The sequence below is a fragment of the Hyperolius riggenbachi genome, chromosome 6, assembly GCF_040937935.1.
Source record: "Hyperolius riggenbachi isolate aHypRig1 chromosome 6, aHypRig1.pri, whole genome shotgun sequence".
Taxonomy (NCBI): domain Eukaryota; kingdom Metazoa; phylum Chordata; class Amphibia; order Anura; family Hyperoliidae; genus Hyperolius; species Hyperolius riggenbachi.
In genome coordinates this window covers 286,960,856-287,249,213 of record NC_090651.1, presented here as the reverse complement: position 1 = coordinate 287,249,213, position 288,358 = coordinate 286,960,856, and the positions used below count along the sequence as shown (strand labels likewise).

Here is a 288,358-nt window from a genome sequence, read left to right as displayed (position 1 = left end):
TACATCTTTTAAAGTTTTAAACTTCCTCTTCCACAACCTATGGCAGTGATGGCTAACCTTGGTACTCCAACTGTCAGAAAACTACAAATCCCATCATACCTCTGCCTCCCCGAGTTATGCTTAAAGCTGTCAGAGCATTGCAATGCCTGATGGGACTTGTAGTTCCACCACAACTGGAGTGTCAAAGTTAGCCATCACTGACCTATGGCCTCCTCCTCCCCAATAGCCATAGCCATTCCTCTCCTAAATCCATGGTTGTTGCGCACTGTATGTAATACCTTATGGCATCACACGCTAAAAAAAACAAGTAAGATTACACTATCAGCCCGTCGGGCTCCTAAAAAAGGAGCGCCGGACCACAAGATGGTGAGAATGACAAACATATAACAAAAAGATAAATTATATCACATGAATAAGACAAACAATCACAGATATATAAATACTTTACACATAAAAGGGCCCACAAAGTGAGCTGTAAAAAAATAGTTGGGTGGCATCTGCAAATAGAGAGTACCAATCCTTATGGCATCACACACTGAAATTAAATCAGCCCATCAGCCCGTTGCGTCCTAATCAAAGGGCGCCGGACCACAAGTCAGTGAATATGACAAACATGAAACACACCCCAAAAAATTAAAAACATTTAAGTTAACTTGCATAAAGACAAACAATGACAGACACACAAATGCATTACATATCACAGGCCAACAATGTGAGCTGTAAAACCTCGTTGGAATCTGCGAATAGAGAGTACTGATCCTTATGGAAACACACACTGAAATTAAACCATCAGCCTGTTGCACTCCTAAATAGGAGCGCCGGACCACAAGGCAGTAAGTATGACCAAAAGAAAACAAATAAAATACATCTTTTAAAGTTTTAAACTTCCTCTTCCACAACCTATGGCAGTGATGGCTAACCTTGGTACTCCAACTGTCAGAAAACTACAAATCCCATCATACCTCTGCCTCCCCGAGTTATGCTTAAAGCTGTCAGAGCATTGCAATGCCTGATGGGACTTGTAGTTCCACCACAACTGGAGTGTCAAAGTTAGCCATCACTGACCTATGGCCTCCTCCTCCCCAATAGCCATAGCCATTCCTCTCCTAAATCCATGGTTGCTGCGCACTGTATGTAATACCTTATGGCATCACACGCTAAAAAAAACAAGTAAGATTACACTATCAGCCCGTCGGGCTCCTAAAAAGGAGCGCCGGACCACAAGATGGTGAGAATGATAGACATATAACAAAAAGATAAATTATATCACATGAATAAGACAAACAATCACAGATATATAAATACTTTACACATAAAAGGGCCCACAAAGTGAGCTGTAAAAAAATAGTTGGGTGGCATCTGCGAATAGAGAGTACCAATCCTTATGGCATCACACACTGAAAATAAATCAGCCCATCAACCCGTTGCGTCCTAATCAAAGGGCGCCGGACCACAAGTCAGTGAATATGACAAACATGAAACACCCCCAAAAAAATTAAAAACATTTAAGTTAACTTGCACAAAAACAAACAATGACAGACACACAAATGCATTACATATCACAGGCCAACAATGTGAGCTGTAAAACCTAATTGGAATCTGCGAATAGAGAGTACTGATCCTTATGGAAACACACACTGAAATTAAACCATCAGCCCGTTGCACTCCTAAATAGGAGCGCCGGACCACAACGCAGTCGGTATGACCAAAAGAAAACAAATAAAAAGACATCTTTTAAAGTTTTAAACTTCCTCTTCCACAACATATTGCAGTGATGGCTAACCTTGGTACTCCAACTGTCAGAAAACTACAAATCCCATCATACCTCTGCCTCCCCGAGTTATGCTTAAAGCTGTCAGAGCATTGCAATGCCTGATGGGACTTGTAGTTCCACCACAACTGGAGTGTCAAAGTTAGCCATCACTGACCTATAGCCTCCTCCTCCCCAATAGCCATAGCCATTCCTCTCCTAAATCCATGGTTGTTGCGCACTGTATGTAATACCTTATGGAATCACTCGCTAAAAAAAAAAAAGTAAGATTACACTATCAGCCCGTCGGGCTCCTAAAAAACGAGCACCGGACCACAAGATGGTGAGAATGACAAACATATAACAAAAAGATAAATTGTATTACATGAATAAGACAAACAATCACAGATATATAAATACTTTACACATAAAAAGGCCCACAAAGTGAGCTGTAAAAAATAGTTGGGTGGCATCTGCGAATAGAGAGTACCAATACTTATGGCATCACACACTGAAATTAAATCAGCCCATTAGCCCGTTGCGTCCTAATCAAAGGGCGCCGGACCACAAGTCAGTGAATATGACAAACATGAAACAACCCAAAAAAAATTAAAAACATTTAAGTTAACTTGCACAAAATCAAATAATGACAGACACACAAATGCATTACATATCACAGGCAAACAATGTGAGCTGTAAAACCTAGTTGGAATCTGCGAATAGAGAGTACTGATCCTTATGGAAACACACACTGAAATTAAACCATCACCCCTTGCACTCCTAAATAGGAGCGCCGGACCACAAGGCAGTAAGTATGACCAAAAGAAAACAAATAAAAATATATCTTTAAAAGTTTTAAACTTCCTCTTCCACAACCTATGGCAGTGATGGCTAACCTTGGTACTCCAACTGTCAGAAAACTACAAATCCTATCATACCTCTGCCTCCCCGAGTTATGCTTAAAGCTGTCAGAGCATTGCAATGCCTGATGGGACTTGTAATTCCACCACAACTGGAGTGTCAAGGTTAGCCATCACTGACCTATGGCCTCCTCCTCCCCAATAGCCATAGCCATTCCTCTCCTAAATCCATGGTTGTTGCGCACTGTATGTAATACCTTATGGCATCACACGCTAAAAAAAACAAGTAAGATTACACTATCAGCCCGTCGGGCTCCTAAAAAAGGAGCGCCGGACCACAAGATGGTGAGAATGACAAACATATAACAAAAAGATAAATTATATCACATGAATAAGACAAACAAATCACAGATATATAAATACTTTACACATAAAAAGGCCCTCAAAGTGAGCTGTAAAAAAACAGTTGGGTGGCATCTGCGAATAGAGAGTACCAATCCTTATGGTATCACACACTGAAATTAAATCAGCCCATCAGCCCGTTGCGTCCTAATCAAAGGGCGCCGGACCACAAGTCAGTGAATATGAAAAACATGAAACACCCCTAAAAAAATGTAAAACATTTAAGTTAACTTGCATAAAGACAAACAATGTCAGACACACAAATGCATTACATATCACAGGCCAACAATGTGAGCTGTAAAACCTAGTTGGAATATGCGAATAGAGAGTACTGATACTTATAGAAACACACACTGAAATTAAACCATCAGCCTGTAGCACTCCTAAATAGGAGCGCCGGACCAAAAGGCAGTGAGTATGACTAAAAGAAAACAAATAAAAAGACATCTTTTAAAGTTTTAAACTTCCTCTTCCAAAACCTATTGCAGTGATGGCTAACCTTGGTACTCCAAATGTCAGAAAACTACAAATCCCATCATACCTCTGCCTCCCCGATTTATGCTTAAAGCTGTCAGAGCATTGCAATGCCTGATGGGACTTGTAGTTCCACCACAACTGGAGTGTCAAAGTTAGCCATCACTGACCTATGGCCTCCTCCTCCCCCCCAATAGTCATAGCCATTCCTCTCCTAAATCCATGGTTGCTGCGAACTGTATGTAATACCTTATGGCATCACACGCTAAAAAAACCAAGTAAGATTACACTATCAGCCAGTCGGGCTCCTAAAAAAGGAGCGCCGGACCACAAGATGGTGAGAATGATAAACATGTAACAAAAAGATAAATTATATCACATGAATAAGACAAACAATCACAGATTTATAAATACTTTACACATAAAGGGCCCACAAAGTGAGCTGTAAAAAAATAGTTGGGTGGCATCTGCGAATAGAGAGTACCAATCCTTATGGCATCACACACTGAAATTAAATCAGCCCATCAGCCCGTTGCGTCCTAATCAAACGGCGCCGGACCACAAGTCAGTGAATATGACAAACATGAAACACCCCCAAAAAAATTAAAAACATTTAAGTTAACTTGCATAAAGACAAACAATGACAGACACACAAATGCATTACATATCACAGGCCAACAATGTGAGCTGTAAAACCTCGTTGGAATCTGCGAATAGAGAGTACTGATCCTTATGGAAACAAACACTGAAATTAAACCATCAGCCCGTTGCACTCCTAAATAGGAGCGCCGGACCACAAGGCAGTAAGTATGACCAAAAGAAAACAAATAAAATACATCTTTTAAAGTTTTAAACTTCCTCTTCCACAACCTATGGCAGTGATGGCTAACCTTGGTACTCCAACTGTTAGAAAACTACAAATCCCATCATACCTCTGCCTCCCCGAGTTATGCTTAAAGCTGTCAGAGCATTGCAATGCCTGATGGGACTTGTAGTTCCACCACAACTGGAGTGTCAAAGTTAGCCATCACTGACCTATGGCCTCCTGCTCCCCAATAGCCATAGCCATTCCTCTCCTAAATCCATGGTTGTTGCGCACTGTATGTAATACCTTATGGCATCACACGCTAAAAAAAACAAGTAAGATTACACTATCAGCCCGTCGGGCTCCTAAAAAAGGAGCGCCGGACCACAAGATGGTGAGAATGACAAACATATAACAAAAAGATAAATTATATCACATGAATAAGACAAACAATCACAGATATATAAATACTTTACACATAAAAAGGCCCACAAAGTGAGCTGTAAAAAAAAGTTGGGTGGCATCTGCGAATAGAGAGTACCAATACTTATGGCATCACACACTGAAATTAAATCAGCCCATCAGCCCGTGGCGTCCTAATCAAAGGGCGCCGGACCACAAGTCAGTGAATATGACAAACATGAAACACCCCCAAAAAAATTAAAAACATTTAAGTTAACTTGCACAAAGACAAACAATGACAGACACACAAATGCATTACATATCACAGGCAAACAATGTGAGCTGTAAAACCTAGTTGGAATCTGCGAATAGAGAGTACTGATCCTTATGGAAACACACACTGAAATTAAACCATCAGCCCGTTGCACTCCTAAATAGGAGCGCCGGACCACAAGGCAGTAAGTATGACCAAAAGAAAACAAATAAAAATATATCTTTAAAAGTTTTAAACTTCCTCTTCCACAACCTATGGCAGTGATGGCTAACCTTGGTACTTCAACTGTCAGAAAACTACAAATCCCATCATACCTCTGCCTCCCCGAGTTATGCTTAAAGCTGTCAGAGCATTGCAATGCCTGATGGGACTTGTAATTCCACCACAACTGGAGTGTCAAGGTTAGCCATCACTGACCTATGGCCTCCTCCTCCCCAATAGCCATAGCCATTCCTCTCCTAAATCCATGGTTGTTGCGCACTGTATGTAATACCTTATGGCATCACACGCTAAAAAAAACAAGTAAGATTACACTATCAGCCCGTCGGGCTCCTAAAAAAGGAGCGCCGGACCACAAGATGGTGAGAATGATAAACATATAACAAAAAGATAAATTATATCACATGAATAAGACAAACAATCACAGATATATAAATACTTTACACATAAAAAGGCCCACAAAGTGAGCTGTAAAAAAATAGTTGGGTGGCATCTGCGAATAGAGAGTACCAATCCTTATGGCATCACACACTGAAATTAAATCAGCCCATCAGCCCGTTGCGTCCAAATCAAAGGGCGCCGGACCACAAGTCAGTGAATATGACAAACATGAAACACCCCCCAAAAAATTAAAAACATTTAAGTTAACTTGCATAAAGACAAACAATGACAGACACACAAATGCATTACATATCACAGGCCAACAATGTGAGCTGTAAAACCTCGTTGGAATCTGCGAATAGAGAGTACTGATCCTTATGGAAACACACACTGAAATTAAACCATCAGCCCGTTGCACTCCTAAATAGGAGCGCCGGACCACAAGGCAGTAAGTATGACCAAAAGAAAACAAATAAAATACATCTTTTAAAGTTTTAAACTTCCTCTTCCACAACCTATGGCAGTGATGGCTAACCTTGGTACTCCAACTGTTAGAAAACTACAAATCCCATCATACCTCTGCCTCCCCGAGTTATGCTTAAAGCTGTCAGAGCATTGCAATGCCTGATGGGACTTGTAGTTCCACCACAACTGGAGTGTCAAAGTTAGCCATCACTGACCTATGGCCTCCTCCTCCCCAATAGCCATAGCCATTCCTCTCCTAAATCCATGGTTGTTGCGCACTGTATGTAATACCTTATGGCATCACACGCTAAAAAAAACAAGTAAGATTACACTATCAGCCCGTCGGGCTCCTAAAAAAGGAGCGCCGGACCACAAGATGGTGAGAATGACAAACATATAACAAAAAGATAAATTATATCACATGAATAAGACAAACAATCACAGATATATAAATACTTTACACATAAAAGGGCCCACAAAGTGAGCTGTAAAAAAATAGTTGGGTGGCATCTGCAAATAGAGAGTACCAATCCTTATGGCATCACACACTGAAATTAAATCAGCCCATCAGCCCGTTGCGTCCTAATCAAAGGGCGCCGGGCCACAAGTCAGTGAATATGACAAACATGAAACACCCCCCAAAAAATTAAAAACATTTAAGTTAACTTGCATAAAGACAAACAATGACAGACACACAAATGCATTACATATCACAGGCCAACAATGTGAGCTGTAAAACCTCGTTGGAATCTGCGAATAGAGAGTACTGATCCTTATGGAAACACACACTGAAATTAAACCATCAGCCTGTTGCACTCCTAAATAGGAGCGCCGGACCACAAGGCAGTAAGTATGACCAAAAGAAAACAAATAAAATACATCTTTTAAAGCATTAAACTTCCTCTTCCACAACCTATGGCAGTGATGGCTAACCTTGGTACTCCAACTGTCAGAAAACTACAAATCCCATCATACCTCTGCCTCCCCGAGTTATGCTTAAAGCTGTCAGAGCATTGCAATGCCTGATGGGACTTGTAGTTCCACCACAACTGGAGTGTCAAAGTTAGCCATCACTGACCTATGGCCTCCTCCTCCCCAATAGCCATAGCCATTCCTCTCCTAAATCCATGGTTGCTGCGCACTGTATGTAATACCTTATGGCATCACACGCTAAAAACAACAAGTAAGATTACACTATCAGCCCGTCGGGCTCCTAAAAAGGAGCGCCGGACCACAAGATGGTGAGAATGATAGACATATAACAAAAAGATAAATTATATCACATGAATAAGACAAACAATCACAGATATATAAATACTTTACACATAAAAGGGCCCACAAAGTGAGCTGTAAAAAAATAGTTGGGTGGCATCTGCGAATAGAGAGTACCAATCCTTATGGCATCACACACTGAAAATAAATCAGCCCATCAACCCGTTGCGTCCTAATCAAAGGGCGCCGGACCACAAGTCAGTGAATATGACAAACATGAAACACCCCCAAAAAAATTAAAAACATTTAAGTTAACTTGCACAAAGACAAACAATGACAGACACACAAATGCATTACATATCACAGGCCAACAATGTGAGCTGTAAAACCTAATTGGAATCTGCGAATAGAGAGTACTGATCCTTATGGAAACACACACTGAAATTAAACCATCAGCCCGTTGCACTCCTAAATAGGAGCGCCGGACCACAACGCAGTTGGTATGACCAAAAGAAAACAAATAAAAAGACATCTTTTAAAGTTTTAAACTTCCTCTTCCACAACATATTGCAGTGATGGCTAACCTTGGTACTCCAACTGTCAGAAAACTACAAATCCCATCATACCTCTGCCTCCCCGAGTTATGCTTAAAGCTGTCAGAGCATTGCAATGCCTGATGGGACTTGTAGTTCCACCACAACTGGAGTGTCAAAGTTAGCCATCACTGACCTATAGCCTCCTCCTCCCCAATAGCCATAGCCATTCCTCTCCTAAATCCATGGTTGTTGCGCACTGTATGTAATACCTTATGGAATCACTCGCTAAAAAAAAAAAGTAAGATTACACTATCAGCCCGTCGGGCTCCTAAAAAACGAGCACCGGACCACAAGATGGTGAGAATGACAAACATATAACAAAAAGATAAATTGTATTACATGAATAAGACAAACAATCACAGATATATAAATACTTTACACATAAAAAGGCCCACAAAGTGAGCTGTAAAAAATAGTTGGGTGGCATCTGCGAATAGAGAGTACCAATACTTATGGCATCACACACTGAAATTAAATCAGCCCATTAGCCCGTTGCGTCCTAATCAAAGGGCGCCGGACCACAAGTCAGTGAATATGACAAACATGAAACAACCCAAAAAAAATTAAAAACATTTAAGTTAACTTGCACAAAATCAAATAATGACAGACACACAAATGCATTACATATCACAGGCAAACAATGTGAGCTGTAAAACCTAGTTGGAATCTGCGAATAGAGAGTACTGATCCTTATGGAAACACACACTGAAATTAAACCATCACCCCTTGCACTCCTAAATAGGAGCGCCGGACCACAAGGCAGTAAGTATGACCAAAAGAAAACAAATAAAAATATATCTTTAAAAGTTTTAAACTTCCTCTTCCACAACCTATGGCAGTGATGGCTAACCTTGGTACTCCAACTGTCAGAAAACTACAAATCCTATCATACCTCTGCCTCCCCGAGTTATGCTTAAAGCTGTCAGAGCATTGCAATGCCTGATGGGACTTGTAATTCCACCACAACTGGAGTGTCAAGGTTAGCCATCACTGACCTATGGCCTCCTCCTCCCCAATAGCCATAGCCATTCCTCTCCTAAATCCATGGTTGTTGCGCACTGTATGTAATACCTTATGGCATCACACGCTAAAAAAAACAAGTAAGATTACACTATCAGCCCGTTGGGCTCCTAAAAAAGGAGCGCCGGACCACAAGATGGTGAGAATGACAAACATATAACAAAAAGATAAATTATATCACATGAATAAGACAAACAAATCACAGATATATAAATACTTTACACATAAAAAGGCCCTCAAAGTGAGCTGTAAAAAAACAGTTGGGTGGCATCTGCGAATAGAGAGTACCAATCCTTATGGTATCACACACTGAAATTAAATCAGCCCATCAGCCCGTTGCGTCCTAATCAAAGGGCGCCGGACCACAAGTCAGTGAATATGACAAACATGAAACACCCCTAAAAAAATGTAAAACATTTAAGTTAACTTGCATAAAGACAAACAATGTCAGACACACAAATGCATTACATATCACAGGCCAACAATGTGAGCTGTAAAACCTAGTTGGAATATGCGAATAGAGAGTACTGATACTTATGGAAACACACACTGAAATTAAACCATCAGCCTGTAGCACTCCTAAATAGGAGCGCCGGACCAAAAGGCAGTGAGTATGACTAAAAGAAAACAAATAAAAAGACATCTTTTAAAGTTTTAAACTTCCTCTTCCAAAACCTATTGCAGTGATGGCTAACCTTGGTACTCCAAATGTCAGAAAACTACAAATCCCATCATACCTCTGCCTCCCCGATTTATGCTTAAAGCTGTCAGAGCATTGCAATGCCTGATGGGACTTGTAGTTCCACCACAACTGGAGTGTCAAAGTTAGCCATCACTGACCTATGGCCTCCTCCTCCCCCCCAATAGTCATAGCCATTCCTCTCCTAAATCCATGGTTGCTGCGAACTGTATGTAATACCTTATGGCATCACACGCTAAAAAAACCAAGTAAGATTACACTATCAGCCAGTCGGGCTCCTAAAAAAGGAGCGCCGGACCACAAGATGGTGAGAATGATAAACATGTAACAAAAAGATAAATTATATCACATGAATAAGACAAACAATCACAGATTTATAAATACTTTACACATAAAGGGCCCACAAAGTGAGCTGTAAAAAATAGTTGGGTGGCATCTGCGAATAGAGAGTACCAATCCTTATGGCATCACACACTGAAATTAAATCAGCCCATCAGCCCGTTGCGTCCTAATCAAACGGCGCCGGACCACAAGTCAGTGAATATGACAAACATGAAACACCCCCAAAAAAATTAAAAACATTTAAGTTAACTTGCATAAAGACAAACAATGACAGACACACAAATGCATTACATATCACAGGCCAACAATGTGAGCTGTAAAACCTCGTTGGAATCTGCGAATAGAGAGTACTGATCCTTATGGAAACACACACTGAAATTAAACCATCAGCCCGTTGCACTCCTAAGTAGGAGCGCCGGACCACAAGGCAGTAAGTATGACCAAAAGAAAACAAATAAAATACATCTTTTAAAGTTTTAAACTTCCTCTTCCACAACCTATGGCAGTGATGGCTAACCTTGGTACTCCAACTGTTAGAAAACTACAAATCCCATCATACCTCTGCCTCCCCGAGTTATGCTTAAAGCTGTCAGAGCATTGCAATGCCTGATGGGACTTGTAGTTCCACCACAACTGGAGTGTCAAGGTTAGCCATCACTGACCTATGGCCTCCTCCTCCCCAATAGCCATAGCCATTCCTCTCCTAAATCCATGGTTGTTGCGCACTGTATGTAATACCTTATGGCATCACACGCTAAAAAAAACAAGTAAGATTACACTATCAGCCCGTCGGGCTCCTAAAAAAGGAGCGCCGGACCACAAGATGGTGAGAATGACAAACATATAACAAAAAGATAAATTATATCACATGAATAAGACAAACAATCACAGATATATAAATACTTTACCCATAAAAGGGCCCACAAAGTGAGCTGTAAAAAAATAGTTGGGTGGCATCTGCGAATAGAGAGTACCAATCCTTATGGCATCACACACTGAAATTAAATCAGCGCATCAGCCCGTTGCGTCCTAATCAAAGGGCGCCGGACCACAAGTCAGTGAATATGACAAACATGAAACGCCCCCAAAAAAATTAAAAACATTTAAGTTAACTTGCATAAAGACAAACAATGACAGACACACAAATGCATTACATATCACAGGCCAACAATGTGAGCTGTAAAACCTCGTTGGAATCTGCGAATAGAGAGTATTGATCCTTATGGAAACACACACTGAAATTAAACCATCAGCCCGTTGCACTCCTTAATAGGAGCGCCGGACCACAAGGCAGTAAGTATGACCAAAAGAAAACAAATAAAATACATCTTTTAAAGTTTTAAACTTCCTCTTCCACAACCTACGGCAGTGATGGCTAACCTTGGTACTCCAACTGTCAGAAAACTACAAATCCCATCATACCTCTGCCTCCCCGAGTTATGCTTAAAGCTGTCAGAGCATTGCAATGCCTTATGGGACTTGTAGTTCCACCACAACTGGAGTGTCTAGGTTAGCCATCACTGACCTATGGCCTCCTCCTCCCCAATAGCCATAGCCATTCCTCTCCTAAATCCATGGTTGCTGCGCACTGTATGTAATACCTTATGGCATCACACGCTAAAAAAACAAATAAGATTACACTATCAGCCCGACGGGCTCCTAAAAAAGGAGCGCCGGACCACAAGATGGTGAGAATGACACACATATAACAAAAAGATAAATTATATCACATGAATAAGACAAACAATCACAGATATATAAATCCTTTACACATAAAAAGGCCCACAAAGTGAGCTGTAAAAAATAGTTGGGTGGCATCTGCGAATAGAGAGTACCAATCCTTATGGCATCACACACTGAAATTAAATCAGCCCATCAGCCCGTTGCATCCTAATCAAACGGCGCCGGACCACAAGTCAGTGAATATGACAAACATGAAACACCCCCCAAAAAATTAAAAACATTTAAGTTAACTTTCATAAAGACAAACAATGACAGACACACAAATGCATTACATATCACAGGCCAACAATGTGAGCTGTAAAACCTCGTTGGAATCTGCGAATAGAGAGTACTGATCCTTATGGAAACACACACTGAAATTAAACCATCAGCCTGTTGCACTCCTAAATAGGAGCGCCAGACCACAAGGCAGTAAGTATGACCAAAAGAAAACAAATAAAATACATCTTTTAAAGTTTTAAACTTCCTCTTCCACAACCTATGGCAGTGATGGCTAACCTAGGTACTCCAACTGTCAGAAAACTACAAATCCCATCATACCTCTGCCTCCCCGAGTTATGCTTAAAGCTGTCAGAGCATTGCAATGCCTGATGGGACTTGTAGTTCCACCACAACTGGAGTGTCAAAGTTAGCCATCACTGACCTATGGCCTCCTCCTCCCCAATAGCCATAGCCATTCCTCTCCTAAATCCATGGTTGCTGCACACTGTATGTAATACCTTATGGCATCACACGCTAAAAAAAACAAGTAAGATTACACTATCAGCCCGTCGGGCTCCTAAAAAAGGAGCGCCGGACCACAAGATGGTGAGAATGATAGACATATAACAAAAAGATAAATTATATCACATGAATAAGACAAACAATCACAGATATATAAATACTTTACACATAAAAGGGCCCACAAAGTGAGCTGTAAAAAAATAGTTGGGTGGCATCTGCTAATAGAGAGTACCAATCCTTATGGCATCACACACTGAAATTAAATCAGCCCATCAACCCATTGCGTCCTAATAAAAGGGCGCCGGACCACAAGTCAGTGAATATGACAAACATGAAACACCCCCAAAAAAATTAAAAACATTTAAGTTAACTTGCATAAAGACAAACAATGACAGACACACAAATGCATTACATATCACAGGCCAACAATGTGAGCTGTAAAACCTAGTTGGAATCTGCGAAAGAGAGTACTGATCCTTATGGAAACACACACTGAAATTAAACCATCAGCCCGTTGCACTCCTAAATAGGAGCGCCGGACCACAAGGCAGTCGGTATGACCAAAAGAAATCAAATAAAAATACATATTTTAATGTTTTAAACTTCCTCTTCCACAACCTATGGCAATGATGGCTAACCTTGGCACTCCAACTGTCAGAAAACTACAAATCCCAGCATACCTCTGCCTCCCCGAGTTATGCTTAAAGCTGTCAGAGCATTGCAATGCCTGATGGGACTTATAATTCCACCACAACTGGAGTGTCAAGGTTAGCCATCACTGACCTATGGCCTCCTCCTCCCCAATAGCCATAGCCATTCCTCTCCTAAATCCATGGTTGCTGCGCACTGTATATAAAACCTTATGGCTTCACACACTAAAAAAAACAAGTAAGATTACACTATCAGCCCGTCGGGCTCCTGAAAAAGGAGCGCCGGACCACAAGATGGTGAGAATGACAAACATATAACAAAAAGATAAATTATATCACATGAATAAGACAAACAATCACACATATATAAATACTTTACACATAAAAAGGCCCACAAAGTGAGCTGTAAAAAATAGTTGGGTGGCATCGGCGAATAGAGAGTACGCATCCTAATCGCATCACACACTGAAATTAAATCAGCCCATCAGCCCGTTGCGTCCTAATCAAAGGGCGCCGGAACACAAGTCAGTGAATATGACAAACATGAAACACCCCCCAAAAAATTTAAAACATTTAAGTTAACTTGCATAAAGACAAACAATGACAGACACACAAATGCATTACATATCACAGGCCAACAATGTGAGCTGTAAAACCTAGTTGGAATCTGCGAATAGAGAGTACTGATCCTTATGGAAACACACACTGAAATTAAACCATCAGCCCGTTGCACTCCTAAATAGGAGCGCCGGACCACAAGGCAGTAAGTATGACCAAAAGAAAACAAATAAAATACATCTTTTAAAGTTTTAAACTTCCTCTTCCACAACCTATGGCAGTGATGGCTAACCTTGCTACTCCAACTGTTAGAAAACTCCAAATCCCATCATACCTCTGCCTCCCCGAGTTATGCTTAAAGCTGTCAGAGCATTGCAATGCCTGATGGGACTTGTAGTTCCACCACAACTGGAGTGTCAAAGTTAGCCATCACTGACCTATGGCCTCCTGCTCCCCAATAGCCATAGCCATTCCTCTCCTAAATCCATGGTTGTTGCGCACTGTATATAATACCTTATGGCATCACACGCTAAAAAAAACAAGTAAGATTACACTATCAGCCCGTCTGGCTCCTAAAAAAGGAGCGCCGGACCACAAGATGGTGAGAATGACAAACATATAACAAAAAGATAAATTATATCACATGAATAAGACAAATAATCACAGATATATAAATACTTTACACATAAATGGGCCGCCCACAAAGTGAGCTGTAAAAAAATAGTTGGGTGGCATCTGCGAATAGAGAGTACCAATCCTTAGGGCATCACACACTGAAATTAAATCAGCCCATCAGCCCGTTGCGTCCTAATCAAAGGGCGCCGGACCACAAGTCAGTGAATATGACAAACATGAAACACCCCCAAAAAAATTAAAAACATTTAAGTTAACTTGCATAAAGACAAACAATGACAGACACACAAATGCATTACATATCACAGGCCAACAATGTGAGCTGTAAAACCTCGTTGGAATCTGCGAATAGAGAGTACTGATCCTTATGGAAACACACACTGAAATTAAACCATCAGCCCGTTGCACTCCTAAATAGGAGCGCCGGACCACAAGGCAGTAAGTATGACCAAAAGAAAACAAATAAAATACATCTTTTAAAGTTTTAAACTTCCTCTTCCACAACCTATGGTAGTGATGGCTAACCTTGGTACTCCAACTGTCAGAAAACTACAAATCCCAGCATACCTCTGCCTCCCGAGTTATGCTTAAAGCTGTCAGAGCATTGCAATGCCTGATGGGACTTGTAGTTCCACCACAACTGGAGTGTCAAGGTTAGCCATCACTGACCTATGGCCTCCTCCTCCCCAATAGCCATAGCCATTCCTCTCCTAAATCCATGGTTGTTGCGCACTGTATATAATACCTTATGGCATCACACGCTAAAAAAAACAAGTAAGATTACACTATCAGCCCGTCGGGCTCCTAAAAAAGGAGCGCCGGACCACAAGATGGTGAGAATGACAAACATATAACAAAAAGATAAATTATATCACATGAATAAGACAAACAATCACAGATATATAAATACTTTACACATAAAAAGGCCCACAAAGTGAGCTGTAAAAAAATAGTTGGGTGGCATCTGCGAATAGAGAGTACCAATCCTAATGGCATCACACACTGAAATTAAATCAGCCCATCAGCCCGTTGCGTCCTAATCAAAGGGCGCCGGACCACAAGTCAGTGAATATGACAAACATGAAACACCCCCAAAAAAATGTAAAACATTTAAGTTAACTTGCATAAAGACAAACAATGAAAGATACACAAATGCATTACATATCACAGGCCAACAATGTGAGCTGTAAAACCTCGTTGGAATCTGCGAATAGAGAGTACTGATCCTTATGGAAACACACACTGAAATTAAACCATCAGCCTGTTGCACTCCTAAATAGGAGCGCCGGACCACAAGGCAGTAAGTATGACCTAAAGAAAACAAATAAAAGACATCTTTTAAAGTTTTAAACTTCCTCTTCCACAACCTATGGCAGTGATGGCTAACCTTGGTACTCCAACTGTCAGAAAACTACAAATCCCAGCATACCTCTGCCTCCCTGAGTTATGCTTAAAGCTGTCAGCGCATTGCAATGCCTAATGGGACTTGTAATTCCACCACAACTGGAGTGTCAAGGTTAGCCATCACTGACCTATGGCCTCCTCCTCCCCAAAACCATAGCCATTCCTCTCCTAAATCCATGGTTGTTGAGCACTGTATATAATACCTTATGGCATCACACGCTAAAAAAAACAATTAAGATTACACTATCAGCCCGTCGGGCTCCTAAAAAAGGAGCGCAGGACCACAAGATGGTGAGAATGACAAACATATAACAAAAAGATAAATTATATCACATGAATAAGACAAATAATCACAGATATATAAATACTTTACACATAAAAAGGCCCACAAAGTGAGCTGTAAAAAATAGTTTGGTGGCATCTATGAATAGAGAGTACCAATCCTAATGGCATCACACACTGAAATTAAATCAGCCCATCAGCCCGTTGCGTCCTAATCAAAGGGCGCCGGACCACAAGTCAGTGAATATGACAAACATGAAACACCCCCCAAAAAATTAAAAACATTTAAGTTAACTTGCATAAAGACAAACAATGACAGACACACAAATGCATTACATATCACAGGCCAACAATGCGAGCTGTAAAACCTCGTTGGAATCTGCAAATAGAGAGTACTGATCCTTATGGAAACACACACTGAAATTAAACCATCAGCCCGTTGCACTCCTAAATAGGAGCGCCGGACCACAAGGCAGTAAGTATGACCAAAAAAAATACATCTTTTAAAGTTTTAAACTTCCTCTTCCACAACCTATGGCAGTGATGGCTAACCTTGGTACTCCAACTGTCAGAAAACTACAAATCCCATCATACCTCTGCCTCCCCGAGTTATGCTTAAAGCTGTCAGAGCATTACAATGCCTGATGGGACTTGTAGTTCCACCACAACTGGAGTGTCAAAGTTAGCCATCACTGACCTATGGCCTCCTCCTCCCCAATAGCCATAGCCATTCCTCTCCTAAATCCATGGTTGTTGCGCACTGTATATAATACCTTATGGCATCACACGCTAAAAAAACAAGTAAGATTACACTATCAGCCCGTCGGGCTCCTAAAAAAGGAGCGCCGGACCACAAGATGGTGAGAATGACAAACATATAACAAAAAGATAAATTATATCACATGAATAAGACAAACAATCACAGATATATAAATACTTTACACATAAAAAGGCCCACAAAGTGAGCTGTAAAAAATAGTTGGGTGGCATCTGCGAATAGAGAGTACCAATACTTATGGCATCACACACTGAAATTAAATTAACCCATCAGCCCGTTGCGTCCTAATCAAAGGGCACCAGACCACAAGTTAGTGAATATGACAAACATGAAACACCCCCCAAAAAATGTAAAACATTTAAGTTAACTTGCACTAAGACAAACAATGACAGACACACAAATGCATTACATATCACAGGCCAACAATGTGAGCTGTAAAACCTAATTGGATTCTGCAAATAGAGAGTACTGATCGTCATGGAAACACACACTGAAATTAAACCATCAGCCCGTTGCACTCCTAAATAGGAGCGCCGGACCACAAGGCAGTCGGTATGACCAAAAGAAAACAAATAAAAATACATATTTTAATGTTTTAAACTTCCTCTTCCACAACCTATGGCAGTAATGGCTAACCTTAGCACTCCAACTGTCAGAAAACTACAAATCCGAGCATACCTCTGCCTCCCCGAGTTATGCTTAAAGCTGTCAGAGCATTGCAATGCCTGATGGGACTTGTAATTCCACCACAACTGGAGTGTCAAGGTTAGCCATCACTGACCTATGGCCTCCTCCTCCCCAATAGCCATAGCCATTCCTCTCCTAAATCCATGGTTGTTGCGCACTGTATATAAAACCTTAAGGCATCACACACTAAAAAAAACAAGTAAGATTACACTATCAGCCCGTCGGGCTCCTAAAAAAGGAGCGCCGGACCACAAGATGGTGAGAATGACAAACATATAACAAAAAGATAAATTATATCACATGAATAAGACAAATAATCACAGATATATAAATACTTTACACATAAAAAGGCCCACAAAGTGAGCTGTAAAAAGATAGTTAGGTGGCATCTGCGAATAGAGAGTACCAATCCTAATCGCATCACACACTGAAATTAAATCAGCCCATCAGCCCGTTGCGTCCTAATCAAAGGGCGCCGGACCACAAGTCAGTGAATATGACAAACATGAAACACCCCCCAAAAAATTAAAAACATTTAAGTTAACTTGCATAAAGACAAACAATGACAGACACACAAATGCATTACATATCACAGGCCAACAATGTGAGCTGTAAAACCTAGTTGGAATCTGCGAATAGAGAGTACTGATCCTTATGGAAACACACACTGAAATTAAACCATCAGCCCGTTGCACTCCTAAATAGGAGCGCCGGACCACAAGGCAGTAAGTATGACCAAAAGAAAACAAATAAAATACATCTTTTAAAGTTTTAAACTTCCTCTTCCACAACCTATGGCAGTGATGGCTAACCTTGCTACTCCAACTGTTAGAAAACTACAAATCCCATCATACCTCTGCCTCCCCGAGTTATGCTTAAAGCTATCAGAGCATTGCAATGCCTGATGGGACTTGTAGTTCCACCACAACTGGAGTGTAAAAGTTAGCCATCACTGACCTATGGCCTCCTCCTCCCCAATAGCCATAGCCATTCCTCTCCTAAATCCATGGTTGTTGCGCACTGTATATAATACCTTATGGCATCACACGCTAAAAAAAACAATTAAGATTACACTACCAGCCCGTCGGGCTCCTAAAAAAGGAGCGCCGGACCACAAGATGGTGAGAATGACAAACATATAACAAAAAGATAAATTATATCACATGAATAAGACAAACAATCACAGATATATAAATACTTTACACATAAATGGGCCGCCCACAAAGTGAGCTGTAAAAAAATAGTTGGGTGGCATCTGCGAATAGAGAGTACCAATCCTAATGGCATCACACACTGAAATTAAATCAGCCCATCAGCCCGTTGCGTCCTAATCAAAGGGCGCCGGACCACAAGTCAGTGAATATGACAAACATGAAACACCCCCCAAAAAATTAAAAACATTTAAGTTAACTTGCATAAAGACAAACAATGACAAACACACAAATGCATTACATATCACAGGCCAACAATGTGAGCTGTAAAACCTAGTTGGAATCTGCGAATAGAGAGTACTGATCCTTATGGAAACACACACTGAAATTAAACCATCAGCCCGTTGCACTTCTAAATAGGAGCGCCGGACCACAAGGCAGTGAGTATGACTAAAAGAAAACAAATAAAAAGACATCTTTTAAAGTTTTAAACTTCCTCTTCCACAACCTATTGCAGTGATGGCTAACCTTGGTACTCCAACTGTCAGAAAACTACAAATCCCAGCATACCTCTGCCTCCCCGAGTTATGCTTAAAGCTGTCAGAGCATTGCAATGCCTGATGGGACTTGTAGTTCCACCACAACTTGAGTGTCAAAGTTAGCCATCACTGACCTATGGCCTCCTCCTCCACAATAGCCATAGCCATTCCTCTCCTAAATCCATGGTTGTTGCGCACTGTATGTAATACCTTATGGCATCACACGCTAAAAAAACAAGTAAGATTACACTATCAGCCTGTCGGGCTCCTAAAAAATGAGCGCCGGACCACAAGATGGTGAGAATGATAAACATATAACAAAAAGATAAATTATATCACATGAATAAAGCAAAAAAATCACAGATATATAAATACTTAACACATAAAAGGGCCCACAAAGTGAGCTGTAAAAAAATAGTTGGGTGGCATCTGCGAATAGAGAGTACCAATCCTTATGGCATCACACACTGAAATTAAATCAGCCCATCAGCCCGTTGCGTCCTAATCAAAGGGCGCCGGACCACAAGTCAGTGAATATGACAAACATGAAACACCCCTAAAAAAATGTAAAACATTTAAGTTAACTTGCATAGAGACAAACAATGACAGACACACAAATGCATTACATATCACAGGCCAACAATGTGAGCTGTAAAACCTAGTTGGAATCTGCGAATAGAGAGTACTGATCCTTATGGAAACACACACTGAAATTAAACCATCAGCCCGTTGCACTCCTAAATAGGAGCGCCGGACCACAAGGCAGTGAGTATGACCAACAGAAAACATAAAAAGACATCTTTTAAAGTTTTAAACTTCCTCTTCCACAACCTATGGCAGTGATGGATAACCTTGGCTCACCAACAGTCAGAAAACTGCTAATCTGATCATACCTCTGTCTCCCTGAGTTACGCTTAAAGCTGTCAGAGCATTGCAATGCCTGATGGGACTTGTAGTTCCACCACAACTGCAATGTCAAGGTTAGCCATCACTGACCTATGGCCTCCTCCTCCCCAATAGCCATAGCCATTCCTCTCCTAAATCCATGGTTGCTGCGCACTGTATGTAATACCTATGGCATCACACGCTAAAAAAAATAAGTAAGATTACACTATTAGCCCTTCAGGCTCCTAAAGAAGGAGCGCTTGACCACAAGATGGTGAGAATTACAAACATATAGCAAAAAGATAAATTATATAACATGAATAAGACAAACAATCACAGATATACAAATACTTTACACATAAAAAGGCCCACAAAGTGAGCTGTAAAAAAACAGTTGGGTGGTATCTGCGAATAGAGATTACCAATCCTTATGGCATCACACACTGAAATTAAATTAGCCCATCAACCCGTTGCGTCCTAATCAAAGGGCGCCGGACCACAAGTCAGTGAATATGACAAACATGAACCCCCCCCCCCCCCCCAAAATTTAAAACATTTAAGTTAACTTGCATAAAGACAAACAATGACATACACACAAATGCATTACATATCACAGGCCAACAATGTGAGCTGTAAAACCTAGTTAGAATCTGCGAATAGAGATTACTGATCCCTATGGAAACACGCACTGAAATTAAACCATCAGCCCGTTGCACTCCTAAATAGGAGCGCCGGACCACAAGGCAGTAAGTATGACCAAAAGAAAACAAATAAAAAGACATCTTTTAAAGCTTTAAACTACCTCTTCCACAACCTATGGCAGTGATGGCTAACCTTGGTACTCCAACTGCCAGAAAACTACAAATCCCATCATACATCTGCCTTCCCGAGTTATGCTTAAAGCTGTCAGAGCATTGCAATGCCTGATGGGACTTGTAGTTCCACCACAACTGGAGTGTCAAGGTTAGCCATCACTGACCTATGGCCTACTCCTCCCCAATAGCCATAGCCATTCCTCTCCTAAATCTATGGTTCTTGCGCACTGTATGTAATACCTTATGGCATCACAAGCTAAAAAAAACAAGTATGATTACACTATCAGCCCATCGGGCTCCAAAAAAAGGAGCGCCGGACCACAAGATGGTGAGAATGACAAACATATAACAAAAAGATACATTATATCACATGAATAAGACAAACAATCACAGATATATAAATACTTTACACATAAAAAGGCCCACAAAGTGAGCTGTAAAAAAATAGTTGGGTGGCATCTGCGAATAGAGAGTACCAATCCTTATGGCATCACACACTGAAATTAAATCAGCCCATCAGCCCGTTGCGTCCTAATCAAAGGGCGCCGGACCACAAGTCAGTGAATATGACAAACATGAAAAAAAAAACAAAAAATTTAAAACATTTAAATTAGCTTGCATAAAGACAAACAATGACAGACATACAAATACTTTACATATCACAGGCCAACAATGTGAGCTGTAAAACCTAGTTGGAATTTGTGAATAGAGAGCACTAATCCTTATGGAAACACACACTGAAATTAAACCATCAGCTCGTTGCACTCCTAAATAGGAGCGCCGGACCACAAGGCAGTAAGTATGACCAAAAGAAAACAAATAAAAAGACACCTTTTAAAGTGGTACACTTACTCTTCCACAACCTATGGTAGAGATGGCTAACCTTGGTACTCCAACTGTCAGCAAACTACAAATCCCATCATACCTCTGCCTCCCTGAGTTTTGTTTAAAGCTGTCAGAGCATTGAAATGCCTAATGGGACTTGTAGTTCCACCACAACTGGAGTGTCAAGGTTAGCCATCACTGACCTATGGCCTCCTCCTCCCCAATAGCCATAGCCATTCCTCTCCTAAATCCATGGTTCTTGCGCACTGTATGTAATGCCTTATGGCATCACACGCTAAAAAAAACAAGTAAGATAACACTATCAGCCCGTTGTGCTCCTAAAAAAGGAGCGCCGGACCACGAGATGGTGAGAATGACAAACATATAACAAAAAGACAAACCATGTAACATGCATAAGACAAACAATCACAGATATACAAATACTTTACACATAAAAAAAGGCCCACAAAGTGAGCTGCAAAAAATAGTTGGGTGGCATCTGCGAATAGAGATTACCAATCCTTATGGCATCACACACTGAAATTTAATCATCCCATCAGCCAAGTTGCGTCCTAATCAAAGGGCGCCGGACCACAAGTCGGTGAATATGACACACATGAAACAACAAAAAAAAATTTCAAACCATTTAACTTGCATAAAGACAAACAATGACAGACACACAAATGCATTACATATCACAGGCCAACAATGTGAGCTGTAAAACATAGTTGGAATCTGCGAATAGAGTGTACTGATCCTTATGGAAACACACACTGAAATTGAACCATCAGCCCGTTGCACTCCTAAATAGGAGCGCCGGACCACAAGGCAGTGAGTATGACCAACAGAAAACAAAAAAAAGACATCTTTTAAAGTTTTAAACTTCCTCTCCCACAACCTATGGCAGTGATGGATAACCTTGGCTCACCAACTGTCAGAAAACTACTAATCCCATCATACCTCTGCCTCCCCGAGTTATGCTTAAAGCTGTCAGAGCATTGCAATACCTGATGGGACTTGTAGTTCCACCACAACTGGAGTGTCAAGGTTAGTTATCACTGACCTATGGCCTCCTCCTCCCCAATAGCCATAGCCATTCCTCTCCTAAATCCATGGTTGCTGCGCACTGTATATAAAACCTTATGGCTTCACACACTAAAAAAAACAAGTAAGATTACACTATCAGCCCGTCGGGCTCCTGAAAAAGGAGCGCCGGACCACAAGATGGTGAGAATGACAAACATATAACAAAAAGATAAATTATATCACATGAATAAGACAAACAATCACACATATATAAATACTTTACACATAAAAAGGCCCACAAAGTGAGCTGTAAAAAAATAGTTGGGTGGCATCTGTGAATAGAGAGTACCAATCCTTATGGCATCACACACTGAAATTAAATTAACCCATCAGCCCGTTGCGTCCTAATCAAAGGGCACCAGACCACAAGTTAGTGAATATGACAAACATGAAACACCCCCCAAAAAATGTAAAACATTTAAGTTAACTTGCACTAAGACAAACAATGACAGACACACAAATGCATTACATATCACAGGCCAACAATGTGAGCTGTAAAACCTAATTGGATTCTGCAAATAGAGAGTACTGATCGTCATGGAAACACACACTGAAATTAAACCATCAGCCCGTTGCACTCCTAAATAGGAGCGCCGGACCACAAGGCAGTCGGTATGACCAAAAGAAAACAAATAAAAATACATATTTTAATGTTTTAAACTTCCTCTTCCACAACCTATGGCAGTAATGGCTAACCTTAGCACTCCAACTGTCAGAAAACTACAAATCCGAGCATACCTCTGCCTCCCCGAGTTATGCTTAAAGCTGTCAGAGCATTGCAATGCCTGATGGGACTTGTAATTCCACCACAACTGGAGTGTCAAGGTTAGCCATCACTGACCTATGGCCTCCTCCTCCCCAATAGCCATAGCCATTCCTCTCCTAAATCCATGGTTGTTGCGCACTGTATATAAAACCTTAAGGCATCACACACTAAAAAAAACAAGTAAGATTACACTATCAGCCCGTCGGGCTCCTAAAAAAGGAGCGCCGGACCACAAGATGGTGAGAATGACAAACATATAACAAAAAGATAAATTATATCACATGAATAAGACAAATAATCACAGATATATAAATACTTTACACATAAAAAGGCCCACAAAGTGAGCTGTAAAAAGATAGTTAGGTGGCATCTGCGAATAGAGAGTACCAATCCTAATCGCATCACACACTGAAATTAAATCAGCCCATCAGCCCGTTGCGTCCTAATCAAAGGGCGCCGGACCACAAGTCAGTGAATATGACAAACATGAAACACCCCCCAAAAAATTAAAAACATTTAAGTTAACTTGCATAAAGACAAACAATGACAGACACACAAATGCATTACATATCACAGGCCAACAATGTGAGCTGTAAAACCTAGTTGGAATCTGCGAATAGAGAGTACTGATCCTTATGGAAACACACACTGAAATTAAACCATCAGCCCGTTGCACTCCTAAATAGGAGCGCCGGACCACAAGGCAGTAAGTATGACCAAAAGAAAACAAATAAAATACATCTTTTAAAGTTTTAAACTTCCTCTTCCACAACCTATGGCAGTGATGGCTAACCTTGCTACTCCAACTGTTAGAAAACTACAAATCCCATCATACCTCTGCCTCCCCGAGTTATGCGTAAAGCTATCAGAGCATTGCAATGCCTGATGGGACTTGTAGTTCCACCACAACTGGAGTGTAAAAGTTAGCCATCACTGACCTATGGCCTCCTCCTCCCCAATAGCCATAGCCATTCCTCTCCTAAATCCATGGTTGTTGCGCACTGTATATAATACCTTATGGCATCACACGCTAAAAAAAACAATTAAGATTACACTACCAGCCCGTCGGGCTCCTAAAAAAGGAGCGCCGGACCACAAGATGGTGAGAATGACAAACATATAACAAAAAGATAAATTATATCACATGAATAAGACAAACAATCACAGATATATAAATACTTTACACATAAATGGGCCGCCCACAAAGTGAGCTGTAAAAAAATAGTTGGGTGGCATCTGCGAATAGAGAGTACCAATCCTAATGGCATCACACACTGAAATTAAATCAGCCCATCAGCCCGTTGCGTCCTAATCAAAGGGCGCCGGACCACAAGTCAGTGAATATGACAAACATGAAACACCCCCCAAAAAATTAAAAACATTTAAGTTAACTTGCATAAAGACAAACAATGACAAACACACAAATGCATTACATATCACAGGCCAACAATGTGAGCTGTAAAACCTAGTTGGAATCTGCGAATAGAGAGTACTGATCCTTATGGAAACACACACTGAAATTAAACCATCAGCCCGTTGCACTTCTAAATAGGAGCGCCGGACCACAAGGCAGTGAGTATGACTAAAAGAAAACAAATAAAAAGACATCTTTTAAAGTTTTAAACTTCCTCTTCCACAACCTATTGCAGTGATGGCTAACCTTGGTACTCCAACTGTCAGAAAACTACAAATCCCAGCATACCTCTGCCTCCCCGAGTTATGCTTAAAGCTGTCAGAGCATTGCAATGCCTGATGGGACTTGTAGTTCCACCACAACTTGAGTGTCAAAGTTAGCCATCACTGACCTATGGCCTCCTCCTCCACAATAGCCATAGCCATTCCTCTCCTAAATCCATGGTTGTTGCGCACTGTATGTAATACCTTATGGCATCACACGCTAAAAAAACAAGTAAGATTACACTATCAGCCTGTCGGGCTCCTAAAAAATGAGCGCCGGACCACAAGATGGTGAGAATGATAAACATATAACAAAAAGATAAATTATATCACATGAATAAAGCAAAAAAATCACAGATATATAAATACTTAACACATAAAAGGGCCCACAAAGTGAGCTGTAAAAAAATAGTTGGGTGGCATCTGCGAATAGAGAGTACCAATCCTTATGGCATCACACACTGAAATTAAATCAGCCCATCAGCCCGTTGCGTCCTAATCAAAGGGCGCCGGACCACAAGTCAGTGAATATGACAAACATGAAACACCCCTAAAAAAATGTAAAACATTTAAGTTAACTTGCATAGAGACAAACAATGACAGACACACAAATGCATTACATATCACAGGCCAACAATGTGAGCTGTAAAACCTAGTTGGAATCTGCGAATAGAGAGTACTGATCCTTATGGAAACACACACTGAAATTAAACCATCAGCCCGTTGCACTCCTAAATAGGAGCGCCGGACCACAAGGCAGTGAGTATGACCAACAGAAAACATAAAAAGACATCTTTTAAAGTTTTAAACTTCCTCTTCCACAACCTATGGCAGTGATGGATAACCTTGGCTCACCAACAGTCAGAAAACTGCTAATCTGATCATACCTCTGTCTCCCTGAGTTACGCTTAAAGCTGTCAGAGCATTGCAATGCCTGATGGGACTTGTAGTTCCACCACAACTGCAATGTCAAGGTTAGCCATCACTGACCTATGGCCTCCTCCTCCCCAATAGCCATAGCCATTCCTCTCCTAAATCCATGGTTGCTGCGCACTGTATGTAATACCTATGGCATCACACGCTAAAAAAAATAAGTAAGATTACACTATTAGCCCGTCAGGCTCCTAAAGAAGGAGCGCTTGACCACAAGATGGTGAGAATTACAAACATATAGCAAAAAGATAAATTATATAACATGAATAAGACAAACAATCACAGATATACAAATACTTTACACATAAAAAGGCCCACAAAGTGAGCTGTAAAAAAACAGTTGGGTGGTATCTGCGAATAGAGATTACCAATCCTTATGGCATCACACACTGAAATTAAATTAGCCCATCAACCCGTTGCGTCCTAATCAAAGGGCGCCGGACCACAAGTCAGTGAATATGACAAACATGAACCCCCCCCCCCCCCCCAAAATTTAAAACATTTAAGTTAACTTGCATAAAGACAAACAATGACATACACACAAATGCATTACATATCACAGGCCAACAATGTGAGCTGTAAAACCTAGTTAGAATCTGCGAATAGAGATTACTGATCCCTATGGAAACACGCACTGAAATTAAACCATCAGCCCGTTGCACTCCTAAATAGGAGCGCCGGACCACAAGGCAGTAAGTATGACCAAAAGAAAACAAATAAAAAGACATCTTTTAAAGCTTTAAACTACCTCTTCCACAACCTATGGCAGTGATGGCTAACCTTGGTACTCCAACTGCCAGAAAACTACAAATCCCATCATACATCTGCCTTCCCGAGTTATGCTTAAAGCTGTCAGAGCATTGCAATGCCTGATGGGACTTGTAGTTCCACCACAACTGGAGTGTCAAGGTTAGCCATCACTGACCTATGGCCTACTCCTCCCCAATAGCCATAGCCATTCCTCTCCTAAATCTATGGTTCTTGCGCACTGTATGTAATACCTTATGGCATCACAAGCTAAAAAAAACAAGTATGATTACACTATCAGCCCATCGGGCTCCAAAAAAAGGAGCGCCGGACCACAAGATGGTGAGAATGACAAACATATAACAAAAAGATACATTATATCACATGAATAAGACAAACAATCACAGATATATAAATACTTTACACATAAAAAGGCCCACAAAGTGAGCTGTAAAAAAATAGTTGGGTGGCATCTGCGAATAGAGAGTACCAATCCTTATGGCATCACACACTGAAATTAAATCAGCCCATCAGCCCGTTGCGTCCTAATCAAAGGGCGCCGGACCACAAGTCAGTGAATATGACAAACATGAAAAAAAAAACAAAAAATTTAAAACATTTAAATTAGCTTGCATAAAGACAAACAATGACAGACATACAAATACTTTACATATCACAGGCCAACAATGTGAGCTGTAAAACCTAGTTGGAATTTGTGAATAGAGAGCACTAATCCTTATGGAAACACACACTGAAATTAAACCATCAGCTCGTTGCACTCCTAAATAGGAGCGCCGGACCACAAGGCAGTAAGTATGACCAAAAGAAAACAAATAAAAAGACACCTTTTAAAGTGGTACACTTACTCTTCCACAACCTATGGTAGAGATGGCTAACCTTGGTACTCCAACTGTCAGCAAACTACAAATCCCATCATACCTCTGCCTCCCTGAGTTTTGTTTAAAGCTGTCAGAGCATTGCAATGCCTAATGGGACTTGTAGTTCCACCACAACTGGAGTGTCAAGGTTAGCCATCACTGACCTATGGCCTCCTCCTCCCCAATAGCCATAGCCATTCCTCTCCTAAATCCATGGTTCTTGCGCACTGTATGTAATGCCTTATGGCATCACACGCTAAAAAAAACAAGTAAGATAACACTATCAGCCCGTTGTGCTCCTAAAAAAGGAGCGCCGGACCACGAGATGGTGAGAATGACAAACATATAACAAAAAGACAAACCATGTAACATGCATAAGACAAACAATCACAGATATACAAATACTTTACACATAAAAAAAGGCCCACAAAGTGAGCTGCAAAAAATAGTTGGGTGGCATCTGCGAATAGAGATTACCAATCCTTATGGCATCACACACTGAAATTTAATCATCCCATCAGCCAAGTTGCGTCCTAATCAAAGGGCGCCGGACCACAAGTCGGTGAATATGACACACATGAAACAACAAAAAAAAATTTCAAACCATTTAACTTGCATAAAGACAAACAATGACAGACACACAAATGCATTACATATCACAGGCCAACAATGTGAGCTGTAAAACATAGTTGGAATCTGCGAATAGAGTGTACTGATCCTTATGGAAACACACACTGAAATTGGACCATCAGCCCGTTGCACTCCTAAATAGGAGCGCCGGACCACAAGGCAGTGAGTATGACCAACAGAAAACAAAAAAAAGACATCTTTTAAAGTTTTAAACTTCCTCTCCCACAACCTATGGCAGTGATGGATAACCTTGGCTCACCAACTGTCAGAAAACTACTAATCCCATCATACCTCTGCCTCCCCGAGTTATGCTTAAAGCTGTCAGAGCATTGCAATACCTGATGGGACTTGTAGTTCCACCACAACTGGAGTGTCAAGGTTAGTTATCACTGACCTATGGCCTCCTCCTCCCCAATAGCCATAGCCATTCCTCTCCTAAATCCATGGTTGCTGCGCACTGTATATAAAACCTTATGGCTTCACACACTAAAAAAAACAAGTAAGATTACACTATCAGCCCGTCGGGCTCCTGAAAAAGGAGCGCCGGACCACAAGATGGTGAGAATGACAAACATATAACAAAAAGATAAATTATATCACATGAATAAGACAAACAATCACAGATATATAAATACTTTACACATAAAAAGGCCCACAAAGTGAGCTGTAAAAAAATAGTTGGGTGGCATCTGTGAATAGAGAGTACCAATCCTTATGGCATCACACACTGAAATTATATCAGCCCATCAGCCCATTGCGTCCTAATCAAAGGGCGCCGGACCACAAGTCAGTGAATATGACAAACATGAAACACCCCAAACAAGATTTAAAACATTTAAGTTAACTTGCATAAAGACAAACAATGACAGACACACAAATGCATTACATATCACAGGCCAACAATGTGAGCTGTAAAACCTAGTTGGAATCTGTGAATAGAGAGTACCAATCCTTATGGCATCACACACTGAAATTAAATCAGCCCATCAGCCCGTTGCGTCCTAATCAAAGGGCGCCGGACCACAAGTCAGTGAATATGACAACCATGAAACACCCCCCAAAAAAAAAAATACAAACCATTTAACTTGCATAAATACAAACAATGACAGACATACATATATTTTACATATCACAGGCCAACAATGGGAGCTGTAAAACCTAGTTGGAATCTGCGAATAGAGAGTACTGATCCTTATGGAAACACACACTAAAATTAAACCATCAGCCCGTTGCACTCCTAAATAGGAGCGCTGGACCACAAGGCAGTAAGTATGACCAAAAGAAAACAAATAAAAAAACATCTTTTAAAGTTTCAAACTTCCTCTTCCACACCCTATGGCAGTGATCGCTAACCTTGGTACTCCAACTGTCAGAAAACTACAAATCCCATCATACCTCTGCCTACCCAAGTTATGCTTAAAGCTGTCAGAGTATTGCAATGCCTGATGGGACTTGTAGTTCCACCACAACTGGAGTGTCAAGGTTAGCCATCACTGACCTATCGACTCCTCCTCTCCAATAGCCATAGCCATTCCTCTCCTAAATCCATGGTTCTTGCGCACTGTATGTAATGCCTTATGGCATCACACGCTAAAAAAAACAAGTAAGATTACACTAACAGCCCGTCGGGCTCCTAAACAAGGAGCGCCGGACCACGAGATGGTGAGAATGACAAACATATAACAAAAAGACAAACCATGTAACATGCATAAGACAAACAATCACAGATATACAAATACTTTACACATAAAAAAGGCACACAAAGTGAGCTGCAAAAAATAGTTGGGTGGCATCTGCGAATAGAGATTACCAATCCTTATGGCATCACACACTGAAATTTAATCATCCCATCAGCCAAGTTGCGTCCTAATCAAAGGGCGCCGGACCACAAGTCGGTGAATATGACACACATGAAACACCAAAAAAAAAATTCAAACCATTTAACTTGCATAAAGACAAACAATGACAGACACACAAATGCATTACATATCACAGGCCAACAATGTGAGCTGTAAAACATAGTTGGAATCTGCGAATAGAGTGTACTGATCCTTATGGAAACACACACTGAAATTGAACCATCAGCCCGTTGCACTCCTAAATAGGAGCGCCGGACCACAAGGCAGTGAGTATGACCAACAGAAAACAAAAAAAGACATCTTTTAAAGTTTTAAACTTCCTCTCCCACAACCTATGGCAGTGATTGATAACCTTGGCTCACCAACTGTCAGAAAACTACTAATCCCATCATACCTCTGCCTCTCCGAGTTATGCTTAAAGCTGTCAGAGCATTGCAATGCCTGATGGGACTTGTAGTTCCACCACAACTGGAGTGTCAAGGTTAGCCATCACTGACCTATGGCCTCCTCCTCCCCAATAGCCATAGCCATTCCTCTCCTAAATCCATGGTCCTTGCGCACTGTATGTAATGCCTTATGGCATCACACGCTAAAAAAAACAAGTAGGATAACACTATCAGCACGTCGGGCTCCTAAAAAAGGAGCGCCGGACCACAAGATGGTGAGAATGACAAACATATAACAAAAAGATAAATTATATCACATGAATAAGACAAACAATCACAGATATATAAATACTTTACACATAAAAAGGCCCACAAAGTGAGCTGTAAAAAAAATAGTTGGGTGGCATCTGTGAATAGAGAGTACCAATCCTTATGGCATCACACACTGAAATTGAATCAGCCCATCAGCCCGTTGTGTCCTAATCAAAGGGCGCCGGACCACAAGTCAGTGAATATGAAAAACATGAAACACACAAAAAAAAATTCAAACCATTCAACTTGCTTAAAGACAAACAATGACAGACACACAAATGCATTACATATCACAGGCCAACAATGTGAGCTGTAAAACCTAGTTGGAATCTGTGAATAGAGAGTACTAATCCTTATGGAAACACACACTGAAATTAAACCATCAGCCCGTTGCACTCCTAAATAGGAGCGCCGGACCACAAGGCAGTAAGTATGACCAAAAGAAAACAAATAAAAAGAGACCTTTTAAAGTGGTAAACTTACTCTTCCACAACCTATGGTAGTGATGGCTAACCTTGGTACTCCAACTGTCAGCAAACTACAAATCCCATCATACCTCTGCCTCCCTGAATTATGTTTAAAGCTGTCAGAGCATTGCAATGCTTAATGGGACTTGTAGTTCCACCACAACTGGAGTGTCAAGGTTAGCCATCACTGACCTATGGCCTCCTCCTCCCCAATAGCCATAGCCATTCCTCTCCTAAATCCATGGTTCTTGCGCACTGTGTGTAATGCCTTATGGCATCACACGCTAAAAAAAACAAGTAAGATAACACTATCAGCCCATTGTGCTCCTAAAAAAGGAGCACCGGACCACAAGATGGTGAGAATGACAAACATATAACAAAAAGATACATTATATCACATGAATAAGACAAACAATCACAGATATACAAATACTTTACACATAAAAAGGCCCACAAAGTGAGCTGTAAAAAATAGTTGGATGGCATCTGCGAATAGAGAGTACCAATCCTTATGGCATCACACACTGAAATTAAATCAGCCCATCAGCCCGTTGCGTCCTAATCAAAGGGCGCCGGACCACAAGTCAGTGAATATGACAACCATGAAACACCCCCCCAAAAAAAAAAAAAAAACCATTTAACTTGCATAAATACAAACAATGACAGACATGCATATACTTTACATATCACAGGCCAACAATGGGAGCTGTAAAACCTAGTTGGAATCTGCGAATAGAGAGTACTGATCCTTATGGAAACACACACTAAAATTAAACCATCAGCCCGTTGCACTCCTAAATAGGAGCGCCGGACCACAAGGCAGTAAGTATGACCAAAAGAAAACAAATAAAAAGACATCTTTTAAAGTTTTAAACTTCCTCTTCCACAACCTATGGCAGTGATGGCTAACCTTGGTACTCCAACTGTCAGAAAACTACAAATCCCATCATACTTCTGCCTACCCAAGTTATGCTTAAAGCTGTCAGAGTATTGCAATGCCTGATGGGACTTGTAGTTCCACCACAACTGGAGTGTCAAGGTTAGCCATCACTGACCTATCGCCTCCTCCTCCCCAATAGCCATAGCCATTCCTCTCCTAAATCCATGGTTCTTGCGCACTGTATGTAATGCCTTATGGCATCACACGCTAAAAAAAACAAGTAAGATAACACTATCAGCACGTCGGGCTCCTAAAAAAGGAGCGCCGGACCACAAGATGGTGAGAATGACAAACATATAACAAAAAGTTAAATTATATCACATGAATAAGACAAACAATCACAAATATATAAATACTTTACACATAAAAAGGCCCACAAAGTGAGCTGTAAAAAAATAGTTGGGTTACATCTGTGAATAGAGAGTACCAATCCTTATGGCATCACACACTGAAATTGAATCAGCCCATCAGCCCGTTGCGTCCTAATCAAAGGGCGCCGGACCACAAGTCAGTGAATATGACAAACATGAAACACCCCAAACAAGATTTAAAACATTTAAGTTAACTTGCATAAAGACAAACAATGACAGACACACAAATGCATTACATATCACAGGCCAACAATGTGAGCTGTAAAACCTAGTTGGAATCTGTGAATAGAGAGTACTAATCCTTTTGGAAACACACACTGAAATTAAACCATCAGCCCGTTGCACTCCTAAATAGGAGCGCCGGACCACAAGGCAGTAAGTATGGCCAAAAGAAAACAAATAAAAAGACACCTTTTAAAGTGGTAAACTTACTCTTCCACAACCTATGGTAGTGATGGCTAACCTTGGTACTCCAACTGTCAGCAAACTACAAATCCCATCATACCTCTGCCTCCCTGAGTTATGTTTAAAGCTGTCAGAGCATTGAAATGCCTAATGGGACTTGTAGTTCCACCACAACTGGAGTGTCAAGGTTAGCCATCACTGACCTATGGCCTCCTCCTCCCCAATAGCCATAGCCATTCCTCTCCTAAATCCATGGTTCTTGCGCACTGTGTGTAATGCCTTATGGCATCACACGCTAAAAAAAACAAGTAAGATAACACTATCAGCCCGTTGTGCTCCTAAAAAAGGAGCACCGGACCACAAGATGGTGAGAATGATAGACATATAACAAAAAGATACATTATATCACATGAATAAGACAAACAATCACAGATATACAAATACTTTACACATAAAAAGGCCCACAAAGTGAGCTGTAAAAAATAGTTGGATGGCATCTGCGAATAGAGAGTACCAATCCTTATGGCATCACACACTGAAATTAAATCAGCCCATCAGCCCGTTGCGTCCTAATCAAAGGGCGCCGGACCACAAGTCAGTGAATATGACAACCATGAAACACCCCAAAAAAAAAAAAATACAAACCATTTAACTTGCATAAGTACAAACAATGACAGACATACATATACTTTACATATCACAGGCCAACAATGGGAGCTGTAAAACCTAGTTGGAATCTGCGAATAGAGAGTACTGATCCTTATGGAAACACACACTAAAATAAACCATCAGCCCGTTGCACTCCTAAATAGGAGCGCCGGACCACAAGGCAGTAAGTATGACCAAAAGAAAACAAATAAAAAGACATCTTTTAAAGTTTTAAACTTCCTCTTCCACAACCTATGGCAGTGATGGCGAACCTTGGTACTCCAACTGTCAGAAAACTACAAATCCCATCATACCTCTGCCTACCCAAGTTATGCTTAAAGCTGTCAGAGTATTGCAATGCCTGATGGGACTTGTAGTTCCACCACAACTGGAGTGTCAAGGTTAGCCATCACTGACCTATCGCCTCCTCCTCCCCAATAGCCATAGCCATTCCTCTCCTAAATCCATGGTTCTTGCGCACTGTATGTAATGCCTTATGGCATCACACGCTAAAAAAAACAAGTAAGATTACACTAACAGCCCGTCGGGCTCCTAAACAAGGAGCGCCGGACCACGAGATGGTGAGAATGACAAACATATAACAAAAAGACAAACCATGTAACATGCATAGGACAAACAATCACAGATATACAAATACTTTACACATAAAAAAAGGCCCACAAAGTGAGCTGCAAAAAATAGTTGGGTGGCATCTGCGAATAGAGATTACCAATCCTTATGGCATCACACACTGAAATTTAATCATCCCATCAGCCAAGTTGCGTCCTAATCAAAGGGCGCCGGACCACAAGTCGGTGAATATGACAACCATGAAACACCAAAAAAAAATAATTCAAACCATTTAACTTGCATAAAGACAAACAATGACAGACACACAAATGCATTACATATCACAGGCCAACAATGTGAGCTGTAAAACATAGTTGGAATCTGCGAATAGAGTGTACTGATCCTTATGGAAACACACACTGAAATTGAACCATCAGCCCGTTGCACTCCTAAATAGGAGCACCGGACCACAAGGCAGTGAGTATGACCAACAGAAAACAAAAAAAGACATCTTTTAAAGTTTTAAACTTCCTCCCCCACAACCTATGACAGTGATGGATAACCTTGGCTCACCAACTGTCAGAAAACTACTAATTCCATCATACCTCTGCCTCCCCGAGTTATGATTAGATCTGTCAGAGCATCGCAATGCCTGATGGGACTTGTAGTTCCACCACAGCTGGAGTGCCAATGTTAGCCATCACTGACCTATGGCCTCCTCTTTCTCCCCAATAGCCATAGCCATGCCTCTCCTAAATCCATGGTTCTTGTGCACTGTATGTAATGCCTTATGGCATCACATGCTGAAAAAAACCCCGCAAGATTAAAATGAAAATGTCAAACATAATAGAACAGGAAAAGATAAACCATGTATCATGTAGTAACATATACATTGACCGATGTACAATTTCTTTGCACTTAAGAGTAACACACTGTGAGCTGTAATAAAATTGGTTGGCAGTTGTGCACAGGTTGTAACACATTAGGGCATCACTTGCTGAAAAAAAGTCAAAATAACATTGTTAGCCTGCTGTCATGCTCCTAACCTCGGGATGCCAGACCACAAGATGGTGAGTATGTTAAACATAATATAGAAAAAGACAAACCATGTAACATTCATTAAGACAGACTATTGTAGCTGTACAAATACTTGGCACATAATAGGTCCACAATGTGAGCTAAAAAAAAGATAACTGACATTTGCTTATAGATTTGAGTGAACTAGAGGGAAAAGGAGAGGCAAAGAGCGTAAGAGTGTAAACAGATATCCAGGCAATCCTTGGCTTTTGAACAGAGCTATGAGAGGTCTCTGGTCGTCACGGGAGCCGATGGATCAGGTGAGATGTGTTGCTGCTGCTTTTAGCAATGCACAGAAAAGGCCGAGATGGACACAAAGAAGGACGTAGTGGGGAACGGAGTAGGGCAAATGGGGTACAAAGGGGTATGGAGGAAGAAAAACGGGCACAAAAGGAGAACAAAAATGACACAGAGGGGCAAACGAGGGCACATGGGAGAAAGAGGAATCGGGGACAAAATAGGATACAGGGGGACAATCTAGGACTCGGGGGAACAAACTTGGACAGGGGCAAATAGACTAGGACTCGGGAGCACAAACTAGGACACTGGGGGACAAAAAGGAGGATACAGGGGGACAAACTGGAGGACACAGGGGAAGACAAGGAGACACAAAGGAGAGGACACAGGGGGCCACCCTGGCGTTCTGATTAAATCGCCAGGGTGGCTGCGGGAGGGTTTTTTTTAAATAAAAAAAAAACTATTTCATGCAGCCAACTGAAAGTTGGCTGCATGAAAGCCCACTAGAGGGCGCTCCGGAGGCGATCTTCCGATCGCCTCCGGCGCCCAGAATAAACAAGGAAGGCCGCAATGAGCGGCCTTCCTTGTTTTGCTTATATCGTCGCCATAGCGACGAGCGGAGTGACGTCATCGACGTCAGCCGACGTCCTGACGTCAGCCGCCTCCGATCCAGCCCTTAGCGCTGGCCGGAACTTTTTGTTCCGGCTGCGCAGGGCTCAGGCGGCTAGGGGGGCCCTCTTTCGCCGCTGCTCACGGCGAATCGCCGCAGAGCGGCGGCGATCAGGCAGCACACGCGGCTGGCAAAGTGCCGGCTGCGTGTGCTGCACTTTATTTGATAAAAATCGGCCCAGCAGGGCCTGAGCGGCAGCCTCCAGCGGTGATGGACGAGCTGAGCTCGTCCAGACCGCTCAGGAGGTTAAAGGAACCTTAACTGAGAGGGATATGGATGTTTCCTTTTAAACAATACCAGTTGCCTGGCAGTCCTGCTGATCTCATTGGCTGCAGTAGTGGCTGAATCACACACTGAAACAAGTAGGCAGCTAATCCAGACTTCAATCAGAGCGCCTGATCTGCATGCTTATTGAGGGGCTGTGGCTAAAAGTATTAGAGACACAGGATCAGCAGGAGGGTCAGGCAACTGGTATTATTTTAAAAGGAAAAAATCCATACCCTTCTCAGTTTAGGTTCCCTTTAATTCCCATCCCTCCCTCCCCCAGCCAGCCAATCACTGAAATTGGCTGTTATAGGCATCAGCCTATAACAGCCGATCGCTCCTGTGCCTCCTCAGGGGACAGCCGTGTCATATGGCTGTCCCAAGTACAGCACTGCCTTAGACTGCAGCGCTGTACATTGTAAATAGATGGCAATCGCCGCTGGCAGACTGATGACAGATTGCGCATGCATGTGCAATCTTCTGCAAAACACCACCCCAGGTCCTGGGGCTGCCGCCGCGTCCACGCCAATTGGCTTCGAGCGGCCGGAAAGTGATTAAGTGCCCCCAACTGTTTTTGAACCAAGGAAAGTGAATACAGATGAAGGAACTGATATAACAAAATTAACTGATAGGGGCCTCCGAGCTGGGGACAGGCCCTTTTAAAACAAGTGGGGGTGGCTACAGAACTCCAGACTTCTTCAAAGAGGTTTTGGGCAAAAAAAGACCTGGCAGTTTTGCCAACAGGGTAGGGGTTTAAGGATAATGTCTATTTCCCGGCGAACGGGTTAGTTATTTAACCCATTCTATTGCCAATTCTACTGTATGTTATGTTACAAGGAGGTTTACTTTAAAGGGATACTGTAGGAGGGTTGGGGGAAAATGAGTTGAACTTACCCAGGGCTTCTGATGGTCCCCCGCAGACATTCTGTGCCTGCGCAGTCACTCACTGATGCTGCAGCCCCGCCTCCGGTTCACTTCTGGAATTTCAGACTTTAAAGTCTGAAAACCACTGCGCCTGCGTTGTTGTGTCCTCGCTCCCGCTGATGTCACCAGGAGCGTACTGTGCAGGCCCAGTACAGTCTGCGCCTGTGCATTACGCTCCTGGTGACATCAGCGGGATCAAGGACATGGCAATGCAGGCGCAGTGGTTTTCAGACTTTAAGGTCTGAAATTCCAGAAGTGAACCGGAGGCGGGGCCGGAGCATCCGTGAGTGGCTGCGCAGGCACAGAATGTCTGCGGGGGACCATGAGAAGTCCCGGGTAAGTTCAACTCATTTTCCCCTGACCCCCCTACAGTATCCCTTTAATTGCATTACCCATTTTAGGTTGACTTTAACAGTATCAAACTATATACAGAGAAACTGTAGTGACAGCACAGCCATTATGTGGTAAATGTTTGCAACCAGAGGCATAACTATCGTTAGCTGTACCCCCTGCAGAGATCAGTCGCCAAACAGCTCCCCCCCCCCCCCCCTGGCCCAGTCTTGTGACCAATGTAAGAATGCAGAAAGTGCAGTGGAAGGAAGCCTTCTATATTACCTGCTCCTGGCGATTGCATCTCCTTTACTTCCTGGTTAGTTACCAAGACTTCGGTCCACAAATAGTGATTAGCTACCATCATGGCACTTGCTACATAACCAGGAAGTGAAGGAGATGCAATCGATGGGAGCAGGTAATGTATAATAAAGCTTCCGCTGCGCTTTCTGCATATTTACACTAGGTACAGAACCTCCCCCAGCCCCAACCCGAGCCCACGCCCAGCTGCTGGGACTCCCTACCACAGCAGGGGTGGTGGAGGCTAGCGATTTATGCCATTGTATGAACCTAAACAAAGACACTTATACAGTATACATAAAATATTTTTCTTTAAACTTGACAAAACCTTATATATATCATATAAAAAAACAAAAGGTGCCCTGGTACATTATAGCTTTGGCACCAGCAATGTAGGTATATGAGTTGCAGCATAAAAAATAGTACATTAAGTTAAAAATCTAATGCGCTGCAAGTCCCAATGTGAACGAACCCTTAGGGCCCTTTTCCACTAGCAGTCGCTAGCGTTCACGCTGAACGCTAGCGATTGCTGAATCGCAAAAGTGCAGGAAACCTCCTGCGATTGCGTTCACGATTTTGCTATGCACTGTACTGCATAGCAAAATCGCGGCAAATAAAATGAATCGCGGTAGTGGAAATAACCTACCGCGATTCCTATGTTATTTAGCAAACCCTAGCGATTGCAAAATCGCTAGCGGTTTGCGATTTTTCGATTCAGCTAGCGCAAACGCGCTAGTGGAAAAGGGCCCTTAGGTAGTATCTCCAAGGTAGCACCACAAAATATGTTAGTGCTTTATAAATCAATAATAATAATCTTCCTCAAATAACAGGGAGCAGGTTTCCTGAAAAACATCAGTACTCCCTCCAAATCAAATGACTAAACTGTTGTGTCCCCAAAAATAAATAACTTTTAGGCAGAAATATTTACCCATATCACAAAATGACGTTACATGATCAACTTCTCCCAAAAGGTAATCGTCCTGCAATCCTAACTACGATGGGTCTTTCCTGACACCCATCCCCACCCACCGGGAAGCTGCATTGGGGGAGCCTTTGTTTCTCACAAATCTCCCCCTGGGCCCTTGAGTTAGCTGCAGAGCAAACTCACTGGTCTGGCTGGCACGCTGCTTCACCAGTCTGTGCACCCTGATTTTCATCCTTGCAAGGGCACCTCTTCTCTGTGACCTGGTGGCATGTTAATTCATAATAACATGCCACAAAAAAGGCTGCCAATAGGGATTAAGCTGGGAGCAGATGGACCGATGGACTGTAGGAGGAGTGTGTTGGATAGACAGGTGAGTTCACTTCACTGCCAAAATCCACAGTAAAATTGGGGGGGATCTGGGGGGAAGGTGCGCCGGAAGCAGGAAATGTGTGCCTTACCATACTGCAACCTGCTATGCTGCAACCCTCCCGCCACACTGTGAACGTCGCATAGGTAGTGCATTGCAGTGCGGTAAGCTGCAAGACAAAGCAGCTGTTACACTGCACTGCTGCGAACAGGGCCAGTGGCTAGGAACGCAATGTAATGGGAAAGTCGCTCCACACATTATTCCTGCACTGAGTTGCTTACAGTGAAGCATACAGCCAATAAAATGTATGCTTCAGTGTCACTGTGCATTTTGCGGTAACACACTGCATAGCATGCCATTAAACTCCACCGGCCACACCGTGAACGCTGCATAGGTGGTGCATTGCGGAAAGCTGCATCACAATGCGGCCGCACCACAACGCACCACTGTTTACATAGCCATAGAGAAACATGGACAATTCCTTCAGCTGTGCTGCACATCAGTTGTCCGTTGCTGACAGCAACTGATTCATTATAACCTGGCCTAAAGCCTGGTAAACACATCCAATGTTTATTCAATTATTAACCCTGTCATTGGATTAGCACTGTACAAAGTTCAGTCTGCACTAATTCCATTCCAACTTTACTAGAGTAGAGAGATGAGCTCTAAATTCAACTTTAGCAGCATTTCTTAAAGGAGTTCTCCGGTGTCTTTTATAAAGCTAAAACTGACACTTACCTGGGGCTTCTATCGGCCCCCTGCAGTAGTAATGTCTTGCGCCGTCCTCCTCCGATGCTCCGTTTTCCGCTGCTGGTAACCTGCTAATTGTTCATATAACTAGATGAATAGAACTGCGGCTGCATGCTCGCTCCTGCGCATGTCATCGGGAGCTTACTGCGCAGGTGCAGTATAGTACTGCATTACAGTACTGTATAGTACAGACGCGCAGCGGCAGTTCTATTCGTCTAGTTAGATGAATGATTAGCAGGTTACCGCGGTGAGGAATGGAGCATCCGAGGAGGACGGCGCGAGACATTACAGCTGCAGGGGGCGATAGAAGCACCAGGTAAGTGTCAGTTCTAGCTTTTTAAAATATACCGGAGAACTCTTTCAAGGTGACCACACACCATATAATTTTTAAAATATCTGTTTAATTCAAGAATAGTAATCAATTTTTCTGACTGATTCAATGTACCACACACCTATTAAATTTTTACCCAATCACGAATAGAGATGTGGCGAACGGTTCCCGAACCGTTCGCCGGCGAACATCTCTAAATCCATGGGCCTCTTACTACTTCCGGGTCGCAATGACCCGGAGTAGTACGCCTGCGCTGACCGGCGGAGCGCGTCCTAGATCGCGGTCCTGTTGCCGGGCACTCTCTGCGCATGTGCGTGATGTCATGAGTGACGTCACGCTCATGCGCAGAGAGGTTCGCCAGGCGAACTGTTCGGCCCATCACTAATCACGAATAAAATAATTGAAAGCTCAGAAAAAATTGATTGGAACTTTACATCAAGTAATTGACAATCTATCACACACCATACAATTCTTGATAAAGTTACTCTGAAATTTCCAACATGTCCAATTTCCGAAAACTGGAAAAAAACAGCCCGGGAATTCCAATCACATTTATAGATCGAAAACAAAGAAAAGCTCTCAATTTTTCAAGACAACCAATCGTAATTATCGAATTGGTGAAAAACTGGATCTTTTAATTGTATGGTGTGTGGCCACCTTTACAGTTACCGTGGTTTCTACCTAGCAATTACTGATGTAATGAACTGTCACTTTTTTTTCCCTGATTAAACTCCCTATAATATGTACTGGACATTTTGTTGTCATTTTCAGCAGTTACATGCAGTTTATTTTCAATCTATTTGAAAGGGCTCCAAGACCAGTGTGAAGCCCCGCCCCAAACCACCACTAAGCACCGCCCCTAAACCGACACGAACCTCCGCCCCCAGCTTCCCTGGCCAAATGACTTTAATATTGTGTATAGTATGTATGTGACATTTATTAGCTGTAATTTTCAGCAGTTCCCTGTTGCTGTGCAGCTCTGCATGCAGCCGCCCTATTCCCTTGTGTTCAGCAGCCTTATGTACGGAATTCCCCATAAGGCAGAAATAAGACTGAAAATATCCGGTCACTGCTTATAACTCAATTGCCTCCCCGATACCTATTTCTAACTCCAGGGAATACTAGAAGACATTATTACAGTAATGTTACTTATCAGGTCCAGCAGGGGGCGCTCCGGCACAGCTAATGCATCCTCTCTGCTGTTATGCGGGCTCCTGGTTGCTCCGTGATGCCGCTGGCTGCTGCTGCTCAGAGATTGTCCCCTCCGCTCGAGCTAAAGACACGTGCATCTCCTTCACCTGTCCCCGCTAGTGCGTCAGCGGGGGTTTGTTTACAGGCAGCAGCTGCTCCACTATGACGTCACGCAGATGCCTCGAGCTTGTGACGTGATAGGACACTGCGATCAGTGTAAAGCTCCGCCCCCAAACTGTCATTAAGCCCCGCCCCACAACACAAAACTCCACCCCCAGCCAAAGTTCTTTATGTCATATAAACAGATTTACCATAACATTACATTGTTTATTTTCAATCTATTTGTAAGCGCTCTAAGACCACTTTGAAGCCCCGCCCCAAACCGCATTTAAGACCCGCCCCCCTAACGACACAAGACCCCGCCCACAGCTCCCCAGGCCCAGACTTTAGAATTTGCTATAGTATGGATGGGACATTTAGCTGTAATTTTCAGCAGTTCCCTGTTGCTGTGCAGCTCTGCATGCAGCCGCCCTATTCCCTTGTGTTCAGCAGCCTTATGTACGGAATTTCCCATAAGGCAGTATTAATATCCGTTCGCTGCTCATCATAACTCAATTGCCTCCCCGATATTTAATTAGGTTACTTATCAGGTCCAGCAGGGGGCGCTCCGGCACAGCTAATGCCTCCTCTCTGCTGATATGCGGGCTCCTGGCTGCTCCATGATGCCGCTGGCTGCTGCTCAGAGATGTCCCCTCCGCAGCCACAGACACGTCCAGCTCCTTCACCTGTCTCCGCTAGTGTGTCCGCGGAGGCTTGTTTACAGGAAGCAGCTGCTCCACTATGACGTCACGCTGATGCCTCGAGGTTGTGACGTGATGGGAGCTGTGCAACCAGCCCCCCCTGGCCAAAGTAATATATATATATATCTATATATATAAAATCGGATGTATGTGTGTGTGTGTGTGTGTATGTGTGTGTGTGTGTATGTGCCGCGATCACTCGAAAACCCCTTGACCGATTTGAACGAAACTTGGTATACAGGTTCCTTACTACCTGGGATGATAGGTTCTGGGGGTCTCGCGGCCCCCCTGCCCACCTGGGCGGAGCTACAAACAGCAAATCAGATTCCACCCATTCAAGTCAATGGAAAAAATGTAAAAGGCTGCCATTCTCACAGTAATCAAGCCAGAGTCCCCACACTTGGCACAGTTGGTCACTTGGTGACCGAGGTTACAAATCCAGGAAAAGCGGGTGGAGCATAAAACAGCCAATCAAAATTCAGCCATTCCTTTTAAATGGGAAAAAATGCAGCCATTCTTACACTGTTAATCGCAGGGTTCTCAAACTTGCCACACTTCGCCACTGGGTGAATAAGATTAAGATTTTGGAAAGTGGGTGGAGCCTACAACAGCCAATCAAAATTCACCTATTGCGTTTAAAGGGGAATATTTAAACTGCTGCCATTCTTACACTGTTTATGGCAGAGGCTTCAGACTTGCTGCAGTCAGTCATTAGGTGACTGGGGTCCAAATTCACTAAAGGGGCGGGGCCACAAACAGCCAATCAGATTTCTTTGCTGGATAAACTGCTTCCATTCACACAATTTTGATGCCAGGAACCTGAAAGCTCACAAAATTGGTCATTGAGTGACTGTGTGACAAGGTTACACAAAGTGGGTGGAGCCAAAAACACATTTTACTGGGAAAATATAAACTGCAGCCATTCTTACACTGTTAATGGCAGGGTTGTCAAACTTTGCACAGTTGGTCATTGAGTGAATGTGATTAAGATTTTGGGAAGTGGGTAGAGCCTACAACAGCCAATCAAAATTCAACTTTTGATTGTCAAAGGGAATATTTAAACTGCAACCATTCTTATACTGTTAATAGCAGATGCCTCAAACCTGGTACAGCTGGGCACTGGGTGACTGGGGTTCAAATTCAGAAAGGGGCGGAGCCACAAACAGCCAATCAGATATACAAAGTATTGATACCAAGGATCCCAAAGCTGATAAACTTGGTAATTGAGTGACTATATGTCAAGGTTACAAAAAGTGGGCGGTGCCAGAAACTTAATTTTTTACATGGCAGGGTTCCCAAACTTGATACAATTGGCCACTGGGTGCCTGGGATTATTATTCAGAAATGTGGGTGGAGCCTACAACAGCCAATCAAAATTCAGCTATTGATTTTCATGGGGAATATTTACATTGCTACCATTCTTACACTGTTAATGGCAGAGGCCTCAAACCTGATACAGTCAGTAATTGGGTGACTGGGGACCAAATTCACTAAAGGCGGTGGAGCCACAAACAGCCAATCAGATTTGTTAGATTGATTTCAGCCATTCTGTTATTGGCAGGGTTCTCAAACTTGACACAGTTGGCCACTGGGTCACTAGGATTAATATTTAGGAAAGTGGGTGGAGTGTACAGCAGCCAATCAAAATTCATCTTTTGATTTTCAAGGGGAATATTTACATTGCTGCCATTCTTGCACTGTTAATGGCACAGATTATTATACAGAAAAGTGGGTGGAGCCTAAAAAAAAATCAAAATTCACCTGTTGATTTTCAAAGGGAATATTAAAATTGCTGCCATTCTTGCACTGTTAATGGCACAAGCCTCAAACCTGGTACAGTTGATCATTGGGTCACTGGGGTTCAAATTCAGAAAAGGGGATAGAGGAGGCATGGGCAAACTTGGCCCTCCAGCTGTTGAGGAACTACAAGTCCCACAATGCATTGCAGGAGTCTGACAGCCACAGTCATGACTCATAAAGGCAAATGCATTGTGGGATTTGTAGTTCCTTAACAGCTGGAGGGCCAAGTTTGCCCATGCCTGTGATAGAACCACAAACAGCCAATCAGATGTTTCATTTCACTGGGAAAATACAAATTATTGATGCCAAGGACCCAAAGCTCACAAACATGGTCATTGAGTGACTGTGTGTCCAGTTTACAAAAAGTGGGCGGAGCCAAAAACAAATTTCAATGGGAAAATGTAAACTGCAGCCCTTCTTCACTGTTAATGGCAGGGATCTCAAACTTTGCCAAGATGGTCACTGGGTGACTGAGATTAATATTCAGGGAAGTGGGTGGAGCCTATAATAGCCAAAATAGCCAAAATAGTCAAAATTCACCTGTTGATTTTCAAAAGGAATATTTAAATTGCTGCCATTTTTACACTGGTATTAGCAGATCAGAGCAGTTTCTAGGCTAAATTTCACCCAGGGCAAGGGTGTAAAAATCGCCCCCCACCCCACCCCCATGGAGCCAGGCATAGGTGCCCGCAGTACAGGTTGAACAGGTTAGCTACGTAGGTGCCTCCAGTATAGGGTAGCCTGCATAGTTGCCCCCAGTGTAGGTTAGATAGGTAGGTGCCTGCTTTATAGGTTATCTACGTTGGTGCCTCCAGTATAGGGTAGCCCGTATAGTTGCCACCAGTGTGGGTTAGATAGGTAGGTGCCCCCAGTATAGTTTAGATAGGTAGGTGCCCGCAGTATAGGTTAGATAGGTAGGTTCCCGCAGTATAGGTTCGATAGGTAGGTTCCCCCAGTATGGGTTAGATCGGTAGGTTCCCCCAGTATAGGTTCAATAGGTAGGTTCCCCCAGTATAGGTTAGATAGGTAGGTCCCCCCAGTATGGGTTAGATAGGTAGGTTCCTGCAGTTTAGGATAGTTAGGTAGGTTCCCGCAGTATAGCTTGGCTAGGTAGGTTCCCGCAGTATAGGTTAGTTAGGTAGGTTCCCGCAGTATAGGTTAGTTAGGTAAGTTCCCGCAGTATAGGATAGTTAGGTAGGTTCCCACAGTATAGCTTGGCTAGGTAGGTTCTCGCAGTATAGGTTAGTTAGGTAGGTTCCCGCAGTATAGGTTAGTTAGGTAGGTTCCCGCAGTATAGGTTAGTTAGGTAGGTTCCCGCAGTATAGGATAGTTAGGTAGGTTCCTACAGTATAGCTTGGCTAGGTAGGTTCCCGCAGTATAGGTTAGTTAGGTAGGTTCCCGCAGTATAGGTTAGTTAGGTAGGTTCCCGCAGTATAGGTTAGTTAGGTAGGTTCCCGCAGTATAGGTTAGTTAGGTAGGTTCCCGCAGTATAGGTTAGTTAGGTAGGTAGGTTCCTGCAGTGTAGGATAAATAGGTAGGTTCCTGCAGTTTAGGTTAGTTAGGCAGGTTCCCACAGTTTAGGTTAGTTGGTATGGGCGGTATGAGTTGGGCGCAGGAGCGGGGGGAGCGAACATAATAGTAATAACTCACCTGCTTCCGCCGAACCCGCGCTGCTTCAATGTCCTTCCTTTCCCGGCATCTATCTCATTAGTCACAGTGCTTCCTGTGATGACATGCGGTATGTCATCACAGGGGGCGCTGTTACCAGGCGACGGACGCCGGGAGAGGAAAGATATTGAAACTGCGGGGAACGGATGAAGAAGGTGAGTTATAACTATTATGTCCGTTCCCCCGCTCCGGCGCCCCCCCTCCTGCCGCACAATAAAGCACCCCGGGCGATTGCACGTATCACACACCCATAGAAACGGGGCTGTAGCAGATGCCTCAAACCTGCTATAGTTGGTCATTGGGTGACTGGGGTTCAAATGTTGGAGAGGAGTGCAGCCACAGACAGCCAATCTGATTTGTTTAATTTCTATGGGAATATACAAATTATTGATGCCAAAGACCCCGAAGTTCACAAACTTGGTCATTGAGTGTTCGTGCATTAGGGTTAGAAAAAGTGGGTGGAGCCAAAACCGGTCAAATACATACACAGGCAGTTCCACGTCATTAGTGGGTGGAGACAAATGCAAATTTCACTGGGAAAATGTAAACTGCAGCCATACTTACACTGTTAATGGTAGGGTTCTCAAACTTTGCACAGTTGGTCACTGGGTGACTGGGTTAAATATTCAGAAAAGTGGGTGGAGCCTACAAAAGTGAATCAAACTTCACCTATTGCTTCTCAAGGGGAATATTTAATTGCTGCCATTCTTGCACTGTTAATGGCACAGGCCTCAAACCTGCTACAGTTGGTCATTGGGTGACTGGGGTTCAAATTCAGAAAAGGGGTGGAGCCACAAACAGCCAATCAGATTTTTTTCATTTCAATGCAAATTATTGTTTCCAAAGACCGCAAAGCTCACAAACTTGGTCATTGAGTAATTGTGTGTTAGGGTTAGAAAAAGTGGGCGGAGCCAACACTAGCCAAATACATACCCGGGCAACGCCGGGCAATCAGCTAGTATATATATATATATACACATATATATATATATATATATATATACATACATATATATATATATATATATATATATATATATATATATTACACCATGACATTACATTCATTTTCTTATCAATTTATTTGAAAGAGCACGGGATCTATGTGCAGCCACGCCCCCAAACTGTCACCAGGCCCTGCCCCAAATGGCATGAAACTCCACACCCAGATTCCCTGGCCAAGGCACTTTATATAATATATACACATATACTGTACCATAGCATTACATTAATACATAACATTATATCAAATTAATTTTAAGATTATATAAAAGGGAGCTGGGATCAGCGTGAAGCCCCGCCCTGACCACAGCTAAGCCCCGCCCCACCCACATGAAACTGCACCAGCTCCCCTGGCCAAAGTACTTTAAAGAGAACCAGAGCTGTTGTAAAAAAAAATGTTATACATACCTGGGGCTTACTCCAGCCCCATAAGCCTGGATCGCTCCCACGCCGCCATCCTCCGCTTCCTCTATCCGGCGGTACCGGGTCCCATACTTTCGGCCAGTCGGGCTAGTCGACGTAAGCATAGTGCGTAACTGCCGGCGGACGCGGCCAATTTTCCGCATAACAGGGGCTCCCTCCATATACTTTCGCATGCACCTCCATACTACGCAGGCGCATGCGTAAGGATATGGAGGGAGCCCCTGTTCATGCGGAAAATTGGCCGCGTCTGCCGGAAGTGACGGGACCCGGTACCGGCGATAGAGGCAGCGGAGGACGGCGGCGTGGGAGCGATCCAGGCTTATGGGGCTGGAGGAAGCCCCAGGTATGTATAAAAGCTTTTCCTTTTTTTTAAATATAGGTTGTCTCTGGTTCCCTTTAAGCAATTTATACACTTATAACATTACATTAAATTTATTTTCAATATATTTCAAAGGGCATGGGACCAGTGTGAAGCTCCACCCCCCCAACTGCCACTGAGCCCTGCCCCCCATATGGCACAAAACTCCGCCCTGAGCTCCCCTGAGCAAAGTACTTTAAAATGGATACTATACCATAACATTACCTTAGGGCTTGTTCACACTAGGAATCGGAGAACGCTAGCGATTACCGCTAATGTTTTGCGGGCATGATTTTTCCACAATAAACATGGAAAAATCACTGGGAAATTAGCGTTTTGGGAGGGATCGCGATTAGCGGTTCTATACATGCTAATCGCGATTGCTCCAGAATCGCCAGCAAACCGCTGCAGGTAACACGTTTGCGATTAGCAATATCCGCTAAATGCCTGTGATCGTGCCAGTGAGAACACTGCCATAGACTAGAATAGGACTAGCATTTTTTTAAAACGCTAGCGGTTTGTGGTTAGCGGGAATCGCGTGATTCCCACTTCGGTGTGAACAGGGTCTAAATCTTATTACATCATCATATTTTTATTATGTTCCCAAAGCACTGCTAAGCACCGCCTGTAAAATGACATGTAACTCTATCCCCAGTCTCCCAGAAGCTCCACCCTCACTGGCACTGAGAGGAAACCCAGGCACTGTGCAAGCATTTGGAACAGGAAATCCCCCCCTTTGGCCTTTGCTGCCTGATCAGTGCACAGTGAATTATCTGAAGCGCTTGCCCTTCCACACTGCACTGATGTTCTATTTTTCTCTCCTATTATCAATATGGTTTATTGACTCTGTCCCTTGTACTTAGGGCGATCACAAGCATAATAGTGCTGCGTTGCGATCAGGACCTCCGTGCAGAAAATAAAAATCCAAGCTATTTACAGCATTAAATTGCCGGGCATTTTTTCTTAGAGGAGAGAGGGCAGGTGGGGCCAAGCGGCGGAAGTGTAGTGATGCGGGGTCTTCGGGGCTGCTTCGTGGGACGAGACTCCGGAGGTAAATATAATTTTTCATTACAGCAGCGCTGACTGATTTTCATTTTCCGCATGGAGGTCCTCTTTAACCACTTCACAACTGAGGGGTTATTCCTTTATGGACCAGAACAATTTTAACCTTTGAGCACTCCTCCTATTCCCAATAACTTTATCACTACTTATCACAACTAAATGATCTATATCAGTGATGGCGAACCTTTCAGAGGCCGAGTGCCCAAAACTGCGATCCAACATCGACTTATTTACCACTGAGTGCCAATCAGTGTCGCCAACCTTTCACATTATTTTTTACTGACAAATACCTAAAAATTTACTGACAAAAGATTGTTTTAACTGACAAAATCCCCTGCGCAGCACGCTACGGTGAAAAATGGGTGTGATCATGCAACAGAATGTGGGCGTGGTCATGGGTGGGGCCAAATATACATAATTTTAGAAGTGCTGTAAAAGGTCTGCCGGGGAAGTTTGAGCTCTGCCATAGTGCCCCCCCCCCCCCTTTCCTTAAAATACTTGTAATCTTACAGCATTTCACCAAAAATCCACGTTAAAATACAGATAATATGGCAGTGGTTCCCTAAAAATAGATGTTATCTGGCAGCAACGATTCCCCCAACATACACATAATCTGGCAGTAGTTCCCAAAATACACTTAATCTGACAGCAGTGGTTCCCCAAAAATAGGTAGCCCCAGGTCTATAGGTGTCCCCAAAATAGGTGGCCAGAGGTATAGATGTCCCCAGAACAGGTAGTCAAGGGTAGAGATGTCCCCAGAACAGGTAGCCAGGGGTATATGTGCCCAGTATATGCAGGCAGGGGTATATGTGCCCAATATATGTAGCCAGGGATATATGTGCCTAGTATATGTAACCAGGGGTATATGTGCCTAGTATATGTAGCCAGGGGTATATGTGCCCAGTATATGTAGGCAGGGGTATATGTCCCCAGTATATGTAGCCAGGGGTATATGTTCCCAGTATATGTAGCCAGGGGTATATGTGCCCAGTATATGTAGGCAGGGGTATATGTGCCCAGTATATGTAGGCAGGGGTATATGTGCCCAGTATATGCAGGCAGGGGTATATGTGCCCAATATATGTAGCCAGGGGTATATGTGCCTAGTATATGTAACCAGGGGTATATGTGCCTAGTATATGTAGCCAGGGGTATATGTGCCCAGTATATGTAGGCAGGGGTATATGTCCCCAGTATATGTAGCCAGGGGTATATGTTCCCAGTATACTGTATGTAGCCAGGGGTATATGTTCCCAGTATATGTAGGCAGGGGTATATGTGCCCAGTATATGTAGGCAGGGGTATATGTGCCCAGTATACATATGTAGGCAGGGGTATATGTCCCCAGTATATGTAGCCAGAGGTATATATGACCAGTATATGTAGCCAGGGGTATATGTGCCCAGTATATGTAGTCAGGGGTATATGTGCCCAGTATATGTAGTCAGGGCTATATGTGGCCAGTATATGTAGTCAGGGGTATATGTGGCCAGTATATGTAGTCAGGGGTAGATGTGGCCAGTATATGTATTCAGGGGTATATGTCCTCAGTATATGTAGCCAGAGGTATATGTGACCAGTATATGTAGCCAGGGGATATGTGCCCAGTATATGTAGTCAGGGGTATATGTGACCAGTATATGTAGCCAGGGGTATATGTGCCCAGTATATGTAGTCAGGGGTATATTTGCCCAGTATATGTAGTCAGGGGTATATGTGGCCAGTATATGTAGTCAGGGGTATATGTGGCCAGTATATGTAGTCAGGGGTATATGTGGCCAGTATATGTATTCGGGGGTATATGTCCCCAGCATATGTAGCCAGAGGTATATGTGACCAGAATATGTAGCCAGGGGTATATGTGCCCAGTATATGTAGTTAGGGGTATATGTGACCAGTATATGTAGCCAGGGGTATATGTGCCCAGTATATGTAGTCAGGAGTATATGTGCCCAGTATATGTAGTCAGGGATATATGTGGCCAGTATATGTAGTCAGGGATATATGTGGCCAGTATATGTAGTCAGGGGTATATGTGGCCAGTATATGTATTTGGGGGTATATGTCCCCAGTATATGTAGGCAGGGAATATGTGCCCAGTATATGAAGGCAGGAGTATATGTCCCCAGTATATGTAGGCAGGGGAATATGTGCCCAGTATATGTAGCCAGAGGTATATGTCCCCAGTATATGTAGGCAGGTGTATATGTGCCCAGCATATGTAGGCAGGTGTATATGTGCCCAGTATATGTAGGCAGGTGTATATGTGCCCAGTATATGTAGCCAGATGTATATGTCCCCAGTATATGTAGCCAGAGGTATATGTGCCCAGTATATGTAGCCAGGGGTATATGTGCCCAGTATATGTAGCCAGGGGTATATGTGACCAGTATATGTAGACAGCGGTATAAGTGCCCAGTATATGTAGTCAGGGGTATATGTGCCCAGTATATGTAGCCACTAGCCAGAGGTATATGTCCCCTGTATATGTAGGCAGGGGTATATGTCCCCAGAATAGGTAGCCAGGTGTCGCCCCAGCAGGAGGGGAGCAGCGCAGAGAAGGAGAGCTGTGTGGAAGGGGGGCCATCTCCCCCCCCCCTTCCCTCACCTTAGGGCTCTCCCTCCCTCGCTCTCCCCTCCAGAACTAAGTATTGTGCGGTGGCAGGCAGTGGGCGGAACTTACCTCCGTCTTGTTGCAGGCGCCTTAGAGGGGATCTAATTAACATGTATAAATACATCAGAGGGCAATATAATAGCTTGGCGGATGAGCTTTTTGTCCCTAGGCCTTCTCAAAGGACTAGAGGACATGATCTGCGCATGGAGGAAAAACGTTTTAGCCATTTATTTAGGAAAGGGTTCTTTACAGTTAGAGTGATTAAGATGTGGAATGCATTGCCACAGGAAGTCGTTATGGCAAACTCTATACCTGCATTTAAAGGGGGCTTAGATGCTTTCCTTGCGTTGAAAGACATCCATGGCTACAATTACTAGGTAATGCCTAATGATGTTGATCCAGGGATTTTATCTGATTGCCATCTGGAGTCGGGAAGGAATTTTTCCCTTTAGGGGCTAATTGGACCATGCCTTGTAAGGGTTTTTTCGCCTTCCTCTGGATCAACAGGGATATGTGAGGGAGCAGGGTGGTGTTGTACTTTATACTGGTTGAACTCGATGGACGTATGTCTTTTTTCAACCAAAATAACTATGTAACTATGTAACTATGCAGGATGGATTTGCCGCTAGTCTGGTCTGGTCCAGACCAGATCAACGGCACCAGAACTTCCGGCGCTTGGAACGAGACGGAAGTAAGTTCCGCCCACTGCCAAACACCGCACAACACTTAGTTCTGGAGGGGAGAACGAGGGAGGGAGAGCCCCAAGGTGAGGGAAGGGGGGAGACATCCGCCCTTCCCCACCGCTGATCCCACAGCTCTCCCTCTTCTCTGCGCTGCTCCCCTCCTGCTCACAGGGAGGCCGCCCTTATGGATGCTGCTGAATTCCTTACGGCATTCATGGGCAGCTAAATTTGTATCAAAATGTACGGAATGCCCGTAAATTTACGGGTGGTTGGCAACACTGGTGCCAATGGGGGGGGAGGGGGGGTGTTGCAGCATTGTGTGGGCGGAGCTAATGTAATGATGCAACAGCGAGGCATAAGACAGCAGTGTTTCCGCCATGATGTGGTGAAATGAGGATTCGCATCATGGGTGTGCAGAAACTGTGTGATGCTATTTATTAGTATACCCACCGTAACCCCAAAGCAGCAAATATAGCCAACTATGACCATTAAATAATAAACGCAGCAACAGTTACCCCAGACACAAGAAAATAAACGTAATGTGGGCAACATTTCAGCAGAAAATAACGCAGTGGGCAACCTTTCTGCAGAAAATAACGCGATGTGGGCAACATTTCAGCAGAAAATAAACGCAGTGGGCAACATTTCAGCAGAAAATAAATGCAGTGGGCCACATTTCAGCAGAAAATAAACGCAGTGGACCACATTTCACCAGAAAATAAACGCAGTGGGCCACATTTCAGCAGAAAATAAACGCAGTGGGCAACATTTCAGCAGAAAATAAACGCAGTGGGCAACATTTCAGCAGAAAATAATGCAGTGGGCAACATTTCAGCAAAAAATAAACGCAGTGGGCAACATTTCACCAGAAAATAAACGCAGTGGGCAACATTTCACCTGCAAAAAAAGGAATTTACTCACCTGACAGAAGTCTCCTCACCCGGCCGGCCTCTGGCGCGCCGCTCCCCCGGACGATCCTCCTGAATATCTCCCGCGCTGAATGCAATAGCAGGGCTATGGGAAAATGGTGCCCGAAGCCCTGTACTGGAGAAACAAATAGTCTCCAGTACAGGGCTTCGGACGCCATCTTCCCGTAACCCTGCTCTGCCTGCCGGAAGACTTTGCAGGCCGGAGCGGGGCTGCGGGCTGTGAACTGGCGCGGCGTCTAGTAGACTCCATGGCCAGTTCATGCAATGGGCGCAGCAGCGTTGGCGTGCCAGCAGATTCAGCTACTCGTGCCGGGTCTGGCACACGTGCCATAGGTTCGCCATCGCTGATCTATATCTTGTTGTTTTCACCACAAATCAAGCTGTCTTTGGGTGGTACATTTTATTCTAAATGCATTTTAACAGGAATAATAAGAAAAGATGGTCGTGGATGTTTGCCCCGGGATTTAGGGGGTCTAAACCCCTCGTTTTGCCGCAGGGATGCAGCGGTTTACCTTTACTGAGACTAGTTCTGAAGTGAAATACAAGATAAAAATAGCACATTTTATTTGCTTCAGAGTCTCTTTAAGCACTGTGCATGTTGATCTAGCTTAAGAGGGCCTCAAACAATACAATAAAATTATCAGATTTTTACGACAATTCGATAAAAATGATCAGTTGTAAAAAATGTAAAAGCTTTATATTTACGCGTTCAAGATATCTGATCGAATTTCTCAGGGCTTTTTCGATATAAGTAAAATTGTGCACTCCCTACGCACAACAGTTTTACTGCAATTTAGTGAATATTCCCCAGTGCTTGTTTTTCATTTATTCGGTTGGGGATTATAACCTGAGGGGGGCTCCAAAGACTAGTTCCGCTCAGGGCATTGTAAAACCTAAGGCCGGCCCTGGTTCAGCGGTATCATACTACAAACCTCAAGCAAGCCAAGCCCCTGCTTGGGGCCTCACTTTAGAAGGGGCCTTGCTGTCCCTGGCAGTCTGCCCTGTGCTCCCTAGCCCCTTCCGCCATAGCTCACATGTCCCGATTCAGTGCTGAATCTCACCGCTCTCCTGTGGCTAGCTTCCAATCCTGTCACCATGGTTAATTACGGCTGTAGAGTGTAGAGAAAAAGCAGAACCCAGCTGCAAGCCAAAGCACTCAATGAGTCATGTGTCCGTCCAGCGGTTTGCCTTCTCTTACTGTCTGCGCACGCTCGGCTGGATACCCGGTTGTGCGCATTGGGCATGCGCGGCCTTGGGAACTTCCGGCCAGCCCGGGCTGCCTGGAACGCAGAGGCCATGCCTCTTATGACGCGTGGCCTGCGTACTTCCGGGTATAACGCCTTTATGGCATGGAGAACGCTTGCCAACACACGAGGCAATACTCACACGGCTTGGAGTCCTGAAGAGCCGGATTACCGGCGAAACCAGTTGACTTTGCAGCCTGCGGCAGTCACAAGGGATACAGCTTGATGCCCTCTCGCTACTGACATCATGGAGCCTTTTCTTCATATCTGATGGACTTCTCCAAACAGATGCATGGTACACACGGAAGTTCATGCCATCACAGGATTGGTTGCTATAACGCTGTTCCAACTTGCTTTACTGGATACTTACCTGCTTGCTTTATTATGCTAATGGCTCTCTTTCTATGGACACTGTTGTACTGGGACTTGGATGTTGCGATTGGACATTTTTAGTTCCTACAGTTTGATGGCTGATCATCAGCAGTGGCACATTATTGGTCCATATTAGAGCCAGTCCGATTTGAAAGTTTTCAGGCCAGTGTATTTGCATGCATCTTTGGAGCTACCGTTACCTGGACTTTGTTGTCATACAAGAGCCATGCTTCCTGTTGTAGTCCATATATCTACGGATCATATGCTGATCCAGGCTTTCATATACATGCTGAACTGCTGAGAGGACTCTGCATCATTTAGGCTGTTATTAACCATGTGCTGGGCATGCTTACAGACCGCTTACTAACAACTTCATTGCCTATTCTTGTATAGATAGTTTTTGTTTAGGAGGGTATATATTTGTATTAATAAATGTTTTTTATATTTTTCTAATACATGACTCATTGAGTGCTTTGGCTTGCAGCTGGGTTCTGCTTTTTCTCTACACTCTACGGTTTAGTAGCCAGACCGCTCTGAGCCATGTTCTAAATATTCACTTTTGACATTTCCTTCGTAACAGTGTATAGTGTTGGCTGAGACGCCCATTCTAGCTAATTACGGCTGTAGCCTCTCATGACATCAGAGGCGCTGTCCGGAGGTAACCATGGTGACCAGAGCTAAGCGGCCAGCAGGAGAATGGTGAGATTCTGTGCTGGACTGGGGCCATGTAAGTAGCAGGGCCACAAATTATTTCCCGCTTGGGGCAACAAAAATGTTAGCGGCACACCTGGCAAGAAGTGACATGCTGGGGATAACAGAGGCCATGTGACCTGAATCTTGGGACTGTCAACTTACGGGTCTGTCCCCATGGTAGAATCTTCTGCAAATCTATAAGTGTATGGCAACCTTTAGTAATGCGCATTACCGTAGCAACGGTTGTAGTACTCGAGTACCACGGGTCAGGCTAATCGTGTAACTTGTGGTACATGCAAATATTGCCGTGCACTATCTGAGCAAGGTAACATTACCACTGTTTAGAGACTTAAGCTGGCCATACACTGGCCCGATTTGCGCCCGTTTCGACAGCAGATTCGATCACTGGGATCGAATCTGCTGCCAACCGTTCACGCTACACGCCGAATTTCGATCCATTTCGTCCGATCCCGTCGATCGCGCCGTGCGTAAAATAACCGTCGATCGCCCGCGGGTAAAGAGCGCATCGCTAGCGGCGTTCGAGTGCCCGACGACCGACGCAATAGAGCCCGCATACATTACCTGCTCCGCCGGCGCGACTCCAGTCTCCCGGTCACCGCTGCTCTGTCTGCGCTCTGGTCTCCAGGTCCGGCATGCCTCACTTCTTCTAGCCCGGCAGGAAGTTTAAACAGTAGAGCGCCCTCTACTGTTTAAACTTCCTGCCGGGCTAGAAGAAGTGAGGCATGCGGGACCTGGAGACCAGAGCGCAGACAGAGCAGCGGTGACCGGGAGACTGGAGTCGCGCCGGCGGAGCAGGTAATGTATGCGGGAGGGCGGGGGCGGCAGCAGTAGCACCACCACAACAGATTGTGAACCGATTTCAGCCTGAAACCGTTCACAATCTGTTTGCTGTAAAGGTAGCCATACGATCCCTCTCTGATCAGATTCGATCAGAGAGGGATCTATCTGTTGGTCGAATCTGATGGCAAATCGACCAGTGTATGGCCACCTTTAACCCCCGATGAGATAGACATGTGTATGTACAGTGCTAAGCATACAGATAACTAGGCTGTGTTCCTTTGTTTCTTTCTTTGCTTATCATTTAGGAGTTGGGACTAAAGGTGGCCATACAGTTATAGATTTGACGCAGATTCAACCATCAGATAGATTTCTGTCAGATGTCAGTCAGGTCGAATCTGACAGCAATCTATCTGATGTGTGCCACACACTAGGAACAGATTTCCAATAGATTTTAGAATTAAATCTTTTGGAAATCTATTGAAAATCGATCTAAATGCATTATTGCACCATTAGATCCAAAGCAACTCTATGGGCCATTGATCTGTTGCCAGCAGCAGATCGAACTAGATTTTCCATCCTGTCAGATAGATCAAATCAATCGAAATTGATCAAAATCGTGGAGTCGGTACAAAAATCTTCCGACTCCAACTCCGACTCTTCAGGTTATGTAACCACTGACTCAGACTCCAACTCCGACTCCAGGTACCCAAAATGACTCCAACTCCGACTCCTTAGTCTAATACTTACCAGGGATATGGATTTTGTTCAAAAAAATCATCCGACTCCGACGACTCAGTTTATGAAATCACCGACTCCAACTCCGGGTACCCAAAATTGCTCCGACTCCACTCCCTGCAGCCATGTGCTCCAAATAACAAGCAAAAAATCCTCCAAATAACAAGCAACATGCCTCCCAAATAACAGGCAGTCATGTACCCCGAATAACAGGCGGTCTTGTCCCCAAATAATAGGCAGCCATGTCCACCAAGTGACAGCCAGCATGTCCCTCAAATACCATAATTATGCAGCAATGTGCCCCATATAATTTAGGCAGCAGCATGACCCCAAATAGAAATTAGGGAGCCAACCTCAAATAATATAAAACAATATGTCCCTAAATAATATAGGTAACAGTGTGTCCCACATTATTATTTATCATTATTAATTATAATTTATATAGTGCCATATTATTACAAAAAAAAGAGGGAAAATAAAGTGATCATGTTTTCAGCACTGTAAAATCTTCATTAACCACTTCACCCCCCCCCCCAGTGCTAAATTTCTCCGTCCCTCTGCGCACCGCTTCACCCCCAGGGACGGAGAAAGGCGCACTTGTTTGTTTACTGGCTGGGAGTGGGCGGGGAACTCTCGTTCAGACTCCAGCCAGCCCGCACAGCAGGTGACTAATTGGATGTTAGGAACAAGCGTTCCTAAATCCAATTAGCCTCGCCGATTGCGAGTAGAATGAAGACGGCTTCAAACAGAAGCCGTCTTCATTCAATACAATGTAGGTAAACAAACGTGCAGCGCGCGATCGCGCACCCCCGCGACCCGCGCGCGCGCACACACCCCGGCTCTGCAGTACTATGATTGGTTATGGGGACTCTCCAGTCCCCAATAACCAATCATAGTACATCAATACTAGAATGGAAGCAGCGCTGAAAGGTAAAAATCGCGCTGGTGTTTCAGGGGTAAAACCCCTCAGTTGTGAAATGGTTAAATCCATAATCAATAGCAAACAAGTAAAATAAAAACAAAGCAGAACCTAATCTATGTAATGGTAATAATAATGATGAACATTGGTCAAATATGAGGGAGAGGGTGTAAAAATCTAGGAAAAATACATACCGCCACTATCCTCCATGTGGCAAAAAACCACTAAGGTGCAAAAAAGCCCCAAAAAACATATAAGCAGGTGCTGGCTATGTACTAATGACAATACACTCCTTGAATATACATTTAAGCAAACCTGTGAGCAGTGGTGTAGCTAAGGAGCTATGGGCCCCAATGCAACTTTTACGTTGGGCCCCCCAAGCACTCTATACATAAATTGATACAGCGGACTAAAACCCACCAAGGACAGCTACAGTGTTAGAGGTGCAATAAGGGGATGGGGGATAGTTTGTTAATGATTATCACTATTTGAAGCATCTATAGAAGTGAATAGCACAGGACCAATAAAGAGCTAAAACTGCGGTTGAGAGAGAGGACCTTGGCCTCAGGGACTCTCTGGCCCAAGGGCCCCAGTGTGGTCACAACCTCTGCACGCCCTATCGCTACGCCACTGTTTGCAACCCTTCCTGGGTTATATTACAACACAGGAAGAACTCCTGAAAAGAAGTGCAATACCATTCATATGAGAGTAGTTCCATATATGCACCTGCAGTGCAAATTATTTGTTATTAATGCCAACCTTTGCAGATTTATAACCAAAAGTGTTCACTGCATGAACATGCATGTTACTGCAATCACATGACTGCTAGTGTCACTCACCTTTCAGAAGCCCTTACTATGTTGTGATATAACCCAGAGTAGGGTCAAAACCTTTTACTGCCTATTAGCAGACAGCTTTTAATAACATATGTATATTTTATTCTGCACATTTTAGCATTAGATTACACATTCCAAAAATTGTTAAGAAATGTAACACATGTAGCAGAGGGATGATCAGTGAGATGCAAGATCATGCACGTTTTGTACACAATGTTATCCAGCTTGAAAATGAACCATTGAATCCAGCCCGGGCGGAATGTGATCGGTCCATTTTCAAGATGCATACATTTGCATACAACAGTTCTATAATTCTGCATCAATTTAGATTCCTTTCCATCTTACTGACCGTCCCAAATACAGCGAATAAGGTGCCTTACACTCCCAAAGGCTGAGCATTGTCTAGTCTACAATATGTAGTACTTCTGCACTAGTTTAAAGGAAACAGTGAAATGTGTATTTAAAACCACTTGCTGAAAAATGGACGTTTTAAAACATCCTTGTAACGATCGGTGTAACACAGAGAGAATCTGATTATTGGTGATCTGCAGTATCACCAAAAATGCAGATATATACTCGATTATTGATGATCTGCAGTATCACCGATAATCAGATATATCACTAACCTCTGGATACCTGAGTAATATGAGTGTTTGGTGCAACAGTAATACTTTGAGGAGAATACCTGGGGAACATGTATCAGGGCAGTAGGCAATACTGTCCTGGAGAACAAGTACCTTCCACTAACCTGGGACTCTCCCGCTGGGAGGAGCCAGGCTAGGGGTAGGAATGGCCAGAGCGTGAGTGACACCAAAGGCAGGATGTCACTGACTGATCTGTGAACTATCACTTAACTGAAAAGATAGTTCTCGAGGTCGGACAAGCCAGGTCGGCAACACACGGACAGACACAGTACAAAGACAGGAGACTGATTCGGTAATCCTAAGGCACGCAAGGTTTGGCAACAGAGTATCAGATATAGCGAGGTACCGAATCAGTGATCAGAAGAGTGGTCAGGAAAGCAGAAAGTCATAACAGATAATAAACAATGCCTAGTCTTGGGTGTGAGCTCCGTGATCATCAACACCCTGGAACTAGTCTGATATATAACAGAATGGTAACACAAGTCCCTAGACTTAGGTGTGAGGTCCTTGATCATCAACACCCTGGAACTAGTCTGAATAATAGCAGAATGGTAATACAGATTCCTAGACTTGGGTGTGAGGTCCTTGATCATCAACACCCTGGAACTAGTCTGAAGTATAACAGAATGGTAATACAAGTCCCTAGGCTTGGGTGTGAGGTCCGTGATCATCAACACCCTGGAACTAGTCTAAAGTATAACAGAATAACAACACAGATTCTGACAAAAGGTCTGAGTGCTTCCACGTAGTGATCGCAACGGCAGACAACCAGTGAATGACCAGCACCCAGTATATATAGTACAGCGCTATCCAGCGCCTCCCCTAAGTGCTGGACCAATGGGAACTGGTTGCAACGTCAGCTGACCGGCTTGGTCAGCTGACTCGCTTCTGGCTGTCATAAAAGTTCTGCCTCTCAGCGCGCGCGCATCCTTCTGAACCTATGTGGACTATCAGTCTCAGCCACACCAGACATGTGTTGTGAACCACCCGCCGCGCTGGACGCGAAACCAGCCGCACCGCTATCAAAGCATGCGGCGGTTTCTCCACGTCTAGCCATACTATCAGACGTAGGCCCACGCTTACAAACCGCCGCGTTGGACGCGGAATCAGCCGCCTTGTTCTGAGCACACACGGCGGTTTTTCCGCGTTTTCTCACAATCCTATTTTTACATGAATTGGATGAACTACAACGTTGTATAATCATCCATTTTGATGAGCTAAGCATCCACTGACGTGCACGCCTGCCACGGGGAAGGGGGGGGCATTCGCCTTTAACCGCTTAAGGACCACAGGCTTACACCCCTCTAGTGATCAGGCAATTTTTTTTACAATTCAGTGCTCTGCAGCTTTGACAACTCGCTGCAGAGCCATAAAAAGAAAACATAGCATACAAATTAATCCCCCCCCCTTTCTGCCCACCAACAGAGATTTCTGTTGGTGGTCTCTGATCGCTGTTGCAGGCTTTTTTTTTATTTATTTGTTTTGTAAAATAAATGTGACTTTTTCTCCCTATCCCCTCCCTCCCCCGGATGGCCAATCAGGCCAATCCTCTCTCATAGGCATAAGCCTATGAGAGCAGATCGTGTTCAGAGCCACTCCAGGGGACTTTGTACAAAGTCTGCCAGCGATGATCACCGCTGGCAAAGTGCCCCTGGGGGGTAGAGTTACCTTGGTAGGGAGAAGTCTCTGGATCCTAAAGAGGCTCCCCGTCCTCCTCAGCAGAGGCGATTCTGCACTGGCACCACAAAAACTCCGATTGTCGCTGGTGCATGCAGGTGCAGTAGCAGTTTTCCCTTTGGGCTCCTGCGGGAATAGCCAAGCACTATTATGTCCGCTCTACTGTGCAGGCGAGCTGAACCCAGTCGCTTTCAGCTATTTCTGCTGGAGCCTGAGCGGAAAGCCGCTAATGCATCTGCGCGCAGTGGTGAATGTACATATTATGGTCATGGGCGTCTGCGGAAAATGTTCCAGGGGTGGGGAGGCAAAATGGGTGGGGGTTGAGTGGTGCGCGCCAAAAATGTGGGTACATTGTGCGGCGCACGTAGCGCGCCTCGCCGAAAAATGGGTGTGGTCATGGAACAGAATGTGGGTGTGGTCATGGGTGGAGCCAAATTTACATGAACATAGCAATGGTGGGACATTAGACTAGGACAGTGGTGGCAAACCTTTTGGAGGCAGAGTGCCCAAACTGCAACCCAAAAGTCACTTATCTATCGCAAATTAAACTGGATGCAAACGTTTTAACTAATACATGAACATTATGGAAAATCCAAGTTGAAAATAAACTGTGAAGATAAACAATTTCATTCATCCTACTCCTGAAAAATGTATTCCTTTTTGTAGAACCTCTCAGTTTTATTTTCTGTTTTAAAGCTAAACAAGTAGGTTTAATGCTATTGTCTCATATGATGATGATTCAGCTTTTCCCATAGTCTCGCAGTTAGCAATCGTGCGACCCCCAACAAGACAAATTCAGCAATCATGAGGCCCACATCAAGACAAATTCAGCAATCATGAGGCCCCCAACAAGACAAATTCAGCAATCACGAGGCCCCCAACAAATCATGAGGCCCCCAACAAGACAAATTTAGCAATCATGAGGCCCCTAACAAGACAAATTCAGTAACCATGAGGCCCCCAACAAGACAAATTCAGTAGTCATGAGGCACATAAATAGACAGCATTTCACATAAATAGGCAGAATGCCCCCTTAATATGTTAGACACCTCTCACCTGGCTTCTGAATTCTCTACTGGCTGCTGTGCTTGGCTGGCCTGGCAGTACTGTTTTTGGCTGGCTTGGGGATGATGTGTGGGCTTAAAGGCCTGGCAGTGATGCTGTGGCCTGGCTGGCGGTGATGCTGTGGCCTTGCTGGCGGTGATGCTGTGGCTTGGCTGGCGGTGATGCTGTGGCTGGGCTGGCTGGCGGTGATGCTGGGCTGGCCTGGCTGGCGGTGATGCTGGAATGTGCTTGGCTGGTTGGAGTAAAGGCTAGCCTGACTGGTGGTGATGCTGTGGCCTTTTTGGAAGTGATTCTGGGCTGGTTGGCTGTTGGTGATGCTGGGCTGGCTGGCCTGGATAGTTTAGGTGGTGACATGTGCCCCCTAGTTTAGGTAGCGCCAGGAGCCCCCCAGATTAGGTAGTGACAGAGCCCCTCAGTTTAGGTAGTGACAGGTGCCTCCTAGTTTAGTTAGTGACAGGAGCCCCCCAGTTAAGGTAGTGACAGGTACCCCCCAGTTCAGGTAGTGACAGGGCCCCCCAGTTTAGGTAGTGACAGGTGCCTCCTAGTTTAGTTAGTGACAGGAGCCCCCTAGTTCAGTTAGTGACAGGAGCCCCACAGTTCAGGTAATGACAGGGCCCCCCAGTTTAGTTAGTGACAGGTGCCTCCTAGCTTAGTTAGTGACAGGAGCCCCCTAGTTCAGTTAATGACAGGAGCCCCCCAGTTTAGGTAGTGACAGGAGCCCCCCAGTTTAGGTAGTGACAGGGACCCCCAGTTCAGGTAGTGAAAGGTGCCTCCTAGTTCAGTTAGTGACAGGAGCCCCCCAGTTTAGGTAGTGACAGGGACCCCCAGTGTATGTAGTGACAGGGACTCCCCAGTTCAGGTAGTGACATGAGCCCCCCAGTGCAGGTAGCGACAGGGCCCCACTCACCATAGTGACAGCGGCAGCAGCCCAGCATCAGACCTCAGAATCAGCCGGAGACCAGTGAGACACCACGCTGCATATGCGGAAGTGATGTCACGTCCGCATATCAGTGCGGTGTCCACTAGGTCCTAGCGCCTGCACTTAGTGGTCGCCGGCTGATCAGAGGTCTGACGCTAGGTTTGCCCGACGTGCGGGCGCCTATGATTATTGCCACTGTTGCTGCAAGGGTGCCAGTGATGGATTGGGTTGACTGAGGAGGATGGAGAAAGCCTCATTAGGATCCAGAGGCTTCCCCCTCTTAAGGTACCATTTTGCCTAATTTAATGTCACAGGTGTACTTTAGTGTAATTAGTTACAGAAGCAGGTAATTTGGGCTATTATGTAGCCAAAACCCATATCTAGTAATTGTTACTGGTAGAGGTTAGGGAATGGGTGGCATGTTGGGAGTAGGGGGGGGTTAATAATAGGTAAAGTGCTTTTTCTCCAGTGCCCAGGTTTGCTAGCGCCTTTGCTGAGTGCTGGTGATCAGCAAAGCACTGTTGCTAGTGTATTCATATGGGATTATTCTCATTGTAGTGTATGTGATTTGCATAAATCGCAACTTGCTGCATGCAGTGCTTTGGGGGCGATCGCGATATGATACTCGTTCTGTCGAACAGGAATAACAAGGCAAATTGCTGCAACCGCGCGATTCAAAGGAGCGATTGTGAGGACTGGTTTACAAAATTAACACAAAATGTGAATCACAACTGCAATTCTGAACCGCAAATTGCATTGTGATTCCTATTGGAGAGAACAAGAATCACATTACAATTGCACCCAAAGCGCTGCATGCACATTTGCGATTTATACAAATTGCAAACCGTGCAGTGAGAACGCTCCCATAGGAATACATTAGCAACAGGCAACAGCACTGTGCTGATCGATGGCAATCAGCAAAGCGCTGAAAAGCGCACAAGTGTGTACTAGCCCTGAGTGTGTACACTGTAAACAATCATTTCTACTCGCATCAATCTGCTTCAGCTGCAGCGATCCAGCCTCAGCACGGTAGTTCCTACTACCAGCCACATGGGGGAGCTCCGGATGCACTTACTAATAGGATGGCCGCTCTCTCTCACTTCATGTTTCTGGTGGAGTCGATGTACTGGACTGGGATAGGCTAGCTGCCAGTGCCATCTGGTGCTGCTGAGAGGAAGTGGTCTCCAGGGAGATTTAGAGGCGCATATGAAGCATATGTCACGCGCATCACCGCTGAGGACTGCACATGCAGCAACACGTGACCACATGGGACCAATGCAGCCACACGTGAGCTTAGCTTTTTCCCCATAGAGCTACTACAGTATGTACGCAGTGACACAGCTGCCATGCTAGATCTACTATATACAGTGACACAGCTGCAGCCCTTCCTTATTACCCCCAGTAAGTGCTGCTCTGCACTTATCACTGAGGAACACAGAGCACTGTGGAGGAGGGGCATTATATGTAATGGAAAGGAGAGGGAGCCTGTGCTTCATGTAGTGATGTCTTCCTGTGTAAAGGGCACCTGTATGGAGGTAGAGCCCTGGAAATTGGGGGATGACCGGGTCTAGGGAGAGCAGGAGTATAGGCAGGGACATTAGCAATGGAGGAAGGTAAGGGCTGTTTTGCTTGGGATTCTAAAATTGGTCTGAAACGGCAGCACTGGATTAGTAAAATACATAAACGCTGTTCATCTTTGCTGCCTTATGGAGTGAAAGGTAGTGTTTCTTTTAAAGAGAACCTGAACTGGAAGTAAAAAGTCAAAATAACCATACACAGGTCATACTTACCTCTTGTGTAGTCTACTACTCAATCTTTTTCTCCTCTCCTGCATCCTGTTTGTCCACTGTGATCAATGGATTTCTCCGTCCTCCATTTTAAAAATGGCCTTTGCCCCCTAACAGCTTCCTGGTCAGCACACTGTTAAACTGTAATTTTCCCCACTTGAGCCATAGGGAAACATGGACTTTACCTTGCACATTCAGTTGTAATTGACAGCTGCTGATATATAACTGACAGCAACTGGTATATTTCAGTTCTGATCAAATATTGTCAGAACTGGGAGGGATCACTGTAAGAAGAAAATGGTGAGCTTCTGAGAGGAACTGACGGTGAGGTAAGTATGTAATATTCATTTGCAGCTACGTCATGTGTTTATTTTAAATGATTTTCCTCACTTCAAGTTCCCTTTAAATGCTATATTATTATCGGAGTCAGAACATTACAAAAGATTTCACGCTCAAGAATCCTATATACACTACATCTAAAATATTTTTTAACATTGTAACTTCTATTAGCTACAAGGGTGTAATGTAAACTGTACCTGTAATTAAAAAGTGCCATCTTATTACCCATGTAAACACGACTGGCATGAACAAGAGTTTAAATGATCTGCACTTTGTGCGGGAGACGTTGGAAATCTTAAAGATCTGCTGTGACGGTCTTAATCGCTGAACGATTAAGCAAAATGCTTGCTTAATTGTGTCCTCTTCGCAGCACCCTGAAATCGTGCTCGTCGTGCAAAAAAAGCGCTTGAAAAATCGCAATGTGTGTATGTAGTTCAGGAGGACAATTGGTGTAAACAGAAGCTGGGAGATAAGCAGACACTGGGGTGCACCTAGCAAATTATCAGGGATGGGAGTGCTAGTAGAGAGGAAAAATGCACAGATATAGAAACTCTGTGTTTGTAAGGAGAGACAGTATTGAGGGTGTTAACAGGCAGAATGGGAGCACACCTATGAAATCACACGTCACATGAAGAAAAAATACTGTGCACCTGTCTCTTTCAGCGTTTTTATTTCTGTTCTGGAGCCGACAACCAACAGTGTTAAACGTACAGCAGAAAAAAGATGAGTCAAACCTGATTGGTGGAAGGTGTGGAAGGTGTAGAGGTGTACAGGGGATGAACGTACGGCACTACAGCCGTTTCAGGCCTGACTGGCGCTTGCTCACGTGCGCAGGCACAGTTGTATTCGCGCAGGTGCAGAACGGCCGCACTCATGCAGGAAGAGGAGTGTAGCAGCAATCTTCCAACGGGTCCAGAGGGCAGTGGCCTTGAGGAAGACGTAAGAAGCCACTAAACATTATGCCCAGACTAGTCATTAACTCCCCATTTCTTTGTGAATCCCATTTCGAGCGCTGTTAAAACATTGCAGGAGATATAGGCGCAGCTGGCGGCCTGGCGCCGCCATACGCTGTACTAGGAATTACGGCTATAGCTGCGCTCAGTGAGTAATTTGGGAACCATCAAAAGATGGAGCTCTAATTACTTTTAAAACACTGTCATTCGGCCGGCAGCAATAGCTGGAAGCCGAATTACATCATTCCCACCATCCATGATGAACGGACGGCACTACAGCCGTTTCACGCCTGACTGGCGCTTGCTCACGTGCGTGTCCTAAGGACGCATGTGAGCAAGCCCCAGTCAGGCGTGAAACGGCCGTAGTGCCATCCGTTCATCCCCTGGTCACCTTTCCCCTGTACACCTCTACACCTTCCACTAATCAGGTTTGACTCATCTTTTTTCTGCTGTACGTTTAACACTGTTGGTTGTCGGCTGAAGAACAGAAATAAAAACGCTGAAAGAGACAGGTGCACAGTATTTTTTCTTCATGTGACGTGTTTACGGTTGTGCTCTGCACTATTCTAACTTGCTGCACGTCTCTCCGTTTTGGTTGTGAGCCGACTGGAAGGTATTTTTGAACAAGAGGTGGGGATCATCATTGTATGTAAAGCAGGTGCTTTTGTGAATAAGGCCCACCCTCTGGAAAAAGCAGCTGAGTGCCGGATAATATTTCTTGCTACAGTGTACTAACACCTATGAGATCGCTGCCGGCAGATTTGGGCGCAGGATAAAGCCGATATACAGCTTACCCTGCTCAGGTCCCGGCGGCGCTAATTACTATTCCCCTTCCAGGTCGGTGTGGATGGTGGGAATGATGTAATTCGGCTTCCAGCTATTGCTGGCGGCCGAATGACAGTGTTTTAAAAGTAATTAGAGCTCCATCTTTTGACGGTGCCCAAATTACTCACTGAGTGCAGCTATAGCCGTAATTCCTATTACAGCGTATGGCGGCGCCAGCTGCGCCCAAATCTGCAATGTTTTAACAGCGCTCGAAATGGGATTCACAAAGAAATGGGGAGTTAATGACTAGTCTGGGCATAATGTTTAGAGTACTGTGTTGTGAGAATTATTTTAAGCACTGTAGGGTTGGAATTATGTGAAAAAAAATAAATAAAAAGCGTAACGTGAACTTGAGACATTATACAAATAAAAAAAGGAGATACTTACCTAAGAAGAGGGCTTCTCACGTCTTCCTCAAGGCCACAGCAGAAACATTCCTGAATAGATTGGAGACAGGCTGTATAGTGAACACAGTGCAGCGGGTAAATGGAATTTGATTTTGTGGCTGACAATCCCTCTTTAACAAGGGGGAAATGATGAGCAATCAGATCAGACCAAAGGCATCATTCCACAATCCAGATCAATACATTGATCGTTCCTCAACGATCTGCGCCATTAACTACACCTGATCAATTGTACAGTTAATTGTTTGGAGATTGTACTGTTAATGGGCACCTTTAGATGTGTAGAACTAGAAGCGTGATCATTGGAATTTTACATTTCCCCATCGTTCATCTTGGTGGCCTACACTACTTCCATTATTTGTAAAGAAGCTATTGTATACTATGGAATTATACAAGGACGTTATCAAGAATGTACAAAACACTATTGGGTCTGACACATGCAAAGCATTTTATATCACTTTTTCTTATACAGTGGGGCTTATAATATTGTCCTGTACATATATTAGGTTTTTAGAGGTGTTTTAACTAATTCCACTGGAAAGTTCTGCACACATTCTGAACTTTTTTTCCCTTGAATGTGTTGAGGACTTTTATTTCATTTCTGTATATGTTCCACATTAGTAACCTGTACAGTTGGATACCTATATACAGTGGCTTGCAAAAGTATTCGGCCCCCTTGAAGTTTTCCACATTTTGTCATATTACTGCCACAAACATGAGTCAATTTTACTGGAATTCCTCGTGAAAGACCAATACAAAGTGGTGTACATGTAAGAAGTGGAACGAAAATCATACATGATTCCAAACATTTTTTTTTACATATAAATAACTGCATATTTATTCAGCCCCCTGAGTAGAACCACCTTTTGAACTTTGTAGAACCACCTTTGGCTGCAATTACAGCTGCCAGTCTTTTAGGGTATGTCTCTACCAGCTTTGCACATCTAGAGACTGAAATACTTGCCCATTCTTCTTTGCAAAACAGCTCCAGCTCAGTCAGATTAGATGTTTGTAAACAGCAGTTTTCAGATCTTGCCACAGATTCTCGATTGGAATTAGATCTAGACTTTGACTGGGCCCTTCTAAAACATGGATAGGTTTTGTTTTAAACCATTCCATTGTTGCCCTGGCTTTATGTTTAGAGTCGTTGTCCTGTTGGAAAGTGAATTCTCCGCCCCAGTCTCAAGTCTTTTGCAGACTCCAAGAGGTTTTCTTCCAAGATTGCCCTGTATTTGGCTCCATCCATCTTCCCATCAACTCTGACCAGCTTCCCTGTTCCTGCTGAGGAGATGCACCCCCAGAGCATAATGCTGCCACCACCATATTTGACAGTGTAGATGGTGTGTTCACAGTGATGTGCAGTGTTAGTTTTTTGCCACACATAGCGTTTTGCATTTTGGCTAAAAAGTTCCATGTTGGTCTCATCTGACCAGAGCACCTTCTTCTACATGTTTGCTGTGTCCCCCGCATGGCTTGTGGAAAACTGCAAACGGGACTTCTTATGCTTTTCTGTTAACAATGGCTTTCTTCTTGCCACTCTTCCATAAAGGCCAACTTTGTGCAGTGCATGACTAATAGTTGTCCTATGGACAGATTCCCCCACCTGAGCTGTAGATCTCTGCAGCTCGTCCAGAGTCACCATGGGCCTCTTTACTGCATTTCTGATCAGCGCTCTCCTTGTTCGGCCTGTGAGTTTAGGTGGACGGCCTTGTCTTGGTAGGTTTACAGATGTGCCATACTCCTTCCATTTCTGAATGACCGATTGAATAGTGCTCCATGGGATGTTCAAGGCTTGGGGAATCTTTTTGTAGCCTAAGCCTGCTTTAATTTTCTCAATAACTTTATCCCTGACCTGTCTGGTGTGTTCTTTATACTTCATGGTGAGGCCGTCACAGAGCAGCTGTATTTGTACTGACATTAGATTACACACAGGTGCACTCTATTTAGTCATTAGCACGCATCAAGCAATGTGTATGGGCAACTGACTGCACTCAGACCAAAGGGGGCTAAATAATTGCGCACACCCCACTTTGCAGTTAGTTATTTGTAAAAAAAATAATAAAAATGTTTGGAATCATGTATGATTTTCATTCCACTTCTCACCTGTACACCACTTTGTATTGGTCTTTCACGTGGAAGTCCAATAAAATTGTTTCATGTTTCAATGTGACAAAATGTGGAAAACTTCAAGGGGGCCGAATACTTTTGCAAGCCACTATAACTCTATTCTAAATTATTTAGCAAAGTTATCACTTGAATCAGAAGCGGTTTTGTTACTTGACAGAGAAAGTTGACCGGACTTCTTGTCCTTACTGGTTTCTGATTGGCTACCTGAATTTGACAACTGTTCCCATGGTCCTCTGCCTCGCCCAGCCTCCACCTCCGGGGTGTCGCTGTGGTCCCTAGGCAGTGAGAGAGCCTGGGGCCCCGCAGCCCCCCCGGTTGTATGGGGGCATTGGGAAGCCTCCCCGTGGCGCTCCTGGATAGTGCTATAAAGCATGAACTAATTCTCGCAGGGCAACCGCTTCGCGGTATTGGTTTTTGACCCTGCAAAGTTTGGCATGCGAAAGCAGATGCATTTCTGCATGAGCATGTCTCATGGTAAGCCATTTTAGCCAGATTTGCACAGCCAGACTTGAAAGGGTTAAGCTTGATGTTGAGCACGCATACATTTTCTTCTGCTTGAGCTATTTGCAATTCTGTCCTTTAAAGGTAGGTGGTGGACGGCTTGCTCCAGTAGTGGGCTGTCTATGCCTGTCCTCCTCCCCCCCCCTTCTGGAGAGATGTGTGTGAGCCAGCCCTGAGCTTCACAGCTCGGGTGACCCATGCGTCACTCCTGTTCTATGCAGTGCCCCAAGTCGATGCGCAGTAGCAGAACGCAATGGACGTTAAGGTAAGTGCCTGGTTTTAAAAAAAAATTGGGAGGTGGGTGTGGATGGCCCCCTCCGGCGCTGGCCACGCTTGGGGGGGGGGGGGTCGTCTGCTTCGCCCAGCCTCCACCTCCGGGGTGTCGCTGTGGTCCCTAGGCAGTGAGAGAGCCTGGGGCCCCGCAGCCCCCCCGGTTGTATGGGGGCATTGGGAAGCCTCCCCGTGGCGCTCCTGGATAGTGCTATAAAGCATGAACTAATTCCCGCAGGGCAACCGCTTCGCGGTATTGGTTTTTGAGCCTGCAAAGTTTGGCATGCGAAAGCAGATGCATTTCTGCGTGAGCATGTCTCATGGTAAGCCATTTTAGCCAGATTTGCACAGCCAGACTTGAAAGGGTTAAGCTTGATGTTGAGCACGCATACATTTTCTTCTGCTTGAGCTATTTGCAATTCTGTCCTTTAAAGGTAGGTGGTGGACGGCTTGCTCCAGTAGTGGGCTGTCTATGCCTGTCCTCCTCCCCCCCCCCTTCTGGAGAGATGTGTGTGAGCCAGCCCTGAGCTTCACAGCTCGGGGTGACCCATGCGTCACTCCTGTTCTATGCAGTGCCCCAAGTCGATGCGCAGTAGCAGAACGCAATGGACGTTAAGGTAAGTGCCTGGTTTTAAAAAAAAATTGGGAGGTGGGTGTGGATGGCCCCCTCCGGCGCTGGCCACGCTTGGGGGGGGGGGGTCGTCTGCTTCGCCCAGCCTCCACCTCCGGGGTGTCGCTGTGGTCCCTAGGCAGTGAGAGAGCCTGGGGCCCCGCAGCCCCCCCGGTTGTATGGGGGCATTGGGAAGCCTCCCCGTGGCGCTCCTGGATAGTGCTATAAAGCATGAACTAATTCCCGCAGGGCAACCGCTTCGCGGTATTGGTTTTTGAGCCTGCAAAGTTTGGCATGCGAAAGCAGATGCATTTCTGCGTGAGCATGTCTCATGGTAAGCCATTTTAGCCAGATTTGCACAGCCAGACTTGAAAGGGTTAAGCTTGATGTTGAGCACGCATACATTTTCTTCTGATTGAGCTGTTCCCATTGTTGAACTGACAGAGCGTCCTTCCTTCCCGTTCTTAGATTGGATGCCGAGGTCTGTGGTGTTAACCAGCTTTTCAGGAAATGACAATTGATGGCCAAGCAGCTTGCACCTTCTTCAGGAGGAGAAAAGGAATAAGCAATGTGAACAGAACTAAATTGAAAAAAGGTTTTCTTAGTACCATTGAAATTAGTAATCTCTAAAGTGTATTCCATCTTTTATAATAATTTGTACAGTATGTCTCACTGTGGATTTTAAAGGACAGGTCAATGGAAAAAAAAAATGTACGGTACTTACCTAGGCTGCCAGGGGCTGAAGGAAGCCCCATCTGTCCCTCACTGCAGGTCTGGTGTCGCAGGGTCCCCTCCATTGCAAATGCTGACCTCACCAGGTCACTGTGGTAAGAAGGTAGTCTTCGGGCCTCGGTGTGAACACTATAATGCGGGGAGTTCCACTGTTCAAGAGGGTCATCACACCTCCACGATCAACTCCAATGAATAAGCATTCCAAAGGAACTCAACCCTCAACGGAAACTTTTCCAATGCTTCACTTTATTCATGCTTCATTCGTTTCGGGCGGGTTGCCCTTTATCAGGACCTGGTGAGGTTGGCACCTGCAACGCAGCAGACATGGGACAGGGACGATAGGCTGTCAGAGGCTGGAGGAAGCCCCAGATAAGGGCAACAGCCCCAGATATAGCGGCAACATCTTCAGTAGCACTTCAGAGTATATATACCGGTAGTCATGTCGCTAACTGTCCCTCGGAGCTCACAATCTATTCCGCATCATAGTCATATGTCCATTGTAGTCTAGGGCCAATTTTTTTTTAGGGGGAAGTAAATTAACTTGTCTGCATTTTTTTTTTGGTGATGTGGGATGAAACAGGAGCCTCACAACTCCACTATTGGCTCGCCAGCTTCTCTGGTGAGATAGTCTCTTTTAGTGACTGATAGCACCTTTCCAGCTCCACTGGAAAGGTCTGATCAAGTCTATACAGTCACTCACTCCACTAGTACCTTGCCAGCTCCTCTGGTGAAGGACTAGTCTGTATATTTCTATTCTCTTTCTGTTTGTACCTATTCCAGTCTTCTGGAAAGGTCTGTGATATTTTATACATTCAGTATACTGTTAGTACCTTACCAGGGAAACAGTAAATTCGGGCGCCTGAGGCTAGTGGACAAATCGGGCGCCGCCATTCACTCCTATAATAAATATCGTTTAATGGGCGCCCGATAGGAAAAAAGGGCGCCGGTGAAAAATAACGTTTTAAAAGCGGCGCCCGGAGACTTAATGTTTTATTACTGCTTCTCATGATTACACATTATTTAATGATTTATACATTTTTAAATATTATTTTTAAACGAAAAACAGTACAATATTTTTTTCAAACATTATTTTTAAACGAAAAACAGTACATTTTTTTTTTACATTATTTTTAAACGAAAAAACCAACAGGGGGGTCTTAGGTTTAGGCACCAACAGGGGGGTCTTAGGTTTAGGCACCAACAGGGGGGTCTTAGGTTTAGGCAGGTCTTAGGTTTAGGCACCAACAGGGGGTCTTAGGTTTAGGCACCAAAAGGGGGGTCTTAGGTTTAGGCACCAACAGGGGGGTCTTAGGTTTAGGCACCAACAGGGGGGTCTTAGGTTTAGGCACCAACAGGGGGGTCTTAGGTTTAGGCACCAACAGGGGGGTCTTAGGTTTAGGCACTAACAGGGGGGTCTAGGGGTTAGGGGTAGGTACAGGGAGGGTTACTTAGGCACCAACAGGGGGGGTCTTAGGTTTAGGCATCAACAGGGGGGTCTAGGGGTTAGGGGTAGGTACAGGGAGGGTTACTTAGTAATTTTTTTTTTAACGTTATTATACGTTTCAATATTTAAACGAAAGATTAACGTTTTTACAATTGCCGATTTAATGCACATTATTTAATGATTTATAACTTTAAAAAACATTAATTTTAAACGAAATACAGTACAATACATTTTTAAACGTTATCCATGCTTATCGTTAAAAACCCGGCGCCCTTTTTTCCCAGCGCCCCTTTTTAACGTACGCCCTTACCAGCTCCTCTGGTAAGGCCTCTCAATACTATTAAAGTTACGGTTGCACCAATACACAACTCTCTCAGTATCTTGACCAGCTATACTCGCATTATTGGTGATTCTGCAGATCACCACATAAGGTATAGTGTCTGTATTATTGGTGATACTGCAGATCACCTAATAATCAGACGTCTGAGTTGCAGCACCCAACCGTTACACTCACACGCTTTATGGACCTGAACCAGTTTTTAGATGCTCCTGTACTGCCTGATGAAGCGGGACTGTTGACCGCGAAACGCATTGCGATTTTATGGAGCTGTGAATAAATTGTATATTTTTTACTCTGCATTTGAGTATATGTCCACTACCAGAGGGAGGTAAGTCCACCTCGACTTCCCTCTTTTTATCATTTTTAGAACATTGTTTTACTCTGCTTGGCGCCTCTGTTCGTACATATTACAGCACGATTAAGTCCACCCCTGGTGGGGGGGTTATTTCCCCATTTTCCTATCTACAGAGAGCGACTTTTATACCTGAGTGGGGTCAGGTACTAATACTCCCCACCTGCCTGTCAAGTGGTTGCCTGATGGTAACCCACCTTTGTGAGTATAAGAGCCTTTGACATTAAATTATATATTGAGCTTACCAGACAATATTGCACTATTGGGCTCTTGGTGTTCTCTGTTTTGTTTTTACAAGTACTTAGCTTAATCAATGTCCAGCTTGTACTGGCTTTGAAAGGAATGATGGAAATGGATTGTACTTTATAAATCCACATTTTCATGACCATCCCTTAAAAGAAAAACAAATGTCTACTTCGGTCATCTTAATAGAGACTTAGAAGGTGGATTGCAGATGAAACTTGACACGGTTCCCACCACACAGTTGCACACAAACACCAGCATGACTGCCACCACCTCGTCCTCCACCACAAGCTCCACTCTTGACCCCAAAGACAAGAGAAGGTAAGATACTTCCACCTGTATGCTGGCCTGTTTCTTCATAAACCTCTTTGGATTGTTGGTAGCCTGTGGTGATGGTGTATGTTACTTGATAGCATATATGTTGTGTGCCACAGGACTGAAGTGGTATCCTTCATGGAAATTTAAATAGTTTTGAAGAGCACGGTTAGGCTGCTTCCCCACATAGCACGATCTTTGGTGCATTTATAGGGAATGCGGTGCAACGCGATTTGCAGGGATATCAGAAGTGCATAGACTGAGATAGATGTCCCCATCCATTCATCATGGAACAGTGCATGGTTGCTGAGGAAATATGCAAACCCATTGCTATTTCCATTCATTGTAATGAGTGAAATCATAATCGCATTGAAATGGAAGTGCTGTGTTGGCACTCCCGTTCCTTGATGTACTTGGGAAGGGGCCTTAGATGTTTTAAGTTTTTTTAAATTACCAGTTAGGTTTGATAAGGCACTTGCTGCATATAAAACCAGTTGTACAAGCTATAATTTTATTTGATTTAAAGTGGACCTGAAGAAAGAAAGGGGGAGAAATAAGTTTCTTTCCTGGTCCGTCCGCTGCGCATCCTGTGCAGGCACATTACAGATTTTCCTCTTACAGCGCAGGACGCTCTTGGCAACTGGAGCAAGGATGCACAAGGCCAGGGCCACACAGGCGCAGTGGCCGTTGACCTGTAAGTCAGCGGTAAGGGCCTGTTTCCACCACACGCAGATTCTGGATGCAGAAAACTGACTCCATTGAATGCCTGTGGAGAATCTGCATCAGAAAAATCACGTTTAGTGGAAACCGGCCCATAGACATTCGTTGGAGTCAGTTTATCTGCATCCAGAATCCGCATGTAGTGGAAACAGGCCCTAAAGAAACCGGGCCGTGGCAGGGGACCCGGAAGATCCTTTGCTAACCTCACGGGCACGGGCAGAAGCTCTAGGTAAGTGAAACTTTTCCTTTTTTTTTTCTTTCTTCAGGTCCGCTTTAAATGTGAGTGGATCCTGACTTTTTTACTGGATTTAGCTGGACAGTAAACGGGGAAGCCTACAAGGGGTGTCAGAGAAGTAGCACAAGTTTATCCAACATATAACATATCACAAGGTTATACATGCACTTGGGAGGGGGGGGGGGGGAGTTTACAGTCTAAAGGGGTGGGTCAGGGTCAAAGTAAGTGTGCCTTTAGTCATTAAAAAAAAAAAAAAGTATTTAAGTTCTATAAAATGATTAGCAATTGCCATAAATTGAGTGGAATTTGACCTGTAAAATGTGGACTGTAATCTCATGGAGATGCTGTATGGAGATTTCCTACCACACCAATATAGTCTCGCAGACCCTAGATGTCATACTGTTCTGCTGTCCAAAATACAGTGGACTTTGTAGCCATTATCTATTATGAGATTTGAAGATGTAATTGCATCTCCCCCCCCCCCCCCCCTCCCTTCCTTTTTTCCCTTCTCCCTCTTTTCTTTTTCCTTCTATAGAGTACATTTTAGTCCTCTCTCTCTCTCATAAATGCTAACCTTCTGCCCACAGGTCTTCCTAAACACCAGTTCGGGATGAGGAATCGGAGTCTCAGAGGGAAGCTTGCTCTCGGCTTATGAGGCAGTCGCGACGATCTACTCAGGTGAAACCTACATTTCTGCACTGGCTTCAGTTTGTTGCCTTTAAAAGGGACCCTGAAAAGACCTCAAAAATGGAATTCTAAACTTACCTGGGGTTTCCTCCAGCCCCCTGTAGCCAGTGAGTTCCCTCAGCATCTTCTGGGTCCCCTCCGTCCTCCTGCTGTGGGCTCTGTTAGCTGCGCGACCCCACCGGGAGTCTTGCAAAACTGTCACCGCGAGCGTCTGCGCATGTGCGGCTCTTGAAAAAATGAACCGCATGTGTACAGAATGCCAACGACAACAGGTGCGTGGACGGGCCACGCATTTCCAGTTGCGCATGATTCCTGGCCAGGAGGAAGCCCCAGGTAATGGTATCAAGGAGGTAGGAGGCGCCCTTGTTGTGTATAAAACGTTTAGCAAAAAATTGTTGAATTCAGCCTACCTTATGAGAGATGACCTCACTAAATAAGGGGATCAAGTTGTTTTATTGTAAAATAGCACAATAAAACAACTTGATCCCCTTATTTATACACAACAAGGGCGCCTCCTACCTCCTTGATACCACTATATAACATCCCACAGTGTGGGATTCCCTTTTTCACAAGAAACTCGGAGTGAAAAGGTTTTTTTCTGAAGGAGTTGCGACCATCGATCACAAAGACCGAGTGGGGACGGGCTTTCCCCACATGCCTAGTTGAGTAGGTTGCCTCCATAACCACCCAGAATTGTGAGTATTATTACTCTTACCTCTAGACCAATTGTCCAAAGATAATACACCACAAGGGCTCCCGGTGTCTCTGTGTTTTTTTCCGATTTCTGTATCTACTACAGCCTCCAGACAAGCCCCAGGTAAGTTCAGGATTTAATTTTTTAGGTCTGTTCAGGGTTTAAGATGTTCCTTGTAAACCGGATGAGGCCTTGTTTCCTTGTAGACCAGATGGGTCCAGGTCCTCTTACTTTTCCATGGCATGTTTGATCTGCTGACCTTTTTTAGTCTGCATCCCTAATTGAGCTACTGCGTGTAATATGACAATCCCTTTATAAACGTCTTGTTTTATCAGGGAGTCACGCTCACCGACCTCAAAGAAGCAGAAAAGACACTGGGAAAGTCTGTAGATCCTACTCAACCTTCTGATACAAAAGATGCTGATAGGACTGATTCAGTGGACCAAGAGCAACCTCCGGAAACCACAGTTAGTGTATTACTGTAATTTACAGCAAAAATAAAGTGCATCATACCGACAATGGTAACAGGCTACTTAAACTGTGAACCCAAGGGAATGAAAGTCCTTTGCCAAACGTTGTCTAAGCAGAGACAACAGTATTGCATATTTTCAACAGTGGCGACCTTAGGACAAACTGTTTACCCCCATTTTAAATTACTGCAACATACAGTTAACCCCTGCCCACCCTTTCATTCCTGGCAGACTCCACCATGCTTACAATATCAAACTGTTATAACAATTGGTCTAAGCCAACACACCTGGAAAACTGAAAAGAAGCATGCACTACACTGGTTCATTAGAAAGTTGAGGGGTGATGTGAGCCCATATCGTCACATAGATCTAATGCTGGGAATACAAAATGAAATTTTTCAGCAGACTTGCTGTCCGATTTTTACGATCGTTTTTCTTATAAATTTCCATTCACTTCTATGAGAAATCAAACAGAAAAATTATCGAAAATAAGATTGCTCCTGTCAGAAATTATCTATCGAACCATAAATCTGCCAAAATATCTCATGTTGTATTCCCAGCATTAGTGTCCTTAGCCACACTTATGTGGTTGTCACACCCGCATCTTCTATTGCAGACTGTGTGCAGTTCATCTACCTACTCACCCAGTAAGCCGTTTCTGTTCATATGTCCAGTTATTGGCCCAACTGGCTCAGATTAGTGGTTGGTTTGTTTTATTTAATTCTTTTGCAGAAGTTTTATATCCCCTTTAAATAGTTTTAACACTACTTCAAGTAATATAAACCAAATGGATAATGGCAATGTTTTTAACCAGTTTTTATGTCTTCAAGATTCTTAATACATCAATGAAAGCATCTCGGTAATAAACAATATGCATCCTTTTTTTTTTTTTTTTTTTTTTGCATTCTCCACTTCAGGAACTAGTCAGAAGATCTCGGCTACTACTGAGCACTGATACTGTCACATCTTCCACTGTAAATACTGTGAATTCACCAAGAAAGAGTGGTGATGCATTTATTATGTCTAAATTGTAGCGACAATAATACTTGTGGCATGGCTGTGTGCGTCTGGGGTCTTTCAGTAAACTTTCTCTCAGTAGCCTGAAATCTTGAGGGCTTTGTAAGTTGCAAGTAAAGAAAGTAGTTACTGTCCACTGGCCTATCCGCTGGTGACATCCCGTCTGTGACATGTTGGGGGGGGGGGGTTGCTGTATGCAGAGCGCACTGCAGAGCATGGGTTCAGCATTTATAGCTACATGTCGTTGCTCCTGCTTGCATCCTCTAGTGTTCACAGTAGGTTTCTGAACAGGTCACTAGAGCTCCAGGCTCACTGTGGTCACATGAAGAAGCTGCATAAGATACTAGAGGATGCAAGCTAGAGCAAGGACAGGTAGCTATACATGCTAAAGCATGCTCTGCAGCGTACTTTGCTCCTGCCAGCATGCTCCAATATGCACTCTGCACCTGCCAGCACGCTCCCATGTGCGCTCTGCAGCGTACTCCAGGCTCACTGTGGTCACATAAAGAAGCTGCATGGGGATACTAGAGGATGCAAGCTGGAGCAAGGACAGGTAGCTATACACGCTAAAGCATGCTCTGCAACGTACTTTGCACCTGTCTGCATGATCCAATGTGCACTCTGCATGGGGAGCAATGACTGCACATTGGAGGTCGTAGCTTTTGGCCTATTTTGAGGGGCCAAAAGTGTGAGGGTTAGCGTATCTGCGGGTTTATATGTTATACCAAGCTATTGCAGTTCTAGACTAATTGTTTCAGTATGGTCAAACCAAATATGTGTAATTAAAGTATACTCCTATAAAAAAAAAATATTTTGTACAGTCTTAAAGTACATCTGCGACCAACACAAGGATTTATACTTAACTGGGTCTGCCCATCCTGTAGTCCAAGAGCTTCCTCTGCGCCTGTCCAGTCCCACCCATTTTACCACTGTCAGCCTCCGTAGTCTGGATGCATGCGTGGCCTTGAGGTGCGCAGGCAGGGCCATGTGCGCCAGTCAATAAATTAACCAGGGCTGCCAGCGGTGGAATGGATGTCTAAACTCTCATACTACATGGAAGTGGTAAAGATTGCCAGTCAAATTGTATATGGTTGTACCAGGCATTAATATTAATCCATATATGGAACAGTGCTAGGTGATGCACACAGCTACTAGCAGTGCATTCCTAATTTACTATATCTAAATTAAGCTGCACATCCAGTGCATTATGTGCTGATGGCTGGGCACTTTTGTACTGCTGTGGTATGGTAGGAGCAGCCATAGAATACTAAATATTAACAACAATAACCACAGATTTACAAATGCGCAATCCCAAAAACGTCAGGTGCAGGCACTGGTATCCTTAACCAAAGAAAGGAAAAAAGACACAAAGCAACCAAACCAGTTTTCAGCCGCACACTGCCACAAGTACCGTAATTGAAAATACAAGGACTGCAAAATTTTTGATTCAAAAGTAGAAAATCTTTATTAGATAAACTTTTATGAAAAATGCCATTTGCATAGTTCGGCAACTGCTATAGTCGAGCAAGAGACCACCACCACTCCCTAACCCATTAAAAACCCAGCCATATACCGACCAAAGTGGTACATCCTAGTTCCTCCAACAATGTACGTGAGGTATCCCGGGCCACAGAGAGATTCTCTGTAGCTAGGGAAAAATTGAAAAAAAATATACACTCACAGAGTTAACAATCAAAATTAATGGAGACCAAGATGATTGGAATATAAGCGAACACCAATTGATTACCAATTATACCAGCATGTGACCCCTATTATGCACTGAGCTAATTGGCTATATGCATATAATTATGCCTTACTTTTAACTGGACTGCTAGATTAGAAGAGCAATAAAGGATGCATATATTCAAAAATATTAAAAAATTAAAAAGAATTGCCTGGCTATTAATGACTGGCCTCCACTGTGAATGGTCCCAAAGAGGCAAGAAAATGAAACTAATGCTTTAAAGCAAGCCTTAGGTGGTGCAAAATACAGGGTATTGCCTTCCAATGCGGTTGTTCCATTCTGTCACAGTTGCCCAACACCAAAGTAGGGCCTTTGCTGCATTTCTACAGATTTCATGCAAATGGCTTTGTCCCACCATGTGCTTTACGAAATGACACTGCAGTGAGGGCACAGTAAGGCAAGTGCAGCCCATTACAGCTCTGTCTATACTTACATCCATTGCAATGGAAAAAGAGGCTCAGGCAATAATACAGGTAGGAGTAACTCTGTTGGCTACACAACTTCTGAGTTACTCCTACCTGTATTATTGCCTTAGAGCAGTGATGGCTAACCTTGGCACTCCAGCTGTGATAAAACTACAAATCCCATGACTCTGCCTCCCTGAGTTATGCTTAGAGCTGCCAGAGTATTGCAGTGCCTCATGGGACTTTTAGTTCCACCACAGCTGGAGTGCCAAGGTTAGCCATCACTGCCGTAGGAAGTGGGCTAGAGACCCGCAAAACACGTTGCATTTGTTCTGAAGTATGAATTAAATCTTGCTTAAACCATACATAGTGGTTGTGTTTGGTTTTGGGTGGGTAAGTCCACCCTTGCCCCCCCATCTTTTATCAGTTTTTACCTATGATCAATGTTTACTCTACTGGTGCCTCTGTTTCCATTGCAATTATTGTCATCCACCTGATGAATGGGTGAACACCCCTTCTTTCCTTCTACAGAGAGTGACTTTTTAGCCTGAGTGGGGACAGGCATAATATCCCCATAAGTGCTTTAAGTGGTTGCCTGAACCCGGCAACCCATACTTGTGAGTGTATTTCTATTTGCTGCTACTTTGGCATTCCTTTATCATCAATAATACACTATTGGGGGCTCTCGATTGTGTTTTTCCTTTCTTTTACAGACTTGCATCCATGTTCTGACCCTTGTTTACATAGTGGATTATTATAGTGGAAAGCTGACTTTATCAGTTGCTAGAGTTTGTGTTCCCACTATGGATGAGACAACAGTTTCTCGTGAATCGAACCTGCACCCGCGTGTGCCCAAGGAGGGGGCTGCAGCAGAGATGGCTATATTAGCTCTATCCATGCCAATTGCTGCTGTTCTCTATCTTCTCGACACTTCCTCCTTCACAGCAAGAACTTCTGCTGTAAAGGAGGACGTTTTGGGGAGATGGCACGCAGCAGGCAGTGCAGGGGCAAGTGAGGATCAATACCGGTAACTTCACCCTCTCTGCCATCTACCCCCTTCTTGGACACAGGCGGATTTAGATTTGCTTCATGAAACAGTTCTCTCTCATCCCTATTACCCACCTCTGTCCCTTTCCGCTGATGTGTGGAGCACATTTGGGCAGATAGTTGGCAGTGATATCTTCAAACAGATCGAGCTGTGGTGACAGTGCAGACAATCAGCTTTCCACAGAGCCTGACACCCAGGAATACTCTCTTACGCCAGGGCTGTGGAGTCGGTATCATCCGACAACTGTTTATAAAACCTCTGACCCAAAACGCCTCAACTACGACTCTGACCTCACAACTCTTACAGGGCTATGTAGTCTGTACAAAAATCATCCAACTCAGGCCCATATGCAATTAACTTTTTCTCCTGAGTTTTCACCTAAGGGATATTTTCAAACTGGTCAATAAAATGCCTTTCAAATCACCAGCAAGCAAGAAAATACTTAACATAGTTTGTATAGTACTTTTCCACCTATTTTTTAACTTTTTTTTATTTGAAAAGTGCTGAAAAGTTATTCTAAATAGATGATGAAAAAATATCTCCTCAGTAGAAGTTAATTGCATATGGACCTCAGGCTCCTCAGTTTGTAAAACACTCTGACTCTGACACCCACAAATTGCTTAGACTCAGACTCCGCCGCCCTGTACTATGCTGATGAGGATCTGAGCACATATGCCACTGACGCAGCCATAGTGTAGTATGAAACATTGGCTACTCTAGGCACCTTGTCCTCACTACAGCGTCAACTGAGACTTTCTGTGTATTGCGAAGATCTAACATGACTCTCTAACTGCTATCTTACAGCAGAACTTGAATCTGAAACGGAAAACTCAAACCACTTGACGTCAAGAGAAAGAAGGTGGCGGCGGAGGGAGCAACTAACAGGAAACATGGGGGTAAATCTTTCTTCCATGTAAACCAGTTGATGTACTGATGAGAACCATGTTGTCATTGGAAGCATGGATTCAGCTGCTTGCGTCTTTGCAGGCTCTGATTGGTAGATAGTTACTAAAGAAAAGTACCAGCAAGATTAGCATTTATAGCCAAGTTACAGTCAAATAAAGTGGCCCACTTATTATAGCTGTAACAATGTTAAGTATTACCATTTAAATTATGGTGGGTGTATTACATAGAACTATGTTTTGAACTATGCATGCTTCAGAGGAACTGCATTTTTGCCCCGCCTCTCATTTTGAAAGCATGTCATTGCTTTGTGCTTGCTCAGCCCTTTATGCTCCACCTGCTGGCTTCAAATGGAAAAACTGAAATAAATTGCCTAACATTCAACTGAAATGAAAAGGGCTTACTCCCTTTATATCCCCAGTTCAGGTTTCAATTTTGGATTTAAAAATTTTGAGGGTCATTTTTGATACATTTGTTGTTCCACACAAATTTAGGTCCTGATGTCACACACTCGCCCATGTTATGCCAGCCAGGGGCGTAACTATAAATCACTGAGCCCCCTGCGAAACTTTGGATTAGGCCCCCTTCCACCAAGGGGGCTGGGCGCTGTACACAAGAGCCTGATGCACAATGAAAAGGGACTGTCTACAAATCTTTGTCTGCAAAACTTTGTATGATTCCTTATCCGTGGCTGACCAGATGCAGTCATTAGAGCAATTGCGCAGAGAGCAGAAAGCTTCTTCTCTCCTTGCCCATGGTTTTCAGTCTCTCAGGATGGGGCTCCCTGTGGTTTCTGGGCCCCCCTGTGGCTGCATCCCTTGCATGGTCTATTGTTACGCCCCTGATGCCAGCAACCATGTGGGGCACGTGTATGTGGACGGAGCATGGGGCCAGCATGGGGCCAGCGGCGACACTTTACCGACATGTAAAGTATTCAGGCACGGGGGCACATTTTATGCTGGAGGACAGGGTCGGAGAGGCAGCAGATGCGTCATAAGGATGATTCCCGAAAATGTCATGCTGAAATCGATCGGGAATTGGTTTGCGGCAGGCAACAGATCTCTCCGATCAGATTCAGTCAGAGAGAGATCGGTCTCTTGGCCGATCTGCCCATACACTGTCTGATGTATGGCTTCCTTAAGTGTATGGCCAGCTTTAATCAGATTACATTGTTTTTTGTTTTGTTTTTTCCTTTATAAAAAAAAAAAATCTTTTAATCTGCTCCGTGACATAAGAAACACTACTGGTACGGCAGTAGCTTACACAAGCAATGTTGTGTTGCTTCTTACTTCCTTCTGCATTCTGCTGTCAGTACCCATTTTGCCTTCGGACTCTTCAGCTAAAGTGAAGCAATCACATTCTTTCTGTTTGCATTCCATGAAAGCAGGTGTTTCACCACTAATACATTTCTGATGTAATTGGTTGGGAATGCCCAGAAACTCAAAACAGAATGCGGATGAGGGTTGGGCAATGATTGTCAAATTCTCTACAGCAGACCTAATTAGTAACAGTCTTTTAAGCGCAAAGGAAACCGTCCATTTGTATTTTCCGCTAATGTCAATCTTGCCTGGGTTTTTGTAAAAATGTTCAGTGTGTACATGACTGCAGTACCCTGAAAAAGAGGTCAAGACTAGAGTGTGAGCCCCTCTGAGAGGACAGTTAGTGACAAGACAATAATATACTCTATACAAATACTTAAAGAGAACCCGAGGTGTGTTTAAAGAATGTTATCTGCATACAGAGGCTGGATCTGCCTATACAGCCCAGCCTCTGTTGCTATCCCAAACCTCACTAAGGTCCCCCTGCACTCTGCAATCCCTCATAAATCACAGCCGTGCTGTGAGGCTTTGTTTACATCTGTAGTGTCAGTCTCAGCTGTTCCCCCGCCTCCTGCATAGCTCCGGTCCCTGCCCCGTCCCTTCCCTCCAATCAGCAGGGAGGGAAGGGATGCAGGCGGGGACCGGAGTTCTGCAGGAGGCGGGGAGAGCAGCAGACTGACACTATAGAGATAAACACAGCCAGCTCTGACAAGCTGTTTGTCAGCAGCGTGGCTGTGATTTATGAGGGATTGCAGAGTGCAGGGGGACCTTAGTGGGGTTTGGGATAGCAACAGAGGTTGGGCTGTATAAGCAGATCCAGCCTCTGTATGCAGATAATATTCTTCAAACCCACCTCGGGTTCTCTTTAAATTGCCACCTTTCCTGTCCATTAGAATTAGGAGCTCAGCTAATGAGAGAACAGCCTTTCCTGATAGAGCTTCGATTAAAGGACATCTGAAGCAAGAGGGATTTCCTATTAAGCAATACCAGTTGCCTGGCTGTCCTGCTGATCCTCTGCCTCTAATACTTTTAGCCGTAGACCCTGAACTGCCAGGCAACTGGTATTGTTTAAAAGGAAATAAATATGGTAGCCTCCATATCCCTCTCACTTCAGTTGTCCATTAACATTTTAAGTCGGTCGAGAGGAACCTAGTTTTAACTTCACTCTATTTATTTATTTTTTTGGGGATGTGTAGTCTAGTGATGTCTGTAATGGTTACATTTATTAATACATCACGTTGCAACAGGAAATCCCAACTAGGCATTTCAGAGATGGCATCCAGTGGACAGAATTCACAAAGGTGCCCACTGATAGTCTTACAACTTCTGTGTAGTTTTAGGGACTACCTGAAGGGGTGTTCTCCCCAGAATTTTTTTGTCAGCCAGGTGGCAGGAAAATGTAGCTGGGTGGAGCGGGATAGCGAAGGAGGTAATCTAGGTGCACGCATGGAGGTACAAGGCGCCAGACGGCTTTAGCTGCAATGCTATAGTCTGTGCCCTGCGTAAGTGTAATTTGGGGTTCTGGCAATTGCTGGACCCCGAATTCCATCCCTTGAGTTGCTATGACTGATTGGGAATAGTATTTTACGCCGTCCTGTGATTCAGGAGGGGAGAGCAAGGACAAAGCATTCAGAGCATTCAGCAAAATTAGCTGGAGCGCCTATCTGAAAGGGCTTGGGGAGAACACTCGGTTTACCCTTCTGCTACATGGATTTTGTAAGATTGTATCAGTTGTAAACCGTGGTTCGAAGGTATACATTCAGCACGTAACCGCAGTAGTGAAATACAGTACATGGCCATGCAGTAACTTGATGGAAGCGATCTGTTAGCTCTTGGTGAATATTATTACAACTAAAGGATATGATATTCTACCTACCTCATTCCCTAAAAGTACTGTAGTTTAGTATCCAATTTTTCCCCACAATCCTTCAGGGCAAAGGTGAGACGTCGCTCCTCCCAGGAACAGGAACAGACAGCACTTCCCCTATAAAAAAGTCACATGGTTAGTCCACCCTCAGTGCTGTTTGTTCCTGCGTCCAGGCAGGTCGGCATCTCCCCTCTGGGTGAAGCCTGTGTGCTGGGCTGCAGGTGGATCCTTCTGGGTGGCTGAGACTGTGGTACTGAGGCAGTCTGGCCGTGCGCCCCAGGCTGGAGCTTTCCTGGGGTTTGCCTACCTTTCTCTCCCGCTGCCAGGGAGAGCAAGTGTGGAAGGCGTGGGTTCCCCTTGGCGGCCTTGCGGCAGAGGAGCAGGACGGAGGTAAGCCAGCGGCCATGTGCAGCGTGGAGCGCATTGCGGCCATTAGGACGCTTAGCCGCGTCCGGATGCGTAATTTCCGGCGGGTATGCCGGATGTAGCAATTTGTAGAGTTGGTTCATTACTCCTTCTGAACCTCCGGTCCGCCCCTCATCCAATTGTGGCAGGCCGGATATGTTTTAAAAGGGAGGCTGCGCAGGCCTGTTTGCACTGTTGCTCAGAGGGAGTTTGGTCCTGCGCTGGACATGAAAGTTTGGAGACATGTCAGACGCTGAGAGGATTGAGAGCAACCAGGCCGCCCAGAAGGTGAGATAATGGCTTCTCTTTCTGGGCTAAATGTGCTAAAGCTGTACAGAGAGTTACATGCCTTGTTGGTTTTGTTTGTTTGCAGGCCAAAACAGAGGCTGCTGCTAAATCTGCTGAGGCTGCTGCTGCAGATAAGGATAGGCTCCCTCCTAATTATAAGAGATGCCCTTTGTGCAATGTTAAGCTAATGTTGCCCTATGCAAAGACTCTGTCAGTTGTGCATAGAGAGGGTTATGAGGGAGGAGCCGGGTCACTCTGTTCAGAATACATTGAGATCCTTTAGAGAGGAGATTAATGCTTCATTGGAATCAATTAAGTCTTCATTATTGAATGCTAATCCATCTACTTCTCAGGTTGCTGTATCTGGAGTATCTGTGACTGAGGTTGATGTTAGTCAGGCTGAGTTTGCAGCTAGTTCTGAGGATTCAGACATTAGAGAAATAAAATCTGAGTCTGTTCCAAAGTTTAAATTCCGTATTGAGGATACGGAGGCGTTGATTGCTGCCATTAATTACTCTTTTGGAGTTGAGTAAGGATGTGGTAGCTAATTTGTCTATTCATGATCAATTATACAAAGCTAAAGGATCCACTGGATAAAAAAGTGGATGCTTATTTGAAGAGGTCTTTGGAGGCTAGTGTGGCTATGTTTAGGCTGGCTGTTGCCTCTACATGTATGGTCAGAGCTTTGGAGCTGTGGATTAATCAGCTCAGAGCTAATATACTGGCACCTGTTGAGCATTTGTTGAATTCTATTGCGATTCTCATTAAATCTGCTGCATATTTAGCTGATTCCTCGGCTGAGGCAATTAGGTTTACACCCACTGCTGAAATTAATGATCAGCTTTGGAAAGTACATCGAACAAAAAGAAAACATTTTTCCTAAAAAGAAAAAAGCTGTTGCAACTAAAGTCTTTTGTGTGATCAAAGGGATGCCTCTAAAGATCAGAGAAAAGGCAGAAAGTGGACTTCTGACAAGTCCGGGAAAAGAGGCTTTAAATATAAAGCTCCGAAAACCCAGTCAAAATCCCAATGACTCGTGTAAGGCGGTGGGGGGAGGCTAAGATGCTTCTCTCTCAGGTGGGCAAAAGGGGCAAAAAGCCTGTTTATTTGCCGAACAATAAAGTTTGGTTACCAAATAGTTTGCGCTCCATCCATCGTCAAGATTTGTAGTCTCAAAGGCCCCAGGAGATCCCACTCTGTTTCCAGAAATTTTGAGTATATTGCAAAACATGCTAAAACAGAATGTATTTTATCCTGTGCCGGATCAAACAATCCGAAACAGTCTGTATGCATGTTGGATCATTAGGGCTCTGTACAAATTAACAAGCTGACACATCATTGCATTCCAGCGGTGTGTAGCTGCTAAGGGTAACAATGGTTAATTTGCATATAGTCAGCAGTGATGCACTGGGAGACATCTCAAGCTCACTCCAACCTGAATTATTGCAAATTCTTTCTGTTTTAAGAAAGCAAACTTTTTTTTGCTTTTCTTAGCATTTTAGTAAGAGGGCTTTTAGGACCATTGAAGCCTCTTACACACTCTGAGTTCTGGGTCACCATGAGCTTGCTGGTTAGTCTGTATCCTGTGCCAGTAAAGGAACAAAAGCAAAGCTTCTGTTTCACTATTTTTGTAGTAAAAAGTCGTCGGGCAAGTTCCGCCTGATTCTGAACCTAACCTGTTATGAGACAGAAAAAGTTCGGATGGAATCCATTTTTTCAGTAAGGGAGCTACTGTTTCCAGGGGCCTTTATGGCATCTCTCGATCTAAGAGATGCATATTGGCATTCACCAAAAATTCCTAAAATTTGCAGTTGGAGTAAATAGGAGGGTAGAACACTACCAGTTTGTTTGCCTTTCGTTTGGGATCACTTCTGCCCCAAGAGTGTTCACAAACATGCTGGGAGAAGCATTGATTCCGTTAAGAGAGCAGTCGATTTTAATCATTCCATGTTTAAACGACTTGCTTATTCTCGGAAGTTCAGCAGATCAACTGACAAACCATTTAAATCTGGTATCGGAACATCTCCGATCCCTAGGTTGGATTATCAACCTAGAGAAGTACTCTTTGATTCCAAGTCAGAAAACGCCTTTTCTAGGCATGCTAGTGCATTCATTAAAACAGAGGATTTTCTTTCCTCCGGAAAATATCCTAAAGATAAATTTGGCAGTGAAATCATTACAGAGGGAAGACAAGGTTTCCCTAAGGATGATTTAGTCTGTGCTGGGATTGATGTCATCCACAATGGTGGCAGTACCCTGGGCACTGGCGCACATCAGGAAGTTGCAGAGTTTCCTTCTAGGAAATTGGGACGGTCGTCCATAAACATAAGATTTCAAAGTCACAATTCCTCAAACTGTGGTGTTGTCTCTGCAGTGGTGGTTGGAGGAATCCAACCTTGTGAAAGGAAGGCTTTGGAAGGAGCCTGTAGACAAGGTAATTACTACGGATGCAAGCGCTTGGGGCTGGAGAGCTCGTATAGCTCACAGAGCCTTTCAAGGGAAGTGGACAGAACTGAGTCTGAGTTCATCCAACTGGAGGGAATTAAGTAAAGCGGGCCTTATTTCAGGCGCGATCGATACTGTCACAGTCCAATGTTCTGATCCACTCTGACAATGTTACGGCAGTAGCGTTTTGTCAGCAAACAGGGAGGCACGAGATCCCTGTTGTTGCAAGAAGAAGTGGAGGAGATCTTGTCCTGGGCAGGAAAGAATGTGTTATCCTTGAGAGCTGTTCGTCTCGAGGGAAATCTCAATATAGAGGCAGACAAACTGAGCAGAAGCAGGATTCTGTCATCAGAGTGGTCTCTAAACAGAGAGAGGTGTTCCCAGACATCACAAAACGATGGGGAACACAGTCAATCGATCTGTTCACAACAGAAGACCATGGCCAGATTCAGAGTTTCTTCTCCCTCAATCCAAAAAAGCATATATCTGGGGGTGACTGCATTCATTCAGGAGTGGAACTTTCCACTTCGGTATGCATTTCCTCCTCTCAATTTGATTCCGGCAGTTATCAGCAAGAGGTTGTCAAAATCGGATGATTTTGATTGCACCTTAGGGGACCCTTGGAGACTTCCTTGCAGGCCAGATCTGCTGCTGCAAGGGAACCTGTGGCATCCACATCCAGGCAGATTGAATCTGTCAGTCTGGATCCTTACTCAAAAATTGGGAGTATCTGACAAGGCAGCCTCTACATTGATTGGTATCCGTAAAGAAGTTACTAGGAAGATTTACTTGAAATACTGGAAAACTTTCCATCTTCGGCTGTCCGGCTTTAAGTTTGATAGCCTGTCAGTTCCAGCAGTCCTGGATTTTCTTCAGGAGGGTTGGGATAAAAATGTTTCTGTAAGTACGCCTAAAGTGCAGATTGCTGCTTTATCTGCTTTTTCAGTTATCCCCTTGTCTTCCTCTCCTTTTGATAGTGAGGTTTCTGAAGGCTTTTTCTAGGAAACTGCCAGTTTATAAACCATACGTTTCTCCTTGGGATTATCAGGGGTTTTAAAGGAACTGTCCAAAGGTTCCCTAGAGCCTCTTAAGGACAGTTCTTTTAGATATCTTACATTAAAAACAGTATTTTTTAGTAGTCATCACTACAGCCAGAAGGGTCAGTAAGCTACAAGCTTTGTCTATGAAAAGTCCTTATTTTCAGGATACATTAGGGTTACAGACATATCCAGAGTTTTGTCCGAAGGTTATGTCTAGGTTTCACAGGTCGCATGATATTATTTTGCCTATTTTCTGTGTGAATCCAAAATGTGGAAAAGAGAGGATTTTTCACTCATTAGATGTTAGAAGATGTGTTCTGGAATATTTGAACAGAACTGCAGATGTCAGGAATACAGATTCTTTGGTTTATTTCAGGGAAAACTGTGGGTCAGAGAGCTTCTAAATCTACTATAGCTAATTGGATTAGGTTAGCTATTATAGAAGCTTTCAGAGTTATGGGAAGTGAGGCTCCTGCTTCATTTAAAGCTCACTTTTCTAGAGCTAGGGCAGCTGCTTGGGCTAATAATGCAGGGGCTTCGCCTGAGCAAATATGTAAAGCAGCAACGTGGTCAAGCTTTTCTACGTTCATCTGTCATTACCGAATTGATGCAATGTCTGCACACGACCAGGCGGTTGGTAGAAACGTTCTCCAAGCGGTGGTCCCACCCTGAGGTTGTATTACTTGTTAATCGTCTCACCTTTGCCCTGAAGGATTGTGGGGAAAAATCAGAGTTAGTACCTGCTAACGATGTTTTCAACAATCCTTCAGGGCAACGATCCCACCCGGGTGTTAATTGTCTGTGTCTGATAGTTGCACGGTTATGGGTTAGTGGAATGTTCACCTGTCGGGTACTTGGCTAAACGCACTGAGGGTGGACTAACCATGTGACTTTTTTATAGGGGAAGTGCTGTCTGTTCCTGTTCCTGGGAGGAGCGACGTCTCACCTTTGCCCTGAAGGATTGTTGAAAACATCGTTAGCAGGTACTAACTCTGATTTTTTTTGCCAAACTACAAACAATCCTAGTTCTCCATAACTTTATTGGGTAGGCCAATACTAGTTGTTGGAATTAGAAGAAATTTGGTTTGGAAGCTTAGCTTCATTATAAATGGATTTTATTTCTGCCTTTTATATAGATGGCAAACGACGACACAGAGACTGCAAACCACAGTGAGACGTTGGGGCACAGGTAATGGTTTTCCCGAATGTATGTATAGTTTTACAATTGTTACATACATACTGTACATACATACCCTACTATGTTCAATGGTCACTTTGTAATTCTTGGATACACTAAGGATACACTCTCCTGGGATGAGTAAAGGGCAGTGTGATTCTTCTACCAGACCTGAGTAAATAAACAGGTGAAACTCGATAAATTATAATATCATGCAAAAGTCCATTTATTTCAGTACTTCAACTTAAAAATGGAGAAATGTATTGTTCTTGATGACCCACACCTTTATTGATTTAGTCCCATCGATTAATTGGAGCTGTGACAAAAATGTGACATCGGCTCTCAAGGACTGGAGTTGGGGCTTCTCACACCTAAAGCTGACCATAAATTTAAAGGGACTCTGAGCAGTAACTACAATCAAAATTTGAACTTACCTGGAGCTTTCTCCAGCCCACCGTAGGTCAGGAGGTCCCTTGGCCCTTCTCCCAGGCCCTGCTCAGAAATGGCTCCTGGCGGCACTGGGCCCGAGTGTCGGGCGCCTTCTTCCACCAAGATGACGTTAGTCGGCACCACGCCGGCCGCCTCGTGTCATCACGGCGGCCGGCGTGACAGGATTAAACCGCGCATGCGCAATACTGTAATACTGTCACGCAGGCCGCCGTGATGACGCGAAGCAGCCGGCGTGGTGACTACTGATGTCATCTTGGCGGAAGAAGGAGCCCGACACTCGTGCCCAGTGTCGCCCGGGAGCCATTTCTGAGCAGGGCCTGGGAGAAGAGCCAGAAGGACGCCGAGGGACCTCCCGACCTACGGTGGGCTGGAGAAAGCCCCATGTAAGTTAAGATTTTGATTGTAGTTACTGCTTGGAGTCCCTTTAAATAAACTTGCAGAAGGAGAAAAAGAACACAGAGCACAAAAATAGTGTAGTAGGTTCGAGAAGCAATTTGTATTTGGAAGCTATATGAGTTTATACTCAAACATGGGTTACCGCAAAGGCAGCCACTGTATAGCAGAGGCGTTTGGCTTGGACCCAGACTTGTACTAGTTTTTACTCCTTTAATTGCCCGATGAAGTAGAATAGAATCTGCGAAACGTGTTGCGTTGTGGAGTACTTAAACTGTATCTTTGTTGATCTTTAATCAACACAGACTGTGTTTGACTTGTTGGAGTTAAGCCCACCACTACTGCCCTTTTTAAACTGTTTTTAAACATTTTTACTCTATTCTGGCTCCTCTGTTCGAGCTTCTCTTCATATAGATTCAGATAAAGTTGCCACTCATCTTACAATTTTTTTTTACATTTCTTTTCAATTCAAGCTTGCAATCAATTTTTCAGATTGATTGCAACATTTGATAAAACTGACGAATGTACCACACGTAAGTTCAATTTTCCCCAGTTGTGAAAATGTTTTTGAAAACTGCTTGCGTCTCTACATTACGAAATTGCCAGTCTACCACACACCATGCAATCTTGCAAAAGATTGATCAAAAATTTCCGCTACTCCCGATCAAGAAAAATCTGAAAATGTGATCGTAATTTTCACTCAAAAAAAGCTTTCAATTTTTCTGTAGAAATGATCGTTTTTATTGAATTGCTGTAAAATTGGATCATTTTATTGTATCCTGTGTGGCCACCTTTAGAAGGTGAAAGTGAGAATGCAGGCATTATTAAATGTGGGTGAGGTGCCTTTTAATTAACTGGTCTTATCATTGGACTGAGTGACTAATGTGCTCTAGGTTGATGAAGTCATAGTGTATGGTGCACTAGGTAAAGAAGTCCTCACTGCAGTTTATATACCTTTATTGTACAATCAGCTTTAAAAGTGTGAAACCATTCAGGTAGAAATATACTCCGATACTCGGCTGGATTTAACATAAGGCATTGTAGGCACGTGCCTACAGGCGCCTGATAGAGGGGCGGCTCACTTCCCTCCCCTAGCGCCTTCCTCCTTCCCTATTCTGAGCATAGGGTAAATGAAAGTTTAGTCACCTGGCACTCGACATTCCACTGACAAGATCTCCCTTCAGTCGGGGCTCCACTAGCTACTTAATATTGAGGCTACCGAATGCTAAGGGACACCTGTAGCTACCTGACAGGTAAGGGTGAAATGACAGATGGGCCATCCAGCACACTTGTGGTGCAGTTCGGCGGGGGTTTGTAGGTTCATGGAGGGTGAAGTTTAGGGTGCCAGGACGTTTGTGCCTATAGGCTCCTGTGATGTAAATCCGGGCCTGCCGATAATGGTGCTGTGTCGGTGAAGGCACAGGGTGGCCTGATAAACCTTTCATGCAGACAGGTTTTCTTCTCCGTTTGCAGTGCATCTCTGAATGGGATATAGGAAACTGCAGTGATATCAAGTGTTCCTCCACTCTCCTTAAAGCTCCGCTTACTGTGCCCACAATCTGTACTTATTGTATTATGGAGCTGTCCTTCTAACCCGATGGTGGCAAACTTTAATTTCCAAAATTCACTGAGTCCTTTACCAGTGCCATATCCCCCCCTATGCTCTCACTTATTAACCACTGTTAACTGCTTGAACACTGCTTCACTTTAAAAGTACATGCGTTAAACTCCTTTAATGTGCTCTAACTGCAGGATAACAGACAGCATTAACAGTATTCACCCTTACAGAGCAGGAACATACACATTTCCACAGAGGCACAAAGAGGAGCCCGACAAAGACTACAAAAAGGTACTCGGCAACCGGTGTTTGTTTTATGTTCTTTGCATCTGGTGCAGACACAATTTGGTAATTAAAATTTTTAGTATGGATAGCGAATTACAAAAAAAACAAAACAAAACCATGAATGCAGTGAGTAAAAAACAATTGCACCATGAGGTTTTTTTGTTTGTGTGTTTTGTTTTGGGTCCAAACAATTAACCAGTTCGGCCTATCTGGACGAGCTTCCTCGTCCAGATAGGCACTGCTGCTCCCGCCGCATGGTGCGCGCGATCGGGAACGCACCCGCCGCTAGCCCCCCGATCAGTGAATGGGAATATAATTCCCATTCACCGATCTAACTTCCCCGCAGAAATACCGACGCTTTCTATCCAGAGAGCGCGGTATTTCTGCCCCCAGGAAACTTCTCTGCTTTTTAGTTCCTGGATGCGAGATCATTCGCATCCAGGACTTTTTTCACTGTGGCCATCTTGTGGCCAAATAGTAAACTGCACCCACATACATTTTTAATTAAACAATTATAATATTTTACATTTAAAATAAGCAGTTTCCCTCCCACACCAAAAATTACCCACATACATTTTTTATTAAAAAAAAAAAATTAAAAAAACAAAAACAACATAAATAGTTACCCAAGGGTCTCAACTTTTTAAATATGCATGTCAAGAGAGTATGTTATTATATTATTTAAAATTATAAGCTTATAAATCGTGATGGACGCAAATTGAAAAAATGCACCTTTTATTTCTAAATGAAATATTGGCACCATAAATTGTGATAGGGATATCGTTTAAACGGTGTAATAACCGGGACACATGGGCAAATAAAATACATGCGTTTTAATTACGGTAGCGTATATTAATTTCAAACTATAATGGTCAAAAACTGAGAAATAAATTTTTTTTTCATTTCTTTCTTAATATTCCTGTTAAAATGGATTTAGAAAAAAATAATTCTTGGCAAAATGTACTACCCAAAGAAAGCCTAATTAGTGGCGGAAAAAACAAGATATAGATCAATTCATTGTGATAAGTAGCAATAAAGTTATAGGCGAATGAATGGGAGGTGAACGTTGCTCGGATGCATGAGATTTTCGGCACTGCGGTGCTGAACCGGTTAAAGTGGGATTAAACTCTGAAAACTAAAATTTCTGTAACTCTTTGGTACATAAAATAACATTTAAAAGCATTTCCCGTGGGTAAAAATGTTTTTCACTAAAGGGAGCCGTACAGGCTTGCTTATCTCTGCTTCATTGGAAAATATAACCTTGAAGCTCTCTGCCTGTCTTTTCACTCTGCACCACTTCTTTTCTGCTAAAGAGACTCGGCTGTTGCCAGGGCGATGTGTCTACTAAGCAGAGAGAGGAGGAAGCAGAATCATGACACAGGCAGAGATAGTCTCCTGGCCGGCAATGATTGCGTTTGCCGATTAGCTACAGATAAACAAGCCTGTACTACTCTGCATTGAAAGAAAACAGTTTTACACGCAGGGAATGCTTTCAAATGTTTTTATCTATCTTAGTAGTCACAGAAATTTGACTTTTGGAAGTATAATCTCACTTTAAAGCTTTGCTACTTAAAGAGAGTCTGAAGCGAGAATAAATCTCGCTTCAGACCCCATATATAGCAGGGGCACGTGTGCCCCTGCTAAACCGCCGCTATCCCGCGTCTTAACGGGGGTCCCTTGACCCCCAAATCCCCCTCCGTGCAGCAGGGAGCGCTTCCTGGTTGGGGCAGGGCTAACCGCCGCAGCCCTGCCCCACGCGCGTCTGTCAGCGCGTATCTCCGCCTCTCTCCCGCCCCTCTCAGTCTTCCTTCACTGAGAGGGGCGGGGGAGAGGCGGCGATGCGCGGCTGATAGACGCAAATGGAAGCAGGGCTGCAGCCGTTAGCCCTGCCTCCAGGAGTGACCAAGCCTGCGACCAAGTGTCGCAGTGGGGGGTTTGGGGGTGAAGGGACCCCCGTTTAGCGGCGCGTATGCGGCGGTTTAGCAGGGGCACACGTGCCCCTGCTAACTATGAGCTCTGAAGCGAGATTTATTCTCGCTTCAGAGTCTCTTTAAGATAAATGGAAAGATGGCAATTACTCACAAGGGCTTTTTAAAGGGGCACTATGGCGAAAAATTGTAAAATTTAAAATATGTGCAAACATAGACAAATAAAAAGTATGTTTTTCCAGAGTAAAATTAACCATAATTTACTTTTCTCCTACGCTGCTGTCACTTACAGTAGGTAGTAGAAATCTGACAGAAGGGACAGGTTTTTTGGACTAGTCCATCTCTTCATGGAGAGGGGGATATTCTCAGGGATTTATTTATTTTCAAAAGCACTTAGTGAATGGCAGTTGCTCTATCCAACTGCCATAAAAACTTGCGAGCAGGGAAGCTGGCCAGCATCATTGTTTAAATCCTTTTTAGGGAATATATTTATAAAGAATAAAAGCCTTGTGTAACGATTGGTGTCAGCGAGAACAGACTTCTCTGATTATTGGTGATCTGCAGAATCACCAATAATATAGATGCTATACATGACCAGAGGAGCTGGGAGAGAGGAATATCTCTATATAACACAGGAATACAAACTCCAGCAAGCTGGAGATACAGACAATAGTGAGATAGTTCACCCAAGGAGCGGGTAGAACTATGTTTAAACAAGCGTACTGATCACCCGAGGAGCGGGTGATTCAGACTGTAGTGTAGTCACTATCACCTGAGGGGCAGGTAGAGAGGATAGTACTGTAGTGACTATTCACCTGAGGAGCAGGTGATAAAGACTGTACTGCAGCAACTGACCACCTGAGGAGCGGGTGATTCATACTGTACTGCAGCAACTGACCACATGAGGAGCAGGTGATTCAGACTGTACTGCAGCTACTGACCACCTGAGGAGCAGGTGATTCAGATAGTACTGCAGCTAGTAATCTCCTGAGGAGCAGGTGATTCAGGCTGTACTGCAGCTACTGATCATCTTAAGGGCAGGTGATTCAGATAGTACTGCAGCTAGTATTTACCTGTGAAGCAGGTGATGCTAGCAGAGGATTCCTCACCAGTGACTAGGCTCACTGGTGAGGACAGGAGAGTCAGACAAGCAGATTTGGCAATGAGCGGACAGATACGGTACAGAGACAGAAAGCTAGATCAGAGTAGTGTTTCAGGCAGAGTCGGCAACTACTATTAGATAGGCAAAGGTACAGCTCCCCTTCTAGTTGCATAAAGGTCCTGTCGCCTGGCGCGCGCGTAGCCCTTAGTCTATGAGCAATAGAAGGACCAGGCAAAGCACCAGCATGTAACTGCGCGGCGAAGACCGCCGGCTGCGATGCGGAGATAGCTGCCATGCCGCTTGCTGTTGCGGCCGTATCTCCGCTATCCATTACAGTACCCCCCCCCCCCTCCCTGAGGAGTGGACCCCGGACACTTCCTACCCAGTTTCTCCGGGTGTAACTCATGAAACTCTTTCTTTAACTCCTCCGCATGCATGCGACAATCCGGCACCCAAGTTCTCTAGGCCATACCCCTTCCAATGGACCAGGTACTGTACAGAATTCTGCACCAATCGAGAATCCAAAATCTTCTCGATCTCATACTCAGGTTGGTCGTCAATCATCACGGGGGTGGGGGGGTTTGGTGGTGGTGAGGACTCCACATGCACAGCAGGCTTATGCAAGGAAACATGGAATGATCTCACACCTCTCATGCTGGCTGGGAGATCAATCGCATATGTCACATCATTAATTTTCTTGGACACAAGGTATGGGCCTATGAATCTGGGTCCTAACTTGGGTGATGGTTGTTTCAACGCTAGATGTCGAGTAAACACCCACACTTTATCTCCTGGGGAAAACTTCCACTCCACCGACCGTCTCTTATCTGCCTGTTTTTTTCTGAGTCTGGAAGGCTTTCCCCAGATTTCTCTTTACGAAGACCCAAATCTCCCTTAATGCCCTTTGCCAATCTTCTAGGGCTGGAAAGGGAGAAGATGCCACTGGCAAAGGAGAAAACTTAGATCTCCCCGAGACCACTTGAAATGGAGAAAATCCTGAAGAAGAACGCTTCAGATTATTATGCGCAAACTCCGCAAATGGCAGGAACTTTACCCAATCTGATTGCGCATCTGCCACATAACATCTAAGAAATTGTTCCAGTGACTGGTTAACCCTTTCGGTCTGTCCATTGGTCTGTGGGTGGTAGCCTGATGAAAATGAAAGGTTCATATTGAGCTGATGGCAAAAGGCTCCAGAATTTTGACACAAACTGGACTCCCCTATCTGACACTACATTCTCCGGAATGCCATGCAGCTGGAAAATGTGCCGGATGAAGAGATCAGCCAATTCCTGGGCCGATGGGAGTCCTTTCAGAGGTACGAAATGAGCCATTTTACTGAACCTATCAACTACCACCCAGATGACCGGCTTGCCCTCAGAGCTGGGAAGTTCTCCCACAAAGTCCATAGACAAGTGAGTCCAGGGTTCATTTGGCACTGGTAGAGACTGAAGTGTACCCACAGGTGCCTGACGAGATGGCTTACTTCTGGCACACACAGAGCATTCCCTTACAAACTCCTTGCAATCAAGTGCCAATGATGGCCACCATACACATCATGGTGGCGTAGTGGTTAGCTCTCTCGCCTTGCAGCGCTGGGTCCCTGGTTCGAATCCCAGCCAGGGCACTATCTGCAAAGAGTTTGTATGTTCTCTCCATGTCTGCGTGGGTTTCCTCCGGGCAATCCGGTTTCCTCCCACATTCCAAAAACATACGGATAAGTTAATCGGCTCCCCCTAAAAAAATTGGCCCTAAACTACAGTACTTTACATAATCTAGACATATGGCAATGGTAGGGATTAGATTGTGAGCTCCTTCGAGGGACAGTTAGTGATAAGATATATATATATATATATATATATATATATATATATATATATATATATATATATATATATATATATATATATATATATATATATATATATATATACATACACTGTACAGCGCTGCGTTATATATCGGCGCTATATAAAATACTAAATAATAATAGGTCTTGAGTTCAAGCAGCTCTGGGATGCCCTGCATTCTTATGGGTATGGAATAGTTGCAAGAGTTGTAAGCGAAAGGGAAGTGGCACAAAGAGAACCCCCTCGGTCTTCCCTTCTGGGATATCCTGTTGGTAAGGCCCTAAGGTAACCGCCCAATCCTCCCAGGTTTCCGTGGCTGCTACCACCAGTTTCTGAGGTAAGATGGTCTCAGGGGCTGCAGGCTGAACTGTCTCAGGCTCAAATCACCTAGACAATGCATCTGCGTTGACCTTCTTACTTCCTGGGGTGTACGTTATCACGAATCTGAACCTTGAAAAGAACAGGGACCAGCGGGCCTGTCGGGGACTGAGTCTTTCGGCCCCTTCAATGTACTCCAAGTTTTTATGATCAGTATAAACTGTAATTGTATGTTCTGCCCCTTCAAGCCAATGGCGCCACTCCTCAAAGGCTAACTTAATGGCCAGAAGCTCCCGATTGCCAATATCGTAGTTCCTCTCAGCTGGAAAGAACCTACGAGAAAAGAAGGCACAGGGATGGAGTTTACCTTGTAAGCCAGAGCGCTGAAACAGTACAGCCCCAACCCCAATCTTTGATGCATCCACCTCAACGATGAAGGGAAAAGTGACATCCACGTGTCTCAGGATGGGAGCAGAACAAAATAGCTTTTTAAGCGTAGCAAAGGCAGACTGTGCCTCTGCCGACCAATGGTAAGTGTCAGCCCCTTTTTTTGGTAAGGTTGGTTAGGGGTGATACTACAGAGGAAAACCCTTTGATGAACTTCCTGTAGTAATTGGCGAAGCCAAGAAATCTCTGGAGTGCCTTCAAACCTACAGATTGCGGCCACTCCAACACAGCAGATACTTTTTCAGGATCCATGGAAAGGCCTGAAGTGGAAATAATATATCCCAGAAAAGGGACTTGAGTGACCTCGAAGTGGTACTTCTCTAACTTGGAGTACAACGAGTTCTGCCTTAATTTACGTAACACAAACTTCACATGTTTACGATGTTCCGTTAGGTTGGGAGAAAAGATCAGTATATTGTCTAAATACACTAGCACGAATTTTCCCAGAACCTCCCTAAAAACTTCATTAATCAATTCTTGGAAGACGGCAGGCGCATTACACATCCCGAAGGGCATGACCAGATACTCGTAGTGCCCATCGGGGTGTGTTGAACGCCGTCTTCCATTCGTCACCGTCCCTAAGGCGTACCAGGTTGTATGCCCCTCGAAGGTCCAGTTTAGAGAAAATACTGGCATTGGTCACCTGAGCAAACAAATCGTCTATCAAAGGCAGTGGATAGCGATTTTTCACTGTGATCTTATTTAACCCCTGATAGTCAATACAAGGTCTGAGCCCACCGTCCTTCTTCTGCACAAAAAAGAACCCAGCCCCCGCTGGGGATCTGGAAGGATGGATGAAGCCCTTGGCCAAATTTTCCTTAATGTACTCCTGCATAGCCAGCTTCTCGGGCCCAGACAAATTATAGAGATGACCTCTAGGAGGCATACAACCTGATCTTAACTCAATGGGACAATCGAAACTTCGATGAGGTGGGAGTTTGTCTGCCGATTTGGGACAAAACACGTCAGAAAACTCAGCGTACTGCACTGGCACCCCTTTCACCTGAACCTTGGTGGCACAAACAGCAACTCTCTTCAAACAATGATAATGGGTTGACCAGCTCTGTAGCTGACCGGAAGCCCAGTGAATCTGAGGGGAGTGTAAATGCAGGGCATACGGAGGATAATGGTAGAAGTTGCCATTTGCAGGACAAAGAACTGTAGTTTCTCCTTATGTAGCACCCCTATAGTACATAACAACGAGGGAGTCTGGGAAAGAGGCTGTCTACACTGTAATAGAGAATCATCTACCGCTGTGACCAGAATCTGACGATCCAGCGGGAGTAAAGGAATACCCAATCTTTTCACAAAGTCATAGTCTATAAAATTAGCTGCAGAGCCCGAGTCCACGAATGCCTCTGTGGCCGTGGCCCGACCCTCCCAGGTAATGGAGCAAGGGAGGAGCAAACAGTTATTGTTTAGAGGTAGAAACGGCTGGCCTAGGGTATTACCTCTGACTACACCTAGACGGCAGCGTTTCCCGACTTCTTAGGACAATTCTGGACAATGTGACCCTCCTCAGCACAGTATAGACAGTCTTTCTGACCTTCTGCGATTCTTTTCCACTTGCGTTAACCTAGAGTGACCGAACTGCATCGGTTCGTCTTGAGGTGACGAGGGTGGAGAAAAGGCGTAGGAAAAAGATCTTACAGCGTTTCTCCCATGGGTCTGTCTCCAACGAAGGCGGCGATCAACCCGTACCGCCAACAAAATTGCTTCATCTAGGGATTTAGGTTCAGGATGCCCTAACATCAAATCAGAAACTGCATCAGATAATCCTGACAGGAACCAGTCTAACAATGCATATGTTCCCCATCTAGCTGATACAGCCCACCTCCTAAACTCTGCAGCATAAACCTCCACCGGATTACGACCCTGCCTGAGAGTTTTTAGTTTCCTCTCAGCCATGATAGCAATATCCGGATCATCGTGTATAATGGCCATGGCCTTAAAAACTCCTGAACTGAAGATAAGGTCATGTGCATGCAGACTATATGCCCATGTTTGTGAATCTCCTGACAGAAGGGTCTTTATAAATGTTACCCTCTGGTTCTCAGATCCTGACAGATTGGGCCTCAACTCAAAATAAGACCACACACGATTCCTGAAATTCTGAAAGTCAGATCTATGCCCAGAAAACTTTTCAGGTACGGACATACGAAGGTCCATGACTGGAGGGGATCGCACTGCATCAACAGCTGTTTGAAGTACCTGTACAGTCCCAGACAGTTGTGTAATCTAAATCTGTTGGGTATTAATCACCCCGGTAAGATTGTTTACCGCGGTGGTCAGAACTTCAACTTGGTCGCGCAGTGCGTCCATAATGTTTGGTCTGCTGTTCTCTAACGATCGGTGTCAGCGAGAACAGACTTCTCTGATTATTGGTGATCTGCAGTATCACCAATAATACTGGTATAGCCAGAAACAGGACAACCAATGTAAGGGTAGGTGTTTGGTGTGACAGTAATGATAGAGATTCTCGCTTTCCCAGAGGAGCTGGGAGAGAGGAATATCTCTATATAACACAGGAATACAAACTCCAGCAAGCTGGAGATACAGACAATAGTGAGATAGTTCACCCGAGGAGCGGGTAGAACTATGTTTAAACAAGCGTACTGATCACCCGAGGAGCGGGTGATTCAGACTGTACTGCAGCAACTGACCACCTGAGGAGCAGGTGATTCAGACTGTACTGCAGTTACTGACCACCTGAGGAGCAGGTAATTCAGATAGTACTGCAGCTAGTATTCACCTGTGAAGCAGGTGATGCTAGCAGAGGATTCCTCACCAGTGACTAGGCTCACTGGTGAGGACAGGAGAGTCAGACAAGCAGATTTGGCAACGAGCAGACAGATACGGTACAGAGACAGAAAGCTAGATCAGAGTAGTGTTTCAGGCAGAGTCGGCAACTACTATCAAATAGGCAAAGGTACAGAATCAGTAAACAGAAGAGTAGTCAAGCTAGCAGAAGGTCATAACAAATAATACAATTCAATTAGTACTTTAAGCTATCAACAGAATCTGGCTAATTGTGGATCCCCAGCTCCTGCTGGTTCTAGCACACTTTGGGATCTGACTAGGTCTGAGTGCTAACACGTAGCATTTGCAATAGCAGATGCGGAGCAACTGAATGACCTGTCCTATATATACTGCAAGCGCTCCACAGTGCCGCCCCAGTCACTCAGCCAATCCGGAGCATAGCTGGAGTCAGCTGATCGCCTGATCAGCTGACTCCCCTTCTAGTTGCATAAAGGTCCTGTTGCCTGGCACGCACGCGCGTAGCCCTTAGTCTATGAGCAATAGAAGGACCAGGCAAAGCACCAGCATGTAACTGCGCGGCGGAGACCGCCGACTGCGACGCGGAGATAGCCGCCATGCCGCTTGCTGTTGCGGCCGTATCTCCGCTATCCATTACACCTTGCTGAGAACCCCCTATGGACTAGTTTAAAACCTGTTGCTTCTGTCAGATTTCTGCTACTTACTGTAAGTGACAGCAATATAGGAGAAAAGTAATTTATGGCTTATTTTACACTGGAAAAAAAGTACTTTTTATTTGTCTGTTTGCACATATTTTAAATTTTACTATTTTTCATAGTGCCCCTTTAAGTTAGTCCCATTTGTTAGTAAGTGTAGACAGCTTAAAACTGTAGCATAACTATAAAAGTAAATGCAGAACTCTTATCTCTAAGATGGTTCTAAACATGCCAAGGGCCTGATTCACAAAGCGGTGATAACTCAGTTATCACGCCTAAAAGACTTTAGGCGTGATAACCTTTGCACTAGCAGAGTTATCACCGCTTTGAGCTGCTGATCATACGAAGCTCCCGTGCACAAAGTTTTGCACGCGCCAGGCGCACGCGCAAAGTCCCATAGGGCTTAATGGGGGTTGCGCGCGAGTTACTTCAGATCATGCCTAAACTAAGTTGATCCGATATGCTGGGAAATACCGTGGTAGTAGTGGCGTGCGTTATTACGATGGAACACCCAGCTTCTATCCCCCCAAATTCATGAAAACATTTCGGAAATCGACATTGTGACACCACCTTGCTGCACAAGCATGTAAATACGTTGCCTGTCCGCTGCCCCGAGTGTTTCTGCCATATTTCCCACATGACTACCGACAAGTAGCTCGTGGGGGGCATATGATGTCACACATGCGCCCCACCTGCTATAATGCTGGCAGCTATGTGGGGAACCAATGCGAAAGCACGGCAGAAACCCCGGGGTGGCAGGCAAAGTATTTACATGCTCGGGTGCCATAATGCCGATTCCCGAAAAATTTAATGCCAAACAATTGGGAATCAGCCTGTGGTGTATGGGCTGCCAACAGATCTCTCTGATGAGAGTCGATCAGAGAGAGATCTGTCTCTTGGTGGGATCAGCCTAACCCTGCTAGACGTATGGGCACCTTAAAACAGTTGAACTCACTAGTGTAAAACCAAACATCTTCAGGACAAAGAACAAGGAGTCCAGTTGTCTGTAGCCAGGTTTTCATTCATCAAAGCAACTGTTAGAGACCAGTTTCCCTAATTTCTCATTGTTGTGGTCATTGTGTGCACTGTGTCCTCTGTACATGGCAGAGGGAGATGAAGTAGCTGTTTTATTCTAAAAGTGTAGAAGGCTCGCTGGGGCTGAATTGACTGTACTGTAATGCAAGCAGGACTGCAAGTGATTTATTTGTAGGACACATGATGATGTGAAGCTGCTCTAGAACTTTCTGTTATAGATTCTGTCCATTTCCCTTTCCACAGTTATATGAAGATTTACTGTCTGAGAACAACACACTGAAAGACCAGCTGCAGGAGACAGAGCTGAAACTCACACAACTGAGGCTGGAGTTGGAGTGAGTTACGCAGGTGCGTCTTTCTTGTTGTTCCTCCTCTAGCTTCTGTCTTCACTATGGCTTCCTCTGGGCACTCCAGTTTCCTCCCACATCCCACGGACAAGTTAATGGGCTTCCCCTATAAATTGGCCCTAGCCTACAATGGACATATGACTATGCTAGGATTAGATTTTGAGCACCTCTGAGGGAGAGGAACACAGAGATTAACTTTCTGGACACCACCATATACATCAGGGGTAACAACATACAAACCTCTGTGTATCGCAAACCTACAGACCGTCCCACATACCTAAGATATGACAGTTTTCATCCTAAGCACATTAAGAACTCTATAATTTACAGCCAAGCAATAAGGTACAAGCGGATTTGTTCTAACAGGATGGACAGAGACAAGCACCTGGATCGCCTTAAGAACACTTTCATTAAACAAGGTTACAGTCCTCCAATGGCTGAGGCCCAAATTAGGAAAGCCAGCAACATCCCCAGGACTGAACTCCTGAAATATAAGCAAAACCAGAAAGAGGAACGTGTCCCTTTGGTTGTCACCTACAACCCACACCTGGAAATCTTAAGGAGGATTGCTAAGGAACTTCATCCCATTTTACACAAGGATCACAGACTGAGAACGATATTCCCTAAACCTCCACTCTTGTCATATCGGCAACCACACAATCTAAAACAGATGATTGGCAGGAGTTCTTTGAATAGGCCGCAACAAAACGGAACATCACCCTGCTGACAAAAATATGTGGGACCTGCAGACACATTTACTCCACTGACAGGGTAACGCTACCAGGTTCACAACAGGAGTACAGAGTACAAGGTACGTTTTCCTGTGGGTCCACCAATCTGGTATATCTGATCATGTGTGCTAAATGCCCCAATGTTATGTACGTGGGAGAAACTGGACAAACTCTGCGCAAACGTATGAATGGACACAGGCACACTATTAAAGATACCAAATCTGGACTCCCAGTTGCTACACACTTTCGGTCCAACGGACACAGCATGGATGATCTTCGTGTCACTGCCCTGAAGGGTGGCTTCAAAACGTCAAATGATCGTTTAATAGCAGAAACAAAATTTATAAATTGGTTCAAAGCTGTGCAGAACGGTTTGAATAAGGACAACTTTCTATATTGGTATGAGACTGATGATATTTGAACTTTTCTCAGACATTATAGCTGAACTTGTGAACTAAGAATTTATGATACCTCTGTGTCAGTCCAACTCCCAGGTATGTGAGCAGGGAGTAAACAAGGATCCTGATCTTAGCTTACAACCTCTAACCCCAGGTCGATGGTCTGTGTGAATTAAGGCATCTTAATGACATGTATTTATGCTTGAAAAAATATCTGTTTTCCCTTTTGATGATGCATGTATATAAGCTGTCTGTACCACCAGTTTGCAAACTAACAGGATATAAGCCAGACGAAGGCTGCATGGCTGAAAGCTTGCTTATTTTTTTCATTTTTAGTTAGCCAATAAATGGTATCATCCTGATGTATCCTGATATAAGGGGGCTTTTAGGACCATTGTAGTCCCTTACACACTCCAATGAGTTCTGGGTCACCATGAGCTTGCTGGTTAGTCTGTGCCTCTCGGATTCACAAGCCCTACTCCATAGAGCTAAATTAATCCATGCCATGCACTGATGAGGATCAAACAATCCAAAACAGTCTGTATGCATGTTGGATTATTATGGCTCTGTACAAATTAACAAGCTGACACATCATTGCATTCCAGCGGTTCTGGAGGTGTGTCTAGCTTCTAAGGGTACAATGGTTAATTTGCATATATTCAGCAGTGTTGCTCTGGGAGACATCTCAAGCTCACTCCAACCTGAATTATCGCAAATTCTTTCTGTTTTAGGAAAGCAAACTTTTGTTTATCCTGATATAAAACTTCTTGATTTTACTGATGGCTAACACGGTACAATACCCTACTGCTACTATTTTAAAATAACCAATAGAAAGCGTATAATACGCTTTTGTTAGGTAAACAAAGCGTATCATACACTCTGCCTCCTCCCTGGTGGTCACAACGCTCGATCGACCACCAGAGAGGAAGGCAGCACTGTGAGTCAGCATGCACACACACTGATCCTGCCCCCCCTGCACACTGATCGCCCACAGCACCCATCAGACCCCCCCCCCCCCGCCCACCCCCTGACAGCACTGTTTGCACCCAATCACCCCCTAATCACCTATCAATCACCCCCAGTCACTATCTGTCAACGCTATCTTTTAAATCAGGTCCTAAACTGCCCCCTGGGGGCGCCTGATCACCCCCCCCCCACACCCTCAGATCCTCCCCAGACCCCCCCCCCCGTGTACTGTATACAGCTATTCTCCCCTGTAATCACCTGTCAATCACCCGTCGATCACCACCTGTCACTGCCATCCATCAGATTAGACCCTAACCTGCCCCTTGCGGGCATCTGATCACCCACCCACCCGCTCAGATCGAACACAGACCCACCCTCAGAACACCTCCCAAGTGCATTGTTTACATCTGTTCTCTCCTCTAAACACCTACTGATCACCCATCAATCACCCCCTGTCACTACCTGTCACTGCTACCCATCAGATCAGTCCCTAATCTGCCCCTTGCGGGCACCCAATCACCCACCCGAACCCTCAGATCGCCCACAGACCCCCCCCCCAAGCCAGTGCATTGCTTGCGTATATTCTCCCCTGTAATTACCTACTGATCACCTATCAATCACCCGTCACCACCTGTCACTGCGGGCTCCTGATCACCCTCCCCCCTGCCCTTAGATCTCCCTCTGATCACTCCACCCTGCCCTAGATCACCCCCTGCCATTGTGTACATCTAATCTCCTGTCTGTAACGGTTGATTGTGCTTTGATTGGCTCCAATTGTCTCAATTGCCCTGTGACTGACTTAGATAGTCCCGTGATTGGTTTTTGATTGTCCCTCGATTGGTTTTTTGATTGTCCCGTGATTGTTTTTCGATTGTCCCGTGATTGTTTTTCGATTGTCCTGTGATTGTTTTTCGATTGTCCTGTGATTGGTTTTCGATTGTCCCGTGATTGGTTTTCGATTGTCTCGTGATTGGCTTCGATTGCCCCGTGATTGGCTTTGATTGCGATGATTGGCTGTGATTGCCCTCTAATCGCTCTTATTGGCTCTAATTGTGTTGTAATTGCCTTGATTGCCCTCTGATTGTCTGTGATTGTTTCTGATTGCCCCCATTGCTGTCTGATTGCCCCCTGATCACCCCCCCCCCGGTCACTATCCTAGTGATCTAAAAACAGTGTTTTTAGTATCACTAGTGTTAACAGTTAGGCCAGTTAGCTAGGCCCCTGTGTTAGTGTCAGTTAGCCCACCACACCACAGTCACTAATTAGTCGCTGATTAGCGTCATCACTGTCGCTAATCAGCATTGGTACTATATAGTATCTGTAAGTGATCATTACTGATCGCACACAGATCTATATTGGGGTCACTAGGATCCACTAAAAACGCAGTGTTTGCCGATCAGGCCTGATCGTTCGCGTGCACTTGCGTTCAGCCCGCCCCACCGCAGTGACAGAATTTTTTGTTCTGATCACTGCAAAAAACACTACAATAGCTGTGGCACTGTAAAGATCAGTTTTGATTTTTTTTTTCCAAAACTCAGTGACCACAGCTTTCTGCTCCGCAAGTACTCCCTTTTGCTAGGTAGGTGCTCTTTTTCCTGGGTAGTCTCAGAGGAATACCCCCTAAATTTAGCAGCCCACCATGGCAAGAAAGGGGTATTCCGATGAGGTGTACAGGTACATGGCCCAGTTGGATGAGAACAATTGGGACGTCTCATCCGACGAATCTTCTGGGTCATAGTACGAACCTGTGGACAGCAGTGGCTCGCTGACCGATAGCGATAACGAGGTTGAGGTCCCGGCTAGAGCCAGGCGTACCACACCCCATGTCACTGGACCACAGGTGGCGCAGGATCTGCCTCAAGGGCAGCAGAGTGGGGCTAGCGCTGGTCTGAGGTTTCATGGTGGGGCATACACCAGCAGTGCAGCATCTCCTGGACCTAGCACCAGTACTTCAGTAGACCCTGGTGAAGTGGTGAGCACCAGAATGGAAGTTAAAACTTGTTCGGTGGCACGTGCATTAAGACCCGAGTCGCAGCCACCAAGAAAACGGGCCCGTACTACCCATAGTCTTCCAGAGGTGCTGGCAAATCCCAATTGGCAATCCCCTGGTTCCGCCGCACCCGTACTGCCCCCTTTCCCTGCCCAGTCTGGAGTCCAGGTGGAGACAGATAATCTAGGAACGGCCCTAGACTTTTTTCATCTGTTCTTCACCGAGGATCTCTACGACTTAATTGTGGCTGAGACCAACCGTTATGCCACACAATACATCATCGACAACCCGGATAAGTACTATACCCAGGCTTACCGATGGAAACCACTCCAAGTTTCCGAACTTTAAACTTTTTTGGGCCTTCTCCTTAACATGGGTCTAGTCAAATTAAATGTATTGCAGTCTTATTGGTCTACGCGCCCAATATATCACCTGCCCATGTTCTCTGCTGTCATGTCCAGGACAGGATTTGAGATGATCCTGTGCTTCCTGCACTTCAATGACAACACAACCTGTCATCGAAGTGACCACCCTGCTTATGACCGGCTCCACAAAATTCGGCCCCTCATAGACCACATGTCATCAAAATTTGCAGATGCTTATACCCCTGAACAGCACATCTGTGTAGACGAGTCCCTCATACATTTTACCGGGCGCCTTGGCATCAAACAGTACATCCCAAGCAAGCGCGCCCGTATGGGTTGAAACTGTATAAGCTCTGTGAAAGGGCCACAGGCTATACTTTTGGTTTTAGGGTCTATGAGGGAAAAGACTCAAAATTGGAGCCGGTTGGATGCCCTGACTACCTGGGGAGCAGTGGCAAGATTGTGTGGGACTTGGTGTCACCTTTGTTCCAGGAGGGGTACCATCTTTATGTGGACAACTTCTACACAAGTGTGGCCCTCTATCAGCATTTAAAGATAGAAGGGATCCTCTGCTGTGGCACCGTGCGGCCTAGACGCCGGGGCTTCCCCCAACGGCTCGTTAGTACCCGGCTTGCACGGGGGCAGAGGGCCGCCTTGTGTACAGATGACCTGCTCGCGGTGAAATGGAAGGACAAGAGGGACGTTTACCTTCTGTCCACCATTCACACAGACACGACAGTCCAAATTCAACGGGCAACTGAGGTCACTGAAAAACCCCTCGCCATCCACGACTATAATGCTTACATGGGAGGGGTGGACTTCAATGACCAGATGTTAGGGCCCTATTTAGTTTCCCGCAAAACCAGACGCTGGTATAAAAAAGTGTCTGTTTATCTAATTCAATTGGGTATTTACAACAGCTTTGTTCTCTACAATAAGGCTGGGAGAACTGGAGGGTTCCTTAAATTCCAGGATGACATCGTTATGGAACTCCTGTATCCAGGAGGTGCCGTGGCCCGACCCCAAAATGCAGTTAGCCAGCTGCATGAAAGGCACTACGCCTTTCCCATTCTGAGTGCCCCAAATCAACGCACCCCAAGAAAACGTTGTCGTGTCTGCAGCAGGGCTGGAACAAGGCGTGACACCTCTGTTTACTGTCCCATGTCTCCTGACCAGCCTGGCCTATGCCTAGGGGAGTGTTTCCAGAGGTATCATGAGCAGATACACTTTTAGAGAGTAGGGAACGCCAGACATAGCAGTAGGCACACAAGGGTCTCTGTGCTATTTCACACTGGCGTGATGCGTTAGGGAAAATTGCCTAGCGAAAGTCACACTTTGCGGTCCCCCCCCCCTACGCCGGAAGTGCTTGACTTAACGCTAGTGCATGCCTACGTTACTGCGTGGCTTTTGCGGCAATTTGGATCGGCCCGGAAGTCATGTTAGTCTACGGCGATGCAGTTACTTACTAGGCCGAATGCGATTACGGTCGAATGCTACTCTAGCGGTATTCCCTAAAGGTCTGTTTGGGGCGATGCAGTGCGCGCGACCCACCGGATACACCAATATGCAGTGTGAACCCAGACATCAGGTTTCCAGAGACCCTGAAACACAGTGCTGCCAGAAACCTCTCCTTTCACTTGGGACAAAGTGCATAATGTACTTCGCCACATCTCTGTGCGATTTGCACTTTGCACATTGTCCCATGGGGGACGAGAGGTTTGTCCTCAGAAAGGTAAGAAAAAAAACAAACAAAAAAAAACAGGTAAGCAAAAAAGCTAATGTTTGGTTCCCAATGTTAATGTTTGGGTTAAAAATGTTCATTAAAGTTTATAAAAGTTGATGGTAATGAAGTTATTTCTTTGCTGCTTGCTTGTTTTTTTTTTTTTTTTTTTTTGTCTGTTTTTCTCTCTTTTTTTCCATCCTCTACCCTTCCAAGTGGACCGACCGACCGAACGACCAACCAGCTGCAGCACTGATGGTGCATCCTGACAGAAGCATTGTGTGTCTGTCAGATTACACACAAGTCAGTGCATGCAGCGCTGCAGGACGAGATTTCTCCTCCGCAGTAAAAAAGATACGTTTGCCGAGGCATATGAGCTGAGGGGCGGTGTTGGAGCTCCCATGCTTTGGCAAGCACTTTATATCAAAAAAGAACTCTGGCAATGATTTGTTCATCCACATCGATCGGTGTGAATGGATAAATCGGCTTTGCCAGGGCATACGAGCTGAGTGGGTGGACGTTTTTGGGTGGCAGCTCTTATGTCCTGGCAGACGCCTTTCCCTCTTTTTTTTTTTTTTTCACATTTTTTTTGGGCAGATATTTTTTCATCCACATTGATTGATTGTTTGACTGTCATTTTTCCTTTCAGCCCAGAGTGCATTACCCGTATGCCCAATATAAGGAGTATAGCAGAAACTCCTAACACATGTAATGATTGCAGAGACCCTAAAATGCCAGGACATACCCCACGAATGATGCCATTTTGGAAAGAGGACACCCCAAAGTATTCCGTGAGGTGCATGGTGAGTTCATAGAATATTTTATTTTTTGTCACAAGTTACCAGAAATTGTTGTATGTTTTTTTTCACAAAATGTCATTTTCCGCTCACTTACAAAAAATAACTGACAAAAAATAAAATTTTCTATGAACTCACCATGCCCCTCATGGAATACCTTGGGGTGTCTTCTTTCAAAAATGGGGTCATTTGTGGGATTTGTTCACGGTCCTGACGTGGGGGGGTGTGCTAAATTGTGAGCACCCCTGTAAAGCCTAAAGGTGCTCATTGGACTTTGGGCCCCTTTGCGCTACTAGGCTGCTAAAAAAAGTGTCACACATGCGGTATTGCCATATTCAGGAGAAGTAGTATAATGTGTTTTGGGATGTATTTTTACACATACCCATGCTGGGTGGGAGAAATATCTCTGTAAATCACAATTTTTTAATTTTTTTACACACAATTGTCCCTTTACAGAGATATTTCTCCCACCCAGCATGGGTATGTGTAAAAATACACCACAAAACACATTATACTACTTCTCCTGAGTACGGCGATACCTCATGTGTGGCACTTTTTTGCACCCTAACTGCGCTAAGGGGCCCAAAGTCCAATGAGTACCTTTAAGATTTCACAGGTCATTTTGTGACATTTGGTTTCAAGACTTCTCCTCACGTTTTAGGGCCCCTAAAATCCCAGGGCAGTATAGGAACCCCACAAATGACCCCATTTAGAAAGAAGACACCCCAAGGTATTCAGTTAGGAGTATGTTGAGTTCATAGAAGATTTTATTTTTTGTCACAAGTTAGCGGAAATTGATTTTTATTGTTTTTTTTCACTATGTGTCATTTTCCGCTAACTTGTGACAAAAAATAAAATCTTCTACGAACTCACCATACTCCTAACGGAATACCTTGGGGTGTCTTCTTTCTAAAATTGGGTCATTTGTGGGGTTCCTATACTGTCCTGGCATTTTAGGGACCCTAAACCGTGAGGAGTAGTCTTGAAAACAAATGTCTCAAAATGACCTTTGAAATCCTAAAGGTACACTTTGGGCCCCTTAGCGCAGTTAGGGTGCAAAAAAGGGAAACAGTAAATTCGGGCGCCTGAGGCTAGTGGACAAATCGGGCGCCGCCATTCACTTCTATAATAAATATCGTTTAATGGGCGCCCGGTAGGAAAAAAGGGCGCCGGAGAAAACTAACGTTTTAAAAGCGGCGCCCGGAGACTTAATGTTTTATTACTGTTTCTCATGATTACACATTATTTAATGATTTATACATGTTTAAATATTATTTTTAAACGAAAACCAGTACAATATTTTTCCCAAACATTATTTTTAAACGAAAAACATTACTTTTTTTTATTTTTTACATTATTTTTAAACGAAAAAAATTACAGGGGGGTCTTAGGTTTAGGCACCAACAGGGGGGTCTTAGGTTTAGGCACCAACAGGGGGGTCTTAGGTTTAGGCACCAACAGGGGGGTCTTAGGTTTAGGCACCAACAGGGGGGTCTTAGGTTTAGGCACTAACAGGGGGGTCTTAGGTTTAGGCACCAACAGGGGGTCTTAGGTTTAGGCACCAACAGGGGGGTCTTAGGTTTAGGCACCAACAGGGGGGTCTTAGGTTTAGGCACTAACAGGGGGGTCTTAGGTTTAGGCACCAACAGGGGGGTCTAGGGGTTAGGGGTAGGTACAGGGAGGGTTACTTAGGCACCAACAGGGGGGGTCTTAGGTTTAGGCATCAACAGGGGGGTCTAGGGGTTAGGGGTAGGTACAGGGAGGGTTACTTAGTAATTTTTTTTTTAAACGTTATTATGCGTTTCATTATTTAAACGAAAGATTAACGTTTTTACAATTGCCGATTTAATACACATTATTTAATGATTTATAACGTTTAAAAACATTACTTTTAAACGAAATACATTTTTAAACGTAATCCATGTTTATCGTTAAAAACCCGGCGCCCTTTTTTCCCATCGCCCCTTTTTAACGTACGCGCAAAAAAGTGCCACACGTGGTATCACTGTACTCAGGAGAAGTAGTATAATGTGTTTTGGGGTGTATTTTTACACATACCCATGCTGGGTGGGAGAAATCTCTCTGTAAATGGACAATTGTGTGTAAAAAAAAAAATGAAAAAAATTCTCATTTACAGACCTATTTCTCCCACCCAGCATGGGTTTGTGTAAAAATACACCCCAAAACACATTATACTACTTCTCCTGAGTACGGCGATACCACATGTGTGACACTTTTTTGCAGCCTAGGTGCGCTAAGGGGCCCAAACTCTTATGAGCACCTTTAGGCTTTACAGGGGTGCTTACAATTTAGCACCCCCCAAAATGCCAGGACAGTAAACACACCCCACAAATGACACCATTTTGGAAAGTAGACATCGCAAAGTATTCAGAGAGGGGCATGGTAAGTCTATGGCAGATTTCTTTTTTGTTTGTCACAAGTTAACAGAAATGGAAACTTTTTTCCATTTTTTTTTGTCACAAAGTGTCATTTTCCGCTAACTTGTGACAAAAAATAAAATCTTGTATGAATTCACCATGCATCTTAGTGAATACTTTGGGATGTCTTCTTTCCAAAATGGGGTCATTTGGGGGGTATTTATACTATCCTGGAATTTTAGCACCTCATGAAACCTGATAGGTGCTCAATAAAGTCAGAGATGCTTCAAAATGGGAAAATTCACTTTTTGCACCATAGTTTGTAAACACTATAACTTTTACCCAAACCAATAAATATAGGCTGAATGGGTTTTTTTTTTTATCAAAAACATGTTTGTCTACATTTTTCGTGCTGCATGTATACAGAAATTTTACTTTGAAAAATGTCAGCACATAAAGTTAAAAAAAAAATCATTTTTTTGACAAAATTCATGTCGTTTTTGATGAATATAATAAAGACTAAAAATCACAGCAGCAATCAAAAAGCACCAAAAGAAAGCTGTATTAGGGACAAGAAAAGGAGGTAAAATTCATTTAGATGGTAGGTTGTATGACTGAGCAATAAACTGTTAAAACTGCAGTGGTCTGAATGAAAAAAGTGTCTGGTCCTTAAAGAGACACTGAAGCGAAAAAAAAATATATGATATAATGAATTGGTTGTGTACTATGAATAATTACTAGAAGATTAGCAGCAAAGAAAATATTCTCATATTTTTATTTTCAGGTATATAGTGTTTTTTCTAACATTGCATTATTCTATAATATGTGCAGATTACACAACACTCAGCATTCAAAATGAGTCTTTCAGAGCAGTCTGTGAAGTAATGAACTCTCCTCTAGCAGAGGAAAAGTAAACAGTTCAATTACAGTTGAGATAATAAGTCAGATAACAGCCCTCTCCAGGACTAAGTTAGTCGGAGAGCTTAATAGCTTTTTTGCATAGAGATAACAACTGGAGTTTCTTAACTCTTCCTGTACTGGAAACAATTAGACTGATGTATCTGATCTTAATGTTTTTTTTCTTAGCTGTACTACACATACAAATCATAATATCATCATTTTTTTTCGCTTCAGTGTCTCTTTAAAGGATACCACAACTGACATGTGGCATAATGAGATAGACATGGGTATGTACAGTGCCTAGCACACAATTAACTATGCTGTGTTCCTTTTTTTCTTTCTCTGCCTGAAAGAGGTAAATATCAGGTATGTAAGTGGCTGACTCAGTCCTGACTCAGACAGGAAGTGACTACAGTGTGACCTTCACTGATAAGAAATTTCAACTATAAAACACTTTCCTAGCAGAAAATGGCTTCTGAGAGCAAGAAAGAGATAAAAAAGGGGGAGTTTCTTATCAGTGAGGGTCACACTGTAGTCACTTCCTGTCTGAGTCAGGACTGAGTCAGCCACTTACATACCTGATATTTACCTCTTTCAGGCAGAGAAAGAAAAAAAGGAACACAGCATAGTTATTTGTGTGCTAGGCACTGTACATACCCATGTCTATCCCATTATGCCACATGTCAGTTGTGGTATCCTTTAAAGGGACTCCGAGCAGTACAGAAACTATGGAAAGATTCATATCATTTTAAAGCTCTCTTTCTCCTCTTTCCACTGATATATAAACCGCTGCCCTACGCCTTTTAGTTTTCGCTATTTTCGCGATTGAAATTGCCGCGGCCGCGATTTCAATCGCGAAAATAAAGAAAACTAAAAGGCGTAGGGCAATGATTTAGGTGTCGCCAGAAAGAGGAGAAAGAGAGCTTTAAAATGATATCCATCTTTCCATAGTTACATTGTATTACACAGGACGACTTTTTCTGCTGAATGGAGCTGCTGACACTGGGGAAAGTGTCATCCTGTGTAATACAAGTAACTATGGAAAGATGGATATCATTTTAAAGCTGTCTTTCTCCTCTTTCTGGCGACACCTAAATCGTCGCTCTACGCCTTTTAGTTTTCTTTATTTTCGCGATTGAAATTGCGGTCGCGGCAATTTCAATCGCGAAAATAGCGAAAACTAAAAGACGTAGGGCAGCGGTTTATATATCATTGGAAAGAGGAGAAAGAGAGCTTTAAAATGATATGCATCTTTCCATAGTTTCTGCACTGCTCGGAGTCCCTTTAAGGGGTTTTATGACTGCAGTCCTTAAAGAGAGTCTGAAGCGAGAATAAATCTCGCTTCAGACCTCATAAATAGCAGGGGCACGTGTGCCCCTGCTAAAACGCCGCTATAGCGCGGCTTAACGGGGGTCCCTTCACCCCCAAATCCCCCTCGATACACCCGGGGAGCGCTTCCTGGTTGGGGCAGGGCTAACCGCCGCAGCCCTACCCCACGCGCGTCTGTCAGCGCGTATCTCCGCCTCTCCCCCGCCCCTCTCAGTCTTCCTTCACTGAGAGGGGCGGGGGAGAGACGGCGATGCGCCGCTGACAGACGCGACTGGAGGCAGGGCTGCAGCCGTTAGCCCTGCCTCCAGGAAGGGAAATTCTGCGACCTTTTTACGACACACTTTTGCGGGGGGTGGGTTGGGGGTGAAGGGACCCCCGTTTAGCCGCGGGATAGCGGCGTTTTAGCAGGGGCACACGTGCCCCTGCTATTTATGAGCTCTGAAGCGAGATTTATTCTCGCTTCAGAGTCTCTTTAAGTGGTTAAAAGCACATTGAAAACCACAACAAAAAAAACTTTTACTGTATGTCCAAATCCAGAGTTGTCCAAAAGTAAATCCTTTACCCATGTTTCACCACATATGACACAGGACTCTATATTTACAAATTCAATGTACAATCTCCCAGGAATGAAGCCTGCTTGTAAGTAGGGGATCCCCTGTTCATACTGTATGTACAATGATGTGGACGATGTTAACTCTATATAAATCTCACTAATATTATAAATGCAAAAGTTTGAATGTTACTCAATGGCTGAACGGATTGGAATGAAATTTGGCACACATGTAGTACATTATCTGGAATAACATATAGGATACTTTTTATCCCCATAACCAAAAAGTAGGCGGAGACAAATACAAATTTCATTTGGAAAATGTATACTGCAGCCATTCTTGCGCTGTTAATGGCAGGGTTCTCAAACTATGCACAGTTTGTCACTGGGTGACTAGGATTTAATGTTCACAAAAGTGGGTGGAGCCTACAAAAGCCAATCAAAGTTCACCTATGGATTTTCAAGAGGAATATTTACATTGCTGCCATTCTTGCACTGTTAATGGCACAAGCCTCAAACCTGGTACAGTTGGTCGTTGGGTGACTCGGGTTGAAATTCAGAAAAAGGGGGGGCCACAAACTGCCAATCAGATTTGTTTAATTTCAATGCAAATTATTGATGCCAAAGACCGCAAAGCTCACAAACTTGGTCATTGAGTAATTGTGTTAGGGTTAGAAAAAGTGGACGCAGCCAAATACATACCCTGGCAGATAGTATATAATAATACAATAATCTAGACTAAGAGAAAATCACGAATCTAGTATGCTCTGTGTTAAATATTGTATAATGGATATTTTATTGTTGTAACAAGAAAAAAAATCATTAAAAACGTAATTTCCCAAAAAATGGACCTTAGACTATGACTATAGTAGTTATTAGATTGTGAGCTTCTCTGAGGACTGTCAATGACATGACTATGTACTCTATAAAGTGCTGCAGAAGATGTCAGCGCTATATAAATACTAAATAATATGGTAGGACATTAGAGTATGGCTATGGTAGGATTAGATTGTGAGTTCTGAGGACAGTCAGTGACATGACTATTTACTCTGTAAAGGGCTGCGGAAGATGCCAGTGCTTTATAAAATACTAAATAAATATAAAATGCTAAATAATGGATTTTATGTATATTTTTTAGCTGTAGCACCACCTACTGCAGAAATATTGTGCTGCAGGATGAGCAAACACATAAATAGCCTCAAAACACTGTTGCATCTGATTTCTTTAAGTTCAGTCTGTTTTAAATCAACACAACTTTTCAAGTCTTATATGGAGGAGATGGAGATGAACAATATCAGTTTAAAATGCCTTCCTGTATGTTTTACTGTATTCACAAACACTAGTATTTACTAGATCCATAAGACACCCCGATACAAGGTAAAGTCAGGCAGTGATGTTCAGGTTGTCAGGAAATATTACACTGGTCCGGCAGATGCAGTCTATCCTCAGCCTGTTTAGATCACATGACTTGTTCATGTAGTGCATGGTAACACTTATGTATATCTGAATGCAATGGACAATTCTCCTTATAGCTGTTAACATGAATGTCATTTCCTTTGTCTTCCAGCGTCAAGAGCGACATGCGGAGAGGCCAGCCTTACTGGAACTAGAAAGATTTGTACGTATTTGTCCCGTCATAGTGCGCTTCATCTAAAGTTTCCTGTACACAACTGGCATCACCTTTGTAACGCACATTAAGCAAGTAGCGTAGTTAGCCACACGAGCATCGAAGTAACGTGCTGTTTTCTATGCAGTTTTAAAGCGGTTGAGTGAATATTCCCATTTTTATTTTGGTGGTTGGTGAAGCTTCACAAGTGACCTCACACTGGAGTCACCTGGATGCATCCTTGCAGCTGCTTGAACTTATGTAGTGACTTCTTGCATAGCAATGTGGCGCATATGCTACTTAGGACTGGTTTACACAGAAGCTTTGTGGGCGTTAAATGCAGCGTTGAAAAGCAACATTTGTAGGTTTAGAGTGCTGTCTCATGCAAGTGAATGGGAGCGTTTCGTACAAGCTTTTGCAGGCTTTCATAAAAGCTTAGCTGTTAAATGTTGGCATTGTTGAAAAAAACCCTGTGTGAATCAGCCCTTATCCACGCCCCTCTGCTTGTTTGGTGTAGCTCTTGGATTTTACAGCTGCTAGATCTCCTGCAGCAGTAGATTGTTGGGTGGAGTCAGGTGATCAACTCTGAAGAATAAGAGCTGCTCACTGGCTGGAGAAGATCTACTCACCTGGCAGCTGCCATCTTTCTTAAGGTAGCCATACACTGGTCAATTTGCCATCAGATTCGACCAACAGATAGATCCCTCTCTGATCGAATCTGATCAGAGAGGGATCGTATGGCTGCCTTTACTGCAAACAGATTGTGAATCTATTTCAGCCTGAAACCGATCACAATCTGTGGTGGTGCTGCCGCTGCCTTTTTCTCCCGCCAGCTATACATTACCTGCTCTGGCCAGCGCGTATCCCCTCTGTCACCGCTGGCTTCTTCTCCGCTGGGTTCTGCGCTCCGGTCCGGCTGCCTTCACTTCTTTCTGTCCGGGGAAGTTTAAACAGTAGTGGGCGCTCTACTGTTTAAACTACTGTTTAAACTTCCTGCCAGGACAGGAAGTGAAGGCAGCCGGACAGGAACACTGAACCCAGCAGAGAATAAGACATCGGTGACAGCGGGGAGCAGGTAACGAATGCTTGACGACCGACGCTAGCGGCAATCCGCTAGTGTCGGTCATCAAGCATTCGAACGCCGCTATCAACGCACTCCCGACCCGCCGGCGATCGAGAAAAAGCTTCCGCACGGACGCATTAACGGGAATCGACGAGAACTATTGATTTCGGACGGAAATTGATAGTTCTGTCAGCGTTTGCGCAACGATTTCACAGCAGATTCGATCACAGTGATCAAATCTGCTGTATATCGGCGGGAAAATCGTTAGGTGTATGGGCCCCTTTAGTGGGTGCAGATCATGTTACTGACCTGCCCTAAGGCAACTTCACTAGAATGGCTGTATAAGGTATTTAAATTGAGTAATGGGATGCTTGCCTATTCACCTTTACTAACACTGGAGGGTGAATTAGTGCTTTAGAACTCTGTACTTACTGTTTATTGGTAATCTCTCATCTTAGGAAAGAAGAGCATTAGAAAGAAAAGCGGCTGAACTAGAAGAGGAGTTAAAGGTAAAAGTGCTATTATCTGCTTCCTGCCTTTAATCTGTACTTTCCTGTGTCCTTTTCTTGAGTTACTGACCGCCACAGATCCTGTTCTAAACCACTACAGTATGCACTCACCTCAGTGGGGCAGGAGAGGGTGTGGGTAGGTGGGCACAAGTGTTAGCGACCCTCAAGCATTAGTTCTTATGATTCCATCGACCACTTTACACAGTCACATCTGCTGTCAGGGGTTCCAACTATTATGCACTTTACATAAATATTTTATGTTGCTCTGTGTCTTTGTTCGCTTTCCTTATTTCCTGTCTGAACAGGGAAGAATTCAAATTCGCACAAATATAAATACAGGTCACCAACGGCTCGCTCATCATCGTTTCACAAGACTTAAAACTGTATCAGCTTATGACCAACAAGGGCTGGAGAGAGGAGAGTTAATTTAAATGGATGTCCGCCTCTTGCTACGGCGCTCCATTCTCCTGATACTTAATACTTCACAGCCAGAACCTCCGCTGTGAAACAGGAAGTGTCAGGAGGAGGGAGTGCAGCATCAAGAGGCAGAACATTCAGGCAAATAAAAATGAAACCGAGAGCACAATATAGTGCAGTATGTTAATAGCAATTGGAAATTGAACAGGTTACTCCTCCACCAGGGGTGGACACGGTATCGCAGTAAAAGAACAGAGGTGCCAGCAGGATAAAAATAGATACAACTTTTAAAATTCGCTTGGAGGATGCGGTGGACTTACCTCCAGAAAGCAGACACGAAAAACTGTCTGAATTAGTATGAATACATTTATTAAAAAGTACCCCAAAGAAGCACAGAAGCGCTATACGTGCTATTGCCGAAATTCTGTTTGTCCCCACCTTATTGCCTGATGAAGCGGGCTTTGCCTGCGAAACACGTTGCATCTTTGGGGTACCTTTCAATAAATGTGTTCATACTAATTCAGACAGTTTTTTGTGTCTGCTTTCTGGAGGTAAGTCCACCGCTTCCTCCAAGCGAATTTTAAAAGTTTTATCTATTTTTATCCTGCTGGCGCCTCTGTTCTTTTACTGCGATTCAGGCAAATTAACACTCTGCCCGGGCCTCTTCTGAAACTGGAGCGCGGGTACAGTGTCTCATCTCGCAAAACTCATCCTTAGTCACCAGTGACATGCCAAGAGTTTCTAACACCTTGTCACACTATCCAGAACTGTAATATAAGGTTTTACAGTATACCCAAGGTGAACCTAGAATACGAAAACACATACTTGCATAACAATAGGGATGCCTCCTGGATCCTAAAGAGGCTTCCCATGCCGTCCTCTGCTTCCCCATTGCCAAGCGTGGACCCTCTGAAGAATTCTGATGAGGACTTGTCACAAAGGCACACGGGAACCATGCTCCTCTACCGACATAAGCACGGCCATACTGTGCCTGCATGATTGCTGCCGTTCCTACAAAGTAAGCTGGAGTTGCTTGTGCACAAGCTGCTCCGGGCTGTTGTGCAGGCTCAGTAGTGCAGCACTTGTTCCAGTAGAGGAGCAAGGGCCTATATGTTCCTGAGGGTCCCTCTGAGGAGGACACAGGAAGCCTCTACAGGATCCAGAGCCTTCCCTTTTTCTTGGGTAGGTATGAGTTTTGTTTTTTTCAGGTACTTGTTTACCTTTGGTTCCTTTTAACCTTTTCGGGACCGGCCGCCTAACCCCCTTTAAGGACCAGGCATTGTGGGGGGGGGGGCGCGCGCGCGTTTTGGGGGGTCAGGTGGCCGGATCCCCTCTGTGGCTGGCTGTGCAGTGTGTCCCCCCCATGGTGGCAGGTGTCCCCCCTTTTGCCAGCAGCCATCACTCACCTTCCAGGCTCCAGCGATGCACCACAGTAGCCCCCTCTTCTCCGGTCGGCATCACCGCTCCTAATGCCGCGCAGTTCCGGGTCGCGGCTTGATGTCATCAAGCCGGGACCCAGAACTGAGCGGCATTAGAAGCGGAGATGCCGGCCAGAGCAGAGGGGGGCACCGATCGTCGCTGGACCAGCAGGGAGGTGAGTGGATCCTTTTCCTCCCTGCCGCAGCTGCTGTCAAAGTGATCACTATGATCCGACGGTGATCGTAGTGATCAACAGCCATACGCAATGGCTGCTGATCACTCGGAGGAGATGTCGGCTGTCATATGACAGCTTAATCTCCCCCTCCGGGTGCGCACGATCGCGTCGGGAGTGGAAACGGCGGGCCGGCGTAGATCCTACGCCGCATCAGGCTAGAACAGCCACAAGTGCGGCGTAGGATCTAATGCACGTGGTCCTGAAAAGGTTAAGTTGTTTTTTAAATCCACATGCTAAAGAAACAAAACAGAACAGTGCCAAGAGAGAGATTGCTTGAAGTAGGTGCTATTGTGCAATTCAAGAAACCAGTAGTTGTTGTTTTGGTATGTAGCAAAGGTGGAAACCACTTGTGTGCTAACCTAACCTCTGATTTATTTGCAGGTCCATTCTGACTTGAAAGCAGATAATCAGAGACTCAAGGATGAAAATGCAGCTTTGATACGAGTCATCAGCAAGCTGTCCAAGTGAAGGCAGAATTGAGGCAAGGATGATAACAGCCATACACAGTATCGATCTCTTTGGCCTGTCCAGGCTGACACAGGCTTAAGGACCTTCTTGGCCAGAACGCTGTATTCCCAGATCTAGCAGCTGCTGCAGAGGACATGCTGGGAACAGAAGCGATGTCTTGTTTGGCATTGTGCTGCACACACTGGAGCCAGACTTGGAGCCAGCATCCCAATCCGTGAACGTGGAGGAGTCTGACACGCTAGTTTATTACATAGTTTTATTCACATTTTTTTATGTATATCTATAAATATATACCATACCTATATCCACATGTCCTCAAGCCATGGCCTTGACATAAACTGAAGGTTATGCTTGAGAATCTCATGGCCAACCTTAATACAAGTAAGCAAATGATGCTATTTGGTCTCTATGGCTGAAACGCGTTCTTACCTGCCTTTTTCAGCTACAACTGTGATACTCCTTCTCTAGTCACTCCAGCAAATATATTATTTTCTATACAAAACCCACCTGTGCATCCTCCAAGCAACCGAATGGGAACTTGCAGCCTGTCGGTGACGTACACCAGATACCACTGCCTATACACAGACCACCTACAGCAGTAACAGTGTTTCTGCTGGCCTACAGTAGGTAACCGTGTAGAGCCATGAGTTTAGGTATCCAGGCATGCTGAACCCTGATCACACTGTTCTCAGTATCTATGAATGTGGTGTGCTGTACACGCTCTTTCAGCCTGTTCTTTTTTTTTTTTTACCGTTAAATGCCTTTATGCTGCGTTTCTCAGCACAATTCTGTTATTTTCTCACAACGTTCGCTTTTGAAGACTCTCCCACAGAAGAGCTCGTGAAGAAAAAAATTGAGGTGTTCGTATCAGCCCACCAGATCGCTAGGAGTTATTTTTCTGTTGTGAAAAGTGCATACATTTTTCTTGCTATTTTTTTTATTATTATTATAAATGGAAACCATGCTTAAGTATGTCACGATCCTCATAGTGGGCTCAGATTTTAACACTTTGTCAATGGAATGGTATGGAGAGGAATACTAAGCACACTGAAAACTCACTTAAAGGGGTTCTTCCGCGAATGAGGAAAAAAAATCAAAATGGTTTATGCATAATCTATTAAAAATCCTTCTAAAATAGTGTGAAAAGTTTTTAAAAAAAATGAATGGTTTCACCAATACAACATGTAATGTATACAGTGACGGCTGAGGTGACTGTGAGGCTAATCCATTTGTTAGGGGTGGTTTTTTTGTTACTGTCATTTCACAAGCTGCTCCCTACCTAGTTTTCATTGCTGTAATGCAGGGCTATGATGAAGTGCTGTGCAATGGCAGTTACAGCTGAATAACGGCTGTGCTGCTCTGTAGTTTCTGCTTGTACTTCCTTACAGAGCTGACCCCCCTCCCCCCCCTCTCTGTACTGTACTGTACTGAACTGTAGCTCAGGCAGCTAACTTGCCGTGCAATGGATAGGAAGTCCTCTGCACAGACGCTGAAGTCTGGTTGCCCGGCAACGAGGTAAACACGTGATTTGCTCCGAAGAGCTGCCCGACCTCTGCCTACAGGGAGAGGCTGGGGGAGGGGGGTCAGCTCTGTGAGGAAGTACAAGCAGAAACTACAGAGCAGCACAGCCGTTATTTTAATAGCTGTAACTGCCATTGCACAGCACTTCATCATAGCCCTGCATTACAGCAATGAAAACTAGGTAGGGAGCAGCTTATGAAGTGAAAGTAACAAAAAAAACACCCCTAACAAATGGATTAGCCTCACAGTCCCGTCAGCCGTCACTGTATACATTACATGTTGTATTGGTGAAACCATTCATTTTTTTGAAAAAATTTTCACACTATTTTAGAAGGATTTTTAATAGAACATGCATAAACCATTTTGATTTTTTTTCCTCATTCGCGGAAGAACCCCTTTAAATGCATACCTATGAAACCATATATAGAGAGATTTAACCTGCTGAGCGGTCTGGACGAGCTCAGCTCGTCCAACACCGCCGGAGGCTGCCGCTCAGGCCTTGCTGGGCCGATTTTCGTCAAATAAAAAGCAGCACACGCAGCCGGCACTTTGTCAGCCGCGTGTGCTGCCTGATCGCCGCCGCTCTGCGGCGATCCGCCGCGAGCAGCGGCGAAAGAGGGTTCCCCCAGCCGCCTGAGCCCAGCGTAGCCGGAACAAAAAGTTCCGGCCAGCGCTAAGGGCTGGATCGGAGGCGGCTGACGTCAGGACGTCGGCTGACGTCACTCCGCTCGTCGCTATGGCGACGATGTAAGCAAAACAAGGAAGGCCGCTCATTGCGGCCTTCCTTGTTTATTCTGGGCGCCGGAGGCGATCGGAAGAACGCCTCCGGAGCGCCCTCTAGTGGGCTTTCATGCAGCCAACTTTCAGTTGGCTGCATGAAATAGTTTTTTTTTAATTTAAAAAAAACCCTCCCGCAGCCACCCTGGCGATTTAATCAGAACGCCAGGGTGGTTAAAGGACAACTGAAGTGAGAAGAATATGGAGGCTGCCATTTTTATTTGTTTTAAACCATACCGGTTGCCGGGTAGTCCTGCTGATCTATTTTTCTGTAGTAGTGTCTGAATCATACCAGAAACAAGCATGCAGCTAATCTTGTCAGATCTGACAATGTCAAATGCCTGATCTGCTGCATGCTTGTTCAGGGTCTATGGCTAAAAGTATTACAGGCAGAGGATCAGCAGGACAGCCAGGCAACTGGTGTTGCTTAAAAGGAAATAAATATAGCAGCATCCACATACCTCTCACTACAGTTGTCCTTTAACCACCTTAGCGGTATGGACGAGCTCAGCTCGTCCATTACCGCCAGAGGGTGCCGCTCAGGCCCTGCTGGGCCGATTTGGATGAAATAAAGTGCAGCACACGCAGCCGGCACTTTGCCAGCCGCGTGTGCTGCCCGATCGCCGCCGCTCTGCGGCGATCCGCCGCGAGCAGCGGCGAAAGAGGGTCCCCCCAGCCGCCTGAGCCCTGCGCAGCCGGAACAAATAGTTCCGGCCAGCGCTAAGGGCTGGATCGGAGGCGGCAGACGTCAGGACGTCGGCTGACGTCCATGACGTCACTCCGCTCGTCGCCATGGCGACGTAGTAAACAAAACACGGAAGGCCGCTCATTGCGGCCTTCCGTGTTACTTTTGGCCGCCGGAGGCGATCAGAAGAACGCCTCCGGAGCGCCATCTAGTGGGCTTTCATGCAGCCAACTTTCAGTTGGCTGCATGAAATAGTTTTTTTTTAATTTAAAAAAAACCCTCATGCAGCTGCCCTGGCGATCTTAATAGAACGCCAGGGTGGTTAAGCCTGGTACACACGTCCAATTTTTATTGGCCAATTTTACCACTTCCATGGAGAATGAGCTTTTACCGACAAAACCTGTTCATAGTATTGTATCTTTCAGCATAGTATTAGCAACTACTTTCAGCTACCACTATGCTGAAAGATTCCACATTGTACTGCACATTCATGGAACTGGAGAGACCTGAAGAAAACCTTCATAGTATTTAGTCTGATGGCCCTCATACGATGTGGAAGTGGTAAAATTAGGCAATAATTAGCCAGTCTGTGATTTTTATACAGCCCTGTCACACTGCCTAGCCACTATTGTTTTCTCCGCTTTCTCGCACCTGCCTGCTTATTGGATAAGCAGTGTTGTAGTGAATGTCAAGTGAAAAAACAAACGGATACTTGCCTATGGAGAGGGAAGGCACTAGGTCCTATGGAGCCTTCTCATTCCTCTTACGGTTCCAGCGCTTTCACTCCTGTTATTCGATTGGTCGAATACTGCTCTGTACCTCCGCTGTAGGCTTCAGAAATCTTTGGGAGCCTGAGTGCTCCTGAAGACGGGCGGCTCCGTACTGCGCCTGCAAGCTTTCTCAGGCACTCACGTGTGGCAAACTTCCAAAGCCTCCCCTGTGGCGGCAGATTGGAACGAGGTGACAGCACTGGAACAAGTGGACCGTGAAAGAAACGTAAAGGCTTGATATGACCCCAGAGTCTTTCCTCTCCATAGGTATTTTTTTTTTATTTATTTACTGTAAAGTGAATGGGAATCAATATAAAAAGGCTCTGGGTCCTATAGAGCCTTCCTCCTTCTCTCTCAATCCCCGTTCCAGTGCTGGCTCCCCAGTTGCAGTATTAAACCAGTTTGGTCAAATACTGCTCTCTCGGCCACTTCGGAAGTCTTCAGGAGCACTCGCTGCTCCATACTACGCACACGCAAGCATCCTCTATCGCCCACTCGCGCGTGCGTAGTATGCACCAGCCTGTCTTCGGAAGGACTCTGCTCCCGAAGACCTCTGTAGTCCCCGCTGCAGGGGATTCAAACTGGGGAGGCAGTGCTTAACGATGGGGACCAGGAGAGGAGTGGGAAGGCTCTATAGGACCCAGAGCCTTCCTTCTCTTTAGGGAAGTATCTGTTATTTTTTTTGTTTGCTTTTTTCTTGTATGATTCCCAATGACTTTAAGAGGAGTCATTGTCCACTGAGTAGCTGTGTGATGAGGCAAGATGACCAAAGAGAAATAATGGTGTGCAACTGATGAAAGTAGTGTGGTGTGTCCATTTCAATAAAGTGACACACTTTTTCATAGTTAAAAAAAAAAAAATCTATAAGGGCTCGTTTCCACTATAGCGAATCCGCATGTGGGCACTTCATGCGGATTCGCATACTCAATGTTAGTGGATGGGGCTGTTTCCACGTGTGCGGCGGCGGCAGCGTTTTTCGGTGCGGGAAAAATCTGCACGACAGGGTCGTCAGATTTCGCGTGCGGCAGGAATGCGGGCGAATCGCCGCTAATGCATTCAATAGGGAAATGGCATGTGGCTTTGTCATGCGGATTTCCCCGCGGTTTCGCATAGGGAAACGCAGCCGCATGCGATTTCTTCAGCGGTGGAATCCAGGCGATTCCGCACCGCTACAGTGGAAACGAGCCCTGAAATTCAAAAAATAAATTTTTTTCATGTGTTTATCTCTGGATTCATCTAATTTGCAGTGAAAACCACTGTGCATTTACAAAGAGCTATATTAAATAGCAAAAGATCTACGTACTTTTGTTTATACTATAAAATATCCATTTAGAAATGACTTCATTGTAGAAGTTAAGTAGCCCGCGTTCTCTATGAATTTGCCTCTTGAAGCAAATACAAGTTGTTCCCTAATAAGTTTCCATTTTGTAAACCATGTACCTTAATGTGTAACTGTCGGGCATAAAATCAAAAATCAATTCTTTATTTTTATCTGGTAAACAAGTAATGTGGATGCTAACCAGGCAATCCAAAAGTTAAAATCTCTATTACTTTTCTTGTTTATAAATGATCATTCCCCAGTTTACCTGACTCTTATTTGGTACGTTGGCGCAAAAAGGAAGTTGCAGGGCATGCTGGGTTGTCTTTTTTTTTTTGCTTCTTTTTCCCCTCAGACTTAACTAATGTACAGAAGCAAAAAGACAACCCAGAATGCCCTGCAACTTCCTTTTTGCGGCAACGTACCAAATAAGAGTCAGGTAAACTGGGGAATGATCATTTATAAACAAGAAAAGTAATAAAGATTTTAACTTTTGGATTGCCTGGTTAGCATCCATATTACTTGTTCACCAGATAAAAATAAAGAATTGATTTTTGATTTTATGCCCGACAGTTACACTTTAACCACTTCACAACGGAGGGGTTTTACCCCTGAAGCACCAGCGCAATTTGTACATTGCAGCGCTGCTTCCATTCATTTTTTACTGTGATATGATTGGTTATTGGGGACTGGGGTCCCCATAACCAATCATTGCACTGCAGAGCGGGGGTGTGTGCGCGCGCGGGTCGCGGGGGCGCGCGATCGCGCGCTACACGTTTGTTTACATTTATTTACATTTATTTGTTATCAATGGAGACTGCTTCTGTTTGAAGCAGTCTCCATTGTGTCCGCAATCGGCGCGTCTAATTGGATTTAGGAACGCTTGTTCCTAACATCCAATTAGTCACCTGCTGTGCTGGCTGGCTGGAGTGTGCGCGCGAGGTCCCCGCCCACTCCCAGCCAGTAAACAAATAAGTGCGCCTTTCTCCGTCCCTGGGGGTGAAGCAGTGCGCAGAGGGACGGAGAAATTTAGCACTGGGGGGTTAAGTGGTTAATCTTGTTTTCTCCTGATCACACCCTTTAACCAGTTAAGGACAATCAGATATATGTAGTCCAGCGCACGTCTTAATGACACACACACACACACACACACACACACACACACACACACACACACACACACACACACACACACACACACACACACCACACACCACACACCACACACCACACACACACACCCACCATTCTTGTTATTGTTGCTTCAATCTTCTATGGTTCCACCACCAGACACACAAATATAAAGCGCACTCACCAAACACAATATGACCACTGTCAGATTGGTCAAACAGCGCACAACTCCAGGATACCCCAGCACTCCTGGTCCTACTTGATACTTATGTCCAAGTTCACATGTCCTTGTACCTCAAATAAAAGCCTCTCATAGCGTGATACAGTTTAAAAACAATTTACTTTATTAAAATTGCTCACTCACATGTCACCAGATGTACAATGGGCACAGAGTTTAATCACGGGCTCTCCCCCGTTGCCAAGCCGGGCTGGGCTACGCAATCTCCACCGGTCGCGTGATCCGTCGTAATTTGCGTGGTCCGCCGCCACTTCTCGCTTCCTAGTACGTCCAAACCCCCACTCGATCGACTAGTTTCGTCACTGCCTCATGACTCATCAAGAGCATGGGGATTGGACGCTGTACCAGGATATTTCACATCAGCCCTCCTCTCCTATTGGTGTATTTTTCCAAGCTCTGATTTGCCGCTGTCTGCTGGGTTCTAATTGGCCATTTCTCATTCACATAGCGAGCCCGCCTACCTCCCTCAATCCACCTTCTCTCGCCAATATCCAACCCCTACCATGCCCACGTCACTCCGCAATCCTGCGGCTATTGGTCTATTCTCATCCTTTTGGTTTGTAATCAGTGTTCCCACCACAAACTATATTTATTACCGTAGTTGGGTAAGTTAAGAGGGATAGCCCGTTTACATACATTTATATAACAATTTCTAATTTAAATTATATTGCATAGAGATTATATTGCATAAAATTATATGGTAAATATACAGACCATATCAATTCCATTATCCCCCTACCCCTTCATGCTAATTCTTTATTATCACAACCTAATCACATATTTATATTCTCATAACATCATGATTTCATTATACCATAAAAATACATATATCACCCTCGCCCCTTGCCACCCCTTCCCCTTAGGGCACCAGACATATACTGCTACAGATCATTCCACACCATCATTTTAGTTATCAGCAATAAAACAGTTGAGGTCTAGTTCTATGTTATGACCACCTGGCTTCATACAGCCCATTCCGTAAATCCACTTTGTTTCTCTCATAGATATCTGTCTGACTTTATGGCAACCTCTCCAGCTGTACCTCATCTTTTCTAGTCCACAAAAAAAGAGATGTTTTGGATCACTGTTGTGATACTTACTAAAGTGCTCTGAGACACTATGCCCACTAAAGCTTCTTTTTATATTCCTAATATGTTCTTGTACCCTTTTTTTCAGGGTCCTTGTTCTCCCAATGTATTGTGTCCCACAACTACACCACAACAGATATACTACCCCCCCCCCCCCCCCGACTATTACAGGTCATATTTTGCATGATCTTAAATTTGCGTCCATTGCTGAATGAAGTGACCTCCATTGTTTTTACACCATTAGCCTCCTCACATGCTAGGCATCCCCTGCACGGAAAAAAAACATTTCGATTGGAATCAGATACCGCATGTTTCCTCCCTCTGTCGGTAATTTATAAAACATCATCGAGAGGTGAGAAAATGTATCAGAATTAAACAAAGAAAAAAAAATAACGAATGCGGTATTTTCCCGATTACTATTTACTTCACCTCGCATAGCTACCAGAGTTGAGCCCATTGTCTCTTTAGCTCTGTAACGATTGTCTCTAGTGTAGGTATTTTCAAAAGTCTTCTTTAGTTTGGTACACCAACTGCTGTCCTGATGTAATCATGTTGATTTGATCTTGCTGAGTTACAGGCCATCTTCTGATACAAACCTTCGGAAGGAGTTGAGACAAACTGTTATCCTGGATTAACTCCTTCCTGCTGCCGCAGTGCAGATACAACTTCTAGCAGCATATTTCTCATGCAGCAAGAATGTACATCCAGTGACCTCTTTACCCCCACTCTACACTTGGCTCTTGCCTTTCATCATGTGATCACGGTCACCCAGTCATGGTCCTCAAAGGAAAAGTGTGTTGTCACCAAATAACATTCCCTCTGCTTTTTTACCTAGTATCTCTTCATCTCTCCTCCTCACAATTGTTTCAGCTTATGTTTTATAATGACTTGAAAATAACATTTAACATTTAACCACTTCGTATCCAGGCCTTGTTTCCCCCTTATGGACTAGAGCAGTTTTGACATTTTTCTATGTCCTTATTTAATCAGCAATAACTTTATCCATACTTAAGACACCTAAATGAAAGAATATATCTTTTTTTTCAATACAAACTAAGTTTTCATTGTATGGCATTTTTTCTCTTGAACAATTTTATTTTCTATGCATTTTAATGGAAAAAAGGGAGGGGGAAAAAAAGGAAAAAACTATATTTCACAGTTTTACCAATTCCAATTTAAAAATAGATAGCGCTACTGTAGATAAGACACAAATTTTGTTTGGCTATCTCTACGGTTTATCACAAAGTGCAGATTATGTTCCTGTGACAATTTATAGTGAGGATATTTGGTTCTGAAATAACTCTACAGTGTGTGTTTTTCACTATAAACTGAGATAATAGCATTTGTAATGATAAAATCAATCTTATTGGCTCAGGGAACATATATTCCCTTTCATCAATTAGAAGTGCAGATCTGATTGCAAATTGCCCCTTCTGAAATTCATCTTCGAACACTTGTAGTGCAGATCACTCCTTTTAAAAACACCATATTTATAAAGAAGCAATACCCTTAACTATGACAGTAATCATTGATTTGATTGCTTACTGTAGTAACCTTAAAAGAGCAATCCAAGCTGACTAATCCAGCCCATAGGTCTCTTATTCTATCTCTTTAGCCTACATTGGCTCAAGTATAACCGCAGCAAAGATTTAGCCCCCTTCCAGTTGTACGTGAACCTTTTCTCCCTTGACTAGTTTCTTGCCTTATGAACCACCAATAAGATTCATTCTCTCAGAAGCACCATCTCTCCCCTAAGCTGTCTTGTAGTACTGTATTGGGATCTTATTTTCTTGTCACAATAGTTATCATTTGCTTCCCCTAAGAGTGGTTTCCACAGGAATTGTATTTTTTCATTTGTAAAATTTTAATAAAACTGCTTGAGATGGCAATCCAAAGCGTTGTACATTTGATTAGTAGTGTTGGTCAACTTGATTGCCTACCAAAGGGGGTTAAGGTTAGGCACCACCGGGATCTGTGTGAGAGTAGGGAGAGGTTAGGTCATAGTGAAATATCAACAAATATTTCTGATATTTCTCTATATAAATGAGTGATGATCAAAACTACCAATATTCATCTCAAATTAATTTTTGCAAAAAAAAATTATAAAATTTAAATTTTGAGCAAAAATGCCTTTGAAAATAATTTTTCAGGTTTTTTAGACATTTTCATGGTGAAAAGAACTATCTCTGTGGTTTTGCAACTTTTTGCGGGAAAATGCCCCATTTTTTTTTTACTCTAAATTTTTGTGTCGAAAATAAAAAAAAAAATTTGACCATATTGTGAAAATGTAATGTATTTTCGCAAATTAATTCTCAAATCAAAAATAACATTTTCAATGTGAAAATGACTTTTAATGAAATTCTCAAGCAACACTGATAAAAATGAACTAGTAGAATGTTTGAACCTAAGATTTTCTTATGATAAGTAAAATATTTCCATTCATATTATTAAAAGTTCCATACATATTTTTACTATTCTTTAAACAAAATACTGGTATTTGTTTTTTTAAATGTTAGATCATCTTTCAAAAAAAAGAAATAAAAAAAGGGAAAACATTAGTTGAATGATATTATCCTCATCAAAGTCCTCAAGGTGTTTCATTTTATAATTAGTGCCTTTAATTTGGATGATTTGGCATTGCAAAACTGCTACAAATACAATGTGGTACAAAAACTGAGCCTTAAAGAGAATCTGTATTGTTAAAATCGCACAAAAGTAAACATACCAGTGCGTTAGGGGACATCTCCTATTACCCTCTGTCACAATTTCGCCGCTCCCCGCCGCATTAAAAGTGGTTAAAAACAGTTTTTAAAAGTTTGTTTATAAACAAACAAAATGGCCACCAAAACAGGAAGTAGGTTGATGTACAGTATGTCCACACATAGAAAATACATCCATACACAAGCAGGCTGTATACAGCTTTCCTTTTTAATCTCAAGAGATCATTTGTGTGCTTCTTTCCCCCTGCAGCTATCTTCCACTGAAGTGTCAGGCTGTTTCTTCCTGCAGAGTGCAGACAGCTCTGCCTGTATGTAATTCCTCAGTATGTGAAAGCCCAGCCAGCTCAGAGGAGGATTTATCCAGCTTGTAAAAGATAATAGAGCAGAGAGAAGCTGAACTAATCTAAATATCACACAGGCAGTGTGCAGAGAGGGGCCTGGAGGGGGAGGTGCATCACAGAACCACAACACTGAAGAACTTGGCAGCCTTCCAGACACAGGCCGACAAGTCTGACAGGAGAGAGATAAGTTGATTTATTACAGAGATGGTGATAGTAGAACGTGCTGCAGTAATCCAGAGCACATTAGAATAGATTTTGGAACTTGTAGGATGGAAGAAAACCGGATGGAATTTTTGTTACGGAATCTCTTTAAAGAGACTCTGTAACAAAATTTTCAGCCTTATTTATTCTATCCTATAATTACTGCAGCCTTTCCTAGTTGCACAGTGGCTGTATTATCTCTGTTATATAATCTAATCTTCTTTCCTCTGACGGCTTTGTCGGGCTCAGGCAGGAATGTACTGGTCTGCTTTTGATAGGATAGAAGCTATACACACCCTCTCCACGCCCCCTGCAGGCTCTGTGTCAGTCACAGACTTAGCTCCTCTCAACCTATCACACTCTGTTTGTAAACACTGCCTAAAACTGGCAATTACAAGCCAGGAGGATTGCAGCATGAAGTGGCAGAAACAGCACAGAGGGGCCCAGGAAAACATAATGAATAGAATGGTATGCTTTTTATTGTAAGAGTTTTAGAGTACAGATTCTCTTTAAAAAAACACAGCAAACATGAAGGTCCCTTTTCATGGCTATATACAACACTCCCCAGGTTCCAAAACTTAGACATATTTGGTGTTATTGTTAAAAGGGTATAAAATATTTTGGCTAAAACATTTGCATCTTAATTAGTAAAAGAATGATCTGCAGGAAACAAGTAAAAACTGCAATTTTTCAAATATTTGCCCCTTAGTACAATTAAAAAAGGGACGTGTATTTAAAAAAAAGCAATACGCCAAATGAAAGTCTCAGATGCAGGGAAAAAAATAAAAAATAACTTGCTATCTTAAGTGGATATTAGGTTGTCCACAAGTAACATAACATATATTAAATCAGTGAATTCTTGTCATTTAGATTTCAAATCCAAAATTATTACTATTTTTGAAGTTAGTGAACCTGAACTCAGTACTTCCTGTCTGCTGTAAAATATACCTATCAGTATAATGACCTTTATAGAAAAACATTTCTTTGTTACAGCTGATACAAATCCTGCAATAAACCTGCAGTGGGTCTACTTCCTGCTTTCATGGGGTTAACATCCTGTGTTTACAAATTAGCTGCTTTGCCGATGCAGCCAGCTGACACCGTTGAGAGATCAAATTACATCTTGTGATTAGTGACAGATGAGGAGGAATTAGAAAGGCTAAACTCTCTAAATACATGCAGGGTGCATTTCTCTCTGTTTTCCTTCTGTCCTGTGCAAGAGTTCGAGTCCACTTTGGTATAAATGTGACAGACAAACCAAAAAACAAATGAACTTTGTCACAAATATGCCTAAAAGAATAAGTCATTTCATGGATACTCCATTCCCATGCTAACCTTTGTTATGAAATAATTATTCTGGCATTATAAAGGAACCTTAAGGTATTATTCATACTAAACTGCCCCAACCCGACAAACTGAACCCTTTCTTCTAAATGTTTATTTTATATCTTCATCTTCCTTACTGAGTAAGTAAACATATTTCCATAGTCTGCATTTTGTGTCACCCCTTCTGAGACACTCGGGGCTTTGAGTTATCGCCATGATCTGACAATGACCAATCTAGCAGCTGAGCAGCATACATCACTAATGAGTACCATCCCTTGTGTTGGAATTTTATCAATATCTAAATTAATTAGTGCTAGCTAACAACGACGATTTCAGGCCTTTCAGATGGGTAATTAATTAAATGAAGTAGAAATCCCTCTTCACTGCACTTCTTCCATCATGCCGTGGGTCTCTTTATCTGTATCTTGGATATTTTAGTGGGAGTACGATACCAACATGCACTTACATAGAAGAATACACATTATTCCCTATTAATTCATCCTTTGAAAACTGAGGTTCAACTTCCCATTTTTTTTAATTAAATACCATAGTAAATTAGCATGGGTTAACAATGTACAATGTTTTGTGCTTTGCGTATCTATATTGTATGCAGTTATTGTGTGCACCTGGCCTGGCTTTTCTTGCTAGATTATAGGTTTATGTGTTTATGCCAGTGAGCTTTAATAGATCTTTGTCTCAGTAGAACCATTTCTAATTTTGCCTACATTTGTTGCTTTACCATAATTGTTTGGAGTAATCCACATTTGCTTCAAGTTAGTCATTTTTACAGCACGACTGACTTAAAAAAGCACCTTCTAAAATAAACATATACACACAGGGCCGGATTTTCCATAAGCCACTGTAGGCACATGCCCACATGCCCCCGATGATGGAAAGGCGGCTCACTCACCTCCCCCAGTGCCCCCCTTCCTTCTTCCCTGTACAGAGTCCCAAGCAGATTGTAAATGACAGGTTACTCACCCACCCCTCTGCATTCCACAGATGAGATCTCCCTTCAGTGTGGAGGCATCTCTTGCTACCTAATACTTGAGAGCAACTCAAACTACTTAAAGAGGAACTCCAGTGAAAAGAATGTAATAAATAAGTGCTTACATTTTACAATAATTATGTATACATGATTTAGTCAGTGTTTGCCCATTGTAAACGCTTTCCTCTCCCTGATTTACATTCAGACATTTATCACATGGTGACATTTATACTGCTGGCAGCTGATGTCACTGGAAGGAGATGCTGCTTACTTTTTTGGCAGTTGTAAACAGCTGTTATTTCCCACAATGCAACAAGGCTCCCACAGTGTGATGTCAGTACCTCCGTGCTGTGAGGCGCTGACATCACACTGTGGGAGGGGTTTCACCACATAATCAGCCATACAGAGCCCCCTAATGATCCGTTGAGAAAAGGAATAGATTTTTCATGGTAAAGGGTGTATCAGCTACTGATTGGGATGAAGTTCAATTCTTGGTTAAGTTTTCTCTTTAATATTGAGGGTATATGTTGTTACCTAATACTAAGGTGCACCAGTAGCTATGTACGCTGGGCAGGGGAAGTAGGGAGGAGGTGAAAGCTGGGCTAGCCAGCACGCTTGCAGTGCGGTTGGCAGGAGTTTGTTGGCTCGTGGAGGGCGAGATTTAGGGTACCAGAATATCTGTGCCTATAGGTTCCTGTGATGCAAATCTGGGCCTGTATGCACATAATACTCACCTTCTGCAGACTCCATCCAGTATTTCTAACATCCCTCAGATGTAGCGCTTGGCTACCAGTCCTTTCTGAAATCTGGCACCTTCATAATGAAATGGCCCAACTCCAGATGTTCCTCCAGGGTTAGCACTTCGTCAGTGCCAGCATGTTCGCTCAGGACACTTGCACTTGGGAGCGTGCTCAGTGGGGAGGAAAAGGGATTGAGTGGTCTGGATAGACACCAGAAGAATTCCTCTTCCAGTTTAAAAGTTTGACTTTCTCTGAAAGTCAAACCTGTCTGCTGGAGATTATGAAGGGAAGGGGAAGCAGCCTATGCAGCCAAGAGTGCACAGAGATATGTTTTGTTCATGTGAACATAGTTCTGTGCTTAACGTAAAAGTATAGTTCAGGTCAGATATCCTTAACTGTGTTACACCTAAACTTCCTTCATTCTGTCTGTGTGCAATACCTTGATTACTAATCTTAGAATTCCATATGAAGGTATTGGATATTTTCTGTTTTTTAGAGAAAATCCTTATTGAATTATGTATTTGGAGCAGGACCTCTTTCAGGGCATCACAGGTGGGACTGCAGCAGTATGGGGCCCCAGTGAGTTAGGGGACTGGTGAGCAATGCCATAAACATGGGCCCCAGCTGGAAGTCTGTCACAGAATATACAAACTCTCAGTGAGTGTGGCTGTGTTCGGCTCGGCCAGCTGAATTTGTATTGTCATTTTTATGATTTTGCCATGCTTGTGCTTGTTTCAGTGAATAAGAATTGTATTATAATCGCCAGGGCCGGCCTTAGGTTTCACTGCGCCCTGAGCGAAAACTGATTTTTGTGCCGCCCTTTTATCCTCTTCCCACGTGCATATACACGCACGCACGCACGCACGTATACACACACACACAGGCCCATATGCAATTCCCCTTTTCTCCTGAGGTATCTCCTAGGAAAGTGTTTCCCAACCTTTTTGACATTGTGACACATCACACCAAATGCTCAGATCTCTGACACGTCACGTATGTATAATAGAAAAAATACTATTAATAACCACGAATGGATGGAAAGAGTGCATTATCCTGAATACACTTAAAAATGAAGGCTAGAACCTTTCAGGAATATTAATAAAAATAATCAGTGGGACAGTTAGCCGCCTCCCCCCATTGAGAATGATAGCACAGCACTGACAATTTGCACCACGCGTTATAGCCGCAGTGCGGCTATCCCCCTCCCCCCAAACGCCCTCAGACTCAGTATAGGTCGGTAGCCAGGTATAGGTGCCCCCAGTATAGGATCTCCTGTGTAGGTTCCCTCAATATAGGTTGCCAAGCATAGGTGCCCCCAGTATAGGAAGTCAGTTGAAGGTCTCCATCCTCCCCATAGGTAGCCAGGCGTAGGTGCCTCCAGTATAGGTAGCCAGGCGTAGGTGCCTCCAGTCTAGGTAGCCAGGTGTTGGTGCTCTCAGTAAAGGTAGCCAGCTATAGGTGCCCCCAATATAGGAAATCAGGTATAGGTGCCCTCAGTAAAGGGAACCAGCTATAGGCGCCCCCTTGAAAGCCGGCTCCCTGAGCGACCGTTTCGGTCGCTCATATCAAAGGCCGGCTATGATAATCGCTGAGAAAATGCAGCATGCAGTGCATTTGTGATTGCGAGCGCTGCTCATGCCCTGCAGTGAGAGTAATCTCATAGGATTACATGTATCACAACGCTATGCTGACTGATCACCTTAAATATAGGGTCTTCAAATTAAATAGGGGGCAGTGGTTTTTCCCAGTATAAGGCCCAGAGTTTAATGTGGCAGCCATAATTTGGAGTGTTCTAGATACAAATAAAATCTTTGGCAAGATTTCTGTTTAATATGTGTGTATACAGCCCATTCAAAATATTTTGCATCTAGAGATATTTTATCATTTAGGCTTTCATGTAGTATAAGAGCGAATCCAATCAATCATTCAAGGTATTTTCAATCTGTTGGCCCTTATACTACTTGGATTTGGTAATTCTGTACAACCAAGATTGTGTGGTGTGTGTTGAGCTTAAGTTATATTTTAATTTGTGTTTTGTTTGTGTAAATGAAAAGTAGCAGAAATCAAATGTGTGAAGCTATATTCATCTGCTCAGTGTCCTCTTTGTGCAGTGCACTGTGTTTTAGTTAACCTTAAACTGTCACATATCGTTTTGATATAGTGTCAGTTTCTACTAGAAGTTTACAGTGTCCCTCACTTAGCATTGTGCTTAAAGTATGTCCTTCTCTTACATGCAGCTTAAAATCACACCAGGCTACGTGACTGGCTTAATGTGCTCCAGCAGTGTTGTGTACACTCAGTGATGTATCTTTTCCAACTGCCTTTTCCAGTTTTGAATGCCATGTCTGATAAAATCCTTGGTGATTTTGTTTGCTGGAGGAAAATACATGAAAAGCAGTACACAGCATCCTCGACTAAAAATATTGAATCCATGTATAAAATGTATAGTAGCGATAAGCACAAATTTCGCATAATTGTAATTTTGCATCGTAATTAGCAACTACAATGCAGAATTGTAATGTGAAATTTCGGGAAAATTTGTAATTAAATTTGCATGTAAACGTAATCCATCCATAATCTCGCATAATTACGGGAAATTTACCGTTATTTCATGCCAACTTTAGCGGCGAATAGCAAAACCCCCACACATGCTATAATCACCCCAAAAATTTTTCAAAAAGGCCTTATAGTTTTTGAAATAATTGATTTTGAAAATACAAAGGAAAAACGTTTTTTAAACTCAGAAAATAGAATGTTTTAAACCCCTTTTTCCTTTGCATTTACAGAATCGCTTTTCTCAAAAACCACACGTTCATTTTTTTACAAATGTAGGTGATTATAGCATGTATGGGGTCTTTGCTATTAACCGCTGAAGTCAGCACAAAATTATGCAAAATTACTGATGGATTATGCAAAATCAATTGCACGTCCAAACCCTAATTACGTATGGCCTTAATTGTGAAAAATGTTGCTAAATTTTGTATAATCGTAATTAGCAGATTATGATCACCACTAATTTATACCAGTCAAAATAAAAAGTTTTTTCATAAGATTTTTGTAAAGGATTTTTTTTTAAGCTTTGATTTGTCAGAGTTGCTCCCTCAAGTCTGGCTAACGCTTTCCATACACTGTACAATTTATAATAGCTAAAATAAACAATGAAAATCTTCCAAATATTCATTATTAGTGATGGCCATGTGTAGGGGAACTCATGGAGAAGCATGTGATCAGTTCGGTCAGGTGATAGATATGCAAGTCTCTGATTTGCTATTCAGGATCATGTGCTAAAGCAGGATGTGATCACAGCAAATCAGAGCTTTGCAAATCTATCCACTGATCATCAAACAAATCACATGTTTCTCTATGAGTTGTCCCTGACATGACCATCACTATTCATGATTTACTTGGTCCATCACCTTGCACCAGTAGATGTTAAACAAAAGTTATTCAGAAAATCATAGATTGTAGATTTGAGTGACAATGGTTTTGTTTTGCCCAATGCTTTATAGGACTATGAGTGCCTTGCATTCTGCTCCCACTGATGGTCCTGCCTTGCGGAGCGCAAGCCTACATGGATCACACAAACAATTAGCTTGTCTGATCAATATTTAGTCTAAAGAGGGACAGTTGGGAGATATGGCAATTCTGTATGTGACAAGTGACACACACTGCTTCTTCATCCACTTCACCAACTGTTATTGGGTTGAAAAAAATCCATAGAAGGAAGTATAGTTGAGCTCCCACTCACACTCCTTCAATGTAACTTCAGACAAAAATATTAGGTTTTGATAGCAATGAGATGAGTTAGAGCATTTGATATAAATTTCTGTTTGTACCCCGATTGGGATATATATTTCATTTCCTGTTCTTCCTGTTTTCAGTTTCCCTTTCACATTCACAGAAATCAACACACTGTAGGAGGCGTCCTTAATCTCGTTATAGCATATAACCAATGAATCGGTAAGCGTAGTGCGTCTTACCTGTTATGAAGGTACGTACACACGAAAATCATAAGATAAGGTTTATTATAGCACAGAGGACTAGACAACGCGTTTCGCGACCACAAGTCGCTTCTTCAGGTCAAATAAAGTGCTATTGGCCGGTAGGTGTGTAGCGTGGGCGCCATCACATCTACCGGCCAATAGCACTTTATTTGACCTGAAGAAGCGACTTGTGGTCGCGAAACGCATTGTCTAGTCCTCTGTGCTATAATAAACCTTATCTTATGATTTTCGTGTGTACGTACCTTCATAACAGGTAAGACGCACTACGCTTACCGATTCATTGGTTATATGCTATAACGAGATTAAGGGCGCCTCCTACAGTGTGTTGCTATCTAAAATACCCCACTACGTGGGGGTTTACTTACTGTAATTATAGTAGTATTCTTTGGGAGCAGCGACCGAACAAGGCCGAGTGGAGACGGTACCTCTCCACATGTTTTGATGGTGGTTGCCTTAATAGCAACCCAGAATTGTGAGTATAATTGTTGTTTTTTTAATCGACTATCTCACACAACGATAATACACGATATTGGGCTCCCGGTGTCCTTGTGCTTTTTTCGTTTAAGCCCTACATTCACAGAAAGTCAGATAATTCCCTGAATGAGAACTCCGGCAACAAAGTAACAGAATTTCTAACCTCTCCTCTCCCACTCTCTCTCTAAATAACATAACAATGAAAAAAAAAAGTTTTATCTAGAGTTTCATAACAACAGAACAGGCATGAATGCATTCACAGGACTATAATGAGCCGACTATTTATAAACATCAAAATAACCACTTCAAGTAATGCCTTCCTCTGCACACACAATTCACCTAGCATAATTCATCCTATTTGTGGACGCTAGATAATGCTAAATGAAGTCTGAGCAGGATGCTTAGAAAAATGAAATAAATGCAACAACCTCAAGTTCAGTTGAAATAGGGAAATTGTAATTAGTATGGAAAGCTGTAAGCCCCACGGACACAGTATCAAGACCAACAGAGGAAGGTCACTTATACTCACAAGCATTTTATTACAATTAATTTAAGGCCCAATTAAACCCTGACTTTTGTTCTGGCACGTATGCCAATTAAAGTAGGTCTTACCTGGTAAACCTGCTTTGGATTGAAATATGAACTTGCAGAGCTGGCATAAAGAAGGAAGCAGTTGTTGAGATTAAAGGAAATCAGTAACAAAAAAACTGCCCCTGGGGGTGCTTACCTTGAGAGGGGGAAGTGTCTGGATCCTAATGAGACTCCCCCCTTCCTCTTCACCCTTTGGAATCCAGTGTTGTCAGCCCCCGAACACCACCTGAAGCAATATTTAATATCTGCTCTCCTGCACAGTTACAGTATCAGCTTTAGGATCGGGCTCAGGCGGCTATTTCCTACTGAGCCGATTGGAAAGCTGATACTGTGCCTGCGCAGGAGCACGTATTGTAAATATTGTCATGTGCTACTGCGCCTGCGCACAGCTTGTCGGGATTTGCGGGATGCCAGTGCTGGATCCCCAAGGCTTAAGAGGATGGGGGAAGCTACATTAGGATCCCAAGGCTTCCCCCTCTCGTGGTAAGTACCCCATGGTGGGACTTTTTTCTTGCAGATTCATTGTAAGCACAGGACCACTGCTTACAGAGATGTTTCATACGTGGCTTTTAGTGGTCCTAAGGCCATGCCCTTTCCATTTCTCATGGATCAAGCCTGGCCTAATGACTGATCTCATACTGCTTGCATATAACTAATGCGTGACTTACAGCTACATCAATACAATGGAAAAAACGATGGTTCTGAGAGTCAGACAATCACACCTCATCCACTGTATTCAATAGAATTAAACACAAATGCCCGAGAACCAGTGATGAGCGAAAATGGGATATTATTTTTGTGTTATTTTCATGAAAATATGTAAAATTTTCTTTTCCACGGGCAAAAATACGCTCAAATAATTTAGCGGGTTTTTTTTTTGCTAACATTTTCGCTTAAAAAGCGAATATTTAGTTTAGTGTTTTTTGGCTTTGATTTTGTACTTTCTGTAAAACCTAATATGCGCCTAATATGGGGAGAGAAGTGACTTCCTATAAATTTCCGCATCTTCGCGTAAAGCACATTTCAAATATGGCAGTTATTTTCCAAAATTGCTATTTGGTTGAAAATATGGCACTTGTTTTGATAAATTCGCTGTTTGGGTGAAAACGCTAAAAATGTTGTGTATTTTTGTGGGAAAAACTCAAAAATGAAAATGGCATTTTCTATGCGAAAATGACTTTGGCAAAAATTCGCAAGCACCACTGCAGGGAAGACTCTCTTTATTACATATTGAGTAATAAAGAGAGTCTTCCCTGCAGTCTTCCCTTTATTACATATTGAGTAGTGTAGCTTGTAATCTGTGCTGTATTATAGATTAATGGCTGAGATTCAGGCATATTCTTTTGAACATCAGCTACACCAAGCACAGTCTAGAAGACTATCCTCTTTATATACTGACAATAACTGACTTCATGCAACAGCAACACAAATGGACTGGATGCAACATAGAACTTACTCATACTCACTTCAGGACCAAGTCATTTGACTAAACGCTTCTGACATTTGCTTTATATAAAAAAAGGGCAATGTTTTATAAATAATACAAATGTAAATAGCAACACTTGACCTTATACAGTAATTGTGTTTTACTCTAGATTCCTGATGGTTGCCTCCTTGCCGATGCTGGATTTTGGTTGGCTCCAGGGGCGTAACTAGAGGGGAGGCCTAGAGCTGTGGGCCCAAACTACCAACCTCCCCTTCTCCAATACAGAGGACTATAGTTCAGGTCAGATATTTTTGTGGCTACACTTGTTATGGCTTTGAAGATCATGATGGCCCCACATGTTTTATAACTCATTTGAGATGGGCCCCAAGACTGTGACTTGCACAAAGGAGAGGCAAGGGGAGGGCTATGAACATTTGGTGTGGGGGGGGGGGGGCATCAAAGTTTCACTGGGGCACCCCATAAATTGTAGTTATGCCACTGGTTGGTTCAGCTCTTTTGGTTGAGTCTAGACATTTCTTGGGTGATTTCTACTGTCAGGAACTATTGTTCTGCTGGATAAGGCTAGCCTTCAGCTGGCACAGGCATGCTAGCTGATGGATATTGGCTTGGTTGGACAGAGACTGATGCTGTTCAAGAAGTGGCTGGACCCAAGTTGCCACTGACACTACACGCAGATTGGATGCAGAATGGATACAGAAAAACTGACTCCAATTAATGTTTATGGGAAAATCTGCATCAGAAAAATGTGTGGAAACAGGCGCATAGGCCTTCATTGGAGTCAGTTTTTCTGCATCCATTCTGCGTCCAATCTGCGAGTAGTGGAAACAGGCCCTTACTCAGACTTGAATTGCTGGTTCTCTGTAAAATTGCATGATCATGCATCTTATACCCTGTTTGCATGTATAACCTTGTGCTATGTTGTATAACCATGTGCTACCTCTGACACCCCATGTTAACATGGTATGTATCCCTATTTATTGTCCAGCGCTGCAAAATATGTTGGCGCTTTAAAAATACAATAAATAATAATAGTAAACCTCTCATTTTTTAAAACAGTTTGTAGCACTTTTAACCACTTCTGGACTGCCACAGTTTATGTCCTCTGCCAGGACGTAGATTTCAAATTCTATGTTTGTGCACACCTGCTGTTCCCATTGTTTGCGCTGACAAGTCATGCTGACAGCAGCAGTCCATATCGCGGTGTAAGCCAATTACAGTGATCACAGCTCATTTTATAGAAAAAAAAAGTCTCTGATCCCTATGGGTCCTTTTACACGCAATCAGTTGCTCTCAGTTATAACTGAAAGGACAACTGATTTTTAAAGTAATGCCCATGTTTTCCTATGGCACAGTTCCCACTATATACGTTTTAACTGAAAGATTTTTCACATTACAATGCTATGGAGAAAAAAATGCATTGCATACCAGCTCATACTAACACATACCAATGCATTGTAAAAGGGCCCTAAGGGGGCAAAGATGCTGCGTCCCCAAGTGGTTAAAGTGATTGGAAGCTGGGGTATATCAGATTCCCCATCCAACTATCACCATTTTTCATAAATGTATCATTTAGCATTTAACTAAAGCAAAAATCACAGCAAAATGAGAAAAAAGCAGGTTGATTTTTATTTCATCTGAAATGTATGGTTCATTGCAAAACTCACCTATCTCTGCTACTAAGAAAACTTATGTAGGGTTATCCCCTGCTTATTTTTTCTCTATTATAGAAGATCTGATCTTCCATTCCCAGTAAAATCATTATCTACTCTTTACAGAGTTCACAGGCGCAATGGTTCCTTCACTATAAACCTAAACTACAGTGTAAGAATTACTCACCAAGAATGACCTGCTCCTGTGTCAGCCATGCCTCATCTATCTGCTTATGGATTCTATCAGTACTAAACTAAATCCAGATGGACTAAACATCCCTTCTTTAATCTGCTGGCCCCAACCAGTCTTATCTATATAAACCTTAAATTGAAAATGCCAGTCTTACTTTGCAAAGAATGTCAGAGATGCCTGCTTGTGGGAGACTTTAGAAAACGTTTGCACCTGTTTACTACTCTTATCTAATTAAATGTAGGCTTTACAGGACTCTACCGTATTGCAGGTCATTATTGTCACTCATGGTGGCATCGGCTCTCCCTGCTTGCTAAAGATATGGACGATGCTGCGCTCTGTATCTGCTATTTCTCGTGCATGTGAGTTTGACGGGAAAGATGGTCCATGCTGATAGTTTGTGTGTTTCAGCAGTGTTGCTCATAGTCACAGACATCTCCCACCATTTCAGCTATAGCTTATGAAAAGCGTGTATGTATGTATATAAGGAGTGTGCCTTCCTTAGTTACGCGCTTTGCTTACATAGCAACATGCATAATTTTAACTGTGGGTGGTCCTTTGAAGTATCGTTACTGCAATACTTCACTCGCGGCTGCTACTATGTTAATTTAGGTAGTTGTAACCATGTAAATTAACATAGTAGCGGCCACGAGTGAGGTATCGCAGTAATGATACTTCACAGGACCGCCCGCAGTTAAAGTTACGCTCATTGCTCCATAAGTAAAGCCTGTAACTAAGGAAGGCACACTCCTTACATAGCAGTGAGCACTGCTGCTAGTAAGGCAGGCAAAGCGGGCGTTTCTTCACATTAAGCTGCGTTGCTAAGCGGCGCAGCTTGATGAATCAGGCCCATTTTCTCTACTTGAGAACTGGTGACCCAAAAAAATTGTTCCAAACAGGGAGAACAAACGAGGGGTGGCATAGTAGGCACCATGTGTGAAGAGGAGCTCATATACAAAGGAAACCCTACATCCTAGTCGTGGCTTTACCTAAACCAACAGAGCCAGAGGCCCACAAAAAGCATAATATTTTTTTCCTCCTTAATGAGACCCTGAGGTGAGCTGAAAAAATGACAAAAAAGTAGGCTACCTGAGCGGATCAGGTATCCGCAAAAAAACCCGCTCCCGCGGGCCGCAATTGCCCACTTTCACTTTGGTGACCTACTGTATAGGTCACGACGCTGCGACTGTGTGTCTCTCATAGCATGCAGAGAGGTGGGGGATTGGCAGGAGGCGTGGCCAGGGGGAGAGAGCTGCAGTTGGGGACACAAAGCCATGTCATTAAGCATAGAACATGCCTCTGTGTCCCATCTGCCCCCCAAGATCCACCTCGGGTTCTCTTTAAGTAGTGTCATTTCTTGAGAGATAAGTCGTCTATGTATTATTCTACTCACGCTTTACTATGGGCGTCTCCTTTCCCACGCCTAGTTTTTGCCAAATTTGCAAAGAAACATAATATGAATAAAACAAGGTACCCAAAAAGAATAGCTGGAAGCATTCTGAAGGATTGATAACTTTTTTAATAACATACAATTGCAAAAATGGATTGTGTAACACTGTTATTCTGTATTATTATAGCCTTAAATTCACTAAGGGTCAAAAACAATTCCACTTCTTAAAAATAGTAAATCAGAATTTCTGCTAAAATAATCAGAATCAGACAGCACACTGACAGGAAATCGATTAGAAACAGAATATGGTCAGACGCAAATCAGCTGCAGACATGACGTACTGTACTGTACAACTGACCTACCAGACCCTCGCATTGTCTCCCGTGAGGTGACTGTATGGAAATGCTCGCACATTAGTACTTTTAACTTGTTCCATAACTTCACTTGATTACTTCTTACTTATTCACCTTTTGAAATGTGCCGTCAGTCACTTCATATTATTTTGATGCCTCGGGCAAAACTCTTCCTGCCACCCCCTTCCAACAATATACAGAGCAATTACTCACATTACAAAAAGGACAACAGGACTGAGTATTCGTTATGACAGGTCTAAGGCTTTTAGGGCCCTTTTCCACTAGCAATCGCTAGCGTTCACGCTGAACGCTAGCGATTGCTGAATCGCAATTACCGGCGATTCCCCGACGTTCGCGGCCGCGATTTTGCTATGCTATGCACTGCATAGCAAAATCGCGGCAATAATCGCTCCGCCGCGCGATCGCGATCCGGTCAAAAACGAATCGCGGTAGTGGAAATGACCTACCGCGATTCCTATGCTAAAAGCAAACTGTAGCGATTTGACAAATCACTAGCGGTTTGCGGTTTTGCGATTAAGCAATCGCAAACGCTGTAGTGGAAAAGGGCCCTTAGGGACATTTATTAATGTATTTAATTTGGCAAGATGATTTTTCTCTCAAATGAGTTTCAGCTTATGTGAATTGCTCTGCAAAGCAAATATAGTAGTCGTGACATCTGTTACATCTACATGCATCTGAATATCTATCTATCTATCTATCTATCTATCTATCTATCTATCTATCTATCTATCTATCTATCTATCTCTATATCCCTCTTTCTGTATAGTTCTAGAAGAAGGGTATCCACTATTGGGGGCAGAAGACCACTTACATATTTTTTTTTCAGACTCAGCTAATGCATGACCCAGATGTGTATATATAACTTCTTGATGCACTCTTAGGAGGGTCTCTAGTTTGCATCATAGTTTGACTACTTTATTGATAAACTGTATTCACCATTTAGGAATTAAACAATTTTGCTCTGTGGCAAAAAAACTATAAAAAGATATGCAATTATAATTTACTGTTTGTGGCACCAATGTGAATTACCTAGGATCAAAAAATTCTCAAAAGGACTATTCAAATGCATATCATATCTTAAAGGACCACCGTGGTGAGAAAAAAAAAGCTAAATTCAAAACATATACATACAAAATGTACGTTTTACCCACAGCAAAATGAAGCAAAATCACCCCTCCCCATGTGGCTATCCCTCAAGTAGGCAGAAAAACACCTGACAGATCTGTCATGCCCCAGACCAGTCCCCCCCAACAGGGAACCTCCAGTACCTCCCCCCGCACCTCACAAAAGCAGTCCCCAGAAAGTATACACGTAAAGAAGTCGGCAGGCCCAGAAGACCATTTATTTATGAGCAGTGGGCAGCAGGAAACTAAGCTGAGCAGGGGCATAGCAATAGGGGTTGCAGAGAGAGGTTGCAACCGCATTGGGGCCTTTGGGCCAGAGGGGCCTCAAGGAGCTCTCCCTCAACCACAGTATTCACTCTCTATTGGTCCTGATCTCATAATAATCACTTCTATAGATACTTTGAATAGTGGAAATTATTAACAAAGTGCTCCACATTCCCTTCTTGCACCTCTGACACTGTAGTTGCCATTGGCAGGTTTTGGTACGCCGTATCAATTGTTGTATAGAGTGTATAGAGTGCTTGGGGGTAGTGTGTGGGGCGAACAGTGTTCGCCACTGTTCGGGTTCTGCAGAACATCACCCTGTTCGGGTGATGTTCGAGTTCGGCCGAACACCTGATGGTGTTCGGCCAAACTGTTCGGCCATATGGCCGAACTAAGAGCGCATGGCCGAACGTTACCCGAACGTTCGGCTAGCGCTGTGATTGGCCGAACGGGTCACGTGTAGTGTTGGGCGAACATCTAGATGTTCGGGCCGAACATGGCCGCGATGTTCGGGTGTTCGAGCCGAACTCCGAACATAATGGAAGTCAATGGGGACCCGAACTTTCGTGCTTTGTAAAGCCTGTGGGTACAAGAGGAAAAAAAATTAGCAAAAAGAGCTTATAGTTTTTGAGAAAATCGATTTTAAAGTTTCAAAGGGAAAACTGTCTTTTAAATGCGGGAAATGTCTGTTTTCTTTGCACAGGTAACATGCTTTTTGTCGGCATGCAGTCATAAATGTAATACATATAAGAGGTTCCAGGAAAAGGGACCGGTAACGCTAACCCAGCAGCAGCACACGTGATGGAACAGGAGGAGGGTGGCGCAGGAGAAGAAGGCCACGCTTTGAGACACAACAACCCAGGCCTTGCATGAGGACAAGAAGCGTGCGGATAGCAATTTGCATTTTGTCGCCATGCAGTCATAAATGTAATACAGATGAGAGGTTCAATAAACAGGGACCGGAAACGCTAACCCATCACAGATGTTCATTGTTCATGTTACTTGGTTGGGGTCCGGGAGTGTTGCGTAGTCGTTTCCAATCCAGGATTGATTCATTTTAATTTGAGTCAGACGGTCTGCATTTTCTGTGGAGAGGCGGATACGCCGATCTGTGACGATGCCTCCGGCAGCACTGAAACAGCGTTCCGACATAACGCTGGCTGCCGGGCAAGCCAGCACCTCTATTGCGTACATTGCCAGTTTGTGCCAGGTGTCTAGCTTCGATACCCAATAGTTGAAGGGTGCAGATGGATTGTTCAACACAGCTATGCCATCTGACATGTAGTCCTTGACCATCTTCTCCAGGCGATCGGTGTTGGAGGTGGATCTGCACGCTTGCTGTTCTGTGTGCTGCTGCATGGGTGTCAGAAAATTTTCCCACTCCAAGGACACTGCCGATACCATTCCCTTTTGGGCACTAGCTGCGGCTTGTGTTGTTTGCTGCCCTCCTGGTCGTCCTGAGTTTGCGGAAGTCAGTCTGTCGGAGTACAACTGGCTAGAGGAGGGGGAGGATGTCAATCTCCTCTCTAAAGTCTCCACAAGGGCCTGCTGGTATTCTTCCATTTTGACCTGTCTGACTCTTTCTTCAAGCAGTTTTGGAACATTGTGTTTGTACCGTGGATCCAGAAGGGTGTAAACCCAGTAATTGGTGTTGTCCAGAATGCGCACAATGCGCGGGTTGCGTTCAATGCAGTCCTAGGCCGAAGAGGTCATAGCCTAGGGTCACAAAAACCTGTTTATTTGGGCAATTTCAATGGTAGTGATGCTGACGTACATAAATCTCAGCCATGGCCGCTAGCAACGTCTGAATTTCACGAAATGTCTCATGCAGGTAGAAGACATATTGTTAGACTTGGATTCCAAAGATGGGGTCCCTACATCTCTGCAAACCAGAGTTACAGGGGTCCAAAATTGGTAAAATCCCCCATAGGCTTTCATTGCCTCCCTATTTCACTTTCCAAAATCTCACATCTTTTCAAAGGGCAATTGCTCAGCAGTGGCAAATTTTCTAGCATTGTAGGGACCCTTAGGGGGAACATGACTGGTGAGTTTCGGGCCCCTAGGCCGAAGAGGTCATAGCCTAGGGTCACAAAAACCTGTTTATTTGGGCAATTTCAATGGTGGCGAGTCTGACGTACATAAATCGCAGCGATGGCCGTTAGCAACGTCTGAATCTCACGAAATGTCTCATGCAGGTAGAAGACATATTGTTAGACTTGGATTCCAAAGATGGGGTCCCTACATCTCTGCAAACCAGAGTTACAGGGGTCCAAAATTGGTAAAATCCCCCATAGGCTTTCATTGCCTCCCTATTTCACTTTCCAAAATCTCACATCTTTTCAAAGGGCAATTGCTCAGCAGTGGCAAATTTTCTAGCATTGTAGGGACCCTTAGGGGGAACATGACTGGTGAGTTTCGGGCCCCTAGGCCGAAGAGGTCATAGCCTAGGGTCACAAAAACCTGTTTATTTGGGCAATTTCAATGGTGGCGAGTCTGACGTACATAAATCGCAGCGATGGCCGTTAGCAACGTCTGAATCTCACGAAATGTCTCATGCAGGTAGAAGACATATTGTTAGACTTGGGCTACAAAGATGGGTTCCCTACATCTCTGCAAACCAGAGTTACAGGGCTCCAAATTTGGTAAAATCCCCCATAGGCTTTCATTGGGCCTCCTATTTACAGTTCCAAAATCTCACATCTTTTCAAAGGGCAATTGCTCAGCAGTGGCAAATTTTCTAGCATTGTAGGAACTGTTAGGGGGATCATAACTGATGAGTTTCGGGCCCCTAGGCCGAAGAGGTCATAGCCTAGGGTCACAAAAACCTGTTTATTTGGGCTATTTCAATGGTAGTGATGGTGACGTACATAAATCTCAGCCATGGCCGTTAGCAACGTCTGAATTTCACGAAATGTCTCATGCAGGTAGAAGACATATTGTTTGACTTGGATTCCAAAGATGGGGTCCCTACATCTCTGCAAACCAGAGTTACAGGGGTGCAAAATTGGTAAAATCCCCCATAGGCTTTCATTGCCTCCCTATTTCACTTTCCAAAATCTCACATCTTTTCAAAGGGCAATGGCTCAGCAGTACCAAATTTTCTAGCATTGTAGGGACCCTTAGGGGGAACATGACTGGTGAGTTTCGGGCGCCTAGGCCGAAGAGGTCATAGCCTAGGGTCACAAAAACCTGTTTATTTGGGCTATTTCAATGGTAGTGATGGTGACGTACATAAATCTCAGCCATGGCCGTTAGCAACGTCTGAATTTCACGAAATGTCTCATGCAGGTAGAAGACATATTGTTAGACTTGGATTCCAAAGATGGGTTCCCTACATCTCTGCAAACCAGAGTTACAGGGCTCCAAATTTGGTAAAATCCCCCATAGGCTTTCATTGGGCCTCCTATTTACAGTTCCAAAATCTCACATCTTTTCAAAGGGCAATTGCTCAGCAGTGGCAAATTTTCTAGCATTGTAGGAACTGTTAGGGGGATCATAACTGGTGAGTTTCGGGCCCCTAGGCCGAAGAGGTCATAGCCTAGGGTCACAAAAACCTGTTTATTTGGGCTATTTCAATGGTAGTGATGGTGACGTACATAAATCTCAGCCATGGCCGTTAGCAACGTCTGAATTTCACGAAATGTCTCATGCAGGTAGAAGACATATTGTTTGACTTGGATTCCAAAGATGGGGTCCCTACATCTCTGCAAACCAGAGTTACAGGGGTGCAAAATTGGTAAAATCCCCCATAGGCTTTCATTGCCTCCCTATTTCACTTTCCAAAATCTCACATCTTTTCAAAGGGCAATGGCTCAGCAGTACCAAATTTTCTAGCATTGTAGGGACCCTTAGGGGGAACATGACTGGTGAGTTTCGAGCGCCTAGGCCGAAGAGGTCATAGCCTAGGGTCACAAAAACCTGTTTATTTGGGCTATTTCAATGGTAGTGATGGTGACGTACATAAATCTCAGCCATGGCCGTTAGCAACGTCTGAATTTCACGAAATGTCTCATGCAGGTAGAAGACATATTGTTAGACTTGGATTCCAAAGATGGGGTCCCTACATCTCTGCAAATCAGAGTTACAGGGGTGCAAAATTGGTAAAATCCCCCATAGGCTTTCATGGGAAAATTTTCTGACACCCATGCAGCAGCACACAGAACAGCAAGCGTGCAGATCCACCTCCAACACCGATCGCCTGGAGAAGATGGTCAAGGACTACATGTCAGATGGCATAGCTGTGTTGAACAATCCATCTGCACCCTTCAACTATTGGGTATCGAAGCTAGACACCTGGCACAAACTTGCAATGTACGCAATAGAGGTGCTGGCTTGCCCGGCAGCCAGCGTTATGTCGGAACGCTGTTTCAGTGCTGCCGGAGGCATCGTCACAGATCGGCGTATCCGCCTCTCCACAGAAAATGCAGACCGTCTGACTCAAATTAAAATGAATCAATCCTGGATTGGAAACGACTACGCAACACTCCCGGACCCCAACCAAGTAACATGAACAATGAACATCTGTGATGGGTTAGCGTTTCCGGTCCCTGTTTATTGAACCTCTCATCTGTATTACATTTATGACTGCATGGCGACAAAATGCAAATTGCTATCCGCACGCTTCTTGTCCTTATGCAAGGCCTGGGTTGTTGTGTCTCAAAGCGTGGCCTTCTCCTCCTGCGCCACCCTCCTCCTGTTCCATCACGTGTGCTGCTGCTGGGTTAGCGTTACCGGTCCCTTTTCCTGGAACCTCTTATATGTATTACATTTATGACTGCATGCCGACAAAAAGCATGTTACCTGTGCAAAGAAAACAGACATTTCCCGCATTTAAAAGACCGTTTTCCCTTTGAAACTTTAAAATCGATTTTCTCAAAAACTATAAGCTCTTTTTGCTAATTTTTTTTCCTCTTGTACCCACTCCCAAGGTGCACATACCCTGCAAATTTGGGGTATGTAGCATGTAAGGAAGCTTTACAAAGCACGAAAGTTCGGGTCCCCATTGACTTCCATTATGTTCGGAGTTCGGGTCGAACACCCGAACATCGCGGCCATGTTCGGAGAACGTTCGCGAACCCGAACATCTAGGTGTTCGCCCAACACTACTTGGGGGGCCCCATTGTAAAACTTGCATTGGGGCCCACAGCTCCTTAGCTATGCCACTGAAGCTCAGGCTACACTGTGATGTGAAATACAACACAGATGCCTCTAGTTTCCCATGCTAGTCTCTACTGAGAGATTATTGTATTATCCACAGTTCAGACTCATTCTGTCCAATTTTAAATGTAATACACACTATTACTAATACCCCTCATGTGGATTCCTCGCTGCTAAGCAGCATCTCCTTAAAACACTACCTTGCCATTTTCTTACTGATTGGACAACAGTTTGGGGAGGTGGAACTTAGGACTTGCATCTTAGAGATGAAGCCACGAAAGATTACTTGCCAGGTGAGTGAAAGTCACCTGGCATTGAGTTATCAGGGACCCTCAACCTTAAAGCACTTACAGGTTTACCTCCACACTTTTTTTTAGCACTTATCCATCACCCTCCTCCAAGGGTCACTTGGTTGTGGTTAACTCCCAAGCCAATTTCAATAAAACTGTTACAGTAATAATGGTATTTAGCCTGGTGTCCCAAATTGTAACTCTTCTTTTCCTCTCTCCTTCCCCTCTGCTGACAGCCAGGGATACTGGCACCTAGAGGAGGAAGTACTTATAAAATATTATCCGCTTTTTCTAGTATAGTGAATATTAAAGCAGCACCTTGGCTTCTGTCCTGCTTCTAAAATAACTGGATGCCACTATAATTATAGTCACAATCTGAAGAGGTCTTCACAGCTATCTAAGTCCCTCAAAAATGTTTACTGGGGTAGTTATTTAGCACCCTTTCACAATATGACTTTATCGCACTGAACAGACTATACCTGCATTATAAGCTAAAGCCTCCCTTTCGCTTATTTTTTATGACTATTTTTAAAAAAAGCAAGATATAGACAACATTAATAACATTTATATTGCGCTTTTTCTCCTGGCAGACTCAAAGCGCCAGAGCTGCAGCCGCTAGGATGCACTCAGTGAGCAGCATCAGTGTTAGGGAGTCTAGCCCAAGGACTCTTTACTGAATTTGTACTGGCTTACTGAACAGGAAAAGCCAATAATATGATCCCAGGTTTCCTGTGTTAGAGGCAGAGCCCTTAAAGTGGATCCGAGGTGAACTTTTACACATTGCATATTTGTGTTCCTTTCCTATTGTTTATAGGGCATTCCTCAAGCCAAATACTTTTTGGTTTTGTTTTAATACTCTAATTCCCAATAAACTAAAAAAGCCACGCCCACAGGTTTTCAGAGAGCCTTGGCAGTAGCAAGGGCTCATGGGAGCTCAGTCTGGGCAGGAGGAGGGGGAGGTGTTACTAGCCATTGATTTCAAAGGCAGAGGGAAGGAGGGAGGAGGAGAGGGGATTAGGCTAATGGCTCAAGATACAGATAAGCCTGCCTCTGTGTAATGTTTACAAACAACATGGCTGCTGTCATTGTATCACAGGAATAAATTATCATGATCTATAAAAACTGTTTGCAGCTAGATTTGCTGTGTAAACCATCTAAACTTAAGATAAGATATATAGACAAGTTACTTGTTATAGTTAGTTTTTCATCTCGGATCCACTTTAACCATTACACTATCCAGCCACTTCTTTCTTTCTTTCTTTCTTTCTTTCTTTCTTTCTTTCTTTCTTTCTTTCTTTCTTTCTTTCTTTCTTTCTTTCTTTCTTTCTTTCTTTCTCTCTCTTTCTTTCTTGTACTTTTTTTTTAAAGCTCACACTGTGTCTATATGGTATGCATCTGAGTGTCCAGGTTTTTCCAATGTGTGTAGCTTGCTGCAATTTAGTGAAATCCCAGGGTATATGTAGATCCACGGCGGACTCTGTCAAAGTCGTAAAATTTGGCGGACTCTGTCAAAGTCGTAAAATTTGGCGGACTCTGTCAAAGTCATAAAATTTGCCGACGACACTACCATTGTTGGTCTCGTCACCAAAGACAATACCCAGGAGTATCAGCAGCAGGTGGAGAGAATATGCCACTGGTGCATAGAGAACAGTCTGGTGCTCAACAAAGCCAAAACTGTCGAGCTAATAATTGACTTTAGGAAATCCGCTCCCACTCCACCTCCCATCTACATCGACGGCGCCGAGGTGGCCAGAGTGCCCTGTGCTCGCCTTCTGGGCACCACCATCTCCAGAGATCTCAGTTGGAAGGCCAACATTACGGCAACCCAGCGGAAGGCCCAGCAGAGGCTGTTCTTCCTACGCCAACTGCGGAAGTTCGGCATGGCGCAGGAGATTCTAACTTGCTTCTACTCCTCCACCATCGAATCGATCCTCTGCTCCGCCATCTTGGTCTGGTATGCGGGAGCCACTGCCAGTGACAGACACAAACTACAGAGGATCATCAAGTCGGCGGAGAGGATCATTGGGAGACCTCTGCCTCCACTTGACCTCCTGTACAACACAAGACTGGGTGCCAGGGCGCTGAAGATCGCAAGTGACCCCTCGCACCCAGGCCACGGGTTCTTCTCCCCACTACCATTGGGCCGGAGACTTCGGGCCATCCCCACTAAGACCACCAGACACAAGAACTCCTTCTTCTCTGCAGGCGTCAGCCTCCTGAACTCCCGTAACATTCTCCCACCCTCTATCTGTGTCTTACCACCTGCACAGTAGCGGTCTGTAATAAATACGCTTTTCGAAGCAACCTGCCATCACCCCTAACTGATTGGACTTTGTCCCTGCACCCTGGTTAGAATCCAGCAGTGCCCTGGAATAATGCTTACGTCTGCTGAATGTTTATTTGTGTACATGCATTTCCTCTTTCTTGAGTGCAATATTCCTGAGTACGATGTTTTTACTGTCTGTCCTTTTGTATTGCACTGTATCTGTGATGCTCTCATTTGCCTATGTACCTTTCAGAGCTATGTATTGTGCCAAACCCAATTCTGGGCATGACCCAGTCATGCTTGGCGAAATAAAACTATTCTAAATTCTGATTCTGATTCTGATATGTGTTTGGCCACATTTTCTTACATTTTGTCGGGTCATTGAACGTATGGACACTTTCGTCCCCAGTAAATGGTCCCTGGACAATGGATACTGTTTGGAAGCCACCTAACAGAATGCCCTGAATTGCTTCTTGTATGTACTGGCACATTGCTGTGAATTGGAATTTCATGCTCAAACATGGTGGTCAAACATTTTTTTAAAGTCTATGTCAATGCTGGATTTACCATAAGGCACCATAGGCACTATAGGCACGTGCCTAAAGGCTCCTGATGATGGAACTCACTCCCCTCCTCAAGTGCCTCCCTCCCACCTCACCTATGAGAGTCCCAAGTGGAATGTAAATGAGAGGTTACTCACCCAGGTCTCTGCATTCAACTGATGAGCTTTCCCTTTAGCCTATAGCTACCTAATACTGAGGATAGCTCTGGCTACCTAATACTAAAACACACCTGTGGTCACCTATGCCATGCAAGGGAAGTAAGGGGGAGAAGTGACAGCTGGGCCAGCCAGCACACTTGCAGAGCAGTTTAGTGAGTGTTTGTAGGTTCATGGAGGGTGAATTCTAGGACATCTGTGCCTATAGGTTCCTGTAATATAAATCTGGGCCTGGTCCATGTAAAATAGGCCTTATCAAAGCTTCACTGAGTCAAAGTTTCTCTAGAAGTAAATCCGTCCATTCCAAATCACAATTCCAGCAAAGGGATCAGCTTTGCACTGTGCACTGTGACTGTCTCCAGTACTGCAACAACAATGTCAGCAGCTGAGCACCACCACCTGGTGGCTATAACGTATACTACCAAGCTCAGTCCTACTTAAAATGCTCTGCACTATTCCCAACTTAATTGAGGCAGTTACAGTGGGATGCAACAGTTTGGGCAACCTTGTTAATTGTCATGATTTTCCTGTATAAATCATTGGTTGTTAAATATATTGTATAGGAGACACACACAGTGATATTTGAGAAGTGAAATGAAGTTTATTGGATTTACAGAAAGTGTGCAATAATTGTTTAAATAAAATTAGGCAGGTGAATAAAGAAATTAAATCAATATATAGTACATCCTCCTTTTGCAGAAATTACAGCCTCTAAACGCTTCCTGTAGGTTCCAATGAGAGTCTAGATTCTGATGGAAGATATTTTGGACCATTCCTCTTTACAAAATATTTCTAGTTCATTCAGGTTTGATGGTTTCCGGGCATGGGCCGTTCTCTTTAACTCACACCACAAATTTTCAATTATATTCAGGTTTGGGGACTGAGATGGCCATTACAGAATGCTGTACTTGTTCCTCTGCATGAATGCCTTAGTGGATTTTAAGCAGTGTTTAGGACCGATGTTATGTTGAAAGATCCAGCCCCAGCGCAGCTTCAGCTTTGTCACGGATTTCTGGACATTGGTCTCCAGAATCTGCTGATACTGAGTGGAATCCATGCGTCCCTCAACTTTGACAAGATTACCAGTCCCTGCACTGGCCTCACAACCCCACAGCATGATGGAACCACTACCATATTTTACTGTAGGTAGCAGATGTTTTCTTGGAATGCTGTGTTATTTTTTTTTATTTTTTGTTTAGAGATGGCCCGAATGGTTCGGCCGCGAACTTATTGGCGGTTCGACCCGCCTCCTATACTACATCATTAGTGTCAACTTTGACCCTCTACATCACAGTCAGCAGGCACAGGGTAGCCAATCAGGCTACACTCCCTCCTGGAGGCCCACCCCCCCTTGTGTGTAGAGATGGTCCGAACGGTTCCAGGCGGACTTTGGGTGGTTCGCCTCCGCCGACGAATGCAAACTTTCCTGGAAGTTCGGTTCGCCCCCATAGTGCACCATTATGGTCAACTTTGACCCTCTACATCACAGTCAGCAGGCACATTGTAGCCAATCAGGCTACACTATCTCCTGGAGCCACCCCACCCCTGTTATAAGGCAGGCAGCGCCGGCCATTATTGTCGTTCGTGTCCCTGTAGTAATTAGTGAAGGGAAAGCTGCTGGCAGACTCTCATAGGGAAAGATTAGTTAGGCTCTTGTAAGCTTGTTAGCTTGCTCCTGGCTGATTGTTATTCCTAAAATAGCACCCCACAACAGCTCTTTTCAGAGCTAATCTTGTTCTTGTGCTTTTTATTTTTACCTTCCACCTACACCTTCCACCCCTCCTCCTCCTCCTCTTCCTCCTCTTTTGTCTTGTCTTCCAGGGATTTGTAGGATGTCAAAAGCCAGCTTACATACATTGGCCAGGAATCAAACCCAGGTCAACTGCTTTGAAGGCAGCTATGCTCACCACTATACCACCAATACTACATGCTGAAGCCAGCCTAGCATGTACCATTGTGATATACCCAAGAGAAAAATTAGCTTGCTTAGGGATTTGTAGGATGTCAAAAGCAGCCTTACATACATTGGCCAGGAATCGAACCCAGGTCAACTGCTTTGAAGGCAGCTTTGCTCACCACTATACCACCAACACTACATGCTGAAGCCAGCCTAGCATGTACTATTGTGATATACCCCTGGCCAATGTATGTAAGCTGGCTTTTGACATCCTACAAATCCCTGGAAGCCAAGACAAAAGAGAAAGAGGAGGAGGAGTGGAAGGTGGAAGTTTAGGCCTGCAATTCAGCATTGAATGTGATTTCTACCCTTAAAACACTGCTTTGTGTCAAAACCAAATTTATTTCCATCACTTTTCTGGCCAACATAATTTCTTCTAATTTTCCAAGTTCGCCTCCCCATTAAAGTCTATTGCGGTTCGCAAAAGTTTGCACGAACCGAACTTTTGCGGAAGTTCGCGAACCGAAAATCGGAGGTTCAGGCCATCTCTACTCGTGTGCCTGCAGTAATTAGAGAAGGGAGAGCTGCTGCAGACTCACATAGGGAAAGCTTAGTTAGGCTCTTGTAGGCTTGTTAGCTTGCTCCTTGCTGATTCTTATTGCTAAAAAAAACACCCCTCAACAGCTCTTTTGAGAGCTAATCTTGTTCTTGTGATGTATTTTTTTTTTGTGTGTGGCCCACTTGCATTATATACAGCCCTGTCAGTCAGTCGCAGCTAGCCTTTTGCCCCTTGGTGGTAATTCCTACTGTGCCACTGCCAGGCCCAGCACATTCAGTGACTACCTGTGTGTGTGACAGGCAGCTGCACATTTGTAATCCCATCCCAATCACTGCACCTGTTCCCTGTTCAGTGCACCTACCTACCTACCTACGTGAGCGCACGCATTGTTAATAACACCAGTCATTGCACCTGTTCATGGTACCTGTGTGTGTGTGTGTGTGTGTGTGTGTGTGTGTGTGTGTGTGTGTGTGTGTGTGACAGGTGCACATTTGTAATACCCAGCAGCACTGCATATACCTACCTGTTGTTCAGTGCACCCACCTACCTACGTAAGCGCACGCAGTGTGATATTTAATACCACCAGTCCCTGTACTTGTTCACGGTACCTGTGTGTGTGTGTGACAGCTGCACATTGTATTGATACCAGAACTTTTGCGGAAGTTTGCGTTCGAGGTTCGTGAACCGAAAATCGGAGGTTCAAGCCATCTCTACCCTTGTTATGCCCAAATAACTTAATTTTAGTTTCCTTAATCCACAGCACCTTATTCCACAAGGAAGCTGGCTTGTCCAAATGTGCTTTAGCATACCCCAAGTGGCTCTGTTTGTGCTGTGGGCGGAGAACAGGCTTCCTCTGCATCACTCACATACTCCTTGTGTAAAGTGCAATGAAAGGTTGAACAATGCACAGTGACTCCATCTGCAGCAAGATGATGTTGTAGGTCTTTGGTGCTGATCTATGAGTTGACTCTGACTGTTCTCACTATTTGTCCTTTCTATTTATGCAAGATGTTTCTTGGTCTGCCACTTTGAGTCTTAACTTGAACTAAGCCTGTGGACTTCCATTTCCTCAATATGTTCCCTAACTGTGCAAACAGACAGCTGAAATTTCTGATACAGCTTTCTATATCCTTCCCCTAAACCATGATAATAAACAATCTTTGTCTTCAGGTCATTTGTGACCCCCATGTTGCTACTCTTCAGAGAAAATTAAGAGGAGGGAAACTTATAATTGACCCCCGTAGATACTCTTTCCCATAATTGGATTAATCTGTGTATGTCGGTCAGGGGTCACTGAGCTTACCAAGCCAATTTGAGTTCCAATAATTAGTTCTAAAGGTTTTGAATTCAATAAATTGACAGTTCAACAAATTTATGCACCTGCTTAATTTTTTTTAAACAATTATTGCGCACTTTCTGTAAATCCAATAAACTTAATTTCACTTCTCAAGTATCACTGTTAGTGTCTCCAATATGATATATTAAACTGACATTTTTTGTCGTAACAACCAACAATTTTTACTGGAAAATCATGACGATTAACAGTGCATGCCATGAATGCTCCGGGGAATGGGAGGACGACGTGGGAGCACGCTTAGGCAGGCTGCGCATGCCCCGAATGGCCTTGACTGGAGCACTTTTCAGGGGCCAGTTTCTGAGGATCCAGGAGTCAGAGGAGGGCGACGAGGGAGTGACAAGCCTGGAGGGGGCTAGAGGAAGCCCCAGGTATGTAGAGATTCTTCCCCCTTCCCAATCTCAGGTACACTTTAAGGTTTGCTTTAGCATCTCTGTTTTGCGAGTGAAGTTGTTATACAGTGTCTCACAGGCTTCTGCAACACTCTCTTCTTTCTCTTTATATTTTGCATCCACATCCTTCTTCAACAACACAGGTAGTACATGCACTGTATAAAAACTTACTGTACTAGGCTGGACACAGCTGCTCACTGTAACATTATTATACAAGAGAATTTAGCTATGTCCTGCACTATTCAGACAAAAACTGGCACTGTCAGCAGTGACCCCAGTGTAACTCTTTGAAGGTGAATGTGCATACGGCACAATATTTTAAAGTTAAAAAACAAGGCAGAAGAGTTAATAGTGGAATCCATTACACTCTGATTCAGTGTGGGCTGCATGCTGCTGCAATGTCTCATCCTGTGACCTGCCAAAACAAAGTTACATAGAACAAGTGAGAGATCAGTGGAGGAGGAAAAGCATTTTCTGATTCTTTTTTCCCCCCAGTGATCTTTCATACTGTTCAGTGTAAGGCTGTTCTGGCAGGTCACAGCATGAAAGAAGCAGCAGCATGTAATGGATTTTTGTTCTTGTGGCTCATAAAGAAGTCAGGCTTCATAAGGGACTGAGAGAGGCGAGAGTGATAGTGCTTCATGATTATTGAACATAAGTGTAAGTTCCAGACTTCCAGTGACAGTGTACACATTGAAAACGTGAAGCTGATGAAATCAGCGTTGGTAATGGAGCCAATGTTTAGTTTTTAACTATCCATACCATGTTTTCCTCTCCTGGGGGTTATGTTTGGCGGTGGACAATGGGATATTACAAAGCCCAAATACTTGGCATCATTTTTGTTTCTGGGCACTTGACGTTCACATATTACATAGCCAAAACACAAGGCGTTGAAAATGATGAAAGATGAGCATCGGTTAGCAATTAGTATTATGAATAGATTAGGAGGGTTTGGGAAAATTAGAAGGAGGTTGGTTTTGGTTCTTAGAGTTGGAAGGTTCAAATTTGGCTTTAACCACTTCTGGACCTTGCTAATGAAATCTTGGGAGCTGTTATCACTGCCAGATTTCAGCTACTTATGCCGCACTTGACGCTGTTAACGTTTGTAGCGCTGTGTCATGGCTGCAGCTTACTCACTCTGCAGCAGGGTCAGACTGGGGCCCACAAGAGAGATTTCAACCTGGGGCCCACACATCCCATGATTGTGGTGAAAAAAAGAGCATGACCATGCACTGGAAGGTGGGCGTGGTCATGATGTATCATGGATAGGGCCAAATGTACATGAACCTAGCAGCATTGTAATTAAGAAACACTACTACCCAGCAAAACTTTGCATAGAGTCCTCCATTAATATAAAGTAATGTCCTAGTTACCATACATATGACATGGATTAGATTTGTGAGCTCCTCTGAGGACAGTCAGTGACATGACTATGTACTCTGTAAAGTGCTGCAGAAGATGTTAGTGCTATTAAAATACATAATAATAATATGGTAGGACATTAGACTATGTTGATGCTAGGATTAGATTGTGAGCCCCTCTGAGAACAGTCAGTGACATGACTATGTATTCTGTAAAGTGCTGCAGAATATGTCAGTGATATATAAATACCTAATAATAATATGGTAAGACATTAGACTATGAGACTATGGTAGGATTAGATTGTGAGGTCCTGAGGACAGTCACTGATATGATTATGTCAATTAATCTAAGTCAATAAATCTAAGTCAATCTAAAATCAATTACCTGGTGGGTGGGCTAATATCAATTACCTGGTGGGTGAGAGGGTGGGCTAAAATCAATTACCTGGTGGGAGAGAGGGTGGGTGGGCTAATATCAATTACCTGGTGGGAGAGAGGGTGGGCTAATATCAATTACCTGGAGGGAGGGTGGGCTAATATCAATTACCGGGAGGGAGGGAGGGTGGGTGGGCTAATATCAATTACCGGGAGGGAGGGAGGGTGGGTGGGCTAATATCAATTACCTGGTGGGTGGACTAATATCAATTACATGGAGGGAGGGAGAGTGGGTGGATTAAAATCAATTACCTGGAGGGAGGGTGGGTGGATTAAAATCAATTACCTAGAGGGAGGGTAGGTGGATTAAAATCAATTACCTGACTGGTGCGCTACTTGCAGTCAGTGCTGTGCAGAAAAGTTTTGCAGACGCTGGGAGGGACTCCTTTCTTCTTTCCCTCACCTCAGGGGCTCCCCTAATGTTATGCGCGGTGGCGGCATACGATTCAGTTACAGGCTCCGGGGTCCAGCAGACCCTAGAGCTCCAGCCGCCTGGTCTACGATGTCTCCTCCTCTGCCGCTCGCTCGCACTGAATCAGGAAGTAGTGCAAGTAGCATTGCAGACTGCAGAGGAGGAGACAGCGTAGACCAGGCGTCTGGAGCACTAGCGTCTGCTGGACCCCGGAGCCTGTAGCTGAATCTTATGCCGCCGCCACGCATAACAGGAGAGGGGCCCCTGAAGTGAGGGAGAGAGGGAGGGATTGTAACTGGGACGCCCGGAGGGAAAAAAAATAGTTTAAAAAAAAATCTGAAATCTGTGACAAAACTTAATGGGCCCCGGGGCCCACTGGAGACGTGGAGGCGGGGCCTACCAGCCAAAATACAGGCACCCCTCTGGGCCAGTCTGACACTGCTCTGCAGTCATATTATGACAGCAGAGCTGTGTACTGGTCAGGAGCCAATCACAATATTCCCTGTTTACAAAAAAAGAAAGGACAGGTCTTGTCTTGAATGAGACTCTGAAGTCTCCTAAAATTCCACTTTTTATTAAACATTTAACTTTAGCACTATAAGACCTGCTAAAACCATGTGGCAGAAAGCCGTTTTCAAACCCACCAAAACTCCGTGGGAAAATGCGGGGAGCGCTTCCTAATAGAGGCAGAGCTTAGGGCTGAAGCTCTGCCTCTACTAGCGTCAATCCCCGCTGATTGCCGCCTCTCTCCGCCACTCTCAGTCTTCCTTCACTGAGAAGGGCGGGGAGAGCCGAAGATCCACGGGAGATTGACGCTAATGGAGGCAGAGCTGCAGCTCAAATCTCTGCCTCCGCGGGCAGCAAAATCCACGACCAGGAAAGCCGTGGATTTTGTCCCGGTGTTTGTGGGGGTTTGTAAACAGCTTTCTGCCGTGGGATGCGGCGTTTTAGCAGGGCTAATAGTGCTACATTTCAATGTTTGATGAAAATTGGGATTGTAAGAGGCTTCAGTGTCTCTTTAAGGGGCCAGAACAGTTCCGTATCGGAAGGGTTAAAAGACAGCCTACTCTCTCTAATTAGGATACCTAAAGACGACTGGGTGCTAAAGGGGGTGTGGCCAATCAATCAGCAAAGTCAATTAACACTTGAACACAAATGCACATTCAAATGTAATGTATATAAATTAATGTCCCTCCAGCTAATCAAAAGTCAGAGGTCCTAGTTGGCAAAGTAATGTATTTTTCACATAGTCACAAACACCACACAGAAGTTCCTCTGATAGTATGTGTCTCAACTCTAGCCCTATAACTAGTGTTGGGCGAACAGTGTTCGCCACTGTTCGGGTTCTGCAGAACATCACCCTGTTCGGGTGATGTTCGAGTTCGGCCGAACACCTGACGGTGCTCGGCCAAACCGTTCGGCCATATGGCCGAACTAAGAGCGCATGGCCGAACGTTCCCCGAACGTTCGGCTAGCGCTGTGATTGGCCGAACGGGTCACGTGGTTCGGACCCGAACGCGCTCTGATTGGCCGAACTGTCACGTGGTTCGGGTAAATAAATACCCGAACCACGTCATATCTCCGCCATTTGTCTGTGGGTTTAGCTTTGGGTAGGCAGGCAGGGTAGTTCGCGCTCCAGCCACGCTAGCCAGGGTCCCCCCCAGTCATTGTGTGTCGCTGCTGGGAATAGTAGTACACCGCTCGCTCAGCATTCTGTTTACTGCCACTCTGTGTACCTCGCTCAGCCACACTATATAGCATTCTGTTTACTGCCACTCTGTGTCTGCTGGGAATAGTAGTACACCGCTTGCACAGCCACACTATATAGCATTCTGTTTACTGCCACTCTGTGTACCTCGCTCAGCCACACTATATAGCATTCTGTTTACTGCCACTCTGTGTCTGCTGGGAATAGTGGTACACCGCTCGCTCAGCCACACTATATAGCATTCTGTTCACTGTTCTGTGTCTGCTTGGAATAGTGGTACACCGCTCGTTCAGCCACACTATATAGCATTCTGTGTACTGTTCTGTGTCTGCTGGGAACAGTAGTACACCGCTCGTTCAGCCACACTATATAGCATTCTGTGTACTGTTCTGTGTCTGCTGGGAACAGTAGTACACCGCTCGCTCAGCCACACTATATAGCATTCTGTTCACTGTTCTGTGTCTGCTGGGAATAGTGGTACACCGCTCGCTCAGCCACACTATATAGCATTCTGTTCACTGTTCTGTGTCTGCTGGGAATAGTGGTACACCGCTCGCTCAGCCACACTATATAGCATTCTGTTTACTGTTCTGTGTCTGCTGGGAATAGTGGTACACCGCTCGCTCATCCACACTATATAGCATTCTGTTCACTGTTCTGTGTCTGCTGGGAATAGTGGTACACCGCTCGCTCAGCCACACTATATAGCATTCTGTTCACTGTTCTGTGTCTGCTGGGAATAGTGGTACACCGCTCGCTCAGCCACACTATATAGCATTCTGTTTACTGCCACTCTGTGTACCTCGCTCAGCCACACTATATAGCATTCTGTTTACTGCCACTCTGTGTCTGCTGGGAATAGTGGTACACCGCTCGCTCAGCCACACTATATAGCATTGTGTTTACTTCCACTCTGTGTCTGCTGGGAACAGTAGTACACCGCTCACCCGCCACTGTATAGCATTGTGCTCTGTGTCACTGCTGACAATAGTGGTACACCGCTCACCCACCACTGTATAGCATTTCTGTACTGCCACTGTACTGCTGCCAGTCAGCGTGTACTTTAAGGATAAGTGAAATGAGGAAGAAATCCGGTGAAAGAGGGAGGGGCAAGGGAAGAGGTGTTTCCCCTGACGGTTCACGTACAGGCCACAGGGGAGCACCCAAGAAAACCCACTCAATACTGCCCATGTTGTCCAGGACAACAACCCTCACAGATCCAAAAGAACAGGACCAGATAATTACTTGGATGACCTCTCAAGCGTCCAGCAGTGGGTTAAGCAGCACCAGCACATCACGCACGAGGTCCGAGTCCTCAGCCAGTTAAAGTCTGGGCTTTCTTTGAAGACTGCACTGAGGATGTTACCATGGCGATTTGCAAGGTGTGCAAGACCCGCCTGAGCAGGGGGAAAAGTATTAACAACCTCTCCACCACCAGCATGAGCCGCCACATTCTATCCAAACATCCCACTCTGTGGGCAAACGCGGCAGGACAGGGTACCACCAGCAACACTGCCTCCCTTGGGTTCACCAGACTCACCACCAGACCCGCCTCAGCAGCAGCAGTAGCCCAGCCATTGCGTGGTTCACAACATTCACAAACATCAGACGATGCTGACACTGTCACTTTCCGGACTAGTGCTCTTGAGGTCTCCCAGTGTTCATCAAACACAACAACCAACAGCCCTTCGGTGTGCAGCGCTACGGTTGAGTTGTCTGTTTCTGAGATGTTTGAGCACAAGAGGAAATTGCCAGCAAATGACCCCCGGGCCGTGGCAGTAACAGCCAGCCAGCATAGCCAAGCTTCTGGCCTGCGAAATGCTGCCATATCGAGTGGTGGAGACAAACAGCTTCAAGGGCATGATGTCAGTGGCCATCCCACGTTACGTGGTTCCCAGCCGCTACCACTTTGCGCGCTCTGCAGTGCCTGAGTTGCATGAGCACGTGGTCAGCTAAATAACCCGAAGCTTGAAGAATGCCGTTGCCTGCAAGGTTCACCTCACCACTGACACCTGGACGAGTGCGTTCGGCCAGGGTCGATACATCTCCCTTACCGCGCACTGGGTGAACCTTGTGGAGCCTGGCAGCGATTCCTCACCTGCTACGGCGCGGGTGTTGCCCACGCCGCAAACAGCTGGATAACAACAGCAGCACCTACCTCTCTGACTCCTTCTCCTCCAACGCATCTCAAAGCTGTACCTCATCCGGAAATGCTAACCCAGCACCAGCAGCAGTAGGATCGTGGAAGCAGTGCAGCACAGCTGTTGGCATGCGTCAGCAAGCGTTGCTGAAGCTGATCTGCCTTGGGGATAAGCAGCACACAGGGGAGGAAATTTGGAGGGGAATAAAGGAACAGACGGATTTGTGGCTGGCACCGCTGGACCTGAAACCGGGCATGAAGCTAGACACCTGGCACGAACTGGCAATGTACGCAATAGAGGTGCTGGCTTGCCCGGCAGCCAGCGTTATGTCGGAACGCTGTTTCAGTGCTGCCGGAGGCATCATCACAGATCGGCGTATCCGCCTCTCCACAGAAAATGCAGACCGTCTGACTCAAATTAAAATGAATCAATCCTGGATTGGAAACGACTACGCAACACTCCTGGACCCCAACCAAGTAACATGACCGATGAACATCTGGGATGGTTTAGCGTTTCCGGTCCCTGTTTATTGAACCTCTCATCTGTATTACATTTATGACTGCATGGCGGCAAAAAGCATTGCTGCTATATCCGCACGCTTTTTGTCCTCATGCAAGGCCTGGGTTGTTGTGTCTCACAAAGCGTGGCCTTCTCCTCCTGCGCCTCCTCCTGTTCCATCACGTGTGCTGCTGCTGCTGCTGCTGCTGCTGGGTTACCGTTGCCGCGTGGTCCCTGTTTATTGAACCTCTTATCTTTATTACATTTATGACTACATGGCGGTACAAAGCATGCTATCCGCACGCTTTTTGTCCTCATGCAAGGCCTGGGTTGTTGTGTCTCACAAAGCGTGGCCTTCTCCTCCTGCGCCTCCTCCTGTTCCATCACGTGTGCTGCTGCTGCTGCTGGGTTACCGTTGCCGCGTGGTCACTGTTTATTGAACCTCTTATCTTTATTACATTTATGACTACATGGCGGTACAAAGCATGCTATCCGCACGCTTTTTGTCCTCATGCAAGGCCTGGGTTGTTGTGTCTCACAAAGCGTGGCCTTCTCCTCCTGCGCCTCCTCCTGTTCCATCACGTGTGCTGCTGCTGCTGCTGCTGCTGGGTTAGCGTTGCCGCGTGGTCCCTGTTTATTGAACCTCTTATCTTTATTACATTTATGACTACATGGCGGTACAAAGCATGCTATCCGCACGCTTTTTGTCCTCATGCAAGGCCTGGGTTGTTGTGTCTCACAAAGCGTGGCCTTCTCCTCCTGCGCCTCCTCCTGTTCCATCACGTGTGCTGCTGCTGGGTTAGCGTTGCCGCGTGGTCCCTGTTTATTGAACCACTTATCTTTATTACATTTATGACTGCATGGTGGTACAAAGCATGCTATCCGCACGCTTCTTGTCCTCATGCAAGGCCTGGGTTGTTGTGTCTCAAAGCGTGGCCTTCTCCTCCTGCGCCACCCTCCTCCTGTTCCATCACGTGTGCTGCTGCTGGGTTAGCATTACCGGTCCCTTTTCCTGGAACCTCTTATATGTATTACATTTATGACTGCATGCCGACAAAAAGCATGTTACCTGTGCAAAGAAAACAGACATTTCCCGCATTTAAAAGACAGTTTTCCCTTTGAAACTTTAAAATCGATTTTCTCAAAAACTATAAGCTCTTTTTGCTAAATTTTTTTTTCCTCTTGTACCCACTCCCAAGGTGCACATACCCTGTAAATTTGGGGTATGTAGCATATAAGGAGGCTTTACAAAGCACAAAAGTTCGGGTCCCCATTGACTTCCATTATGTTCGGAGTTCGGGTCGAACACCCGAACATCGCGGCCATGTTCGGCCTGTTCGGCCCGAACCCGAACATCTAGATGTTCGCCCAACACTACCTATAACATGCATAATGCATCATGCAAGAATACAGTGCATCAACCTATCAGAGTAGGAATATACAGTGGAGGAAATAATTATTTGACCCCCTCACTGATTTTGTGAAGTTTGTCCAATGACAAAGAAATGAAAAGTCTCAGAACAGTATCATTTCAATGGTAGGTTTATTTTAACAGTGGCAGATAGCACATCAAAATGAAAATCGAAAAAATAACCTTAAATAAAAGATAGCAACTGATTTGCATTTCATTGAGTGAAATAAGTTTTTGAACCCCTAACAACCATTAAGAGTTCTGGCTCCCACAGAGTGGTTAGACACTTCTACTCAATTAGTCACCCTCATTAAGGACACCTGTCTTAACTAGTCACCTGTATAAAAGACACCTGTCCACAGAATCAATCAATCAAGCAGACTCCAAACTCTCCAACATGGGAAAGACCAAAGAGCTGTCCAAGGATGTCAGAGACAAAATTGTAGACCTGCACAAGGCTGGAATGGGCTAAAAAACCATTAGCAAGAAGCTGGGAGAGAAGGTGACAACGGTTGGTGCGATTGTTCGAAAAATGGAAGGAGCACAAAATGACCATCAATCGACCTCGCTCTGGGGCTCCACGCAAGATCTCACCTCGTGGGGTGTCAATGGTTCTGAGAAAGGTGAAAAAGCATCCTAGAACTACACAGGAGAAGTTAGTGAATGACCTCAAATTAGCAGGGACCACAGTCACCAAGAAAACCATTGGAAACACATTACACCGCAATGGATTAAAATCCTGCAGGGCTCGCAAGGTCCCCCTGCTCAAGAAGGCACATATGCAGGCCCGTCTGAAGTTTGCCAATGAACACCTGAATGATTCTGTGACTGGGAGAAGGTGCTGTGGTCTGATGAGACCAAAATAGAGCTCTTTGGCATTAACTCAACTCGCTGTGTTTGGAGGAAGAAAAATGCTGCCTATGACCCCCAAAACACCGTCCCCACCGTCAAGCATGGGGGTGGAAACATTTTGCTTTGGGGGTGTTTTTCTGCTAAGGGCACAGGACAACTTAATCGCATTAACAGGAAAATGGACGGAGCCATGTATCGTGAAATCCTGAACGACAACCTCCTTCCCTCTGCCAGGAAACTGAAAATGGGTCGTGGATGGGTGTTCCAGCAAAAACATACAGCAAAGGCAACAAAGGGGTGGCTTAAGAAGAAGCACATTAAGGTCATGGAGTGGCCTAGTCAGTCTCCGGACCTTAATCCAATAGAAAACCTATGGAGGGAGCTCAAGCTCAGAGTTGCACAGAGACAGCCTCGAAACCTTAGGGATTTAGAGATGATCTGCAAAGAGGAGTGGACCAACATTCTTCCTAAAATGTGTGCAAACTTGGTCATCAATTACAAGAAACGTTTGACCTCTGTGCTTGCAAACAAGGTTTTTTCCACTAAGTATTAAGTCTTTTATTGTTAGAGGGTTCAAAAACGTATTTCACTCAATGAAATGCAAATCAGTTGCTATCTTTTATTTAAGGTTATTTTTTCGATTTTCCTTTTGATGTGCTATCTGCCACTGTTTAAATAAATCCACCATTGAAATGATACTGTTCTGAGACTTTTCATTTCTTTGTCATTGGACAAACTTACAAAATCAGTGAGGGGTCAAATAATTATTTCATCCACTGTATATCCTTAAAGGGTTACTAAAGTGAAAAAAGCAGCAGTTTAACTTACCTGGGGCTTCTTGCAGTCATCCTGTGCTCGTGCCATCCTTCTGCGACCCTCCAGTCAGCAGCCAGCAACCCCCTCAAAGCTGGCCATTCGGAGGTTACTGCACATGCATGGCCCCGAGTTGCGCGCACCCTGATCACACTCCCTTGGTGGGAGCATTCTGCGCATGCTCAGTAGCAATCTTTCTGAACTGCGCATGTGCGGAATGCTGCCCTGCGTGGAGATGCGACGAGGAGGTGCGTGGCCCGCCAGTTTTGAGGGGGTCGCCACTGCTGGTCCGAAGTCTTGGAAGGACCACACAGGCACAGGATGACTGCTGGGGGCTGAAAGAAGCCCCAGCTAAGTTAAACAGCTTTTTTTTTTTTTTTACTTTAGATTTCCTTTAACACTCCCCTCCTGGGTTAGATAGTGCATCAGAATTCACCTCACGAGTGCCCTACAGTATACTCAGGGGCGTAGCAATAGGGGGTGCAGAGGTAGCGACCGCATCGGGGCCCCGAGGGGCCCTCCCACAACTACAGTATTAGCTCCCTATTGGTACTGTGCTAATAATAATCACTTCTATAGATACTTTTAATATTGGTAATCATTAACAAACTGTTCCCCATCCCCTTCTTGCACCTCTGACACTGTAGTTGCCATTGGCAGGTTTTGGTGCGCCGTATCAATTGTTATGTATAGAGTGCTCGGGGGGGCCCCATGTAAAACTTGCATCGGGGCCCACAGCTCCTTAGCTACGCCACTGAGTATACTTCCCCTCACACCACATACACACATCAGAAAGAGCTGTGTAAATGCTGGTAGTAGCTACAGGGCTGTGTGAAAGGGCACTATATACAGTATATATTATACTGGTATTTAGAAATAGCAAGAAGACTGGGAAAACTCTACAGGTAATTCTGGCACTGCTTCCGAAAGTTTAGAACTCAATCTGTTCTTTACATAATGCAAGAAGCAAGTGTGGGAGGCAAGAAATACTAGGCTATATTTAATTGCACAGTATTAATATACTTCCGACGCGCACCTCTATTGTCTTATTATGTCTGGGAGGGCCTGGGAAAGGTATTGTCGATTAAGGGAACTATTTTATTTCCCGGAGCTTCTAATTTCTGTGTTCTCAGCAGGTGCTTTGCATGCTGTTGTATGAGGGAAAAAAATGTAATAAACACTTAGACCTTGAGAGAAAAGAAGAGAACAGTAGCCCATAGGGAGTCAATGAGGGAAGGAGAGTGTTCTGAGTGATATCAGCAGTTGAGCTTCAAGGACCCTTGAGGCAGTGCTTTCAACACAAATAAATATTACTCCTACCATGTGGAATCCAGGGCTGTGCAGCATTGCTGCAATATATTGTGCTCTTTTCCAGAACATTTTCTCCATTAGATTAATAATAATGATCTTTTTTATTATTATTTTCAAAGTGAAATCTCTCCGTTGCTCGCTGAAAATGTACTCTTCGCCTTTCACAGGACTTATGTAAAGTTGAATTTCAACCAAAACCTTATTTTTCGTTAGCTGTGGAAATAATGGGGAAAGATGTCAGGTACTCGTCTTTGCCGCCCGTGTCCCTTTTTGGAGACACTTCCTTTCATTTCTTGCCCCCAGTGACACCGATGGCTCTGCTGTCAGCGGAATGTGTTATTTCACCTTACTAAGTGCATTTTCTATATATATTCTGTGGAGAAGCCATATGACCTAATGGCACCATTTTTTATTGATTTTCGAGAGAGTTCCCATCATTTTATTACCTAGTGATACCAATGGGGAAAAGATGAGCAAAAGATAATTTATTCATTACTCTCCCCTCTGCCTTTCACCCAGCATTTAATTTAGAATGTTTAAGATACATTTTATCTTGTTTAAATAAAACAGAACGTTGTTGCCGTGAAGTTAGAGATAATTATTTTTTATACAGTACAGGTCAACTATACAAAGTAATGCAGTATGTACACTGCAGGCTCTAATATTTAATGTTCAGCCATCTGCGGACATTCATAGTGTCTGTAATTAATTGAAAAACACATTTTAAAGTGTACCTGTAGAGAAATGTTACAAAGCTGGATAGTCAGTCCAACAGCCACAAAAAAAGTCCTCCCCACTAGGGGGAATGCGTTACTGGATTTGATCATTTCAAATAGACCAGATAATGTATCAAATGTGCAGGTTCAAGAACATCTGGGAAATAGTGATCACAACATGATAACGTTTGATCTGATGACTGATAGGCCACAGGGCAGCGGGACCACTAAAACTAAACATTTTAGAAAAAGCAAAGTTCAATCACACTAGGCAGGCACTAAGTTTGGTGAACTGGGATAATGTACTACAAGGGGAAGACACTGAAGGGAAATGGCAAGCTTTTACAATTATTCTCAGTCAATGTTGTAGTAAATATATCCCATATGGAAACAAAACATCTAGAAATAAAAAAAAAAGGCCTCTATGGATGGTCAGAGATAAAATGCAGTGGAAAAAGAATGTCCTAAAACAGGAGGGGACAGAGGCTGCATTAAGCAATTAGTGTTAAATTGCTAATGTGCAATAAAAGTTGTAAAAAAGAAATTAGGCTGGCAAAGACTGAAGCTGAAAATCAAATCGCTAGGGATATCAAATCTAACCCAAAGAAGTTTTACAGGTACATCAACTCTAAAACATAAAGGTTGGCTGTATTGGACTCCTAAAGGATGAGGGTGGGAGCTCAATGGTGGATGACCAAGGTAGGGCAGAGCTATTAAATGTTTTCTTTGCTTCTGTCTTTACAAAGGAAGCATTGCTGTTGCAAATTACAAATGCGGAAGGGTCTCAATCTTCCAATTGTAATATTAAATACTTAAAGTGAACCTTAAGTCAAAAAAAAAATGAGTTTTACTCACCTGGGGCTTCCCTCAGCCCCCTGCAGCTGTCCAGTGCCCTCGCAGCCTCGCTCCGATCCTCCTGTCCCCGCCGGCGGCTAATTCCGGTTTCGGCGACAGGCGCCGACAGGCTGGGAACGCGAGTTATTCTTCGCGTTCCCGGCCACAATAGCACCCTCTATACTGCTATTGCGGCCTTCCGTGCAATATAAAAGCTTGGTGGAGTTTTTACAATGGACTAGGGGGCATGATCTGTGCATGGAGGAAAAACGTTTTAGCCATTTATTTAGGAAAAGGTTCTTTACAGTAAGAGTGAATAAAATGTTGAATGCATTGCCACAGAAAGTAGTTATGACAAATTCTATATCTGTGTTTAAAGGGGGCTTAGATGCTTTCCTTGCATTGAAAGACATCCATGGTTATAATTACTAGGTAATGCCCAGTGGTGTTGATCCAGGGAGTTTATCTGATTGCCATCTGAAATCGGGAAGGGATTTCTTTCCCTTTTGGGGCTAATTGGACCATGCCTTGTAAGGGTCTTCCGCTTTCCTCTGGATCAACAGGGATATGTGAGGGAGCAGGCTGGTGTTGTACTTTATTTTTTGCTTAAACTTAACCTATTTTGGTTTCTGGACGTAGAAACTACGTCCAGAAACCATGCGCACTACCGCCAGCTCCCGCGGCCGATCGCGCGTGCACGCGCACTCCCGGCCGCGGATTCGGTAGCCACGGAATCAATGTATCGGGCTATGGTGCCCGATCACTGATTCCTCTCCCCCGCTGAAAAAGCGACAGCTTCTCTCGGAAGCTGTGCTTTTTCTGGCCGTTGCCTCCCCACTGCGTCACTCTAAGCGTGTGTTACGCTTAGAGTGACGTCATGTAAACAAACTCATGGCCGCCATCTTGTGGCCAAAAAGTAAAACTACAACTAAAAGTAAAAAAAATTGAAAACACACAATTACATTATAAAACTATAGTTTACATCCCACCCTCCCAAAAATACTCAAATAAAATGTTTTAATATATAAAAAAAATCCATTAGAATAAAAAAAAAAAAACATGTAAATATTTGCCTAAGGGTCTAAACTTTTTAAATATCAATGTAAAGATGAAATATTTCTATATTTTTTTTATTTTAAACTTGTAAATAGTGATATATGCAAAACGGAAAAAATGCACCTTTATTTCCAAATAAAATATTGTCGCCATACATTGTGATAGGGACATAATTTTAACGGTGTAATAACCGGGACATATGGGCAAATACAATACGTGAGTTTTAATTATGGAGGCATGTATTATTTTAAAACTATAATGGCTGAAAACTGAGAAATAATGATTTTTTCCGTTTTTTTCTTATTCTTCCTGTTAAAATGCATTTACAGTAAAGTGGCTCTTAGCAAAATGTACCCCCCAAAGAAAGCCTAATTGGTGGCGGAAAAAACAAGATATAGATCAGTTCATTGTGATAAGTAGTGATAAAGTTATAGGCTAATGAATGGGAGGTGAACATTTCTCAAGTGAAAACGATGGAACGCGAATGGGTTAAAGGACGTATGTCTTATTTCAACCCAAATAACTATGTAACTTTTTTCACAGAAGAGGTTTGTTGTAAAACCCATACATCTTTTTTTCTTTTTTTAACTTTATTGTAAAATAACACGACTAGAGCAGACATATATCCATGGTTATAATTACTAGGTAATGCCCAGTGGTGTTGATCCAGGGAGTTTATCTGATTGCCATCTGGAATCGGGAAGGGATTTCTTTCCCTTTTGGGGCTAATTGGACCATGCCTTGTAAGGGTTTTTCACCTTCCTCTGGATCAACAGGGATATGTGAGGGAGCAGGCTGGTGAACTTGATGGACGTATGTCTTATTTCAACCCAAATAACTATGCAACATTTTTCACAGAAGAGGTTTGTTGTAAAACCCGTACATCTTTTTTTCTTTAACTTTATTGTAAAATAACACGACTAGAACAGACATTTTTTTTTTTTTACAAACAAGAAGTCACTTTAGTGGTAATTTCCTACACTAACATTATGCCACTAATTCCAATAGTACCCCAGTGTGTGCTTTACCAGCTGCTAGGACCTAGAGTTAATGGTGTGCATTTTGGCTTCCAGACATATTATTGCCTTTGTGGTGACAAAGCAAAGCCAAAACATCAAAATCACTCCGGAAGAGACAACCCGCTGAGGAAAGTAGACGTTCTACTTTATATTGTAAATTGGCGCAGATGTTCTATGATTTTTTTAGTGGAAAATAAAAGAAAACAACTAAATATAAAAGGATGTTAACTGTATTAAAACGAACAATAGAATAATTAAACAAGCAGACTAATCAGCAAGCTCATCCACAAATGTATTCATCTAAAAAACAATCCCTGTCTTATACAATTACAACCTAATCCAATAAAATGCTAACCTTTCAGTTAATTGCAGTGGGAGGGAAGGATTGCACTTCTGTGAAGTAATTACACCTTTCCGGCACTTTATGGGACAACTGGGCCGCGCCTTCTAAATCAGGCAAGATAATATAACCGAAAAAATCTGTGAACATTAAAGGAGAAGTCCACCATTAAACAGGAATAACATTTATAATTTGGACCTATTTTTTTGTTGTTGTTAATTTTCTTAAAGAGAATATGTACTCTAAAATTCTTACAATAAAAAGCATACCATTCTATTCCTTATGTTCTCCTGGGCCCCTCTGTGCTGTTTCTGCCACTCTCTGCTGAGATCTTGGCTTGTAATTGCCAGTTTTATGCAGTGTTTACAAACAAAAAACATGGCTATTAACCACTCTGAGAACAGCTTACTGTGTGACTCATGCAGAGCTTGAAGAGGGTGTGTATAGCTTCTGCCAATGAGGAGCAGTGCTGCACATTCCACACATTCCAGCCTGAGCCCGACAGAGACGACAGAGGAAAGGAGATAAAATGTATTACAGAGATAGTGCAACTAGGAAAGGCTGCAGTAAGACAGACCACATTAGAACAGGCATAGGAACTTATAGGATAGAATAAATAGAATAGGATAGAATAAATAAGGCTCTCTTTAAGGCTTCCCAGTCCTATGGCAGTTTGTCTGACATTGGCCTTTTCTAGCATAAATCCAGCATATTAAAAATGGCTGCTGCAAGGTGGTGCTGTGTCCAACACTTTGAGTGCCGCCACCTTATCCTCCGCTGCTGTGTCACATAATTTAAATATTATGTGGGCGCATTTGGACTAATCACTGGGGGCAACATTACAACGTTACCAGATCTAGTTTGTTGCTACGTCACCCTTTGTGAATCCCCTACAGTACCACTCTGTGCAATTATACAATTATGCTGGTTCATGTGCAAGGGGAACGGAGCCACAGCCTGCGAGCTGGTGTTGGCTCTGCGCCCTATTCCTGATGCTGGGGGGCCTCCTCGCTCTAGTACAGGGAGGTAGAGACTGTCTGGATTCCTGCCGCTGCTCCAGTCTCTGGATCAAAATCAGAATCAATTTCATTTGGCACAATATATTTGCACTTATAAGGAATTTGGAAGTTGCTTAACAGACACAGACAAAAACAATACAAGGACACAGTGTAGGTATCACAAGTTAAAATGGAACTAACAAGGTTAGAAGTGCTCATTCTCAGTTCTGTGCTGTAATGCTTTTTAGTCCTAGCAGCTTGTAACGTTTGCGGAATTGTTTTCGTGGTCAGCGCACAAGATGCGCACTGACACAGCGGAAACCCTCCACAAGCGTATAATTAGGTGAACCCAGGTTAGGTGCAATGCACCAGCAGAGGGCAATTCCCACCGGCAGATGGCACTGTGGAGTGCAGACGAGCACAGCCTCTGCACAGTCACAGATGCCAGATGGGAATTGTACAGATCTAAAGCAATAAAAGGCTGAACAGCCCTTAAAGAGAATAGCACAGAGATAGACTAAATGTGTGTTCCCCAAACTAGTCGCCACCCAGCAATGGTGAACACACATTCGCAGAAACAAGGCGGGAACGCAATCGCAAGAGAGAGAGACGATGCCAGAAGTGACACAAGGTTGATCAGAACAGAGCAAGAGAGTAGCAAAGGCACAGCAAACAACAATAAAAGATAACGAAAATAACAAACGCTAGCTAAACGCGAACTCCGCACTCATTCGCAACAGCGAACGCGTTTACAGCGTGGTCTCCGCACGAAAAGTGCAACAGAGACAAGCACGCCACCCTAACTAGCCACAAATAACAAAAAGGAGCACAAACAGACAAGACAGACAGATGAGGTAGCCAGTAGCAACCGCTGCCCCAGCTTACGCTCCAGAAACACCGATCAGAAGGATCCACAGTCTCTACCGCTAGAGGCTAGTGCGATCCAGACAAACAGACAGATGAGGTAGCCAGTAGCAGCCACTGCTCCAGCTTAAACTCCAGGACATAGATCAGAAGGATCCACAGCCGCTACCGCTAGAGGCTAGTGCGATCCAGACAGATGAACAGAAGGGGCTACCAGTAGCAACCGCTGCTCTGGTTAGCACCCCCAGACAGACAGAACGATTTCCTGTCGACCACCTCGGACGACAGGACAATCGCAGCAGAGAGGCAACACAGACAAAACAGATAAGCAACCTGACTGCACTAGGGGAGCTGCCTAGTGCAGTCCCAAGAATTACTCTAAGATAAACTTTAGCAAACAAACAGGGCTGATACTCTAGGAGAGTTCATCAGAAACAAACCATGAAGGATGACCAGCAAAGGATTCTGGGAGAACATGGTATTTATACTGCCAGCCTTCAAAGGAGGCAGGTAGGCGATTTGCATAACGAATGTATGCAAATTTCTCAGCAGCAGAACAGGTCTGAAACCTACAAAGCAAAGACTGGTCTCTTTTCCAGAGACCTGCAGCCTTTAGACTTAAGGAATGGTCAAACAGCTGTCTGCCCGTGCAGCCAGCTGAGCGGATCATTACACAGCTCTAGTGTGGACCTGCATTGAGCATGGCAACCTCCTGAGGGGAGAAGCCATCCCAGTGCCTGGAAGTTTTTGTTGCGACTGACCAGTATCTCACTCCTGAAGGCATAAGTTGGAAGATGGACTGAGCAGGGTGAGCGGGGTCAGAGGCAATCTTGGTCACTCTCTTTCTGCACCTGCTAGTGTAAAGATCATGCAGGTAAAGTAAGTTAGAGCTATACAGCCAAGTATTATACAGCCGCCCCCCCCCCCCCCCCGCACTCCAGGAAAAAAAAGTGCTAGGGGGATGTGGGTGATCCAGAAATTATGGATTAGTCAACTGTAAGGATCCTAGGCTACCACTCCACAAGAGCCAGACAATAGGATTCTGACTAACACCTCGGTACACAGGTAAGATTTTTTTGGCCTGGATGGATGGTATATTGCGCATATACAGTCTTTCTTATGTGCTGAGTGCTCTTCTGATCACCCCACCTGCTCAAAGCCACTCCATCAGGAGCTGCACTGATATTCTACCCTCTTCATCTTTTTAGAACCTTGCGAACTACATTGTACATGTGTATGCACCTTAGTACCTGACCATTAAGGTGCATTCACAGGCAATAACCCATAGGGTTTCTGGATCTAATCCCTAGAGTGACAGATCCAGGCATAAGAGCTGTAAAGACGCATCACCCTGCTACAGGGATGAAGGGATGAAAGCACAGTGCATGATGGTGTAGCTTATGGAGGAGTGGAAGGAGTAAAAAAATGTTCTTGTTCATCAGTGTTGAAATGTAAAGCTGGCCACTAACGGTCCAATTTCCAGCGAAAAATCGTTCGAGCGATCAGAAATTCTGACCGGAAGTGAAATATTGTAATACATCGTTCACTACACCATCAACGATCCAATCTTTGCTTCCTATCTATCACAACCAACAAGAATATCCAAATTTTGGTTCGACGAAAATTCATTCGGACGACATTTTTTTCACTCGTTCATAATCGATTGTGCCCATCAACTGAGGTTATTTACAACCAATCCAATCTGAATTTCTGATCTCTCAAACGATTTTTCTCTAGAAATTGGACCGTTAGTGGCCACCTTTAGAGTGTAGCAATCCAGTGAGACAGATGTCTAAGCAACCTTGTGGGGTAGCTGTACATATGCAAGATTCTCAACTGAACATCTTGCCCAGCCAGATTCCTTACAAGGTTTTAAGGCAGCCATGCACTGGTCAATTGCCACCAGATCGACCAACAGATAGATCCCTCTCTGATCGAATCTGATCACAGAGGGATCTAATGGCTGCTCATACACTGCACACAGATTTTTCATGCTGAAATCGATTCACAATTTGTGGAGCTGCCGCTGCCGCCTGCCTTTGCTCCAGCTCCCCTCCTAGCAGCAATACATTACCTGAGAAGATGAAGAAAGGCAGCTGGAGAAAGGAACAGCATGGACCCCGAGACTTGTGCTGGCAGAACAGGTGAGATTATTGCTGTGTTGGTCATTGCCGAATCAAACGCCGCTTACAACATGCTTCCGACCTGTTGACGATTTTTCACCTGGACAGATCGACGGAATCGATGGATTTCAGATGGAAAGGGATTGCGTTATCAATTTCACAGCAGATTCGATCAGTGATCGAATCTGCTGTCTATAGCCGGGAAATCGACGTAGTGTATGGGCACATTTAGTTAGGGATATCATTGAACAAACAGATAATTTGACAGATTCAAAGCCACTTTGTGGAACAATAGACTCTGCCTGGGAGCACTTGCTTGTCTTTATTAGCACGCCAAGACGTTTGAAACACCTTCTGGGAGATCATTTAAACTAAGTCTATGGTGCACAAACCTTTCAGGGCAGTAAAGCAGTTTTAAACGGTCTTTCAAAGTGGATGGTAAAGTGTTTGAAAACAAATTGAACTACCATAATTAATCTGACTTAAAGAGAACCCGAGGTGGCCTTGTATTACGTAAGTGGGGCACAGAGGCTGGTTGGTCACACTAACACCAGCCTCTGTTGCCCCATCGTGTGTGTCAAAGACCCCCCTGCTCGCCGCTAAACTCCCCGCAGTGCTGGCGACACGCAGCGCGTCGCCAGCACAATGTTTACTCTCCAATCAGCGGGAGGGAAGGGACGAGGGCGGGTAGCGGCGATGCGGAGGAGGCGGCGGAGCGGCGCTGACAGACAGCGCTAGAGTAAACATTGCGTGTTGCCAGCTCTGCGGGGGTATAGCGGCGAGCAGGGGGGTCTTTAACACACACGATGGGGCAACAGAGGCTGGTGTTAGTGTGACCAACCAGCCTCTGTGCCCCACTTACGTAATACAAGGCCACCTCGGGTTCTCTTTAAGGAATATGTCCATTTAGTGCTTTGTGGTATTTGTCTGTAAAGCCATATTTGTTCAGTGACAGTGCTACACTGGGGCACACTGGTGCACTGTCCCTGCTGTGCCCCCCTTAAGTACCCCACCAGTTCAGTAACATACAGTTAACTGTTTCTAGGCTCCAGGAGCGTACACTGAACAGGATTAGGTCTGTAAAACACTCTCCATGTCAGCTTGAGTCTATGTAGGCATTAAAGGACAAATGAAGTGAGAGGTATATGGAGGCTGCCACATTTATTTCCTTTTAAACAATGCCGGTGGCCTGGCAGCCCTGCTGATCTATTTGGCTGCAGTAGCATCTGAATTACATCAAAAGCAAGCATGCAACTAATCTTGTCAGATCTGACAATAATGTCAGAAACATATGATCTGCATAGGCTTGTTCAGGGTCTATGGCTAAAAGTATAAGAGACAGAGGAGGATAGCCAAGTAACTGGTATTGCTTAAAAGGAAAAAAAAATATGGGTGCCTCCATGTGCCTTCAGTTGTCCTTTAAATACGCAAATGATCTTATCTATTTGCACAAATATCTCACAATCCTTGCAAGATTCCTTGTAACTAATGTATCTGGATGACACTTATATTTGCAAAAAAAAAAAAAATCTCTCTACTGCCTTCTGATTGTAAGTTCTAACATTGGCAGTCAATAGGAATAGAGTCTAAAGAAGGCTTACTAGCTGAAAGCTTACTGCTTTTTTTTTTACATTAGCCAATAAATGGTGTTATCCTGATTCAAAACTTCCTGTCTGTAAAATACAAGCTTTAGTCTGCAGCAGTGCTTTGCTACTAAGATAAGGAATCACACACAGTGTTTCACTCCCTCCTGCCTCTTCCCCTTCCTCTTGCTTGAAGAGTCGTCAGTAGTGTTGGGCGAACAGTGTTCGCCACTGTTCGGGTTCTGCAGAACATCACCCTGTTCGGGTGATGTTCGAGTTCGGCCACATGGCCGAACTAAGAGCGCATGGCCGAACGTTCCCTGAATGTTCGTCTAGCGCTGTGATTGGCCGAACGGGTCACGTGGTTCGGACCCGAACGCGCTCTGATTGGCCGAACTGTCACGTGGTTCGGGTAAATAAATACCCGAACCATCTCCGCCATTTGTCTGTGGGTTTAGCTTTGGGTAGGCAGGCAGGGAAGTTCGCGCTCCAGCCATGCTAGCCAGGGTCCCCCCAGTCATTGTGTCGCTGCTGGGAATAGTAGTACACCGCTCGCTCAGCCACACTATATAGCATTCTGTTTACTGCCACTCTGTGTACCTCGCTCAGCCACACTATATAGCATTCTGTTTACTGCCACTCTGTGTCTGCTGGGAATAGTAGTACACCGCTCACCCGCCACTGTATAGCATTGTGCTCTGTGTCGCTGCTGGGAATAGTGGTACACCGCTCACCCGCCACTGTATAGCATTGTGCTCTGTGTCGCTGCTGGGAATAGTGGTACACTGCTCAGCCACACTATATAGCATTCTGTTTACTGTCCTGTGTCTGCTGGGAATAGTAGTACACCGCTCGCTCAGCCACACTATATAGCATTCTGTTTACTGCCACTCTGTGTACCTCGCTCAGCCACACTATATAGCATTCTGTTTACTGCCACTCTGTGTCTGCTGGGAACAGTAGTACACCGCTCACCCGCCACTGTATAGCATTGTGCTCTGTGTCGCTGCTGGGAATAGTGGTACACCGCTCACCCGCCACTGTATAGCATTGTGCTCTGTGTCGCTGCTGGGAATAGTGGTACACCGCTCAGCCACACTATATAGCATTCTGTTTACTGTTCTGTGTCTGCTGGGAATAGTAGTACACCGCTCGCTCAGCCACACTATATAGCATTCTGTTTACTGCCACTCTGTGTACCTCGCTCAGCCACACTATATAGCATTCTGTTTACTGCCACTCTGTGTCTGCTGGGAACAGTAGTACACCGCTCACCCGCCACTGTATAGCATTGTGCTCTGTGTCGCTGCTGGGAATAGTGGTACACCGCTCACCCACCACTGTATAGCATTTCTGTACTGCCACTGTACTGCTGCCAGTCAGCGTGTACTTTAAGGATAAGTGAAATGAGGAAGAAATCCGGTGAAAGAGGGAGGGGCAAGGGAAGAGGTGTTTCCCCTGACGGTTCACGTACAGGCCACAGGGGAGCACCCAAGAAAACCCACTCAATACCGCCCATGTTGTCCAAGACAACAACCCTCACAAATCCAAAAGAACAGGACCAGATAATTACTTGGATGACCTCTCAAGCGTCCAGCAGTGGGTTAAGCAGCACCAGCACATCACGCACGAGGTCCGAGTCCTCAGCCAGTTACAAGGAGCCAGTGGGCACAAAGCTGACACAACCGGCAGCGACACCACGCACACAACTGCCAGATAACCAGTCCGATGAATTACCTCAGGACACAATGGGGTATTCGCAGGAGCTATTCCCAGCCCAACAAACTTCCACCTTTCAAAAGTCAATGGATGAACAGCCAGAAATGTTGTGCCCGGATTCACAACCATTAACTGTGGGAAATGCACCGCGCACTGAAATACAAGGCGAGTCCGAGGAGGACTCGGAAACCCAAATCCCAGAGCAAGTTGGGCAGGAGGGGTTGCAATTGCAGGAGGTCGGCCGACAAGATCTGGAAGACGACGTTGGAGTGAGCTGTGCAGAGGTTGTTCTGGGGAGCTCTACTCCACGGCGGCGGCCCCCCACAATGACATATGACGAGTTTCAGGAGATGAAAGAGGAGGGTATGGACAATGTGGACAGAGACCCAGATTTTGTTTGTGAACGAGAACATCGCCGTCGTAGCAGCAGCACAGATGAGTCTGTTGAAGAACCCACTGCTGCACGAGTTCGCCTTGTGCCACAAGGTAGGCGGCGCGCAATTTCAGGCACCACAAGCATGGAAGTTCAAGTGAGAGGCAAAAGAGGCGCAAACAGAAATCGCCAGCAAGGCAGGTGCTCCAAAGTCTGGGCTTTCTTTGAAGACTGCACTGAGGATGGTACTATGGCGATTTGCAAGGTGTGCAAGACCCGCCTGAGCAGGGGGAAAAGTATTAACAACCTCTCCACCACCAGCATGAGCCGCCACATGCTATCCAAACATCCCACTCTGTGGGCAAACGCGGCAGGACAGGGTACCAGCAACACTGCCTCCCTTGGGGTCACCAGACTCACCACCAGACCCGCCTCAGCAGCAGCAGTAGCCCAGCCATTGCGTGGTTCACAACATTCACAAACATCAGACGCTGACACTGTCACTTTCCGGAGTAGTGCTCTTGAGGTCTCCCAGTGTTCATCAAACACAACAACCAACAGCCCTTCAGTGTGCAGCCCTACGATTCAGTTGTCTGTCTCGGAGATGTTTGATCGCAAGAGGAAATTGCCAGCAAATGACCCCCGGGCCGTGGCAGTAACAGCCAGCATAGCCAAGCTTCTGGCCTGCGAAATGCTGCCATATCGAGTGGTGGAGACAAACAGCTTCAAGGGCATGATGTCAGTGGCCATCCCACGTTACGTGGTTCCCAGCCGCTACCACTTTGCGCGCTCTGCAGTGCCTGAGTTGCATGAGCACGTGGTCAGCAAAATAACCCGAAGCTTGAAGAATGCCGTTGCCTGCAAGGTTCACCTCACCACTGACACCTGGACGAGTGCGTTCGGCCAGGGTCGATACATCTCCCTTACCGCGCACTGGGTGAACCTTGTGGAGCCTGGCAGCGATTCCTCACCTGCTACGGCGCGGGTGTTGCCCACGCCGCAAACAGCTGCACCGCCGTCCCTCCCACTGGATAACAACAGCAGCACCTACCTCTCTGACTCCTTCTCCTCCAACGCATCTCAAAGCTGTACCTCATCCGGAAACGCTAACCCAGCAGCAGTAGGATCGTGGAAGCAGTGCAGCACAGCTGTTGGCATGCGTCAGCAAGCGTTGCTGAAGCTGATCTGCCTTGGGGATAAGCAGCACACAGGGGAGCAAATATTAGAGGGGAATAAAGGAACAGACGGATTTGTGGCTGGCACCGCTGGACCTGGAACCGGGCATGGTTGTGTGTGATAATGGGAGTAATCTCATTCGCGCTTTAAGGTTGGCTAAGCTGACACACATCCCTTGCCTGGCACACGTGATGAACCTAGTAGTTCAGCGGTTCCTGAGGACATACCCAGGCGTGGCCGATCTTCTGTTGAAGGTGCGACGAGTGGCCAAACATTGCAGAAATTCCAGTACTGCTTCGGGGGCACTCGCCAAGATGCAGGAGCGCTTCAATCTCCCCCACCATCGCTTGCTGTGTGATGTCCCTACGCGCTGGAATTCTACGCTGCACATGCTAGCCCGCTTTTGCGAGCAGAAGAGTGCAGTGGTCCAGTACATGACGGCGCAGTACCGAGGCGCATCCGGACAGCTGCCAAGCTTCTGTGGATCCGATTGGGCCAACATGTTGGACCTCTGCCAAGTCCTCCAAAATTTTGAGCAGTCCACGTTGCTTGTGAGCAGTGACAACTCTTCAGTCAGCATTACCATACCACTGCTGTGTTTACTGAAGAGGTCAATGTTGAAAATCAAGGAAACAGCTGTCATGATGCAACTGGGGGAATCTGAAGGAGAAAACGATCAGCGTGATGGTACCAACATCAGGCCATCCGCCTCAGGAAACGCTGGCCCTAGCAGCTATGACGAAGAAGAGGAGGAGGAACAGCTGGAGTTGGAGCAGGAATTTCATGCCATCACTGACGAGGGCCAGAGCGGTGCACGTTGGACTTCAACAATTCAGCGCGAATGGTCAGCAGAAGCAGACCAGGAAGAAGGTGACGACTATGATGCATCACAACAACTATCACAACGCTCACAAGAGGATGATGAGGATTCTGGCAGGACTCTGGCACACATGGCTCAATTCATGCTAGACTGCATTGAACGCGACCCACGCATTGTGCGCATTCTGGACAACACCAATTACTGGGTTTATACACTTCTGGATCCACGGTACAAACACAATGTTCCAAAACTGCTTGAAGAAAGAGTCAGACAGGTCAAAATGGAAGAATACCAGCAGGCCCTTGTGGAGACTTTAGAGAGGAGATTGACATCCTCCCCCTCCTCTAGCCAGTTGTACGCCGACAGACTGACTTCCGCAAACCCAGGACGACCAGGAGGGCAGCAAACAACACAAGCCGCAGCTAGTGCCTAAAAGGGAATGGTATCGGCAGTGTCCTTGGAGTGGGACAATTTTCTGACACCCATGCAGCAGCAGCCCACAGAACAGCAAGCGTGCAGATCCACCTCCAACACCGATCGCCTGGAGAAGATGGTCAAGGACTACATGTCAGATGGCGTGGCTGTGTCGAACAATCCATCTGCACCCTTCAACTATTGGGTATCGAAGCTAGACACCTGGCACGAACTGGCAATGTACGCAATAGAGGTGCTGGCTTGCCCGGCAGCCAGCGTTATGTCGGAACGCTGTTTCAGTGCTGCCGGAGGCATCGTCACAGATCGGCGTATCCGCCTCTCCACAGAAAATGCAGATCGTCTGACTCAAATTAAAATGAATCAATCCTGGATTGGAAACGACTATGCAGCACTCCCGGACCCCAACCAAGTAACATGAACAATGACCATCTGTGATGGGTTAGCGTTGCCGGTCCCTGTTTATTGAACCTCTCATCTTTATTACATTTATGACTGCATGGCGGCAAAAAGCATTGCTATATCCGCACGCTTTTTGTCCTCATGCAAGGCCTGGGTTGTTGTGTCTCAAAGCGTGGCCTTCTCCTCCTGCGCCTCCTCCTGTTCCATCACGTCTGCTGCTGCTGGGTTAGCGTTTCCGGTCCCTGTTTATGGAACCTCTTATCTTTATTACATTTATGACTGCATGGCGGTACAAAGCATGCTATCCGCACGCTTCTTGTCCTCATGCAAGGCCTGGGTTGTTGTGTCTCAAAAAGCGTGGCCTTCTCCTCCTGCGCCTCCTCCTGTTCCATCACGTGTGCTGCTGCTGGGTTAGCGTTGCCGGTCCCTGTTTATAGAACCTCTCATCTTTATTACATTTATGACTGCATGGCGGTAAAAAGCATGCTATCCGCACGCTTCTTGTCCTCATGCAAGGCCTGGGTTGTTGTGTCTCAAAGCGTGGCCTTCTCCTCCTGCGCCTCCTCCTGTTCCATCACGTCTGCTGCTGCTGGGTTAGCGTTGCCGGTCCCTGTTTATGGAACCTCTCATCTTTATTACATTTATGACTGCATGGCGGTAAAAAGTATGCTATCCGCACGCTTCTTGTCCTCCTGCAAGGCCTGGGTTGTTGTGTCTCAAAGCGTGGCCTTCTCCTCCTGCGCCTCCTCCTGTTACATCACGTGTGCTGCTGCTGGGTTAGCGTTTCCGGTCCCTGTTTATGGAACCTCTTATCTTTATTACATTTATGACTGCATGGCGGTACAAAGCATGCTATCCGCACGCTTCTTGTCCTCATGCAAGGCCTGGGTTGTTGTGTCTCAAAAAGCGTGGCCTTCTCCTCCTGCGCCTCCTCCTGTTCCATCACGTGTGCTGCTGCTGGTGCTGGGTTAGCGTTACCGGTCCCTTTTCCTGGAACCTCTTCTCTGTATTACATGTATGCCTGCATGGCGACAAAAAGCATGTTACCTGTGCAAAGAAACATGACATTTTCCACATTTAACAGACAGTTTTTCCTTTGAAACTTTACAATCAATTTTCTCAAAAACTATAAGCTCTTTTTCAAATATTTTTTTTCCTCTTGTACCCACTCCCAAGGTGCACATACCCTGCAAATTTAGGGTATGTAGCATGTAAGGAAGCTTTAAAAAGCACGAAAGTTCGGGTCCCCATTGACTTCTATTATGTTCGGAGTTCGGCGCGAACACCCGAACATCGCGGCGATGTTCGGCGAATGTTCGCAAACCCGAACATCTAGGTGTTCGCCCAACACTAGTCGTCAGACACAGGCTGGGGGCTGGAATGATTTGTCTGTGATCTGTCCACACAGGAGCAGCTTGCTGGCAAGTAAAGATTAAAGCATGCCAGCCAACTAGTCAAGTACTGTACATCTGTAGGTAACTTTTCTTCCAAAATAGCACTGTCATGTGCTCAAAAGCTTGTTCGTGATGTTTACATTTGTTCCTATCATTACTGAACTAGTTAGCCTTAATTTTATCACCTTAGGCAAAAAATATCTAAAGCTCGCCATACAAACATTGATTTTGATTTTCCAAATGAGCCCAGCCAGCCTTTGTGCCCCCCAAAATTTGAAGCTGGAGCTGGCGCTGTATTTGTTCTGCTGTACTGACAGGCAAAGACACTTAAAGAGACTCCGTAACAAAAATTGCATCCTGTTTTTTATCATCCTACAAGTTCCAAAAGCTATTCTAATGTGTTCTGGCTTACTGCAGCACTTTCTACTATCACAGTCTCTGTAATAAATCAATGTATCTTTCCCCTGTCAGACTTGTCAGCCTGTGTCTGGAAGGCTGCCAAGTTCTTCAGTGTTGTGCTTCTGCTATGAACTCCCCCTTCCAGGCCCCTCTATGCACACTGCCTGTGTATTATTTAGATTAGGGCAGCTTCTCTCTTCTCTCTTATCTTTTACAAGCTGGATAAATCGTCCTCTGAGCTGACTTAGCTTTCACATACTGAGGAATTACAGACAAAGGCAAAGCTGTTTGCAGGAAGAAACGAGCAGCCTGAAACTTCAGTGCATAAGAACTGCAGGGGAAAAGAAACACACAAATGATCTCTTGAGATTCAAAAGGAAGGGTGTATACAGCCTGTTTGTGTATGGATGTATTTTCTATGTGTGGACATACTGTACATCAACCTACTTCCTGTTTTGGTGGCCATTTTGTTGTTTATAAACAAACTTTTTAAAACTGTTTTTAACCACTTTTAATGCGGCGAGGAGCGGCGAAATTGTGACAGAGGGTAATAGGAGATGTCCCCTAACGCACTGGTATGTTTACTTTTGTGCGATTTTAACAATACAGATTCTCTTTAAAGAGGAGCTGCCAGCCATACTATCTCAGAAAAAAAAACATATATAAGTAGAAAAATACTTGCTCTACTTACATAACATATGTATTGCACTATACACGTATTAATTGTAGTGATTTTTCTACAGTAAAAAAGAGAAAAGCCTTCTTAGCATTTCCCATTTTAAGTGTGGTGATTTTGAAGCCAATCCTGATGTCATTTCCTCCCCCCTATTCTCCTCTGCCTGATTGTGTATGCGTTGCCCGCCCTCCACTATAGAAAGTGCATTGTCTCAGCATGAGATATATTGGCCAATCAGAGAGGAACAGAGGTGAAGTAGGGCAAAACAGGAGGGAACGAGGCTTCAGCCAATCAGGCTGCATCAGTTCAGTCTAAGGGGACTTAGAGAAGCAAAAAATGACAACCCAGCATGCCCTGCATACCAAATTGAGTGTGTACCAAATAAGAGTCAGGTAAACTGGGGAATGATCATTTATCAACAAGAAAAGTAATAGTGATTTTAACTTTTGGATTGCCTGGTTAGCATCCTTATTACTTGTTTACCAGATAAAAATAAAGAATTGATTTTTGATTTTATGCCTGACAGTTACACTTTAATGTTAGGGCTCATTCACATAAAAGTGTTGTGGATGTCCTTGTGAAAATTTTGTGTTTTTTAGGGGATATACATTTTATCCTATTCATTGCTATAAATAGAAAAAAAAGCACTTTTGCTTTTGGTCAGGAATGCAGCATGCTGCACTTAGGTATGAAATGTGAGTAGTACCATTGAAGTCTTTGTACCATGTGTTGGTAAAAATGCAAGCATAAACACATATAATGTAAAAGAGCCCTTAGCCTGCTTAGCCTGCTTCTCAGACTACCTAACTCTAAAGAATGAGGCTTTACAGCTCTCTGACTGTCAGGCTGTATCACAAAGTGCCAGCAATGCAATGCATATGTAAGTGTAAGCCAACAGTGCTTCCAGACATATGGATGTAGTTCTCCCCAGGAGGCTGATGAAGGATATTAGAACAGAAACTGGCACAGGATCACTTCACCACTGAAGTGGCACTCTGGCTGCCTCTTGAACAATGGGATGAGTCTAGCTGCCGAGCCACAATGGAGGAAGAGGATGCTAGAGCCAATGGAATTCTCATAGTAGTGGCTGTGACAAGAGATGCTGGAAGCAGGGTCTCAGCTGGAAGGAAGGACTTTTGTCCCTGCTAAACTAACAAAGGCACATGATGCTTCTCAACTAGTTTAATAATCATATCAGGCAGCCCTTAAATATTGTCCTCCGATGTCCCCATGCCCCTTCACTCTGCAGATACAATTCCCCATGTGGCAACTAGCGTAGTAAATAGTTATTATCGTCCAAAAAGAAGCTGCATGCCTTTTGTTTGAGGGACTGAAATGTTCCACTGGGAAATTGAGCAGCAGGGACAGCCATATTATCCCAGGAAAAAATACATGCCCTCCTTCCCCCGTGGCTGCATCCATTGCGGGGCAATTGTTACACCCCTGGAACAACCCAAAGTATATCAAATTTGCACTAAGGTGATGTATTTTGAATATACAGACATAGGCCTTGATTCACAAAAGAGTGCTAACTGTTAGCACGGCCGTTTTCGCGCAAATTTTCGCGCGAAACGATAACGTTTTTGCGCGCAAACGCTAATTTTACCGCAAAATCGATAAAGTTTTCGCACGAAAATTTGCGTTTGCGCGCGAAAACATTATCGTTTCGCGTGAAAATTCGCGATCGCGCGCAATGCAAAAATTCGCGCGAAAACGGCCGTGCTAACAGTTAGCACTCTTTTGTGAATCAAGCCCCATAAGTACCAGTGTGGTATATCAAATTTTGAGATGAGCAAAGAAAATTCACTTAGCTTACTATATGACCAAACAAACCTTCCACGATCCTCTGGATGAAAATGGATTTTACATCTTGAGAAGAGAAATAAAACAAGACTGTACCGGATTTATATATATCACAGTTTGCATTGCTGCTGCATGCATGCAATTGCACAATTCACCTTCCTTTTTAACGACCCTCATTATGCCCTAGTAAATCGGGCCCATTGAGTTTAAATTTGTATATAACTGATTATAACCCTGGCCTCCTTCACAAGATGTCCTCCAGAAAATAACGCAATAAATGTTTCAGTGCCACAGGCAGCTTTATAAATCTTCTATGGAGCTGAAAATAAGGAATTACTGATTAGATTGCAAGTGTTCCCATCTGATGTATTATACATTAATATACAACTTTCCTAGGCCTGGCCATTGAGTGAGCCGGACTACCAATCAACCAACTTTACTAATGGTTCTCCTGTGTTTTGCATGGAAGTTGAATTTCAAATGACCTACTTGTGATGGTAATCCATCTCAAAGATCTATTGAAAACTGGCTCTCAGTGTACCCCATTATTAAACATTGCCTATATAATAGTAAGTTCACATCTGCAATTCAATAAGAGGATCTCTCTGCTTTCTCTAGAAGTAGTTTACAGCTGACTTTTAAATGATATTCTTTTACCTTTCTGTTCCCCAGTGGCCTGAGTGAATTATTGTTGTTTTTGGCCAACAGATCTGCTCACATCACCCAAGGGCATTCATTCAATAGAATAAATTAATGGAGGGGCTAAAGGAGTATGACTCTTTCAAACCATATATTTTCATTTAAAGTAAACCTGTTAGCTTAAAAAAAGCAAGAGGAAAGCCTCTGGAACTTCCAGGGGATTCTCAAGACCTCCTCCCAACCACAAATCCAGCGCTAGGACCCTGGAGTTTGCGACCGCCGTCCCGTCCGATTGCCACACTGTGAAGGTGCAGGACGCCTTGTGCCTGTGCAGTAGCACGGAGCCGTTCAGGCCCGGCAGAAGAGCTGTTAGGCATCCTATGCAATGCGGCCACGCTCCTTTATGGATGTGAACATGGCTGCACACACTCTTAACAAGCCCTTGTTGAGGGGGTTCAGGGGTCCCAGCAATGGATTCATAGAGACTAGGAGGACAGGAAAAGCCTATTGATTATCCAGAGGCTTCCCTCTGCTGAGGTAAGTACCATTTTGGGGAACTTTTTTCATGTCAGGTACACTTTAAAGAAGAGTTCTACAAAGTGCAGTTGTTTTATATATTATATGGAATAAAATTGTATAATTTATAAATGTTTTCAGCTTTTTTTCTTTAGATCAGAGACAGTAAGCTTCATACACAAATTCAAGGCCTGACAGCCAGGACGGTTCATGACTTGATCCCTCAGGTGATCATTTGCAGCTGAGTCTGTACAGGCATGTTGCTAGCCTCTAGGCTAACAATGTGTTCTGTTACACACTCTAGTCTAGTGTGTGTACAGGCCTTTTAGTGCAGGGAACAGAGTATATATATATATATATATATATATATATATATATATATATATTTTTTTTTTTTTTTCACTTAGCTTATAAACACAAAATAAAACTGTTGGATTCAAGGAAAGTATTTTTTATGGTTGGGACTAGTATAAACTGTCTTTTAGTTGTATTTTTGTTGTAGTGTGCAGAGTAGTCCTCTGAAATCTAATCCCTTTTATAGTCATGTGTCCATTATAGCCTACAACCAATTTGTGTGGAAACACAATTTATCTGTATGTTTTTGGGATGTGGAATGAAGCAGGAGTGCCCGGAGGACACCCATGCAGGCACAGGGAGAACATACAAAATAGTGGTTCCTTGTTATTCTGTTTGAATGAGAATTTGTGTGCGAGTGTGCAAAAGGTGATTTGACTTTGCTGTTTTATTGGCCACATCCCCTTTAGCACATCCATTTTACTTAAGCATTAGGGAGCTTAGCCTGGATTCTCTGTCTCAACTATAGTGACATTTTTTCCAGTAATTACAGAAGATAGCAACACTAGACCTGGTGATTCGTATTGCTCCAACCCTACCAAAAGCAATAATCGAACCTCACAGACATCTGAAAACCTGTAACTAAAAAAAATTCCCCTGGGGGTACTCACCTCAGATGGAGGAAGCCTCCGGATCCTATCGGGGCTTCCCCCGTCCTCCTGTGTCCCATAGCGTTCTTGCTGTGCCTCTCCCAACAGCGGGGATGTAAATATTTACCTTCCCAGCTCCAGCACAGGCGCAGTATTGGCTCTCCGCTCAGAGATAGGCAGAAATAGCCGATCGCTGTCGGTCCGCTCTACTGCGCAGGTGAAAGTCTCCTGCGCCTGAGCAGTAGAGGGGACCCGACAGAGATTGGCTATTTCCATGCTGAGAGCCGCAACAGTGCCCCTGCTGTTGCTAGGGAACGTAGATATATCAAGCCTTGTCAGGCTTGTTGAGCCAGCATTGCTGCTGTATGCATGCTATTGCACTGCAGCTACAGGGGAGGAGGAATCCTCATTGGGACCCTGAAGCTCCCCCCTCCCGAGGTGAGTACCCCTCAGGGGACTTTTTTGTGTTACAGAGTCTCTTTAAAGGCTGACAGTGATCAGCTGCGTAATATGTTGGAGCTTTATAAATACAATACATAAATAAATAATAAATCTGCTGCTGCATACTGGCAATGTACCTTTGGCAATGGTTCAGGGTGTTTGTTAGGAACAATACAGTCCCAAGCCTCCAAGTATGTTGGTGGCTTGACCAGTCCCATCCCTCTTAATTATACCACTTGGGCACTGCAGCTTCCACTTCTACAGAAAGTACACACTCAGCAGACCAAACTCAGGTTAATAGCAGTAGGTGTAAAAGGCTGCACAGCTTCCACACTTGGCAGTTGCTACAGTACATCATTGTGGAGTCACATCCCCTGATGATGAATGCTAGAGTCACATTCCCTGTATACAAATAACCTAGGTATGACCTGAACACCAGTTAAGTTAAATAGCAGTGCCTCTAAATCTGGAAGTGCTTCTGAAACACAATTAAAGCTAACTGTTTCAGGGCCACAAAGACTCTCCTTTGTCAAGGAAGGCCAGTAACATAATCTCACATTAGGATAAGCCCTTGAAAAAGGCCCTTGAAGCAGACCAAACTGTCCAGCAACTCCACCAGTAATGTTGTTGCTGGTTTCAATAATTTTGCACTTCTGATGCTCTTTGCTTTGTTATGTTATGTATTTAAACCACCCCATAATTGCAGTACATTTGCACTCATATTAAAGCAGAATATAACCCTGCATTTCAACTTTGCTCTAAAATATTATTTACAGCATATTATATGCAAAAAGCATTTTTTTTTTACTAGACCAGCATTGGAAGGGTTAAACACAGAGGTTTAAAGTTCCGTGGAGAGCTATGCAGAAGTTCAGATTGTTACATTCTATTTAGTTATATGTATCTATTGATAAATGTTACACACTCTTTGGCTGTCCTCCAACTCCTCAGTCAGAGAGATGAGTCACATTCAACACTTAGATACATTTATGTAAACAAAATGTATCTATTTCAGCTTCGGATGCGTCTGCAGAAATCTCCAGGAACTTTAAAGCCCTGTGTAACCCTTCCAATGCTGGTCTAGTAAAAAAAAAATGCTGGTTGCATATAATATACTGTAAATAATGTTTTAGAGCAAAGTTGAAATGCAGGGTTATATTCTGCTTTAAGTTTAAATCTTTTCTTGACTGCAGACTCTCCTTCCTTGTACCATGAAGAAAGAGCAATGACTGGAATTTGAAAGGTCTCTGTATTGGAGCCGATATGGCTGACAATATTCAGGGGTAGGCCTCCCACTGTAGTAGATTCCTACTGTGCTTGTGCACTATGGCAGGCGTGCTCACTGTAATGTTAAACAGAAAAAGAAAAAAGTGGGTGCACCAACCTGTGTATTCGAAGTGCGTTTATGTTTCAGGTTCAAACAATCACAAATCACAAGACACAGGTTTAAGTCGGAGGTGCCCAGGCAAGTGGGTAACTGGAGCAGCAATGCTCACATTTCAGCCTAGCACAAATAAAAAGAACAGGCCTCACCATACCAAAACACTGCACATAACTGCAAGTAGTGTCTCCCCACATTAGTCACATTTTATGCTTAGCAACAGTCCATGCTTCAAATCACCTCCAGGTCTTGGTCACAGCCATAGGTTGGAAGCAGTGGCATAGCTAAGAAGCTGTGGGCACCAGTGCAAGTTTTACATTGCCCCCTTCCCCCCCCCCCCCCCCAAGCACTCTATACATAACAATTGATACTGTGCACCAAAACCTGACAAGAACAACATCACCTCTGATGAGGTACAAGAAGGGGATGGGAAACATTGTGTTAATAATTACTACTATTCAAAGCATCTATAGAAGTGAATATTATCAGCACAGGGCCGATAAAGAGCTAATACTGTAATTGGAGGTAAGCACCTTAGGGCGTCTCTGGTCCAAGTTGTAACCTCTGCACCCCCTATTGCTACCCCACTGATTGGATGCTAAGTCATATCAAGCTGTGTGGAGCACCAATGTGCCACCTGTCCTTTGACCTTGAATTATTGGATTAGGACACAATTGCACACATTTCTACATCTGTTTTGCTATTGTTTAAATGAATACAAACTCTTTGGGTCAAACTGGCCCTAGCTCCTTTTCCTGGGATCCGTAGCAACCATGAATTATTAACGCCCTCGGCACAAAGAGGGTGCCGGCTTTGGGGTTAATGCAACTTGGTCAGGTTATTCAGAAAATGTGTCGCCTGGGTCAGCAGAACCTCAGTTCAGGAAGATCTACCCACTCAACATTATTGCTGACTATATATACTGTGAAGCAACTAGGTAATATATATTATTTGCCGCTTGCTTGACCTCACAAGTCATTCAATCACAGATAACATGGTAAACTCAGAATTTGTCCAGGCAGGGTTGTAACTCAACGAAGCCGAATGTATTATTTACATTCCAGTACAAGCTGTATTTTGAAAGTACTCATCTGTTTTCTATATTATTTTCTTTCTACACTCTATCTATCAGTGAAACATTTGTGATGAAATTACATTTGGGAGAGATTGTTTGCATGCTGAAATCCTTTGGTAGATCCCAATGGCATCATAACATCCTGGATTATGAACTAGCTGTCCCAAGAACATGACTTATAACAGCACTGTAGATCATGAATCAAATAAATTACAAGTTTCCTGCCGAACATACTTTAATCGATTGTTGCAAAGACTCCGCAATGTCAAGCCTATCTGAAATGTTTTTATTTTCACCCTCCCCATAAATCTGCTCCCACAGCCTGTGCCATTAAGACATATTTTCAGTTTCTTTACACGTTCCCTGCATTGCTTTCAGCCCTTCTAGGTGCACAGTCCTGGCAGAGGTAATTCCATTGTACGTTTTTCATCTTGGAGGCCGTAGATGATCAATCCGATATGAAACAGGATGGAATGGCTTTACACTGGATTGCAACTTTTCCCTCTTAATAACTACTATCTTATGTATGTAAATAGGAGTCTACATAGACAAAATTCTATTTTTCTTGTTTGGATGAAAAACAGGAAGCATAGGCAAATTTAGCAACTGCCATTAAGACTGAAGATAAGATGACTGCAGATACCAAGCCTATATTTTAACCTCTGTTGTGTGCTAATGCCTATCATTGCTTATTGTTGGGTTTTAGGGCCTTTTTCCACTAGCCTGCGATTTGCTTCTGATCGCAAATCGCAAGGTACATTAAACTAATGGAAACTGCAGCAGCAATTTCCATTAGTGCGATCCGATTGCAAAGCGATTTTGGTCAAAGCGCAATCGTTGTCCTGCCGCGTTTTGTATGCGATTGAGCTGGACTATAATGAGTATAGTAGCTCAATCGCAATCGCATGGTGGAAATTGAAACGCGATTGCGATCGCAATCGCGATCGCATTTCATAGTGGAAAAGAGCCCTTATTGTGTTCTGAGCCCATTGTGAATGTTAAACTGAAGTAGGTGAAGAATGCACCTGTTAAATTGGGTATTTCTGTTTACCTAATGTAAATTTGTGCCTATAGTACGCCGCTTTGGGTGTCTGCTGCTTGACTGGGCCCTGGTGTTTGGCTGTAGTACATTGTTTGAGCACCAACAGCTTTTGCTATTGTCCAAATCAAGCATTTGAAAATAATGACAGGGTAAGGCGGGTTTCACACTTCTAACCTGCGGTTTTAGTGTGGTGCGATTGGCTGATCGCGCCGCAATGGCAAAAAATCCTTTGGAGATTACGGCAGCAATACGCGGTAGTCTCCCTTCTGGCTGTAGGCCAGAATGAAAATTGCACGGAAGTGTTTTGAAAAAATAAGCTTCCAGGCATGTGTGCCGTAATGCAAACTCCAATTTAAAAAATCTGTGTCGCCATAGACTTACATGACTTCCGGTTCACCGCACGTCACCGTGTATGCTGGCCTCAACATGCTGCTGCTCCTGCGTCGCCCGCGCGTGAAATTGTAGACTTCCAGTGCATTGCATCGCACCGTGCAGGTATAAAATGCCCCATAGACTTTCTTTGCTTGCACCATACCCCATAGACTTTCATTGGCTTAGCATTACCCTGCGTCAAAAGGGGTTTGAGGTTAGAGCTAGGTACTGTTTTGAGGCGCTACTTATAGCTGCATTTTTATTGTGGGCGGCTTAGCGCCTATTTATTGGATATTGCAGGCACCCAAATGTAATACTTATACAGATATTTTTAATGACCATCTATGAGGTGTACAAACGTATGCAACTAACAGGCTCCCAAATGTCCTGCCTTCCTTTACATTGAAGAGATTTACATTGTAAATTTTTGAGTTAGGCGTTTGGAAGAAATACATAATTTATGGATAGTTGATTGATGGGGAGAATCTTGATGAAAGTACTGTCATCAGAACTAACAATTTCCGCCAACTTGCGACAAAAAATAAAATCTTCTATGAACTCGCCATACTCCTAATGGAATACCATGGGGTGTCTTCTTTCTAAAATGGGGTCACTAGTGGGGTTCCTATACTGCCCTGGCATTTTAGGGGCCCTAAACCGTGAGGAGTAGTCTTGAAATAAAAATGACCTGTGAAATCCTAAAGGTACTCATTGGACTTTGGGCCCCTTAGCGAGTTAGGGTGCAAAAAAGTGCCACACATGTGGTATCGCCGTACTCAGGAGAAGTAGTATAATGTGTTTTGGGGTGTATTTTTACACATACCCATGCTGAGTGGGAGAAATCTCTCTGTAAATGAACAATTGTGTGTAAAAAAAAATCAAACAATTGTCATTTACAGAGATATTTCTCCCACCCAGCATGGGTATGTGTAAAAATACACCCCAAAACACATTATACTACTTCTCCTGAGTACGGCAATACCACATGTGTGGCACTTTTTTGCAGCCTAACTGCGCTAAGGGGCCCAAAGTCCAATGAGCACCTTTAGGCTTTACAGGGGTGCTTACAATTTAGCACCCCCCAAAATGTCAGGACAGTAAACACACCCCATAAATGACCCCATTTTGGAAAGTAGATACTTCAAGGTATTCAGAGAGGAGCATAGTGAGTCCGTGGCAGATTTCATTTTTTTTTTGTCGCAAGTTAGAAGAAATGGAAACTTTTTTTTTTGTGACAAAGTGTCATTTTCCGCTTACTTGTGTCAAAAAATAATATCTCCTATGAACTCACTATGCCTCTCAGTGAATACTTTGGGATGTCTTCTTTCCAAAATGGGGTCATTTGGGGGGTATTTATACTATCCTGGAATTCTAGCCCCTCATGAAACATGTCAGGTGGTCAGAAAAGGCAGAGATGCTGGAAAATGGGAAAATTTACTTTTTGCACCATAGTTTGTAAACGCTATAACTTTTACCCAAACCAATAAATATAGGCTGAATGTGTTTTTTTTTTTTTTTATCAAAAACATGTTTGTCCACATTTTTCACGCTGCATGTATACAGAAATTTTACTTTATTTGAAAAATGTCAGTACAGAAAGTTAAAAAAATCATTTTTTTTGCCAAAATTCATGTCTTTTTTGATGAATATAATAAAAAGTAAAAATCGCAGCAGCAATCAAATAGCACCAAAAGAAAGCTTTATTAGTGACAAGAAAAGGAGCCAAAATTCATTTAGGTGGTAGGTTGTATGAGCGAGCAATAAACCGTGAAAGCTGCAGTGGTCTGAATGGAAAAAAAGTGCCTGGTCCTTAAGGGGGGTAAAGCCCACGGTCCTCAAGTGGTTAAGCTTTTTACAAATAATCAATCACCATTAACCTATTTTGGTTCCTGGACGTAGAAACTACGTCCAGGAACCATGTGCGCTCCCGCGCACTCCCACGGCCGATCGTGCGCGTGCACGCGCGCTCCCGGCCCGCGGTTCGTTAGCCAGGCAATTAGTGTATCAGGCTTTGGTGCCCAATCACTGATTCCTCTCCCCCGCTGAAAAAGCGACAGCTTCTCTCGGAAGCTTCGCTTTTTCTGGCTGTAACGTACCCCATACGTCACTCTAAGCGTGTGTTACGCTTAGAGTGACGTCATGTAAACAAACTCATGGCCGCCATCTTGTGGCCAAAAAGTAAAACTACAACTAAAAGTAAAAAAAATTAAATTCAAACACACATTTACATTATAAATCACATGTTTACATCCCACCCTCCCAAAACCCAAATAAAATGTTTAATATAAAAAAAAACACATTACAATAAAAAAAAACATGTAAATATTTACATAAGGGTCTAAACTTTTTAAATATCAATGTAAAGATGAAATACTTCTATATATTTTTTTTAATTTTAACCACTTCAGGATTCGGCGTACGCTTAACTACGCCCCTGAATCCTGAAGTGGATTGCATGGAAACGGCCGCTCGTACGAGCGGCCGTTCCATGTCAGTTCACGGAGCGTGTCTCCGTGAACACCCTGCGAGCTGCCGATTGCAGCTCGCAGGGTAATGTAAACACACGGGGAAGATCTTCCCCGGTGTTTACATGTAAACGGCGCTGCTGCGCAGCAGCGCCGTGGCAGAGATCGGCGATCCCCGGCCTCTGATTGGCCGGGGACCGCCGGCACCTGATAGGCTGAAGCCTATCCTATCCGGCGCAGGACGGAGTTCCGTCCTGCGCCGCTCACAGAGGGAGGGAGAGGGAGGGAAGGGGAAGGAGGCCAGGGAGCGCTGCGGAGGGGGGCTTTGAAGAGCCCCCCCCCGCAAGCGCATGCAGCCGGCGGCGATCAGACCCCCCCAGCAGGACATCCCCCTAGTGGGGAAAAAAGGGGGGAAGTCTGATCGCCCTGGCTGCCAGCTGATCGGTGCTGCGGGCTGGAGAGCCCACGCAGCACCGATCAGGCAACCCCCCCCCCCTGGCACTGAAGTGGTTAAACTTGTAAATAGTGTTAGATGCAAAACGGAAAAAATGCACCTTTATTTCCAAATAAAATATTGTCACCATACATTGTGATAGGGACATAATTTTAACGGTGTAATAACCGGGACATATGGGCAAATACAATACGTGAGTTTTAATTATGGAGGCATGTATTATTTTAAAACTATAATGGCTGAAAACGGAGAAATAATGAATTTTTTCCATTTTATTCTTATTCTTCCTGTTAAAATACATTTACAGTAAAGTGGCTCTTAGCAAAATGTACCCCCCAAAGAAAGCCTAATTGATGGTGGAAAAAACAAGATATAGATCAGTTCATTGTGATAAGTAGTGATAAAGTTATAGACTAATGAATGGGAGGTGAACATTTCTCAAGTGAAAACGACGGAATGCGAATGGGTTAATGATCACCGATCATCAATTGTTAAGTGATAGTTTGGTGAACAAGCCCTGTACAGACATGCTGAATAACTATTGTTCTGCTCAATGGGGAGGGGAAGAAGGGACTTGGACAGTACTCATCACTAGCCCTACTTAGTACTTGCTTAGTACTTGCTGAAGTACTGATAAGACTTGCACAGGGATGGTAAGAGGCATTCTCTTTCATATGTCACAACCCCTATTTCACATCCAGGTGCCGTCTTGAGCTGCAGCCGCCCAAGGCCTGGGCCTTTGTGGCCTCTCCAAAAATCCAGCCCTGCTTTTGATAGTTTACTCTCAGTATAGGCAGTAAGTAGCTATTGATGTAAATTCTGAAGGTGACATTCTAGCAGTATAACATGGGTCTCAAACCCATAATGTAAATATACTGCTTATTGAGCCGGGTTCCAATTCCAATTTAAGACATTTAAAGCACACATAAATATAAATAATACACAATCACTTTTGGCAAGAGTTAGAATTTTTAATTACAGGGTAGTATAAACTTGCGTTTTATTTGCACTTGCTGTTACCAAAGCTTATTAAAACACAAATGAAACCCAGTTGAAATGCAAATTAAACAGTTATTTAAACATAAACTAATGCCTAGTCAAATAAAATGACAATCTGCTTAAATGCAACTTGCATGCTAATGATCATGTAGGGTGTTTCTGCATGGTTAGATTGTGTTCCATAGCAGAACAAGATTACTGCACAGTATAGTCTCAAATGCAAAACAAGATAGCATTTTAAGGCCTTATTCACATTATAGGCTTTTTTTGTAAAAAGTTAAGCGAGGGCGATTTTCAAAATCTCCCTGAAAACGCTTGTGCAATGATTCTCTATGAGAGAGTTCATATCTGAGTGGTTCGATTGCGATCCGCTTGAAAAAGCGGTGCTTGGGCCATTTAATTTATACATTGTATTTATTGTTTCCGGATTTTCTTTCCATATCAAAAGACGGAATCGCTCTGCAAAAGCGTTAACAAAAACGCCCACAAAAACGAGCGAACGCGCAGAAAATCACCGGAAAACGCTTAAAAAAACGCGGAAAAAAAAAGCCCACTACGGACGGACACGCAAGTTGAACACAATGGCTATCATTCATAAAGCATTTCCACATGCGGAAATGCTTAAAACAGCTGACTTTACCGCCCACATAGCAAATTCAGCATTCATAAAGGTTCCTTCCGCATGAAAAGCTGACCTTACCGAGCAGAGCGATAAATCACCGCCTTGTGCAGTGATTATTGTAAAAAATGTAGCAAAATGTTAATTCATAAACATCACCGAAAGCGGTGTGAGGTCGGGAAGTACCGCTCCCTCTGATGTGGCGATAACAATGTAAGTGAGTGGAGACACACAGACCTCCCAGGCATCTGCAGTAGAGCGGAACACGGGGAATTGTATCAACTCGGCTGCTTCTTGTGCTTCCGCAAGCCTACCGCCTGCCTACCGCCAGCCTAGTTCGGGGAATCTCCGCAGTGCTATCGCACGTGAACATTTTTGATGAATGCCCACCCAGAAGTCTAAAATACCGGCAGCTGTGTTTTCCCGCATTGATTCCCCTTACCGACAGCTCTTTTATGAATGATACCCAATGTGAACAAGACCTAAAACTCAGTTTGAATTGGGGTCAATAATAAAAAAAAATGAGATGTTTTTTAACCCTTTCCAATACTATTTTGGATTATGCCGGACATTCGCCTTTTCCTCTAAACCCAAAGTCGGACGTAGTCCAACACAGGAAAACTGTCTGCGGATAAAATCATATGAAGTGAGGTCATACATGGTACAATTTTTCATTTTTTTTCGATTAGATAATTTAGTTTGATTATTCCGTTTTTCCAGCATGTCCAATCTGATTTTTCTCAAAAAAATGGGATAATCGTTTGAATTTATTGATCGAAAAAAAATAATATTTTCAACTTTCATTCGATTCGATCATTTAGATCGAATAACCGGGATAATCAAATGTTTTTATTGTACCATGTATGGCCACCATAAGTGTCATCCTCTTTAGATCAACGTGTCGGAATACTCACCTCACAAGGCAGAAAGATGGATCCCACGACGACGAGCGTTCCCCGAGCCATCTTTGTGCCAGTGGGTATATGCAACCGCGCAGCAGCACACAATGAGAGCGAATGAGAGTTCAAGCGATCGCAGTACTTTACGTGGGAGTTGTCAGGGATCTTAAAGATTTGATCCGCTGTGATGGTCGTTGTCACTGTGTGTCGCCAAACGTCATTTGCATTATTGTGAGCCTGTACCTACCTTGCAAGATTGCGGAAACAATCACTCTTTGCTCAAAAACAATTGCCGATCATCGGAAAAATCAGCAGAAAAATCATATAGTGGGTACGGTCCTCAAGTCCGACTCTCTAATCACTGCTGACCCTACCCTCTGCCCCTGTGCCACCTAATATAAATATTACATGGGTGCATTTGAGCTAGCTGTAGGGGTGCCCTATATGGATTAAAGTATTGGATGAAGTGTGAACATTATATTGCCTTAACTTCTAGTTTAAACATTATATTGCCTTCTTTTTTTTTACTGTTAAACTGGACCTGAAGTGTTGCACAGGACAGAAGGAAAATATAGATAAATATACCCTGTATGTATTTAGAGAGTTTAGCTTGTCTAATTTCCCCTCATATGTAACTAATCACAAGTTGCAATTTGATCTCTCAACTGTGTCAGCTCAGGAATCTCCTCTGCCATGACAGAGCAGCTAATTGGTAAACACGGGTTGTTAACAATATGTCTGCTTCCATGAAAGCAGAAAGTAGACACACTGCAGATTTATTGCAGGATTTTGTATCAGCTATAACCAGGAAATGATTTCTTTAAAGGTTAGTATTGTTGTAGCAGAGAGGAAGTCCATTTTAATCATGTTTGTATTTTGTCTTTCTTTCTTTTTTTGTCAATAGGGATTACAGCACAAACCTTTGTGTGCACACAATTGTTATCTCAAAACTCATCCCAGATCTAAAGGTGATTTGCCATGGATTTCCTTTCTCACTTGTCACAACAAGTTAGTGTTACTGTGTTGAAAAAAAACTAACAAACAAAAAAAGAAAACAATTTAACTTAGTTTGTGCAAATGTGTTATCTGTCACAGAGGTCTTCCTAGTTATAAAGGTAAGATGGCATTTATTTTTCATCTCACTTAGTTGTCATAACAAGGCAGTGTTGCCACTTGAGAGAAATAAATATATTAAAGGATACAACTTCAAGTTACAGTTTTTACAGCTCTAAAAGGAAACTGTAAGTTATTTCCGTTCCTCTTGTCAACACACTATTCATTTTTGTTATGATTGCATAAAAACAAAATTTGTCCAGGAGGCATAACTACATTTCATGCCCCTCTCCCCATGACTATATCCAAACAAAGAAGGAGACTAGGAGATGATAATCCACAGGCTTCGGCAACATTTCATTGTTATGGGTGGTGGCATGATCATTTTGCAAAATTGATGGGGTCTGCGGGGAGGGGTCAAACAAAATCAATATTTTTATCGCAAAAAGCACAAAAATGCAACTATTTTTCAGCAACAACATGAAAACTATATTTTACCACAAAATTTCCCCAAAAAATAAAACTTATTTTCAGTGGAATTTTTGCTCAAAAATCCAATTTGACATTATTTTCACGAACATTTATGGTAAAAGAATATCGGCATTTTCGCTCATCACTGGTGATGAAATATTACCACTATTTAAAAAAAAAATACCACTTTCAGTTTAAACCACAGGAAAAAATACTTTTAATTTCACAGAAGTTTCTCTAAAACATTTTCTGGGGTGTTGTTGTTGATGTTGTATACCAAGAAAACAGTTTAAAAAAATGTTGGTATCTAGACCAAAAATACATTGTCAAGATACGTCCGTGTTGGGACCACCAGTGACAGCTATTAATGTTTCTTTAATAATGTGTCTAGCATGACTGAACCACAAGAAAATGAAATTGAAAGATTTACAATCTTCCCATGAGCCTATGAAACAGCATAAAATGACTCACAAGTTTGTATTAACAACATTTTTCTCAGACATTGATGAGCTTCCTGTTTTTTTTTTTCTCTCTATGCAGCTGATGTGGTTGCCATTTGGAGACCAGAAAAAAAAGTATCTGACGCTTTTCCCGTTGACATCAGTGGTGTTGGTTTCAGGACCTTCCAAATCCTGAAGACTCGGAGTAGCTCAGCTCTGAACTGCCCTCAAAGTGAACCAAGACATCTTCGAACAACTGAGTGGCAGAGCAACAGGAGATGCAGAATCTGTCTGCACAAATGCCCCTGGATCTGAAGGGCCAGTACAGGGTTCGCTGCAGTCTTTGCATTAGCTCTTAATTGGTGCTGTAGAGTTAATGATCACCTCTCTATGTGCTATGGTAATCATTAAAAAAACATATTTTCCCTCTGCTTAACCGTCTCTCACACATTGGCTGTCCTTGGTAAGCTAGTTTTGGTGGTGTGTATCATGTATTTATACTTACAATGCTAGGAGGAGGAGGGGACAGTGTAAAATGTGCACTGGGTCAATATCCAGAGCCAGATCAACCACAAGGCAAACCTAGGTAGTTTCCTAGGGCCTGGAGAGCATCTAGGGGCCTGGTAGATGCTAGCCCCAACAAAGCTTATTAAAAAAAGGCCAGGTGATCATCAGTGGTGGGCAAAATCTACTATCTTGCCTAGGACCTCATTTCATCTTAACCACTTCACCCCCAAGGGGAGGGGGAAAGGAGGTATTAATTTATTTTTTATTTGATTTAATAAATGTAAAATGTAGTGGGAAATTTGTTTTTTTTAATTTTTGCATGTATTTTTTTTAACCACTAGATGTCCTCACATCTGTGTTGTAAGCGCAAAGCTCATTGGCTTCTTTTTGAAGCGATGATCTTTGCTTACAGGCACTCTGATTGGTTCAGGGAAGACTTCTTGCCATTCCCCAATCACTGCCCTCTGAGTCCCAGTGATAAGTGTTTGTGATCGCAGGCCCCCCCACAAGGGCAGACATTTTAAAAGTCCTGTTGGTCCGTTAATCAACAGGACGTTTTAAAACAGCAGGTGGGAGGGTAGTGATAAATCCTTTTCTGTTATTAGCTATGCCACTCAAGCAGTTATAGTCTCTAACTAAAAATAGTTGATAAGTACACTCTGGCAGCCTTAGCAGTGAGGGCACTTGCCCCAGCACTCTAACACCCACATATGCAGTAAAAGGCCTAATTATCAAAGGCCTGTTACTGTGTAAACAGCGAGCTCACATTTTTCATTAGACAATTGCAGTTTCAGCAAGTGATTGCACGCTATCCAGACTTCGCTGTCGGCTCTTGAGTTTGGGCAGGCAATCTCTAGGCATGGCAATCATTGGTCCTTAGTGGATGTACAGCAAAAAAAAAAATCAAAAACAGTTTTCTTGGCTGTTAATAGATTTGCCGCTGAATGTTTTATATATAACAGCTTCATATTCCAGAAAGTGGCCACAGATGAAACATTCATATTCTATTAGGATGGGAGTTTGTGAACAGAGGAAAAAAGAATGTTCAGAAATAGTAAACGATCAGGAAATGGAGTTCTGTTTTTCAGGCTAAAAGAGTGGCATAGTCAGTGCTGTTACATGTCCAAAAAAGCTTTGGGATGCTGTGTTACTTGTAAATAAAAAAAAAAAAAAAAAAAAAAACAATGTGTCAATCTGTAAATCATATACAGGGAGTGCAGAATTATTAGGCAAATGAGTATTTTGACCACATCATCCTCTTTATGCATGTTGTCTTACTCCAAGCTGTATAGGCTTGAAAGCATATTAGGTGATGTGCATCTCTGTAATAAGAAGGGGTGTGGTCTAATGACATCAACATCCTATATCAGGTGTGCATAATTATTAGACAACTTCCTTTCCTTTGGCAAAATGGGTCAAAAGAAGGACTTGACAGACTCAGAATAGTCAAAAATAGTGAGATATCTTGCAGAGGGATGCAGCACTCTTAAAATTGCAAAGCTTCTGAAGCGTGATTATCGAACAATCAAGCGTTTTATTCAAAATAGTCAACAGGGTCGCAAGAAGCGTGTGGAAAAGCCAAGGCCCAAAATAACTGCCCATGAACTGAGAAAAGTCAAGCGTGCAGCTGCCAAGATGCCACTTGCCACCAGTTTGGCCATATTTCAGAGCTGCAACATCACTGGAGTGCCCAAAAGCACAAGGTGTGCAATGGCCAAGGTAAGAAAGGCTGAAAGACGACCACCACTGAACAAGACACACAAGCTGAAACGTCAAGACTGGGCCAAGAAATATCTCAAGACTGATTTTTCTAAGGTTTTATGGACTGATGAAATGAGAGTGAGTCTTGATGGGCCAGATGGATGGGCCCGTGGCTGGATTGGTAAAGGGCAGAGAGCTCCAGTCCGACTCAGACGCCAGCAAGGTGGAGGTGGAGTACTGGTTTGGGCTGGTATCATCAAAGATGAGCTTGTGGGGCCTTTTCGGGTTGAGGATGGAGTCAAGCTCAACTCCCAGTCCTACTGCCAGTTTCTGGAAGACACCTTCTTCAAGCAGTGGTACAGGAAGAAGTCTGCATCATTCAAGAAAAACATGATTTTCATGCAGGACAATGTTCCATCACACGCATCCAAGTACTCCACAGCGTGGCTGGCAAGAAAGGGTATAAAAGAAGAAAAACTAATGACATGGCCTCCTTGTTCACCTGATCTGAACCCCATTGAGAACCTGTGGTCCATCATAAAATGTGAGATTTACAAGGAGGGAAAACAGTACACCTCTCTGAACAGTGTCTGGGAGGCTGTGGTTGCTGCTGTATGCAATGTTGATGGTGAACAGATCAAAACACTGACAGAATCCATGGATGGCAGGCTTTTGAGTTTCCTTGCAAAGAAAGGTGGCTATATCGGTCACTGATTTGTTTTTGTTTTGTTTTTGAATGTCAGAAATGTATATTTGTGAATGTTGAGATGTTATATTGGTTTCACTGGTAAAAATAAATAATTGAAATGGGTATATATTTGTTTTTTGTTAAGTTGCCTAATAATTATGCACAGTAATAGGCACCTGCACACACATATATCCCCCTAAAATAGCTAAAACTAAAAACAAACTAAAAACTACTTTCAAAAATATTCAGCTTTGATATTAATGAGTTTTTTGGGTTCATTGAGAACATGGTTGTTCAATAATAAAATGACAACTTGCCTAATAATTCTGCACTCCCTGTAAAGCAACTATAAATTGCACAAAGACAACAAAGCAAAGTAAAATAAATATATAATAAATAAATACATTAAAAAAAATAATATATATATATATATATATATATATATATATATATATATATATATATATATATACTCATTTAAAATTTGATGCCAGCAACGTGATTGAAAAACAAAAGCTTGAACAAGGTCATGTTTACCACAGAGTCACATTAGGCACACTTTGCTCAACACAAACGTTTGTGAACTTAGGAATCAGTTGCTGTAGTTTTGTAAGTTAAATTGTGTTTAAAGGAGAACTGAAGAGAGAGGTATATGGAGGCTGCCATGTTTATTTCCTTTTAAGCAATACCAGTTGCCTGGCAGCCCTGCTGATCCTCTGCCTCTAATACTATTAGCCATAGCCCCTGAACAAGCATGCAGCAGATCAGGTGTTTCAGACTTTAAAGTCTGATCTGACAAGACTAGCTGCAGGCTTGTTTCTGGTGTTATTCAGATACTACTGCAGAGAAATAGACCAGTAGGGCTGCCAGGCAACTGGTATTGATTAAAAGGAAATAAATATGGCAGCCTCGGTATACCTCTTACTTTAGTTCCCCTTTAACTCCTTAATAGTCTGTAGTCTATTTTGTCATTTTTACTTCTTCCATATTTGTTTTATAATGCACCAAATGTTTTCAGTGGAGGGAAGATTGGCAGATTAACTTTTTGCTTGTAGCCGTGTTTTAAAATGTGCAGCATCTGGTTTAGCATTTTCCCTAAAAAATACTGTAATTTTATAAGTTTTACAGCACACCTGGAGCAGATTTTCTCCCCTATTGCCTGTTATTACATGGTAAAATTTGCAACTCCACAACCATTCATTCACATCAGGGGCGTAACTAGAAATCACTGCCCCCCCCTGCAACTTTGGATGGGGCCTCCTCCTCCTGCACGCTGAATAAGGACTGTCTAAAAATCTTTGTCTACAAAACTTTGTATTATTTGTTATCAGTGGCTGAGCAAATGCAGTCGTTAAAACAATTGAGTTGTCAGTCTCTCAGGACGGGGCCCCTGTGGCTTCTGGGCCCCCCTGCGGCTGCATCCTTTGCAGGGTCTATTGTTACGCCCCTGATTCACATGACAGCAACCAGGTCTATGTGAGGGTGGTAGTCCTAGGCATGTAATCGCAGACAATCTTTGCGTACATTAAATATGGTTGCCAGGGAAAATTTGTCCCATGGAAACTGCCGATAGTAGAATATTGGTAAATTTATCCAATATTCGACCCTTTACAGTGTTAATTTTCAATAGTAAAAAAAATCTGTAAACCTTACCAATATTTTACTACAGCTAAACCTATTCCTACTCTCACACAGAACCCTCACCGCGAGGCCTAACCCTTAACCCTCCAACCCCCACACAAACACCCTTCCTTTCAGCAAACCCTTAACCCTCCCCCTGCTCAAAAACCCTTCCTAACACCTAACACTTAACCCACCCCCTGCTCAAACACCTTTCCTGACACCTAACCCTTAACCCTCCCCCCGCACAAACACCCTTCCTGACACCTAGTCCTTAACCCTCCCCCCACACAAACACCCTTCCTGACACCTAACCCTTAACCCTCCTACCCCTGCACAAACACCCTTTCTGAAATCTAACTCTTAACCCTCCACCCGCACAAACACCCTTCCTGTCAGCTAACCCTTAACCCTCCTACCCCTGCACAAACACCCTTTCTGAAATCTAACTCTTAACCCTCCCCCACACAAACACCCTTCCTGACACCTAACCCTTAACCCTCCTACCCCTGCACAAACACCCTTTCTGAAATCTAACTCTTAACCCTCCCCCCACACAAACACCCTTCCTGACACCTAACCCTTAACCCTCCTACCCCTGCACAAACACCCTTTCTGAAATCTAACTCTTAACCCTCCCCCACACAAACACCCTTCCTGACACCTAACCCTTAACCCTCTTACCCCTGCACAAACACCCTTTCTGAAATCTAACTCTTAACCCTCCACCTGCACAAACACCCCTCCTGACACCTAACCCTTAACCCTCCTACCCCTGCACAAACACCCTTTCTGAAATCTAACTCTTAACCCTCCACCCGCACAAACGCCCTTCCTGACAGCTAACCCTTAACCCTCCTCCTCCACACAAACACCCTCCCTGACACCTAAACCTTAACCCTCACCACATACCCTTCCTGACACCTAGCCCTTCAACCCCTCAAAAAAACACTCGTCTTGTCACGCAAACCTTAACCATCGTGTGTGCCCCCCCTTCCTGACGCATAACCTGAACCATACCAAAAAAAGAAAGAAACACACACACAAAAAAGAAAAAACACAAAAAGAGCCCAGCAAAAAAGGCTAACTTTCCCCCTACTTTTGATAGATACCGTTCACTACCTATAATGAGGGGACACCCCTCATTACCTATACATTGGGGGCTATTTATACTGAGGGACAATTCTCATTACCTATACTGGGGAGGGGGGCTACTAGTTTATCTTGAGTGCTACTTAATTGGCTATACTTATTTTATCAGGCGGTATGTGACTACTTAATTATTTTATCTGGATGCTTGTGACTATTGAGAGCTTTTGACTACTTGATTCTTTTATTTGGATGCTATTTATGTCTTTAATTTTGAGCTACTTTATTACTATATTAAAGGGGCTATGGCTACTCAATTTATGCATCCAGGGGCATAATAAATTCTGGTATTTGGGCTACCCAGCTGCTTAATTCTGGTATCTTAGGAACACGCAAGTAACTTCTGCAATATCGCACGCAAAAAACACAGACAATGACAAATATATGCAATTTCAGTGTTTGCCATAGGTGCTATGTTACCCAGATACGCCCCTGAGGGAGTGGTCAGGGATTGCTCACAAAATCTTAAATTAGACATTGATGAATCAGAAGACTAACTTTCCAATGCTTGGTGCATAAATGAATGGACATCCAGTTTCTTGGTACCCATGCGACAGGTACACTTTCCCGGAAATTTCAATCATCTTTACTTATTTGCTATAGTTTTCTTAGTACAATGAGTTTACTGACTGTCTTGCTGTGCCTTTGCAGCGTATCCTCAATGCCCTTTGCAGTTTCCTTGTGTCTTATATGAAATACATTAGGGCAAATCACATCACAAACTTTGGAAGGTTTTAGGGTCAGAGCAGAAAAAAGCTGTCCTTCCACAGCATGCAGCTACGTAAAGAACAAAATGCAGCAGTAAATAAAGAACATTTTTATATAAATCCTGCTAAATATAATATAGCGTTTAATAAACTGTTCGCTTGTTGTGTGTGCAGAAAACCTGGCTGAAAGTAAATACATATTACAGTGTGATGTCTGAATGGAGTCCATCCATTAGGCAAAGAGAACATTTTAAAAACAAAATAAACAGAAATAAATATAGCTTACAATTGCAGCCTTCTCTCCCAGCAGCTCCAGCAGCAGCTCAATAACGGCAGCAAAACACAGGTAGAATTTCTCATCGGTGATAGTAATTATAATTTACTCTGTAAAAATTGCAGTGTCTTTTCAAATATAAGCCCAATTTCAACATCAAACTCTTGGTTTAACAAACTTTAATAATAGGCAACTGTACGGTCTGTCTAGGGCCTGGCTGAATGCTTTTCTAAGGAAGCATGGCAGACTCTTACAAAAAAAAGGACTTAACCACTTGAGGACCACAGTCTTTTCGCCCCTTAAGGACCAGAGCCTTTTTCTCCATTCAGACCACTGCAGCTTTCACGGTTTATTGCTCGGTCATACAACCTACCACCTAAAGGAATTTTACCTCCTTTTCTTGTCACTAATACAGCTTTCTTTTGCTGCTATTTGATTGCTGCTGCGAGTTTTAGTTTTTATTATATTCATCAAAAAAGACATGAATTTTGGCAAAAAAATGACTTTTTTAACTTGCTGTGCTGACATTTTTCAAATAAAGTAAAATTTCCTATACATTTGAGCGCGAAAGTTATTCTGCTACATGTCTTTGATAAAAAAAAAACCATTCAGTGTATATTTATTGGATTGGGTAAAAGTTATAGCGTTTACAAACTATGGTGCCAAAAGTGAATTTTCCCATTTTAAAGCATCTCTGACTTTTCTGCGCACCTGTCAGGTTTCATGAGGGGCTAAAATTCCAGGATAGTACAAATACCCCCCAAATGACCCCATTTTGGAAAGAAGACATCCCAAAGTATTCAGTGAGAGGCATGGTGAGTTCATAGAAGATTTTATTTTTTGTCACAAGTTAGCGGAAAATGACACTTTCTGACAAAAAAAAGAAAAAAAAAAGTTTCCATTTCTTCTAACTTGCGACAAAAAAAAAGGAAATCTGCCACGGACTCACTATGCTCCTCTCTGAATACCTTGAAGTGTCTACTTTCCAAAATGGGGTCATTTGTGGGGTGTGTTCACTGTCCTGGCATTTTGGGGGGTGCCTAATTGTAAGCACCCTGTAAAGCCTAAAGATGCTCATTGGACTTTTGGCCCCTTAGCGCAGTTAGGCTGCAAAAAAGTGCCACACATGTGGTATTTCCGTACTCAGGAGAAGTAGTATAATGTGTTTTGGGGTGTATTTTTACACATACCCATGCTGGGTGGGAGAAATATCTCCGTAAATGACAATTGTTTTATTTTTTTTACACACAATTGTCTATTTATAGAGATATTTCTCCCACTCAGCATGGGTATGTGTAAAAATACACCCCAAAACACATTATACTACTTCTCCTGAGTACGGCGATACCACATGTGTGGCACTTTTTTGCACCCTAACTGCGCTAAGGGGCCCAAAGTTCAATGAGTACCTTTAGGATTTCACAGGTCATTTTGAGAAATTTCGTTTCAAGACTACTCCTCACGGTTTAGGGCCCCTAAAATGCCAGGACAGTATAGGAACCCCACAAATTACCCCATTTTAGAAAGAAGACACCCCAAGGTATTCCGTTAGGAGGATGGTGAGTTCATAGAAGATTTTTTTTTTGTCACAAGTTAGCGGAAATTGATTTTAATTGTTTTTTTTCACAAAGTGTCATTTTCCGCTAACTTGTGACAAAAAATAAAATCTTCTATGAAGTCACCATACTCCTAACGGAATACCTTGGGGTGTCTTCTTTCTAAAATGGGGTCATTTGTGGGGTTCCTATACTGCCCTGGCATTTTACAGGCCCTAAACCGTGAGGAGTAGTCTTGAAACCAAATGTCGCAAAATGACCTGTGAAATCCTAAAGGTACTCATTGGACTTTGGGCCTCTTAGCGCACTTAGGGTGCAAAAAAGTGCCACACATGTGGTACCGCCGTACTCAGGAGAAGTAGTATAATGTGTTTTGGGGTGTATTTTTACACATACCCATGCTGGGTGGGAGAAATATCTCTGTAAATGACAATTGTTTGATTTTTTTTACACACAATTGTCCTTTTACAGAGATATTTCTCCCACCCAGCATGGGTATGTGTAAAAATACACCCCAAAACACAATATACTACTTCTTCTGAGTACGGCGATACCACATGTGTGACACTTTTTTGCAACCTAGGTGCGCTAAGGGGGCCTAACGTCCTATTCACAGGTCATTTTGAGGCATTTGGATTCTAGACTACTGCTCACGGTTTAGGGCCCCTAAAATGCCAGGGCAGTATAGGAACCCCACAAGTGACCCCATTTTAGAAAGAAGACACCCCAAGGTATTCTGTTAGGAGTATGGTGAGTTCATAGAAGATTTTTTTTTTGTCACAAGTTAGCGGAAAATGACACTTTGTGAAAAAAAAAACAATACATATCAATTTCCGCTAACTTGTGACAAAAAATAAAATCTTCTATGAACTCATCATACACCTAACAGAATACCTTGGGGTGTCTTCTTTCTAAAATGGGGTCACTTGTGGGGTTCCTATACTGCCCTGGCATTTTAGGGGCCCTAAACCGTGAGGAGTAGTCTTGAACCCAAATGTCTCAAAATGACCTGTGAAGTCCTAAAGGTACTCATTGGACTTTGGGCCCCTTAGCACAGTTAGGCTGCAAAAAAGTGTCACACATGTGGTATCGCCGTACTCAGAAGAAGTAGTATAATGTGTTTTGTGGTGTATTTTTACATATAACCATGCTGGGTGGGAGAAATATCTCTGTAAATGACACATTTTTGATTTTTTTTACACACAATTGTCCATTTACAGAGAGATTTCTCCCACCCAGCATGGGTATGTGTAAAAATACACCACAAAACACATTATACTACCTCTCCTGAGTATGGCGATACCACATGTGTGACACTTTTTTGCAGCCTAGGTGCGCTAAGGGGCCCAACGTCCTATTCACAGGTTATTTTGAGGCATTTGTTTTCTAGACTACTCCTCACGGTTTAGGGCCCCTAAAATGCCAGGGCAGTATAGGAACCCCACAAGTGACCCCATTTTAGAAAGAAGACACCCCAAGGTATTCCGTTAGGGGTATGGTGAGTTTATAGAAGATTTTATTTTTTGTCACAAGTTAGTGAAAAATGACACTTTGTGAAAAAAACAATAAAAATCTAATTTCCGCTAACTTTTGACAAAAAATAAAATCTTCTATGAACTCATCATACACCTAACAGAATACCTTGGGGTGTCTTCTTTCTAAAATGGGGTCACTTGTGGGGTTCCTATACTGCCCTGGCATTTTACGGGCCCAAAACTGTGAGTAGTCTGGAAACCAAATTTCTCAAAATGACTGATCAGGGGTATAAGCATCTGCAAATTTTGATGACAGGTGGTCTATGAGGGGGCAAATTTTGTGGAACCGGTCATAAGCAGGGTGGCCTCTTAGATGACAGGATGTTTTGGGCCTGATCTGATGGATAGGAGTGCTAGGGGGGTGACAGGAGGTGATTGATGGGTGTCTCAGGGGGTGGTTAGAGGGGAAAATAGATGCAATCGCACTGGGGAGGTGATCGGAAGGGGGTCTGAGGGGGATCTGAGGGTTTGGCCGAGTGATCAGGAGCCCACACGGGGCAAATTAGGGCCTGATCTGATGGGTAGGTGTGCTAGGGGGTGACAGGAGGTGATTGATGGGTGTCTCAAGGTGTGATTAGAGGGGGGAAATAGATGCAAGCAATGCACTAGCGAGGTGATCAGGGCTGGGGTCTGAGAACGTTCTGAGGTGTGGGCGGGTGATTGGGTGCCCGCAAGGGGCAGATTAGGGTCTAATCTGATGGGTAACCGTGACAGGTGGTGATAGGGGGTGATTGATGGGTAATTAGTGGGTGTTTAGAGGAGAGAAGAGATGTAAACACTGCACTTGGGAGGTGATCTGATGTCGGATCTGCGGGTGATCTATTGGTGTGGGTGGGTGATCAGATTGCCCGCAAGGGGCAAGTTAGGGGCTGATTGATGGGTGGCAGTGACAGGGGGTGATTGATGGGTGGCAGTGACAGGGGGTGATTGATAGGTGATTGACAGGTGATCAGTGGGTTATTACAGGGAATAACAGATGTAAATATTGCACTGGCGAATTGATAAGGGGGGGTCTGAGGGCAATCTGAGTGTGTGGGCGGGTGATTGGGTGCCCGCAAGGGGCAGATTAGGGTCTAATCTGATGGGTAACAGTGACAGGTGGTGATAGGGGGTGATTGATGGGTAATTAGTGGGTGTTTAGAGGAGAGAAGAGATGTAAACACTGCACTTGGGAGGTGATCTGATGTCGGATCTGCGGGCGATCTATTGGTGTGGGTGGGTGATCAGATTGCCCGCAAGGGGCAGGTTAGGGGCTGATTGATGGGTGGCAGTGACAGGGGGTGATTGATGGGTGGCAGTAACAGGGGGTGATTGATAGATGATTGACAGGTGATCAGTGGGTTATTACAGGGAATAACAGATGTAAATATTGCACTGGCGAATTGATAAAGGGGGGTCTGAGGGCAATCTGAGCGTGTGGGCGGGTGATTGGGTGCCCGCAAGGGGTAGATTAGGGTCTAATCTGATGGGTAACAGTGACAGGTGGTGATAGGGGGTGATTGATAGGTGATTGATGGGTAATTAGTGGGTGTTTAGAGGAGAGAAGAGATGTAAACACTGCACTTGGGAGGTGATCTGATGTCGGATCTGCGGGCGATCTATTGGTGTGGGTGGGTGATCAGATTGCCCGCAAGGGGCAGGTTAGGGGCTGATTGATGGGTAGCAGTGACAGGGGGTGATTGACTGGTGATTGACGGGTGATTGACAGGTGATTGACAGGTGATCAGGGGGGATAGATGCATACAGTACACGGGGGGGGGGGTCTGGGGGGGGGTCTGGGGAGAATCTGAGGGGTGGGGGGTGATCAGGAGGGGGCAGTGGGCAGGGGGGGGGGATAAAAAAAAAATAGCGTTGACAGATAGTGACAGGGAGTGATTGATGGGTGATTAGGGGGGTGACTGGGTGCAAACAGTGGTCTGGGGGGTGGGCAGGGAGGGGGGGTCTGAGGGGTGCTGTGGGCGATCAGGGGGCAGGGGGGGGGAAATCAGTGTGCTTGGGTGCAGACTAGGGTGGCTGCAGCCTGCCCTGGTGGTCCCTCGGACACTGGGACCACCAGGGCAGGAGGCAGCCAGTATAATAGGCTTTGTATACATTACAAAGCCTATTATACATATGTGCAGCGGCGATCCGGGTGCTAGTAACCCGCCGGCGCTTCCGAACGGCCGGCGGGTTACTACGAGCGGTGGGCGGAGCCAGTCCCCGGCGGCTGATCACGTCACGAATGACGTGATCGCCGCATAGCCACTCCCGCAGCCGCCCCCGCCGATGGGCGTATTGCGGTCGTTTGGGCCCAGTCTTTGCCGCCGCCCATTGGCTGGGGGCGGTCGGCAAGTGGTTAAGTACCTGCAGACACTTATTTATTGAAAGAGTGCTTTAGAACAGACATCCAACTCATAATAAAGCAATTGACAAAAGTAGAGGTATTTGTGTATACCCCCAGAATCAGAATCAGAATATTTTATTTTGCAAGCACGACTGGGCCGTGCCAGGAATTGGGTTTGGCAAGTACAGGGCAAGTGTGAAAAAGGACAGGACATGCAATACAACAACATGCAAGCATCAACAATATAGAGATACAGTTTCAGCAATTGGTCACATTTGAACACATTTACATAGCAATATGCTTCCGTGCGGTCAGGATTAGAATTCTAAGAGTTCAGGTAGTTTACGGCTGAGGGGAAGAAACTGTTCCTGTGCCTTGTGGTCCTGGTGTAGATGGAATCTCCGGCCTAAAGAGAGTCTACTGAAGAAGCGGAAGCCTGGGTGGGACGGATCATTAGCTATTTTTTTAGCTCTGGAGCGCAGTCTTGAGTTAAAGATTTGATCTAGGGAGGGGAGTGGTTTCTCGATGATTCTCTCTGCTGATCTGATGACCCTCTGCAGTTTGTGTCTGTCGCTGGTGGAGGAGCCAGCATACCAGACCAGGATGGTGGAGCAGAGGACAGATTCAATTGTGGCTGTGTAGAAGCTCGTCAGAAGCTCGCGGGCCATACCGAACTTCTTCAGTTGGCGTAGGAAAAATAGCCTCTGCTGGGCTTTTTTCTGGGTGGAGGTTGCGTTGGCTTTCCAAGTCAGGTTCTTAGAGATTGTCGTGCCGAGAAGGCGTGCACAGGGAACATTTTCAACTACCGTGCCGTCAATGCTGATCGGGGGTTGAGTAGTAGCGTGTTTCCTAAAGTCTACAATCATCTCAACCATTTTTGCAGTGTTCAGGACCAGGCCGTTCTCCTTACACCAGTGGCAAATTCTGTCAACCTGGTGGCGATACTCCTGCTCATCATTCCCAGAGATGAGGCCAACAATGGTGGTATCATCAGCGAACTTGATGACCTTGATGGAGTTCGCAGTGGACCTGCAATTGTTAATGAATAGGGAGAATAGGAATGGCGACAGTACACAACCTTGAGGGGCCCCTGTGTTGGTGGTCCTTGGTTGAGAGATGATAGAGCCCAGCTTGACGACCTGGGATCTGTTGCTTAGGAAGTCGGTAAACCAGAGGCGAAGGGTAGGGTGGACCCCGAGGACAGCAAGATTCTCTTGAAGTATTTGGGGGCTGATGGTGTTAAACGCCATTTTTGTTATTATTAGTTATATAGCTGTAAGGCCACGTTTACAGCGGACGTTGCTTTCTCTGTGACAGCAGGAACACAATGGATTGGGAAAGTGGCACATTATGCTCCAGTTGCAAAGGATGCAGTGAAGGACACGGTTAATTAAAAGTATAAGGTATGCTTCACTTTGCTGTTAACGTGTGAGTTCAGCTTCTGCCACACTGTGATCATCACCAAGGTGGTACATTGCAGTGTGGTAAACTGCATTACAAAGTGGCCGTTACACTACAAAGCACCACTGTGAACGAGGCCTAAAGGTGGCCACACACCATACAATTAAAAGATCTAAATTTTCACCAATTCAATAATTTTGATCAGTTGTCCCCAAAAATCAAGAGCTTTTCTTTGTTTTCGATTGATATCGAATTTCCTATTTTTTTTTCGATTTTTGGACATTGGAGATGTTGGAAATTTCAGACCAACTTTATCAAGAATTGTATGGTGTGTGTGATGGATTGTCAATTACTTGATGTACAGTTCCAATCAAATTTTTTCTGAGCTTTCAATTATTTTATTCATGTTTGGGGAAAAATTGAATATACGTGTGTGTGGTACATTGGTCAGATTTTTTAATTGTTACAATCATTCAGAAAAATTGATCGCTATTCTTGAATTTAACAGATATTTAAAAAATTGTATGGTGTGTGGCCACCTTAACAGTTTTCACAGCACATCACAGATTCATGTCACTGACTTTCCCTCCGAGTAGCTGACAATCTAATACCTACTATGGCTTTCTGTTTCTACCAAAGTTCAAGGTGACTCTTTACTTTTTATTGGGAGTGAACCAGTTAAAGGAGAACCATATGAAAAACACTTTCTTAAAAAAAAACCCTCTAAGCCCTTATCAACTTTTTATAAAATGCTGGTTAATCTCTGTGACAGGTCAGTAAACAAAACTTCAACCCGCTGGGAGGATGACAAAGCCTCTTCCAATATATTTGGTTAACTAAAAGTACCACACTTCAGCTAATCCAATATAAATTATTATCCACTGGTATTTTTCCCCCTCATTTTTTGTTTAAAATGTAATGATCACCGTCCTCGGTGTGTGGCAATGCACCCAGAAAACTGGTGGGAACTCCCATATCTGGTGGTCCTGCTCACCTTTGCAGGTGAGCAGGACCAGTTCGCAGGTCAAATAATTTTTAACGAAAGCCTTCAACGAAAGTACACAGATAGTTCCCCAATTATCCAGCTGGAAACAGAGGTTCGATGAACTCCTTGAGTTCGAAATGCCCTTAGCCCTTAGCCAATAGCCACACCTTCCCCTAAGATCACTCACTCGGATAAAAGATGGATTCATCTCCACTCGCATTGGAGCAAATTCAACAGAAACCAGATCAATACATAGTAAGTACGACGGAAAACAAAAGTTTGCTTTCTTAAAACAGAAATAATTTGCGATAGTTCAGGTTGGAGTGAGCTCCGAGATATTTCCCAGTGCATCATACTTTTTTCTCTCTTCACTTTTTCAATTCTTTTGTGGGTTCTTTTCTTTACTTTTCCTAATTTCTTACACTACATATTTATTCTACTTTTTTTTTGCAAACCATGATCATGATGTGTCACCAAGCCCAATGTTGAGAACATTTTAATGAAGCTTGTTTTCTTTTGGTTGGGCATTCTAGCTGGTTCTAACTGTGTTTGCCCAAAGAAGAAAAAAAGAACCATAATGACATGTAGTAGAACATAATACATTTTAGCATACCCAGCCATTTTTATCGTAATTATCCTGTTTTCAGCATCAAGCTTCTTAAATGTATATACTGATGTGTATTGGCATGCCACCCCACCCTCCCAGTGATGTTTAGCCTTGACTATGATGTCATGCAGCCTTCTCCCCAGAACACTCTGGGAGATCACATGATGTTCCAACATCCTGCTCACTTTACAGACGTAAATATGCTTGTGTCTCTAAGGAAATTTAGGATGAAAGTTAGGGTATGGTAATATTTTAAAATTGGCTAACACTGAATAAATAACTTAATAAATAAATGTATTGTAGTAGACAGTATAGTTCCCGTCTTCCAGAACCCAGGGCCGGATTTAGGCCAAGGCCCACTAGGCCATGGCCTAGGGCACCACAGGAGCAAGGGCACCAAAGTAGCACGATAAACTGGTGTCCCATTTGTAAGCTTGCAAATGCTGCAATGCATGGAGATCAGGTGAGCGCCTGACCTAGGTACTGCTGTCAGCGGCCTGTACAGCAGCCACCTTGCTCTCTGAGCATGTTTGCATTGTGGGGCAGCATTGGAGATGGAAAGGAAGAGGAAGCTTCTGCACTGGAGATGATCAGAGAAATGAGTGACACTGATGGCTGCTGCGGTGTGAAGGTGAGCTGGCTACCTATACTGAAAGGGGGGGGGGGAAAGGAGGGATTAAGGAAGTCATCTGGTACCTATACTGGAGGGAAAGGGGGGAGGTGACATCTGGCGACGTATACTAGAGGGAAGGGGTCATCTGGCTACCTATACTAGAGGGAAGGGGGGAGGGGTCATCTCGCTACCTATACTGAAGGGGGGCGGCTGGTGACAGTGGCATTGGGCGGTAAAGAGTACAAATCCGGCCCTGCCAGAGTCCCTATATCATGGACCATGCAGGCTGGTATAGCTCAGGGCACAGAGTCCCACATGATCCATGCTCCGAAACTGGCTATACCAGCCTTCATAAGTGACAAGGCTTTAAAGAGGATTGGGAAGGAGGAGTCCACATTTTCCATTTCATAAAATTTTAATAACAACACCATTATCAAGTATACTGAAACAATCTGTCTTTTAACCGCATTTAAAATCTTTTCCTATTGTAAATTTAAAATGTATTTTCTCAAAAACTTCAGTCTTTTTAAAAATGTTGTTGTTTTGCTTGTTACCACTATTCTCCCTAATATAACCTACCATACCTTCCTAAGTGTACATGATCATGGCACATATGGGGCATTGCTATTAGCCGCTAAAGTCGCTACCATTGACTTTAGTGCAGCTTTGCAAAAATGTATCTGAAATCAGCAAGCGACTTCATGGAAATGTAAAGTGCAAATTTTTAGTAAAACTGGTTTCTGTTCCATGGAAAGGTTAAGGTGAGCGAAATTGGTCTGGTTCGCCATGAGACTGAATTCTCAAATCTTGATTGCTCGTTGTCACTAGGGGGTGATGTTTAAGATGCTTTCCTTTTTTTCCTTTACAGGTGATTCTTACTGGCATTGCCACTCTTGTGTAATTACACTCTCAGTTGTTTGGAATATTGTACTGATTCCAAAAATCCAATGTTCTCAGTGTTCACAATGCATATCTGTTTTATTCAATATCAAAATTACACATAAATAATCCCATCCCTTCCCCGTAAAAACTCTGCTGGCTTTTGGTTATGGAGCACTCCACGCATCCATCCAACCTCACACATACAACACACTGTCCTTGGCCAGGTATAGTGAGATGCTATCTTCTATATGCATTCATGGGTTATCCAAGTATTACTAAGTCTCAATCTCACCGTTTCTTATCTAGACTTAGAATCTTAATGGGAATGTCCCCTTTAAAGAAGACTTGTTATGGGTATGCAAAGCTTCCACAATAAGGATAGTTGGCTAACAGCCCGTCTCATCTCCATTCAGTGGATATATAAGTTTTCACTGCTTCTATGCACCCATTTGCTTAATAGTCAATAGGATCATAACCATGGCTACATAGCAGCACTCACCAATCTTGACCACTATCATGGCAATGTGTGTTTCATGGCTTGTATCCACGGCATGGACTATTGTACTGGTTGTTTTTTAAGCATTGTTAAGACCCCTGCAGAGTCACTAGTCCAAGAAACACAAAAATACTTAAAGCGGAATGAAACCCAGCATTTCTTCATTGCTTTAAAAAATTATTTACAGCATATTCTATACAACCAGCATTTTTTGTTTTACTAGAACAGCATTCAAATGGTTACACACAGGACTTAAAAGTTCAGTGCAGAGAAATCTGGAAGCATCCGAAGTGGAGATAATATTATCTTGTGTTTACTTAATTGTATGAAGTGAGGAATGTGACACATTTTTGACTGTGCAGGCTCTTCTGAATCAGAAAGCATTTCTGCCTTCAATACATAATGAATAAAACCAGTTATGAATAAAATGAAAAGTCAGCTCTCAAAGCAAAAAACTGTACTTTTGGGAACTTGTAAATTCTAAATGAATAATAATACTTATGCACAAATGCAAATATAATAACCATATGCAGGGCCGGATTTGTGGGCAGGCCCCCAAGGCGGGTTCCTAGGGCGGGGACTTCATTGTCACTTCTAGGGGCGGGTGGGGAGCCGCACATGCAATTCCCTTTGCCAGAAAACCCTTGTCCTTCCTGTTCACAGCTGTCCGCAGACTAAGAAGAGTGCTTCAGTCATCTGTAGCTCAAATTGTTTACTCGCAGGCTGTCCAGGCTCTCTTTCTCTCCCTGCCGTTATTAGACACTGTGATCTAGCAGGGGAGAGAAGAATGTGCTGTGTCTGCAGCCGCCCCGCCCCCGCCCCTCTGCACGGACACAAATACAGAAGCACGAGGGAACAGGAGGGACAGCTTGCTGTGCTCCTGTGTGGTGGAGAGAGTGCATGAAGGCTGCAAGAAAGTGAGCTGTGAACGAACAGTAGTATGCTAAGGTACCACACAAGAAGGGCTAATACTGTTTTTCTGAATGCCAGGAAACGCTGTGACAAGGGACATGTCCTGCAATCCTATGCATTGCTGTGTGCTGCTGGCCACCATCTTATCACGCTTATTTTTTTCTGCTCTCTAGAAAATTATTATGACTTTACTGGCAAAGTGTAAAAAATGTGTGTATGTCATATAAAACTAAACAGCTAAAGCAGAAATCCTGAAGATATTGAGGTTGCCAGTAGTTTGGAATTGGGGTGTGTGGATTTCTAGCAGGGACAGAAGCAGGAGGATAAGGCCTGGTTCACATGGATTTCAGCAAAACGGCTGACAGCGGCTTATAGCTGATGCAGAGTGCTCCTTTAGAACAGAAAAGTGTTCAGTATAGGTTTCTGATGATTTGTTGTCCCGCCGTGTTTTGAGCACCTTGGTGGACATGGAAGCACAGGAACGCAGCCGCACCTGGTCACATGTGCATCCAAGATGACAGAAATCTGCTGTGACTTTTATGTGAACAACACTTTTGTCGACCACCGAAAATGCTGCGTTTACCGCCTGTCTGAATCCAGCACCAAGAATTCCGAAAAATCCTGTGTGTAGATTAACTGTTCCAATAGCTGAATGCGAGAGAAATTTAAAGGACAGACATGGTCATCAGTTATGCTGAGTCCACACTATGCCGCATTGCCAACATGGACAGTCAGTGCAGATCTGATACACTCTGCTGTGTCCATCCATTTCTGTTTTCTGTGTGGTGTCATGCAAGACAGGTTACAGAGAATGATATGTTAAAAATGACATCTTCTGCAGCACTGTACAGAGTACATAGTCATGTTATTGACTGTCCTCAGAAGAGCTCACACTCTAATCCCTGCCATAGTCATAGTCTAATGTCCTACCATATTATTATTATTATTATTATGTATTTATATAGCACTGACATCCTCTGCAGCCCTCTGCAGCACATTACAGAGTACATAGTCATGTCACTGACTGTCCTCAGAGAAGCTCACTCTAATCCTACCACAGTCATAGTGTAATATCCTACCATATTATTATTATGATGTATTTATAAAGCACTGACATCCTCTGCAGCACATTACAGAGTACATAGTCATGTCACTGACTGTCCTCAGAGCAGCTCACACTCTAATCCTACCACAGTCATAGTGTAATATCCTACCATATTATTATTATTATGTATTTATAAAGCACTGGCATCCTCTGCAGCACTTTACAGAATATATAGTCATGTCACTGACTGTCTTCAGAGGAGCTACCAATGTAATCCTACCATAGTCATAGTCTAATGTCCTACCATATTATTATGTATTTATATAGCACTAACATCTTCTGTAGTACATTACAGAGTACATAGTCATGTCACCGACTGTCCTCAGAGGAGCTCACAATCTAATCCTACCATAGTCTAATTTACTACCATATTATTATTATGTATTTGTATGCCAGTAACATCTTCAGCAGCACTTTACAGAATAGATAGCCAAGTCACTAACTGACCAAATGGAGCGTGAGCAGGCACCCTAAAACAAAAAAACCCCAAAACAGAGACAATGGGAGCCCCAATGGTGCAGTAAATCACAAGGGTATGAGTGGGGGAAAAATGGGAAATAGGATACTTACAAAGGGAGGTTGCAAAGGGAGCACCAACCACTGTAGTCAGGTCGAGATCTATGACCCCGACCCCACTTGGTTATCCAGGCTAGCCGGAGGCGGTCACACTTTTAGGTAAAAGAACCCTCTATGGAACCCACAGGGTGTCCAGGGGTATCCCCCTCCCGCAGAGAGCATTTTAATATGATTTTTTTAACGGTACGAGAATACTGGCCGCAAAAAGAAATGGACGCGCAGGCGTCGTGCCTGAATTTATCGTTTTTTGTAACGGCTATGATTCGGCAGCCTGACCTCTCCCTCCCCTTCTCTCCCAGCGCCGCCCTCCGTCCTCGGACTCAGAGTAATGTGCACACACAGGGAAGCGATGTAAATCTCACCTCCAATTGCCGCTCACTCGCTGCCGGTCTTCTCCTCTGTGCATAGCCGCTGTACACACGCTGAAAAGCGTGTGTATATCGGCTATGCAGAGAGGAGAAGACCGGCGGCAATTGGCGGTGAGGTAGGTATTTACATCGCTTCCCTGTGCGGCGTGTGCGCATTTACAGTCCGAGAGGGGAGCACGGAGGGCGGCGCTGGGAGAGAAGGGGAGGGAGAGGTCGGGCTGCCGAATCATAGCCGTTACACAAAACGATAAATTCAGGCACGGCGCCTGCGCGTCCATTTCTTCTTGCGGCTAAATAGCCGTTTCCGTTTTTTAAATTTAATTTTATCATTTTTGGGTGCCTTTTTCCCTTTTATGTTACTAATTGACAATTGAATCACTGTAATTTTGTGATCAGTAACCCTAATTTGATACTTAATTTTATCCATTTTCATATTCTCAAATTCGTTGCCTGACCCTAAATTTCCCAGGTGTCTAGCCTGTAATCTCCCCTAACTACCTTTATGTTACCGTATATACTCGGCTATAAGTCGAGAAATTTAGGACTGACTCAAAGTTTAAAAGTGGGGGGGTGGACTTATACGTTAGTAGTCCTAAATTTCCCAACTTATAGCCAATATGCCAGTGTGCCCCCTCCGTCCCACCCACCATCACCCAATGGGAGCCGTCTGCATTAATGCCCTACTTGCGCTTTGTAATCCTGTGGCAAAGTGATTCCCACGGCAAAAGCAGTCACCCCCCATCAGCGTGCGCTGGTTTCTCTCTTCTCCCTTCACTCGCGCTGACCTCCATGCTTTAGCGTAGCCCCGCCTCCTGATGTCAGAAGACGGAGCTACGCTAAAGCACGGAGGTCAGCGCGAGTGAAGGGAGAGAGGAAGCAGTGCACGCTGATGAGGGGTGAAGCCTTCTGCCATGGGAATCACTTTGCCAGAGGATTACAAAGTGCAAGTAGGACATTGATGCAGACGGCTCCCAGGATTACAAAGCGCAAGTAGGAAATTTATACAGAGGCTCCCATTGGGTAATAGTGGGTGGGATAGGGTAATTATAAGCCTCAAATGCTTGGGTGATGGTGGGAAGGAGGGGTGGAATGGAGACAGGGTCAGGGACCCCCTATGGGTGATGGTGGGTGGGAGGGGTGATTTAGAGGCAGCAAACATGTGGTTGATGGTTGTTGGGAGGGAGGTGGTAATTAAATGCATCAAGTGTTTGGGTGATGGTGGGAGGGAGGGATGGGGGAATTACAGGCAGCATGGGTAGGGAAAATGAAAAAATCCAGCTTATGAGGGTCAAATATTGGGGTCGACTTATAAACGAGGTCGACTTGTATCCGAGTATATACGGTACTTTTAACTCTCCCTTTTCAGAAATGCCAACACTGATTTATTAGTATCTAACCTCCCTGCTTTCCCATGTCCAATGACCCTATTCTAACCCCGCTGTGGTCATGGGGCGGCTGATGATAGTGGGCCTTGGGCGGTAAAAAGTACAAATCCGGCCCTGACCATATGGCATATACAAAGTAGGAAATCATGTTTTTATTGAGTATTATGTAAGGGTTTTATACCGTTTTAATAACGATTTTAACTCAGTTAATTCAATATGTCTTCCACTAATAAAGATGTTTTTAAAAACAACAAATTATAAGACACAGATTGAGCTTTGTTCTTCGTCAATCAATTTATTGATAATGTCTTAAAACCTATGTCCTTGTTAACTACTGTCCTTCTTCCAACATTCCCAAAGGTCAGATTATCTACTTGTGATGGAATCGTATATTGGATGCTAATTATAAGTGGAAAAAAAATCAATATTTATGCTTGTCTATGTTTTGTATTCAAATAGCATTGCCATTTAAGGCAGCATAGAGCTTTACTACATGCATCTAAGCCTCCACAAATGATCACACACAGTCTGATGTTTTGCAAATACACCAGCTGCAACAAAATATGTATAAAGAAGAAATGTGACGATAACTGTCAACTTTCATTTAGCACAAGATAAAGCTCACACACAAATCGTATGTGAGAGATTCTACAGTGATTTTGGTACAGCCTGTTAGGCCTTGCTACTTTTGATTTCCCATTTTCAGCTTTTAGTAAAGCACAGCATTCAGGCTTATTGATGGGGACCTTAATGAGACCCAAGAAGAATATACCAGTGAAATTGTTGTGTAATGGTATTACGGGCTATAACAGATTAAAAATGTTATTGGTTGCAAAGAGACTGAGAGAACAAGTAATGAAGATAGATTTTCTATCCACCACGGATAATAGAATATTCAGTAGTAAAAGTTTTAGTGATTGCCATACCAAGGGTGTAATAATCTACATCCAGTGTCCTTGTAAGAGGCAGTATACTGGCAGTTCTACTGGCAGAACATACAACAAATGCTGTTATATTAAATCTGAAGAATCCACTCTCAAATGAATATAAATCATATTTAAATGAGAAAGTACCTGGTACTCAGTTATTGGGGCTGAAAAGTTTTGACAAATGGATCCTAAAGAATTTCTATCAAAGATAATCCTCCACAAGTCTGAGATTTTTCAATATGACCAATGTAAGACTGAGGAAGCAGGAGGAAGTAAATTATATATAAAAATACAAATTTTATTAATGACCAAAATACAAACATATATAGTATAAATCTATTAAAAATTGACCAAAACACACAAGTGGGCCACCATGTCCAGGCCAGGTGAAAAAATGTGGGGGATCCCCCCCAAAAAAATATTGATAGTGCGCAATCTATCAGATATCTTGATGCAGAAAAAGGGGGAAATAGCTCCTAGCAGGTAACATTGAAAAAGGCCTTTGAAAAAATATTTCATTGGTTTTAAAGGCCAAGTATTGAGGACCTAAAATGGAAAGAAGACATCCTAGTAAGGAGCACAAATGTATCAGATTCCGGCTGTGTTGCTGCAGTGTCTCCAGTGGTTTGTAGAATCAAAAGTAGTAGCTGTCAGCTGATAAGAGTTTCAATCCATCAAAGTAAAAGATCTTACTGCATATGCTGTCACAAATTGGTAGGATTGGTATGTAGGTCCACAGGTCAGGCAGGCTGTCTCATTGGAGGGCTATGACAGTGGCCAAGTGCACAAAGGTATATTAATTGGTACACACTATATGTGGCAAGCACTTCGGGCTGGTAAACAATATTTTCACAGCAAGCCAGGCATGTCCGCAGACCCCAGGAGTGACAGGTAGTTCACCAAAGTTAGTGCACCAATCAGAAGCACATTCTGTGACAAACTCACAGGCACATGTTTAGACCACAGACATATGCAGGTATAGATGATGTGATATTAAAGTTGATACAGTTCACTCATAGAACAGTCCGCCAGGGTCACCCCTTCAGCAGCATCAACTAAACAAACTCAAAGCTCCAGCAAGCAACAGCATATGGGTGCATCCCAAAAACGATGTTTCAATGATCATATAATAAACAGTAGATAATAGGATAACAGAGGCACCAATAGGATAAAAATCACTAAAAGAACTTAAAAACCCATCTTGGTAATAGAGGAGGCAGTGGTGGACTCACCCCCTCCAAGCAGAACACACGACTGTGGATTTTCAGTCAAAACAATTTTATTGGATACTCCAAATAAAGTGCAACGCGTTTCACGGGATACAAACCCGCTTCATCAGGCAATAACAGATAGGAGTAAACAGCATCTGCCAGTATCATCAACACTGAGCGCAGAGGCGCTCAGTGTGGATGATACTGGCAGATGCTGTTTACTCCTATCTGTTATTGCCTGATGAAGCGGGTTTGTATCCCGTGAAACGCGTTGCACTTTATTTGGAGTATCCAATAAAATTGTTTTGACTGAAAATCCACAGTCGTGTGTTCTGCTTGGAGGGGGTGAGTCCACCACTGCCTCCTCTATTACCAAGATGGGTTTTTAAGTTGTTTTAGTGATTTTTATCCTATTGGCGCCTCTGTTATCCTATTATCTACATCAAGTCCACCCTTGGTGGAGGGTTTTACCCTTCCTTCTTCAACTACAGAGAGCGACTTTTAGATCCTGAGTGGGGTCAGCACAATCTCCCCACCTGCTTTGACAGTGGTTGCCTACTTGGTAACCCTGGTTTGTGAGTATTAAATTAATATTATTACTCTATCAATTATACCTTACCAGTACATACTACACTATATTGGGCTCTTGGTGTTCTCTCTTTTTCTCATATAATAAACAGTAGTTGTTCCTTAGGAGGCCGTTTTCAAGTCACCAGCAGAAATGCATATCATTGAGGTATACTCATCTGAATGACAGATCAATGTGAAGTCCATCCACAGAGGCCCATGTGCTGCCACCACAAGTGTGTCTGGTCAGAAAGAGAGCCCTAGGAAGCCAACCGGTTTCACTGGTAAGGATACCAGCATCATCAGGGCAGGCTCAAAAGTTTTGCTGCCTGTGGGAGAGAGGAGCCGGCCTAAAATGGCGCTGAGCGGCCAGAGGACGCTGCCACGCCCCCCCATGGCCACACCCAACCCACCACCGCATGATGCAGGTAGTAGGCGAGGGGCGGCGGCAGAGGCGCGATGTGTCCAAATCTCTGCATGTACGCATAGCATTTCCCCCGCGTCCGCATGCGGTAATGCGGATGAAGTAGGAGGGAACGCGTACATGCGTACTAGTGTACGTGCGGCGCTACCCCCTCGTCCGCAACCGCCTGGCGGACCAGTACGAAGGGAACGCACACATGCGTACACATGTCAGCGACCCGTAGGTACCCCCCAGTGTGCCGCCCGGGACGATGCGGCCAACACCCGAGGGGGGGGGGCTCAGCGATCGCTAGGGGGCACCGACCGTACGGACCACACCCCAGCAGACCCTCAGAGATCTTATGGATTTACAGATTTTCTCCAGTGTCCCCCTGACCCACCAGGTCTCTCTGTCTCGGGAGATTCTATGATTGAACGACCCGACACAGTGAAACTTAGACTCAAATCTAAATTCTTCCCAGCCTTGTCCTCAATATCAAGCCTACAGGTATTAGCACAATCTGTAATGAGGGATTTGGAACTTTTGCCCACGGGCAAGGGTTGCCCCTCTAATCTCACCCCTGATCAACGTAGGGCGCTACAGGATTTATCCTCAGCCTCAGATTTGGTGGTTAAACCCTCAGACAAGGAGGGCAATGTGGTTGTCATGAGCGCATGCCAATATGAACGGATGTGTTATAACATTTTGAATAACACTGAATGGTATGAAAGGGTCTCGGCGTCGAGGATGCAAGCCAGCCACCAACATTTTCAGGATATATTGGGAGATGCTTTGTCCATGGGCATCATCACTTCGAAAAGGACTTATCGGTTTTTGTGGAATCCCAATCCAAGAATTCCAACTTTTTACGCCCTTCCCAAGACACACAAATCCACGACGGACCCCCCGGGATGCCCCATTATATTGGGGTGCACCTCATTGACTGAGAATGCAAGTCGATATGTGGATGCACATTTACAGCCTCATGTGAGGGCACTACCCTCCTATGTATGTGATATGACTCACTTACTTACCATTGTAGATGACATCAGCATCCCCACTGGTGCCTGGCTTATCACCCTTGACGTTGAGGCCCTCTACTCCAGTATCCCTCACACCGAGGGGCTTGAGACGATTAGATCAGTCCTGATGACCCTTCCCATTGATGCCATTCCTCACAATATGTTTCTGCTAAGGCTATTGGAGTTTATTCTCAAGAACAATTATTTTTTATTTGACTCCTCCCATTTCCTCCAGGTGCAGGGCACGGCGATGGGGACCACTTGTGCCCCGTCCTATGCATGCCTGTACCTGGGGGAATGGGAACGATGCATTTTTTCGGATGCGGACCTTAGTGACCTTTTGGGGCATGTACTTACCTGGCATCGTTACATCGATGATATATTCTTAATTTGGACAGGTACACAACAACAAATGTTAGATCTGGTCAACTTGCTAAATAATACTGTTTTCAACCTTAAATTTACTATGACCATGGATACCCACAGCATCCCATTTTTGGACATTATGATCTCTGTGAATGATCAGGGAGTATTACAGACGGATCTCTATAGAAAACCCACAGCAGCTAACTCCTTGCTTCATGCAAGGAGTTTCCACTCTACACATCAGATACGCAGTATTTCTGTCGGACAATACTTGAGAGCCAGACGGAAGTGCTCTGATGACAGGAATTTCCATGCCGGGGCCAACGATTTACAGCAACGCTTTAGGGCCTGTGGTTACCCTAAAAGATACCTAAAGAAAGCCTATCATCGAGCCTGTGATACCCCCAGATCTACTCTCCTATATAATCAATCCTCAGGACAAAAGTCTCGAAATGAATCAGATAGGGGCCTTTCTTTCATTACCAAATACAATGATCATCATTTTCCGGTCCGCGCCCTACTTCAGAAACATTGGCATGTGCTCACGGGTGACCAGCGTGTTGCCCCCTTTGTTCCCAGGGAGCCCTCCGTTACCTACAGGCGGGCAACCACCATAGGCGACACCTTAACACGTAGTCATTATTCAGGTAGAGGCAAAACCAAATTATGTAATTGTAAAGTTCTAGGTACTTACCCTTGTCAGTCCTGTAATCAATGCAGGTACATCTATGTTGGTAAACAGTGCCCCCTTGTGAAGAGAGACGTTGTATTAACTACCAGACATTATGTTAACTGTGAGACAGAGGGGATAATTTATCTCCTCCTCTGCCCCTGTGGGGCCTTTTATGTGGGCAAGACTGGTAGATCCCTTAACAGGCGTATTTATGAACACACTTACGATATCCAGGAGGGACACCAGACACCTGTAGCTCGACATTTCGCAACCTGCCAGGGGGGTAACCCCAGGAAAATTTGATTTTTTGGCCTGGATAGGGTACACCGGGATCCCCGGGGGGGGGGGGGGGACTGGGATGGGAGACTCCTCCAATGTGAGGCTTTCTGGATCTATAAACTCAATGCCTTTCAGACACCGGGCCTCAATGAAGGTATTGATTTTGCACCATTTCTGTGACAGTAGTGCTCTAGCCCTAGGTCATATACAATGTTTCTACATTTTTTTACGTTTATGATTTTTTCTAAAGATGAATTTCCATATGTTTTCTTTTCTTTTATCACTGTGCTGAAACTGGAAACCTTTTTGCGCCTGTACCGGGTCTTCTCCCGTCCCTTTCTTTATATATTTTTTTGATTCAACTAAATATCTCTTTTTTTGCTATCCACTTAGGATATGGATAGATCATTTATTACTCCTTTATTATACCTTTGTAGTCTATCTTTTGCTTATGATCATTTTATTATATAAAGCTATTCAGGGATTCATTATTAATGAAATATCTTTTGTATTATTAGGATATGTTCTTCAATATGTAACCTTTTTGATGACTTTGCTGATCCTGTGGGGGATGGTACTTATGCCCCCCCCCCCCCCGGTGCAATGCACTGGCTGGTGGTCCTGGATGCGGGGTGGGGTTGGTGGTGGATTGGTGTGCCCTGGGGGGGGGTAGCGGGGTTGGGCCCATCCTTCGGCTTGACCTGGGCCATACATTGGGCTGATTGCCTGCTGACCCGTGGTTTGCCTGTGGGCCCTCCCCATCCGCCCTCCCTTCGTGGCCCTTCCCTTCCCCCCCCCCCTTCCCTACCCTGTTGCCCGAGGGCACACTTGGCCGCAGCTGTGGTGGCGCCCCGGCGGTGATGGCAACTGGGCGGCCCAGGGGACCCAGGGCCCTGCGTTGCGGGACAGCTGGGTCACCCTTTCTCCTTACCATCATTCTGGGGTCTGGTCCGTACGGTCCGTGCCCCCTAGCGATCGCTGAGCCCCCCCCCTCGGGTGTTGGCCGCATCGTCCCGGTGGCACACTGGGGGTACCTACGGGTCGCTGACATGTGTACGCATGTGTGCGTTCCCTTCGTACTGGTCCGCCAGGCGGTTGTGGACGAGGGGGTAGCGCCGCACATACACTAGTACGCATGTACGCGTTCCCTCCTACTTGATCCGCATTACCGCATGCGGACGCGGGGGAAACGCTATGCGTACATGCAGAGATTTGAACGCATCGCGCCTCTGCTGCCGCCCCTTGCCTACTACCTGCATCATGCGGTGGTGGGTTGGGTGTGACCATGGGGGGGCGTGGCAGCGTCCTCTGGCCGCTCAGCGCCATTTTAGGCCGGCTCCTCTCTCCCACAGGCAGCAAAACTTTTTAGCCTGCCCTGATGATGCTGGTATCCTTACCAGTGAAACCAGTTGGCTTCCTAGGGCTCTCTTTCTGACCAGACACACTTGTGGTGGCAGCACATGGGCCTCTGTGGATGGACTTCACATTGATCTGTCATTCAGATGAGTATACCTCAATGATATGCATTTCTGCTGGTGACTTAAAAACGGCCTCCTAAGGAACAACTACTGTTTATTATATGATCATTGAAACATCGTTTTTGGGATGCACCCATATGCTGTTGCTTGCTGGAGCTTTGAGTTTGTTTAGTTGATGCTGCTGAAGGGGTGACCCTGGCGGACTGTTCTATGAGTGAACTGTATCAACTTTAATATCACATCATCTATACCTGCATATGTCTGTGGTCTAAACATGTGCCTGTGAGTTTGTCACAGAATGTGCTTCTGATTGGTGCACTAACTTTGGTGAACTACCTGTCACTCCTGGGGTCTGCGGACATGCCTGGCTTGCTGTGAAAATATTGTTTACCAGCCCGAAGTGCTTGCCACATATAGTGTGTACCAATTAATATACCTTTGTGCACTTGGCCACTGTCATAGCCCTCCAATGAGACAGCCTGCCTGACCTGTGGACCTACATACCAATCCTACTAATATGTGACAGCATATGCAGTAAGATCTTTTACTTTGATGGATTGAAACTCTTATCAGCTGACAGCTACTACTTTTGATTCTACAAACCACTGGGGACACTGCAGCAACACAGCCGGAATCTGATACATGTGTGCTCCCTACTAGGATGTCTTCTTTCCATTTTAGGTCCTCAATACTTGGCCTTTAAAACCAATGAAATATTTTTTCAAAGGCCTTTTTCAATGTTACCTGCTAGAAGCTATTTCCCCCTTTTTCTGTATCAAGATATCTGATAGATTGCGCACTATCAATATTTTTTTGGGGGGGATCCCCCACATTTTTTCACCTGGCCTGGACATGGTGGCCCACCTGTGTGTTCTGGTAAATTTTTAATAGATTTATACTATATATGTTTGTATTTTGGTCATTAATAAAATTTGTATTTTTATATATAATTTACTTCCTCCTGCTTCCTCAGTCTTACATTGGTCATATTGAAAAGTCTCAGACTTGTGGAGGATCATCTTTGATAGGAATTCTTTAGGACCCATTTGTCAAAACTTTTCAGAATCAGAATCAGAATCAGAATTTATTTCGCCAAGTACAACGGTGGATTGTACCCGGAATTGGTTTTGGCGCATACAGGGTCGTTGGTGAAAAACAAGAAAGTAGCACGGTTAAGCATGGTACATACGTAGACAAAGTGACGAGCATACATAGGACAACATTACAGTTTGTGCGTACATTTAAGCAGAGCGTCGTATACAGTTAAGCATGGTACATACGTATAAACAATAAAAGCAAAATCAGAAGCAAGCACAGAGAGCATTACAGCATACACGTACAGTTAACGTAATACAAGCAGAGCATTACAGCATACACGTACAGTTAACGTAATACAAGCAGAGCATTACAGCATACACGTACAGTTAGCGTAATACAAGCAGAGCATTACAGCATACACGTACAGTTAACGTAATACAAGCAGAGCATTACAGCATACACGTACAGTTAACGTAATACAAGCAGAGCATTACAGCATACACGTACAGTTAACGTAATACAAGCAGAGCATTACAGCATACACGTACAATTAACGTAATACAGACATAGCAAGACATACACTGATAGCAGGAGCAGAAAAGCGTGGGACTGGAGGAGCAGCCTGAGAGCTGATATGAGCGCTGCCATTTTCGGCACTGGACGCTACACAGCGACACGCTCCCAACTAGACAGGTGCTACCGATTGTCCTCGAAAAGTAGAGAGGAAGCTGGGGGGGATCCTGATGGAGGTGGACAGCAGGGATCACTTGAGCCAGGTTCCTCGAGGAGAAGCGCTTCTAATTTCAAAGTCCGCATGGCTGGGTGATAAGGGTGCAGATGCAGTGAGGGCCCTGTGGTGCCAGGGGGCACCTTTGCTGGGCAGCAGTGGTGGACGTGGGGCTTGGGGCCACCCGGGCTGGGCAGCAGTGGTGGAAATGAGGCCGGGGGCACCTCGCCTGGGCAGCATTGGTGGACATAAGGCCGGGGGGGGGCACCCTGGCTGGGCAGCCGTGGTGGACATGAGGCCGGGGGCATCTCGTCTGGGCAGCATTAGTGGACATAGGGTGAACATAGGGCCCCCCCGGCACCCTGGGGGGGCACCCTGGCTGGACAGCAGTGGTGGACAGGCCTGGGGCAGCATACCTACTCTGTGACTGCGATGCAGCGGCAACAGGCCCTCCGTTTACATGGTGGCAGCGTGGTTTTTCCCATGGTGACCGGGGGAGCCGCTGCAGTCAGGCCTCCTCTGCACGTGGAGGGTGTCCCATGTGCCCTTGCTGGTCCCTAGGCCCCTGGGAGACCCGTGGTGGAGGGGGGCCAGCAACCCCAGCAATCCTGAGTTGCAGACGTCGGGTCCCCGCCCGGTGATGTGGAGGTCTCTGGGGGAGGTCTCCGGCGGCGGCCCTGGGCTGCTGGTGATGGCGGCGGGAGCACGTGGTGGCCTCTTCCCGGGCAGCAGCCCCAGACATTCAGGATGGCAGCTGGCAGATGAACGCGGAAGGTGGCCCGCAGAGCCGCTCATGCGGTGAGGAGCTCCTCCACGTGTAGGCCGAGCAGGAAGCGGCGGCGGGTGGGTCGGCTATAGGTGGCTATAGGTGGCAGTGCAGCGGGTGTTGGAGCAGCCAGCAGCACCCGGAGGTCTCCCCGTGGCCTGATCAGCTGCAGCCCGCCGACGTGTGCAGCGGCAATGTGCTTCCCATCGGCGGCGGCGATGGAGTGGGCTGCGTGGTGGGAAAGCAGCAGCCCTGCGGCAAGCAGTGTGGAAGACCCGAAGAGCATCCCCGCACCCTCCATCCGTGGCGGCATCTCCCGCATCGCAGAGCGCCTGGGCTCCGAACCTCAGACGCAGCTGTACCCCCTGGCTGGAGCAGGACAGAACCAGCACGCCCGCGGCGGGCAGGGCAGTGAGCGATGTTCGGCTGCCTGGCGCCATGTCCCCGCTCTCCCCAGCTTCAGTGGTGCATCCTCGCCGAAGCAGAGCACGTGGGCTGGAAAGCGTCTGCCCTCCCGATCCGCCAGCCGTTGCACGCCCGAGGCCCTCGCATCTTCCTAGGTGGGTTTAGGAGGTCAGGTGGGTGCAAGCAAGAGAGGTTTAGGCGGAAAAAGAAGAAAAAGACCGGAGCCCTGTGGCATCCGAGCACGGCGCCATCTTGAGAATGAAAAAAACATTCAGCCCCAATAACTGAGTACCAGGTACTTTCTCATTTAAATATGATTTATAATCATTTGAGAGTGGATTCTTCAGATTTAATATAACAACATTTGTTGTATGTTCTGCCAGTAGAACTGCCAGTATACTGCCTCTTACAAGGACACTGGATGTAGATTATTACACCCTTGGTATGGCAATCACTAAAACTTTACTTCCTCCTGCTTCCTCAGTCTTACGCTGAAAAGTTTTGGAAAGACTATAGAGAGAGGGAAGACTGTAGATATAGTGGAGAGTGAAGAGGGAGGGAAAACTGGAGAAAGGGGGGGGGTGTTCTGAAGGGGGGGATAATAGAGGCAGAGAAGACTGAAGAAGGAGGAAGGATTTAAGAGGGAGGGCAGACTGAAGAGGCACAGAAGACTGAAGAGAGAGAGAAGACTGGAGAGGGAGAGAAAATCGAAGAGGGAAGGAAGATGGAGGGAAGGAAGTCTATAGAAGGAGGGAGGAATGAAGATGGAGGCAAGACTGAAGATGGAGGGAGGACTGGAGAGGGAGGGAAGACAGTGGAGGAAAGGAACACTGCAGAGTGAGTGAAGACTGACGAGGGTGGAAAGACATGAGACAAAGGGAAGACTGGAGAGGAATGACTGAAGGGGGAGGGAAGGCAATGGAAGGAGGAAAGTACTGTATAGATGGTAGAGGGAGGGAGGAATTAAGATATAGGTAAAACTGGAGAGGAAGAGAAGACAGTGGAGGGTGGAAAGACTGGAGAGGAAGAAAGGGCTATAGAGGAAGGGAGAGAATCCTGTAGTAGGAGAGAAAACTAGTGGGAGGAAAGACTGTACAGAGAGGGAAGATTGAAAAGGGAGGGAAGACTGGAGAGGGAGGGAAGGCAAGGGAGAGAAGACTGGAGAGGGAGGGGAGATATATAGTAGGAGGGAAGTCTTCAGAGAGAGGTAAGAAATAAGAGGGAGGTAAAACAGTGAAGGGAGGGAACTATACAGCATCACCCTGCATAGTGCCATAGAACAGAAGTGCTATAGGAGCATAATCCCTGTTCTTAAAGGAAATGTTGGTGTTCCTGCTTCCTCACCAGTAATAGCTTTAGATCACAGTTATCACAGGCCCAGTCAAGGTAAAGCCACTCTCATTATGCAGCTGTGTGGGGTAACTAAAGACCGCCCCCCTATCAGAATAGGGCAGCTGTCACTCTTCTGAATCACCCACATTTTGCAGCATTATACAGCGCCATACTGAGGAGTCTGTCAACTCTTCAGCTCTGTTTAAAGAGACTCTGAAGCGAGAATAAATCTCGCTTCAGAGCTCATAGTTAGTAGGGGCACGTGTGCCCCTGCTAAACCGACGCTATAGCGCCGCTAAACGGGGGTCCCTTCACCCCCAAACCCCCCACTGCGACACTTGGTCGCAGACTTGGTCGCTCCTGGAGGCAGGGCTAATGGCTGCAGCCCTGCCTCCAGTCGCGTCTATCAGCGGCGCACCGTCTCCTCTCCCCCGCCCCTCTCAGTGAAGGAAGACTGAGAGGGGCGGGGGAGAGGCGGAGATACGCGCTGACAGACGCACGTGGGGCAGGGCTGCGGCGGTTAGCCCTGCCCAAACCAGGACGCGTTCCCCCGCTGAAACGAGGGGATTTGGGGGATCAGGGACCCCCGTTAAGCCGCCGGATAGCAGCGGTTTAGCAGGGGCACATGTGCCCCTGCTATCTATGAGGTATGAAGCGAGATTTATTCTCGCTTCAGACTCTCTTTAAAGGTGGCCAATAACGATACAATCTTTTTCATCCAATCTTACCCTTTCTATGTAATATGAGGTAACTGCCTAAATTATCCATTCAATATATTCACTCAGTTTACCCTTTAGGTGCCCACCAACGATCCAATTCCTAGCAAAAATAATTCCAGCAATCAGATAATTCTGATCGGAAGAAAAATCATTCACTGCACCATCAATGAACCAATGTTAGCTTCCTATCTATCACAACCAACAAGAAAATCAAAATTTTGGTTTGACGAAAATCCAATTGGACGACTATTTTCATAATCGTTCGTAATTTTGCCCATCAACTGAGATTATTTACAGCCAATCCGATCAGAATTTATGATTTTTCGCTAGAAATTGGACCATAACTGGCCAACTTTATACTACAAAGATTTGGTAAAATTGGATAAAAAGATTGTATCGTTAGTGGCCACCTTAACACTTTGTCAAATATGTTGTTCGCTGAGCTGATAGGACAGCCATCAATTAAGATTTATTGCTATCACTCTCAGTATTTTCATGTTGGTGTTATATTTCTTCTGCGGTGCTCTGCCACAAAGATAACACATTCCATGGTATACAGTTTTTTTTTTGTTTACTCATAGCTTGCTGTAATTTAAAAGGTTGTTATTTTGGCACTGGTTATATGGCAGAGATATATTACAAAGGGCAGTAAGTAAGGTAAATGGTGCTTGTGAGATTTTAATGAATTGACTAAAGCAGCCATTTAGTGCATCCAAGAGGTAATTTACCGACCAAGAATACTGAAAGTGATGTTTCCATAGCAACACCTCTAATGAATGAACAGAACCCGTGAGCAGTAAAACTTAATGGTAATTACCATAAAAGATGTTCAATATCTCATGTGGTACAGTTTAATGAATGCAGTCAAAAGTGTTTAATGTCATCTGATTAAACTCTTTAAGTATTTTGTAAATAAGCCAATTCAGCTTAAAATGTAAAAAATAATTTAAAGAGACTATACAGTCTAAATAAACATTGCATGTATCACGTTCTGCTAAAAAATGATAATGACCTGCCAGATGTTTTTTTTTCTGTAACGCGTAATGCCCGCCCGCTCGCAAAGAGATTAGCTGTGGCACGCCTGTGGCACACCTGTGGCACTCTCTTACTCGAGCAGAGAGAATGCCATGGCTTTGTGCAGCAAGGGGGTGTGGCATATTCACCAGAAGCCATCGCACACGGGGCTTGGAGGGTGATACAGAAAAGACAATCGGCAGGTTATAATTACTTTTTATCAGAATGTGATACCTGCAATGTTTATTAAGATCTTAAAGAGAAAATCCAACCAAGAATTAAACTTTATCCCAATCAGTAGCTGATACCCCCTTTTACATGAGAAATCTATTCATTTTTACAAACAGACCATCAGGGGGTGCTGTATGGCTGATTTTGTGGTGAAACCCCTCCCACAAAGAAATTCTGAGTACATACTCTTGGCAGTTTCCTGTCTGTGAACCCTGTTGCATGGTGGGAAATAGCTGTTTACAGCTGTTTCCAACTGCCAAAACTGCAAGCAGCAGCTACATCACTTGCCAGCAGTAAAAATGTCACCATGTGATAAATGTCAGAATGTAAATCAGGGAGAGGAATGATTTTACAATGGGCTAACACTGACTAAATCATTTATACATAATTATTGTAAAAATGAAGCACCTTTTATTACATTATTTTCACTGGAGTTCCTCTTTAAGGGCGAAAAATGCAGGGCTATATCACAGTATCTTCAGTTGAACTGTAACATGACTCTCACTGATAAGGGATGGTCGTAGTCAGCCAACTTCGCTACGCTGGAACTACGCGTAGTTTTACACAATTACGCTTCGCCAAACTACGGCTTCGAAAATAAAATATTCACTTCATATGCATTTCCTAAACTACGCGTTAAAATACGCAATTACGCGTAGTGTGAACCGTAGTGTATGCAGACACTTATGCCCTTATTTCCGCTTTGATTCCTCTTTAAATGCCTATGCCGGAACTCTATGCGTACATTCCCCTTTCCAATGCGTACTTTTGTAAGCATACAATCGTACGTGGAAAAATAGACGTAACGCATTCGTAGTTCACTACGCAATACACACGTTACCTACGCGTAGTGGGCGTAAATTACGCGTAGCGGTAATTTGCTATGCGTAAATTTGTAAGCGTTGCTTTAAAACTTCGCCTACGAACTACGATGCGAACTATGATGCGTAAATTCGCACTGGCGTAGTTTCTGCTCATCCCTGTAAGTAATTAGAGGTTGTGAAACACTGTGTGGCTGAGGAAAAAACAAGTGAGTAGAGGGAACATATAACAAGTTCATTAGTTCACAATTTGTCTGTATGAGTGCTAAATAATTTGGAAAAACTACACTCATGTATCTGAGAACAATTGCCTCTCTCACAAGATTTATTTTCACTTTAGGAGTGTGTAGAGTGATAGAGTTCATATTGTACTGTAGTGCAGGATGCTGAAATTTCAGTGAACAAACACTTACATGCAGTTACAAGCACACGCACGCACGCACGCACGCACGCACGCACGCACGCACACACACATATGTAAAGCATACACGCAGCACTGGCATCAGGAAATCAGTGACAGGAGCTCTTGGTTGTGCTTTAACATGCTTAAGCTCACCAACTGCGCCAACGTGTCCAGTATATATATATATATATATTTATATATATATATATATATATTTATATATATATATATATATATATATATATATATATATTTATATATATATATATATATATATATCTTGCGGACGGACTTTGGACAGAGGTGGGGGCAGCGCCCTTACTCATGCGATGGTCATGCACATGTCGCGTTGGGGGGCATTCATTTTTTTAATGAGTGGGCCTTTTACCTAATATATACTGTATATATTCAGAACCAGTTTGTATCAAAGGGTATGTTAAAGGAAACTGAACTGAAAGGAATACGGAGGCCGCCATCTTCATTCCCTTATAGACAATGCCAGTTCTCTGGGGTGTTATGCTGAGGTTTTGACTTTAATTGTTTTGGAGTCTGTGATGTTAAGAAAGAACTGGGCAGTAGTAGATGAAGCCGGCACCATCCATAAATTTTCAATGCTCTTTTATTGATAGGATGACATTACAGTGTGAAAGCAGCAACGTTTCAAGGCCCTCCGCCTCTTTCTCAAGCTGAAGCTGTATGTCAAGTGTCAATTACAAACTCACAACATTTAGTTAACTTATATAGTTACATAGTTACATAGTTACATAGTTATTTTGGCTGAAAAAAACATACGTCCATCGAGTTCAACCAGTACAAAGTACAACTCCAGCCCGTCCCCCACATACCCCTGTTGATCCAGAGGAAGGCGAAAAAAACCCCACCAGGCATGGTCCAATTAGCCCCAAATGGGAAAAATTCCTTCCTGACTCCAGATGGCAATCAGATAAAATCCCTGGATCAACATCATTAGGCATAACCTAGTAATTGTAGCCATGGATGTCTTTCAACGCAAGGAAAGCATCTAAGCCCCCTTTAAATGCAGGTATAGAGTTTGCCATAACGACTTCCTGTGGCAATGCATTCCACATCTTAACCACTCTTACTGTAAAGAACCCTTTCCTAAATAAATGGCTAAAACGTTTTTCCTCCATGCGCAGCTTATGTCCTCTAGTCCTTTGAGAAGGCCTAGGGACAAAAAGCTCATCCGCATACATGGTTATGAAACAGCCAATGATACTTTCTAATTCAAACTCCCCAATCATAATAGTCCCATATCTAACGGACCTGATGGGGAACTACACGGCTGCTCTATAGATTGGCCCTTTCAAATAGATTCCCTCACACCCTCCACACACCCACCTTGGCTGCGAGCTAACCGCTCCGTGGGTAACACCTCCACTTCCGCTCTGCCAGCACTGCCCAGAGCGGACCTGACAGGGGACAATGTGGGATAACGTGCGTCTGGTCGCGCACATGCGCGTCCTCGGCACGTTCAGTGACACCCATAGTGACGTACGCGTTGTAAACATCCGCGTACGTCACATGCTGGAAAGAGAGCACAGAAGCCCGCAGCCAATAAGGTGCCACCTGCGCAGTGCGGCTCAGTAGTAGCATACTACTGCGCACACGCGTCCTACAGGACATTACGCCGTGTTCACATGGCTAATTAACATATATAAATAAATATCAGATATAAAGCATCGCATACAAAGACGGTGTCAGGAAAGGACACACAGGGGAAACAGAATAAGATAAGAGCCAGTAGCTGAGACACATTCTGTTCAAAGCTGTAAAAGAATTACCGTATATCTAATCTGACTGTTATGTATATTAGAATTGCGCCAATCTATACTATGAGGCTGTACACAATGGAGAAGGGGGAGCCAAAATATTATAAATTCATAAAAAAGGTAATAAATCAAATTCTCTATTGAGTCCCCTTGGCTCCATTGTGTCCAGTCTCTTAATCCAAAATGCCTCCCTCAGCAACAGTCTCCTGTTGCGGTCACCTCCCCTTCTTAGAGGGGCTACTTGTTCAATTATCATATATCTGAGTTGGCTAGCATGATGTCCAGCTTGTACAAAATGGTACGCCACTGCCTGGTCCACTAATTTTTCTCTGATAGCATGTTTATGAGAGGATAGTCGCTTTTTGATTTTTTGTGTGGTTTGCCCAATGTATAATAAGCCACACGGGCATTTCAGGGCATATACCACATAATCAGAGTCACAGGTATACCATCCTCTAATCCTAAATTTTGTACCACGGTGTGGATGTAACAATGTATCACCCTTCATTACAGAGCTGCAGTGGACACAGTTTAGACAGGGGTATGTCCCCCGCCTCTTGGTTATTGGTTGTCGTTGACCTGTAGTGTTCATGTCAGCATGTACTAGTCGATCACGTAACGTGGGAGGTCTCTTATATGATATAAGTGGAGGATTCCGGAAATATTCAACTTCAGGAAAACTCTCTTTAAGTAGATACCAATGGCGTTTGATGATTTTAGAGATGTTCTGGCTCTGTGTATTGTATTTAGTAACAAAAGGAATCCGGTCACGATTATGTCGTCTACTTCTCTGTCTATCATCATGTGTCTCTGCTCTAACTCTAGCGCTCTGTATGATGTCTCTTGGGTAACCTCTTGATAAAAATGTATTTTGCATCTCCTCCATCCTTTCCCTACGCACACTCTCATCCTCAACTATGTGTCTAATCCTCTGAAATTGGCTAATTGGCACCAACCTCCTTGTAGCCCCCGGATGGAAACTCCCGTAATGGAGAAGGGAGTTCACATCCGTTGGCTTAACGTAGAGGTCGGTTATCAGCCGGTGACCTTGTCTGGTCACCATCGTATCCAAAAAACTGACCCGTTCGGTCAAACAGTGCACCGTCAGTCTGATGTCACTACACCTCTGCATCAATTCATCAACGAAAGTCATTAGGGTCGAATGCGGCCCCACCCACACGCAAAAAACATCATCAATATATCTAAACCATTGAATGGCATGTTTTTTAAATAACTCATTAGTACACGTACATTTCTTCATATACACCCATAAAGATGTTTGCGTAGGATGGGGCCACATTCGACCCCATAGCTGTGCCCCTCACCTGCATATAGAAGCAATCCTCGAATCTAAAGTAATTATAGTGTAACACTATCTTCAAAAGGTCACAAATAAACTTAATCTGATCCACAGTATAGTCAGAAGCTGTCTCCAACAAGTATTTTCGAAATTTCACGTTACTATAATTACGCATGCGAAATTTGCTATTACGATTGCGAAATTATGGTAGCGTAATTGCCATTAAAATCGTAATTGAAAATACCGTAAGCGTAATTTTCAACGCGTAATTTTGAGTTTCGTTCATAACGTAATTTTGCGTTAAACCATACCGTAATTTCGCATTTCTTCGTAATTTCGCGAATTTCGTAATTACTTGTTAGCTATAAAAAATTACTTGTTCGCATTAGCCAATCAGAAGCGAATCAGCGGTAGTCAGACGAACGCTAACAAATTTTCGCATATAAACGTTTTTTCGCGTTAAATAATGTAAAAACTAAGCATGCGCAGTTCAAGGGTGTAAACTACGCTTATAAACGTTTGCATGCAAGGCAAACGTAATTTCGCGATACCCACCGTAACGCGAAAACGGCGCGAAAATTAACACTTACAGTAATATGAACTATCGCGAAATTACATTATGTAACTATGCTTACAAACGGTTGCATGCAAGGCAAACGTAATTTCGCGATACCCACTGTAATGCGAAAATTACGCTTACACGGAATTTCGCAAAATCCTTCTTCATTACGATTATGTACTTACGGCCATAATCGTAATTACACGAATTACGTGAAATTTCGCGAAATCATAATTAAGTCATTACGCTCATCTCTATCTACACCCCCATCATGAGGGATGGAGGTATAGAGGCTCTCCACGTCCAAAGTCACCAGCAAACACTGTTCCCGTATTGGGTCCATATTGCACAGAATATTCAAAAACATTTGTGTATCACGTAAATATGACTTCAACCCTACTACAAATGGTCTAAGGATCTGGTCTAAATATTTCGCTACTGGAGCAAATATCGAGTCCACTCCAGCAACTATAGGGCGGCCCGGGGGGTTATCTAATTTCTTGTGTATTTTCGGACAAATGTATAGGACCGGTGTGATTGGATATTCCTGTAAAAGAAATTGTGAGAGTTTATCATCAATCACATGAGAATCAGTTGCTTTTGTTACCACCTCCAAAATGAGTCCCTGTATATGTTTCAATGGGTCCGTTTCTAGAAGTCGATACGTCGATGTATCAGAGAGCTGTCGTAAGACCTCTCCCCGATACATGGACGTATCCATGACCACCACTGCCCCGCCCTTATCCGCTGGCTTGATGGTTAAAGATGGATCCTCTGATAGATCTTTTAATGCAGCTTGCTGTTCTCGGGTTATGTTTTTACGGACAGAGAAGCCCAATAAATTTGGACTCCTCAATAATGTATCCACTTCACTCTGGACTTTCTTGATGAAAATGTCTATTATTTGACATGATGGAGGCTGGAACCGACTTTTCAGTCGTAGAGACGTGTCCCGTAGCTGTAACTGTTCCAATTCTGTGTTAGTAGAAGTCCCCACCTCAAAGGGACGAGGTAAAGAGAAAAAATATTTTAATTTGATGGTACGGAAAAATCGCTGCAGTTCAAGGTCCACCTCAAGTGGATCTGGCACATATATGGGAGCAAAAGATAAGCCAAAGTTGAGGGCAGAGAGCTGTGCCGGGGACAATTGGCGTGAGGCGATATTCACTACTATCAGGTCCTGCGATACGGTTGGTAGCGTCGGGGTCGTAGTCTCCCTCCTATTCCGGTATCTCCTGCGTCCACCCCGGCGTTTCCTTCTTGACTTGAGGGGAAATCCGTCAAGGCTTCCTGTGAGGAGCTTGTAGGGTTATCTGATGTGTCTGGTTGGCTCCCAGTTGGTCGTCCACTAGGTTGATCCCCCTGTCTGGGTTTACGCGGGGGTCGTGTGGGTCGTGGTCGTGTCATAGGTCGTTGCCAGTTATAAACAGATCCCAAGTTGTAATCATGCTCATCTCGCTGATATTTGTCTTTTTTAATAGTCTGGATTTGTCTTTCGTGGATCTCCAAGTTATTGGTCAGTTCTATCAAGAAACCCTCATATTCTTCTTCTGGAATTAGTTGTTTAAGTTTCTGCTTTAGATCCACACGTATTTTTGTCAACTTCGGTAGTTCTTCGTGTATCCCCTCAATGGTTAATACCATTGAGTCAAAGGAAGCCTTGTTCCAGATCCGTGCCCACTTGTGGCAGAAATCTTTGTCAGTAGGAAACATTATTGGCGCCACATTGAATCGCATTCCCCTAGGTATGCGCTTGACCCTATGGTATTCTGCAAGGGTCCTAGCATGGAGTTCAAAGGTAATATGTGTTTTGGCAGCCTTTAAAATCTGTTTCTTGATCGCCTTTTCATCCGCCATGTTTAAAAAGGATACCTCCTTAGAGACTTGCGCCATAATCTTGGTGGTCTCCTCTGGGGTGTATGAAAATATGAGGGACTCCACATCCGGGTCCTCCATGTTGTAGCTAGGGTGCTCACACAGTGTGCTGTAGATCAGTTGCTGTGTCTCTTGTGAAGCACTCCTCTTTGCTGTTCAAATGACGTACCAGGCCACGGTCCAGCAGCACTCAGGACCAATCAGTATCAGTGGCAATAGTAGATGAAGCCGGCACCATCCATAAATTTTCAATGCTCTTTTATTGATAGGATGACATTACAGTTTAAAAGCAGCAACGTTTTAAGGCCCTCCGCTTCTTTCTCAAGCTGAAGCTGTATGTCAAGTGTCAATTACAAACTCACAACATTTAGTTAACTTATATAGCATACATGGTTATGAAACAGCCAATGATACTTTCTAATTCAAACTCCCCAATCATAATAGTCCCATATCTAACGGACCTGATGGGGAACTACACGGCTGCTCTATAGATTGGCCCTTTCAAATAGATTCCCTCACACCCTCCACACACCCACCTTGGCTGCGAGCTAACCGCTCCGTGTTTTTCTCTGATGGCATGTTTATGAGAGGATAGTCGCTTTTTGATTTTTTTGTGTGGTTTGCCCAATGTATAATAAGCCACACGGGCATTTCAGGGCATATACCACATAATCAGAGTCACAGGTATACCATCCTCTAATCCTAAATTTTGTACCACGGTGTGGATGTAACAATGTACCACCCTTAATTACAGAGCTGCAGTGGACACAGTTTAGACAGGGGTATGTCCCCCGCCTCTTGGTTATTGGTTGTCGTTGACCTGTAGTGTTCATGTCAGCATGTACTAGTGGATCACGTAACGTGGGAGGTCTCTTATATGCGCACGCACACACACACACACACACACACACACACACATATGCAAAGCATACACGCAGCACTGGCAACAGGAAAACAGTGACAGGAGCTCTTGGTTGTGCTTTAACACGCTTAAGCTCACCAACTGTGCCAACGTGTCCAGTGAATATATATATATATATATATATATATATATCTTGCGGACGGACTTTGGACAGAGGTGGGGGCAGCGCCCTTACTCATGCGATGGTCATGCACATGTCGCGTTGGGGGGCATTCATTTTTTTAATGAGTGGGCCTTTTACCTAATATATACTGTATATATTCAGAACTAGTTTGTATCAAAGGGTATGTTAACGGAAACTGAACTGAAAGGAATACGGAGGCCGCCATCTTCATTCCCTTATAGACAATGCCAGTTCTCTGGCTGTCATGCTGAGGTTTTGACTTTAATTGTTTTGGAGTCTGTGATGTTAAGAAAGAACTGGGTACAGACAAACGTCACCAAAATAGTATTAGTTGGGCAAGAAGAAAAATAACATATGTAAAATGATTTGATAAGAAGACTCCACATAACTCTCTGCAAACAAAGGTATTGTGTTACAATGCACAGGAAGCAAAGTTGCTAAGATGTGCGTTTCTCATCAGAATAGCAGCCATTATTTCCATTTCTCTGTCGAAGAATAAGAAGTATATTGCAAGTTCTCTATTGTTCCTAAAATATCTGTAACCTCCTTCATAGTACCTAGGAAACCCTTCACTGAATTGATTTTTTTGTTTCCTGTATTATTGTGTAAAAGACATCGGCACAAATCAGGTGTACAATGGCTACATATTTTCATTAGCAGAATAACATAATAAGATTGAAAAAAAAAAATCCCTTACAACTCCTAAAAAGGTTTTTATTTATTAAGGATGACCGAAAAGGTCAAAACTCTTTCTACATGTGATTTAGCCAAATAGATGCCCAATTTGGTGAGTATGATTATTTATGTGAATAAAAAAAGTACATGAAAATATTGGCTTATGTAAAAGGAGCTTTGCGGTAAGAAGGAAAGAATGCCATTCTTTAGTGATTTGACACCAACTTGTCCTCTTTGGATCAATACCTTTCTCTGCAGATAAACAGATGGATGTGAGGGTGGTAGGGACAGAGAATGTTTTGGAAATTACTAATCCATTTCTTTTCTGAAGCTAAGAAACATTACATTTTTAGGTGAAGCATGTGAAAAGAATGCTCCTGTTATTTCTCTATATCTATTTTTTATGTTTTTTTGTTCTTTTTCAGTGGGCATTTTTGTAGCAAAACATGAAGCAATGAGGCATGCATAACAGAAAGGGGGGAAAAGAAAAACACTTCACAAGTCAACTGCTTACTCAAACTAAGTGTAAAACACAGATGTAGCTGATATTAGAATAAAGGTGGCCACTAATGATACAATTTGCAGAACAATCGTTTATAAATGATCATTTGTATGAACGATTGGAAATATGTGTAGGGGGGGGGCTTAAGGGGGGATTCGATCACTTAGTCTTAGGGTGTGTACACACATTCAATTTTCATTGGCCAACTTTACCGCATTCATGTAATAAAGGCACCTGAAAAAAAAAGGGAGCACAGGATTACTGCTAGTAGAATATCAGTAAAACTACCAATATTTTACTACTGAAATATAGTTTATCTTTACTGATCATTTTCTATGACTTTACCTAACCCTACTCTCACACAGAACCCCCCCCCCCCCCCTCTACCGATGCCCAACACAGGACCCTCCCTCTATCTATGCCTAACTCTGTCTTAACCCTCCCACTATCTATGCCTATCCCAGCCACAAAACTGCTATGGACCTAGGGGGCTCCATGCAATCTTTTTTTGCAGGGGGCTACATACATGGTAATTACACCCCTGTTTTTAAGGCGCCTGTGGCATCCTTTTTCTTCGGGCTTCAAATCTTACCACCTACACGTAGTAGGGCCAAGAATTTGTAAAGGAGTACTGTAATGCCAAAAAAGAGTGTTTAATTTACCTGGGGCTTGTACTGGCCCCCCTCAAACGTCCTGTGCCCGTGACGGGGGATCGGTTGCTTGTTTGTGGTATTTGCGACTTGCCACTGATGTACTTTCAGCCATAGCCCCTGAACAAGCATGTGCAGATCAGGTGTCTCCAACATTATTGCCAGAACTGACAAGATTAGCTGCATGCATGTTTCTGGTTTAATGCAGATACTTCTGCAGACAAATAAATCAGCAGGGCTGCTAGGCAACTAGTATTGTTTAGAAGGAAATAAACATGGCAGCCTCCTTATCGCTCTCACCTCGGGTTCACTTTAAATGTGATTATTTTTCTGTAGCCGTAAACAGGATTTAGCTTCCTTTTATTTTCATTTAGGATTTATTTATTTTTTTTACGTTTTTGCAGATGGAGTTAGCAGCAAATACCGCTATGCACGAAACAATAGATCAGTCGTTTTGAAAGATAAGTTGCACATCTTTAAGAAACAATAGACGTTGTGCAACAACAAAACCAAATCTATAGCATATTATCTCAACAATCAATTTTGGTTATGTCTGTTATTATGTTCTGATACTCTTTGAAAGAAAAGAGCCATGTTAATCAATCACTGCTACAGTGTGCTATAAATCCACTTCACAACTGCAAAACGGCTGGATCCATCACTGTAAAAAATGCTCTTGTCTTTCAGTGAAAACAAAACACCATTCTTAGAGAGGCACAGGAATCTTTTGTTTCGTTTATATTTACAAGAGCTGGAATAAAGAAAAGCAAAACGTATGTACTTGCATTAGGACTGCAAAAACAAGGTACAGTAGTAAACTTGAAGGTAAAAGATAGAGATAAACGAGCAAATACCTGTTACGTAAGCATGATCCTCTAATGTGTTCATTTTACTACAGCAGCAGCGGTAAATGTTTATGATAATATGAGAACGGTCCTGTTGTCGGGGGCCCCATGTGAACACATAGGGCATGATTCACAAAAGAGTGCTAACTGTTAGCACGGCCGTTTTCACGCGAATTTTCGCATCGCGTGCGATCGCAAATTGTTGCGCGAAATGATCATGTTTCTCGCGCAAACACATTTTTTGCGCGAAAACGATATAATTTTTGCGCGAAAATTCGTGTTTGCGCGCAAAACCTTTATCATTTTGCGTGAAAATTCATGATCGCGTGCAATGCGAAAATTCACACGAAAAATGGCCATGCTAACAGTTAGCACTCTTTTGTGAATCAAGCCCGTAGTGTGGCGGTACAGAGACTTCCTGTGTTACATGAAGACTGTGTCACGGTGTTGGGACACTGTAAACTGGGATTAAAAAGAGCCACCCCATCTGCCTAGATACTGCACAATTCTTGTCTGTGGATTCCTGCCAAGGATACTGGCATTTTGGGTGTCACCTCTGGTCTAAAGCTATACTCAGTAGTTTTTTTATCAGGCAAATCAGTCTTTATATGATTGTTTTGGCTGAAATTCTTTTGTAATTACAGTTTTATGGCCTTAGCACCCAGGGTTTTTTTTAGGCGTAGACATTACTGGCCACTGCCTGGAGTGCCATTGGTCCTGAGGGGCACCATGCCCTGATGAAGCCCTGCCCCTGAACTAAGTCACACCTCCTAAATGAGACCTACTTCTGTCTCATTGTGTCACCTTCAGTCCCCCTCTGCTCTGTGCATCCAAAGATGGATTAAGGTGAAATAGTACCCTGGGCAAGCAACGACTTTGGGCACATGCTTGATAGCCACCTAGCTTTTTGGCAAGATTTGATGGGGATTAGCATAAACCAGGCCCCTAGACTCTCTCCAGGCCCTAGACACCTGCCTAAGTTGCCTTTTGGATGATCAAGCTCTGTGTGCATCCCTCTGTGACTCTTTCTGTCCCCCTTTGTGCCCTCCTTCTATCCCCCTTTGTGCCTCCCTCTGTCCCCTTGTCCCGCTACCTGTTCCCGTCCCCCTCCTGCATTCTCCCAGTCCAGTGTGTAAAGGCAGAGTATAGTGCAACAGAAGCTGTGCTCTAACCTCCCATCTGGAGTCCAGTACTGTTTCTGTTCGACCATCCTGCCTTTTTTCTGTTCCCTCTAGTGCTGGCTTTCCTCATGTAGCATGTAATCAAACTACATTTGGTAGGAGATGCTTGGCACTAGGGCGAGTGGTGAGCAGACAAGCGGAAGCACAGTACTGGACTCCAGCGGAGAGGTGAGCGCACCGCTTCTGCTGCACTATACTCTGCATTTACACACTAAGCTAGGATAGTGCAGGAAGGGGGTGTGCAATGAAATGCATCAAGATCAGTGGCTTGTTTATAACTCAGGGACTACCTGTATTATGCACCCACCCTATATGGCACATAGTTTATATTCTCTAGTGTGTGGTGACACAGGACTTTTTGCCTGGAGTAACAAAAAGGCTAGAAATCCCCCTGTTAGCACCGCCACTTCAGTGGCCTTAGGTAAATCCTACTTGACTGCTTTTATAGTCTGTGTGCTCCCAGGATATTTATGTAATTCAGATCTTGCCTCCCCCCCCCATCAAAACTATTATGGGACCCACCCAATGCTCACACCTTACATTCCCTTTATGGCCCTCACATCCTGGGGGCTTATATTGCAAGAGCGGCCATTGTGATCTTCACACCCATAACAAGTCCAATGTTGGCTTCCCTGTCATTTTATGATTTACTGGGCGTGGTGTCACTTTCTTGGACATGACAGAATCGTAAGAGGTGGGAAGGTTAATTTTAAGCAGAGAAGAGGGGATGTTAGTTACAGGCAGAGGAGAGTGGAGAAAAGTGTTGGGCACTAGAGAGGTGCAGGTTAGTGTTAAGCATAGTGCTGAAGGGCACCAAGACCTGATGAAAAGGAGGGAGGTTGTGAAAGTTGTCTGTGAATAAAAGCGATTTACTTTACCTATGATTCTGCACTATTCATAGCATATGCTGTATGCCGCCAGCAACCTACCGGCAGTGCAGCGTTCTTATTCAGCACCCTGAGGTTTTACAACTCCTACACTCTGTGTGCTAGTGACCACTGAGTAGAGCGTACTGCTCCCCATTGGGGCCTCCTTGCAAGCCTGGAATACACGCTGGGGATACCATCACCACCGCTGCCAGAGGGAAGGATGTCCACTTCCACCACTGCAGCCTGAGAGCCTGGTCCCTGGTGGCTACAAAGTGGGACAAACGCTACTACAGGCTATTATCCAAGCACAGCCACATCTTAAGGAGGTGAGACCTGTCCTGAATAGGGCCCTACGCCATATTTACATAATAGCTGAGAGCGCTATTTTCTTTTCCTATCTTTGTACATTCTGAATGTATCGTACTCAATGCCAAGCCGCTGCAGCTAAAGCGAACAAAATTTTGGGATGCATTAAAAGGGAAATAAAAACTCGAGATGCTAGCATAATATTGCCCCTGTTTAACTCTCTAGTAAGGCCACATCTGGAATATGGAATTCAGTTCTGGGCACCACATTACAAAAAAGATATTGCAGTTTTAGAGCAGGTGCAGAGACGAGCTACAAAATTGATACGTGGGATGGAAGGTCTCGCTTACCAAGAAAGGTTAGATAAACTGGGTTTATTTAGTCTAGAGAAAAGACGCCTTAGAGGAGATCTAATTAACATGTATAAATACATCAGAGAGCAATATAATAGCTTAGCGGATGAGCTTTTTGTCCCTAGGCCTTCTCAAAGGACTAGAGGACATGATCTGCGCATGGAGGAAAAACGTTTTAGCCATTTATTTAGGAAAGGGTTCTTTACAGTAAGAGTGATTAAGATGTAGAATGCATTGCCACAGGAAGTCGTTATGGCAAACTCTATACCTGCATTTAAAGGGGGCTTAGATGCTTTCCTTGCTTTGAAAGACATCCATGGCTACAATTACTAGGTTATGCCTAATGATGTTGATACAGGGATTTTATCTGATTGCCATCTGGAGTCGGGAAGAATTTTTTCCCTTTTGGGGCTAATTGGACCATGGCTTGTGGGGTTTTTTTCGCCTTCCTCTCAGGGGCGTAGCTAGAAATGATGGGGCCCCATAGCAAAATTTTGATTGGGGCCCCCCCCAAAAAAAAAAAATAGCTGCATGCTTGTTTCTGGTGTGATTCAGCCACTACTGCAGCCAAATAGATTAGCAGGGCTGCCTAGCAACTGGTATTATTTAACAGGTAATAAATATCACGGTCTCCATATACCTCTCGCTACAACTGTCAGGATCTATAATGGAACTGACATTGATGGGCATCACCGCTGACCCTTATGGGCACCATAGGCTGCTGTTTTACATACCCTCATACTGTCCATAATATTTGACCTGGGTGACAGGATTTTATGGTACAGCATAAAAATGAATCCCTTTACAGTAAAATCCAAGGGATCTGGTCAAGTAGTTTACTGTAACGATTGCGGAATCGTCTCCGTGGTCAGCGCACCAGACGTGCGCTGACGCGGCGGATTTCCTCCACAAGCGTATTATTGCGGACACCCAGGCTAGGTGCTATGCACCTGCAGAGGGAAATTCCTGTCGGCAGGTGGAGCTGTGGAGTGCAGAGGAACAGCTCCTCTGCCCTACCACACACGCCAGACAGGAATTGTACGAAGGGAAGAAACGCAATCGCAAGAGAAGCGATTGAGAGTGAGCACAGAGACAGATTGTGTGTGTGTGCATAAAATTAGTCGCCAACCCGCGACTGTGCACACACCACAGCAGATAAGAAGCAGGAACGCAATCGCGAGGTGCGATCGCCAGACGTGACACAAGGTTACAGCAAGGCGGAGCACGAGAGTAGCAAAGGCACAGCAAATAATACAATAAGGAAATACGGAAAATAACAAACGCTAGCTAACCGCGAACACCGCACTCATTCGCAACAGTGCACGCGGTTATGCGCGGTCTCCACGTGATAAGCACAATAGAGACAAGCACGCCTAACTAACCATTAACAGACAAACATGAAACAGAGGACACGAGCGCTTGCTTAACGGTTACCTCACCGAGCCTCCAGCAAGCGCAGCAGACAAGACAGACACACGAAAACAGGGACAAGCGACAGAAGGATCCCCAGCGCTAGCGAAAAGTGGCTAGCACGATCCCAGAAGGCAGAACAGAAGGATCCCCAGCGCTAGCGAAAAGTAGCTAGCGCGATCCCAGGAGACAGAGTAGCAGAACAGAAGGATCCCCAGCGCTAGCGAAAAGTGGCTAGCGCGATCCCAGAAGACAGAACAGAAGGATCCCCAGCGCTAGCGAAAAGTAGCTAGCGCGATTCCAGAAGACAGAACAGAAGGATCCCCAGCGCTAGCGAAAAGTGGCTAGCGCGATCCCAGGAGACAGAACAGAAGGATCCCCAGCACTAGCGCTAGGGCGAGTGCGATCCAAACACACGGCAGACAGAACAGATGAGGTAGGCAGAAACAACCGCTGTTCCAACCTACACTCCAGACTCAATTAGAAGGATCCACAGCCGCTAACGCTAGGGCTTGTGCGATCCAAACACAAGACAGACGGAACAGGCAAAACAGATAATACAACCTGACTGGGCTAGAAGGGGAGCCTAAAGCAACCCCCAGGAATTAACTATACTAGATAGCAATGGCTGACACTCCAGCAGTGTCCATCAGGAACAGACCATGGAAGGGAAATGTCCAGCAAAGCATTCTGGGAGCAGAATGCTTTTATAGTGCAAGTCATCAAAAGAAGGCAGGTAAGGGATTTGCATGACTAATGTATGCAAATCCCTCAGCAACACAAGCTGCACAACTGACAGAAGGTCTCCCCTCCAGAGTCCTGCAGCAAGAAAACCCAAACAATGGTCAAAAGGCTGCCTGCCTGCGCAGGCAGCCGAGCGGACTCACAGTACCCCCCCTCCCAGGGTCGAACTCCAGACGACCCCCAAAACTGACATCTCCAAACCACTCCAATAGAAGACCCATGAAGGCCGGGGCAGCCCGACAAGGTCCAACTCCAGAGTCAGTCCACCCGAAACCGACCTCATCGAAAACAGAAGCCACCGAAACATGCCCGTCAGCACTACCAGTCTCAGCGTAACACCCATCAGGACTGTGGATACCAGAGAAGAAGCCATCGACACCCTCCAGACAATACCCACCACCTTCCAAGGAGTGTCCGAAAATACCAAACCTGCCACAATACCTGTTCGAAGTGTCCCTTACAACACAAAAGCCACCGTTGATCTTATCCAGGGTACTAAGCAAAATCTCTCCCGGAATCTCCCAGAACCTTTTGAAGCTCCACAGAGATCCCAAGAGGGTAGAACAATCACCAGGCTCACATGGAGAATTACCAAGAACCCCCATGGAACCAATGACAATTCCGGATTCAGAATTACGAGGACACCCATCAAGATCAAGACTTTCAGGGACCACTTCTGGGCATGCAAGCAGGCAGGCCATATAATAGCATGTCTCCACCGAGGAAGCATCTGAGTACGCTGGTAACCGAGGCACACTTGGGCTTTCTGGGTCACAGAGCACACTGGGGTACACCAGCACAGGAGAAACCTCAGGACATGTCGGGGAACTGCCAACCTCAGAGTCCGGCACGTCAAGACCAAAACCAGTACCGGGCAAAGAATCATCATGAGTGGAGGTCACAGGCACTGGACTTTCAAAAGAAGACTCGGATACAAATTCAGAAATTTCTGTGACAATAATATCATCATTGACTACACAGGCGTGAAGCTCTATCAGAGCTGAAAAGGTAGCCAGCAAGGCAGCAATGCCTACTGAAGTGGGCAACACCTCAGAAGGACTTGGGGGGCAGGAGACGTCTCCTACAAGTTCTGCACCCTTTGGGAGGAACTCGGAGATCTCCAGGAGGTCAGACAGGACCTCAGGAACATCCTTTTTCAAGTTTCCTAAGAAGGATTCTGAACTATCCATGTTACAGGGCAAGGCTTGAACTTTATTTTGTGAACCGGGCAGATGTCCCAGGGAAGGTTCCACCATAAACTGAGACTGAATTTCATCATCAGGACAGGGATACACAGAAATATCTAGTGAAACTAACTCTGGCTTTCTGAGTTTCGTTTCACTGCAGGGAAATTCCTCCATAGCAGTCAAACCAGACTGCAATTCCAAAATAGCAGAGAAACAGGTAACAATGGTTGCAATACCTAGACGAGCCTCTAGGGACACTGCAGGACATTTTAAACAAGGTAATATTGACTCATCCAGATTACTGGGTGGAGAGTCAGTACTTACTTCAGAATCAGACTCGCAAATGTCAATGCGAGTGGACATAATGTCTTTATTCATGATACAGGGCAGGCTCAGAGACATCTTCTCTGGACAGAGCAAAGGTGCTTCAGTATCAGGTTCACAAAACCAAAGTGCTGTCTCATTCTTAGACTCGGCTAACGATGTCGAATCCGAGGAGACAGAACGCAAAATTTGCGAATCCACAATCGCTTTAGGTTGCGAAACCGAACACTCCAAAGACAGGGATTCTGAGGTCTCCAGGCTGGATTGCTGGATCTCGGAAACGCCAGCTGACAATGTACCTTTACAAACGTCACCTGAATGACGTACACGTAATTCATTCAGAATCATTTTCCACATACAAATCAGCGGACTCACAAAGTCAAATTCACACCCCTTTTTTTCTCTTAAGGCGGAAGCATAACTTATACATGCTCTCAAGACAGATTCACTTCTGGCAATGTAGTACTCACAAAATGACTCTGAATCGTTCTCCAATTCATACGCCAACGCTTCGAGCTGTTTTTTCTGGAACGGGGGCTCCCATTCACACCTGACTAGGTCTGAGCATTCATAGTGAACCATGTTAGGGGAAGTTGTGACAACAACATGAGGAATCATATTAATTTTACTCTTGAAACTGCATAGTTTGAGAATTTTCCCCATAGCAAGATCATAGATGGAGGATCTTAAAGTAGTACTGAGAGAAGAAGATCTGTTTTTACATGACAAGGGATCACACAAATCATTGACAAACCTGACACACACACGCCGATCACAATCGACAAGAACATCTGAGAAACCGGCATCAGATCGCACAGATTTAACCTCTAAACAAACGGGAGAAACTCCATCAGAATTCACGCAGGTGTCCACAGTCGAGGCACACCCATTCATTTCAGGTCGCACAGTGTCCAAACTCACTTGCTTTACCCCAGAAAGACAGGAATAATCATGTGACAATGGTGTCTCTTTATTGGAAATAATTGGTTGGTGTGTGTGCAATTCGTCCAAAATAGTCTGCCACACATAAATCACCAGATCCACATCACACTCATCACATTCATCAGAATCGATCAAAAGGTACATAGAGTCGAGACAATCATTCAGGTCATCCGCGCTCTTTGCGATATAAAAATCGCAAAAGGCTTTCCAATCGAAATCAAACTCTTCCAACAAGGCCCCAATCTCCCATGAGGCAAATGGCGGTTCAAACAACCCAGTATCTAGGTAATCTCCATATGGGTTGGGGTCAGGAACGAGGACAGACTTTTTAACTGCTTTAATGTAGTGTGCGATCCTACCTATAATAGGATCCACATATGCCTTTGCCTCAGGCAATGACATCTGAACAAAATCGAAGGTTCCCTCTGCCCTGGGAATTTTGGTTTGGCTGGACATTCTGTAACGATTGCGGAATCGTCTCTGTGGTCAGCGCACCAGACGTGCGCTGACGCGGCGGATTTCCTCCACAAGCGTATTATTGCGGACACCCAGGCTAGGTGCTATGCACCTGCAGAGGGAAATTCCTGTCGGCAGGTGGAGCTGTGGAGTACAGAGGAACAGCTCCTCTGCCCTACCACACACGCCAGACAGGAATTGTACGAAGGGAAGAAACGCAATCGCAAGAGAAGCGATTGAGAGTGAGCACAGAGACAGATTGTGTGTGTGTGCATAAAATTAGTCGCCAACCCGCGACTGTGCACACACCACAGCAGATAAAAAGCAGAAACGCGATCGCGAGGTGCGATCGCCAGACGTGACACAAGGTTACAGCAAGGCGGAGCACGAGAGTAGCAAAGGCACAGCAAATAATACAATAAGGAAATACGGAAAATAACAAACGCTAGCTAACCGCGAACACCGCACTCATTCGCAACAGTGCACGCGGTTATGCGCGGTCTCCACGTGATAAGCACAATAGAGACAAGCACGCCTAACTAACCATTAACAGACAAACATGAAACAGAGGACGCGAGCGCTTGCTTAACGGTTACCTCACCGAGCCTCCAGCAAGCGCAGCAGACAAGACAGACACACGAAAACAGGGACAAGCGACAGAAGGATCCCCAGCGCTAGCGAAAAGTGGCTAGTGCGATCCCAGAAGGCAGAACAGAAGGATCCCCAGCGCTAGCGAAAAGTAGCTAGCGCGATCCCAGGAGACAGAGTAGCAGAACAGAAGGATCCCCAGCGCTAGCGAAAAGTGGCTAGCGCGATCCCAGAAGACAGAACAGAAGGATCCCCAGCGCTAGCGAAAAGTAGCTAGCGCGATCCCAGAAGACAGAACAGAAGGATCCCCAGCGCTAGCGAAAAGTGGCTAGCGCGATCCCAGGAGACAGAACAGAAGGATCCCCAGCACTAGCGCTAGGGCGAGTGCGATCCAAACACACGGCAGACAGAACAGATGAGGTAGGCAGAAACAACCGCTGTTCCAACCTACACTCCAGACTCAATTAGAAGGATCCACAGCCGCTAACGCTAGGGCTTGTGCGATCCAAACACAAGACAGACGGAACAGGCAAAACAGATAATACAACCTGACTGGGCTAGAAGGGGAGCCTAAAGCAACCCCCAGGAATTAACTATACTAGATAGCAATGGCTGACACTCCAGCAGTGTCCATCAGGAACAGACCATGGAAGGGAAATGTCCAGCAAAGCATTCTGGGAGCAGAATGCTTTTATAGTGCAAGTCAGCAAAAGAAGGCAGGTAAGGGATTTGCATGACTAATGTATGCAAATCCCTCAGCAACACAAGCTGCACAACTGACAGAAGGTCTCCCCTCCAGAGTCCTGCAGCAAGAAAACCCAAACAATGGTCAAAAGGCTGCCTGCCTGCGCAGGCAGCCGAGCGGACTCTCACATTTACTATATGAGATGTTTACTATATCAAAATTAGTCATTCATTGTATATTCATGCAGGTGCATGGTCGGGACCTGAAGATTGAGTTTATTTTAGCCAGAAGTTTACTAGAGTTTAGTATGGCCACAGTTTTCTGTATCATTAAGTAATGTTTTAAATGTAATATCTTATTGTGCTTGCATAACATTTAGGCAGGTCACTGCTATTACTCTTTTGTGTTTTTGATAGTATTGTGGCCCAGAGTACGAAACCAAGTGCTGCACAGACATGTTGCTAGCCTACAGGCTAGCAACACCTTTTATTACTATGGTGTTTTGGGTGTCAAGCAGCCTCAATTGCGTTGTAATCCCTCTCACTTTGCCTGTGGGAAGCTTCTCTGTCATGTGCTGCTTGTCATCCCTTCACCCTCCCTACTTACAAACAGACGTATTACTAGTTTGTAGGCTAGTGACATGTCTGTACAGCATCAGGCCCCAAGCTGTTGCCCAAGGGATCAATCCTGATTCCTGCCAGGTGACAGTCCTCTTGTGTGTGTACAATATTCCAGAGTGAGCAGACTTTAACCTCCCTGGCATTACGATTATTTCCAGATTTAAGTGTCTGAAAGCGGTGCAATTTTTTCACATGGTTTTAGACCTTAAAAATCATACTAGATAGATTTGCGGCAGCCCTGCACATTACACACCTCCCTTGGATCCAGCTTGGTGTTAAAGGGAACCTAAACTGAGGATATGGATTTTTCCTTTTAAAATAATACCAGTTGCCTGATTGTACTGCTGATTCTGTGTCTCTAATGCTATCAGCCACAACCCCTGAACAAGCATGGAGATCAGGTGCTCTGACTGAAGTCAGACTGAATAAGCTGCATGCTTGTTTCAGGTCTGTAATTCAGCCACTACTGCAGCCACAGAGATCAGCAGGACTGCCCAGCAACTGGTATTGTTTAAAAGAAAACATCCATATCCCTCTCAGTTTAGGTTCCCTTTAACGCTCTGAGCTGCAGGTTTCCAACCCGAGCCTGACTTGGAATTACCACTAAGGAGGTTAAAGGAGTTATCAGGCTGTTTTAAATAAAATAAGTGCTACTTACCCGAGGCTTCCCCCAGCCCCAAGCTCCCAGCATGTCCCTCGCCGCAGCTCCGCCATCAGCCGTTTGCCGCAGCTCCATCCTGGTCCCCGGCGATGACGTCAGGGCAACCTCCAGGTCGGCCTGTACTGCGCCTGCGTGAACAGCGCTGTCAATCACCGCCACGTGGTTTGTAGCGTATTGTGCAGGCGCAGTAGTTCTGCGCCTGCGCAGTCTGCTCCGGTCCACGTGGCATTGATTGACAGTGCCGTTCATATAGGCACAGTACAGGCCGACCTGGAGGTCACTCTGAGGTCATCGTCGGGGACCAGGAAGGAGCTGCAGAAAACGGCTGACTGCAGAGCTGCGGTGAGGGACATGCTGGGAGCTTGGGGCTGGAGGAAGCCCCGGGTAAGTAGCACTTATTTTACTTAAAAACAGCCTGATAACTCCTTAGGATAACCGAGGTGAGGAGGATTAAATATACTTGCCCCTTGCAGTCTTCCATCAGGTGCCTCGCTGTATCTTCGTCTTTCTCCAGGGTGCCGCTGTCCCCTCTTGGAGACCCCCTACTGCAGCTGTAGTCATGGGCTACTGCGCATGTTCAGGCATGCCTCTCTTGATCAAGCTCCTGTAGATGGGAGCATTCTGCACTTGCTTAGTTTGTCTTTGTGAACTGTGAAAGCGCAGAATGCTTCTGGCTATGGGAGCATAATCAAGAGAGGCGCATGGACCGCGCATGCACAGTAGCCCACAACCACTGCTGTGGTCAGGGATCTTTCAGAGAGAACAGCAGCACCATGGAGGGCAGCAGAACTACAGTGAGGGACAGGATAGACTGCTAGAGGATGGAAAAGGCCCAGCTAAGTCTAACGTCTTCCCACCTCTTCACCTAAAACCTCAGATATACTCAATTTAATGGGTAGCAGGATCTTGCAGCAAATATACTTTAATGTTAGCAGGATCTTGCAGCTAGATAGTATAGAGGGCAACAAACTTTTATGGTGTAAGACTTTGCTAGAAGACTGGGCAACATGGTATACAGTGGCACACCATGTGCAGACTCACCAAGAATTGCCTGTGTTGTTCTGACTGCTTCTGCCTCTCAGATCTGTGCTGTCTCTGGTAACTGCAGAGCTGCCTGTACCTGATATTCACTGTCTGCCATGTGAGGCAGATTCCTGCTTTCTGCTACTGTTGATGATAAAGACAATCTAGAGGGAGAGAGGCAGTCCAGGGACAGGCAGTCTGCAAACATCTCGGTGCTGTGTGTTATAAGCTGTGTAGCACACAAATGTCTTCTCCTCTCTCTGAAACAGCCTGTACACGCTTCCTGAAGTCCTTCCGTGCAGTGCAGCAACAGCTACGCCTCCCTGGCCGGAACTACAAGTTAATTGTCGGGATGGCCAGGGAGGGATACATGTGGCTGAGGAAAAGTAGTCCCCCTCTTTCTCTGGCTGCTACTTGGTGACCTGGGGGAAGGGGAGATTCGAGTGCAGCTGTGTGTTGGTGGGGAGAACTAGGGGAGGTTAGAGATGTTATATTTTATTAAAATATGCATATATAAAAAAGTCCTCTGCTGCCAGCAGGGCCCCCTAGTGGCGTTGGGGCCCCATAGCACCTGCTATGGTTGCTATGGTGATTCCTACGCCCTTGCTTCCTCTGGATCAACAGGGGTATGTGGGGGACGGGCTGGAGTTGTACTTTGTACTGGTTGAACTCGATGGACGTATGTCTTTTTTCAACCAAAATAACTATGTAACTATGTAACTATGAAGAAAACACATTTATTGTCACCTCACCATGGAAGGTATTACGGTATGTATTCTCTTACATCTGAACTTGGCTACTTCTCACATTGGCTGGCCAATTTGGTAACTAGCCACACTTATGGCTTTGGCCATAACATTTACACATAATATATTATTTTTCTAAGCTCAAAAGCACATTTTAAAGATGTGATTTGATGCAATTTTTTTTAACAATATGTCTAATGGCATAAGATATGATTCTGTTTTAGTGATTTACAAAAGGAAGGTGCAGGAGATCCTAACTTGTTTCTACTCTGCCACCATTGAATCAATCATCTGCTCCGCCATCTTGGTCTGGTATGCGGGAGCCACTGCCAGCGACAGGCACAAACTACATCAGGTCGGCTGAGAGAATCATTGGGAGACCTCTGCCTCCACTTGACCTTCTGTACAATACAAGACTGCGTGCCAGGGCACCGAGGATCGCAAGTGACCCCTCACACCCGGGCTACTGCTTTTTCACCCCACTTCCATTGGGCCGGAGACTCTGGGCTATCCCCATCGAGACCACCAGACACAAGAACTCTGTCTTCCCTATGGCCGTTAGCCTCCTAAACTCCCTTAATATTCTCCCACCCTCCATCAGTGCCCTACCACCTGCATAGCAACGAACTGGAAAATATCCGGCAACTTTGGTAGACTTCAGCAGCGTTTCCTTGAAAGGCGCATACTGGGGGGCGGAGCCAGGCATGAAACTGTGAGGACGTGTCTTCCCGGAGCTCCGGGCTGAGAGCTGTCTTTTTGCCTATAATGAAGAAGCATTCTGAAACTAATCCTCTCCCTGATACCACCACAGCACGGGGGAACAAACGAGGAACAAGACAGAACCAGACCTCAGTTGTAAATACTGTCACTAACTCCGTGGCGAAGCACTTCACAGGCCCAACCACACGCTCTAATCCTGACAAGATCAAGATGACAGACCAAGCTGGCCCAGCAGCAGCCCCTGGCAATTTATCATCCTCTCCCTCGGCTAAAAGTCTAGAGGACATCTGGGAATTTTTACGAAGCCTCCCAACAAAGGAAGACTTAGATAAACCGACTGACCTCATTTTGACCACCACGAGGTCTGAAGCTGCTGCTCTGCGTGAAGAGGTTACTGGCCTGACAGACAGGGTCTCAGGAGCAGAAGCAAATATCTCTCAGCTACAACAAGATGTACAGCTCCTTAAAGAAGCATCCATTAAACAAACTGCCCTGAATAACTTTTACCGATCCAGCCTAGAAGACCTACAAAATAGGAATCGCTGCAATAACGTCCGCATTCGCGGCCTGCCGGAAACCACACGCAATGAGGATCTTCCAGCTACTGTACAGGCTATATTTGATAAAGTCCTCGATCAGATCCATTCACCTCCGATCCGACTGGATCGGGTTCATCGTGCTCTACGCGCCATGCCTCAGGGTGACTCCCCGCCCAGAGATGTTATATGCAGAGTCCACCATTTTCCTATTAAGGAAGCTATTATGGCAGCCGCTAGGCGTCACGGTACTATTGACTTTGATGGAGCCCAGATCACACTCTACCAGGACTTGGCCCCCTTAATTTTAGCCCAAAGAAAAGCACTTCGGCCACTTCTTCAAGCTTTACAGGATGAGGGAGCGACTTACCGCTGGGGTTTCCCCTTCAATCTTCAAGCAAAGATTGGTTCCCGCTCAGCCATTTTACGCACTCCTGCTGATGTCCCTACCTTTTGCTCATCCTTAGAGATCAAACAAGTACCTCTACCTCTATGGGACCCTGACCGACTGCTGATTAACCCACCGCAGAAAAAGAAACCGGCAAGAGAAGTTCAGCGTGACTCATCCTCGTGAGTTGTCTTAAGTGTTTCTTCAGCCCTTTTTCTTTTCTCTGAAGAACTATTCTCACGAGTGACCTATCAACACTCTTATTTTTACTTCCGTTTTTTTTTTTTTTTTTTTGAAACTAGGCACTTAGTGGACCTAAGACTCACATTTTTTCCTCTTGTTTTGGTTTTTGTTTTCTTTTTGTTTTTTCTTTTGGTGTTCTGGACTTACTTACTTCGATAGCTGATATACCACCTGTTCCCTGCATTAATTTGTTTTACCCAGTTCGAAACGTATGACCTTTACACAGTGGCTGGTCTGTTTTCTACCTTTAATGGTTATATTGCATGTGCATCATGATATAGGTTCTTATCTCAATGGGCACTTTTATGTTTCGCAACCCCTGTGACATACACGGCTGTATTTCCACTGAGAGTTTAATCCTGTCCCTATAGACACATCATTATGGCGGTTTAATCAATACCCGCTCCAGTATATTTTCCTTTTATTCCCCCGCCATCCCTTCCCCCGTGCATATCTTAAGACTATACAAATGTCAATCAGTTTATCAGTTTTCCAGCTTCTCATGGGCTCATAGCCATTTATACAGATGTGTATGCCCGGGGCTCCGAGATACTGCTTGTGTGTGGAATGTCCCTTCGTAACCCACCCATTATGGCCTTACAGGCTATTTCAAATGTTTTAGATCTATGTTGCACAATTTTTAGTTTGTTAATATTATGCTATGGGATATGGATTTTTCCTTTCCCATTACTCTTTTTCTCTTCTTTCTCCTATGTTCTTCCTCTCCTGTCTCTTTCTTGTTTTTTAAAGATCTATGCCGGGCCGACCCTGACCTCACCCTTAGCACGCTATTCACATCCTCATGTTCCTTAAAACTCAAACCCTGAATACGAAGGGACTTAACCTCCCTGAAAAAAGTAGAGCCCTCTTACGCCAACTTCATAAACAACGTGTGCACATTGTGTTCCTGCAGGAAACGCACTTCAAAGGCAATACTGCCCCCAAACTTACTGATAAGTATTACACTCAGGCCTTCTTCAGTAACTCGCCTGACACAAAAACCAAAGGTGTAGCAATATTACTGTCCAAGGATTTCGATTTTCGTTTCTTGCAGGAACACAAGGACAACTCCGGCCGCTTCCTTTTTATAAAAGGTACTTATTTATCCCGAACTTTTACACTTGGCACTTATTATGCCCCTAATAGTGGGCAACCGGCTTTTTTGGTCAGGGCCCTCGATGCCCTTGATAGCTTCGCAGAGGGAAGCTTAATTCTGGGAGGCGATCTTAACATGATCCTGGACCCATCTGTGGACTGCTCTACGGGTAAGAGCTCCCTGACCAACAGAGCATTTGCTAAGTGTAGAAGGGAATTGGTTCAGCGCCAATTAGTCGATATCTGGAGGATCCAGCACCCATCCGGGCGCGATTATACTTTTTTCTCCAACTTACACAATTCCTATACGCGTATTGATCATATTTTTATCTCTCAAAATCTACTCTCTGAACAAATTTCCTCAGAGATTGGCAATATGACGCTATCTGACCATTCTCCGGTTACACTGGAATTGGGTATTCGCCCTAAAACTCACCTCCGTAGACAATGGCGTTTGAACATTTCCCTTCTGCAAGATAAGGACTTTAAACACTCCATTTCCAACGCCCTTCAGGAGTATTTTTTAACAAATACTACTGAAGAAGTCCCGCTTTCTTCAATCTGGGAAGCACACAAATGCACCATTAGAGGGAAAATGATACAAGAGGCGAGCTTCAGACACAAAAAAGACAGGAAGGCATTCTTCATAGTTTAAACACTATTAGAGTACTGGAGTCGCGTCACAAGAAAACCTTATCATGTGCTGATTTGCAAAATCTGCAATTGGAAAGGGAAAAACTGAAAACCTCTCTCTTCCACAGGGAGAAACACTTGGCTCTTAAGTGCAAACGCTCATATTATGAGTTTGGCAACAAGTGCAGTAGAATGCTAGCTAGGGCCCTCCGGGAAACCTATGCTCACACTAATGTGGCACATATCCAAGACCGTTCGGGAATTAAAAAATATAGATCTGAATAAATCGCCAAGGTTTTCAGGGATTATTACCATTCCCTTAACAACTTACCATCTAACAACTCTGATCCTCCTAACCAGGCAAGGTCTCATGCCATAAACACTTATTTACAAGCTGCTGGCCTGCCCAAATTGACTGAACAAATCGTTAGTGATCTAGAATCCCCTATAACTGACTTTGAACTTAGACAGGCAATAAAGCCTTCAGCTACTGGTAAGGCCCCCGGTCCTGATGGCCTCCCACTTGATTATTATAAAACCTTTGGAGACATTCTGATCCCCCGCTTACTGACGTTTCTTAATGCCTTAGTATCGGAAGATGCTCCTCCCTCTAGTCTACCCAGAGACATGCTATCTGCACAGATAGCGGTTATTCCTAAACCGGGTAAGGACGCCACCTTGTGCTCTAATTATCGTCCCATTTCCCTTTTAAACGCTGACTTGAAACTGTTTGCCAAAGTGTTGGCAAACAGGCTTTCCCCCCTTATGGATTCACTAGTTCATCCAGACCAAGCTGGTTTTATACCAGGACGTGAGGCGAGAGACAACACCATACGCACAATTGATCTTATCCAATGGGCGCTTAAGACACATACCCCTCTGCTTCTTTTATCCACCGATGCCGAAAAGGCATTTGATAGGGTTGACTGGAGCTTTTTAGAGGCTACACTTCAACATATAGGCCTTGGTCAACATATGTTGTGGTGGATTATGTCACTCTATTCCATCCCGTCTGCGCAGGTCCGTGTTAATGGTGTTGTCTCTGCCTCTTTCCCTATTGCCAATGGTACAAGGCAAGGCTGTCCCCTTTCCCCTTTAATATTTGCCTTATCATTAGAACCCTTCCTACGCACTATCCGCAAGAATGTGAATATCAGAGGCCCCCAACTACCCTCTTCAGAGCACAAGGTGGCGGCCTATGCGGATGATCTGCTATTTTACCTGATAGAACCCCACACTTCCCTCCCCTCTTTGGAACTGGAATTAAAATCATACCAATACATTTCTAATTTTAAAATAAATCCAGACAAATGCCAAGCTATGGGGGTATCCATGCCAACTAATTTAAGTTCCCAGATCAAAAATAACTTTCCTTATAAATGGCCACCACAAGCTATTACATACCTTGACATACGTATTCCCTCTTCACTAAATGATTTGTACAGACTCAATTTTGTCCCTTTGACCCAAACTCTAACTTCCGATCTACAGCGTTGGGACAAACCTTGCTTTTCCTGGTTAGGAAGGATCAACATTATAAAAATGAACATTTTACCAAGAATACTATACCTTTACCAAACCATACCAATAGTCTTGCCAGCGGAACACTTTAAGACTTTATGGAAGCGGTTTGCACGGTTCATCTGGAAACGCAAGCCCCCACGCATCCGTTACACTGCACTTGTTCTGCCCAAAGATTCTGGTGGTTTAGCTGTACCGGACATGGGAAAATATCACTCCGCAGCATCCTTGACTCGCCTAGTTGACTGGCACAGGAACTCCAATCAGAAAAGATGGGTACAACTGGAGCAAGATCTTGTTGGCACGGAGCTTTGTGTTTATCCTTGGTCCTCTTTTAAAATACAAAATGAATATCTCTCTGTGAACTCCACCTTAAATGCTCTCTTTAGGGTCCGCCATCTCCCAGATTTATCTCCTTGGCCTTCCCCTATGGTGCCCTTACTAAACAACCCATTATTCCCCCCAGGCTGTTCTTCTCAAAGCTATGCCTGCTGGAGAATGGGTGACATAATTAGATGCCGTGACCTCATACAAAATAAAGCTTGGATCCCACTCTCACAGATACGTGACTCACGTTCATGTCCATTTTTGGACGAATGGAGTCAAATGCAATTTGTCCACTTTCTCAGTTCTCTGGGAAATAGGGAGCAACTTTCTAGACCACTCTCTACTTTTGAGAATTTATGTTTATCTAAGGGCACCATTAAAAAAACGCTTTCCCAGTTATATCAACTTCTGCTCTCAGATACCACCTGGTCGCTAGAACTCAAATCTAAATGGGAATCAGAACTTAACTGTGTATTTTCTGATGAGCGTTGGCAGAAGATACTCACGCTAAATCAATCTGCCTCAATGTCCTCTCGGATCAAAGAGTCCAATTATAAAATCTTGTCCAGGTGGTACCTGACTCCGAGCAGATTAAATAAAATCTTCCCTAATACTAGCTCTCAATGTTGGCGATGTGACAATGCAGTAGGTTCATTAACCCATATATTCTGGGACTGCGAAGCTATAAAACCATTTTGGCAATCGGTCCAGAAATACATTAAAATTTTAACAGACGGAGATCCGATTGAAGATCCCTCATACTACTTGCTCCATAATACCCCAAAACCCTTTAAAAAATTCAAGCGCTCTCTTTCTCGCCATTTGATCCAAGCTGCAAGAGTCCTTATTGCTCGCCACTGGAAATCACAATCTGTGCCTTCAATAAGGGAATGGATCAATGAGATAAAGTTTGTCTATCAGATGGAGTCTTTGACCCACACCTTACACGATAGGGACGAGGCCTTCTCACGTACATGGATTCACTGGGATATGTTTCTAGAATCAGAAGAATACCTACAAATTCCCCAGGATACATAAATATTTTACATTTTCCCCTTCGTATTGGGGTGATTCCACATTTTTCCTCATAAACTTGAGTTTTTTACTAGATCATGTGAGGTCTATTTGGGTTCGGCCCGGCGCGGATCTTACTATAAATCTTTCCTTCTTTATTTCACTCTAATGGGTTCTCTGGATCTGGTCTTCAGAGGACCCATTCTATTTCTCTCCTTTCCTCTGGTTTTCTTTCCTTCCCCCTCTTTCTTTCTTTCCCCTTACCCCTCTTCATATACTCCGTTTAATAGAGGTAACACTACAGTTTTACTCTTTAAGCGTTAATAGTGGGGGAAGGGATAGGCTCCTGGGCTTAGGATTTTAACTGTTGTGCACAATAGTTTGGAATGTTATATCTGACCTGTGGCTAGGAATGCCCCTCCCCACTAAGTGCTATTGTTATCTGTATTTATTTTGTTCAAGACTGTGATGAACCACTTGTTGTTGTTTTGTTTAAAATGCTTTTTCTTCTTCAAAATAAAATAAAGAATCTTTAAAAAAGAAAGGCGCATACTGATGTGAATGCATATTTGATTTGATGTTGATTGTTTTTCTGTGTATGTAAATATTGTCTTGTTTATTCTGACGCTTTGTCCTGCCTTTCTGTCTATGTACCGCTCAGTATCGTGCCAAACCCAGTTCCGGGCATGACCCAGTCATGCTTGGCGAAATAAAACGATTCTGATTCTGAAGTTTTGAATCAGGAAGATACAATTTATTGGCTAACGCTAAGGCTAGGTTCATAGTGGGCATTGTGTTCCCTGTAATAGCAGGAATGCAACACAAAGGAGCAGGAAAGTTGCACCACATGTTATGCACGCGTTGCGTCGCATACAGTGAAGCATACAGTGAAGCATACAGTTAATGAAAAGTGTGCTTAATTGTCACTTTTAATGTGCGCATTTTGTGGTAATGCTCTACATGGCGTGTTGCATTATTGGCTTTACACTGCACCGCAATGCAACACACCACTGCGAATGTAGCCTTAGGCTAATTTCACACCAGGACGTTGCGTTAGAGGGGGCGTTAAGGTCGCATAACGTCCCCCTAACTCAACGCCTGGTGGTGCTGGATCTGGACGTCAGAGTGAGCCGCGTTGTGCAGCTCACTCTGGCGTCAGTGATGCCGTGATGCGCACTCTTGTGAGCATGCGGCATCACGTGGTACCGCCGGCCAATCGCCGCACAGAGCGGCTGCTCCAGGAAGTAAACACTGCACGTCATAACGTGCAGTGCATATTAATTAGCCATGTGCCTGGCCGCTCTCCGCTCCTCCCCAACATTAGTGAGCATGTGCAAGCAGTCTAACGCGGCTCAGCCGCGTCTAAAGTACTGCATGCAGTACGTTGCCTTGTGACGCAGTGTTACAATGTAACGCAACGTCCGCACTGTGAACAGCCCCATTGATTTTTCATTACTGTGCGGTGGGCTGCGTTACAGGCTGCTCTAACGTGCGCCTGTAACGTCCCACTGTGAAACCAGCCTAAAAGATGTAAAAATTAAGTTTTAATTTCCAGCTTACTGTTGATATCTCTTAAAGTTTGCCCACATTACCATCCTGATTCAAAGCGTCATGCTCTAAAGGGAGCGTGAAGCAAAAAAAACCAAAAGCCTTATGATGTAATGAATTGTATGTATAGTACAGATAATTAATATAACATTAGTAGCAAAGAAAAGTCTCATATTTTTATTTTCAGTTATATAGCTTTTTTTTTATAACATTGCATCATTCTGTCATATCTGCAATTACAAACAACACACTGTATTTTAAACTATGAAACAGAGCAGAGAGAATGACCCTTTGAACTCCCCTGTAGTAAAACCTTATCAGAAGGCGTGACTCGCGCTTTCATTGATGTATAAGTGCTTTAGAAAATAGGACTGTTTCAAACCCAAGTTGGGTCAGAGAGCTCAGGGAAGCTCTTTTGCATAGATAGGAACTGAAGTTTTTTTTAAAACTCTTCCTGTACTGGAAACAGCTCTTTCCTTTGCTACTTCTGTTCTATTTCTTGCTGTAGCTGTGCTACGCATACAATTCATTATATCATAAGGTTATTTTCACTTCAGATTCCCATTAACTGTGATGGATAACATGGTACCAGTGGCGTAGCAATAGGGGGTGCAGAGGTAGCGACTGCATCGGGGCCCTTGGGCTAGAGGGGGCTCACCCCTCAAACACAGTATTTGCTCTTTAATGGTCCTGTGCTGATAATATTTACTTCTATACTTAATTTAAATAGTAGTGATCATTATCACACAGTTCCCATCCCCTTCTTGCACCTCTGACACTGTGGTTGTCCTTGATTGGTTTTGGTGTGTTGTTGTATCAATTGCTATGTATAGGATGCTTGAGGGGCCCCAATGCTAAACTTGCATGGGGGCCCATGGCTTCTTAGCTACGCCACTGCATGGTACAGTATTCTAGCAATTTACATAGGGATTTGTAAACATATAAGCTTATTATATGTCATAGTTACATAGTTATTTGGGTTGAAAAAAGACATACGTCCATCGAGTTCAACCAGAGAACAAAGTACACCACCAGCCTGCTCCCACACATATCCCTGTTGATCCAGAGGAAGGCGAAAAACCCTTACAAGGCATGGTCCAATTAGCCCCAAAAGGGAAAAAAATCCTTCCCAAGTAGATGGCAATCAGATAAAATCCCTGGATCAACATCAATAGGCATTACCTAGTAATTGTAGCCATGGATGTCTTTCAACACAAGGAAAGCATCTAAGCCCCCTTTAAATGCAGGCATAGAGTTTGCCATAACTACTTCCTGTGGCAATGCATTCCACATCTTAATCACTCTTACTGTAAAAAACCCTTTCCTAAATAAATGGCTAAAACGTTTTTCCTCGATGCGCAGATCGTGTCCTCTAGTCCTTTGAGAAGGCCTAGGGACAAAAAGCTCATCCGCTAAGCTTTTATATTGCCCCCTGATTTATTTATACATGTTAATTAGATCCCCTCTAATGCGTCTTTTCTCTATGCTAAATAAACCCAGTTTATCTAACCTTTCTTGATAAGTGAGACCTTCCATCCCATGTATCAATTTTGTTGCTCCTCTCTGCACCTGCTCTAAAACTGCAATATCTTTCCTGTAATGTGGTGCCCAGAACTGAATTCCATATTCCAGATGTGGCCTTACTAGAGAGTTAAACAGGGGCAATATTATGCTAGCTTCTCGAGTTTTTATTTCCCTTTTAATGCATCTCAAAATTTTGTTAGCTTTAGCTGCAGCGGCTTGGGCCTGAGTGTGATTATTTAACTTGTTGTCGATGAGTACTCCTAAGTCCTTCTCCAAGTTTGATGTCCCCAACTGTATCCCATTTATTTTGTATGGTGCTAGACCATTGGCACGACCAAAATGCATGACTTTACATTTTTCAACATTGAATTTCATCTGCCATTTATGTGCCCTTATAGCCATTCTATCCAGATCCTGTTGCAATATGTCCCTATCTTCCTGAGAATTGATGATTCTGATTTGTATCATCTGTAAAAATAGCAACATTGCTCACTACTGAATCTACTAGGTCATTAATGTCATTAACTCATTATTCTGCTGCTACGGTAATCTAAAGGACAGACATTTTAGTTGATGATCTTCAAATGATCCAAAGTCAGTAAGCACCTAAGCAGATGGAGCAGTTCATGGAAGCACATAAGATAAATATTAATAATAAATGCTATTTTAAATTAACTGGGTGATCTGTTTGATCTACATGTATCAGCAGTAACATTTTGCTGCGCAAAAATGCCAGTCTCCGAGGGAATAAGACAAAATAAAAAATGTATGAATCAATGTCTGTTACCCTAATGTCTAATTTATTGTCTTCTTATGTAGCTTCTAATAATTTAATTTGATTTTGGCACCGCTTTTGAAGAATTAGTGTACGCATAAAAATAATGCAACCGCTTACAAACTAATAGCAAAAGAAGCAATTCCCAGTGTAAACTCATTTGGCATATTAAAATTTGATTTACGCTGTTCTTGCAGCTAAGCATATTGTAATAAAGAAAATTCAAGGACCACACACAATTTGTTCGGCACAATGATTCCGTGTTGAACGGTTCTGAATTGGATGGAATTTATCATGTTAATTCTAGCCACATGAAAGTGGATCTGAGTTCCACTATGGACTTTGAAGCAGAATTAGTTCTTTAGCAACTTTATTGTACTACTGAGAGGAGTAACATTTAGACAGCTTTATTAAGTAGGCTTGCAGATATACACTCCCTGAGGTTTGAAATAAGTTGCCGGGTCAATTAGTAGCTTTTAAAACACAATTTCATTTATTAAAATGACATTTGGAAACTTAAAAAACAAACAAACAAAATGGTTTGCAATTAGCATTTAAATGACCTTCTTTATTTTCTGAAGTCATGAAAAGTTGCTTTGTTGATCTATGACCTCTTTTGATTTGTAGAATGAGCCCTGTATTTGACACAATGTTCAGCCTCCACTTCAACGAGAAGGGCAATGATCTACACAGTGTTGCAAGAAATTCCTTTGAATGATTATTTAATTGTATCTTACGACAGGAAGTTCTCAAGTGAATTTATTTTTTCTAATGCCATTCTAACACCTGGTTTCTGGTGTTTAGTGTATTTGGTATGCCAGCATTGCTGGTAGATGTGATAAGGGCAGAGTTCAGTGAAGAAGCTAATGACTTCATGAATAATATGACTGAGTTGAAATAATATGTGGCTGCTGTTTTAGGGTCATTTACAATGAACATATAAAGTTTACATCTGGTACATTGTAGTAGATACAATAGACACACATTTATATCTATAGTAACACCTCCATCTTTCTCTTCATGCTGATGCCTTGCAAGTACACCATCAGCATTGTGTCCTTCCCTCCCCTCCCCTGCCCCTCCCTGCTATCTGCCTGCCTTGATCAAATTACATCTCTTTTCACAGTGTGTAAGAAAGAGGAGACACAGCAGAACTACTGCAGCCTGTCTTATGTCTGTTTGCTATAATTCCTATTTCAGGTGTCTTGTCTGCCTGCCTGCCGGGATTAGACTACATCTCTTTTCACAATGGTTGTGGGCTGGAAGCAGGACATGGATGGAATGGGTGGAGTCATGACATCAATCCCCCAGCATCCTTTGCCTCTATCTTTAGGAAAGAAAAAAAAATGCCCAGGCCTGATTTCAGATAGGGGGCAGAAATTTCAAGTCAATTCCTGGAATTCAGAACCAGGGGATGAGAAAATCGCACTTTAATATGCATGTTTTAATAAATCTCAGAAAGGTACTAGATTTAAAGCAAACTGTAATTTATAATTTAGGTACTCTTTAAAGGAGGATGTGAAAGGAAGAGGATGCAAAGTATTATGGTGGAGGATTGGCATCATTTCTACACAATTATAAGTTCTTCAGTGTTGTGTTGGACCCAGAAAAAGAGGGATGGAAGATAAATATCTGTAGATAATTTTCAGGCACTGAGAAATCAGAGCAAACCGAACAAAGACAAGATTAGATGAAGTGTGTGACCATCTGGGTCAGGAGGACAATTCTATGTAGTTTCTAAATTGGTGGCAGAATAGAACCAGCATTTATTACACCTGTCCTTAACTCACACCAGCACTACATGTTTTGCAGGTAACCTGGGGGAGATGTGGACAGGTTTGGCAATTGCTGCTTTACTACACATTAGAACACCTAAAAATTAAGGCTTTTAGGAAACCTTTCTTTTTCACACCCATCCTCACATCGGTTATGATTTGCAAAGAACAAATTGGTTTTATTTCAATCTCTCTGCCAAGATACATATTTTTCTCCTGGCCTCTGTGACAGCTTGAGGTTCTCTTCTCTTCAATCATTTTCTGCTCAAGTAAATAAGATGTCTTTTACAATTCTCTTTGATTTCCACTGCCATTGTCCAGTTAATTTGCAGACATTGACAGCGAGTTAACGGAAGCACGCACTCTCTGCTTTCTATGCCTTGATAAACTGTAATATTATGTTAGGTGGATCCTACCAGATATACTGTACTTCGTATTACATCCATCTATTTAATATGAAGCGGAGGCAACCGGTCATACTCTGGCTTCTCAGCTGAAGGCCAGTATCCTTACAGAACATTTATCTGACTGATATGTGGGGAAAAATAATGTCCTATAAATCCATAGAAGGGTAGCCTCTTAAAAAGCAATAAATGTGAATATTTAAAAGCCAGAATTAAACATGATTGAACATAAAATAATTGTTCTTTTTTTACTATACCATCCAGCTATTATTATAGTCTGACAATGAAGGGCAGAAAGCATTTTCTATCTTTTTTTTATAGATGCATAAATTGCAAAATCGAGCATAAAAAATGCTGACTCACTAAGTGACTGCACAGGTCACCTGATCTCTGTTGAACTCTTCCTAAAAATATAGGAAATTCAGCATATACTAATTTATGGTAAGTAGAAAACTGACTGCAGAGTGACATGTCCACAGCAGGGACAATGCACTTTGAATTAGCAGAGTGAGGGGGTGGATGGATGGCGCCTACAGCCGTTTTTATGTGAAATAAATAGAGAAAAGTAAAAATCCTACTTCTGCACAATATGTAACTGTATGCAAGGGGGTACATATAATTGAGGGAAATTGGGGGCGCAGCGTAAAGCAGAAAAAACGGGCTCACCCTGCTCCTGCAAAAGTCCTGGCGGCGTTAATTACTATTCCCCCTCCAGGTCACTGTAGACAGTGGGGAGGTACGTAATTCGTTTCCCGATATTGTTGTTGGCCAAATTACACTGTATCTATAGTAATTTGGTCTCCATCTTTTGATGTTGCCTAACGTTGGGGGGGGGGGGAGGGTTGGTGAGAATAAGAAACAATTTGGGCAGAGACGCCGGACTGGACACATTATAGCAAGCACTGGGCAGTGCTCCTCTGAGCCAATAGCACTCCAGACCACTGCCTGGAGAATCTATGGCAAGACATGTATACTATACAGGTACTTGACATATATCCAAGACATGTATACTATACAGGTACTTGACATATATCTGAAATGAATTTTGATCCTTATGCATACTTGAAGGCTGCATGCAAGTTGTAGAAGTGTTGTATAACTCATGATAAGCCTCCGAGGAAGTGTCAGTTTAGTACATGAAACAGGCATGATTCTAGACACAGAATATGAATGTTATGATTGCAAGCTATAGCATTTGGTATACGGACTATAACTTTTTAATGCATAGAAAGACATTGAGACTGTTGATTATTTACAGTGTTTGTATTTTGCACATGGGTGGGTGCAATGGTTTTAATGGAATAAAAGTACTGCTTTAATAACATGTTAATAGGATGGTTCTATGATAAGTGATATTGCCCAATTAAAAACCTGCGCATATGTCTCAGTAAGTAGAGAATGACTATATCGCTATTTAACTGGTTCCGGACCAACACAGTATGAATCTACATCCAGCAGGTGGTGCTGCCGCTCTGATTGGACGTAGATTCAACATCCTGCTGAATCGCGTGTCCCCACCAATAGCCCTGATTGCGCTATTTTCTCCCTGCCGCAATACACTTGCCCTGCCGTTGCTATGACGGCAGAGCTCTGTGAGCTGGTCAGGAGCCATTTTCATTGGCTCCTGGCCCTGTCTTCACTGCAAGCCAATCCCATTGGCTTACATTGATTGACAGGGTCAGGAGCCAATAAAAGCAGCTGCCGACCGGTGCACAGGGACGGCGTCATAGGGATGGCACAGAGAAGGACCTGCGGCAGGGACAGAATGGCATGACCGGCGGGAGTGGCGGATTATTGTGGTGATTGGTTGGAAGGTGGCGGTTTATAGTACCAGCAATCTCTGATCCTTTGGGGGTGGTTAATATATGTGCCCATGCCTAACTGCCACTTCCATATTTGCACATGCAAGCCACAATTTCATGCCAAACAAATACAGAAGTGCAAGCTATTTTGAACCTAGAGTTTGGTAGATGCTCAATAAGGGGTCAGAACTGAGCGCTATTTTAATGCCACCATTTGCAGGGCCTAATTCAATAACACAAGCAGAATTTCATCATACTATTCCTACCAAACAGAAAAAGGAGATCTGACCTTGTTGGGCAGTGATTTTTAAAGCAATTTATTTGACTAACTAAAAACTGATGAAATAAAAGGAATTACGTTGTAATGTTCTAGAGAATTTGCTCAAAATTAGATTTGAATTACATTGAGCTACTTTGCAGCATGCAAATGCTCATCACAGATCATGGCTGATGTGCCAGAGATTCCAACTGTTTATTAAATAAATAGGTTGACGGTTGTTGGATGCTCTCCCAGATCACTTCTGTGCCGGTGAGAGCCATTTCTGGGAAGCTCATGCTCAGAAAGTGCTCTTCCAGCCAATGAATGATTGGGATCTAATGGAGATTGAGCTTTAAAGAGGAACTCCAGTAAAATGTAATAAAAAGTGCTTAGTTTTTACAATAATTATGTATAAATGATTTAATCAGTGTTTGCCCATTGTAAATAATTTTCCTCTCCCTGATTTGCATTCTGACATTTATCACATGGGGACATTTTTACTGCTGGCAGGTGATGTCAGTGGAAGGAGATGCTGCTTGCTTTTCTGGCAGTTGGAAACAGCTGTTATTTCCCACAATGCAATAAGGCTCCCACAGTGTGTCAGTACCATGGTGCTGACATCACACTTTGGGAGGGGTTTCACCACAATATCAGCCATACAGAGCACCCTGATGATCCGTTTGTGAAAAGGAAAAGATTTCTCATGGGAAAGGGGATATCAGCTACTGATTAGAGATGGCCCGAACCTCCGATTTTCGGTTCGCGGACCGCGAACGTCTGCAAAAGTTCAGTTTGCACAACCTTTCGCGAACCGCAATAGACTTTAATGGGGAGGCGTACTTTGAAAACTAGAAACACTTATTCTGGCCACAAAAGTGATGGAAAAGATATTTCAAGGGGTCTAACACCTGGAGGGGGGCATGGTGGAGTGGGATAGACGCCAAAAGTCCCGGGGAAAAATCTGGATTTGATGCAAAGCAGCGTTTTAAGGGCAGAAATCACTTTGAATTCTAAATTACAGGCCTACAGTGCTTTAAAACATCTTGCTTGTGTACACATCAATCAGGTAGTGTAATTAGAGTACTGCTTCACACTGACACACCAAACTCACTGTGTAACACACCGCAAACAGCTGTTTGTGTAGTGATGGCGGTGTTGGACTGGTGCGCACCATGACGAAAGTGCAGGTGATGGTGGCTTTCCAGCCCATATGGTTGCCGGGCTGAGGTAGCTGAATGACAGAACAGTGACTGCCCAGCTGATCAAATTTGGTCTGTCTACAATGAAGAAATGACCTTATTATCTTTGGTGTCCCCTTCCCCCCCGAGACACTCATATAGCCGTCGGTCAATTGCTTTATTGTGATACACAAGCCCATTCACCGCAGCAAGGTAAGGATCACGAAGGGGTATTGGCACATGTACATGCCTTTTGTTTTGTTGTTGCAGCTGCAGTGCAGCCAGAAAAATTAGGAAGGCATGTACACACACCAGAAAAATTATTATTGCGGGCGCTGCTAGCAGCGGCCTTAAAAATTCAGGAATCCACCTGGAGTCCGGGACACTGTTGGTGGTGGCAGAGAAGGCAGTCAAGCGGCCTGCAGGCAGAGGTGCTGTGTGGGGAGCGACTTAGTCTTGGGGCAGGCAGTCACACGGCGTGCAGGCAGAGATGCTATGTGTGGGGACTGACTTAGTCTTTGGGCGGGCAGTGGCTTTCCGGGATCCATGCCTCATTCATTTTGATAAAGATGAGGTACTGAACACTTTTGTGACTTAGGCAACTTCTCTTCTCAGTGACAATGCCTCCAGCTGCGCTGAAGGTCCTTTCTGACAGGATGCTTGAGGCAGGGCAAGACAGAAGTTGGATGGCAAATTGGGACAGCTCTGGCCACAGGTCAAGCCTGCACACCCAGTAGTCCAAGGGTTCATTGCTGCTCACAGTGTCTACATCCACACTTAAGGCCAGGCAGTCGGCTACCTGCCGGTCCAGGCATTGGTGAAGGGTGGATCCGGAAGGGCTAAGGCAAGGCGTTTGACTAAAGAATGTCCGCATGTCCGACATCACCATGAGATCACTGGAGCGTCCTGTCCTTGCCTGCGTGGACATGCGAGAAGGATTACTGGCAGTGGTACCTTTATTGCGTTGTGCTGTGACATCACCCTTAAACGCATTGTAAAGCATCGTTGCCAGCTTGTTCTACATGTGCTGCATCCATTCTGCCTTGAGGTGAGTTGGTAACATGTCCGCCACTTTGTGCCTATATCGAGGGTCTAGTAGCGTGGCCACCCAGTAAAGCTCATTCCCCTTGAGTTTTTTTATACGGGGGCTCCTCAACAGGCTGGACAGCATGAAAGACGCCATCTGCACAAAGTTGGATCCAGACGTACTATCCATCTCCTCTTGCTCTTCCTCAGTGACATCAGGTAAGTCCGCCTCCTCCCCCCAGCCACGAACAATGCCACGGGATCGTTGAGCAGCACAAGCCCCCTGCGACACCTGCTGCGGTTATTCTTCTGCCCGCGCCGCCTCCTCCTCCAAAGAAACACCTTCCTCATCATTCGAGTCTGACTCCTCTTTCCCGCACGACTCTTCCTCCTCTTCCTCCTTCCTATCTGTGCTGCTGCAGGTGTTGAGGAAACATCTGGTTCTGATGAGAATTTATCCCACAACGCTTCCTCCCGTAACTGTTCCTGTTCATGCTCCTCCACAGCTTGATCCACCACTCTACGCACGGCACGCTCCAGGAAGTAAGCGTACAGGATCAAGTCGCTGATGGTGCCTTCACTGTGACTCACCAGGTTGGTCACCTCCTCAAACGGCCGCATGAGCCTGCATGCATTTCGCATGAGTGCCCAGTTGTTGGGCCAGAACATCCCCATCTCCCCAGACTGTGTCCTTCTACTGTAGTTGTAGAGGTACTGGGTGATGGCTTTCTCCTGTTCTAGCAGGCGAGAGAACATAAGGAGAGTCGAATTCCAGTGAGTCGGGCTATCGCAAATCAGGCGTATCACCAGCAAGTTGTTTCTCCGCTGAATGCCCGCAAACCTTGCCATGGCCGTGTAAGACCGCCTGATATGCCCACACAACTTCCTGGCCTGCTTCAGAACGTTCTCTAAGCCTGGGTACTTTGACACAAATCTTTGAATGACTAGACTCAGCACATGTGCCATGCAGGGTACATGTGTCAGCTTTCCCAAATTGAAAGCGGAAATAAGATTGCTGACGTTGTCACACACCACGTTGCCGATCTCCAGCTGGTGCGGGGTCAGCCACTGATCCACCTGTTTGTTAAAAGCAGCCAGGAGAGCTGCTCCAGTGTGACTCTACGCTTTGAGGCAAGACATGTCTAAGATGGCGTGACACTGTCGTACCTAGCATGCAGCATAGGCCCTGGGGAGCTGGGGCTGTGTAGCTGGAGAGGAGATTGCAGCACCAGTAGAGTTGAACTGCCACTCAGCCAAGGAGGAGGAGGATGACGACAGTGAAGAGGATGTAGCAGGAGGAGAGGAGGTGGCAGGAGGCCTGCCTGCAAGCCGTGGAGGTGTCACAAGTTGGTCCGCTGCACAGCCACATACTCCCTGCTTGCCATCGGTCACCAGGTTGACCCAATGGGCTGTGTAAGTAATGTAACTGCCCTGACCGTGCTTGGCAGACCAGGCATCCGTGGTCAGGTGAACCCTTGACCCAACGCTGTGTGCCACAGATGACACCACTTGCCACTCCATTTCACGGTACAGTTTGGGTATTGCCTTTTTAGAGAAATAATTGTGGCCTGGCATCTTCCACTGCGGTGTCCCAATGGCCACAAATTTACGGAGGGCCTCAGAGTCCACCAGCTGGTATGGTAACAGCTGGCGAGCTAACAGTTCCACCAAGCCAGCTGTCAGATGCCGGGCAAAGGGGTGACTGGCAGAAATTGGCTTCTTCCACTCAAAGATTTCCTTCACAGACACCTGGCTGCTGTGGGTAGAGGAGCAGGAACCGCTCAAGGTCAGAGGTGGAGTGGAGGAGGGTGGCTGTGAAGGTGCAAGGGAGAAAGCAGATGAAGATGCTGCACCTGAAGGAGGAAGAGGAGAAGGAGGGTGGTTTTTCTTTTATGTGCTGATTTTCCTCTGGTGCTCTTCCCATTGCAGTTTGTGCCTTTTCTCTATGTGCCTTCGTAAGGCAGTTGTCCCTACATGGGTGTTGGCCTTTCCACAGCTCAATTTTTGGAGGCAAAGAAAACAGATGGCATTGCTCTGATCTACGGCAGACACACTAAAAAATTTCCAAACCGCTGAGCCCCCCTGGGGTGATGGCACTATAGTGGCCTCAGCAGCTGACGTAGAAGGGCATGTTGACTGGCTGTCCATAGGTGGTGATACATGGTGCCGGACACTGCCACTAGCTGTTTCTGATGATGATCTCCCCCTGCTTCTTTTAGGAACTCGTCTCCTCCTACTCCTCTCTGACTCCCCCTCTGAACTGTCCCCCTTGTCATCTCCTCTATTGGGAACATACATGGCATCCGTATCATCGTCATCATCATAATCATCCTGCCCAGCTTCGCTTGCCTCAGACACCTCCAAAACTGCACCAACAGCAGGTACTTAATCATCCTCCTCCTCACAAGTTACGTCCATAGTGTCGCCTAACTCAGACATATGAGATGGTGTAACTTGCTTAGCGCCTTCATCTGGTTGTAACAATAATGGCTGGGCTTCAGTGATTTCCCCACCAAATAACTCCTGCGAACTGTCAAATGGAGTGGATGTGGGGCTAGTAGTAGCGCTGGTGACTGCGGAAGATGAGGTGTTCTGTGTTAAATAGTCAACCACGTCATGACAATCTTGGGAGTTGATGGGATGTGCCTTATTCTGAGCACTGTATTTTGGTTTAGGGCCACACAAAATCACATCAGCACGATCTCGTGCAGACCTGCCGGGTGGCCTTCCTCTGGGCCTGCCTCTACCTCTGCCTCTACCTGTTTTGTCCATATTGGAGGGGGGGATGAAGTGAAAGGTATGCACTGACTTGACTAATACAATGTGCAGTCACACAGGTGCAGTTAACAGGTATGCACAGAGTGGTATATCACACTGCGTGCACTCACATAGGTAGGTGGGTGCACTGAACACAACAGGTAGGTATATGCAGCGATGGGTATTACAAATGTGCACCTGTTACACACGTACCGTGAACAGGTACAGTGTCTGGTGGTGTTAAATATCACACTGCGTGCGCTCACGTAGGTAGGTAGGTGCACTGAAGTTAACAACAGGTAGTAGGTATATGCAGTGATGGGTAATACAATGTGCACCTGTCACACACAGACAGGTACCGGACAGGCACAGTGACACTGCATGCGCTCACGTAGGTAGGTGGGTGCACTGAATTGAACAACAGGTAGTAGGTATATGCAGTGATGGGTATTACAATGTGCACCTGTCACACACACACAGGTACCGGACAGGCACAGTGACACTGCGTGCGCTCACGTAGGTAGGTGTGTGCACTGTGAACAACAGGTAGGTAGGTATATGCAGTGATGGGTATTACAATGTGCACCTGTCACACACAGACAGGTAGCGGACAGGCACAGTGACACTGCGTGTGCCCATGTAGGTAGGTGGGTGCACTGTGAACAACAGGTAGTAGGTATATGCAGTGATGGGTATTACAATGTGCACCTGTCACACACAGACAGGTACCGGACAGGCACAGTGACACTGCATGCGCTTACGTAGGTAGCTGGGTGCACTGAAGGGAACAACAGGTAGTAGGTATATGCAGTGATGGTTATTACAATGTGCACCTGGCACAGTAGTAATTATACCACAAAGGGGCCAAAGGCCAGCTGCGACTGACTGACAGGGCTGTATATAATGCACGTGGGCCACAAAAATAAATTAGATCACAAGAACAAGATTAGCTCTCAAAAGAGCTGTTGAGGGGTGTTGTTTTTAGCAATAACAATCAGCCAGGAGCAAGATAACAAGCCTACAAGCTTTCCCTATGAGAGTCTGCAGCAGCTATCCCTTCTCTAATTACTGCAGGCACATGAGTGAGTCCAATGCCTGATGCTGCCTGCCTTTTATAAGGGGTGGTGGGGCTCCAGGAGGGAGTGTAGCCTAATTGGCTACAATGTGCCTGCTGACTGTGTTGTAGAGGGTCAAAGTTGACCCTCATAATGCCCTATAGGGGTGAACCGAACTTCCGGAAAAGTTTGCGGTTCTCTGCGATCGCGAACCCCGGAAGTTCGCCTGGAAACTGATGCTAATGTTTTTGTGAAACTGCAGAAACTGGAGACAAAGTAATTTTTTAAGGGAGTACAATAGTACTAAGCAGAGTCTATGCTAAAAATAAGGGTGCGGACAGGGCCAGTGCTACCATAGAGGCAAAGGGAGCAATTGCCCCAGAACCTGTGGGGACCTCCAAGGTGTCTCTCCCCAAACTTAATTGTTGCTCCCCAGGGCCTCTGCAGAGTAACGTCTTACCTGTGCTGGCGGGTGCACTCCTCTGTCAATCTGTGGCTCCATGCACTCCCATCTTCATCCACCATGTTATTATGTAATAACAAGCGCCAGGTCATGGAAGAGAGGCGCCTTGTAAGGATGAAGTCGGGTAGTGCATGGGACTACAGACTGATAGCAGATGGCTCAGGGGCCCTAAGAGGAAATTAGGCTGCAACAAAGGGCCCCAAAAGCTGCTTTTCAGTCAGGAAGGAGAGGGGGTTGTTGGGGGGCCTCTAGGTTAATTTTGCCCAGGGGCCCATTGTTTCTAGAACTGACCCTGGGTAAGAGTGGCAAGCAAGGAGGGAATGGAGGTGCACAGTGTGTCATTGTTAATATGTCCAGAGTGACATCATAACAAAAAAAATGATAACTGGAAGGACAAGCTCTTCTTTGTTGCAAATCCTTTATTCCAGACTGATAGGAAGATCAGGAAGAGCAGAAACAGACATGATTCCATTTGAAAACAAACTTCTTCTTTCTGTTCTCGGGGATGCGCTGCATCAGGCCAATTACTCCACAGCAGGCTAAGAGAATGATAGAAGTGGTAAGAAGGTGACCTCTTTTTACACAGCAGACTGTAAAGCAATGCAGCTCTGCCTAAGCCGACCAGCACAGTACAAGCAGTCAAGGGCTAAGATCCCCCTCAAGTCTGGATACGACTGGCTTCACACTGGATGGATGAAAACCTGATCAGTTTTCAGTTTAAAATGGATCAGTTTGTTACATGGCATAAGGTTTTCATCTGTGATTTCTGTTCTATTTTGCTCGGTATACCTGTCGGCATCTGCTTCATCCGGCTGATCTGGAAAAGTCGTGATTGAAGGACCTAAACTTGCATTCTGCTTGCTAGAACAGACCAAGCGGATTTGTTCCAAATGCACATACAAATAAGAATGTTTCTTTCAGAGTAAAATGAGCCATACATTCCTTTTCTACAATGTTGCTGTCACTTACAGTAGGTAGTAGAAATCTGACATTACCGAGGTTTTGGGCTAGTCCATCCCTCCATAGGGGATTCTCAGCATGGCCTTTATTCTTTATAAAGACACTCCATGAAAAAGATATATATAATGATGCTGGCCAGCCTGTCTGCTCACTGCACACTTTTTGGCAGTTGGACGGAGCAACTCCCATTCACTAAGTACTGTTGAAAATAAGGAAAACCCTGAGAATCCCCCACGAGGAGAGGCTAGTTCAAAACCTGTTGGTCCTGTCAGATTTCTACTACCTACTGTAAGTGAAAGCAACATAGGAGAAAGTAATTTATGGCTCATTTTACTCTGGGAGAAACATACTTTATATCTGTATATGTTTACATATATTTTAAATTTTACGATTTTCGTGACAGAGGTCCTTTAACTTGACTGAATCCTATTGCTTTGCATAGGATCCCTTCACATCCATTCCGATCTGTTCTGTTTAGCTCCGCTATGCAGTGTGAATGCAGCGTAAAGACTCCCATTTCCTGTTCAAGCACATCTTAGGCCTCATTCACATTTGGTGCATTCGTGTAAAAGCGTGTGATAAAAATGCATGTGTTAGTGTGTGTTTTAGTGCGTGTTTCACTGCTTATAGATGCACTTTTTATAGGCATGTTTTGACTACTGTAGCAGTTGTCAATAAAGATTTGTTTTCATTTGAGTAGAAGCAGTAAAGTGTTGTACCGTGTTAGCCATGAGTAAAAGCAAGAAGTTTTGAATCAGGATGATACCATTTATTGGCTAACTTAGAGATGGATAAACAGTGAGCTTTCGACTTATAAAAAGCCTTCGTCGGACTGGTTCCTGACCAAAACTGAAAAACACAGCTTATATACACTGACATACAGAGGAGAAACATTCTTTAACAAACATAAATGTAATTAGATGCCTTAACTGTTACTGAGGAGGCTTTCCCAGGCATCCTATCGAAATTGATAAGATCAATAGAATCCTCAACATGACATAAAGCAGACTCTAGTGATGAAGAGACATCGTAAATTCCGAATTCAAATCGTAACTGGCCTGGTTACATGCACCATTAATTCTAAGCTTAAGAGAATTGTGGCATTTAAAGCCAGCACCTGAAAGGAAATAAAATGAATAGTGATAGTAAATACCATCTTACACAGTATATGGCACAAAAATGAATGAAAAGATAGAAAAATTTAAATTAAAAGAATTGTGACATTTAAAACCCATCGTACCAGCACAAGAAGTTAGAGTCACTGTATTAATGGGTGGCTTCAAATCGGGAAACATGAGACTAACACAAGAAACTAAGTTTATACATTGGTTCAAAACTGTAAAATATGGTTTAAACAAGGACTTTTTTTGCGATTCAGCTGGTGGAAAACGGGCCTGTACACACTGAAAAACGCAAGCAAAATCGCAAGCGCATGCGTTTTTAAAGTGCATGTAGTTTTAAAAACGCATGCGCTTTTTGCCTGCGTTTTTTGTGCGTTTGCGTTTTTCTTGTAATTGCTGATTGGCTAAAGAATCCTTTGTTTTTTTTCTAGTTTACATTTCAACAGGAATCAGGAGATTGCAGAGTCTTCTGGGATACTGACTTCTGAAAAACGCAGGCAAAAACGCAAAAAAAATGCGTTTTTCATGCGCTGCGCTTAAAAAAGCGCAGCAGGCACTGTGATTGCGTTTTTCTAAAAACGCATCGCACCAGTGTGTACAAGTCATCACGATTTTCATTCTTTTTCAAATAACCTTGCGATTTTAAAAACGCATGCGTTTTTAAAAACGCAGCGCAAGCGCAGCAGTGTGTACAGGCCCTCAGTCGATATCTGGGATGTGGATGTGAATTACTTCAGGTAAACCCTTATACTACATGAAGGTAGTAAAATGGGTCAGTGATTGGCCAATCAATCATAATTGAAAGTGTGTACCAGGCAAAAAGTTACTTTAATGAGTGCAAAGTTATTTTTAACAGAAGATGAAAAATTATCTCCAAGGAGAAAACTTAAGAGAAAAAGTGAATTGGATCGCTTCCTATTTCTTGTTCTTGAGTTTATGTAAGGGATGAGACGACGAATCCGGCGAATCCACGAATCCCTCGAATATTGGGAAATATTCCTCCGACCCCCCGCGCCTCCTCCGCTCGATCCCCCCCGCCCGCATAGTTAGCACCAACTCACCTGAGCGGAGCGCAGAGCGGCAGACCTCTCGCTGACTTCCTGGTTCCCCCTAGTGACCGGCTCTTACAATGACTTCATCAGTAAAAGCCGGTCCGGCCACTAGAGGGAACAGGGAAGTAACGAAGAGGTCTGCCGCTCTGCGCTCCACGGGAAAGGTGAGTAGATACTTATGCAGGGGTGAGCGGAGGAGGCACGGGGGATGGAGGGAGCCGTGGGGTGGTTGGCGGTGAGCGGAGGAGGCACGGGGGACGGAGGAGGCCAGGGGGGGGGGGGGGTTGGCTGGTGGTGAGCGGAGGAGGCATGGGGGGGCTACCTACATGGAGGCCCCTATACCTACCTACAGGCCCCCATACCTACCTACCGGCCCCTATACCTACCTACCTAAAGGTCCGTATACCTACCTACCCATCTACCTACCTACAGGCCCCTATACCTACCTACCTACCCACCTACCTACCTACCGGCCCCTATACCTACCTACCTAAAGGCTCGTATACCTACCTACCCATCTACCTACCTACAGGCCCCTATACCTACCTACCTACCCACCTATCTACCTAAAGGCCCCTATACCTACCTACCTAAAGGCCCGTATACCTACCTACCCATCTACCTACCTACAGGCCTCTATACCTACCCACCTACCTACCTGCAGGCCCCTATACCTACCTACCCACCTACCTACCTAAAGGCCCCTATACCTACCTACCTACCTACCTAAAGGCCCCTATACCTACCTACCTACCTAAAGGCCCCTATACCTACCTACCCACCTATCTACCTAAAGGCCCCTATACCTACCTACCTAAAGGCCCCTATACCTACCTACCTACCTACATACCTACCTATACTTAACCCTCCTGGCGGTTTGTCAAAATCCGCCAGGGGGCAGCAAATACGTTTTTTTTAAAAAAAATTATTTTTTTTCATGTAGCGAGATGAGGTCTCGCTACATGATAGCCGCTGCTCAGCGGCATCCCCCCAGCCCCTCCGATCGCCGCCGGCGATCGGAGATCAGGGGATCCCGTTCAAAGAACGGGATCTCCTGGAGGGCTTCCCCCGTCGCCATGGCGACGGGGCGGGATGACGTCACCGACGTCATGACGTCAAAGGGGTCTCCGATCCACCCCACAGCGCTGCCTGGCACTGATTGGCCAGGCAGCGCACGGGGTCTTGGGGGGGGGGGCGGCTGCGGCGACGCGTATAGCGGCGGATCGGCGGGTAGCGGTGGCGATCGGGCACTGCACGCAGCTAGCAAAGTGCTAGCTGCATGCAGCAAAAAAAAATTATGCAAATCGGCCCAGCGGGGCCTGAGCGGTGCCTCCCGGCGGCATAGCCCGTGCTGAGCACGGGCTTACCGCCAGGGAGGTTAATGCCCTATACCCTGCTACCTATACTGAAGGTCCCTTTACCTACCTACCTAAAGACCCCTATACCTACCTACCTACCTACCTAAAGGCCCCTATACCTACCTACCTACCTACCTAAAGGCCCTATACCTACCTACCTACATACCTACCTATACTTAAGGCCCTATACCCTGCTACCTATACTGAAGGTCCCTTTACCTACCTACCTAAAGGCCCCTATACCTACCTACCTAAAGGCCCCTATACCTACCTACCTAAAGGCCCCTATACCTACCTACCTACATACCTACCTATACTTAAGGCCCTATACCCTGCTACCTATACTGAAGGTCCCTTTACCTACCTACCTAAATGCCCCTATACCTACCTACCTACCTACATACCTACCTATACTTAAGGCCCTATACCCTATATACCTATACTGAAGGTCCCTTTACCTACCTACCTACCTATACTGAAGGCACATGTACCTTACTACCTATACTGAAGGCCCCTATACCTAGCTACCTACCTATACTGAAGGCACATATACCCTGCTACCTATACTGAAGGCCCCTATACCTAGTTACCTACCAATACTGAAGGCCCATATACCCTGCTACCTAAACTGAAGGCCCATATACCCTGCTACCTACACTGAAGGCCCATATACCCTGCTACCTAAACTGAAGGCCCATATACCCTGCTACCTATACTGAAGGCCCATATAACCTGCTACCTATACTGAAGGCCCATATACCCTGCTACCTATACTTAGAGCCCTATACCTTGCTACCTATACTGAAGGCCCCTATAACTTGCTACCTATACTGAAAGCTACCCATATTGAAGGCACCCATACCTAGCTAGCTATAATGAAGGCACCTTTATCTTGCTACCTATGCCTGGGTACCTATACTGCGGACAACTATGCCACGGATCGCACAATTCTTATGTGCAGGATTCGTTAGATTTGGGATTCGAAAGGTTTGAGATATACAAGAACCTTTTTAGATCCAGATCCGGATTCGGATTCGAAGAAATTGTGGATTCGTCCCATCCCTAGTTTATACAATACATTTTTTACAATAAGTATTGTTTTATACTTTTCGGGTAGGCACATTAACCTCCTGGGGGATACAATTATATCGCCCAGGAGGTTGCGCAGCACTATTTTTTAATTTTTTTTATTTTTTAAATCATGTAGCGAGCCCTGGGCTCTATATGATAGCCGCCGTGCAGCGGCATCCCCCCACCCCCTCCGATCGCCTCCGGCAATCAAAGCAAACAGGAAATCCCGTTCAGAACGGGATTTCCTGTTTGGCTTCCCCCGTCGCCACGGCGACGATCGGGATGACGTCATCGACGTCAACGACGTCGTGATGTCAGAGGGAGTCCCGATCCACCCCTCAGCGCTGCCTGGCACTGATTGGCCAGGCTGCGCACGGGGTCTTGGGGGGGGGGGAGCGGCACGGCGGGTAGCGGCGAATCAGCGCGGAGCGGCAGCGATCGGTATATACACGCAGCTAGCAAAGTGCTAGATGCGTGCAATAAAAAAAAAATTATGCAAATCGGCCCACCAGGGCCTGAGAAATCCTCTGTGGCGGCTTACCCCGAGCTCAGCTCGGGATTATCCCCCAGAGGGTTAATGCACAATTTCAATTGTGGATGGGACCTCTAGTATAGTCCTTCTTCAGCCTTCAAAAGTTTATTTTTAGTTTAGGTTTACTTTTACTGTTGGATTTGTGGTCACCACTCTGCTACATCCATACACCATTTTTGTCTGTAAATACTACAATATAGTGTGCAGCATTCACTAAGCATTACCGCATTCGGCAATGCTGAAAACAGCTGATTTTACAGATCACCTTCTCAATTCCAAATTCCAATTCACTAAACCTGTTACCGCACATAAAATTAGAATTACAGACTACTGAGGTAAATTACCAACTTGTGCGGTAATTGCCTCAAGAAATGTCAAGAAGTTGCAGTTCTCAAAGGCTACAGCAGTCGGTAAATTGGGCAAATACATTCAGTATTTTCCGCCAGCTCTTACCAGCCGGTAACTCACTCTTTCTGTGCTCTCTCTGTGCGGTAGATTTTATAGACAGCCTTTAGGGAGAGCCAGGCAGCCAACAGGGAGAACCACACAGCCCTGCTTCTCACACTGATTTGATGCAACAGGGTATCGGATGGTACTCAACTCCCACAGAGCAGAGGTAGGTGACATTTTTTGAGGCTTTTCTGCATCCCTTTAGATGTGAAAATCTGTATTCTAGCATGCATTCCAAAGCTTTGGGCAATAAAAAAAAAACATGGTTGGGAAATTTCCGAATGCAGTATTTTTTATTTTTTAAAGGATTTACAAAGATTTACACAGGTGCAGTAGAAGTTAGATAATTTACCGAAAAAGACCTGTGTGGTAACATTTACATACTGTTCTCCTACTGACTGATGGCATTACAATAGTAAAAGGCATTCCCAGAATCCCTTTAGAGGTACATGTTACAATAACATGTTATAAGAATGTTTGCTCTACTCCCTCTGAATCTATTAGTCTGGATTAAAACAATGTCTAATAACTACAGTTTAGATGAACTCTCAATAAACATTACACATGCCATGCTTAGAAGATTTCCCCACTAGCTCCTCTGCATC

General features: G+C 44.3%; 1 protein-coding gene and 1 long non-coding RNA gene across 14 annotated transcripts; both read left to right on the top strand.

Annotated features, from left to right (window-relative positions):
- Positions 1–64,037: 64,037 nt before the first annotated feature.
- On the top strand, positions 64,038–122,615 carry LOC137522782 (protein phosphatase 1 regulatory subunit 12C-like). 12 transcript variants are annotated; one of them, XM_068242864.1, is made up of 11 exons: positions 64,038–64,147; positions 71,145–71,271; positions 73,977–74,108; positions 75,645–75,735; positions 76,774–76,905; positions 81,929–82,017; positions 90,525–90,577; positions 93,161–93,257; positions 117,443–117,493; positions 119,003–119,053; positions 121,506–122,615. In XM_068242864.1, the coding sequence occupies exons 6-11, from the start codon at positions 82,012–82,014 to the stop codon at positions 121,590–121,592; spliced, it is 345 nt and encodes a 114-aa protein (XP_068098965.1). In that variant the 5' UTR covers positions 64,038–64,147; positions 71,145–71,271; positions 73,977–74,108; positions 75,645–75,735; positions 76,774–76,905; positions 81,929–82,011; the 3' UTR covers positions 121,593–122,615. The 12 variants fall into 12 exon arrangements, with proteins under 12 accessions (XP_068098965.1, XP_068098971.1, XP_068098960.1 ...); XM_068242870.1 differs by having other exon boundaries at positions 81,926–82,017; positions 93,197–93,257; XM_068242859.1 differs by having other exon boundaries at positions 81,926–82,017.
- Positions 122,616–122,995: 380 nt separating this feature from the next.
- On the top strand, positions 122,996–203,476 carry LOC137522781 (uncharacterized). Of its 2 annotated transcripts, XR_011022439.1 has the most exons (4): positions 122,996–123,107; positions 142,101–142,231; positions 201,996–202,059; positions 203,156–203,476. It is a non-coding gene; the product is annotated as an uncharacterized lncRNA (long non-coding RNA). The 2 variants fall into 2 exon arrangements; XR_011022438.1 differs by lacking the exons at positions 122,996–123,107; positions 142,101–142,231 and adding an exon at positions 191,695–191,782.
- Positions 203,477–288,358: the final 84,882 nt, after the last annotated feature.

Coding starts and splice junctions, on each gene's coding strand:
- LOC137522782 (XM_068242868.1), top strand. Junction 93,258..117,442: donor CCGACAAAGACTACAAAAAG/GTACTCGGCAAC, acceptor TTTGTCTTCCAG/CGTCAAGAGCGACATGCGGA. Junction 117,494..119,002: donor TACTGGAACTAGAAAGATTT/GTACGTATTTGT, acceptor CTCTCATCTTAG/GAAAGAAGAGCATTAGAAAG.